Below are 288,358 nucleotides of genomic sequence, written 5' to 3' on the forward strand. Positions count from 1 at the left end.
GGCCTAAGGCCAAGAAATCCTTACCGCAAATGTTTGTCCTTGAAACACAGTTCGTCGCAGCCTATCCGGTCACATGCTCTGAGGGCAGACCCATTCTTGCTCTTGACTTCAAACTAAACTCGGAAGATTTGAAAAAATGTTTCAAAATCAGCCTGCTGTCAGCAACTAAAAACGTAGAGAAGCCTTGAAGGAGAACTCAAAAAACAATTTCATAAACCCCCATACACTGTATCACAGTAGAGGAAGGGGAACTTGTAATTGTTTTATTTACAAGGACAACATTGGGGAAGGGCCAAAGGGAAATATGTTTTGCTCGCAATGTACCAGGGGCTGGAGAAGAAGATCTTTTTTTTTTTTTTTTTTTTTTTTTTTTAATTATTTATTTTGAGAGCGAGCATGAGCACGAGCTGGGGAGGGGCAGAGACAGGGGGACAGAGAGAGAATCCCAAGCAGGCTCCGCTGACAGCGAACAGCCCAACTTGGGGCTCCAACCCACGAACTGTGAGGTGGAGACCTGAGCGGAGACCAAGGATCAGATGCTGAACTGAGCCACCCTTAAGATATATACATATATATCCCTCAAGGCTTATTAAAATATCCTTTTTCTATATTATCTCCATATTAGAAAATGGTCATAGATTTAGTTTATAATAAGAAAACACGAAACGTATTTAAACACAGACAACAAAATTAGGCTCCGGTGATCTTTTCGTAACTTAAGTCCGATCACGTCGACCTGTTCATAACGCTGCGAGTGTTCATCAAGTCCTTCCTGAGCTTCTACGTGATCCCAACCTTCCCTACCTCGCCGATTTCAACCTTGACCCCTCTCCCTGCGTTTTCCTCACACCACGTTCCTGATAGTACCTCCAGTGAGCCATACAAGCTCCTGTCTCCGGGTCTGTGCCTTCGATGTTCCCACTGTCAGAATTCCCCTTCATCCAAAGGGCTCACGTTGTGAGTTCAAGCCTGCATTGGATGTAGAGGTTAGTTAAAAAAAATAATAAAAGCCTTGTAAAAAATGTATATTTTCAGGGCACCCGGGTGGCTCGGTCAGTTAAGCGTCTGACTTTGGCCCAGGTCATGATCTTGAGGTCCAGGAGTTCGAGTCCCAAGTCCGGCTCTGTGCCGACAGCTCAGAGCCTGGAACCTGCTTTGGATTCTGTGTCTCCCTCTCTCTGCCCTTGCCCTGCTCTCTCTCTCTCTCTCTCTCTCTCTCTCTCAAAAATAAACAAACATTAAACAATTTTTGCTTAATGTGCATTTTCCTGATATGTACGTTTTGCCATATATTTTGCAAGTATTTTAAGGAGGAGCAGCCTACTAGGAGAACAGGCAAAGGAAATGTAACTGATAAAAGAAGAAATACAAACACCTACATGTTTAAAATATTTAAATTTACAAAGAAACCGGGGCGCCTGGGTGGCGCAGTCGGTTAAGCGTCCGACTTCAGCCAGGTCACGATCTCGCGGTCCGTGAGTTCGAGCCCCGCGTCAGGCTCTGGGCTGATGGCTCGGAGCCTGGAGCCTGTTTCCGATTCTGTGTCTCCCTCTCTCTCTGCCCCTCCCCCGTTCATGCTCTGTCTCTCTCTGTCCCAAAAATAAATAAAAACCGTTGAAAAAAAAAAATTAAATTTACAAAGAAACCAAGAAAAGCAAATACCACCGAGAGCAAGACACTACCTTTCCTCTAAATCAGTGGTTGGTAAACGTTTTCTGTAAAGATCTAGACAGTAGACATTTCCATTTTGTAGGCCACATACAGTCTGTCTCACACGTTCTTCGTTGTCGTTTTTTTACAACCCTTTAAAAGCAAATAGGCTGACTGGATTTGGCCCGGGAGTCTTAGTTTGCCAACCCCCAATCTACCCGGAATGATAAAAGATAGGTAATACTTACTGGTGAGGGTAAGTGGGCTCATTGTTGGGGATATAGATGGGTGAAGCTTTTGAGGGACAGTTTGTCAATATGTATTGGAATTTTCTTTTTACTTTTATTTATTTATTTTTTATTTTAGTGTTTATTTCATTTATTTTGAGAGAGAGACAGAGCATGGGCAGGGAGGAACAGAGAAAGAGGGAGAGAGAGAGAATCCCCAGCAGGCTCCATGCTGTGAGCACAGAGCCCGACCTGGGGCTCGAACCCTTGAACCGTGAGATCATGACCTGAGCCAAAGTCAAGAGTCAGACGCTTAACCAGCTGAGTCACCCAGGCGCCCCCATTTATTTATTTAATTTATTTATTTATTACATTTTTTTTAGGGGTGCCTGGGTGGCTCAGTCAGTGAGGCGTCCGACTTCAGCTCAGGTCATGATCTCATAGCCCATGAGTTCGAGCCCCACGTCGGGCTCTGTGAGGACAGCTCGGAGCCTGGAGCCTGCTTCGGATTCTGTCTCCCTCTCTCTCTCTGCCCCTCCCCTGCCTGCACTCTATCTCTCTGTCGCTCTCAAAAATAAAATAAAAACATAAAAAAAAATTTTTTTAAATAAACAAAAAACAGGAATTTTAAAAAATGTATTTATTTTGAGAGAGAGAGAGCAAGTGGGGAAGGGGGAGAGAGAGAGCAGGAGAGAGAGAGAATCCCAAGCGGGCTCTGAGCCGTCAGCATGAAGCCCAATGTGGGGCTCGAACTCACGACCCTGACATAAGAGTCACATGCTCTACCAAATGAGTCAGCCAGACGTCCTGTATCAGAATTTCATTTTATTTTTTACTTTATTTTTTTCCAGTTTCTTTAAATGTTTATTTACTTGTTTGGAGAGACAGTGTGTGTGCACGTGAGCAGGGGAGGGGCAGAGAGAAAGGAGAGAGAGTTCTAACCAGGCTCTGATGGCTCTGAGCTGTCACCACAGAGCCTGTTGCAAGGCTTGAACATTCGAACCCTGAGATCATGACCTGAGTCAAAACCAAGACTCGGAAGCTTAACCAGCTGAGCCACCCAGGCGCCCCATATCGGAATTTTAAATGTGCACCTCCTTTGCCCCAGGAATTCTCCATCTTTGATTTTATACCGGAAGCTAATCTGGGACGTGTGCAAATATTTTTGTACACAGCGCGTTACCATGTCATTCACATTAGCAGGAGGAGGAGGAGGAGGAAGAGGAGGAGGAAGAGGAGGACATCAATGGCCATCAGCTAGGGAATGGTTACATAGTCCTTGTACAGTTGATCCTGAACAACACGGGTTTGAACTGCACAGGTCCACTTATATGCAGATTTTTTGGTCTTTGTAAGTAAGCGTCACACCCAATGTGGAGCCCAATGAGGGGCTTGAACTCACGACCCTGAGATCGCGACGAGAGTCGAGATCGAGAGTCAGCTGGTTAACCAACAGCGCCACCCAGGCACCTACAGATTTTTTATGGTACAGTACTGTAAATGTATTTTCTCTTCCTTATGATTGTATTTTTTTTTTTAACATTTATTTATCTTTTGAGAGACAGACACAGAGCGTGAGCAGGGGAGGGGCAGAGAGAGACAGGGAGACACAGATCCGAAGCAGGCTCCAGGCTCCGAGCTGTCAGCACAGAGACCAACGCGGGGCTCGAACTCGCAAACCGTGAGATCATGACCTGAGTTGAAGCCAGACCTAACCGACAGAGCCACCCAGGCGCCCCTCTAACCTTTTTTTCAATGTTTATTTTTGAGAGAGAGAGAGAGAGAGAAAGCAAGAGCGCAAGTGGGGCAGGGGGAGAGAGAGGGAGGGACAGAGGATGCAAAGCAGGCTCCACGCTGACAGCAGACAGCTTGACGCGGGGGTCCACTCACATGAGGAGATCATGACCTGATCATGACTTTGGACTGAGCCGCCGAGTTTAATCTCGGCCACCCCTGTCTCAAACTCTCCGTGAAGAGTCATTGGCATCGTGGGACCGTGACATCCTTAAGCCCAGGGCATGGAGAAGAGAACCGGAAGAAACTCGGCACACTGACTACTGTATAGGAGAAACTAGGGGGGCCGCAGAGGCAGCAAAGGGCATCCCGCCAGGTGCCCACTCAGAAAGTGCCCTGGGAACTCATGTCACTCTCTGTCCTTTGCAGCCAAGCGGCTCTCAGTTCCTCCGTCGTGCAAGCTTGCCACATTTGAAAATGAACGTGTAAACGACCAGAAATATCACAGCCCTGGTGATATTTACGTGCACCGTGTCTGCCACAAATGAGCAGCTTTCACGGATCAACAGTGTGTATTTCGGAATTGAAACCAAAAGTGTTCACTGACAAAGTTGTAACGGGACCTCAGACGAAAGCTTTGGCCTAAGAAGAGATAGAAATACTAAACTGTGCAAACTTATCACACTTTGATTCTTTGGGAATTACTGTTTGCTTTTTGTGTTTGCATTTTGCTGATTATGAGACTAACACATGCTCATTGTAAAAGATTTGCAAACTATGCAAGAGCGTAAAGAAACAGAAGAGCATGGGGCGCCTGGTAGCTCAGTTGGTTAAGCACTCGGACTTCGGCTCAGGTCATGATCTCACGGTTTGTGGGTTCGAGCCCCGCGTCGGGCTCTGTGCTGATAGCTCGGAGCCTGGAACCTGCTTTAGATTCTGTGTCTCCCTCTCTCTGCCCCTTCCCCGCTCAGGCTCTCTCTCTCTCTCTCTCTCTCTCTCTCTCTCTCTCTCAAAATAAACATTTAAAAAAGAAAAAGAACCCAGCCTCAATTGTGTTTTTCACTGGCCATGGTTAATATTATGGCATTTCCCCCCAGTCTTTTTGAGATCATACTGTTTATAATTTTGAATACTTTTTTTCACTAAGTACTAAAGTGGACTCATTTCCCACTGGCAATAGCATTTTAATAAGTGTGAAGAAAAACACGTTTAGGCTTTCAATATGAAACCAGCCAAAATTGTATTTTCAATACCACAAGGATAATCAAGGTAAAAAGATATGACACTGAAACCCAAACATTGGATTAGGCAGTATCTTTCAATCAAATGGTCAGAAGATTTCTTATAATCAAAAGGAACGTCTTTGGGGGCTCGAGTATGAAATATGCTATCGGTGAACAAAATGTTATTCACACCCTTTGATGACATTTCAGTGATTGACAAGAAAGTTAAAATTGCTATTTAAATTTTATATATAGGCCAATTTTAAGGCATGAAAAGAAAACAAGATAAAAATCTGTCTTCCCTTTCTAGTTCCAAACTTATTCAATAGAACAGATAATTTAAATGTCAGGAAAAGGCTTTTCAAAAGCTTCCAGAAATATTGACAAATTGCATAAATAACCTTTGCTTGACTAATATTTTTGTCATTTGAGATATATCCTTACTCTATGGGAAAAAAAACCCCACTGAAGTCTTTACTTCAGTGTTACCTGTTAAACAATAGTACTATTCAATTAAAATTCAAAGCAAATTTATATTTAGATTTCAATAGTACATGTTCATCCTTAAAGGTTATAATTTGTTTTAAATAGCACAGCCATCTGTCCTGTGATGGCTCACATGAGTTTAATTATTGGAGAATTCTGAGTGGAAATCACACTCTTGAGCTCACCATTTTTAGTAGTGCAAATCACTAATGCCTGGTCACTAATCACCTTATACATGCATACATTGTATCATACATTTTTCAGAAATTTTTCTTATAACGTTTACTTATTTTTGAGAGAGACAGAGACAGAATGCGAGTGGGTCAGGGGCAGACAGAGAGGGAGACACAGAATCCGAAGCGGGCTCCAGGCTCCGAGCCGTCAGCACAGAGCCCGACGCGGGGCTCGAACTCACAGAGCGGTGAGATCATGAGCTGAGCCGAAGTCGGACACTTAACCGATAGAGCCACCCTGCCGCCCCTGTATCGTACATTCATAAGGCAGTTACTACTTCTAGAATTTTCCCATTCGTGATTGTTCACCTGTTATTGTCATGAGTGTACATTTGTCCTATACATAGTTTTCACTGTATAGAGTTGTGAAACAGATTGCAGTTAAGCAAAGTTAGTTATTTTGTTAAGGTAGTCTCCACGCACAACATGGGGCTCGAACTCACCACCCCGAGACGGAGAGTTGCGTGCTCTACCGACTGAGCCAGCCAGGCGCCCGGCCAAATCAGCTATTTGGAATCAATAACTTGAGTCCCATCTGAAAATGCATGCCTATCCAATTCGCAGGTATCACAGAGCTTGGGGGTAACATTACTACCAGAGATGAGAGAATGAAGATTCGAAAGATCTCGGCCGGCTTCGATTAAAAGCCAGTACAGCGAGGACGGCAGCTCATACCTCAAAGCGCGTCTTCCTCAGGATTCGTCTATACGGGAGGGCATCTAGATCCGCAAGACGACCGGAGTAGCTGGGCGTCTAGACAAAGGGCCTGCGGGGCCTCACCGGAAGGAAGTCACTTAAGGGATGTGTCAAGGCACAGGGACAGTAATCGGGCTCGTGATCAGGAGAAGAGAGAAAGACCTGGGGTGCAGTAGGCCCACTAGTTCATTTATTAATTCATTCCACAAATACGGAGCCCGTGTAATTTCCCAGACGCCGGGCCAGCTACCGGAGGGCCTGTGGGGAGCAAACCCAGGCAGGGGTCCCGTAAAAGCGACAGGGTGAGAGGAAATATGCAAACCAAGGAGGATGCTATTACTTGATCACACGTGGGCGGGGCCTGCTTGGTGCCAGGGCTCTTTCTAAGTGTGTCACATGAGCCGCAGGCACTCTTCTCGTCTCCAGTCTATGCGTGAGCAGCCTGACGCCCACGGATATTGAATGACTGGCTCAAGGCGACCCTGCCAGTAAGTGGCAGAGTCCACACGCTGAACTCTTCTGCTGTACTGAGGATGACAAGGGGTGGGTAAGGGTGACAGACAGTGAGTCCCACAACCTTCAGGAGGTGTTCACTCAGTAAAGACAGTGGTGAGCAAAACTGATTTTTTAAATGATTTTTTAATGTTTATTTTTTGAGAGAGAGAGAGAGAGAGACAGACAGACAGACAGACAGACAGAATGAGCAGGGAAGGGCAGAGAGAGAAAGGGAGACCCAGAATCGGAAGCAGGCTCCAGGCTCTGAGCTGTCAGCACCGAGCCCAACATCGGGCTCGAACCCATGAACCGTGAGATCACGACCTGAGCCGAAGTCGGACGCATAACTAGACTGAGCCACCCAGGTGCCCCCAAAACTGACTTAACACCTGCCCTCAATGGAGGCTGCGACCCAGCATGGAAGGAAGATGTTGAACAAGTGACATGAAAAGGAAAACACAGAGTGTGATGGGAGCAGAGAGCCTCGTCCCCTAACCCAGGTCAGGGAACAAATGTCTCTGTCACTCAGATTGTCTTTGGCTCAGGACCCTCGAGGGATCAGGCCTATGGGCTGGTAAAAGAGTTTTTGCAGCTGAAATTAAGTTAAGGGTGTCAAGGTGAGATCACCCTGGATTATCCCTGTGGGCCATCAATTCAATGACAAGTCTTCTTATAAGATAGACACAAAGGTGAGACACAGGGAGAAGAGAAGAGAGGACCAGGTGAAAACGGAGGCAGAGATTAGAGCAATGCAGCCACAAACCAAGGAACTTCTGGAACCACTGAAAGCGGGAAGAGGCAAGGAAGTTTTTTTTTTTTTTTTGAGAGAGAGAGAGAGAGAGAGAGAGAGAGAGAGAGCAGGAGGGGAGCAGAGGGGGGGAGAGAGAGAGAGAGAGAGAGAGAGAGAGAGAATCTCAAGCAGGCTCCATGCCCACGACCCTGGGATCATGACCTGAGCTGAAATCAAGACTTGGATGCTCAACTGACTGAGCCACCCAGGCGCCCCAAGGAAGAATTCTTATGGAGCCTTCGGAGTGAGTGCTGTTCTGTTGACACCTTGGTTGCAGCCTTCTAGCCTCCAGAAAATATCTGGGCCAATGGCACGATGTGGCTGATGAAGCGGATGCAGTCCTCAGCCACAGCGACGGAAAGGAAAGTAAGTGTTCTACCATCCAGCTGTGATACTGGACTCTGTCCTTAGTACCATCTTTTAGGAGGAACCTTGATAAAGGGGAGTCTAGTCAGAGCCAAGTAATCAGGAGGGCGATGGTTCTGGAAGGCTTGTCGTACAGACGATGAGTTGACAGCATTGGAGATGGGAAAGGCTGTCTTGTCAAAGAGGGAGTCATCGCGGGGCGTCCGGGTGGCTCAGTCGGTCAAGTGTCTGAATCCTGGTTTCAGCTCTGGTCGTGATCTCATGGTCATGAGATTGAGGCTCTGAGAGGTCCTGAACATATATAAATATATGTGCGTGTGTATTTAAAAAATTTGCGGGGCACCTGGACGGCTCGGTTGGTTAAGTGTTGGACTCTTGGTTTTGGCTCGGGTCATGATCTCACAGCTTGTGAGTTCGAGCCCTGCGTTGCGGTCTGTGCTGACAGTGTGGAGCCTGCTCAGGATTCTCTCTCTCCCCCTCTCTCTCTCTGCACCACCCCTTTCAAAATAAATAAATAAACATTTAAAAAAAAAGAAAAGAGGGAGTCATCTTGCTTTGTGAGGCTCCGGGAGGCAACATTGCGTCCATCAGGTGGAAAGCAAAAATGGAAGAGAAGTCGTCTAACAACCGCTGATTGTAGAAACTCAAGACACTGAAAGTATTTGAAAAGGGGAAAAATAACGGCTTCGTACTTCCAGAAGTATGGCATCTGGTTCTGCCTCTGCCGTTAACTGGTTCGTGGGACTCTGGACATATCATTTCCCCTTCTTTGGACCTCGGTTTTCTTCTACGTAAAATGAAGGGGTTGAATTGGATGCTTTCCCAAAGTTGGCTTGTGGTTACCTCCCATTTTAAGGTTTAATAAAGATATGGATGTTTTACAATTTCTTAGTACCTAGTATGTGCTAAGGCTGCATTTGTGCTGGGTGTTTTCACATGCATGATCTCATCGAACCCTCTCCACCCTGCGGGGTACGTATGTTACCCCCATTTTACAGATTAGCTCACTGGGAGATCGTGACTTGCCCAAGGTCATACGATCTGTATGTAGCTGAGCTGAAACTTGAACTCAGGACCCGCTGCTTCAGAGCCTAGAGCAGCTTCTGATTCCGTCTCCCTCTCTGCTCCTCCCCTGTTCACACTGTCTCTCCCTCTCTCTCAGAAATAAATAAACGTTAAACAAAAGATAACATGAGGGGTGCCTGCCTGGCTCTGTCGGTAGAGCATGGGGCTCGTGATGCCAGCTCGTGAGTTTGAGCCCCATGTTGGGCGGAGAGCTCACTTAAAAAAAAAAATTATATGAAAGGCAGCTGTTAAGGAAATGCAGCAAATATATGCAAAAATACATTTCTGACTGCACCTAGCCCCCATCCTCCTGGGCTGCCTCAATAAAAGACTGGGTGAATGAATGACTGGAAAGTGTTCTTCCTTGGGCTCCCCTCTCCTTACGGATATTCTACACTTCTTGGAGGCCGAGAAGGGCACCTATGTCCTCAGTCATCCTCCCCCCAGATTACCACCCAAGAGGTCCATCGTCCCAGTCAACCTGGTATCTCCTGGTTCTTGCCATATGGAGGCTTGGAAGTGTCTCCCGGGGCTGGGTGGCCAGGATCCTGTCAGCCTGGAGGTACCCTGTGTTGATCTCTGTTTCTGCTGTTTTCCCGAATGTGCTGCTCAGCCTGAAAGCCAAGGTCCTGCCTGTACTCTGCCCTCAAAGACCGCTTTCTTATTTCTCCCACCCACAGTCAGGGGAAAGGCTTCCGTAATCATTCATTTTCCGAGGCACTCTATGCCCATGATCCCCCTTTTCTCTCTCCGCTGCAAACCTTCTACGTTCTTTTTTTTTTTTTTTAATGTTTATTTATTTTTGACAGAGACAGAGCATGGGGGGGGGGTGGTGGGGGGTGGCAGAGAGATTGAGAGGGAGACACAGAATCCGAAGCAGGCTCCAGGCTCTGAGCTGTCAGCACAGAACCGGATGCAGGGCTCGAACTCACGGACCGCGAGATCATGACCTCAGCTGAAGCCAGATACTCAACCGACTGAGCCACCCAGGCGCCCCAAAACCTTCTACAATCTTAATGATGTGCCTTTGGAGCACAAAAGCCATGAGGTGAGCTGTGCAGGCAATTTTGTCTCTCTGGTGCTATGTATTTTTAAGGTAATGAGCTGGGGCTGGCTGGCTGTGTGAATCCGGGGAACGTAGAGGGGGAAATGTGAAGAACATTCTCCCCACCTGTTGTCATATTACCTCTTCCCTCTGAGTTCAGAGCCGGTTGAGAAACGGGCGAAGGCATCAATCGGAGATTAAAAAAACGTATTAGATCAGCACAAAATACAGCGGCGCCTAAAGCAGACACAATAGCCAGCTATTCTTTGCAAAGTTACATTTTCAAACAACGGCCTCGCTGGAGGTCAAAATGACCTTCCTTGAAATGAATGTATCCATTCGGTCAGAAACTTAGTGGCTGAAAGCCTGAAGCCACCCGGTCGGCCTGCCAATCTGGTCCCCTACCCCCGAACCCCAACGGGCTTCCTGCGAGGAAGATGCAGGAACAGAGAACATCTAGTAGCCTGCAAGCTGGTCGCTCTGAAAGGGAAAGGGCTATCGTGGGCTGCACGCACGCACACACACACACACACACACACACACACACACACACCCCACCCCCCTCTCCGGGCTCACCAGTTAGCTACCGGTCAGGGGAGAGAGGAGCAGACAGCCTGTTCTGCACGCTTCACAGAGCGCGAGTTCCTATTTTGCCGCTGGAGGAAGGTAGATGGAGAGGGGAAAATGACTTGGCAATTAACTTCAGATTTCTGTCCAGACCCTCACGAATTGATCTTGAATTTTAAATAAACTGTGGGTGACTTGATCTCGATAGGCTCACTCCTTCATTTAGCTCTAGCTTTTCTTTTTTCTTTTTTTTTTTTTTTACGTTTTTTAAATTTATTTTTGGGACAGAGAGAGACAGAGCATGAACGGGGGAGGGGCAGAGAGAGGGAGACACAGAATCGGAAACAGGCTCCAGGCTCCGAGCCGTCGGCCCAGAGCCCGACGCGGGGCTCGAACCCACGGACCGCGAGATCGTGACCTGGCTGAAGTCGGACGCTTAACCGACTGCGCCACCCAGGCGCCCCATAGCTCTAGCTTTTCTAACGCCAAAGGGTCTCTATTGTCACTAATTGAGGCGGCCTTCTACTTCCATTAATCTACGCATCCATAAACCATTATGTGGATCGCACTAAGTATATGACAGGAGTGGGTTCCGATGACTTCCCCCACATTTATTTGCGTCTGATTCTTGACTTCGGCGCAGGCCACCTCGTGGTTCGGGAGATCGAGCCCCGTATTGGGCTCCGCGGAGCCCAGAGCTGACAGAGCGGAGCCTGCTTGGGATTCTCTTTCTCAAAAACAAACATTAAAGAAAATATTTAAAAATAAAGTTAAAAGAAGCAAAGTGGCTAGAATGTAGCTCCTTAAAGTGTCACCTTTTATGTTTCTCTACATCCAGTTAGAATATGGAATTTGAACCTGGCTCCTTGAGTCCTTGATGTGCTAGCTCGGAGCCTGTTTTCTGTCAGGGCCCTTCCTTGCTGGGCTCCATACTAGAAGGATAGGGAACGCCCCCCTCAACCCGTTCCCCAGGCTCCGATGGTAACTGGCTTCCAGCCAATGGAAGGCACTAGCTGGGGGTTGGGGGGCAGGTGGGAGGAGCCAGGCGGTTTCTACCTTGGGCTGCGTCCGAAACCGTGCTGTGGTCCCAACTGCTCCAGACAGGCCCCCCAGGTTTCTCATTTCTGCCAAATGACTAGGCCAAAGGGCTCCAGGATCTTCCCTTTGTCCCCTCAGGCCTCAGAGCGCTTCTGGCCTCCTCCCCTAATCGCCGGTTTTCCAGGTTGGACCTCGACTGCAGGTTTTGGCTTGAAAAACTACCTTCAGATCATGACGATTAGTCCCATCAAGTGAGCGGGGAGGAGTGCGTTCAGCCTAGAACCCAGCTATCGCTTTATTTCTTAAAGGTGTTCCGTGCAAGCCTGCTGTCTAAAGAGTTGTTGTTAGATGGTCTGTGCAAAAAGTGACCCTTGGCTTGGAACATAGTGGATCTAGCAGCCAAGTAGGTTTCTTTACTATTAGATCTTTCATAGACTTTAATGTCCTAGTATGTATTGTATCTTGTCTGACAGGGTACGATCATACGTGGAACTTCCCAAAGCTGCTTAACCAGGGAACCCGTCTATCTTTTCAAGGAACACCTAGTAACATTCGCCGAGACTCTAATGTTTCCTATAACCCAGCTGGGAAAATGCTGAACCACGATCATCTCAGCCAGGCTTTTGATACGCAGTGGGGTAGAATCATTTCAGGTCGATAGTGCTGGCCACATTCCCACGTTCTTGTTTAAGCGACGTACACACTTGAGGTGCCAGGCGTAGGTGGCTAGCCTGACGCCTCATTATTGAAATTGTATTCTCACCCAGATGGCAGGAAACAGGGGTAGGAGGATAAAACTTACCTCGGGAAATCCCGGAATAGGTAGTACGGGAGAAAAACCCAGTTCAACACCATCAAAAATTTTTTATCATCTGTTGTCAAATTGGTTTCCGTACGGCACCCAGTGCTCATCCCAACAGGTGCCTTCCTTAATGCCCATCACCCACTTTCCCCTCTCCCCCACCCCCCACCAACCCTCAGTTTGTTCTCCACACCATCAAAGTTGATGAAAGGGAAAACCCTGGACTGGGGCTTTTTTTTTTTTTTTTAAAGATTCTATTCTCAAGTAATCTCCATACCCAACATAGAACTCAAACAACCCCCAAATCAAGAGCCACACGCTCCACTAACTGAGCCAGCCAGGTGCCCCGGGGCCTAGGGCATTTTGAGGCCACCTACTTCATGGTTTCATTTGGGGTAAAATGACATCTGGCCCACAGGAAAATGACTGCAGGAAGATTTGCTTTGTGATCATTCTAAATTTTTTTTTTTTTTAATGTTTATTTCTGAGACTGAGAGAGAGACCGTGTGAATGGGCGAGGGGCAGAGAGAGAGGGAGAGAGAGAATCCGAAGCAGTCTCCAGGCTCCGAGCTGTCAGCACAGAGCCCAATGCGGGGCTCGAACTCATGAGATCATGACCTGAGCCGAAGTTGGACACTCAACTGACCGAGCCACCCAGGCGCCTGGTTTTTCGATCATTCTAGACTCTACAGGACATGCTTTTGGGGTCCTGGACAAACTGCACAGTGTGTTGTAGGGAGAAACACATTGGATCAGACCTGAGTTCAGTCCTGAAGGACCAGGGCAAGATAATTCAGCTCATCTGAGCCTCAGGTTATCTGTAAGAATCTGGAGTTTAACGATCTCTACGTAGGGTTCTTGTGGAGATTAAATGAGGCATGTAAAAACATTCTATGAAATGTTATGCAGATAATAGCTAACAGATTATATTTTAGTCTTCTACAGTCAGCCCAAGTTAATATCCTCTCCCGTTAATATTTTTATGCTTTACTGTTTGTTTTTTGGAAACTCTACACCCAATGTGGGGCTTGAACTCACGACCCCAAGATCAAGAGTTTCATGTGCTGATTGAGCCAGCCAGGTGCCCCCGCTTTATTGTGTTTTAACTTCTTTTATTTTTCAAATTAGAAATAATTTCAGACTTACGGTGCAAAATAGTGCAGAAAATTCCCATATACTCTCAGATTCCACAAGATAGGATACATCATCACAATTTCAAGAATCATTTAACACGGATATAACCTATATGAGAGAACACATAACCTCTATACCATAGTCAGACTCCCCAGTTACCCTAGGAATGTCCAATTTGTGGTCCAGGATCCAACAGAGGGCCATATGCTGTACTTTGTTATGTCATTTTCATTTCCTTTATCTGGGTGTTTCTTAGTCTTGGGTCTCTCATGGCCTTTATACATTTTTTTCTTTCACGTTTTAAAAAGCTGCTCATTTTTTTTTTTTTTTAATTTTTGTTTTTCTAAGTAAGTTCTATGCCCAGCGTGGGGCTTGAACTCACGACCCCCAAGATCAAGTTGCATGTTCTACTAACTGAACCGGCCAGGTGCCCTCCTGATCTTTATAATTTTGAAGATTACTAGTCAGATATTGTGCAGATTTATACCTCCGTTTTGGCCTATCATGCTTTCTTATGGTTAGTAATTATTTGCATTACGTTTGTGGTGGCTCATGTTGATTTATGCCACCAGGGCTGGTGTGATCGTGGAAATACAGTGTCCTCGTTAAGTGCACGGACCCTACCCAGCAAACCTAGGTTCAAAATCTGGCTCTAAAAGGGATGCCTGACTGGCTCACTTGGTGGAGCATGTGAGTCTTGCTCTCAGGGTTGCGAGTTCGAGCTCCATGTTGGGCAGAGAGAGTAAAAACAAGGGCCCCTTGCTGAGGGCAACTGACCTTCCGGGCTTGCCCGGAACTTTCCTAGTGTCAGCACTGAAAAGTTCCATGGCCCGGAAGGCCTTTTAGTTCCCTGCCGAGTTGGTGTTCTTCGCTAAGGCCTCCGAAGGTATCCGTGCCCTTCCTAGTTCCTGGAACCCGTAAACATGTTGCCTTAATGTGGAAAAAGGGGTGTTGCAGATGTGACTTACAGGCCTCAAGATGGAGAGATTATCCTGGATTATCCACATGGGTTCAATGTAATCGGAGGGAATGGAAGAGCGTCAGGCTCAGACAAGATGTGACCACGGAAACAGAGAGCAGAGGGACTGTGAGGACGGCCCAGGAAGGGATCACGAGACGAAGAATCACATCCCTTCTGAAAGCTGGAAAAGGCCAGGGAGCAGATCTCCCCTAGGGACTTCCAGAATTAGAAGAGAATAGATTTATGTTGGAGGAAAAAAAAAAAAGAAAAAAGAAAAATCCGGCTGTGCCAGACTGCGTGACCTTGCTCTGTGACTCGGATTCCTCATCTGTCCAATGGAGACATGTTAGCACCTACTTCATAGGACTGTTTGGGTTATTAAAGGCACGAATGTATACGTAAGACGCGGGTACGGTGCCTGGCACAGAGTGAGTGCTGTTTAAGTGTAAAGACGAGGAGTTGTGATTTTAGTGGCTTTCCTGGTGGGAGATCTGTCCTGGCAGATTGACGAAGAGACCAAAGCAGCGGCAGCGGCAGGCGTTTTAAGCACGAACCTCCTGTGCCCTCCCCACACGAAGGGCCAGGGTCAAAGACCTTCTGGCCCACCGAGAGGCGCCCCATTCCGTTCATCCAGAGGCCGGCTCCCCGAACTTGCTCGTAAGCCCCGCCAGAGGGCTTCCTTGATCCGCAGAGCGGCGTTTCTCCAGCACGTAAGGTCCGCGTAGGAGGATCTGAGCCCATGTTTCTTTGCCCTTGAGTCGCTGGGAAAACGTGTCAGAGGGATTTTGCAAGTTGTGCGATAGTCGAGCCCCTGCTTTTCTGACGATTCCCGGCACTCGGGCCTTCGAGCTTCATTAGTATGCGTCCAGCCCTTCGGCCCTGGACACATTCACTGAATAACCATAGTGATAACCTCAGCCCCTAACCTTTGTATGTGCACTTCTTGTCGAAGGGGCCAGACCACTCCGACTCTCACAATACTCACTTTATTGGCCAGTCCTGGGCAGGCTCGGCAGTGAGGCGGCTCCCCACCGGGCTGGGTGGGGGAAGGGAAGGAAGGAAGCCCGCACAAACTACATCCAAGAAGACTGAAAGATTCCACCATAGTCCCATCTGTGAAGAGTCGGTACATGACAACTATCCATTAAAAAGATCAGGGCGATAAAAATCCCCTTAATGTAAAAGTAGCGATGATTTCATCGGAATAACAAATGGAGTCTCGCAAGGCAGTTTTGATCCTTCGCCTCATCTGACCACCCCTCACCCCCCAAGACGCCATTTTGCAGGTGACGAGAGGGTGGACGGGAAAATGGCTCTAAGAGCAAAGCTGGAACTTTCACTCCAGTCTCACGTCCAAACACGGCCCGCTTCCCACTTCCCAGAAAATACAAGAGAGACGCCTGAAACTGACAGAACGCCGCGGGTGAGCCATACTGGCATTAAAATAAAAGATAAAGATAAAAAAGAGGAAATTCACTAAATGCAGGTCAAGGGCTTAATGTGATTAAAAGGCTACAAAAACACAGAGACTTCCGTGTAAAAATGTAACACAACCAGCTCCCGTGGAAAAACTTTACTCTCTCAGTAGTCGGTAACAGTGGGGTTTTTGTCTTAGAGGCAGGCCGAGCCATGTCAGAGGAATGGGGGAAGGGGAGACAGCGAGGGGCAGGGAGAGGGAGGGAGGGAGGGAGGGACAGGTGCACACACACACACACCTTTGACCAAATTTCAAGCACACCGAGACCATTCCAAAAGAGAGGCTAAAATGGCAGTCGTATCATACCAAAGTTTATTGATACATCAAACAAAAATTTCTGTAATGAAAAAGGCAAGTTGCATTCATAAAAGATGGCATTCACAGTCATTATAGAAAGCAACGACGTGGATGTAAAAAACTGCTTAAGTGAAAAATGTAGTATTGCAGTCCCATGTTGCAAGCTGAAAAGTGATTTGGTTAACACTTGCATAAAATCTGCACATTTCTATACTGCATGTTATTAAAAAAATTCCATCACGAAATTATTATGGATCTTGCAAATTTTGGCTTACATTTATACTGCTGCTGGTGTAGATGTTGTAGAGAGGGAATTTATGGTTTACACTCAGTAGGTTACACCTTCAAACAAGGGACGACGGTTGTGAAAATTACAAGGACATCTTGACAGTTTAGAGTGGTTCCAATGATGGGTACATGTGAGCCTATTACATTCTCCCCCTTTCTCTGTCACAAAACAAGGTAGTTAGACTGTCGCGCTAGGAACACCGGGGGACGGCTTACTTCGAGTTGTTCCATCCGCCTGATCCCCCGCTAACCAGTTCTTACTTAGCTCGTTACTAAAATACCTTCCACAAAAGCAAAGTCAGGTCCCTCTCAAGGATCTAGGCCACGACGATCACCATCGTGAAGCTGAGCTGCGGTGTAACGCGTGGCTGAGATAGGACCTTAAGTCCCCCTCGGTCACCCTCCTGGCGGCAAGGAATGCGCCACGCCACCAGTTCCATGTCCACTACCCTGCATATTCTGATGAGGCCACTCTCCAGTGGTTGGCGTTAAACGGGCCTCTCTCTGCATTGCGGGTCTCTCGCGTGTGTTCACATCCCATACGGCACTTCTGTAAAACGACAACGGCAACAACACGGCGACAGCCGGAACAAGCAGAAGAACAACAAAAAACGTCAAAAGCTTTCCTGGGTCTGACTTTTTAGCTCTTTGGAATAGGCAAAGAATGTACAGACTTTGTTTTCGGCAGATCACCTCAAACTCAGGCCGGCAGAACACAGCGAGCGCACTTAGGTAAGCTGTGAAGGACATCCGACAAAAGACTCAAAGATAATACTGACAGACGAGAACAAATGAAATAATGTAAAAGGGTCACGATGACGGAATGGTTTCCGGTAACCGGAATTATGTCCTTCCTAGAATTCAAGAAAAATGACACCTAAATACGGACCCAAATTATATATGGAAGAATCAAATGTGCCACACGGACCACATAAACACACCGGTATAGATTGGGTCCAACGCTTTCCTAAAGCAAGGTACAACAGAAACACGAATAATAGTACAGGCATGCCAGAAAGACAACCAAAAAAGGAAACTGGTGTGAAAACACTTTTTTAGAAAAGTAATCTCTCTGCCCGACACAGGGCTCAAACGCACGACCCTAAGATCCAAGAGCCGCGTGGTCTACCGACCGAGCCAGCCAGGCGCTTCTGAAAACACTGTTTTAAGAGCCCATTTCAAGCTAGTAGTCAAATGTAGCCATTTTTATCCCCCCAAATGTGTTTGCTTCTGACATTTAATAAAGATATTTCACATTTATTCTTATGTGTTCAGTGAACTCCGTAGGAGGCTAAAGCCTCCTTCTAGTCCAGGAAGTCAAGGCCTTCACCAAGGTGAATCTCACGGTTGAGAGTCAGACCATCACCCAACCATGTTTGCTAAGAGAAAACATTCAAGTTCAGAGTCATGGCTGTGCAGGCCGAATCGCGGTCTTGGGACGGATCCCTCCTTCCCAAATTGGCAAGTTCAAAACAAAAGTGCTGCATGTATGTACAAACGCAGTCTCTTTCCAGAAATAACCGTTAACAGTTGGAAATAAGCTATTTTTTCACCTCTCCACAGAAAATGATAAAACACGGATACTCAGATGGCTTTAGTTTTATGGGACTATGGTTTTGCCTATCCCACCTCAGACCCCAGGAAAATGAATACTGGAAAATATCCGTTAGATCTTAACTCTTTCGAGGGGCTACTTTACTAAGTGACTGGAAATGTTTTATTTTGAAAATAATCTGGTAGCCATCCACCCATTAAGTGGGGTTTAATTCAGAAGAACAAAAATAAGTAATTTTTGTTGATTCTCACAAAAATATGCAGGATTAACATTCTTTCCACGTAAGGGTTCAAGGTTAGTTTTTGGCAAGGATATTCCATGAGGACAGAATTAGCATGTGGGTGAACAGAAAGGACGAATTATTCTGATGCACTGATACCACTTCGTCTTCTTGTATTTTCAAGTATTCCTTTCGTATGTTTGAAAAAAAAAATAATTTAAGATTCTCACTCAGCAGGAACAAGAAATGTGATCCAAACAGCCTATGTCTTCTGCCAGGCAAAAAAAAGTAATATTAGCAAAATCTATTCATTCCCATTGTAGGACTTCTACTTTATACGATTATACTTAAATCCATTCACAGAGTTCATGGGTTAAGAGAGCACCCACTTGGTAGTTTTAGTCGTCTATCTAGAGCCAGAAATTCTAATTATTCTTCTTGCTTTCAACTTTCATAGGATTCATAACTTAGAGCTTTGGCCATGATGGCTACTTACGATAACTGTAAATGCTTAAGAGAGTCATTTGGTATTGTAATGGACATTTATTCTGAACCCTAGACATAAGAGAGAGGGGTTTAGTTTGTTGCATATTGCGTATCCTGAGATGGCAACTTTTCGTAGTTGTGTCTTCGTGCTTTCTTTTTTAGCTGTAACCACTGTCAATATGCTTGTAGGACAATAACATAGGCAGTTCAAGATTCGGATTCTGAAAAATTTAAAACATACAGAGTTAAAAGGTTTATTTTAACAATCGCGCGAAGCCATCTGTTTAGCATTTTCCAAAATAAATCAAGTAGTAAATTTTGTTATGAGAGTAAAGGAGCTATCTTCAAGTGCCAAGTTTTATTCACATGCAGGGAAACAAAAAGGGTGACACGATACCCAGGTTTTTGTCCTTGCTTCAATTGTTGGCCGAGTAGATTCAGACTTGCTTTTTGCTTTTGGATTGCTCCAGGGCTCTCTCAGTCATCCTTACCACCAGGACCACCTAGCACAGCCGTGGCTTAGCTCAGCAGGGTCCCTCCCTCTAGCCTGGGAGCTGAAGATAGGGTCGTCTCATTGGTCTATCTCCGGCACCTAGTGCCGTGTCCCGCATACAGCGGATACTCAGGCCGTGGTGAACCAATGAACGGATTACTGTTTTCCAGGGTGTGTACATTTTGACAGAGGAAGTCTGAAGATCTATCTACTCCGTTTCGAAAGACTGCTGTGAAACTGTCTTTCCTTTACTGAAAGGAACCGGTTTCTTCCCCATAATGCTCAAGTGAATTTTCTTTTTGGGAGATCATGTCTCTGTAAGTCAACCGAAGCTTCTGTTTCTCTTATTCATCCTGTTTTTTGGAAAGGCCACCACAGAAACTGCCCTAAGAAATCTGTGGATCCTTCTCTGTCCCCTGAACCTTATTCAGTGCTCTCCCAGGGAAGAAGATACACCTGATGGCCCCCCCCCGCCCAGTTGGGTTTTAAAAGGTTGGGTTGGAGGCCCCCTCCCAAGACCTAAGACTCGTGCCTCTCAACATACCTGATTTATACTCTACAACCCAACCTTTTTTTCCTGACAGTTTTTTTTTCAGGTGGCAGCGTCACGGCGACCGACTCTAACCAAAATAAAAATAAGGTCGCCATTCACGCCGAGAACTTATAAAGGGAGTCGCCCACCGCTCCCTTATCGAGGGACAAACTCAGGGGCCAGGCCAATTGCCAAATTTTTTCCGTGGAGGAGAAATAATGCCACGTGAAGATAAATTCCTGGAGGAAATAACTACGCTGAGGGCGAGATGACTGTCCCCTCACGAGAAAACTTCCCCACTTCTGTGTCGGGCGTTGTAGGACTTAAGGCCCTGGAGAGGCCAAAAGCACAAGCAGCGTCTCAGCCAGCCGGGTCTCCCAAACGCGGACCGAGCTGAAGAAAGCGATCCAGGGGGATACAGAATGAGCTGGGAACAGGAGAGCTAAAAGGCACCATACAGCTTAGGACAAGGCTACCTGGGACAAAAGGGCCCAAGGCTTTGAAAGCCACTGGGAGGCGGATTCGGTACCGAGGGAAGGAAGATCGAAGCAGGCGAGTCGCTCCCAACGGGGAAGGCTAAGAGGTGCGCCGGGGCCAAGGGAGTCTGCGTCCGAAGCAACACTGGGGACGCAGACTGGCAAAAACCGTAGGGCACAGGAGAACCAGAGCGCGCGCTCCGTTACTCTCCTTTTTGTTCTTCGCTGGCGGGTGGGGGGAGTTGACAGCTGACGAGAAAAACGGGCCCACGGGGAGGACTCCCGATCGATCGGGAGTTCCAAAGGCAAGAGGCCCCCGATGACCGTCAGTTTTTCGGTGCGCAGGACAGACGGCCCTGCCCTAAGCTGTATGGAGTTGTTTCCAAGCTGATGGGCTCGGAAACCTCATTCATGAATTACTCTAAATTCCTACGGGCGGAGGAGAAAAGGCCTCTAAAGGTCTGGGACGACGGAGGCCGCCGCAGTGAGTGGGAGGGAGAAAACACACAGAGGAGAGGACACCTCCCGTGCCACGGCAATTCCCCCCCACTCGTCTCTGGGGGTAAATGAGACAACAGGCCATAAAACGGATTTAGTCGTCTTTGGGAAAATGAACTGCGAAGAAGCGTTCCACGTAATTAGGTTAGCATCCCCCTGAATGGCTGGGAAAGATTTGAGCTTTTACCTCTGACAAGTCGAAACATCTAGCTTGAATAAAACTTGACATGAAAAAAAGTGATTAGGTTGGGTCATTAATTTGGGGGGGCAGACATGTACGAGTACATTAAGTGTATACCTGCAAACACACAGACACAGCACACGGACGTACAAACACACTGGATTATTTGCACCTAATTCCCAAAAGAACATGCAATGCTAAATTGACTTGACGTTATACAGATGCAATTTTGGAATATTTGTTTTCAGTTTTCCGAATGATCTTTTACAGTCGAGACTGTTATTTCCTAATCGGTATTAACGAGCACTTTCACGGGACGGCTCTGCCGCAAGTCGCCCCTCGCAAAGTAAATATGTTTTTTTACCCTCCAGCTCTGCAAAAGGCCTAAAGTTTCATTTGGGAGCTTAACAAATTTAAAATACCAATTTGCCCCATATTCCAAGGAATGCATCTTTATATTTTTGTAAAGAGTAAGTATAAAGTTCACCACACCAACAGCAGAGAAAATTTAGAGTGCTATTTTCATTTTTGTCTTTATAATGCTGTTAATCTGTTTCTTTAAAGCCAGCCCGCTCGTTTACCACTAGGTACCTGTTACAATATATTAGATTCGTCTGAGAATGTTCGTAAAAGAAGAGGTCTGACTGAAGGTCTGGCGGATAATGAGTCAGATGCCCTTTTACAGCTCAGATTTCTCTGTAATAGTGAGGTAAAGATACTTAAAGCATTTGAAGACTGGTTAACCTACCTGGTGATAAAAATGTAGAAGAAAAAGAATCATTTCCTACGGACTACTCTTTTGGCCAAAAGTACAAACGATTAAGCTACAGCAGACGTGTCACATTTCAACGGATACACTTAAAGACCTAAGGAAGTCTCCAACTCGAATTGAACGGTTTTCATGGTATAAGTATACAGATATTAGTCGTATAAGGCAAACTGGGCGTTTTGAAATGACATTGGTAGGTTATGTGGGAGATGAGTCAATATGGTTGGATTAGTAAACCTTACCATCCTTTTGGTGAACACCTCTGAGAGTTGGGCCGGTGCTGTGAGTGTATCGAGCAAAGAGAGATTTGTGCAAAACATTCCTGTCTTCGTGAACACCCTAGCTCTAGCACGCCGTGGCTTCCACTGTGCACCGGGAATCAATGGGGCTAGAGAGTTACGGTCCAAGTGTTCGAACATCACCTCCTCTCCAGTGTGACCATTTGAGAAGGTGAACAAATGAGTAAAGGAAAATGACAAAATACTCTTAAGTATCAACAGAAGGTAGAGAAATGAGCACTGAGAAGTCATCGTTCATAAAGAGTCAGAAAAATGGTGTCAAGCAAATGGGAACGCAGGCAAGTTGGTACATTAAGAAAGGAAATCACCTTATTCACTCCAAGAGAAACTGTGATTGCTGGAAGTTTGAGAAAGCATGAAGATAGTAGATGTTCCTGAGGAAGGGAGGCGTTTCGTTACCTTGTTCACAATTGCACAAAGGGTGGAAAATTGCAGTAGAGAAAAGAGAAATGCAGAAACCAAAAAAAAAAAAAAAAAAAAAAAAAAAAAGTAAATATTCTCTGAAATGTAAGACATTTAAAAAGAAACCTGGAGAATTCGAAGTCGAAATGACACGTTAGTTTTGAAGGCATCGCTTTCTGAAGTAATAAGAGTCAGAGTTAGGAACAGTCCATTATATGTGCAAATGACTATTTCTCCGTATAACAATTTAAAGTTGCTTTGTTCATGGGAAGACGGACTATCCTGGATCATTTTAAAATACGCCTCTCACTAAAATATGGCTTGTTTCTAATCGTTAACTCACTAACCTACATGGTTCGAAATCCATGGGTCAGAGAGCTATGTCCAGGGTCCATCACCAATCTATCCTGAAGTAACTATCTCCCCTATCCAGCTGCACAGATTCAACACGAAGGGACTGACCGCTGTCGGGCCGTGGCATGTTACAAACCTAACAAAACTAACACAATGGGAAGACATTTGGTGAAACCACATTTCGCCCCCATTTACTGCCGGACCAGTGTTGAACTTCCCTTATTCTAACATAGTTTTTCCAAAAAAGATTTTATTTTTAAGTAATCTCTACACCCGCCGTGGGGCTCAAACTCACAACCCCGAGAACAGGAGTAGCACATTCTCCCGACTGAGCCAGCCAGGCGCCCCTATCCTAATGTCATTTGATCGGTTTTTCTCTTTTTTCTTACAGAGACCTCTTCAGCAGGGTAGGCTAAAGGGCTAGGAATTTCTCCTTTAAAACGCCTAGAGAGAGCAATTCTGCTAATCAAGATTACCCATGTTATCTACTCAGTGCCTAATGGAAAGTAGGTCTAAAAAAAAGATATCAGCTAAAGTATCGTATGTATCTAATAGCAGCGAATAAACAATAAAACTCTTACAGGCAAATACTTTGACTTATTCACAGATGTTTGAACACAGCTGTATCTGTTTTCCTGTTCGTATTTTCCTTAAATAAAGTTGGTGACATGTTGGCAACATGCAAATCCCCAATGGATAAGGCTAGAGAAATAAATATGTTGTTTCTGGGAAGAAAAATTTTAAACTGTCCTGTCTTCCATTTTGCGGGCAAAAATCTCACAGTGAGATTAACACGACACCGAGTCCCCCGCCCCCACGTTTAATATTCAACCCTATTTATTTAAGACTGCAACCCTAAGCACAGTTTGGTACACTCAAAACCTTATATCCAACCGTCAGAGATAAAAGTATTTCTAGGAAGCAGAAATTTTAGGGGTTCATAGATTAGGCCGCTTTATAAAGGAAAGAGAAAGGGAATATGAAAGTAGAGAAGGCAGGAGAGAGCATGGAAAGAAGATCTAAAGCAATCAAAAACCGATATAGCCAGCGACTGGTGGAGGGGGAAGGAAGGGAGAGAATGAGCTAGAAGAGTATGACATTCCCACATTCCTCCGCAGTCACCTGCGTCAAAGAGGCCAATGCATAAAGGTCCGTCTCAACAGCCACAATGTGAGGATTCAACGTTTTGCCTGATCGGGTCAACAGGACTGTTATCCTTAGAGGCCAAGGTTGGCTGGGACACTGTCGGAATCACGACAGTAATCAGCCTCGGCACCACCGTTCTTAACGGGATAAAGCGTATTCTCCAAAGTTTGCAAGGCGCTCTCTCTGGCAGAGCTCCCTACGTAATAGAGTCTTTCTTGCTGTTCGTGCGGACATCCCATGCTAGGCATGGCCACGTGGCTAGGGCCACTGCCATCAGAGGACAGCAGTGCAGGGTCTAGCAGGCCAAGTCAAGCCTCCCTCTTGACAGCGGTGGGTTACGCGGGCAAGCCCTCCATCGGAAGTGGCAAGTGGTAGCTACCACTTGGCCAGAAAGGGCAGGGGTCAGCTCACTGACTACCACGGAGCCCAGCAACTGTGCTTAGGGGAGACACAACCTGTTGACGCACCCACCGGGGGGGTTCCTGCACCGGAAACTTCCTCTGCGGGGTCGTCTTGCCGTTCCGTCGTCCCGCGCTCACGGGTGCTTTCGTCTCGTCACGTCCCGTCGTGACGGGGATGCAGCTCTGGCAGGGTAGGAGCTAAAGAAAAGCTTTCTGATCCTTCATGATGGGACCTGGGCCTCAAAAGCTAACCACACTGCTGAAAAGACAGCTGAGGAACAGGTAGCTGAAACTAACCGGAGTTAAATGACCGAGGGAACCCGTTTGCGAAGACAGCGGGATCCTCTCCGGTGCTGATGTCGGGACGGAACCCGGCTGGGCTGGAGGCTGCCACACAAGCCTTTTTACTGGCGGCTTCCGGAGGTGGCGACTTGGAATAGCTCGGACGTGTTACAACGCGCCACATCCCGGAGTCTACTTACTATTCTGCTCCGTGCCCGCCTCCCCAAGGGTTGCGTAAAAATCCTCTTTAGAACTGCGCTGGGGTGGCAGCTCCTCGTGAGCTGGGGCCACGCGTGACTCATCCCTGGATTACTGCCACCTAGTGCGGTGGCTAGCTAACAGCAGACCCTCACGCGACGTGTGTCGAACTGAATGGAATCCAGCAGAAGGCCGCTTCTGTAATTGTGGCGTGTACGTGGCTTAGCTTCTTTTTTCAAATGCCAGAGACGTTTTCACCACCCACTGCCGCGTTCCCTCCTGGAGACAGCTGCCAAGACCCACACGAGCACGGCGCTCGCTGGCTATGTGTCCAAAGGCTCCAACACGCTTACTGGCTGAAGTCGGGGGGAATCTTCCAGGTCTGGGCGGGGACACTCACTTTACCACCTTAGGGAGCGTGGCAGGCAGGAGGCTGACCCAGTGTAAGAGAATCTTTGGCCGCTCTTTAAAGTGAAGCCAATGCCTTAGCAAGGGATATTACACAAAGTGGGAAGTCACCCAGGATGCCAGGCTGGCTGGCGATGAAGACCCTCTTTCTCCTTTATCTTACAAGTGGCCTCTGCTTCTCTGAACGGCCAAACAGGGCCTCACGGAAACAGACGTGACTTATCAGGACAGCCATGGCTGTTTCAGCTGGCCTTTATGCATTCATACGCACTACTTTGCTCTTGCGTTTCCTCACAAGGTGGGGGGGTGGGGGGGGGTGGGGGGGTGGGGGAGGCAGTGCTGCTGAGTGCCCGCAACTTTTCGTCTCATCTGCAACTCTCAAAATCCCACAGAGTCTGAAAAACCATTTAGCCTTTCAGACACTGGATGTAAAGAGAGATGTTCATCAGTAGGCGGTTCAACACATGTTCTGGTTCAATGAGGGTAGGGATTGATGAATGAGTGATTGGATGAATGAAGGTGATCATGGGAGTTTTCCCGGTCGTTCTAGCACACCAGCATGCCAAGCTATAGCACAGGCACTATAAATCCTCGTATCGTGGACATAACCCATGGCAAACAAATTGCATGCCGAACCGCATGCTTCCGGCAGAAGTTCGGATTCTACCGTTTGCGTGGAAAGAAAACGTTTTACGTCTTTATCTGGGACTGCTTTGTATCATCCCTCTATTTTATGGCCACTGAATTTATAGAAAAGTCACCTCCAGCCTGTGTCTATTTATTTTTTAATTTAAAACAACGATTTTTTAATGTTTATTTCTTTTTGAGAGAGACAGAGGACGAGCGGGAAGGGGGCAGACAGAGAGGGAGAGACACAGAATCCAGAGCAGGCTCCAGGCTCCGAGTTGTCAGCAAGGAGCCCGATGTGGGGCTCGGGCCCACGAACCGTGAGGTCATGACCCGAGCTGAAGTCGGACGCCTAACCGACTGAGCCACCCGGGTGGCCCCCCTTTTATTTATTTAATTTTTTAAAATGTTTATTTTACTTACTTATTTTAAAAGAAGGGGTCTAAGGAAGAGGACAGGGGTGATGTGTTCGAAGGTTTTGATTTCTGAGGTGTTTGTATCCTCTTGAGAGTGGGAAGTCGGGTGTGAGCCATCAGTTAGCAGGAGCCCCACCGACCCAACTAAGAAAAACATTTAGGAGCATTCCCAAAGTGTACTCCCAAGTAAGGAGAATGGGAGGGCACCTCAGAGATCTTTCCCAGACAAATTCTCTATTATGGCAAGGCACCAAACCATTTCTTACAGTGACCGTTTTTTATCGGGCTCGGTGGAAGTTGCTGCTCGAGCCATTCTGGGAAAAACGTGTTGTATCGACCTGTTTTTACCCCTGGTCAACTGATACGGAGGCATACTCAGACAAGCAAATGCCTCTTTCGCATCCTAAGACTAAATCCCAGGCTGGAGGGAGACGGTCAGGGGTCTACTGGAAGGATTAAAGAGTGGACCAGGGTAATGGTATCGTGTTCAGTGCCGCCCGCAAGGCATGCGGCGGCAGGGGGTTAAGGCCAGTTCCGGCCACCTAACTGTACAGTGGCTGGCTCTGTGTACCAAGAATCGACGTGGCTCATGCCGCTGACAGTCGACTGCTTTCGACTGGAGCTGATGCCAACCTGTTGATCACGAAAGGTCCTCTTTCACGCGTCTAGTCGCGAAAGGTTTTCTCGTAATCGTTTCAGCTCCTACAACTGCATGATGCCAACCACCGCATTCTATCAAATCAGTGGGCCAAAACCCCCATCAGACAAGCCAGTTTTGTGGCTCAGCTGGTTGGCAAATTTGATCCGATAGGTCAGGTAGATATACGTTAGACCATCTCCTGAAAATATTGCACTGGAGGGGCTGTGAGACAGAGGTGCTGTGAATCATGAGACAAACAGGGTTTTACTTGGCAAAATGAATTAGCGTTGGCAGGAATAGGACATATTAAATTAACCTGTTGGTCAGAATGTGCCAGTTTTATTTTCCAGGCTAATCTACCCTTTCACTTGAAAGGCTTTTTGGAAATGTTTGAAAGCTATCAGACAATGCAGGGCCAAGCAATTAGGCTGGCAGAGGGTAATAACTCGTCGCTCCTGCAAGAATTTGGCGATTTAAGCAGCAAAACTAAAAACACACTCATAAAACAATCTGAATTTTTACAAGTGTGTTCAGGAAGGTAAGGATGCAGAAATCACATCCAGGGAGTTCTCTCTGGTTCAGATATACTGCTGGACAGACAGGGCTAGAAGCGATACAGAGATTAAGCAGCACTATAATCGGGGGGGGGGGGGGGGGGAGAGGTTTGAAAGAAGCAAATTGGGAGTATCGACTGAAGAAACAAAAAAACCTCTGCAAACAACCCGCAGGGAAATTTCTAAGGTTAAAGCTGGAATGTTGGTGTGGAAATTCCTGGTGTGAAAATTCTAGGCTAAAAAAAAAAAAAAAAAAAAAAAAAACCAAAAAAAAAACAACAACCATTTTTTCCATTTAAAATTCCATATGGAGCATATGAGATGCTCCATATGGATTTTGCTAAAGGTCACATAGAACACTATTAAGGAGTCTACTTACCACCTGCATTGGGTAACGGAGTTTTTACTATACTTTTTATGCAGAAGAGGAAATTAAGTGATGCACCTGTAAGGAGGGGTTTAACATGCTGTAACTAATGCAGTTCTCTAAATAAGGCTTTTAGTTCATGGCAGATATTGAAGCCCCTTCCAAAAATCAAGTGATAACATAAATTTAGTTCTTACCCTGGCACTTCTTCTTCTTACATTCTTTAAGACTATCAGGAGAATCTCAGGGAAAAGGCTGATAAATATTAGAAGAACTATGGCCAACCATGTAGACACAGAAGATAGCATTTGAGCAAATACGAAATACATTCTCTGTTGTTTGAGAAAAGGCCTAGAGTGGAAAGAAAACACAGAATGGAAAAAGAAATCAGGTCCTGTCATATCAAACAGAGGTGTCATCGACATTATCTTTTGTAGTTAAAGGGACTCTTCTAAATTACACACCTTAATAAAAATAATTTCCTTTGAGAATACCCCCAAAGTACTACATAGATTTCACGTACTAAATGCTTGGAGGAAAAAGAAAGGATAACTAAAGGGCAAACACGACAATAAAGTGCATGCGACCTGAAAACAACTAAGCAATCAACTTTAAAACCGTCAAGTGCAGAGTATGTATTTGCATTAGAAAATATTGGGGCTTCAAGATACTCAAAAAGAAATGGTTACTTCTTATGCTAAAGGGTATTTTACTTGCTCAGCTGTTTTGTTCATAGGAGAATGGACTGTGCTCTACATTTGGAAATGTAAAAGACGTTTTTACACCCCGCCCGCCCCCCTACTCTACGTCAATATCAAAGGGAGGGTCAATATCAAAGGGAGGGTCGAGTTTCTCTCTCCGCGGTTCTCATCCCCGAATACAGACGGGGCACCCAGGGTGTGCCAACCAGGCTGGACAGGAGAACGTTGCTAATGGGACACGCAGTCTTCGGGGCCAGACATCTAAGACCCTTCATCCGGATGCTGGATTTCATTCGAAGTCATTCACCGAGCTGTTTGGTGGCCACAGAGAAGCACAGCTAGTTTCCCCAGGCCGAGGCACGGAGAGCCTCAGCAGACTACACGCTGTTTGCAGCAGGGGAGGAGGAAGGGTCCAGGGTTGGGATACACAACAGATTCTCCCCGGATTAGGAGCTCTGGGCAGATAACCACTTGCCTCATTTATTAGACGATGCAAAGGGCTCGCTGAAGATAAATTTGTTCGTCATTAAAAAAAAAAAAAAAAAAAAAAATCAATGTTTGTGCCCTCCCTCTCATGTAACATAATAAAATCAAGTTTGCGGCTCTAGGTACATGGGGACTAGAGTGTGGCAGAGGAAGTGAGCAGAACAGTGAGGTGGAGAAATTCAGGAGGTCTGGGCTAAGTCTTCTAGGGTCCCTACCGTCCAGGAAAGAATTCTGCAGAGCTCTCACTCTAACTCTGAAGGGCACCCTAACTCATTTTCTAGGCAGTTAATGGACCCTAATAAGCATCCAGTACACAAGTGACAGGGGGTCACAGGGCATTCCACACAGTACCCACAATACTCTGTCATTCCCTGCTCTAGAATTTTCTTTGTCTTGAGGATACCTATGGAGCTTTACAGGGGAACAGCAAAAAGCAAAAGGTATTATTCCTGGACTGGGTTTGGGGCTCAGAAATCATCGTTCTCACTGCCAGTCCCCACAGAGGGATGTGTCACCACGCCTCGGGGCTGAGTGTGTCCAGAGATAGTAGCTGGAACGAGCATTCAGCTCAAGTCTCTCACAGTTTCTGGTCATATTTCGCTGGTTGCTTTATAATAGAAGTTTTATATTCATGTAGTGGCTCAACTCAGCTCTACTAAAGGACAGCACTATGGGCAACAAAATAAAAACAGATTTATCACTATTACGTTTTCAGGAAGTATCTCTAATGAATGAAAACAGGTGTGACAATGTCTTAATCTTTTGAAGGATTTATTTTCATCAATAAGGGACGGTCTGTGGTCAGAGTTAGAAACTAGCTGGCTAGAAACATTTTATTCTTGTGGAAATTTTGCATTAGTTCAGAAGCTGATTACATGGATTCATAGATAGAATTATGGTGCTCTGGGCAGAATTACAATTGTATATTACATTTGATTAACCAACTTTGATTAATTTGTGGATTACTAAAGACAACAGGGACTTCCGTCAGCTTCACTGCTGCAGAAATTACCTCTTGGAGGTGCCCAACATATGCCATGATTACACTTTTTGGAACTGGTAGTTCCTTACATGATTAGGCTTTTCATATTTTTATTTCTTAAGGCCTTCATTTTAACAGCTTCTCAAAAGCACTAAGAGTTTCTTCTAATGAAGTCTCAAAGGACGATAAACACAGCCTCACATCTCCGTGATAACATGGAGTATTTTGTATGCATGATTTTGCCCAAACCCGTGCAAAGAATGTCCTCCTAGAATTGCACCCTATGGCTTCCTCTAGCCATGCTCTCTGCATCCGTGTCAAGAGAAGCCACTGGTTAATGAAAGCGGCTACACAACATTTAGGCCTCTGGGAGTAAGAAAAGGAGAGGACAATCTAACTTATTTTCATTCCTTCTAACTCTCCCCATCACAGCTTATACGCCCCTCTTGCTAGATTCTGATCTCCTTTCCGTTTCCCCCAGAGTGCTTCACACAAAAGGGATCCCAAATGAACGTCTACCGAATCAAGATGAACTCAGTGAACTCGAAGGCCACACTGTCCACTCTGCCTCTAACCACCCACCCCACCCCCCCCGCCCCCGCCAGCGAGATGGTGAGGTTAAGATACAACCCTCTGGATACTGAGTGGTATGTATTCCACACCCTGAGCAGACCTGTAGGGACAAGATTGACAGTAACGGCCCAGAAAGAGACAAGGGAGTCCAAATGGGTAATAACGGATCTGTTGGCCACTGTGTCACGTAGAAACGTCACAGGATGAGTATTTCCACTGTAAATCACATGGAAGGTCCCTGCTAGAACTTACGGTTTCACTTCACAGAGAGATGCTTACACACCTTCAAGGTGACAGATTTGGACGGGGGCTATTAGAAGGGAGGACTTCTGCGTGACTCGTGTAGTCCATTTACTTGCCTGCGAAATCTTACCTGAAATGAGCAGCATTCGTAGCTGAAGTGACTCCCAATCCATGAATATTGAAGACCTGCCATTTTACCTGATCGGCGCTTCGAAAGTATAATTAACGTTTGCATAGACAATGTACATATACACATATCTACTTTGTTATTTACACATTACTCACACGTGTACAGCTGCTTACCAAATAATTCCTCCCCAGAAGAATGAGAAAAATACATAAAAGGCTAAAGAACCCCAAATCACAAAGTGATTTATCCACGTCCAGAAACGAGTATCCAAGGCGAGCTGAAAAGACACAACACAAGAGATGTCGTGATGGGTACAAACTGCCCCGGGCAGTAAGTCCACTCTGCCACTCGAGAACTTGAATACCTTAGGATACCTACGGGAGGATCTAGCTTGGGCCAGGCAACTAGAAGAGAGGGAAACTAAAAGAAGAACAGAATCCAGACTTTTCACAGAGCCAGGGCAAGAAAGGGCTAAGCTCTGTCCCAAGGCCTCTAGACCCTACAGTATAGGCTTGGGGGAGGGGGGGGGGATGTGTCAAGCAAGTAGCAGGTGGGTGTGGGGCTGGAGATGCCGCACTCCTGAAGGAGAGGCAGGCATCGGGGTCACGGGAATATCCAGGAGGCTGGAGCCCCAAGTCCTCGGGGAGTGGCGGCCAAGAAGCTGACGACAAACGGACAAGGCCGAGCTGGCACTAGATGGACACAGAAAGGCAGCAGGAGATGGAAGGGTCAGTTAGGAAGAGGAGACGAACTACAGGGAGGCAGCTCCAACACAACAGCCGGGGATTATTAAATGCCAAGGGAACTAGGTCTACACGCCTGGCGCCATGTAGCAATGAATCACGGGCCTGACCAGGTAGTGCGCCTTTCAATTGTGAAAGCCAGGTCTAGTCCGTTACACGAGTAACACTTTCAGTTGCCTTAGGTGTTAATCCCTCCACGCTTCTGCCAGGGCCGACTGTCTCTTCGGATTGTGGCACCTGAGGTTTTCAAGTGCAATCTAAAAATAAAAAGTATGGTCTGTTCTGCCTGTTTAAAATCGCTGGGCCGCGTGGACTAACATCTGGGGATGTTTTTGAACTTTTTAAAAGAGGAGGTGGTGTCTCCATTTTGTTACTTGCTGTGACACCCCAGTCCTCCACTCTCTGTTATAGTTTCTCATCCATAAACCTCTGGGCTGCTCGGGAAAAGGTCACAATGATGCCCATCCAAAGATGAGAGAGTGCACGTCTTTCGAGGGACACATGAAAGACAGCACGGTAAGGCCAACTCTGACATCGAAGGGCACTTGGAAGCCCTGGGGCCACAGGCAAGAGCAGGTGAAAAAAGGTGGGGGGGGCCTTCATTTCAAATCATGATCCTGTGAATCATCGTAATAAATAGCAACAACTAGCATCTATCGTTCTGACCACATTCTATGTGCCAGACACCGTTCTAAATGCTCTGTGTGTCTTCACTGAGAGACATCCCACCAAAAATCCTAAGCGATAATGCTTATCTCCATTTTATAGAAGAAATGAAGGTACTGAGAAATGGAGTCACTGCCCAAGAATACCAGCTAGTAAGTGGCTAAACCGAGATAAAATTGTAGCATTTTCTTTTGCAGCCCTAAAATATTACTGAAAGAGTCGATGAAAAATGCAAACGCACGTTGGCTCTGTTTGGTATGAGAAATGAATCGGGAATAAAAACTTAGACGGGAGATGATCAGAGGTCCTTTGTCAATCATTCTTCTGGAATTCTAGTTTGGACCACTGGAATTCATTTAAAGATGCTCATTCTTGGACCCCACGTGAGGTGTTCGTTACTGGAACGATCATCAGAAGAATTTGATTATGCTTTCAAGGGTAAGAGAGTTCCAAATCGGAAGTCTCAAGGGTCGAATTCAGCAAGCCTTCAGAGTATACTACGTGGCCGCATGTTAATGCCAATGACTCCTGTATGCTACCTGCTGTACATTCTTATGCATTTCATCACTAATATGGATACACATCAGCGATAAAGACATTATGTAAAATTTTGTCACTACTGAGCTCTTTTGCACACATTTTTCGCTCACGGACATCTATTCGATCGTCTTAGGTACCCAAACTGCTTTGAGGCCTGGTGTTGGCAAACAGATACCTAGTTTTAAAAACGATTCAACTCTTTAACATCAACACACACACACACACACACACACACACACACTCACACACACTCACAGCCTGTCTATATACCACTTACAGTGTCTTGGAGAGAGAAGCAACAGATTTTGAACATAACTATGGTGTATGAATTTTTACGGAATGAAATGAAAGAGAACACGTTAACAGACTGGAAAAATGGTTCACAAATAGCATACAAGTGTCTAAATATCTAATATCATACACAGTTTGGTAAAGATTCATACTTGAATGAACAACCTGCAATAAAAAAATAAAGAGAAGACAAAAAAGACAGGACAGTGGGAGATCAGAAAGTACTACAAAAACAGTATTAAGTATATTTGAATAAATAAAAAAATCTAACCTTCAGAGTTACAGTGAATACTAAGACTGTAAAAACAATGGTTCCAAAAGTCCAGTTTCCATATACCTGAAAAACATTTAACAATTACACGCACCATGAATACACGAGCCTACTTAAGCAAATAAAAAGGCAACTTTAATCTCTGGCGTAAATGCTAAAGATTTCCGTAGAAACTGTTTAGGGAAACATGTGATCAAAAGATCAGGCCAAACCGTTGGATCTTACTGTGACCCCACATTTCCTCGGACAGCTATAGCACACTTGTGGTTGACGGGGTTTATTTCCATTACCTCACGTAGTACTGAACAGGGAACACCCTGGTGTCAGAAAGGCAGAGAAACAAAAAACCCACCCCTATTCCCACTAACGGTCATGTTCATCAAAACAGGGCATTTGGATGATTCGTGTCTCTGAAGAGTCTGATATGGGCTTTCTCTGTAATCCAGAAGTAAAGCTCTCCAAGGAGGACCAATCTCTAGACAAATGGACTCACATCTTAAAGATAGAGCCTAAGTTTCTGGCTGTAAATATTAGAACTGTTAACAGGTGCACATTGAAGGGAAGCAGAGAGCATGTATAAATCCTTAACTATGGCAATGAATGGCACATATGCTTACCAAATGCTGTCAAGATCTGAATGCACAGCATTAAAACAGAAAATGAAATGTAAAACGTTTTTAAAAAAATCATAAAAAATTCAGATTAACAGAAGCAAAAAAAAAAAAAAAAAAAAAAAAAAAGGATTTGACCAAATCATACGTGGTGTCATGTTTAATTGCTGACAAGTTCTTACACTTACTGTAACTTTAGCAAACATTTAGAAGGGTGGCGACATGTGCAGTAAAGTCTAATTCGTTTGGCCTTCATGAACTCAAAACGGGTGATGAATGGGACACACGCTGGGCCAAAGCTCCCTGTGCACCACCCAAAGTCTGCTGAGCGAATGAAACACGGCACCAGGACCGCAGGAGAGTACCCCCCTACTTTGCGGCAAACTCTTCTTCAGAAATAGTCAGCTCTTTAGAATCTATGTGCCAGATGAAACTAAAATACAACGTGAACGTCACAGAAGCAGCCGTAAAGCTACGGGGAACCGAGAAATCGTGTGATGTAATCCCTTCTTACTGGTGGGCAAAGCTCAAGGGATTGGCCTACAGAGATTTAGGAAGCCACTCTCCTTGACAAGGGCTACGTGTGCCTACTCTGAAGTCCTAGATCTCTATTTCTCCAGCAGTTACTTGGTGATTTACCATTTTTCTAGAGCGATCTCTATGTCCAACCTGGGGCTCGAACTCATGACCGAGAGTCCCATGCTCTACTGACTGAGTCAACCAGGTGCTCCCAGTGATCAATAATTTTAAGGGACTCCTATTAAACTGCCTTCTGTTAGTCCAAACTAGAAAGGTTTTGTGTGTATGTAGTACCTAACTTCAAAGTATCATTCAAATTCCTCGAGCCCATGACTTCCCTAACAGATGCTGACTGTGCAGGTTGTGGACACAGTCACCGTACTCGGTAAATTCATTTTGAACCTTAGCTTCGCTTTACATGATGAAGAATGAGTGACCACTGAAGAGGAAGCCCAGAAATCGAACGAACGTAGCAAAAGCACATGTGAAGTGCTGGGCTCGACATTCACCGTGTGGCTGTGAGAAGACCTCACCCCGTCAGCAGTTCTTTCCTAGAACACAAGCCAGGGAAAAATCACCCCCCCGCAGGTGCTGACTTATGTAGTCGCTTGCCAGGAAGGCACTGGCAGGATTAGTGTAGCCTTTCTGGAAAACACTATGCTCCCGTGCGGAAGGGAAGGAGGAAGAGAAAGGGATTCCCACTCCTCAACTATTGGGCGAATATTGTAAAGATACGGGGGCTACCCCCTTCAACTCTAAGCACGAAAGGCCGCTATAAACAAGAACCGAGCAGGGCCAGACTTTGCCCCTGCTTTGCGAAGTCTTGCGGCCTCTGGCTGGCTCAGTCAGTAGACCATGTGACTCCTGGTCTTGAGGTCCTGAGTTCGAGCCCCACGTTGGGGGTTGAGTTCACTTAAAAAGAAAACATCAGGAAAGGTAGAGGGATCCAAATGCCGAAGTACTAAAAACTCCGTTCAGCTATTAAAAATTGCAGCCAAGGTAAACTTCTAGAAGGTTTGTACACAAGCTCTCTAGTTAGCCATGCGCACAGGAGGTGGCTTACTTCAACACTTCTATCGTTCTAAAAAAGTTGTGGGAACTAAAGACCACACCTTAAGAACAAGTTGGCAAAATGATTAGAGCTAGATTACGTGTATGAGAAATCCAGCGCCGATAGACAAAAGATAAGCCATGCTTACGATACCAACAGATGGAACATATATGTATTTTTTTACCTTTGCATTTTCTTCCAGGGATGAAGTCTGAAAGAGGAAGTAGGTCCCAAAGAAGAACACCGTCCCTTCAAATGCAGCCAGAAACGTCCAATATAAGAAGGGCCCCAACTGGAGCATGGCATTGTCGGAGATTTTCCTGTTGGCAAATGGGAAAAGGCACAGGGTAATGAACCTCCGGAGGCTGTCTCTTCAAGGCCACAGCGAAAGGCACACAGGTGTGATGACCCTGTTGTGATGCAGGGCGCTATCCCTGGAGGACTGGAGGGCCACGCGGAGCCACAGGTCTACGTCCCTGCAATCGCCTCCCGACTAAGGCAGCGAGAAAACAGAGTGCCAAGTTCAAATTCTGGCCACTGACAACAACAACCTCACCAATAATAATTAGCTCCCGTTTACTGACTACTTCTTACGTGTCAGTAAGCTGGGTTAAGAGTTTTACATACATTGTCCATTTTTAAAAAACGTTTATTGGGCGCCTGGGTGGCGCAGTTGGTTAAGCGTCCGACTTCAGCCAGGTCACGATCTCGCGGTCCGTGAGTTCGAGCCCCGCGTCAGGCTCTGGGCCGATGGCTCGGAGCCTGGAGCCTGCTTCTGATTCTGTGTCTCCCTCTCTCTCTGCCCCTCCCCCGTTCATGCTCTGTCTCTCTCTGTCCCCCCCAAAAAAAAAACCAAAAAAAAAACGTTTATTGATCTTTGAGCGAGAGAGCACGCGTGCACGGGCAGGGGAGTGGGAGCGGGAGAGGGAGACCCAAACAGACTCTGCGCTGTCAGCACGAAGCCCGGCACGGGGGGCTCGAACTCACCAACCGCGAGATCATGACCCGAGGTGAAGTCAGACGCTCAACCGAGCCGCCCAAGTGCCCCTACATTGTCCATCTTTATCCACATAAAAACCATGCGGGATAGGTATTTTTGTCAGTCTCATTCACAGATGAGCCTCAAAAGGAGTATCATAATGGTTCCCCAACGGTGATGCACCTTGGAATCACGTGGGGATCTTTAAAAACACTGACGCCTCACTCCCACCCTCGTCCTGGCTTCACTGGCATGAGGTGTAACCTGGGCATTAGGATAATTTTAAAGCGCCCCAGGCGACTCCAATGTCAGCAAAGTTTAAAAGGACTAGTAGCATAAGGGGAAGCGCTGGTGTATAATCATAGATTGACTTGACTTAAATCATGCGCATATGCTCTCAACCAAGCTACCGTGGCTTTCCGACGACAATTGTTACTTCTTTTAATCAAGATTTCCTCTTGGGAATTTAAACTTTTTAGGTCTTGGTGTGCCCCTTATATTTTTTGCAAATGAGTCACACAAGGTTTTTGTTTTTGTTTGTTTGTTTTTTTTGAAGGGGGGGGCAGGGAGGGGAAGAGCAAGAGAGGATCTCAAGAAGGCTCAGCGCGAGGCCCGATACAGACTCGATGTGACGTCCATGAGATCACGACCCGAGCTGAAATCAACAGTCGGACGCTTAACCGACTGAGCCACCCAGGCGCCGCAAGTCAAATAATGTTTCATAAACAGCAGGTGGATCGAAACCTTAAAATCTGTTAAAATAACACAATCTTCGGGGCGCCTGGGTGGCTCAGTCGGTTGAGCGTCCGACTTCGGCTCGGGTCATGATCTTGCGGTTCGTGGGTTCGAACCCCGCGGCGGGTTCTGTGCTAACAGTTTGGAGCCTGGAGCCTGCTTCGGATTCTGTGTCTCTTGAATAAGGAACACCTTCATAATGGAAACACAACTGATCCTTGTCCGCTTGGTACTGAGCACCGAGGGGCTTCCCAAAAACACGCGGTCGTGCACCTTTTCCCTGCTAGCGTTTCCAGGTGTACGAAGGAATGTGAAATTCGGGGGCTGCATAGAGCAACGTGTTGCTGTTTGCCCTAGAAAAACTGCAGGAGGACAGAGGGGGCTGCTTCTTAGAAACAAGCTCTCGGCACAGACAACAAGTCACATTCTCAAGGCAACTGGGAGCCACAGGGAAGGCACCTTCCTAAAGATGCCTGCAGCGTGTGCCCGGCAAGTGCCAGCCAGTGAGGCTTCTGCGAGTGTCACTGAGTGGATCCTGTCTTTCTCGACTGTCTCCGGGAGTTACATTACGCCCCGTGGGAAGAAGGGCAGGGGCATCATGGTAGGCTGGGGGAGAGGCGAGGCCTTCCAGCTGCACTCAGATGAACGACGAGGCTGCTGGAAACTCCCAACACGATCGCCGACAAGCACGAGAACATGAGAGAGAACGGAGATTTATTTGGGGGGCAGCCGCCCAGCAGCTCAGGCCTGAGCACCTGCCATGCTGGGAGGCGGCCGATGTACTGTCCCTCTTCCCTCTACAGACCTACGGTTTCCTATTTAAATTTCTCTTGAACACACGGAAATTAGCCACATTATGTCTCGTTTCAGGTCACAGCGTTTGGGAAGTGCCCCGAGTCACTACATCCCCGAGGGTGAAACCTGGAACGTGCTGCGCGGTTCCGAAGGAAGGATCGGAGCGATCTACACCGACAGTCACAGGCTGAGGTCGGGGTCTCGTGACAGCAGGCGAGGGGGAGGGCGGCATTTTGTGCTGGGCCACAGGTACGCACGGAGCCCATTCACGCGGGTGTGAGCAAGTGTAGGCTCTACGGGAAACCGCGCAGTAACTCCCGGGCTATCCTCCTGCAGTTCCCTCACTGAAACTCCACGGAAACCCCGAAAATAATTTGTACTCACTCAGCAGCTTCCTTCGGGTTTTCAACATTCTAAATGCATGAAAGCGCGCAGCACAGGCCTGAAGCTATGGTGGGGGAGGGTGCCAGAGTCAGATTAATAGCTACCATCCACCCGAGAGCTTCCTGTGTGCCAGGCACTGTGTGCACCTGTCTTACATGCAGTCCCTCCTTCACTCCTCGCGAAAAACGCTGCCGTCACCCGTATTTTACCGAAGATGAAACTGAGTGGTTCACACGCATCCCGGGATGGTACCTACACCCAGGACACAGGCCATCTATCTCCCGGCTGAATGGTACCAGGGGGGCCGCTGCGTCCTTCCTACCTGCAGAGGAAAGGAAACCCACGGTTTTGAGGGCCTGAAGTGGGTTTTAACTCTATGTTCCACTTACATATACAGTCGGGGATCCGAGGCCAGGGTGTCAATGTTGATGTGCTGTTCCAGTAGGCTGTAGGCCAGGATGGGCAAGGATGTGAAGCAGATGTTGTACATTGTAAGGTAAGCGGCATCGTACAGCGGCTGAGATGACAAACGACAGAAGTAAAAGAAATGTAGGTGTTTGGGGAAAAAAAAAAATCACAAGCGAAAACGAGAGAGGATCCTTTCACGTTTTCTTTTTTGTGATAGTAAAGGAAGTTCATAAATAAGGTCTCTCTGATAACTACAGAAAAGAAACATGCTGTGCTAGTTCATATTCATATACCCTCCCTTTTCAAAGGATCTTATTCAGGATGTTTCCATGCTATCGGCTCTACCTCCCCCCCCCCTTTTTTTTTTAAATGTTTATTTATTTTCAAGGAGAGAGAGACAGAGCGTGAGCAGGGGAGGGGCAGAGAGAGGGAGACACAGAATCTGAAGCAGGCTCCAGGCTCTGAGCTGTCAGCACAGAGCCCAACGCGGGGCTCAAACTCACAGACCGTGAGATCATGACCTGAGCTGAAGTTGGACCCTTAACCGACTAAGTCACCCAGGCTCCCCCATCAGCTCTATTTCTAACAGATATTTACTAATAGATTTTGAGAAGATTTGTCGTTGTCAAAGGCCAATTAAGTATAAGCCTGGAGCCCCTCAGGAAACTAAGCATAGGCAGTGGCCAGCCTGTGTCACAGTGGTTCTGTCGTTAATATTTTACAACGTTTTATTTAAAAAATATATATTTTTTGAATGTTTATTTATTTTCGAGAGAGAGAGAGCACGCGTGCGAATGGGGGAGGGGCAGAGAGAGGGAGGAGGACAAAGGATCCCAAGCAGGCCCTGCGCTGACAGCAGCAAGTCCGATGCGGGGCTCGAACCCACGAACCGCGAGATCGGGACCTGAGCCGAAGTCAGATGCTTAACTGACTGAGCCACCCAGGCACCCATTTTTACATGGTTTCAAAGATCGCTATCACCTTCTCCAGGCTATATTTATGACAGTGAATGTGGCCATTTACTATGGATTCTAAATGTATTTGCAAAAACAAAGCTAAATATGTGTATACAGGCATGACTTTCCCAGGCTCCAGACCAAAATTTCCAACTTTGTGCTGGCTGTCCATAGGCACCTGCAACTCATAATGTCTAAAACCAAACTCATTAACTTTCCCCTTAAATCTGCTTTCTCTTATGTTCTCTACCTCAGTGAGTAGCCCCCATAATGTTTGCAACCCTAGTATCCGCCTAGGTGCTCAAGAAATATTTTGAAATCAGTGATTCTCCTACCTCCATAGCCATTTCTTCTTCTTTTTAATGTTTATTCATTTTTGAGAATGTGCGTGACAGAGACAGAGCACGAGTTAGGGAGGGGCAGAGAGAGAGAGGGAGACACAGAATTGGAAGCAGGCTCCAGGCTCTGAGTCGTAAGCACAGAGCCCGACGCGGGGCTCAAACACACGAACCGTGAGATCATGACCTGAGCCGAAGTCGGAAGCTCAACCGATGGAGCCACCCAGGCACCCCAGCCATTTTTTCTGTCTCCTATTCTTCCCGAGCCCTCTGTTGGGAGTGTTCCAGCACTCACTGTTTGGAACCTCATACTCACTCTCTAGGCGATCCCATCAGCCCTGTGGTTTTAATACCATCCATTCACTGAACATTCCCGAATATTTATGTTTGGCCCAGACAAGTCCCCATGTATCCAGCTGCCCACTTGACACCGCCTGAACCGAACTCCTGACTTGCCCTCACCTCAAACCTGCGCCTCTTGAAGTCTCCCTCATGTCAGGAAAGGGCAACTACACCTTGGGTATTAATCAGAACCAGAATCTCGGATTCATCCTCGACCCTTCTCTTTTTCACAGCCCACATCGAATCAGCTAAGAAGTGTTTACTGGCTCTGCCTTTAAATATGTTCAGAACCAGATCACGTCTCAGCACCTCCACAGTTACCACCCTGCAAGCTTCCTAAATGGCTCCCTGCTTTGCCTTTGACCTACCGTCTATTCTCAACACAATGGCCTGAGTAGTTCTGTTAGGAAAATAAGTCAAATCAAGTCATTGTTTTGTTCAGACTCTCCAGTGGATTCCTTCATCTCTGAAAGTTAAAAAAAAAAAAAAAAAAAAAAAAGGTGTGGGGGGGGGGGGAGGGTTCCTGCGAAGGGATGGCTATACAGTTCTGGCTTCTTCTACGTGTCTGGCTGCGTGTCATATTTCTCCCAGTTCTTGCTCACTCCACTCCACTCCACCAATAATGCCTCCGTCACTCTACCTCCAACATGTCAGGCACACTCCCGACTTTGGACTTCCTTTGAACTGTTGCACCTGCCCGGAACACTTTTCCTTCCGACAGCCTCCCGGATGACTCCCTCACTCACAAAGATCAGCTCAAATGTCACGTTCTCAGAGAGGCCGATCTGGACTTGCCTTGTCATTCCCTTTCTCATGGACGCATTTCCCCCTTTATCCTGTTTTTTATTTTCCTATAGCACTAATCGCCTTTTATCCGATGTTATAAATTTGTTAGTTTTATTGTCTCTGTCATCACACTAGGCAGCCCCCTGCCATCCAGAAGCTCGAGTGCCAGGACAACAACAACAACAACACCAGACAAAGCTATTCTGCCAGGTCGCAGAATAGTGCCAGGAGCATGAATAACTTCACAGAACAACAGCACCAGACAAGGCTGCCCGGCTTTTCTCAGGCTATAGCTGACAATAAAGTAAATAAAAATCCCTGCCCACATAGAGCTTAAATTCTAGTGTGGGGGTAATTCTGTGACTCAGCATTTCGCTATTCTGCGACCGCGATGGCTCAAGACAAGAACACGACCTCTCCGTAGTCACACTGAGCACAGAATATGAATATTGTCCAAATGACAAAGTTAACCTCCTGGGTAAGATTTACTAAAATGCTTAGTCACAAAATCACCCCCACTTAGTGACAGCACCCAATCTAGAGCAAGCCTCCCCACCCACACCCTTCCCCAATGACCTAATTCAAACCCAACCCCCCCCTCCTTTTTAAGGATTTTATTTTTAAGTAATCTCTGCAACCAGCGTGGGGCTCGAACTCATGACCTCAAGATCAAGAGGCACGTGCTCTACTGAGCCAGCCGGATGCGCCAACCCCAATCTTCTAAGCCTTTTCCAATATTCTCTTCCTGAGATGAGAGGCCCCACCATCCTTCACGGTGCACACTCTTCCTTCGGCATGGAGCACTAAACCTAATATGATCTACTACAGGGGTGTTCCTGGTGGTCTTTGGCTGGTGGTCTTGACAATGCTGAGCCCCTAGAACAGAACTTGGCGTACAGAAAACATTCAATGAATATTAAATGAACGAAGCAGGAGAGACTGGAAGTTATAACACACACATATATAAAGGACTGATCTGACACCGTGGATCTTTCTTTTTTAATGGAAAGAAAATTAAGGTATGCCATGACCCTCGCTTTACTATATTGAGTTCCACAGGTTTCTACAAAGTACTAAATGTTGTCATATAACCATTATATGTGGCCCGAATAAGTGAGATCCTATATTCATATGTATGTTCCCACATATAAATGTTTTGTGATTAATAAACTGCGTTTAAATGTTAGTGACACAAATTAACAGAATTGGGCATTTTTCAATCAACGGCTACTAAAGATACAATTACTGTCATAACAGGGGCGGCTGATTCAAAAGGGTTGGGAACAACTTGACTAGAAGGTTAGTTCGTTTATTAGTGGACTCCAAAAACACTTGCTGAGTGCTTACTAAGTGACAAGTACTGAAGATAGAGAAGAGTCATGTCTTCCCTGCCAAGGAGCTCAAGTTCTAGAGGGGGAGGCAGAGTGGTGAGTGTGCAAGGAACTAAGGGAGCCCAGGGGAAGGGACCTGAACTCTGGCCCGCAGTAGAGACCAAGCAAGATAACGCATGCAACATTCTCAACGACATTAAAAATACGGCTCCTACACAGAATACACGAAGGTTTCAACACAGCGAAAATTACCTAACGAATTAAAAAGTACCTCCAAATAGGTGTTTTGTTCCTTTTAATTCTCAAGGGAGAGGATTAGTTTGTCGGGACACAATACCATGTTTTCATCGGAAACCACCCCATTTTCACTAATGAGAAAACTAAAAACAACAATAACAAACAAACAGGAAGATGGCCTGGTATGCAATTTGGTCTTGAATTTCACTCAAACAAAAGAAGCATCAACCTCTTTTTGTTCCACTACAATACTTCGATGTTACCTGAGAGATAATGGTAATTCTTAGATGGATAATTAGGAGACAGAATGCCCTCAAAAAACCCAACAGGTTTAGTTGATAATAGTTTCTTATTAAACCTCTTATAAATGTTTTCTTTTCACAAAGGAAAAAGACCAGTATTATCTTTGCTAAAGAAAAGAGTTGCTTTTTGGGGCGCGTGGGTGGCTTGGTCGGTTAAGTGTCGGACTTTGGCTCAGGTCACGATCTTGCGGTTCCTGAGTTGGAGCCCCACGTCTGGCTCTCTGCCGTCAGTGCAGAGCCTGCCTGGGATTCTCTCTCTCCCTCTCTGCCCCTCCTTGGCTTTCATGCACGTGCTTTCTCTCTCTCAAAAATAAACAAACGTTAAGAAAAAAATAAAAGAAAGGGTTGCTTTTTGCTTGAAGAATCTGAATCCTGGTCCCATTTCTACATTCTCTATACCCTGCTCTCCAAGTTCTAGGGTCATGGAGAACATGGGATGTGGACCTGAGTTGGAAAAGGCTTACTACCTGTAGGCACTCCAAACCTAAGTACAATTAGGGCGCCTGGGCAGCACAGTTGGTTAAGCTTCTGACTCCTGGTTTTGGCCCAGGTCATGACCTCACAGTGTGTGAGTTCAAGCCCTGCCTCGGGCTCTGTGCTGGCTCTGTGATCCAGAGCTGGCCTTGGATCCTCTGTCCCCCCCACCCTCCCTCTGCCTTCCCTGCTAGTTCTATTTCTCTCTAAATAAATAAACAAACAAACAAACAAACTTAAAACCAAAAAAAAAAAAAAAAAAACCCACCACATTTGCAATAACGGTTGCTACATCCAGCACTAGCACAGGGTCAAAGTAAAGATATTGCAAACAGGCCACCACCTTGGAGAGATCTTTTGACCCGATCCCCTTCTTCTCTAAAACGTCTGCTAGCTCCCTCCCTCCGCTCCTTCAGCTCTCCACCCAAATGTCACCTCAGAGAGAACTTTCCAGATCATCTTCTCGGAAACAGCAGACTTCTGCAGTCATCCTCTGCCCATTCGTAATGCTTTACTTTTTCCTTCAGGGTCTTTATCAGTACCTGACATACTTGGATGACTTTAGTCTCTCCCCTAACGCTACACTGCAGGCTCTGCTGGGGTAAGACTTGGTTTTGATCACTGTTGTATCGCCAGCACTCAGCCTGGCACGCAGGAGACACTCAAGAGATGTTCGTCAAGCGAACGAACCTACCATACCTACCATCCGAGCAACTGAGGAAACCAAACGCCACCTCCCGTGGAGAGCTGAAGAGCTAAGGTCACCTAGGCAGACCCCGGACAGACCAGGGTCCGAATCTCAGCTGGCTTTGGAAGGAAGAAGTCCTTCCTTCACACAACTTGTACATGAGATAACAAAGGACGGCAAAGCAACACCCTTTGAGTTTGAAAAATTAACACTAGCGTTTTAACCAGGTTAAGCCGATTTCCCTTTAGGGCTTTGCTACAGAATCTGAAATGTCTTTTTAACACTTGCATTCATCCAAGGACGCGAGGGATTAGAAACATGTGGTCAGCAGTGATCTGAATGTTCAGACAAAGCAGCTTCATCAGAAATTTAGAAAACTGTAATACTGTTAGTTGATGCAAGAGACAGGTCACCTAATGAAGAGGAGGCAAGTTCTAGGGAAAGAGAGCGGTCACTTCCTATTCAGAAGGATACACTGTTTTAAAAATACTGCCCCGGTGCCCGGGTGGCTCGGTCGGTTAAGCATCCGACTTCGGCTCAGGTCACGGTCTGTGAGTTCCAGCCCCACGTCGGGCTCTGTGCTGACGGCTCGGAGTCCGGAGTCTGTTTCGGATTCTGTGTCTCCCTCTCTCTCTCTGCCCCTCCCCTGCTCACGCTCTGTCTCTCTCCCAAAAATAAAATAAGCATTAAAAAGAATTAAAAATACCGCCAAGAAATTAAAAAAAAAAAAAAAAACAACCCAAACCAAAACCACATTGCTTCCTACCAGGAGGAATGAAGCATGCCTTGAAATTTAGAAACTTGGTCCTCTAATACCTGTGGTGATGTTAGGAGCAGCTCAACTTGGCCAAGTCATGGAATTGCTTATAGATTAACCACAAAATTTCTCAGTGAGTATTACAGCTCCTGTGTTTGGCTATACTTCCACGAGAAGCAACACAAAATCCATTTTGGTGGTTAAAGCTACAAATGTGCATGCCCATCCTGCCGCTTACGGGTCAAAATAACAGAGCATATTCTTTATGTAACAGACGTTCGGCAAAGAACAAAGGGCAAAAAATGTAGAGGCGCTCAAGCAATCCAAGGCTTTATCCAGGGATCACAGCTTCTTGGCCAGTTTAAGGATCGTTTTTCTAGAAAATCAATCTGAGAGGTTGCAAAGGGGTGGTGAGGTTTTATTCGATAAAGTATTAAACTATACTATTTTAGGATTATTGGAAAACATGGTTTATACTGATTAAAAGAAATACTCTCGGGGCGCTTGGCTGGCTCGGTTAGAAAAGCATGTGACTCTTCATCTTGGGGTTGTGAGTTCGAGCCACACACGGGGTACAGAGATGACTTACAAATAAAATCTTAAAAAAAATAAAATAAAAGGAAAACTCTTAAGGTTATCTCAACTCCAACAGGACATACCAAATAACTTTCAAAAAGATAGTTAATAATAAGAACATCACTAAAGCAAAGATATAAACGTTTGCTATTGTCAAAAGCCAGGCCAAGAAGATCAACTGTTGAATCAAAGAATAAAAGAAATTAAAAATCATTTGACTTTGAACATACCTCTCTACAGTCCAATACATAAAAAGGTAATTTATTAATAGCCAATGTCAACTACATTATAACAAATAACTAGGGAAACAAACCTGTTGTGAGAATCCACAGAAGAACTGGTACAAAAATTGTGGCAAAATGAAACAAAGGTTCTGGAAAGAAATGGAAACAAGGGTTAATGTTTTCACCTCCCGAACTTTCTAAACTAACACAGGATACTGTACTCCAAATAGTTTAGAGTCAGTCCTAAGTCCTTCTAATATCGTAACACAATCAATCTCCATTAGAGGTTTAAGCAAACAAATCAAAGGCAAACGATTTCATTTACATTAATACCAACGTTAGCTTTACAAGCAGAAAGAGGATCTCACTTTAGGAGACCCTCTTGCATACAATAAAAACACCGAATGGTACTACCCCCTACACCCTACACGTGAACTTGATTTGCAAAATCGTAAACAGCCAGGATATTGTTACAGTGGATACTGACACTAACGGTATCAACTAATGCTTTACTACCTGTATTTCTGTCTCATCAAACAATCAACACATTATTACCGATCACCGATTATGTGCAAAGATCGTATTGTGGGGGATACGAAAAACAGAACCAAACTTCTTACTCCTAAGGGACGTATCGTTTAATGGGGAGAACAGGAAAAACAAACAAGCAAAAATGCAAGCTGAGAATTCATCAGGCGGTAAACGCCACCAGGCAGGACTATAGATACTGCAATTAATGTCTTCCGGCAAAATGACCAGAACTGGTATTTCCAAATGAGCACTATCCTTCAAGGTAGGATGTGACCTTACTTCAGGGCTGCTGTCACTTCTTCTGATGTTTCTGGATTCCTCTTTGGGTAGCTCCTTCGAGAGCCCAGTTTTGAGCTATGTCAGAAAACCAGTCTCCTTCCCTGTGTCACGCACTGTCACTTAGCTAATTTACCCGGCTAGGAGACGCGAGGCTGTTTTGAGAACTCCAATGCATCCTCAAAGGGTGAGCATCTGTCACAGCTGAGGATACTTAGGTGAATATACTACAGGCTCTGGATGGTGTTCCTAAAGAAAAGTGCTCTACGTGTACTGAACAAGTCCTGTGGCATCAGAGCGTCACAGCTCCCAAAGGCACCTCGCGGGACAGCAACACTCACATGTATGCATCAGTTTGGGTAGAATGCGATATCATACTTTAAAATTAAAAAAAAAAAGTGTTCTGAGATTGAAGAAGGGAGTACTCGGCGGCGGGGGGCGGGGGGATTAGGGGGCTGCTTTGTGGGAAGGGGACGTCTGACTCTCCCTCTAGAATTTAAGTCCCACGAGAACAGAGACCTTGCCTGCCTTATTCCACTATGAATCCTTAGGTCCTAAAACAGTGCTTGACACGTGGTAACACATCCAAACACATCTGTTGACGCAATGAATAAAGAAATTAGAATTTGAAGGAGGTGTTAAAGATGGATAGGATACACCGACAGCAGGAACCAAGGCAAGGTGTATGTATTTTAAACACAGAAGATAAGACAGGGTCAGAATGTGGCGTGCCTTAACCCCAGATGAATCCTTAGATAACGGAGAGTGAAATTTCTGGAGGACAAGTGAAAAAGTGGCATTTCCCAAACATTAATTTGGCTGAATTATGCAGGGTGGATTGAACAGAGGAACAGAAGGCAGGAACACCTGTCCCCGAGGCACTCCAGGAGAGGGGCAATTATTTGAAGATGTGAGAACAAGGTGAGAGGAACGAAGGCTTTTCAGCCGAGCCAAAGAGGGCCGAAGGTATGACAAATCGACAAATCGTCTTGGGACAAAAGGCAGCAGTAAAAAAGAAATCCTGCTAAGTCAGTCACTAAGATAACGGGGGCAGAGATCCGAATGAAGACAGAGGGCATTATCTATACAAATAATCCCCTAAACTGGGAACAGGGATAAGTTAATGACTGACCACAAACAGCCATTTAAATTTTTTTTTTTTTTAACGTTTATTTATTATTGAGAGACAGAGAGAGACAGAGCATGAGCAGGGGAGGGGCCGAGAGACAGGAAGACACAGAATGTGAAGCAGGCTCCAGGCTCCGAGCTGTCAGCACAGAGCCCGACGCGGCGCTCGTACTCGCAAACTGTGAGATCATGACCTGAGCCCAAGTCTGACGCTCAACGGACTGAGCCACCCAGGCGTCCCCACAAACAGCCATTTTAATGCCTGCTCTGTCTTCCTTAACAGAGCATTCCTTCCATCTGGTGGCAGGTGCCCGAATTGCAGGCCAAAATCTTAAAGACGCAAACCAAGCCCCAGGAACGGGAGAAGGCCAGGCAGATACGAACGGCAAATCTTCATGGGCTCTCCTACTAGGCGAAAGTGACAGAGAATGACCACCCGTTTGACCACCCGTCCCCAAGCGTGATGTACAAACAGTCCTGGACTGAGAGTAAATAAACCTATTGTGGAAATCTAGCTCTGTCACTTCTGAGCTGGGGAGCGAAAGGCAAGTTACGTAAACTCTGGGCCCTGCTTTCCATATATTTTATTTTATGTTTTAAATGTTTATGTATTTTGAGAGAGCGCGTGTGCGTGTAAGCGCACGAGCAGGCTGGAGGGGCAGAGGGAAAGGGAGAGAAGAATCCCAAGCAGGGGCAGAGCCCAACGTGGGGCTCGAGCTCACCAACTGTGAGATCATGACCTGAGCCGACTGAGGCATCCAGGCGCCCCTGCACGTATTTTAAATAGAAATAACACTAATTGAGGGGCGCCTGGGTGGCTCAGTCGGTTAAGCGTCTGACTTCGGCTCAGGTCCTGATTTCACGGTTCGTGAGTTCGAGCCCCGTGTCGGGCTCTGTGCTGGAGCCCGCTTCGGATTCTGTGTCTCCCTCTCTCTCTGCCCCTCCCCCGCTTGCGCTCTGTCTCTCAAAATAAACGTTAAAAAAAACTTAAAAAAAAAGAAAACAAATAATACTAATTGCTCACAGGAAATTCGTGAGGACTAAGAAAATAAAGGGCTTTTGTCAATCAGCAAAGTACCTTACATGTATTGGTTTAATCATCACTATCACCATCATCTGTTCGGCCTGGACACCAGCTGACACTGGATGGCACGGCCTTAGCAAATCTGTAAACCTGGGTTCACACTGATGTATTTCTTTTACAATTTTTTTTTAAGAAGGCACCGTGGGGGTGCCTGGGTGGCTCAGTCGGTTAAGCGTCCGACTACAGCTCAGGTCACGATCTCGCGGTCCGTGAGTTCGAGCCCCGCGTCGGGCTCTGGGCTGACGGCTCAGAGCCCGCAGCCTGCTTCCGATTCTGTGTCTCCCTCTCTCTCTGCCCCCTCCCCCGTTCATGCTCTCTCTCTGTCTCAAAAATAAATAAAACGTTAAAAAGAAAATTAAAAAAAAAAAAAAAAAAAAGAAGGCACCGTGCCTTGAACTCACAACCCTGAGATCAAGAGTCACACGCTGTACTAACTGAGCCAGCCAGGCGCCCCTCACAGTTATGTGTATCTTTGAGAAAACACAAAGCTAGTACGACCTGGGATTTCTCACCAAAAACCAACACACGAAAGCAGTTGCTATGCTTTCCCTTCTGCGAAAAACAGCGCATGAAATCCAAACACCGTAATGGTTTGAGTCATTAACTTGCACACGAACTTGGTAATATACCTATAAACCAGAATCTGATTAAGAATTCTGGTGGGGCGCCACACCCCACAGTTTGTGGGTTAGAGCCCTGTGCTGGGCTCCGTGCTGTGGTGCGGAGCCTCCCTAGGATTCTCTCTCTCTCCCCCTCCCTCACTCGTGTGCTCTCCCTCTCTCAAAATAAATAAACTTAAGAAAACAAAAGAACTTTGGTAAATTCTTTCCCCTGGTAGACAGAAATGGATGGGCAGGCTCGGTCTAAGATGAACTCTAATGCTTGGTGATAAAAGAAAACCCAGAGTATTGTTGGGGAAATGACCTCGGTGTCCAATCACGGGGGTCTAGGATCCTGCGCCATGATCGTATTTTAGGTGAATATTTTAACTGGGTGAGAAAATTGTTCACAACATACGAAGTGAAAAGGGCAAAGCACAAAACAATATGTTTTGGGACTGACTGCTAGCAGGTAGGGGGCTTTTATTGGGGTGATGGAAATGTTCTGGAACTAGGGATGCTTGGCTGGCTCAGTTGGAAAAGCACGAGACTCTTGCTTTCAGGGTTGTGAGTTTGAGCCCCACATTGGCTGTAGAGACAACTAAAATAAATAAATAAATAAATAAACTTAAGGAAAAAGGGGGCACCTGGGTGGCTCAGAGGGGTAAGCGACCGACTCTGGATTTTGGCTCAGGTCATGATCTCCTGATTGTGAAATCATGACATTGAGCCCCGCCCTGGGCTCTCTACTGTCGGCGTGGAGCCCGCTTAGGCCCCCCTCTCTGCCCCTCTCCTGCTCGCATGGTCTCTCTCAAAAATAATTAACATTAAAAAAAAAAAAAAAAAAAGGATTCTCTCTTCCTGTCTCCCTCTGCCCTTCTCCTCCACTCACATGCCCTCTCTCTCTCTAAAATAAAAAAAATGAATGAATGAATGGCTTAAAAGTGTTCTGGAATCAGGGGCACGTGGGTGGCTCAGTCAGTTAGGCGTCCAACTCTTGGTTTTGGCTCAGGTCATATCTCACAGTTCGGGAGTTCGAGCCCCGCATCAGGCTCTGCACTGACAGCATGGAGCCTGCTTGGGATTCTCTCTCTCTCCCCGCCCCTCCCACGTCTCTGTTTCTCTCTCTCTCAAAATAAATAAATAAACTTCAAAAAACAAAACAAAACAAAACCCAGTAGTGTATAAAACCAATATAGGGGCGCCTGGCTGGCTCAGTTTGTGCAGCGTCTGACCCTTGGTCTCAGGGTCCTGAGTTCTCGTCCCGGGTTGGGTGTAGAGCTTACTTGAAAAACAAAACAAAACAAAACAAAACAAAACAAAACAAAACAAAACAAAACAAAACACCAAAAACAATATAGACACACAATAATTTACACAGACAAGAGAATAAGTCACATAACATGTTACCATTGGTTCTCTCTGTGCCTATGATTATCATTACAGGTGACTTCAAAAGCTTCATTTTGGAAAAAGAGCTATATATGAGGGATTTGAGAAAAGTCACCATTGCGGAATTCTCCTTTTGGTTAGAGAATTAATTCAGTAAGCAACATTCTCAGAGAACCCTGCCTTGAGAATGATGCCAATGTTTTACATAGTCAAAAAATAATTAAAATCAATCAAGATTAGAGAGGAAGGACCAAAATGGCACGCAAGTAAAAATGTAACGTCACGCTATTACAAATAAAGAATATAACCACGCCGAAATGGTGGAAAAGGAAAAAAAAGGAACTCTGGAAACAGTATTTTGACTATACACTCCAAGGCTAAAGACAAAAACAGGTACATACAAATATATCACTCAAGTTAGTTAAGTTTGGTTGCCCACGGGGGTAGGACACAGCAATTCTGAAACGACTTTAGGAGTGTCGTAGGACTGAGCAAATCAGTGGACGGACTGAGCATCAGGAGAAGTGGGGTTCTCGCCACTGGAGAAAGGAGGCCCTAGACAAGGAAAGGGGAAGGGCAGAAGGAAACCTCGTGGTGTTGGCTGCGATCCAAAGGTTAGGAGAGACTGAGTTCACATTCTGGGTTCCAGCCCGACCTAGTTGTGTGCATGTACACACACACGCATCTCTACGCAGATACAGACCTGCGGGTACGTGTGGACACACGTCCTAGCTCTGTCCACCGAGAAGGTCCAGAACCAACTGCAGCAGCAGCGATGAGCATAATTAGCACACAGGTCTTGATTTCTAAATGCCATCTGTTTTTTTTTTTTTAAGTTTATTTATCTATTTTGAGAGGGAGAGAGAGCACACGTGTGAGTGGGGGAGGGGCAGAGAGAGAGAGAGAGAGGGAGAGAAAGAAGCCCAGGCGGGCTCCATGCTGTGAGCGCAGAGCCCGACGACGCGGGGCTTGATCCTGCGAACTGAGATCATGACCCGAGCCAAAAATCGAGAGTCGGCCACTTAACCGAATGAGCCACCCAGGTGCCCCCTAAATGCCATTTTCGAATAAAAGGAACCAGTGTTCCTTGGAGAATGTCTGAATCCAGGACTGGAGCACGAAAAATGTAAGATGCACCTCAGAGGGGCGCCTGGCTGGCTCAGTTGGTTAAGCGACCAACTTCGGCTCAGGTCACCATCTCGCAGTTTGTGAGTGCGTGCCCTGCGTGGGGCTCTGTGCCGACAGCTCGGAGCCTGGAGCCTGCTTCGGATTCTGTGTCTCCCCCTCTCTCTACCCCTCTCTTGCTCACGCTCTGTGTCTCTCTGTCTCTTAATAATAAATGTTAAAAAAAATTAAAAGAAAAAAAAGTAAGATGCGCCTAGAATATCATGCAGACCAGGAAGTAGGTCTTCGAAGAAGGTTGGGGGCGGGGCAGAGAAGGGAATGGGGAGTCGCTCATGCTAAGCGTTCTTATCCCAATCAAATACAAATGAAAAACGATGGGGACACGTGGAAAGGACACAGGCTACATCTGTGACAATCTAGGTAACAGAATAAAGAACCATAGTCATGGATTCTTCATTCACAAAATAAAGTATCTGTTTTAGTGGCCGAATGCTCTTTTCCAAGGAAATTACACAGACCGATGTCGAAGGGTCTTTAGACTCCCAAACCGCCATCTGAATTAAGCTGTCAAAGTGAACACGGTCATGAGTGAGGCATACGGACAACATGTGCCTCCATCATGATATGATGCACTGAGCAGGTTAGAAACTGCTTCCGGGGGCCTGGTGCCAACAAAACGTAACCCGAATCTAATGATAAGCAAACATTAGAGAAACCCAAATTGAGGGGCATTCCACAAAGCAGCCAGGACTCTTCGAGTATGCTGAGATCGTGAAGACAAAGAAGACAGGACATACTCCAGACTAAAGAAGACTACGGAGGTGTGATAACTATGGATCTTCAAAACTATGTCGTGTGTTATCTAACGCGTTAACAGTAACTCTGCAACTTTTGGAAAGTCTGAAATTATTTCCAGGTGGGAAGTGAAAAAACAAAAACCCTTAAAAGCTATACCGAACAGACCACAGGACAAGAGATCCAGTTCCGGCCCATGTCCGCTGACGAGGATTTTCATACTTTAGACGTTACTTCACCTTCACGCACGGCAAGTTCGTTACACATACAACCAGTGGCTTGAGCTATGCTCATGCGCTCCAAATTGCGCTCTGAGGAAATCTCTGGGCAAGACAAGGAGGTGGCGCGAGGTCGCGGCCCCGGCCCCGGCATCCTTCAGTGAGTGCAATTCGGCTTCTGTCTGCTTTGCCTGTACAATCTCACCTGAAAAGAGGGCTCTGCTACTAACGACAGCAGTTCAGAATACCGTTGAGGATAAAAGGGGAACCAACCATTGATACAGGACACACGGGTGAACCTCAAAAACGCTACGCTAAGCGGAACAGGCATGAACGAGCAGGTGTGATTTTATTCACAGGAAGTTCTTCTAAAACAGGCAAATCGCACGTGCAGAACCGCAGAAGTGATCTCTAAATTTATACGGGTTGGAAGCATCATTATATACCGTACAGTAATATAGATCAGATTAGTAACTGGTGCACGGTGGAGGAGACTGACCGGGAAGGGGCACAGGGGGAACTTCCTGGGGTGGGGGCTATGGGTTGTAAACATCTGTCAAAACGGAACTGGAAGCTTTTACTGGGTACATTTTGTGGTAGTTGAACTATACTTCGAGAAGGCGGACTTAAACATTTCATCCCCAAACTCTCGCATGGAAAGGAATTCGTAGTTGCTGGTTCATTAGATCACGTATGTTTTGTAGGCCACAAATCTCAGTGCTAGGACAGCAGAAGAAATGTGTAAAATGGAGGAAAACCCTAAGACGATGCCGGGCTAAACAGTGATACGTCAAATTGGAAATACTTTAATACATACCTTGTAGAAGAAATACTGTACAAGGTGTGCTATTCTCACGTAATATAGATGGCCGTGAGCCAGTAGCAGTTTCTTTAAGTGTTTGAACTTCGGAACAGCATAATCGCTATTCCTGGCTGCTTGGCGACCTTCTTTGCCTTTAATACCTAAAAAACAAAACGAAACACACAAGAAAAATCTCCATGGGATGAGTATTTTATAAAATAGGCAGCCCCCTAATTTGTTATCTGCACACTTTTAACTTGTTAACATGACATAGCTCACTTGTATCGTTTAGCTTTGTTTTTTTTTTTTTTTTAACCAAACGGTGCTGTAACAGTGAGACTGATCAATACGAAGTAAAGTGAAGCTTAATTGGTAAGCACCTAACTATAACACAATATAAAACAACGAACCTGAATCGCTGCCGTAATCATTACTGGGCAAAAATTATCCTGAGGAGAAAATTAAATCTGCAAAATGATTTGAGAGGCACTTAGGAAGTGCTTAAATGGCCATGCCACTAGATAAGGGGCTGTAGCGAACCAACGAGAGCCCTGGGCTTTGTGGTCTAGGAGCTCGAAACTGAAGAGCTCCAGTGGGACGGTGGAGTCCTCTCGCTGAATGAAACTCTCGAGTACGGAGTATCGAGCTCAAGCAGCTTTAGGCCATGTCCACACTGAATGACCAACGAGTGAAACAGAGTGGCTCCGAAAAGGGTGCCTTCCAAATGGGAAGCGTTTGGGAGGGCAAACTGCGGTGATGATAATCGCCAAGATACTCAATTCGATGATTTCTTCTCTTAACCCCCTCCCCCCAAAACCTGCCGGGCTGTGAGGATTGCTGCCTATCGGCAGCCTGGCATGGAGAACAACGGTGCAGGCAGGAGAAAAAGCTGTTGCTGCGTGCCAACAAATAAATTCAACGCTATGGCCCAAAGCGCCCGTAAACACTGCCGCGTGGAAAAGCAGCCAACCAATGAGCATCTCTTAGTCCCAAGCGGTTAAGAATCTCAGAAGATACAGTGCAGCAACATAAGCAGGCGATGTGGCCAGGGGCAGAGAATCAGTAAAATTTCACGCATGCCGTCAAAGGGAGCGCTGAAGGATCGACTGTACCGCCCGCGGGTTGGGGAAATTCCACCTACTTGGCTGATACAAAAGATGTCCTCTAACTTTGCGCTGCTGCGTTCCCACCGGGGGTAGGGCTTTGGGGTGGACATGCTTAGGCGAGGACCTTCATTCAATTGGTGATTATCATCCCCAAGTTAAAATCCAAGACGGGCAACCAAAACGTTCTCTCTAGAATGTGAGACCATCTACCTGCGAGCGCTGCGGATACCTTACGGATGCCATCTCGTTACGGGCTTCTTACCTATTCCCACGTGGGATTCCAAGATCATACTAACATCGTTGGCACCGTCGCCTATGGACAGTGTTATCGGGCTGCCCTTCAAATTCTTCACCATTCTGACAATCTGGACATTAAGTGCGAAAGAGGTAAAGAAAAGGTCAGAGCAGAACGTGAGGCTATACCGCACTGGGGGTAGATGCCTTCTTCACACCTGTAAATGGAGGCCTTGGAAACAAGCAGAAAGGGAGTCGATGCATAGACGTACAATAGGCTTCAATTCTCAGAGGCAAAAGAACACAGCCTTCCCCCCGTAACACCAGTGCCCACTTGGTTCTAAAGGTTCCGTGCGTGTATTAGGTGTCAGAAAACCTTGCCCCCTACCTATAGGAGAGGGCAACGTGCCCCTGTTTTGTCACTGCTTCACACACATCCTTTCAGATGAGGTGTTGAGTGTGAGAGTCAGAGTTACCCAGAAAGCTGGTTTGGGGCAACACGCATAGGGCTACTGGAATAAGAGTCGGTAGTGAGAGAACAACGCTTCTAGAAGCTCTCCATCTCTCCTCCCTGCGGACACAACCACTTCCTTCGGCGCATTCCCATATCCCCGGGGACTTACCTCATGTTAAGTTCTTACACCCATCCAGCGGCCAACTAAACTTCACTAGACCTCCCAGTGCCCGGTATGACTTAATCTCTGCTACAGGCAGCTGCATTTGTAGATGGGGACAGCTTCAAGATGGCTGCGATTTGCAGAAAGTTCCCTGAGATATGTTTATGAAGCCTGTCCCTGTTCCCTGAGTGTCTCTTCAAGATGTGTCAATGACGGGGCGCCTGGGTGGCTCAGTCGGTTAAGCATCCGACTTCAGCTCAGGTCACGATCTCACGGTCCCTGAGTTCGAGCCCCGTGTCGGGCTCTGTGCTGATGGCTCAACCCGGAGCCTGCTTCCGATTCTGTGTCTCCCTCTCTGTCTGCCCCTCCCCTGCTCACGCTCTGTCTCTCTCTGTCTCAAAAATAAATGAAAACATAAAAAAAAAATTAAAAACAAAAAAGACGTGTCAATGACGCAGGGCCACTCACTGCTGTGTTCGGGGTGTGGGCAGCAAATAAAAGTCATCTTGCCCCGGTGGAATGACTTGTAGGAGTAGATCGGGTAAGCAGTTACCCTCCCACCCTGGGTTTGAGACAATGACTGCTTTATGTGTCACCCCCCCCAAGCCCCCAGAATCTGGCAGCTTTTAAAAAGCTTACATAATGAAGTAGCTAACTCATGCCTTGCAAAAATTCTGTCCTCGGAATTGCTTTTAGCAGTTAACATAAATAAAACCCATTTGTGACTTAAGCCATTAAAAATAATTTACACACGGTTAAGCCGCCCCACAGTCTTTTCTTTAAACAAAATTCAGTCAGGTTTCGGTTGTACGAAATGGCGTACAAAAACCCACATCCAATTCCATTTAACACAAAAATGTTATCGTGAAATGCCGTCTTTCTCCTATTCCCGCCCATCAGCTTGGTTCTCTTTAAAGTGTTTTAGAAGACTCTGAGAAATAATCTGTAAATAAGTCAAAGACGAAATTAAAGAACCCAAACTAAATGTGTGTTTTTTCTTAGTAAAGTCCAACGTATTCTTCTTTTAAACGTTTACTTGTTGATGTTTGAGAGAGAGACAGCACGCACGAGCAGGAGGGCAGAGAGAGAGTGGGAGACAGGACCTGGAGCGGGCTCTCTGCGCTGTCGATGCGAGGCGCGAACTCACAAACCGGGAGACCGTGACCTGAGCCCAAGTCGGACACTTAACCGACTGAGCCACTCAGGCGCCCCCTAAATTTGATTTCGATGGGCTACAATTGCACCGGGGACAGATGTGCAGTAATGATTCGCGCCTCGAGGAAGAAAATCTGCAGCCAGGAAAGGTCTAGGGAAAGCAATAACATTATCAAGGGTGACAGCGTCTGCATAAAAATAGATTAAGAAGATTAAGGGTCGTCCTTGTGGACCGATAAAAAGATATATAGTCATGGACAATCAAATCACGAGAGATTTAGACAGATAAACGTGGTGTTTTTTTACTGTGCCCCGGGTCACCTGGATTAAGAACTTGCCTCCAATCTCTAGGACAGCTTCATGAAAAAGAAATCAATCTACTAAAAACTATTTATCGATCAACTACAACTGTACACAATATAGCAGGCTGGGCACACACCTTAAGCAACAGATAATGGAAGTGCAGAGATAAAGAATGAATACAAGAATATCAGATCATCAGATTAACAAGGAATGCTAATAATGTGAAGTATCTGTGCAAGAGAAGATCTAACGCTGTCCTCTAAGTTGGCCACACGAAAAGGCCTATGATGGCAGAGAAGGGAGAGGACACTGCATGCCAGAGTCATGAGGAATGATTTTACAGAAGGAAGAGTCCTTGTATCGAAATCACGAAAGACGGTTAAAGATTTGTGGGGACAGGGGCGCGTGGGTGGCTCCGTCGGTTGAGTGTCCGACTTCGGCTCAGGTTGATCTCACGGTTCGGGAGTTTTGAGCCGGGCGTCGGGCTCTGTGCTGACAGCTCAGAGCCTGGAGCCTGCTTCGGATTCTGTGTCTCCCTCTCTCTCTCTCTGCTCCTCCCCGGCTCACACTTTTGCCTCTCTCTCAGCAATAAATAAAGATTAAAAAAAAATTGTGGGGATGGGGAAAAGGGGCGTGGAGGAGTATTCCAGAGAGTGGGAATGATCTAAGGCGCATAGCCAGGTGTATATAATATATGCTCAGAAAACCGACTGGCTTGACCACATCAGTGAGTTTTCACATGGGGGGTGGGGTGGGGCACGGACAGGTATATCGGGGTCCAGATCAACAGGGGGTAATATTCCGAAAGTAGGAGTAGGGTGTAGGAGGAATGGGAAGAAAAAGCAAGACTGCAGGCCCAGAGCGAAGTTAGGTGGCTAGTGACAAGAGGAGTTCAGGAAGCTGTTACCAGGCCTGGACCTGGCAGGAAAGCAAAGAATAGATGAATAGGACAATGTCCCAGAAAATGGAAGAATTTGGTGACTGAGACCACACGGAAGGGTAAAGCACGGGGGAGGTCAACAGAGATTTCAAGGTTTTGAATCCAGAAACCTGGAAGTACAGTGAGGTCGGTCACTAACGCGGAAGACCAGGAAGATGGCCCGCTCTAAAGCTGGGATGAGACGGTAAGGACACACCCAAGAAGACGAGTTCCGGAAGCAGCTGGAGAAATCAAGTGGAAACCGAGTATCTGGACTGGGGAAGTGACTGGAAGTCACCTATATGGACATGACAGACGAGAAGGCGATATCCTGGAAGACGTGACTCTACCGAAGCATCACTTCCTGGGCAGTGGAGTAGGCAGGATCCTAGTGAGTGATTTGAACAAAAGGCAGTAAATGTAGGGGAAAAAAAGAGATATTGCCTCTGACCAAAGGGACAGATTTCTATGGATATGGTTCTGGTAGGATCCACTTCATCACCTGGGGTGACTGAGGCCCTGAAGGCGGAAGACAAAAAGAAAAGCATCTGATGGTGGTGGGGACTGAGAGCGAGAAGAAAAGTAGACGGAGACAATGCCCTCAATTAGGATGGGCTGTGTATGTGTGCGTGAAGTAGGGAGGAGGGCTTGTGTAAAGGGTGAGCGAAAGACACTGCCATCCCCTGGGTCTAGAGCAAGCAGCAGCATAAAGTGAAGAAGCCAAGTTAACACACACGAAAGAATACAGTGTATACAGAAGCGGCAAAGTGTATAACTGAGACTCTAAGGTTCTTTGGACCCATTAAGTACAAAAAAGCAAGGGCAAACAGATCAACGTGGGCTTAGAGGAGCTGGAGAAAACACCGTTCGGGGAATGGCCCTTGAACTGGGTTTAATTAGGAGTAAGATTTCTGTTAGGGCCGAGAGGAATTCAGAGAAAATCCCAGATGAGGAAAGCTTTCGAGGCTGGCATGAGCACGGCATGGGGAAGGGACACAACGGGAGGAACGACCAACAGGAGTAGAGGGTTCGGGCTGGACACAGAGCACGTACAGACATAGTAAGGGCCAACAGGGGGGAACCCGAGTGCCACAGAGTCACCTGCCCCTCATCCCTACTGAAAGTGCTTGAGTCAGAGCAGACGAGACGGGAGAAGCGGTTCGTTTTAACAAGACGGTACCCAAATGAGAGCTATGGCCAAAGGTGGGATCAAGGTGACCATATATAGAGTGAGGGAGGGAGGGAGGGAGGGAGGGAAGGAAGGAGAACAGAAGGGCCACAGGTGTTTGGTGACTTAGGGCGCCAGAGAAGGGGAGCAGTGGCAACGAGAATAACGAAGACAAGGGAGAAAACAAACCGGCCTGCAGGAGGAAATCAGAAGACCTGTGTTGGACACTAGCATTTAATAGGACAGCGTGGGTTCCACATGGAGCTGTGTAGCAGGCAGCTAGAAATAGGAGATTTGACGTGAAGGAAAACTCAGGGCCAGAGCCTATCCACGAGAGTCATGCCAACTAGTGTGTTTAGAGAGACAGGCTGGAAGTAGAAAGCAGAAGGAAGACTTAGCCCCAGAGAAAAATGATAATTAGAGAGAAGTGAGAAGATGGAACAAAATAAAAAGACACTAGGTTGCCAAGTCGGGGAGGAAAAAAAAAGTCAAGATTGTGGACCACAGACAGAAACCTGGGGAGGGAAGTCGTAAGGGGGATACGGCGGAGAGTGCGAACCGCGGCAGGGAAACGAGGAGGCGCACAGAAGACCGCGGGACGGATCTGGCGAGGAGGTCACCGCTCTCCCCTAGGCCATCCCGTGGAATAGGACGAGAAGAGAACACACGGGGCTAACGTGACAGGGGAGCCGGGAGCGGCGGGATGGAGGCGGCAGGCGCCAAGCGCTCATTAGAGAAGGTTCGAAGGCAAGGGACTGGACGGCCGGCTTGAGGGGACCAGAAGCCCGGGTTCATTCAAATTGGCGGGCGGACTCCTGCGTTTGACCGCAAAGAAGCAGCCTGCGCAGGTGTAACAAAGGAAAGGGGGCTCTGCGAAGGAAGAAGTTAGAAGTTAAGCGAACATCTGTTTGCCCGTACGTGTACAGAAACCCCCAGAATGGAACATGAACTAGTGTCCAGGTACCTGGGCTTTCTGCAGCGGGGCCATCCGGCAACAGAGCACTGCGGTACACTTCATACAGATCTGTAAGAAAATGCTTTTGTAGTTGTTAGAGCTGGAGTCCTGGCTGGAATTGAGGATGAGCGACAATGTGGAGCCATCGATGATTAATCCGTATTCCTGATGTTCTGTCCATGCTCTGGAAAAGAAAAACAAGGCTGTAAGTGAATCTTTTATGCATTTCTATTCAGGAACCGGAGTTTTTAAAGAACCACAAAGGGGAGGGCCCCACATAAGAGTCCCCACCGATCAGGTTCCTGGACCTGTAAAGAGGCAGATGTCTCTCATAATGGCACAACAGAGGTTCTCCGTGACATCTTTGGAGACTCAAGATGCCCATATAGATATTAAGTTCTAAAAGGTATAAAAATACTGGACATTTAGCGGGCGGGCTCTGTGTTAGAAACTCACGGTGAATTTTGGAAATTACACATCAGTCAGTCAAACTCTGACAGGAAGACAAATCGTCCATCTGAAAACTTGTTAGTAATACAGGGAAAAGACAAAATGGCTTTGGGCACAGAAACCACAGGAGACCTCTCTTCCCGAATGACAAAGCCTGGTCGACGGACCTGGCTTCTCAAAAATGACGGAGAACCTAAAAGACATAGCGTTCATAAAAAAAAATACCATGATAATGTATTGATGGAATGACAGATGTTCCTTAAATAAGTATCATTTTATACTGGATTAGTGGTTCTTTAACCATAGCCTTCCCGTTGGAATCATCTGGTCAGCTTTAAAAAATTGCCCATGCCTGAGGTCTATTCCCAGACAAATGAGGTCTTGGGCAGTGCTTGGTTATTCAAGGGTAGATGTTCCAGAAAGCTCTGTAGGTGATTCTCACGCACAGCCGGGACGACTAAGAGAGATTCTACGAAAATCTGCGAAATTTTCTGCGAAAATTCTACCAATTAACATTTCATTTTTTTGTGATCAAGAAAAAAAACCCAGTGATGAATCAAGGGAGAACCTTGGATGCCATTTGGGAAGTACTGCAGGATCTCATCACTACGGATTCGTTTGTCGAATTGTACGCGTCTGGAAGGTTACCGTTTAAGGGACTATTGGTAAAATTCCTGGGAGTTTTCTTAAAGGCTAGGTTCTGACTCACTAGGGTAGGGGTGGGCCAGGAGATTCTGTATTTCTCGCAATACTACAGCGTATTTTGTACTTGTCCACGTTCTGCTTCGTAATTTTAGAAGCGTGTTTTATTCACTAATTAAAGAGATATCAATCATGTGTTCGCCTTCGCCTCCCTACTCACAGAGCTGACTTAATGTGCAAGAAACAGTGGCTCGGTAATCCATCAAGCAATATTTGTAAACATCAACTGCAAGCAGGACATATAAGAAGAATGGAGAGAATTATTAACCCATCTTTCCTTGGAGAAGAGAAAAACCTCCTTAAGGGGACAGAAGTCTACGTGACGGAATAGACGCAAACGACACTGAAAGGCCGCTAATCCAGAGATTGGGACGATAAATGACAGGAAAGAACAGCGTCATAGAAAGATGGGGCAGAATGAGGTGAGGGGAGAAAATGCGTGCTGGGGTGCATTAGGAAAGCGAGTTGAAAAGGTCACTTGAGGCCTCTGTTGCGACCTCATTCTGCGGGTAACAGAGAACCACTCGTCTGGCAGAGGGACTTAAGGGCTTCCAGGCATGGGTTGCTAGGAATTTGATGTGCAGTACTCACAGTGAGAATGGAAACCTGAATGAGGCTTGGTGGCTGATCTGAAGCGGAAGGGGACAACGACAAAGAGGCAGAAGCTGGCGAAAGTGATCCTGGGGGTCCGATGCTTATGTAACTCGAGGGAGGTCTGTGCCCAGCTCCGAAAACATGAACCGCAAGTGGGAATGTTCTGAGATGTTTCATAAGCCCTGGCTTTGCCAAAAGTGCCCCAGAGCCGCAGAATGGCGCTACGGATTGAATTATGCCCCACGCCCCCAACCGCCACACGGCAAGTCCTAACCCCCGATGTGACGGCATTTGGAACTGGGACCTTTGGGAGGTGACTAGCTTTGATGAAGTCATGACGGTGGAGCCCTTATGAGGAGATCGGCGCCCTCGTAAGAAGAGACATCAGCACTTCTTCTTTCTGTGGCGTGTTAAGGATACCGCGGAAGGTAGCCAGAGAGGGACCTCACCAGAACTCGGCCATGCCGGCACCCTGACCTCACGCTTCTAGACCCCAGAAATAGGAGAAATCAGTTTCTACTGTTTAAGCTACCTGGTCTATGCTATTCTGTTACGTTAGCCGGAGCAGACTAAGACAAATGGACAAGGAAAATGTAATTTGGACTGCCTTTATAAGTACCACTTGGCTAAAGGAAGGAAACATTTATGACAGGCAATTAATAAAAACACATTTACTCTCACTGATGCCCAAGTACCAGAAGAACAACAGCTGGTTTAGAATTGGCCACAGACTCATGAATACGGGGAGATCATTTTGAAAGCTTGTTTAAACGCTAGAGATGGGGATCCAGACACAGCACAGTCATTAAAACAGCCTAGGCTCTTTGGCTAGACTTGCTCCACCCCGTGTTGGCTATGTGATCTTGAGTAAGTTACCGCATCTCTCTGAGCCTCTCTCTGTAAATGTTTTATTTATTTTGAGAGAGAGAGAGAGAGAGAGAGAGAGAGAGAGAGAAGGAGAGAGGGCAAGCAGGGAGGGGCAAAGAGAGAGAGGGAGACACAGAATCCGAAGCAGGATCCAGCCTCTGAGCTGTCAGCAAAAGAGCCTGACGCAGGGCTCGAACTCACGGACCAGGAGATCATGACGTGAGCTGAAGTCGGATGCTTAACTGACTGAGCCACCCAGGCACCTCATGAATTATTACCTTTGTAAAAGTTTATTTATTTATTTTGAAAGAGAGACAGAGAGAGGCAGAGACAGACAGGAAGAGAGAACGAATCCCAAGCAGGTTCCACACCGTCAGCGCAGAGCCCAATGCGGGGCTCGAACTCACACACCGTAAAATCATGATCTGAGCCAAATCAAGAGTCGGACGCTTACCCGACTGAGTCACCCAGGCGTCCCTCTGGGCACTGAATTACTATGCATCGGTGGCTTTCCTGGAGACCCTTAAGTTCTACAAGTTCTTCCTAAGCAGCTAGTTGAAAGCAGAGGTGAAGTGGCCATGTTATTAGCAGGTATCTGGCTTCCTTCGGAGTTCTGGGGCATGAAAATCCACACAGAAAATGGCTCTAGGACCTCAAATTGCATAGAAAATGTTCTAGAGGCTGGTTTCATTGCATCTAATTTAAGAGACCATGAGAAGGACTAGTTTTTCTTAGGAGTGCTGAGGGCTAACTACCCAGACCCTAAACATTAAGAAACTGAACCACTTTCCTAAAGCTTGAGAAATACAGGATTTTCTATTAAATTAAAAGAGAGGCAGAAGGCGCCATGATCTCAAATGGGCCACTAGCCAAGTCCTCAGGGAAGGTTTTAACATATAAGGATAAAACACCTGCAAACAAAGAATGATAAATCATAGAAAATGGAGCCTTCTGCATAAACGGCTGTGCCTTACGCTTACGCTAACGCCTAAATATAAGAAACTGACGCAGTTCCTTACTTTTTAAGGCTTCTAGTACTTTTAGGAAAATCATGCAGCAACTTCTTCCGATATTCTATCAACAATTCATGTAATCGATCCTCCTTCCTTTCACTTTCTTCGATGGTTTTTGTAGTCAGTTCCAAGAGCTCAGTGCTGGTTTGGAAAAGGCGGCACGCATAGCAGGTGGATTTGGCCGTCTCCATCTTGTCCCCGGTAAGCACCCAGACTTTCAGACCTGCTGCATGCAGAGCTTCAATGGTCTCGGCTGCTTGATCTTGCAGCCTGGGAATACAAAGGCAACCTTGTTATCCTCAAAAATACCGGACACAGATTCTGCAAGAAGCCTTGCTAAAGAGAATCTCTTTACGATTCACAGCAATTCTGGAGTCCTGACATGTTGTCGGTCGGTTTTCTTATATATCTTCTACTCTTTCTGATACATCGGGCATAGTTTTACTTACTAAAACGAATTTCCAACAGTGAGGTTTGAAAGAGTTCACGACATCTCTTTAGGGAGCTGGTATCCAATGGCGGAATTGAGAATCATCACTCTTGGCTAAAATGTTCATAAACTCACCAAACATTCTTATTCACTGCCACTTTCACGTATTCCATTATATTTCATGTCTCACCAAAACAAATAGTTAACATGGTTTAAAACAGACAAGGCCAAACTCATTCTAACGAGAGATTGAAGCAAGTTAACCAATCCCCGTTGCTGAGGAGCTCTAAGAATAGCAAAGCCGACCATCCAGAAAGACAATTTAAGCATAAATCTGGAAGGTAAGGACAGAAGAATACTTTCTTTGAGTTGCCTTTGGCCAGAGAATGCCAAAGAAATTAGACTAAATGAATCCCATTAAAATTTCAGTATCTTCCAACGTGGCTGAAACATACATATGCATGTGTAAATTTTTGTTTGGTTGAGTCTCATAATTTGCATTTATAATTTCTGAAGAACTCCTAAAATATTAAGAGTCTAAAACTTATTCTTTCAGACAGATCAATGCTGGAGCCCTACAATCATGTCTAGTGGAGCTCAGCCTGTAGAGTTCAAGCAAATTATTTGAAAGTATGCAAAAACACGCTCTAGCCTGTTAAACCAGGTCCGACTGAGCTCCTATGTTGTTTGCTCTAACTTGCATTTCCTTTCTGCTCGTTTCTGTCTGTCAGAGTCTCACCAATTCTATCAGGCACGAGCTCAAATGATGCCTCGAGCACAAAGCTCTCTAGACATCTCAAGACTATTTCATAAATATTTGCATAAATAAATGGATGGCTTTGCAAACATTCAGAAGATCTTAGAGATGACGGATTCATTCTTCTAAGCCATAAATACTTAACAAAAATCATCACCAGCAGGCCTGGGCGGCTCAGCCAGTTTAGCGTCGACTTCAGCTCAGGCCGTGATCTCGCGGTTCGCGAGTCCGAGCCCCGTGTCTGCATCAAGCTCTCTGCTGTCAGCGCAGGGCCTGCTTCGCTTCGCATCCCCTGCCATCCCGCCCCCCACCGGCCGCGCATCCCCCACTCATGTTCTCTGTCTCTCTTTCTCTCTCTCTCTTTCTGCCCCCCCTTCTTCCCTCCCTCTCCAAACAAACCTATTCCCACAAACAGTTCAAAATCTGGTATATCAACAGACCTGAGTAAAACATTTCAAAATTTGAGAATAAATTACCAATGTGGACAGATACCACCCTAAATGACCGGTCATTAAAATAACAGGAATATCACTGTGTAGTTACTTGTCTTCCACTGCAGTGGCTCCAATTAAATTCATATTTGTCTCAATATCATCAAAAACCTTTTCCATTTTTTCTTCTCTGTCTTGTAAGGCCATCTTCGCCTCAATGAGCTGTCTGTTAATTCTTTCATAATCATCTGGAGCGATTTCTTTGAAGGCTACACAAAGTGTCCGATACCCGTCCTAGAAGCGAAGTTATTTCCCAAATTATTTCCAAATAATTGGAAAACCCCCCACACCCTCTTTAAATACTCTTGCTTCACTGTACAGAAGAGAAATTTTGATATATTTTTAGTAAAACACATACACTAACAGATTGCAACTAAAATGGTAACGTTCAAATTAGGTTCAGAACAACAAAACAATAGCTCTTGGGGTTAAAAAACAAAGGGGGGGGGGTGCAGAACACAAACCAAAAATTCTTGAGAAGACTTCAAGTCTACATATTCTGAACGGATACTTGCTCCAGGATAATGTCTTCCGTTAAAATAAGGAAAATAGTATTACTAAATCCCCAAATGTAAAAATAGACCACAAACATGCTAAAATTCATTTAAACGTGTTAAGCAGCAATCCCACAAAATAGCCACCTCTAGCACTTGTGGGGGAGTGTAGGCTCACCATAGCATTACGTTCCACATGGGCTTTAGTTAACTCAATTTCATGATTTTGCACCCTGGGGAAAACCGCAGAGTCTGCTCCTTTACAAAAGAGAAGTATGTCTCCTAAAATAAAACACCAAAGTACTCAACTTAGAATCGTCAGACTGGTACTGGGATTTGAAGAACAGATACCTTCCTGGCGGCCCCTCCCACCCAGCTACGGTGGACCCCGGGTCTGCCCAGCAAGGCTCACCCCAATGGAATGAGGCATCTTGACCTCTAACCTCTCAGGACAATGCCCACTACCTCTTAAGACTAATATGTACACAAATAATAACTCCGAGTACGCAAGTAGCTCTGTTAAAATATACTTCCTTTCAGTGAATCATGGAAGAGCGTGCTCGTGTCAAGAAGCTGCCTCTGGGGGCGCCTGGGTGGCTCAGTCGGTTAAGCATCCGACTTCAGCTCAGGTCACGATCTCGCGGTCCGTGAGTTCGAGCCCCGCGTCAGGCTCTGGGCTGATGGCTCGGAGCCTGGAGCCTGCTTCCGATCCTGTGTCTCCCTCTCTCTCTGCCCCTCCCCCATTCGTGCTCTGTCTCTCTCTGTCCCAAAAATAAATAAACGTTTAAAAAAAAAAAAAAAAAGAAGCTGCCTCTGAATTCTCTTTGACAACGTGGTCAAGCCTGGTCTAAAGTGCCCACACGGACGGCCTCTACAGGTGTCAAGGGCTAAATCCAAGTGCAAATAAGATAAAATCACTTTGAAAACACTAGAGGTTGATTTAAAAACGGTGGCTGGGGGCGCCTGGGTGGCTCAGTCGGTTGAGCGTCCGGCTTCGGCTCAGGTCATGATCTTGCGGTTCGTGGGTTTCAGCCCCGCGTCGGGCTCTGTGCTGACAGCTCGGAGCCTGGATCCGGTTTCGGATTCTGTCTCTCTCTCTCTCTCTCTCTCTCTCTCTCTGCCCACCCCCCCTTCTCTCTCTCAAAAATAAATAAACGTTAAAAAAAATTAAAAACGGTGGCTTGACCTTTTCTAATGGAAACTGGAAAACAGCCCTGTAGAGTGCGAGTACGAGTGTGGCTTGAGATCACCCATGCATCCGGCAAGGTAGGCAAGGGTGAGCATGAAGAAAGACACTTCACCCTTATAAGGCAAAGTGCTGAGTTCAACAAGTTCAAAGGAAGTGCAGCTCTGAGGTCTAGACCCTTGGCAGACCACTCCCCCCGGCCACCATGCCATCTGCGGTAGAACGCATGCGTGCACGTATATATTACCGGTAAGGATACCAAGTATTTCAAACGTTCAGCGGCTTTTAAAAACATTTCCCCTCACACATCCACAGTGGGTTTAAAAGTCACAGAGCAGATCCTGCACTCGCATAATGAAATCGATTTCATGACCTGGCAGTCACACCACAAAGTATGAATAAAGTGGGAAATGTTCCCTCAAGGGTCTGTCTCTATCTTCCCATTCTCCCACCAAGGGATGTGGGGCAGATTGAACACCGAAAAGTAAATTACTAGGATAGAAATCAAGGGAAATTTGAAAAACTACCCAGAGACAGACAGACACAGTCTCTCTCTCTCATGCACGCACGCACGCATCTGAGGGCCCGCAAATGAGGCAGGAGTGCTCCTCCATGGCTCTCGTTCAACCGGAGCAGAAGGTATCCCGGCCACCATGGCTCCTGCAGAAGACATGGGGACTCCTGGGATGATGGTACCGGTTCCAAAGCAAAAAGGGCAAGCCTCCGCACTCTGTCAGAGAGCCCAGTGAGCTGCAGTGAAGCCACAAACCCTTTCCCAGCAGTCTGGACCTGGGTCATCCCTAGCCTGCCTGTTCCCAGGAAGTATGAAGCAGTGGGAAATGAGGAAGATCAGGCAGGGAGAGCCAACAACTCTCTACACTCAAGAATTCTACTGCTAATGGGGTGCCTGGATGGCTCAGTCAGTTAAGCGTCCGGCTTTGGCTCAGGTCATGATCTCGCGGTTCACGGGTTCGAGCCCCGGGTCTGGCCCTGTGCTGCCAGCTCAGAGCCTGGAGCCTGCTTCGGATTCTGGGCCTCCCTCCCTCTCTCTGCCTCCCCCTCCCCCCCACTCGAGCTCTGTCTCTCTCCCAAAAATAAACGTTATAAAAATAAATACATTAAGGCATATACAGAAATTCCTGCTTTGCAGGAGTTTAGGCAATCACACACTATGTAAAATGTTTTCCTTTCTTAAAACACCTCATTCAACATACAACGCTACAAACGGCAAAAGAGAAAAAAAGCCAAGTCTTTAAAATGTGTACCTGCTTGAGTTTTCACAATTACACTCATACGACGGCGGACAGAATCGAAGTTTAAGGTGTGAAGGAGTTCGTACCTTTATGAGAAGACAAATGAGAAAAAGAAAACACCTAGATCACATGGGGAAAATAAAACACAACAGGAACGTCTTGAATAGACTTTCCCCTTTTGGTAAGGGCTGCTGGTTGGGTGCACAGCTGGTGTTTTCCATTTTGTCTTTGAAATTTTTCTGCGCTTGGAACATGGGGTCAGAGGCTACAGGTGTTAGTTAAGGGATATCTGTATCCTCTCCTTACGTGACTTACAATGGTAAGGAGCGAGCGGCCATGTAGGAACGGGGCGCAAAGAGTTGCCCGACCAAGCCATTTCTGGAGGGGTCTAGGAATAGTCCCGCTCTGCCAATTATCTTAATCATCTATGGGTGCCTCCTGTGTGTCGAGCACAATGTGAGGGACTGGAAAACAGACAAGAATCTGCCTGAGTCTCTTCCCTCGAGAGGCTCACCGTATGAGAAAGGAAGCAGAGGGTCATGAGATGATTACCTCTCCACCTGCCATATGATGTAGTGAAGGGAGTCACAGGGGAGATGGGAAAGCACAGAAGGAAGACATCTGCAGGAAGGCTTCCTGGAAGAGGCAGTGCCTGGGCTGTGTTCTGCAGGAGTGACATGATGAAGGTAGGGTGTCATGGCATTCGGAGTAGAGGAAAGGGCATGTGCAAAGGGGTAGGGGGACATGAAGGTCTTCACTAAAGCTTGAAATCTAGTCGATAGGGGAACAGAAAGAGGGGTGAGCAAGGGCTGGGAAATGAGAACACTGTGGGCCATTTCAGAGATTTGGAATTTGATCCTAAGAGCGCCAGGAATCCACTGAAGGGTTTAAAACAGTAGAATGACACGATCAGATCTGTGCTATTAAGGAGAGGAGAGAATGCAGAAAAGTAAAAATAAGACTTACTTGCAAAAACATGGGGAAATATTTTTTGAAGAGAAACAACTTGGATGCAAGTATTTCACCTACCAATAGTTACTATGAAGGCTGTTTCCTGATGGGAGCGAGCGGGTCACTGGTTCTGGGATGGGGTGTATGAACGGGATACCTACACGTAGAGTATTATTCGGTGTGGACCAGATAGGGGCACTGCTCTGAACTGGCTAGAATCTGGACTCTAATAATGACTCCGGGCTCCTGGCAGTCAGGCCAAAGCACCTTCCTCCGGCTTCTACGCATCGCTTCCCCACGGGGCACATTCCCCAAACACATCCGTACCTACTACAGGTTTCCGAGATGGGTCTCATGAGATGCTAGGGGCCAGAATGGAAATGACGTAAGCTAATTACATTTCAAGTTCAGAAGAAGGAATTCAGATTAATCACAGAGCCTAATTAAAATCTGCCATTAAGCCAAGGTGGTTTTGTGCACTGGGATCTCTGTAGAGAAGAACAAACATAGCCACACTGCTGCCTCGGGGTACCCGCCCCGGGGCTCACACTTGGGCACCTAGAAGGAGACAAAGTTTTTGACATCAAAGCTGCCATGATTGGCTGGCCTGCCACCCCAGAGTGGCTGGGTTCCGGAAAGCAGGTTTCCTACATGTTCATGGATTTTTCTTACAGCATGTGTTGGAGGCCTAAAATTGGCATCTAAATTTCAGAAACAAAGTCCAGGCAGACTCTCATTCAGGCTACTGGACCCATATGTGAGCCAAATGGGGATAATTTCCACCTCAAGTCCCAGTTTCTAGCATCCTATGAGAAATGTCTTCTTTCCAACTACACTTACATAAAACTCTGAGCTGGGACAGCGGCATCTTATGCCTTCATCGAGTAAGATTCCTTTGTCGCACGGGGGACCGTGGGGTTAAGAAGTGATAAACATCGAACACGCAGGGCTACTTACACTTCTATTTCTTTTCTTTGGTTCTCTACTCTCATATGGCCATTCCGAATTCCTACAAACGTGAACCCGTACCTGTCAAAACACACAAAGAGACCTCTGTGTATCTCTAAAGAGCGATTAATTGTCCCTTGCGCTGGGGTTACTCATACTTGTTTAGTATTTTCTTCTCTTTCACGCGAAAAATCTCAGTCCGTAACCATACTTCTCTGTACCAGCTGAGATGAAAACACCCAGGAAGTCAAAGCCCAGTCATGAATTGTAACCAAAGGAACAGGCAATTTGTAATTCCAGTTCTGTAGCTAACACATCGGGTGACCTTTTAACCACTTAATGATCTCAGGCCTCAAGGGTAAAAACGGGGCTGTCAGTTACAGAGTGACGTCAAAATTGCTGCGAACACTTCAGAAATAACATGTGTGGTACAGAAAGTGGCCACTGTTATGTAATTCGCAGAATATAATATGAACATTTGGACTTCTGGCCGGCATGCATAAATAGTAATGGAAGTTACAGCTAGGCATCGCTATTTCCTTTCTGGTCTTAATTGGCTAGGTTTGGGGAATTTTTCACACACGTTCAGATAAAGCAGTTCGGGTTTCTGGTAAAGAATATTTATAAGATAAGGTTACTGAAGCAAACAGGAAAAACCACTCTGGTCCTCCTGTGATTTCACTTTCTCCGGAGCAGTACAAGAAGTGCTTACTCTTTTTTTCTTTTTTCTTTTTTTTTTTTGGTCTTCAAAAATGCTAATGTATCTCTCTACAACTTATCTCGGGGTTTTTAAACCAGCTTTATTGAGGTCTGACCGATACGCAAAGCACAATACATACTTAACGCGTGCAACCTGAGAAGTCCGAACGCACGAAAATAGCCACAGTATCATCGACACAAGCAGGCTAAGAGGCATATCCAACACGTCTCAAAATCGCCTTGTGACCCACTGGTGTTGTGTTGTCTGTGGTCCACGACCCTTAGCGGACCTCCCCTCTTAACAGATTCTGAAGTGCGGAGTACGTGTGTACGTCAGCCACACGTACACTGCTGGGCAGCAGATCTCTCGATCTCTAGAACTTACTGGTTTAGGTCTAGCGTAACAGAAACGCTTACTTTTTTGCTCCTTTCACCAAAGCGATTTCATCTGGCGAAGAGGACATATACGTCAATTCCGCTGATTCGGGAGGCCCATCCACAGCATCACTTGCTTTAACTTCTACAGTATGACATAAACACAAGGCACGCAGAAAGAGCTCTTCTCGGTTCTGTGGATCAGGAACAGAAAAACGACTCTATGATCTTCCCTTGGATCACTTGGCAGTCGGTGAACAGAGAAAAGGTACCGATGTGAGAAAATGTTACCACCTCCAGCAAACTGAAAGTTCTAAATCTCTAATACTCAAATGAGCTGGCTGTCCTCCCTTGTACCTAACAGCATCCCCGGTTCTCAAGGAAAATACCCCCGGGGCTGCGTTAACTCCTTCAGGCTACCACCGTGCCACCTAATGCTAAATCGGCAGACTCTTTATGGCCTCAAAGAGCTCATTCGGCATCGAATTCACAATCTGGCAACAACTCAGGTGCAGGGAGACTTGGGTTCATTTAATGTCTCGATGCTCCTGGGACTTGAATGATTTGACAAGACATTATCCTTGGAGCAGCTCATATTTTTAAAGACAAAGCACAAAGGATTCTGCCCGGACAGACGGACAAGGGAAACTTCTCCCCAACCGCCATTTTCCACAATTCTGTTTATAAATGCTCCTGGCTTGCAACTTCCGGGGGCGTTAGTGAAACAAGAAAGTTGCAGTCAAAACAACAAAACAACACTTAGATTGACTTTGCACGCTAAAGTGACAACGCAGAGAACGCCACCTTATCCGCTTTGTCAAAATACGTTAAGGGCCCGTCAGTTTGAGAGAGTCCATCAGTCTCCGGAGCTACGCCTTTATACTTGTGGCCGTCTATGCAGCACTCGATGAATTCCATGCTATTTTCCGTGAGCGTTCCAGTCTTGTCTGTAAATATATAATCCACCTAAAGACAAGGACACACACATAGGCAGTTTTACCTTCTTCAGTGGGATTAGTTTTGAGTGAAGCTCTCAGGCAGGCCTGTTTTCATATCCATAGCAAAGCACGTTTTGATAAGACTTCTGGTCAAATGTCAGGTAATTTACAAAAGCGGCAGTATGAAAAGAGTGGGAAATGAACAGGTACTTTTAAAGACACTGAAACAGTATCACATGTCCAAGGTAGAAATAAGAATATACTGACCACTTATTACACACACACACACACACACACACGCGCGCGCGCGCACACACACAATACTCGAGAGGAACCTGAATTAATTAGGATGTAACAAAACTTTTCCTTGAAAAGGAAAATTTACTATGAATATACTGGATTGAAGTAAAATGCACTGTTATACAATGCATATTGAGTCAGACAATATAGACGGTCAGGGAAAATAATAATGTTAAGAGTTAATGAGGAGACATAGTAAGTCTATAATGTTCAAAAGCATAAATGAAATTTCTTTCCGCACACCATGAATATTTTTAGATACTACTGAACACATTTTCTAAGTTAAAAAAAAACACAGTGGAGTTTATAATACTAGGTTAAAGTGGAATATAAGCAAAAAAAGTATTAGCATACTTTCATAAATAATGGGGAAAAAAATAAGCCAGGAAATAAACTTTCCGGGCAAAATAAACCGTTTTGAGCACTTCCATTTTATCTCAATTTTTATCTCTTCTATTTATAACATCTGGGTTTTTGGAAACCCACAATTTTATCCTCCTTTTTGGCAATTTATGCTTAAATAGTTAAAATGATGGGCTGACAGGACCAAGCATAAGCACAAGATTAAGGTTTTCATTATGTAAGGGAGAAAGAGACGAACTCTAGCAGTAGTTGCTTTCTAATTATTTTTTAAAGCCTTTCACGGCAGCAGCACTGGCACAAATATAGCATTCCAATCTTCCTTTTTTTTTTTTTTTTTTTTTTGCTCTGTTAGCCAGCCAAGTTTGAATTCTCTCTTTAAGTTAATCCAAGTGGTATTATTCCTGTATCATCTAGATTTTTCCAGTTAAAAGAAAATTCCTTGGGGCTTTTTTCCTGATCCGAATTATTTCCCTTCGTATTCCCCTGAAGGGTGTCCTGGGTTATTGCACGTGGATGGGCATTAACCCATTTAGAAATCTTTTAAGAGTGTCAGAGGTGGTGGTTTCAAAAATATATAGTGCAGGGGTGCCTGGGTGGCTCAGGCAGTTAAGCGTCAGACTTTGGCTCGGGTTGTGGTCTCACCGCTCCTGGGTTCGAACCCCACATCGGGCTCTGTGCTGATGGCTTGGAGCCTGCCTGGGATTCTCTGTCTCCCTCTCTTTTTGCCCCTGTCCTGCGCTCTCTCTCTCTCTCTCTCTCTGAATGAATAAACTTAAAAAAAAAAAAAAAAAAAAAAACCTTTAGAAAAATCTATAGTGCAGAAAATGTTAAAAAAAAACAAAAAAACTGCAGTGCAGGGGAACCTGGGTGGCTCAGTTGGTTAAGTGTCTGACTTTGGCTCAGGTCATCTCACTGTTCATGGGTTTGAGCCCCACAACAGGTTCTGGGCTGACAGCGCAGAGCCTGCTTGGGATTCTCTCTCTCTGCCCCTTCCTTGTTCGTAGGCTCTGTTTCTCCCTCTCTCAAAATAAATAAATAAACTTAAAAGAATATATAGAGAGAGAATGTAATTGTTTCCCTACAATATAACATTTTGTGCAGCACGGATCTGTATACAATTAATCTCACAGGTACAGGCCAACAAACGACACCCTAATATAATAATTGTCAAATAGTACCACCTATCACACTCACTTACAGGGCTTGTTAAAACTCGGGAGTGTTGGTCTCTATTCCCCGGTTTCTGATTCAGCAGTTCTGAGGCAAGGCTAGGTAATATGAATTCTTCTTTTTTTTTCTTTTTTTTTTTTTTTAAGTTTATTTCTTTATTTTGAGAGAAAGGGAGAGAGAGGGAGGGAGGGAGAGAAAATCCCAAGTAGGTTCGGTATCGCCAGCACAAAGCCCTATGCGGGGCTCGAGCTCACAAACCGTGAGATCATCGCCTGAGCCAAAATCAAGTCTGGATGCTTAACACACTGAGCCACCCAGGTGCCCCCGGGAATGCGCATTTCTAGTAAGTTCCTAGGTGACGCTGATGCTGCTGGTCCAGGGATTCTGCTTTGAGAACCACGGCTCTGCTTATTACGTATCCTATACTCAGGAAAGGGGGGAGGACAGGGATCAGCTGTTACTAATATTCTCACATTTCGTTATCTAGTTTTTTTAATGTTTATGTATTTATTTTTGAGAGAGAGAGAACAAGTTGGGGAGGGGCAGAGAGAGAGAGGGAGCCACAGAATCCGAAGCAGGCTCCAGGCTCCGAGCTGTCAGCTCAGAGCCCGACGCGGGGCTCGAACCCGCGAACCGCAAGATCATGACCTGAGCCCAAGTCGGACGCTCAACCGGTTGAGCCACCCGGGCGCCCCAAAAGTATTATCACGTTTCATGAGCCAGAGAGCCTACTGCTTGCCCGACTTCAACAGTCTCCTCCTTTCTAGTCCAACCCACCATTTTATGGATGCGAAGCCTGAAGTGAGACAGCTGTTCTGGGGTAGAAAAGGCCCTGAGCTGAAGGTTCGTGAACACGTTGAAACATCTATTTTGTAGGTAAACAAATTTTCATTATTGTTCAACCTAATGGCTCCACCCCTACGAACTTCGTGACCTTGGAAAAAACCCTTCATCCCTGTGAGGTTTAAATATTAACCTTAAATAACCCAGCCTGCTGCACAAGCCTGTAAAGTTAAGAAAATAGGGGCGGCTGGGTGGCTCAGTTGGTCAAGTGTCCCACTGTTGATTTCAGCTCAGGTCATGATCTCCTGCTTTGTGGGATCGAGCCCCGCGTCGGGCTCTGCGCCCACAGCGCAAAGCCTGCTTGGGATTCGCTCCCCCTCTCTCTCTGCCCCTCCTGTGCTCGTGCTCGCTCTCTCAAAATAAATGAACTCAAAAAAAAAAAAAAAAAGACTGGAAAATAAAGTACGATAATAAATGCTTATAAACTGTAAGGTGTTATGAAGATGCTGATGGTCGCTGCTGCTGACCTGACCCAAATCGCACAGCACCTGACTCTTTCCATCATCCCGGAGGCCTTGTTGTTCTGATCACTTATCACATCGCTGTAGTTAAGTATGATACGTGTGTTTCCCTAACTAGATGGTGAACAACTTGAGGGTTCCTTGTTTACTCTGTGATAGCGATCTCAGTACCAGCAACATATTCTTGATATGCAGTGGACGTTCAATAGCTAACAACTGGGCGGAATTACCGGAATCAGAGTGTCTACTCAGACACGCCATTCGGCACAGCTGGAAGACCTGAAGGGGCTATTTGTAAAACATCAACGTGGGTCATTTTTAAAGAGTGTGAAGCAAGGGTCTGCAATGGTATCGATGGGAACTAGCGGGCACTGCTTTTTTGTAACATTAAGTCCTACGGATCTGAAATTATGACTCACCAAAGAGGAAACGGGTTACACTTAATTTTGTGCATACTGGTCCACTGAATGCTAAATGGCCTGGGAAACGATTTCAAGACTTCTTTGCATTTTCATTCAGGTAGTTTCCACACAGCTAGGCTGGTAATGAAGGCAAGTTGTTGTTACACCGTATAAACGGAAGTAGTGATCTGGCTATTAACTTAGTGATTTGACTAAAGGACCATCACACCGAGAAAGGCAGGTTTGGGTGGGGGAACAACATGGTGGCCGAAATGAAAACTGTGGTTTCTTTTCACTGATCACATTTACCAGATCGTTACCCAAAGCTCTACTTGACTCTCTGCAGCGCGACTACGGCCTGAATGATAGGAACAAGATTACATTCCCATAGGCAATGTGGATCTGCTGAGGTGGAGATCTGAAAGAAGGAGGAAGAGTCCCATTTGGCGGACCCGGCCTGGACACCCTGCCTGTCCCTGGCGCGCTTGGGGAGTCACACGCAGAATGGTGGCTGTTCTGTTCGCAGTACCTGGATCCGGAATAGGCAGATCTGCTCAACTAAAGCACCTGTCCTGGCAAGTTCACCAGAGGTGGCTTATCACTCATTTTTTTTTTTTTTTTTTTTGGCATGCAATGCTGCCGTGGAGTGATGCTTTTTATTGGGACTAAAGTAGTTCTATTCAGACAGCTCTGTTCCCGGGATGAAAACTTCTGGTTTAAAAAGGTTAAGTAAGGTCAGCCGTGGCAGCTGAAGTCACCTTCAAAAGAGTCTTTCGGGAACAGTATCTAAGGGAAAAGCGTTTGTTCATTCGTTTCTGGTTCTCTCCTTGGTGACTCAGTATCTCTGTGGGATGCACGTCCCACAGTCGGGGGTTCTGGAGCCGTGCAGTCAGGTCTCAACAAGATGTTATCTGGAGTGTCCTTTCACCCTTGGGACTGTAGTTGTTAAGACCGTCCTTGGGTTTAGGCAGAGGCTGGGTAAAGAACAGAAAGGGCAGAGGCAGAGGGGGGACTAAATTCAGGAAGAGAGTTTTGAGGTGCAGATGTAAGTCGGCACCATTTAAAACCAGAGTGAGGCCCTGTTCCAGCCGCGTGGCTCCACGCACTGAATTTGCATCACGCAGTCATAGAAATGACATTTCCGCAGCCTTGACATTCTAAATATCATGAGAATGAAATGAAAGCCAAAAAAAATCCCACAGCTTGTGAAGATCATTACACGGCACACGGTAAATTCAGACAAAGGGAAAAACTTTCTCAATATTGATAAGAGAAGCACCTAAGAAGTCATCCTTTGAAGAATGACAGCTAGCCTGCACCGGCTTGGAGAACGAATGAGGCCACGGCCTGGGCTGCACTGGTATATGAAGCAAAAAGCATTTTGAGGAGTGCGTGCCCTCACATTTTGCCTCCATTTAAATTCTTGCACTGGAATAAACAAGCCTGCTTGCTAGGAATGTATTCGTCTGATCAGAAACACATCGAGCAAATGTCAGCAGGACAACACTGGTCAATTCTGTTTATGGAACAAAATGCATTTGCAAAATAGCTTTGTTTACTACCCTAGAGTCTATCCCCAAATGACAACAGCCGGGGACTACTGTCTGTTCCAAAGCAATAACCCATACTCTAACCACATCACCGGGAGAAGTGATAGGCAAATTTCTCTAACATTCAAATTTAACATATAAACCGGGATACGCCTCCAAAATGCCAACAACATAACGTTATAGCCACGAAAACAGTGTTTGCCTTCATGATATGCCCGTATAAAGGAATATTTGCATCACATTTCCAAATGTGAAAGGGTCACGTACATTGGTGATTGGTGATCGAGGGTCTAAGAAAAGATATTTTCAATATGTTAACTTCTTGTAAGTACAAACACGTTCTAACCTGCCCAAGTTCTTCATTAAGGTCTGATGTGTTGACCAGGGCTCCTTCATTAATTTCTTCATCATAGAAATCCTTATCCCATGAAATGAAGAAAGAGCCCAAGAATTTCTGCATTTCTACTGTGACATACATGGAGACAGGAATGATGAAGTTGAATAGAACCATGAATGACAGGAAGTCAGTGAACATTTTCAAAACCTAAAACAAAGGAAATAGTTCATGCCGATTAGACACACGGTTCCATCAGACAAGTACGAGACAACCAGCTTTCTTTTTATTTCAATGCTGAAAGCACTGCTCTTGCTATAAAAAAAAAAAAAAAAAAAAAACTTCCTACCAATACTAGGTCAGTGGCCAAAATTCTTATCACAGCATGTAAAATCAACATTTAAGAATACCCCCAATTTTGGGGCGCCTGGGTGGCTCGCTCGGTTAAGCGTCTGACTCTTGGTTTCAGCTCAGGTCATGGTCTCATGGTTCGGGAGTTCGAGCCCCACGTTGGGCTCTCTGTGCTGACAGTGTGGCGCCTGCTTGGGATCCTCTCTCTCCCATTCTCTCTGCCCCTCCCATGCTCGTTCTCTCTCTCCAAATAAATAAATCAATAAACTTAAATAAAAATTTGAAAACACCCTCAATTTTATCATTATTTTTCAGTAAGTGTCCCTTTTGACTTCATGTTTTTTCACTTCCTTAAATTCTCTGCCCTCCCCCCAATAAGAATGTAGGATCAAAGTTTCTATGTATGTGTCGATTATGTTCCTACCATTATCACAAGCCAGGGATTTCTTGTTCAGCTGTTTAAAACTCTAAACTAAAGGGCCAGAAACTAGCACAGATGTCTGAAGTTAAAAAAAAAAACTATAAAACTTCTTCAATATCTAATAGCTTAGGGCTGCCAGACGACGGGGAGAAAACTCAGAAGCTAACAAAAGGTATCATTATCTGAGCAACATTTCAATAAACGGCGGCCTGGTCAGAAAGTGCTAGGGTTAAAATGTCTAGCAAGAGTTAAAAGTTGCGGCATAACACAGGTTACCTTCAAAGTCTCCCGCTCTTTCTGAGTCTTTTGGTTATACCAAGGTTCGTCGTTATATGGGGTACTTTGCCAAACGTACTTTAGAGTCGTGCACACTGCAGCTTTGGCCAGTAAGATGAATAAATACACAATCAGGAAGGCGTTAATGGATCTGAAAAATAAGAGGTGATGGACTTAGAAACCACAGCGTTCTTGACGATATCAACCACATGTACGTGTAACTGTTCCGTTTCCTAAAGCTCCTCCCGTGTGCAGTGTGTAACCGTAGCACAAGCCGGTACGTACAAACCTCGGTTATCACCGTGGAAGCATTATTCTCAGGTGGTAACGTGGAAAGGCCAGCCCCGACCTGTTCGTTGGTCACCACTGCTCCCCCAAAATACAGTGGCTAACTGGCTTAACACACCTATGATCAGGATCCAATAGCGACAGGAGGCACACACGCATGCACATCACCTACTCAACCCTTATAGAAAGACTAGGTCGTTTCCGTTTCCCTAAATCCTAAGGGTTGGCGGTAGAGAGCGGGGGAGCAAATGTGAAATCCTCAAACCGAGGACGGATTCTTTTAATCTGGAAGTAGAGCTATGGAGAGGGTGCCACTGATGTACTGGGTATCCATGGCAACGACACAGTGAGGTCCAATGCTGTAGCAACTGGCTTGAAGATCTAGCAAGTACCACGTCAGTAGTCGCCAGGACACCGTTCTCTATGTTGCTGAACTTCCCCGTGTACAGCCAGTAGAGGAACCCAAGCCAATTGTCTAGCAGCAAAACGGAATACATCTATATTTCAACTCAACGTTGCTTAGGTAAGTCACTTATCATCTCGGAGACCGTTTCTTCATCTGCAAAGCAGACAGGCTGATAGGAATTGCTCCGTAGAGCTGCTCGGAGGATTAGACTCAGTCAGGCATACAAATCACTGAGCACAGGTCAGTACGCCCGGTATGGTAGCTGCTATTATAATGGGTGTTGTTTTTTTGTTATGGTTGGTGTTTGGAATTACTGAGAAGTATCTCTTTCACAGTTCAATCACTACAAAGAAATTGCGGTGTGCACTAACTTTTCAACAGCAGAACGTTTCTGAGATTTCCCTTGGTAGTTCAAAGCCATTTTGGTTTCCATCCCAGTGTAAACAGCAACTCCTAAGGAATAAAAGAATATAATGAAAACCAGGTTGCCAGTGCGACTGCCAACCAACTCCCCACCAAGTGGGAGCTATCAATTTTTTTCCATCTATAAAAGGAAGGATTCTAAGCCTTAGTCTAGTCACCAGCTGACATGGCGTTTATAATATAATTTTAACTCTACCCGCTTTATTTCTCATACTTCAAGTTAGTTTACCATCTTATAAGTTCCCAGCCCCTAAAAACGGGCGTAGGTTGAATGGCAGTTATCCGCGACGTTTCATTTTTAACATGCACCATTTAGGCATGGGCTTGACAAAGCATGTTTCTGATAAGCAGATCTTAAAAAATTGCTCACCATATATCTTCTTGGTGTTTTTTAGTGTAGCTCCTTTCAACAAGAGATTTTCTGGTCCCAAAGACCTAAATGAAAAATGAACACAGCTTATCCAAACAGCCCGATACACCCATCAGCATCAACCCTGGGGACGTGATCGGCCCTAACACACATCTATCTCCAAGGGGTTGAGAGTGTGTCTTTGCGCTTATGTCTTATGCTTCCTCCCCGGGATGAGCTGCAAGATCCTTCCGTGTGAAGCTCGCCGAGGGGACGGCCCCCCGCAGACGGAAGCACGGCACAGATGTAGCCAGCAACACACAGAGGTGGAGAGACGCAGGGAGAGAGAAGAAAGGGATGAGGAGGCAGAGACAGCAAGAGGGAGAAAGAAAAGGTGACAAACGAAAAGACCGGGAAAGTAGCTGGCAAGGTGGGAAAGACACAGGGACATATTTATAGAAGAGCCAACCCGCCTCTGGGGCCATCGCGGGGCACCTGGCGTGGAAATTCCTTGTGGGCGTGGCTATAAAGACCAAGCGGGAAAGTTGCGGTGTGGAGGATAGAAGGGGGAAGAAAACCTCCCTTTTTATAGAGATTGCTTCATTATAAATGATTAGCCTTCCGTTTTATTTCAGTCGGGGTAATTCTCTCAGCTTTTGAACTGTCCCCCTCATCCCTCAGTTACTCTCCCTTAAGCACGGTTCTGCACAGCCAAGAACAAAACGTACAGAGCCCCGAAGAGATTTGGGGAGCTGAGTCCAAGTGCCTGGAGCTCTGAGATTTTGGACGCCCTCAGGGTCACTTCCAACACCACCCCTTCCACACACACTGGGAGAGCTCCCGCCACCACAACCCTACCAATCCCGTTACTTAAGACCTACTACCGGGACACTGGCTAGTTGATCCAGCTTTAGTCACCTTTACGTCCCTTTCTATAAAGAAAAGGATTTGGCTATTTGAATGGGCTTTCAAGAGAAATATACCCACCACCACCCACAAAGGACCGATCAAAGGAACGACAAACTAACCTGGCGACCGCCTCAAGACTATTACTATAGATATTGATCCGCCCAACAAACCTGCGAAAAGAACATAATGGCAAATGTATCTTCTCTGTCGACAGGAAAATCTATACGTCACAAAAACGGGAAGGGATCGAGATACAAATAATACAAACGAGGTAAGACTGCATGAACAACAAAAACCCATTCTATAACCATAAAAAAGTTATGTGGAACCAACAAGGTGTATAACACTGTCATCTAATTTTAAAAATAGTATTACGGATTAGAAGAATGCAAACCAAGATTCTAAATCGATTTTCACAATCTACTTGGCATTGTGTATGCACATGACACCTCTGCTCATTCACACGTTATATAAATAATTGATCTCTATTTTAGATTTATGTGAAGCAAGGTTTCCGGTGCTAAAATGCAACTCTGAAAACCATCAGTCCGGGAGCTGTTTGACTTGCACACACATCACAATCACTGAAATGCTTACTAAACTGTAGATTTCTGGGCCCCATCCCCAAGCTTATGATTCAGGTGAGAATCTGCACTTCCCACAAGTTCCCAGGTGCGGCCGCTGCTGGCCCAAGATCACCCTTTGAGAAGCATTTGCGTTAGTCTCAGACAGCAAACATTTGGTTACCGTCTTGGAAATTTCCAACCTGTGTCTCTCGGCTGACCAATACTAAGCCCGATCTGATCACTTAATACGGCTGCCTGGTAATCTGCGTTTCTCAACAATGGGGTAAAAAGGCCGAACTCTCCTTCACGAGAGAGTTACGAGTATTTGGTAACTGGCGTTATAATTTTTTTCAGGAACGCTGAACTATTATTCTATGTATGTAAAGTACGATGGTCTGCTCATTCATTCGCCACATGTTACTTGTGCCAGTGCCGTGGCGGGTGCTGGAGACACTAATAAGAAGGACGTGTTCCTTGCACAAAAGAGAAACGAGTAAACAGGCAATTGCGATGGAAATGGTGACCACTAGGGTGGTACCAGGGCAGGCATTCTGAAGTCACACAGCAAAGGAATTCGATCTGGTCTAGAGAAATCTTCCCCGCCCTAAAACTCTCCTTCCTATTTAGGGTAAGTGAAAAATTTAGGAGTTGCCATATAAACATGCAAAACTGTGTATTATTCTCTAACACAGGCAGAAGTCGTCACTTCATTTCCTGTGATTCCATGGACCTTCTCCTCCCTTCTATTACGTCACTGTACTGTATGCTTAGCTTCAATATTTCATCTGCCTTGCAAAGCGTGAGCTCCTTGAAGGCAGGGAACAGCTGGTTTGTTTTGTGGTCCCGGTTCCTACTATCAAGGTGGATACGGAAGAAGGGAAAGAGGAAAGAAGGAATGATGGGAAGGAGGGAAGGCACTGTTCTTGTAGTAAGATGAATACTTTGTTTTTCCACTACTGTGCATTGGTGTTAAGCCACATCCAACCATTTGGTCCCCCCATTAGGACAATGACGGTTAATCAGCAACTCTGCTCCAGAAGGCCTAAGCAGAGTAAAAGAGAGGAAACGATGCAACTTAGCTGTTTACTGAGGACAAGAAACCGCCCTATCTGCAATACTCAGTTCATCGTGATCGTCACAAAAATGGATAGAGCGCATGGCTCCACGTCCCCTTCCTCTCTGTAATGTTGAATGACACGTAACGGGGGTCTGTTTCTGTTTTACTTAACTCTGATTAATGCACGAATCTGACAGATCAGCTTTCTGGGATAACGTAATCTTAAAATGTGATAGATGGGCATGTTTACAAGTACCAGAAATAAAAGAAAAATCCCAAGGAAGGTCTCTGGGCCCACAGTGATGTATCTCAGGCCGGTAGTGTTTGATTCATTTCCCTGCCGGAAGGAAAGAAAGGCTCGTAAAAACATAAATGAAGGAAGGCTGGTTAAGGGGCGGGTGTTTTCTTTGCAACACCGGCAGCAAAGGGAAGCAGAGTCGGCCAACAGCCGTAAAGTGAAACCAGGCGATCCTTACTTGTAGAGGTCAGGTTGAGGCTGTTCACACTCAATCGCTGCTCGGAGGGTATCAATGGATTCGGCTGTACATAGCGCAATGGTATCGCGCACTGCATAATGTGTCTGATGAAAGCAGAAGAAAAAGCACAAACAAACAAGTGCTTCTTTTCAGAACCGTATACCCACCTTATTCCAGGAACACAGGATGTTTTCGTAAGAGGCTTTGCCAGGATAATACACATATTGATGCACCTTTCCCACTAACTAAATTTTATGGTATTATTCTCCAAATACGTTACAAACAATTAGAAAGATAACCCTGCTGCAAAGGGATTTAAAAGATAATAAAGACGAAAAGCTTTTCCTGATAGTGACAGCAGGGAGAATTCCATGGGTAGCATGTATATCCTTAACTGAAAACCCAATGAAGAAAAGCAATCCGTTTTTTTTTCTCCTAGTTATAGACCTGAGATCTATTACTTTGCTCACCACAGAGTACAGTGATATAAATATATACATACGAGTCGAACATCAATAACCCTTTGGGTCATAAGAAGGCTGACATTTTGCCAATAAGAAAGAAAAAATTCATTAATAGATACATTACACAAATAGCATAATTAATGATCTTGAAAACGTTCAGGGGTGCCTGGGTGGCTCAGTCGGTGAAGCCTCCGACTTCAGCTCAGGTCATGATCTCACGGTTCATCAGTTTGAGCCCCGCCATCGGGCTGTGTGCTGACAGCTCAGAGCCTGGAGCCTGTTTCGGATTCTGTGCCCCCGCCCCGCTCTCTGCCCCTCCCTGGCTCTCACTGTCTCTCTCTCTCTCTCTAAAAAATAAATAAACATTAAAAAAAAAAAAAGAAAGAAAATGTTCAAAGAAGCTACATTTTATACGAGGAGCAGGGATATGATGCGTCTTGCTCTAGCCAGACAGAATATTCTACTAGTGTATACTATGCACTTGATTCACCCAGAACTCCAGGCAGCCTCCAATAAGCCCATCTATAAATCATCAAAGGAGGGCTAACACAGACCGAAAGACTGCAACCACTTATGCACAAGGGAAAGCTGTCGCACAGTCTTCTGGGAATATGACAGAAGTGCTAGAGCTCTATTTAAAACTGTCACCTGATTTTGAAACCCGTGTACTTTGAGCTGATTTGATCAGATCAACTTAACGGAAAGAAGAAAGCCCTCTAAATGTCTCAACTTGAGCAGAAAGTTTTCTGTCTCGAGGCAACTTTTTCCCCTATTAGGGAATCTTTAGGTACGTTTCTCGATTTTTATCTGGACATTCCCTCCCTCAAATTCAACTGTTTTTGAACGGTTTCAACGGACGAGTTCATCACCGTGCCCTTGAAGTACAGAATTCATCATCTAACAGGCGTTTCAGTTCCTGTTTCACATACTGAGCCCTGGTTCTTGACTCCAGATGGAATAAGCAAGCAGAGAGAGGCCTCAAGGGTACACACAGAGGTGAGCACATCAGTGCCCTTCTGTAAAGGCAGCATATAGAGGATGCATCTCCGTGCCCTGTGGAGCTCTGGACAACGGCCAAGAACTGACTGCCAGAAAGTACCACGGAAGTAAGTGATCTTCCAGTTTGAGCAAACTTATTTTAACACATTTATAATCCTTCCTAGTTGCAATAAAACCGACATTCGCCAAACAAAACCCTAAGGTATTTTTTTAAAGAAAGCAATCAAATTACTGCAAGTTAGAGTTTCTATAAGCCATGAGTAAGCATTGTTTAAAGAAAATATTCATTCCTTTTAAAAATAAAAATAAATCCAAGGTTAGAGCATATGAAGTTATTTTTGTAGTTACATAGTTTAAGCCTCTGATGACAGTCATTTTAAAAAGCCCAAATAAAACACTGAATGGGAGAGGTCAATATTAAACGCAAGCAGTGCTACAAAAAAGGTAGTGGCTTTTATCTGGGGCGTGTATTTTCCTCACTGAACTCCACCCTTTTCCCTCAAGCTGTGTATTTGCTTAGAAATTCAAAGACGATTCTATAAATGCGGTCTTTGAATACAAAACTTACACAAACAGAAAAAAAGAAAAGATGGGGGGGGGGCAGTGGGAAGGAGTGCTAGATGATGAACTGTCCTGAGCTCCGTTTAGGCAAGGTTTCCTTTCCATTACCTTGCAATTGGATTCCCCGTCAAGACTGGCCGTAGTAACGTAGCAGGTCCCATCACTGGTACAGGATGACAGAAGAATAAGATCACAGGGGAAGGTTTCATCTGCCTGGACTTCTACTACATCACCGACCTAGTATACGGAGAAAAAGAAATGTTCTTAATTCCAAACAAAGCATTCATTAGATCTCAAACTAAAGCCAAAACAGTAGCAAGAGACCTGTCCTGCTCTTAGAAGAGTGTCTGTGTCCTAGGCCATGTGAAAGACAATGAGAGAGTATTACTGTTCAACATTCAGAATCCCCCTTAAGGTCACAAGGACTTAAGGATGCAGCCAGATGTCCTTACTGTTGAACTTGAATGTCAAAGAAACAATTTTGGTACCCAGGGACCCATTTGCCCTCTGATGTTTTGGGCACTGCTGTTCAATAAGACGCTGAGTATCATCACTTCATGAAGGAATCTAGAAAATCTAAATGTCTCAACTTGAGCACTTCCCGGACACTGGGCATCGTGCATATGTCAATACGCTTTTGCCTTCCGTGCGCTCGCAGCTGTTACTGTAGGGCACCAGTTCCCTCTTCAGTGCTCGGAAAAACTTAATCAGAGAGGCATCTATTTTTCCCATGACGTTGGGACAAAAACATAATTTTCAAATAGGTCGCTTTCCAATAATTCATCTGCTACTAGAACAATCCATTAATACAGCCATGAGAAACCATTTCCTATCAGCAAGTCCCCAAAGCTCAAGTGTAGGAAAAACAGGAGAGAAGAAATCATGAACTATTTCTATCGCAGAGAATTTAATAATGTAGGGAATAAATCATAATGGCTAAAAGGTAGGACTGTGTTTTTTTTACAGTTTATTTATTTTGAGAGAGAGAAAGAGCACGAGGAGCAGGGGAGGGGCAGAGAAAGAGGGAGAGAGGGAGAGAGAGAGAATCCCAAGCAGGTCCCACACTGTTAGTGCTGAACCCGATGCGGGGCTCAAACTCGCAAACTGTGACATCATGACCTGAGCCGAAACCAAGAGTCGGACGCTTGACCGACTGAGCCCCCCAGGCGCCCCTAAAAGGTAGGACTTTTGAACCTGACTTTACATCTCGGCTCTGCCACTTCCCTATGAGCTTGGGCAAGGGCCTTAGATGGTTGCAACCACGTCACAGGATCGGTCTGAGCGTGACGTGAGGACACAGGTAAAGCGGTTAGCGAAGTACCTGGCACACATTTACCATCCGATGATTCTTGCGAACACCCTGCAACTACTTTACCTCCAGCCTATGAACAGTCGTAAGATGTTGGGGAAGGATGGAAGGAATGGAAAGTTCGGTGCTTCCCAACCTTTTCCGTACCGTGGCACAGACAGAAAATGTTAGGCGTCAGTTTGGTACAGCCCCTCAGGTAAATGGAGGAAGCTGCTTGTGGCAGAACGCACCCACTTTGGCGCGTGTGTGTGTCAATACCTAGCACACCAACCCGGACGCACTGGTTGTGAAATGCCGAATAAATGACACACCTGTCTTCTATTTGCTACACGATCTGGCAGACAGAGATGAGGATTCCGAGACCTATTCAGGAACCATTTTATTTTCTTGCCAATCTTAATCAGTAGCCAAGAGAAACAGCATCAATAACTGAACTAATTTGTAAATAATATTTTGTTGGCTCTTTCCTTCCTCCCTTACATAAACACTTATGTTGCTTACATAAAACTACAATCTATGATTAAATGCACAGACGAGAAACAACAAACGAAATCCTCAATCATCTGAGAAGAAGGAAACACGTATTAAAGGATGGAAGAGGATTCTTAGGCACTGATAAAGATGTGCCACAATTTCTTCTACGCCACTTATGATTAAAAAAAAAAAAAAATTTTTTTTTTTAACGTTTATTCATTTTTGAAACACAGAGACAGAGCACAAGCAGGGGTGGAGCGGTGAGAGAGGAGGACACGGTATCCGAAGCAGGCTCCAGGCTCCGAGCCGTCAGCCCGGAGCCCGATGCGGGGCTCGAACTCTCGAACCGAAGATCATGACCTGAGCGGAAGTCGGACGCTTCACCGACTGAGCCACCCAGGCGCCCCTACGCCATTTACGATGTGCTTAGATGTGAACTATAAAGGTCCCTGTACCTGGAGTGCAGGCTGAGGCTGGTGAGATGGTCAGGGGCCAGATCTCAGAGGGCTGGGCAGAGGCTAGGCCTTACCCTGAAGGCAAGGGGGAAGGGGGAAGGAGGAAGGGGCTTTTAAGGAAAAGGAACAACACGGTCCCCTGAAGCATGCAACTCAGGTTCGACTTCCATTTAGCGTTAGTTAAAAGCATTAAGAGAACATCACCATCCCTTGCGATAAATATCAGAAAAAGCCAGAGCATCGGCAAAAGTATGATTTTTTTTCTTTTTAGTTCATCAGAGAGCTGAGGTGGTGAGGCAACCATGTAAACTGAATTTCAAAGGGTGAAAAGTCCTGGTGAGGAGAGACAGGAGAGACGAACTGTTTCACAATTCACAAGGCACAGGAGCACGAGATGACAGCCATAAAGGGGCAGCAGAAGAAAACAACCAGATTCTGCAGCAATTCTTCGAGGCTTGATGGGAGCTAACGTTGACAGTTCCAAATCTCTGCGAACCTGACAGAGAAGACGGGATCATAACCACCCATCATTTCTTCTTTACAGGCATCCATCGGGTGCCCCTGAGAAAACACCAGGGCAGGAGGCCGAAAAGAGCCTTCCCTCACCGGTACAGGCATACAGGGTGCGACTGATGGCTGTGCGGAGACGGGTGCAAAATATGCCAGCATCCAGAATCGTGGACCCTGCTCTCACGGGAGGCAGAAGCCATCTAGGTCTAGGGGACAGGCAAGAAGCCTTCCCTGGCACAGTCTCAGGAAACGTGACCGCTGCTAGAGGAGAGGAAGAAGCAGACACCATTTGCTGCTGGGGATGGGGCAGAAAAGCCGCTGATACCGGGGTCCTAGTGCTAATAAAAGGCAGAGTTCAACCGCCGTTGGAGGAAGGGTGGAAGGATGGCGTCAAGGCATTCAGTACCGAGGCGAAGGTGCCCAAGCCCCGCTGAATACGGGAGCAGGAGAACCAAGAAGAAATCATTCTGTTCTCACCAGGAGCCGCAACGAATAACAGTAAGAAACAGCAATCTATCGCGGGGGGAGGAGAAAAGGCACAGACGGGCACTCGGGGTGTCAGGGCCTTAAGGACCTGCCGCAAGCGGAGGGTGGAACAGGAACACTGACGAAGGCCCTCTGGTACCCCGGGCCCCACACAAAGCACAGGGCAATGGCGATCCAGCACTCCCGGAGCTGCAATTTCCAGCGAGGTACTGAATGAAAGTAGCAAGAGCTACACAGCAAAAACCAAAGCCGGCTCAAGTCCCGACTAGACTCGCTTACCCTTCACACCGATGGGCAGACGGAAGAGGTGTGCCCACTTCAGAACATAAATACGACTGACCTGGGTCTCTAGCTTTGGTTTACATACGAGGTCCAAAATTCAATACAAAAACACAAGACACATAAAACACAAGACAAAGATGACCTAACACGAAGAGAGAAAGGAATCAACAGGACCAGTTCCCGAAATGTTGAGATGTTGGATTGTAAGACAGGCATGTAAAAATAAAAATAACTATGACTAAGGGGCGCCTGGGTGGCTCAGTCAGCAGACTGGATACAAAAAGGGAAATAATCAGGGAACCTGAAGAAACGCTTCTGTATTTCCAACACCAACACCCATACTCTTCCTTACAGAGAACCGTGAGCTCCTTTCACCTTGGGAATCCTCAAGTCCTGTCTGTAGGCTCTCATCTGTCTTCTAAGATTCCATCTAGGCCCATGGCTTCATGTACCATCTACACGTTGATGAAATCCAAATCTCAACTGACAGCTCAAATAGGTCTCCGTTCCAGCCTGGACAATTCCATCTGGATGTCTAATAGGTATCTCAAAATTAACACGGCTAAAATGGAATTCTTGATTTCCCCTCTACTCCCACATCTGTCACAAAACCCATTCTTCTCCCCGAATCTCCATCTTATTTAATGGCACCGGCATTTGGTTTAAAGAGCTCAATTTAATTCACCCATCTCGTCAAGCCAAAACCAAGAAGGCTACCTTGATTCTTTTTTGCTCTTTTTCTCCCTCCCTGCATCCAATACATCACTAAATCCTGATGATTCTACCTCCAAAATATATTCCAAATAGATCCATTTATCTTAATCACAAGGCAGGTGGTACAAAGTTGTGGTTATAAGCATGGACTCTACACCCAAACTTGTTTCAAATCCCAGGCTTTCCACTGACTAATCATGGACAAGTTTCTCAACCTCCCTGAGCCTCAGTTTTAATCATCTGTAAAAGGGAATAGTACAAGTACCTACTTCATAGGACTGTTATAAAGTTAAGGATTTTTTTTTTTTAATATTTATTTATCTCTAAATAGAGAGCAAGCAAGAGCATGCCAGCAGGGGAGGGGCAGAGAGGGAGAGAGAATCGCAAGCAGGCTCCATTCTGTCAGCGCAGAGCCTAACGCGGGGCTTGATCCCACGAATCGTGAGATCGTTGGCCTGGGCTGAAATCAAGAGCTGGACACTCAACTGACTAAGCCTCCCGGGCGCCCCTAAAGTAAGCATTAAATCAGTTGATACAATGTGACAGGGAACACCTGGCATATTTACGTTATATATAAATGTTAACTACTATTTTTATTATCGTTATCTCTACTAGTATCACCCTGATACAGGCTCTTATCCTCTTTTGCAAGTGACTCCTGGCTTTAAAACCCTTCAAAAAATTCCCACTGCGCTGAGGGTACACACCAAGTTACTCTCTTACTCGACAATAGTCTACCCACTCCCAGGCAAGCAATCAAACATTTAGATACTTTTGCTTTATAAGCATTTCTTGCCACACACAAATATTCCAGAAAGGGCCGAATCAAATAGCATTTCACACAATAGCATAAACTGATTTAATTAAGATTATACCTGGCTGAGATCGGCCTCCAGGCAAAGAAAGAAGCCCGAGGAACAAAAGGAGGAAGATGGGGGGCCTTTCTATGTCACACACTGAAACAAGTAATAAAAACAATTCTTCTCAAATTCTTCTGAAGAATCAAAGAGGGAACACTCCCAAACTTATTCTATAAGGCCAGAATTACTGATACCGTTTTATCAGGAAAAGACAGAGAAGAGAAAATACACACCAATAGCCTCAATGAATACTGATGACAAAATCCTGAACAAAATTCTACCAAACCAAATCCAACAGCACATTAAAATGATCGTACACCATGACCAAATGGGGTTTATCCTTGGGAATGAAAGGATACATACAAAAGTCAATCAGTGTAATGTAACATACAAAAGCAACAACAGACGAAAGCTATATGGTCATTTCAATCGATGCAGAAAAAGTATTTGGCACAATTCAACACTCTTTCATGATAAAAACACTCAATAAACAGAAGAGAAAAAAATGACCTCGACATAATAAAATCCATGTATGAAAAGCCCACAGCTAACATCATAGTCAGTGAGGAAAGAGTGAAAGCTTTTCCTCTAATATCAGGAACAAAGCAAGGATGTCCACTCTCAGTATGATGATTCTACATTGTACTGGAAGTTCCAGCCAGAGCAATTAGACGGAAAAAAAAGGGGGGGGGGTGGGAGGGAAGAGGGAGAGAAATAAAAGGCAAAAAAATTGGAAAAGCAGTAAAATTATCCTGATTTGCAGATGGCATGATATTATACGTAAAAACCCCTAGATTCCACATACAAAACCCTGTTAGAATTAGTAAGTGAATTCAGCAAAGTTGCAGGATATAAAACCAACACTCAAAATCAGTTGTACTTCTATACACTAACAATGACCAATCCAAAAAGGAAATGAAGAAAGCAATCTCATTTTCAATAGCATCAAAAAAGATAAAATAGTCACTGTATGTTAACTAACTGGAATTTAAATAAAAATTTAAGAAAAAAAGAGAAGATATTTAGAAATAAATTTAACCAAAGAGTTAAAGGCCTGCGCAAGGAAAGCTACAAAGCATTGCTAAAAGAAATCAGAGATAATAAAAATAAGTGGAAAGACATTTCATGTTCATGAATTAGAAGATTTAAGCTTGTTCAAATGCTTGCATTATTCAAGCAATGACAGGCTCAATGGAATTCGTATCAATATGCCAAGACATTTTTTTGCAGACATGGAAAAAAAAATCCTAAAATCATATGGAATCTCAAAGGACCCCAAGTAGGCAAAACACTGTTGAAAAGGAAAAACAAACTTGGGGAGTCCTCACAATCCCAGATTTCAAAACATACTACAAAGCAACAATAATTAAGACAGTATGGTACTGGTGTAAAGACAAATATATGGACCAATGAAGAGAGAGCCCACAAATAAACCTTTGCACATATGGCCAAGTGATTTTCAACGAGGGTGCCAAGACTATGCAAGGGAAGGACAGTCTCTCCAATAAATGCTGTTCCTGCATGCAAAACAATGAGGTTTGACTCTTACCTTACACCATATACAACAATTATTCAAAATGAATCACAGACCTAAATGTAAGACCTAAACTTCTTTGACTCCTACAAGAACATCAGGAAAAAGCTTCAGGACACTGGGTTTGGCAATGATTTCTTGGACATACAACGTTAGAAATGGGAATACGTCAAACTTAAAAACTGTACCAAAGGAAACAATCACACAAGGAAAAGGTAACCTATGGAATGGGAGAAAACACTTGCAATCATGTATCTGATAAAGAGCTAATATCCAGAAAATATAAGGGACTTCTACAACTCAACAACAAATATGCAAATACCCTGGTTAAAAAATGGGCAAAGGATTTGAATAGACTTTCTCCAAAAAAGATACACAAGTGGCCAAAAAGCACATGAAGAGTGTTCCACATCTCTAATCATTTGGGAAGTACAAATGGAAACCACAATGAGAGATTTCACACACGTGAGGATGGCCACTATCAAAAGAACAGAAATTAACAAGTGCCGGAGAGGCAGAGACGCTGAAACCCTTGTACGCTCTAAGTGCAAAGGTCAAATGATACATCTGTTATGGAAAACAGAACGCAGGTTCCTCAAAAAATTAAAACTAGAACTACCACATGATTAAGACATTTTGCTTCTGGGTATTTTGCTCTGGGTATATATCGAACATAATTCAAAGCAGGATCTCAAGTGTATTTGTACACTTGTGTTTGTCCTAGCATTATTCGCATAGCTAAGAGGTGGAAGAAAATGCAGGGGCGCCTGGGTGGCTCAGTTGGTTAAGGGTCTGGCTCTTGATTTCAGCTCAGGTCATGATCTCACAGTTCATGGGACAGAGCCCCACGATGGGCTCCCTGCTTGGGATTCTCTCTTTCTCTCTCTCTGGCCACTTCCCCACACTCACTCTCTCTCTCTCTCTCTCTAAAACAAATAAATATTTAAAAAAAAAAAAAAAAAGAAGAAGAAGAAAATATAATATATGCACAAAATGGAATATTATGTAGTCTTAGTATTGAACCAGGAGTTGAGGTGCAAGTCACCATTGCAGATGCTTAAATCAACCTTTTTAATAAATTGATTATCAGTTATTTAAAAAAAGGGGGGGGGCGGATTTCTGTCATATGCTCCAACATGGATGAACCTTGAAGACATTATGCCAGTCAAATAAGCCAGTCCCAAAAGGACAAATACTGTATGAACTCAGTCATGGGAAGTCTTTCTCTAAAGTAGTCGAAGTCATAGAAACAGAAAGTAGAAAGGTGTTTAGCAAGGGGTGGAGGCAGGGGGTAGTGTTTAGTGGTTATAAAGTTTTAGCGTTACAAGGTGAAAAGATTCTAGAGGTTTGTTGTACAACAATGTGAATATACTTAACACTATTGCAAGTGTGCACTTAAAAATGGTTAAGCTGGCTCAGTCAAGGGAACATGTGATTCTTGATCTTAGAGCTGTGAGTTCAAGCCCCATGCTGGGTGTAGAGATTATTTAAAAAAATAAAATCTTAAAAAAGAAAATGGTTAGGATGGCTCTCTTGGGTCCTTGCTTCTGAGATGACCAAGAAAGGAAGGAATTACGGTAACGTTGCAAAGGGCCACAAGCCACTGCACTCATTGCGTGCCCAAGGACAACGCCGTTACGAAGTTCTTTATGTGAAACACAGTAGAGGCCGTTGCCGTCAGGGACATTTCTGAAGCAAGGGTCTTTAAGGCCTATGTGCTTCTCAAGCTTTACGTCCAACTACATTACTGTGTGAGCTCTGCCATTCACGGCAAGGTAGTCCGGGATCGCTCTCGTGAGGCTCCGAAGGCCCAAACACCCCCACCCCGATCTAAACCCGTGGGTGCTGACCCACGACCTCCACCAAAGCCCATGTAAGGAGCTGAGTCTTTGAGGACTGAAGAAAAACTGTTCTCTGGAAAAAAAAAAATAAAATGGAGATTACACTTCAAAAAAATGCTTAAGAAGGTCAACTTAATGTTATGTGCTTTTTAAATCACAATAACAGAATGAAATAAAAAATAAATAATACTTTGAGATTGGGATAAAATATTTGTAAAAGACATATCTGATAAAAGACTATTATCCAGGGTATTTTATTTACTTTTCTATAGAGTATTCTTTTTCTTTTTTGAAGTTTATTTATGGAGAGAGAGAGAGAGAGAGAGAGCACGAGCATGAGCAGGGGAGGGGCAGAGAGAGAGGGAGAGAGGGAGAATCCCAAGCAGGCTCTACACTGTCAGCGTGGAGCCCAACACGAGACTCGAACTCACAAACCATGACCTGAGCCGAAACCAACAGTCAGCACTTAACCACCTGGGCCACCGAGACAGCCCCAAAATATTTTTTAAAAAACCTTAAAACTCAACAATAAGAAAATGATCACTCCATAAAACAGTGGACAGAAGACCTGCGTAGACAACCTCACGAAAGAAGATATCGAGAGGGCATGGACACATTAAGACATGTTGAACACCATACATCATTCGGGAAATGCAAATTCAAACAAAAACGAGATGCCACTAAACACCTATTAGAACTGCCAAAATCCAAAACACTGACGACAAACGTTGGCCGGGATGCGGACAAGCAGGACCTCTCGTTCACTGCCGATGGGAACGCAACATGCACAGCGTCTTTGGGGACAGCTTGGCAGTTTCTTACAAAACATGCTTTTACCATAAAATCCAGTAGGCGCGCTCCTTGATATTTACCCAAATAAATGAAAATCTCAGGTCCATGCAAAAACCTGCACATAAATGTTTATAGCAGCCTGATTCATAATTGCCATGACTCGGAAGCAACGAAGGTGTCGTTCAGAAGGTTGGGAAACTGGTACCTCCAGACAATGGGGTATCATTCAGTGCTAACAAGGAAGGACTTATCAAGACACGAAAAGACAGGGCATGAACTTAAACGCGTCTTGTTAAGTAAAGGAAGCCAATCTGACAAGGCTACACATACCGTGTGTGATTCTAACAGTGTTAATATTATGGAAAAGGCAAAACTACGGAGAGAGTAAAAAGGCTAGTGGAGACCTGGCGTGGGAGGGATGAAGGGATAAAGAGGCAAAGCACAAAGGATGTTGAGGGCAGTGAAACGATTCTGTATGATATCACGATGGTGGGTACTTGTCATCAGGCATTCGTCTGAGGTCACACAATGTCGAACAAGAGCAGACTCTAACATAAACTGTGGGCTTCGGGTGATAATGATGTGCCAGTGTAAGTTCATGGATTGCAACACGTATGCCGCTATGGAGTACTGATGGCGAGGGACGTGGCGCACGTGTGGGAAAACGGCGTGTACGTGAACTCTGTGCTTCCCGCCCGATTTTGCTGCGAACCTAAAACTCTCAAAAGTAATGTTTATTATTAACTGAAATAAAATCTGCTGGGAACAAAAAATACTCTTCGATGTGGGGGAGTCTAAAATCTTCCTGACAGGGGTCTCATTAGGTGATAAAAATAATACCATGGAACTCTCGTACATCGCTGGCGGGATGCAAAACGGTACAGCTGCTGTGCAAAACAGCTTGGTGGTTCACGAAAAAGTTGAACACGGACCTACCCTGTCACCTGGCAATTCTACTCCTAGGTAGAGAACTGACAGAGAATTGACAACAGGTCAATACCCCAGAGAACTGACAACAGGTGTTCAAACAAAAACTTGTCCGCGAACGCTCACACCGGCAATGTTCATGATAGCGAACAGGTGGAAAGAACCCCAAATGTCCATCAACTGGCGAACGGGTAAAGAAAAGATAGTAGAGCCGTGTGATGGAATATTAGCCATAAAAATCAGAATTACTAATATATGCTACAACAAGAATAGAGCTCGAGAACATTACATGAAGTGAGAGAAGCCAGACACAAAAGGCCACACGGCGTATGATTCCATTTATAGGAAATGTAAATACATCCATATCCATCCATCCATCCATCCATCCATCCATCCATCCATCCATCCATCCATCCATGGATATAGATACATCCATAGAGACAGAAAGAAGATTAGTGGTGGCCAGGGCCTGGGAGAGGGAGGACATGTGGCATAACTATGCATTGCCGATGGGGGCGACCTTTTAGGGCGATGAAAAGGATGTGGAACTAGATAGTGTGGACGGCTGCGCAACGGTGTGAATGTACCACATGTTGCTAAATTGTACATTTTAAAATGCTGTGTTTTTACCGTGATTAAAAAAAAAAGAACGAACTACAAACGTACCTTGATTTTTTCACTCTCTTTTCTCACTCGCTTTGCATTTTCAATAATGTAAACAGTGCTTTTGTTGACTTCATTGTCAGCTCTGTGTCTCAGCCAATCCTCATATCCCTAAGGGGATAAAAATAACTATAGTCAAGCTCACAGAGAAATTCTTTTTTTTTTTTTAATTTTTTTTAATGTTTATTTATTTTTGGGACAGAGAGAGACAGAGCATGAACGGGGGAGGGTCAGAGAGAGGGAGACACAGAATCTGAAGCAGGCTCCAGGCTCCGAGCTATCAGCACAGAGCCCGACGCGGGGCTCGAACTCACGGAGTGTGTGATCATGACCTGAGCCGAAGTCAGATGCTTAACTGACTGAGCCACCCAGGCGCCCCTCATAGAAATTCTTAATCAATTTCTATAACCCCCCCCTCCCTGAGTCACCAGTTGAGATTATAATATTAATCTCAACTCAGATCTCTGCTAATCTCTGCTAAAGAGACAACACTGTATATTTTTACAGCAAAACTAAGATACGCTTTCAAAACACCCCTTCGGTAAATAGCTTTACTGTGTTAAAAGGTTTCGCCATTCCATAGATGAGTATCCGTGAAAACACAGGCATCAGAACCGTAATATGTGAAGGACTATGACTTATTCTTCTGATTCTACTCTTATTCAAGTTAGTGCTAATTTCTCTACCTTTTCTAAAAAATGTTTATTTATTTGGTGGGGGGGGGGGGGAGCCGGACAGAGAGGGAGGGAGAGAGAGAATCCCAAGCCAGCTCCACACTCATATTGGAGCCTGACACGGGGCTCGATCTCACGACTGTGAGATCATGACCTGAGCCAAAACTGGACACTTAACCGACTGAGCCACCCAGGTGCCCCAATTTCCTTACTTTTTAATTTGACAATCTTTCCCCCCTGGGTTTTATTTTCTTACAGACCTAATCACTTAAATATATTCCTCTACAGTAGATTGTTGGGAGTGACCATCTCTGAGGAAATAGAATTCCTTCCCAGGGATGGAGAATAGAAAAGGCAAGATCGGATTATTTTGGCAGAGAATCTATGATAAGGTTTGAACTTCAACAGTTAAACCTCTCCACTGACTTGGTGGTAAAGGAAACTATAAATTGGTGTTCATCTTTTAGAGTTAAAAGTAATCAGGGAAAGGTCTAATGGCTCATTTTTCATTGGGTTTTTGTATGAAGTAAATTTAAGCCAAAAGAACTGAGGAAAGAGGATGTGCATTTGTTGGAGCATGACCTCTTCTCCTTTTTTTCTTTATAATAATGTCTGTACCTTTTCAAATATAACTGTTTGAAAAAAAAAAAAAAATCGCTTGATCGCCTTCCCTTTTTTTCCCAGCGCTATATTCATTCCTGTTCTGTCCCTCTTTATGACAATGCTAGGCTATCACTTCCGACGGTACCTTCTGTGATGTCAGTGAGGAAAGAAAGGCCCTAACATGAACTAGTATAGGGAGTAAAACGAATCAGTAAGAGCTTTTGTAAACCATGCAAGCTATTCTTGGAACTGGCAATTCTGTGATGTTAAAGAAAATAATCCTAACAGCCTAAGGGAAAGAACATTCCAAACGTCTTCATTTAGCAACCAAACACTTGATAAAATATTCTTGCAGTTCCTGGTAGGGAAGATAAAAGGCCAGATAACCCCTAAGAGGACCGGTAACCTTGTTCCAAATACCATTAAGCAGACCTTCATTTCAGAAGTTCTTTAGGGTAAGTTTTAGAGCTCTTTGATAAGTACTGTCTAGAAGTATGTTTGCAATTAGCCAGGTCCTACGGACTGTCCCAGGGCCTGATAAACACTGCCACCCCACTCTTCACCTCCAGTTTCCCATTTCCACTTTCAATTTCATGTGGAAGTTTTCAAAGGGACAATCGTACAAAATGCTCAAAATACTTCAAAGACATCAGCATCAGAAACCATGGCAATCGTCGGCTTTGATGACAAACAAGAATAAAAGTCTCCTCTCCCACCACCCACTTCGGCAACATCGGGGAACATAACACATATAAAACATTTGTGTTATCGAGTTCTCTGCTTTAGGCGACGACAGCAAAAAATTCACTAGAGTGGGAATTTTTCGGATAAAGATATACCACACTGGAAAAATTCGTCTCTCGTTTCCTGACTGAGCTGTACCTTCTCCCGACTTTCTTTTCGGGTTACAACCCCCCACACGAATACTCAGGAGCAAATGGGCAAAGGAAATTAAAGACGTACCTTCCAGTCATTCTCATGGTTTCGACAGGGACCAAATATAAGCTGAATCCATCAAGGATACTGCCCACTCCATATAAATATGAAAAAGGAACTTTGACAAGAAAATGCACACCAGACAGGAGTGAAACGCACGCGTAATTGTGAATGAGAAATTTACCTGCTTGATGGCTGTAACAGTTATAACAAAGAAAAGCGGAAGTCCACTGGTAACGGGGCTCGTTGGCGTGTCTACCGTGACCTAGGGAAAGAAATTCAGTTGGACGTGAAATGAAAACAGGCCATTTGCGTGCACGCGGGACGTACCTGCCGCATCCATTTCAGGCAAAAAGGACAGACAAGACACATTCCGGCAGCAGGGCGAGTATTAACGCTCATCAAAACAAAAGCAATCCGCACAGCAGTTAGTTGAAGATAACAGTTCTAAATTCAGGCTTCGCTTTCAGTCCACCTTAGATTAACTCCTTCAGTGAAATACAACCAATCATTCACCATCCATTTGCTGAGCACCCTTCTTTCAGCCCCTGGGCTCTAAGGGGCTACGCTCTACATACAGATGTCGCTTTTAACAAGACAGAGAACAGTCCCTGCCCTCCTAAAGGTGGCAGCTGACAGGAAAACCAGACGTTGAAACAAGCGAGACGCTGAGACCTAAAGAGTAAGCGGAAACGAACTAGATGAAGGATGGGCTTTCAGGCACAGTGAACAGCATATGCAAAGTCTCCGTGGTTGGAGGGAGTGTAAGGAAGCCAGCGGCAAGAGTGTGGTGTGAGATGGCCGCTGCAGAGGGAGACAGAGGCAAGACCAGGAGGGGCCCTCTAGGCTAGAGTTCATGCTTTACCCCACACTGGGAAATAACGGAAGCTTTTAGGCAAGGAGAGGTCCCATGAACAGCGGAACGGAAGGGAACAGGAGAGAAGGCAGGGAATCCACTTAGCAGGCTGCTGCCATAATCCAAGTAAAAGATGTTGGCCTGGATAAGGGTGGCCGAAGGTACACGTGGAACGAACCTCCAGAGGTATTTAGGGATTAACGAAGAATTTCTTGTCAGGGGCGATTAAAGAGATCTTCCAAGTTTCTGGTTAACATGGCTGGGTAGATGCTGTCGTCATTCACCGAAACAAAGGAATACTGAAAGCCAACTAGACCTGAGGGACAGAGGACCAGGAGTTCATTCTGCCCCCCACCATCTCTAATCTGCCCCCCAATCTCATCTCTGATCCCCACCACGGGCTTGTCTCTGCCACGTACCCTGAGTCAGAGCCATAGGCTTTCATGTGGCTCTGTGCCCTCAGGCCCACCCTGAGATACCAGTCTGGCATTCTTCACCAGGTAAACTCGCTCTGGTCTTTCAAGGCTTAGTTCAGATATCATCCACGCATTGAAGCCTTCTCAAGCTCCTTTTGGTCAGAAAGACATATTAACTTCCAACGTATCCCTGTAAGATGTTGCCCAGGCTACTTTTATGACTTGTACTGCATTAAATTAGAGGAATACAGGACTGGCTTCTTGGCTGTAACGAAAATTCCTTAAGGATAGAAAAGTCCTATCTTGATTTGCATCTATTTGCTAGAATCACTGCGAGGCGCACGGTAGGTGCTTGGTACGCATCCCCCGAATCCAACAGAACTGTGCTGTGTAGCACGTGGAAGGATTCTTCAAGCTTTTTCTGCCGTCGATTTCATGCTGTCCTGTAAGATATCTTACTGTGGATCTAAAGGAGCTCCTTTTCAAATGCCCCATCATTTAAGGCCGAAATTAGCTCTTTCCCATAGCATAACCCAGATTAGTTTTAAGTAGCAGAGCTAAATTAAATTACAGTACCATTTACTCAAAGCCTCAAAGTGGATAAACAGAAGCATTTTCCATTAACAAGGCATTTGAGCGATTTCACTGGGATGTTTCTGCTTCGTTTGAAAAATGAAATGAGGAAAAACAAATTCCCTTACTGTAATAAAATTTCCTGGGGGTAATCTTGGCGAGGGAAAACTTTTATTATTATTATTTTTTTTAACGTTTATTTATTTCTGAGACAGAGAGAGACAGAGCACGAACGGGGGAGGGGCGGAGAGAGAGGGAGACACAGAATCGGAAACAGGCTCCAGGCTCCGAGCCGTCAGCCCAGAGCCTGACGCGGGGCTCGAACCCACGGACCGCGAGATCGTGACCTGAGCCGAAGTCGGCCGCTGAACCGACTGCGCCACCCAGGCGCCCCGGCGAGGGAAAACTTTTGATAGCTCATAGACTTAAAGATGGGAGAATGCAACGTGAGAGGTCTAAGATTTTAAACATAAAACATTAGCAGGAACACAGAGAAGATCAAGTCTGCCAGGCTTTCATACTTAAAAGTAAATGCATGAGGAAGAGCAAACCTGATAATCACAAAGAGAAAAGGATAAACTTCCAATTAAGCTGGAGCTGGTGCTCAACAAAGTAAAACTATTAATTTGAACATTTCTGATTTTGGTATATGGCACTGAAATTAACGGCACACAACATGTGTCCTTCTAGGATGAACAAAGATAGGAAATCAATGAAAGCCTTTAAAGAAAGTAACAAATTCTCAACAGGTTTTCTTTCTTTTTTTTTTTTTTCTTTTAACAGGTTTTCTAAGTAAAAATGCTACTTTAGTCCCATGACCTGCACTGACATCAAGAGTCAGATCCTTAACAGACTGAGCCACCCAGGAGTCCCTAAAGTATCTTACTGAAACAAGCCCTGAAACATCTTTTGGTCACGGGACATTTGAAAATTACAAAGGACTGAGAATCTGTTTGAAGTGATTAAGTTTCTAAGAGAGGAGCTCTTACCTGTACAAGGAAAATGATGAGAAAATAGAAATTTGCAATTCTTCTAAACTGTTCAAACAGATTCTTTGGGAGGAAGTTCCAAAGTGTATACTGTATGGGAGTAAAAATAAAAAGAGTATGATTAGAAAGGAAACTTGAAAAACCCTAATAATGACTCATAGGGGTCAGATTATCAAGACACTTAGAAAGCACATTTAAAACCCAAACCTCACACATACAAAGAAGCATACACTTAGAGGCACACAGGAGAAGTGAAGTTTTCACTTTGAGCGTTACAAATGGGCCATCTAGTCTCCAACCTCAGCCTTCCCTGACCTGATCTACATTAGGCTCCTCGTTAGGTGCTCTCATATCATCCTACACTTCCTCGATAAAAAACTCGTTACAATGAATAAGTATACATGCGTGCATTTATTATTAAAGTTTCTCCCTCAGTAGGCAATGAGTTCTATAAGGACAGGCTGTTCATTTGTCTTTTTATTACTTTTTCCCCCGACACCTACAGACACAAGGTAGACACTAAATAAATTAGCTGAATGAATGAATGAATGAATGAACAAATTAATTGCTCTGCTCAGCTAACGACTGGAGTCTGGACCATTGTCACCAATGTAAACTCTGTCCCTATCAGTACCTCCCACCTCCATGACAGCCGAGGTATACACATAACCCTGAGGCATAGAGGGCTTTCACTTTATTTATTTAATTTTTTGGTTTATTTATTCACTGAGAGAGAGAGAGAGAGAGAGAGAGCGCGCGCGCGCAAATGGGGGAGGGGAGGGGAGGGGGGGGAGAGATAATCCCAAACAGGCTGTGCATGGTCAGCACAAAGCCTGATGTAGGGCTTGAATCCATGAACCGTAAGATCATGACCTGAGCTGAAGTCAGACACTTAACTGACTAAGCCACCCAGGCGCCCCTCATTGTTTATTTTTAAAACAGTATTGAGAGCATAGGAACTCTGTTTTTTCTTGCAGGCTCCAGGCTCTGAGCTGTCAGCACAGAGCCCGACGCCGGGCTCGAACTCACGGACCGTGAGATCATGACCTGAGCCGAAGTTGGACGCTTCACCGACTGAGCCACCCAGGTGCCCCAGGATTTAATAACTTTAGCTAAAAAGGCACTGTCCAGGGAGTCTGAAAAGATTCAAAGAGATGTCTAATAAATTCTACTGATTCTGAGTTTTAAAATAAGGGAGAATGCTAGTGTAATTTTAGGCTTGAAACTTTAATCCAAGAGTCTTTCACACAGGAGTTCTAAATTTAACCTTGGGCATGCCTTCAAAGAGTTACGTGGAGCTCACTGATTCTTTTTTTTCCTTTCTTTCTTTTTAAAAAAAAAATGTATTTATTTAAATTCAAGTTCATTAACATACAGTATAGTTTTGGTTTCGGGAGTAGAACCCAGTGATTCGTCACCTACATTTGACACCCAGCGCTCATCCCAATAAGCGCCCTCCTTAATGCCCATCACCCATTTAGCCTATAAAGAGCTCAATGATTTTTTAAATTTTTTAATTTTTGAGAGAGACAGAGGCAGTGCGAGTGGGGGAGGGGGAGAGAGAGACAGAGAGAGAGAGAGAGAGAGAGAGAGAAAGAGAGAGAGAGAGAGAGAGAAAGAGAGAGAGAGAGAGAGAATTCCAAACAAGCTCCACACTGCCAGCACAGAGCCCGACGCGGGGCTCGATCTCCCAAAACCGTGAGATGGTGACCTGAGCCAAAACCAAGAGTCTGACACTTAACCAACTAAGCCATCCAGGCACCCCGAGCTCACTGATTCTTAACCCACTGAAGTGCCTCCAAGATCAAAGCTCAGGGTTTTTAAAGGGAAAAAAAAAAAAAAGTATGATGGAAAAATATAGTGAAAACTAAAGATTCTAAAGATCCTAGCAGGATGCAATCAATGCTCCTTTTGCTACAGAAGGGGATTTCCAAATTTCGTCCCAGCTACAAAATTCTGGTGATTCCCAAAGGTTCTTGCTGATTGTATTAAAATCAAGTAGGAAGGCTGCAGAGAACAGGTTTTTCTAAAGAAAAGTATTGTGTTCCCCGAAGAAGAAAGGAACACTAACTTTATTAGTAAAAAATTTAAAGCAGGTCAAAGTTTCTCTTCAGTGTTCCTGCGTTAATAAGACTTATTCCCGGTGTTACACTGACATTACTGATGTCATTTGTTAACAAACAAAAAGCACCCATTAGGACAAAGTTATTCTTATTACCGAAAGGTTCAAGAAGGAAATCAACGCTTGCTACAAAGCTGGAAGGCAGGTAATGTATTCTACAAATTGTACATTTCTTCAACTAAAAGATTCTGGTGAAACATATAAGCAGCCAAAAGGCACGTGAAGAAGGAAAAGTTCACATTGTGAAAATAGTGTTCTCTCCAGAATGGACCGAAAGGCCTCTTCTAACGAGAGAGCACGCCACACAAGCAAAACCCGTGAGAGTGAGGAAATCACTAGTACTTCTCGGGAATGCAGTAATACTCATCACAGAAACATGAATAACAATACCAGCTACCATCTACTGAGTCTGAGTTATGGAGACTGAGTTACTGAGTTACTATAGGCCAAGCGCGGGGCTTAAGGGCTTTCTGTGGATTCCTTTCTCTCATCCTCGCCACAGTCCTCTGCGGTAACTACCGTTAATATCTCCATTTGATAGACAAGAAAACTGAGACACAGAAAAGTTCGATGACTTCCTTTAACTTCAAACCCAGGCCTTCTGTCTATAAGGACGAAGTTCTTCACCACTACACCGTAAGCTATTCTCTTATAATTATTCATTGTATTAAGAATGAAATCTTAATCTTCTAAACCTTTCTGATTGAAAAAGAATGAAATCTTGCCGTCTGCAACAACATGGATGGAACTAGAGGGTATTATACTAAGCGAAATAAGTCAGTCAGAAGACAAGTATCATGCGACCTCACTCATATGTGCAATTTAAGACACAAAACAGATGAACACAAGGGAAGGGAAGCAAAAAATCATATCCAAACAGGGAGGGGGACAAAACAGGAGAGACTCATAAATATGGAGAACAAACTGAGGGCTCCTGGAGGGGCTGTGGGTGGGGGGATGGGCTAAATGGGGAAGGGACATTAAGGAAGACACTTGTTGGGATGAGCACTGGGTATTATACGTAGGGGATGAATCAGTGGAATCTACTCCTGAAATCATCATTGCACTGTATGCTAACTAACTTGGATGTCAATTAAAAATGAATGAATGAGGGGCGCCTGGGTGGCGCAGTCGGTTAAGCGTCCGACTTCAGCCAGGTCACGATCTCGCGGTCCGTGAGTTGGAGCCCCGCGTCAGGCTCTGGGCCGATGGCTCGGAGCCTGGAGCCTGTTTCCGATTCTGTGTCTCCCTCTCTCTCTGCCCCTCCCCCGTTCATGCTCTGTCTCTCTCTGTCCCAAAAATAAATAAAAAACGTTGAAAAAAAAAAATTTAAAAAAATGAATGAATGAATGAATGAATGAATAAAATGATAAAAAAAGATGTCATTCTTTTTCTGAAGTTAGTATACTGTCAACTCCTCTTTTTCTGCTCTGGAGCTTTTATAAAAAAAAAAAAAAAAAAGCACACCAGTTATAATGATCAGCAATCTAGAAAGATTGCAAACACGTAATATTTACAGAGAAAAGAGAGCTGGGTTGTATTTCAATGCAGAAATGTTCACTTCTTTACTCTGATTTCTAATACATATGTACACTACAGAGATATATATGCAAACCTGTTCAGAAACAATCTTTATTTGCCCCATGAGCTCTTGACTATTTAAAAAAAATATCCTGGGGTGCCTGGGTGGCTCAGTCGGTTAAGCATCTGACTTCGGCTCAGGTCATGATCCCGTGGTTCGTGAGTTCAAGCCCCGCGTCGGGCTCTGTGCTGACAGCTCCGAGCCTGGAGCCTGCTTGGATTCTGTGTCTCCCTCTCTCTGTGACCCTCCCCTACTATCTGTCTCTCTCTTTCAAAAATAAACAAACGTTAAAAATTAAAAAAAAAAAAAAAATCCTAATGCATTGCTTTGCCAACTGGCAAAACTGAAGCTAGATAAAATATGAAAAATATTATAGTAAATACAAAAAGATTTAACAATTAGATGGGAGTCTTATAGTTCTTTTAGAATGTGAAATCACAAGTATACTACAACAAAATGGTTATCGCTCGTTTAATGAAGGTGACTTTACCATCAGTGTGTTACATTAGCATCTTCCACATTAAACACTATGAAAAATAATTTCCTAGAAACTATTTCATATTTTACTTGATGTGTAATAAGAGAGAAAAAATAGACGGGGCACCTGGGTGGCTCAGTCGGTCGAGCGTCCAACTTTGGCTCAGGTCATGATCTCGCAGTTGGCGAGGTCGAGCCCCGCGCGTCCGGCTCTGTGCTGACGGCTCAGAGCCTAGAGCCCAGGGCCTGTTTTGGATTCTGTGTCTCCCTCTCTCTCTGCCCCTCCCCGCTCATACTCTGTCTCTCCCTGTCTCAAAAATAAATATAAACATTAAAAAAATTTATTTAAAAAAAAAAAAAAAAAACAATAAGAGAGAAAACCGAGAAAGGAGCCCCCGTGGTACAATGTGAAAAGGGCTCTTCACTCAGAGCGACCAGTCCTTACAAAGCAGGTCTGCTCCTGCCTTTCTCCTAACTCTGCTTGGTGACCATGGCACTAACTTAATTTCTCTGCATTTGTTTTCTTTGTCTGTAAAGTCAGCAAGGTGAACAGATAATCTCTCAGGATCTTTCAGTTTTAGAAGCCTAGGAGTCTGAGTCAAAGGACTACTACTGTTATCTTGGATACTATAGGGTGAGATACAATTTTCAGTCAAAGGACTGTTCCCTATCCTGCGCAGGTATGAAAACTTCTGGCTGAGGATAAATTTTCTGCCCTAAGGTTAAAGATGAACAGAAAAGACATTTTATCCAAATATACTCAGAATGTTCTATAGGCTAGTAGATACAGGCTCATTAGGCCAACACAGTTTTCACTCATTCTGTACACATTTTACATGTTAATCCCCTATGTAAGTATAATCTAAGTATAATACTACGGGGGCACCTGGGTGGTTGTCGGTTAAGTGTCTCTTGCTCACAGCTCAGGTCATGCATGATCTCACGGTTCATGAGTTTGAGCCCCGTGTCGGGCTCTGGGCTGATGGCGTGGAGCCTCCTTGGGCTTCTCTCTCTCTCCCTCTCTCCGCCTCAAAATAAATATGTAAACTTAAAAAAAAAAAAAAAAAAAGCATAATCTGTACTGCATCACCACGTAAAGAAAAATCACGTGTATTTGAAAACTAAATGTTCATTTTTTTTAAACGTTTATCCATTTTTGAGAAAGAGAGAGCGAGCACGTGTGCGTGAGCAAGGAAGGAGCAGAAAGAGAGGGAAACAGAGGATGTCCCAAGCAGGCTCTGTTCGGTCAGTGCAGAAGCCCCATGTGGGGCTCGAACCCACGAACTGCGAGATCATGACCTGAGCTCAACCGACTGAGCCACCCAGGCGCCCCTAAATGTTACCTTTTTAAAGAAAGGGCATAATTTTGTTTCAGGTCCTAGGTGTTGGCAAACTTGCAGCGATCCAACTGTCACTAACATTTTAGAACTGCCTTGCCAGGCTACACAAAGAAGTAGGGAAGATTCTCAACTGTGAATCTATCAATTATCTGCCATCTAGCACCTAGTACCTAACCTGGTTCCCAAGGTCAAGATTAGCGAACTAATATTAGTAGAATGAGGACAACTGCGTACTAGGAAGTATAAAGGGGGCTTTCACATATGGAGCATTAGCTCCATTTCATGGATGAGGACATTGAGACTCAAGAGATTAATTTGGCCAAGGTCACACAGCTAGTAAATGGTCAGGCCGGAATTTAAACATGTCTTTAAGACTTGCAGGTCACTGCTCTTAGCACTACACGATGCTGAAGGAAGATGATTATTCAAATGGTGACATGGCTACGGTGATTGAACTCTTAACTGTTCCAGCAATGTGCTGAGCAGAACATACCCTTTAGGACCCAGGAGCGTACTCGAGGAGCTTGGCAGTGGAACAGAGAGATATAAATGTCATTCCAGGATAGCACCCTCCAAAAGAACGTAAATTATTTATAGCCTCTTCCATCCACTTTAAGAGCAATTCAGGAAGCTTTGGGCAAGTCAATAATTCCCACTTTTAGCACCCTTTAAGGCTTAAAGTTTTAATATGCCGAATCAACAGGCACTATGAATAATAATGGAAGGCTAGTGAATAATATGTCAGCTGTAACAAGACAAAATGATGCTTTAAAAAAACCCCAAACAAAACCAGCCTTTGGGTGGTTGCTAGACGGTGTTTAAGTGCACATCCACGTATGCATATATAAATACATACACTGGCTTCCTTGGAGGCATAAGTAAGTGCATGATCTGGCTCACTATATGAATCACTATATATATCTATTGAATTAAAAAAACAACTTACCTTAGATGAGACTATTCTATTATCACAAAATCTCTGTGCAATGTAAGCTTCTGTTTCTGAAACTGGATGATTGCCAACAAACACTGTGCGTGTACCAACTCTTTTCTCTTCTCCAGCACACTGACCAAGAGAAAGGGGGGGGAAAGTCAGTTTCTTATCACATTTCTCCATGCTTCTATAGAGCTCAGAATTCTTGCCTAGGCATGCTTCATCACAATCTAGAGAGACCAAGTACTAAAGAGGGGAAAAAACCTTGTTAGGCTACTCAAAGTCCACTAGGCTTAGTCGCTGACTTAGTGAAGATTAGTACGAGTGCTGCTTGAGACAGCAGTTCTGAGGCCAACACGGCAATTCGAAAATGTTTAAATTTTTCTAAATTCCAGAGAAACAGTATTTTTCCTGCCATTTTTCTTTCTTCCATAGAATCTCAACCATCACCATCAAAGCAACGCACTCACTTAGAACAGGTCAGACTGGGAATATTTATCATACAATGACTGAGGGCAATCTTGTCAATTTCGTATCAGAGAGTCCAAAGCAGAGGGCAAATCACTTCTAAACACAAAATAATTACTTGTAAGTATAGAGAAACAGAATGGCTGTCTTAAATGATGACCAACGACTTCTACAAAGAGAAGTTGTTACTTCTTTGGCTTTACAGGAAAGACATCCTTTGTGATTTTTCAGAGCCTACCGTCAAAAAGTCCCATTTCACACGATACGTCTCTAATGCCGCTTCTACGTTTTTTAGAAGTAGATTTGCTGAATCTAGAAGTTCTAAGGTTGAGCTCCATTTTACCTCACCCTTTTCTTTCACTGAGGCTTTACTCTGTTGGTTTTTTTTTTTTTTTTTTTAAAGATTCTCCAGGAAGTTTATTTTGCAAACCTTTTGCATTTCAGGTTTTATTGGCTTACACTGTTATAAAGAGAAAAATGTATACTGTTTTGAACACTGAACGATTTATCATTTTGTATGTTTACTTTTAATTGACCTTCAAATGCAGCAGCTCATGAGTTTAGTATAAGTATTCTTGCCACCCCATCCCACGTCACTGAGTCAAAGAGTTGAAGAAGATACACATACAAAACACACCCGGGAACACACACACACAGGCCTTCTGTAAAGTAAACAAATCTTTTGTAAGGTACATAACGGCTCCTTTTTGGAACTTCCTATATCTAGTTCATGTCTTTTTTGAAACTGGGATAGTCCTAGTTCTCAGACACAATCTTTATAAAGCAAAGCGTTTATCTCTTTGCAAACTCAAGTAATTCTTTGGAACAATGTTTTTCTTATTGATTGGAAAAGAAAGGAGTGTGGAAGGTCAAAGAGGAAAAATCACTTCAAATGGTCAAAACAAAAGAGGACTGAAAAAGAATACATTTAACAGTGTAGGGAGAAAAATTTCACGGATAGATGCTATTAAAAATATTGATATTCAAAGGAATCGCTTTGGACCCATTGCCAAAAACTTAGATTTTTCTCAGTTAATTAAAACCAAGAGTGGTGGTTTTATTTAGGAAGATACACTGAAGTAAGAACGAAAGGATTGTACTATTTAATTTCTATATAAATGACTGTTTGAATATACAAAGTATCGAACAGAAGCACAAGATAAATTGGCAGAAATACTCAACCAAGAGCAATGATTAAGACCACCATTTCAAAGAACTTCTATGTACAAAGAATGAAAAAAATATTGCTGTTAGAAGACTTGACAACAGCGCACAACTGAATCCAATCCTAATTCATTCCTCTTACACTCCTTTCTTCTTCAGTATCAGCGGACCCACATTACCTCCCGTCCCTTCATTGTGTTTCTTATGTGAACCATCACAGGCAGGAAAGGTTTAGAATGCCATCGCCTATGGTAAGCTGCTTTAGTAGGACACAAATCTTCAATGCTTATTTCATTTACCACTTTGGGATTTTCCTTTTGTATTTTAAGATTAATCAAGCTATCCTTCCGTCGTTTTTATCCTCCGGGAGGAATGGACCAATTGCAACGTAGCCAAGTGGTGAAAGTACACTAAGGAAAGGCAAGAACTGCAACAGCGAGCTGGGTGATCCTGGTAATGTTCTCAGGCCAGGGAGCCACTTTCGATATGGCGGAAGCTGCACCTGCAGGATGCCTTGGCGATGTGGGCCACGCCCTCCGGCACCATCTTTCCCAGCGGCCCCCACCGCTCCCCAGTGGAGCTGCCAGGCCGCTACTGGCTCCTGGCTTACCTTAAATCAGGGTAATACATTTTCTTATACAAATTGGGGATAGTCTCCTTTGATGGTACTATATTATCGTGTTTGAGACAACCATATATTTAAGTCAAAAAAAAGACAGGAACCAATATCCACGTATGTATTTCCATTATATTTTTTTGTCTCAAATTTTTATTTACATTCTAGTTAGTTAACATAAAGTGTAATACTGGTTTCAAGAGCATAATTTAGTGATTCGTCACTTACATAATACAACACCCAGCACTCAAAGTAGGTAGGCACAAAGATTCCCCTTCCTATCCTTGACCCCCAAAATAATCATTTTAAAGCAAGATTACTTAGAGCTTGCAAAGTTCTCCAAATGTCACCCAAAGGATGCATTTCGATCTGAATTTTTGTATCTTATATTGATATTATAGGGAAAATTATTATTTTTTTCAATTAAAAAAGTAAAAATCAGGGCCCCTATGTGGCTCAGTCGGCTATGCATCTCACTTCAGCTCAGGTCATGATCTCGCGGTTCATGGGATCGAGCCACGCGCTGGGCTCTGTGCTGACAGCTCAGGGCCTGGAGTCTGCTTTAGATTCTGTCTCTGTGTCCCTCCCCTGCTCATGCTCTCTCTCGCTCTCTCTCTCGCTCTCTCTCTCTCTCTCAAAAATAAACACTAAAAAATTTTTTTTAAAGTAAAGATCACCCCAAAGTATAAGTAAGACCTCTTGACTCATTATTTTCATTTCAGCTTATTAAATAATTATTTAGTGGGATACTGCTTTCAAACTCTGTAGGGAATCAATCAAAAAGTATTGGGATAAATTGAAGTAGGAGAGATTTAAGCTGTATATAAACAGGGCAACTTCTGGAAATCTACCCTGGCATGGGCTAACAGAATCTCTACCCATGGCAATCTGGAAAAAGTCAGTCAGTATCCGTGCTAGGCAGCATAGCCACTTACCCACTTGCCCAAAGACAGGGCATTATAAGACCCAACAGTTCCTGGAAGACGGTAAACAATACCTTTATCAGAATGGGAGCTATATACATTTTGATTCAGGGACTGACTTCTTTGTTTGCAACTGTAATATACAGGGTCTGACACAGACTACTGAGAAGAGCACTAAATTTTCCATAATATCCATTTTGCAAATTGTGAACAGAAAGGGAGTACACCGCAGGGCGCCTGGGTGGCTCAGGTCATGATCTCACCATGATCTCACCCTTCGTGGGTTCGAGCCCCATGTGTGGGGCTCTGTGCTGACAGCTCAGAGCCTGGAGCCTGTTTCAGATTCTGTGTCTCCCTCTCTCTCTCTCTCTCTCTCTCTCTGCCCTTCCCCAACTTGTGCTCGCTCTCTGTCAAAAAATGAATAAACATTAAAAAAAAAAAAAAAAAAAGAGCGAGTACACCTTGCTAAAGTCTAGCTCATTCTGATTCACCCTTACCCTCACCTTCCATTGTAAGTTAGTCTTCGCTCAGTCTCTACAACAGACCCGAACCTTATAATGTACAGATTTATTTGAATTACAGAAATTGTCAAGTACATATACACACTGCAATTTACGACCTTTAATATTTGTCTGGTTGGTTAGTTTTTCATGCAACCAAGACACGACGGTAGAGTAAATAAGAAGAGTTACCTTTTATGCCAGTTTTCAGACCATTCTACCAATGGGAAAGGAGGAAGAGGAAAAAGGAAAGGCAGAGGGTCAGTGAAGCAGGATGTCTCCTGCACTGCCAACATACATTGTTCCCCTTGGTTAACAGTGGCCACTTATTAACTTAAAACAAAAATAAACTAGTACTTCCCCACTTCTGAATGGTCTTCACCTTTCTTCTCTGGCAGTTAATAGCATTCCAGAGAACAAAAGGCAGGGACAAGCATAACACAATTTCTGAGGTCCGTCATATTTTTATGAATTCCCTACACGTGAGTGGCATTTTCGGTTTTACTAAGAGCTTTCCCCATGCATTATCTCTCTGATCACTTTCAAATAAGGCCTACGTGACTTCTATGTCTGTGAAGTTGGGAGAAAATGGATTGAAACTGCTGTGTAGGTTTGGGAGGGCGGGGGAGGGCGGGGGAGGCGGGGTGGTCCTGGCAGTGATCATCGTTGGATGATGAAAACGGGGCCCGAGAGGAATTGTATGACGTCTACTGAGGGTTTTTTAAAAAAGGGCAAAGTCTCCTCAGCCCCGGCAGGTTTGGGTTTGCAGCTGCCTGGGACTGGGGCTGGGGCTGGAGCTGAAATAGGACTTTTCCAGGCCTGCTTCACCCTCAAATCTTAAGAACCTGCAATTTCCGGTGGAATTTGCTCTAGCTTATAATGCTGTTTAGTTTGCATAAAAATGGCAGCGCTGAACTCATGTGTAAATTCACTGTAATTTTCCGCTTGCTGCCAATGTAGTGGTTTTAGTTCCTGTGACTGTGAATAAGGTAGGTGCCTTAGCGAGGGCAGAGAAACTCCAAGTAGGAATCATTAAAAAAAATAAATAAATAAAAAAATAAAAATCTCCCTTCGGGATGGCACAGGATGTAGTGTGGAGTGGGAGGATGTGATTCCCGCCACCTCATGATGAATTTTAATTCATTAACAGTCCATCCTGTGTTGAAGTGCTTCCCATCCAAATGTCCTTAGAAATGGCATTTTAAAAAACTGAAATGTGCTGGCACGGATTCTATTCTAATGACACATCATACACTACAATAAAAAGTAAGGAAAAATATTAAAAAGCGCATCTATAATACATGGGCTAATAGAGAAAGCAATTCAAATTTTTTCCTCAAGATAAAAGCGCCACCCTTTTGTACCCTTGATTTATAGCTCCATAGAATGAACTGAATATTATAGGGAAAAACAAACGTAAGTAATTTATACCAAAACATCGTGTCTCAATAAAAATCAGAGTTAAATGACACTGTTATTCAACTAGTACCATCTTAAAATCCATGCCTTTGCTAGTCATAAAACATAGAAAGCTGTTGAAAGTATAATCTGTGTCTTGATTGCCTCTAGACCAGTTACTCAATAAGAACTGAGAGAAAATAGAGACCTCGATACAAGACTGTCACTATAAAACCTGGCACAGAATCTAAAACAGCTCATGTCCCCGGCCTTTCCAGGTGTTTGCAGACTTAAAATTTTTCACGAAGTCACAGATCAGTGGTTCTTAATTCTGGCCACACGTTGGCTTTAAACGCAACACCGATGCCTGGGTCTTTTATTTAATATTTAATTTTTCGGGAAGCTCCCTACGTGGCAACTCTAATTTGCAGCCCATGCCTGTGAAAACTGCTACAGACTCTTTCTCTTTGAATTAGTGATCGCTCTTAACTAAGAGTCTACAAGTTTTTAGTACACCAGCCATAACCCTACATTAAAAAAAAAAAAAGTTTATTTATTTTTGAGAGTGAGTATGCACTTGCCAGCAGGCGTGATTGGGGGCGATTGGGGGCGATTGGGGGCGGGGGCGGGGACGGGGGTAGGGGGAGGTGGATGGGCGGGGCCAGAGGATCTGAAGCAAGCTCTGTGTCCCAGGCAGGGCGGGGCTGGAACCAGCGACCCTGAGATCACGACCTGAGCTAAAGTCGGATGCTTAACCAACTGAGCCACCCAGGCGCCCCGACGTTTTTAAAGTAATTATAATAATTTAAACAATTTGCTTTCCAGAGGGTAAGAATACAAATAACCCTCAAATAGTGCCCCCCCCCTCCAATCAGTTTAAGCTGCTCACAAAATGAGATTCTCCTTCAATACTTATTTGGCATGTGGTTAATCTCCCATCAATTATTTAGATCGTCCCTTGCAATTACACCATTATTTTTATTGGTCATCAGACTGCTCTTTGTGAGTTACTAAAGCGAATGTTAAGTAGCCGCGCACAAATGAACAAAAACGAATTATTAAAATTCTGAAAACCTGGCAATGATTTAAAACTGTTCTCGGCACCCCGGCCCCAAAGCTATTTTCCTTTCTGAAGCACTAGTATTTTTGAACGGCATAATCAGTCTTAAAAAGGCCAAATGAACTCAAAATTGAAAGAACGAACTAGCGTTTCAGCAACATTTCAGGCATCTATTAAAATGCTCCTGAAAGTCAGCGTTTCTGTTCTAGGGCTGGAGGGGGGAGGTGCCGGGATGGGGTCACCACGCTGCCAGGGAACATTTCCAGCGTATTAAGCCTCTAGGTTAAAATTGCTACAATGTATTCAGTGGTCACGTTGCTGAGGTTTCCAAGCCCACTCCATTGTAACAAGCCAAGAAGAATAATCTTGATGTGTAATTTATAGTCCTAACTCTAAAAGGAGCCTGAAAATCACACTTTTCAGATTTTGCTTTCACTGCATCTTCTTAAGTGATTAAGCTGTCTCCCTCCTTTGCCAAAGGTAGTGAAGCCAGACCAAGACAAGACATTTTATGTCTTCTTGCCGTTAAAGCTTAATGATGGTCATGTCAACCCAAACTCTCAAATACCTGACCAAAAAGACAACTGAATATTTACAGCACATCCCTAGTCACAAAGATGGTCTCTAGTTAGGCATTACCTGATGGCGGCACACTTAAGTGAACAGAATGTGCTATAGGAAACGGATATTAAACCCCACAAAAACAAAAACCTCAATCAGCAACCACAATCCTCAGGACCTCCATAAAAAGCCTTGTTGGGAAACTCAAGAGTTAGACTTTGATTATCCAAATGTGATCCACTGAGCAGCTTAATTTCATCAGGGGCAATCAATTCTAAGTGTTCTCCATCTGGTCCCCCTTCCCACCATGCCCTCACTTCAAGGACCTCAGGGCTACAGAAATGCGGCTCTAAAGAGGAAATCCGGCTGTCTTACGGGATGGCTAATAATTGATAGATCAAAATGCCGTAAGCATTTAGTGACTCAGGATTCTAACAGAATTTTCTTCATGATTCAGATTCTTCCATTTACAGAGAGTCAGTGAGGTTCTTAAAGTTCTGGCTGGGGATCAGCAACTCCACTTTCCTTGTTGACAGACTTTCTCCTACACTAGGGCCTGACAATATGCACACAAACTTAACGAGAGATGAACTGAGCACACAGGTCGGTAAGGCCTGAGAAGCTACTTTTCACTTTCACATCACCTTGCATTCCAAACACTTAAACCTACAAACTCTAAATAAAGAGGTATAGGACTTCCACGGATAGGAACGGTGAGGCTGGCTGATCACCTTGCTAAGCCCGACCTGGCTGAAAAGAGATCAGAGTAAAAATATAGATCACAAACCTCAGAGGCAGGAGGGAAAGATGGGACCATCTGCATTGTGACACGCGACAATCTGCTAGCACAATGGCAGCTAAGTCCCAGAGAAAACGCTGCAGATTATCAAGCAACTCGTACCCACCCCCTGTGATCCTTGTAAAGTTTCCCAGAGTTTGGGAAGACAGCCAACTGTGGCTTGCAAGTTTCTGTACCTCCAAGGGAGGCGGCCAAGCAAGTTCTAGGAGATTGCTTTTGTTCCTTAAGACTCTGAAGCAGCGTTCTGGTGGCGGGGCCTCGGTTCCACACCATTGGACATCTTCTTGTTACTCTTCTCCCAACACTTGATTTGCCTCTGGAGCTTTTGCCTTTAAAGTATCCTTTAAATACATGAGTCCCTTGCACCACACAGTATTTTTCTCATCTTGTAGAGTTCTTTTCTAACCCATGCGTACGACAGACTGACCAAGACAAGAAGCGGAATTAAAAACCAAACTTTTGACAAAAGGTCAATTGAACTTTGGGTTCTAGGCAGGTAAACAGTATAAGAGGAAGAGATACAATGCAGATATTCTCTAGGATACCCTACCACGAGAGAGACGGAAATGCTTCAGAAATGTGTACCCAAATATATATATGGCCTCAGCAGATGGTTTTTGTGGAGAAGCCCCTCAAGGCTGGAAGATTTTCTTCACGTTTTAGAGATCTCACAGGGAAGGAAGTTTTATCTCAGCAGCAAACAGTAATACCTAACACCTAACAATGGCAAGGAAAAGAACCCCTGGATGGATATTAGGGAGAAAAATGCCTTTACCAATATCACTACCTAGAAGAGACAAATTCTCATCCAAATACCACTTTCTAGGTCACCAGAGAAGAATTCTCATTACAGTGTAAGGAGAGAGAAAATAAACCCTGGCTGGAGGAAAAAAATATATTGTAGAAGAGGTACCTGAAGTCCTGAACAGGGCTTTATCTCCCATTTCAATGATAGCACCATTATTTTTTAAAGTGAGAATAAGTTTCCTAGAAAGGTCTAACAGTTCAAATATATGCTGGAGTATGTCCAGTGAAACCAGTGAATGCATTTTTCCCTCTGGTATTGTTAAATATCATACAGAAAGCAAACTAGCCAGGAAAAAAAAAAAAAAAAAAAAGGCCAGGTTGTAAATGTAATTAAACAGCACATCCAGGCTATAGCTGTTGTTTTAACATACCCAACAAAAGAGGCAGGTAAAACCCAAAATTCCATTATGGAGGATGGCTGAGCTGAACAACCAAGAAAATAACCTGGGGGGGGGGGGAGGGGGGCTCTGAGCTGTGACTCAAGACTCGCAGAAGGTAGCCACGTGTTCACTGAAGTATTTCTAGCCTTCCATTCAACCATGTTCTCGCGGCAACTTCTTGGCTCGAATTACAGTGTCTTAGGGGCGCCTGGGTGGCTCAGTCAGTTCAGCGTCCGACCTTGGCTCAGAGGTCACGATTTCGCAGTTCGTGAGTTCGAGGCTCACATCGGGCTCTGTGCTGACAGCTCGGAGCCAGGAGCCTGCTTCGGATTCTGGGTCTCCCTCTCTCTGCCCCTCCCCCCGCTCGTGCTCTGACTCTGGCTCGCTGGCTCAAAAATAAACATTAAGGGAAAAAAAAAAAACATGACAGCGTCTTAAAGAAGTCTGTGCTTGAAAACAGCACCTTCCCTATAGGCAATGGCTTTTAAGGCAAGGTTTGGAGGGAACAGAAGAAGCAATAAAGACGTGGCCCTGGGAAGTATTGTCGATACCTATGCTTAGCGACATTATACACACACCTATGGCTTAGTTAGGTGAGCCCCCGCTCCTTTAACAGTAAAATAGGTTCACGTAACTTAAAAGACGGCTTGCTGTAGGATTAGCAAGACACCCAGGGTTCACTTTAAAGGATCGGAAAGCCTATTTCCTTGAGAAGAGGATGAAGCTTGCAGATACTAACCAACTACGTGAAGACTGAAATTCCAGGAACCGGGTTAGCACACAACCAGGCAACGGCTTCAACGTAATTCGGGTGTAAATGTGTTATTTATAGCAAGAAGGCTTCTGGCTCTACAGCAGGGGCCCAGGCAATTCTGATGTCACCCCTCCACAGTGCGGCATGGTGAATTATGGCCCATTAGCAGACAGTGCTCGGTGCTGAAGACACTGTTCCTTCGTCTGCACAAAGAGGACTACAGTTGGTCAGGGAGAGGGCAGGTGGCACTCGGACCACAAGTGAGGGCACTCGAGGAGGCCCCTGGAGGCTGCTGTCAATAACAGAAGCCATTCGTCCTTTGGAACTGTTGATCTGACCCCATGGATGTAAAATCAGCAAATCACCCCTCCCTCTGTGGCAGAGCACATGGTCACTGGGGGGGCTGCACTGACACTATTGATACGGTCTCGAAATCTCCCTTCTCTCCCCCCAAAAGCTTTGGATCTGGGTGCTGCTATAAATTTAACAGGTGACCTGTAATTATTCCTAAAGCATGCTTAAAAGACTAGAAATTAGCAATATGTTTGAAACATAATGTAACCTTTCAGTGTATGTATGGAAGAAAGACCACATCAAATAAATATGGCTTTATGGCTTCATTGTGTCATTTGTGTGGATTATTACTTGTGTACCATAAAAATGGATTTGTGAAACTTTAATATGCCTTCAAGCGGTGCCAACTAGAAATGCCACCGTAAGATGGACTGGGAAGACTATGAGACTACGTCACGCTACGTTTCCCAAACTGCATTACGTGGGACAATAATGAGGTTCCTCGGAGAAGGAGAAAGGCTGCTTGTATAATCCCCCCTCCTGGGCAATGCTATTCTATTTCCTACTTCTTCACAATCAGGAATATCGGCAAAGCACTCAAGAGTATGAGGTGAGATAACTATTAAATTTGTGACAATTTCTCTCCGAGTATGCCAAAAATAGATAAGGAAAATTAAGTGTTTGGCTATGATCCCAAGTGGGTGCTTCTGCTTCCGAGGCTTAATTATGAGAGGCAAGAAACCAGGAGATCTTGGTTCTAATTGCCTTCTCCCGATTAGTCTGTGTGTGTCTTGGGGAAGTCCCAGAATCGGTTTCTTCCCAGGTAACGCAAGGAGAGCTTGGCTAAATAATCTAAAAGGACACACGGGAGTTGGGGCCAGATTTCTAGCAATAAAACATGAAATGTGGTTTTGGATGTTGTTACCATTTGCCACCTGGCTTCGGCATGGGCCAAAACAAACCAAAAAAATGGTTCAAGGGTGGGAAAGAGATTATCCGCTCGAGGATAAAGAGTAATTTACAAACCAATACACTTGAGAAGATAATGTATTCAGGATGAAATGTATTCGTGAGCTTCAAAGTAGAAAAGGAGAGAAAAATAAAGGAAACATGAAAAGTCACAAAGACCAGGGAAAGACGCGTGTGTCCTAAGGGTGCTAATTTTGGTACGCTAAAAAGTACATTAGCTTTTGGGGGCTTTAAGGATGCCCATTTAAAGCACCACAGTGTCACCTGCTTTTAATGGTAACCTTTACATGTGAAAAAACAGATTCCTCTTCAAATGTGCCTGTTACCCAAGGGAGACAGTTTGTTCTTCTGATAAAATAGGCTGGACTTCATGTCCCGGCATCCAGGGTGTAAACAGCTTCAAATTAGAACAGGTTAGGATTAACCATCATAAGCACAATTAGAAAAATTAATGAACCACTTAGAATTACAAATTTTACCTTTACAAAGCGTTTTTACTATACAATGAAACACACACCCAGATATAAATCCACTGGAAAGAATTTGTATTAGAGCAGACACATTCAGAATCTAGGACTTCTCAAAAACAAGCACTACTCAACATTAAAGGTCATACCACCCCCAGACCAAACATTTTTTTTGTGTTTTTTACCAAACAGGACAAGCAGTAGTTTCAGGTTCTGTTCAAGTACATGATTGAAAATAGCAATGAGATATTTCCAAAGCACACACAGGGGGTATGTAGAACAATTGTAAGAATTTACAGCCAACATTCAAAATACCTGGCAAGCTTTGAACAGGAAAAACACTTTTAGCTAAATCATGGAACAACACAGTGGTTACAGCATTAAGTGTTTGTTGCCCAGCGGAACACGGCAGATTAGTCATGACGAATACTCGATAATTAAATGCGCACGAAGAATTCTCCCGACTACAATGCATTTCACTCTACTTCACATTATAAAGAGCATATGTGTATCCAAATGTGTTAATACATTTCTAAGTCTATTCTTACTCTACTCTGTAAACTCTAATATGATGTAAAACTTTTTAAACACTAACAAAGAAAACAATGACAGCATTAGTTAAGGGTAGAAAAAAATGGCAGAACCCGACAGAACACAGATGATTCCCAAAGGTCAGAAATGAAAGTGCACCTGCAGATTTCAACTGTTATTAATTAATGGAGGCCAATTACGGGTGGACTGTGGACTGATGACTGTGGATGGGCAGGAATAATCTTACAGGGTATCTGAATATCCTAAGATGGCCTACTTGTGTCCCTGTTTGGTTCCCCGACATTTGCCACAGTCTCTGCCCGAGACCAAAAGCAAGCAGGTACATTTCTTCCCTGGGTGCTGGGCACAGTTCGCTTCAAAAAATTAAAAAAGAGGAATAAAGGGAAACAGAAAGGAAAAGGCAGAAAGACAAATGTGTCAAACCAAAAGAAAATTATCTGTGATGAGAACATTCTGCTGTAAGACTGCATGGGGCTTCCTGATCATTCTCGGCGCAACTCTCAAAAGACACCTCCCAAAGAGAAGAGTTTCTAAGCAACACATACGTTCAGAAGGAAGAAATTTTTTTAGATGTCAGGATTTTAGACCTCATCTTCGATCCTAAAAATGTGGGCAACGGGAAAAGGTGGGGTTCTCCTAATAGTTCCAAGCCTTTCTTAGAATGATGCTGGACACTGATTTTATGGATTTAGAATCCAATTCAGTCCAGTGTGCCTTTGAGCTTCACTGTAACTTTTCATAATATTGAGCAACAATGTGACGAGGTACCAAAATATGAAATAGTCAGTGCAAATAAAGGGGAGGTTCACTCATGCATTTTAAAGGTGGAAAACAGTTTGGTGGTTCATCAAAAAGCTAAACAAGGGGTGGGGGGGCACCGGGCTGGCTCAGTCAGTAGAGCATACAACTCTTGATCTCAGGATCATGAGTTAAAGCCCCACGCTGGGTGTGAAGATTATAAATAAATAAATAAACTTAAAAAAAAAAAAAAAAGCAGCTAAACAAGGAATTATCATGAGTCAGCAATTTTACTCCTATGTCTATATCCCAAAAGAATTGAAAGCAGGTGTTCAAACAAAAACGTGTACGCTGATGTTCCGAGCAACATGATTTATTTACAGGAGCCAAAAACCGGAAACCACTCAAATACCATCAACAGATAAACAAAATGTGGTATATCCGTAGAATGGAATATTATTCAGGCATAAAAAGGAATGAAGTACTGATGCGTGCTACACAACATGAATGAACCTTACAAACATTATGCTAAGCGAGAGAAGACAACAAAAGGTCACATGTTGCGTGATTCCATGTATATAAAATATTCAGAATTGGTAAGGCCATAAAGACAGAAAGCAAGTTGGTGGTTGTCAGGAGCTGGAAGGAGGGGAGACTGGGGAGTGACTACTTCAATGGTTATGAAGTTTCCTTTTGAGATGATGAAAATGCTACAGAACACGATGGATTTGGTGGCTTCACATGTGAATGTATGAGATGCCACCGAATCATTCACTGTAAAATTACTAATTTTGTTATGTGAACCTCACCGCAGTAAAAAAAAAAAAAAAAAAAAGTTAACACTCTTGCCTTATAGCAAGTCAAGGGGCAAAGCTGTTAATATGGCTGATGCATCCATTCAACCAATGTTTACTGAGTCCCTGCTATGCAAGACACTGCAGATATAGTGATGAATAAAAACGTGACGCTGTCTCTGCCTTCAAGGAGCTCGGAGTGTAGTGACGGAGACCAGATAGGAAACAAATACTTCTACAAATCAGCTAAGTACCACGAATGATGGCCGTGCAGTGTCCTGAGAGCTGACCCGGCCAGGACCACATTCACAACCACACAACAACGCAAGCCTGATCAGATCACTCCTCCAGTCCCCTGCTTTCATAGTTTCCCACTGATCTTAAAACCGAAAATTAAAAACTTTACTCTGACCTGCAAGGTCTGGCACAGTCAGGCCTCTTCCTCCGGCTCCTCCAGCCTTGTAGCGCCCCCAGCCTTTCCTCCTTGTTTTCTCCGTTACAGCCCATTGGCCTTCCTTCCATTCTAGGTGAGCCCCGGGCCCCGCCCCCGCTTCACTCCACACGGAATACTATCCCCCCTCGGAGACCTTGACCGTCTTAACCTGTAATCACCCTTCAGATCTCTCAGCTGTCACTTTCGCCTGAAAGCCTTCCCTGATGGCAACTCAAATGAAGAGAGCCCAATGACCTTTTCTCCAAAATCTATGTCTGCTACACAGAATTTACAATGAACAAAGCAAAAAGAAAATCTCAACTCAGCTTTTCAAAAAGCCGTAACTCCAAGTGTCCCCTAAATTCTCCTCCAACATTCTGCCCAAGAAACCCTTTATGAATTCCTTGACTTTGCAGAAAGTGTGTTTTTTTTAAAAACCTTCTGGTTAGTTTCAATAAAAAACAAGGCCGTGATTGTTGACAATAAGCACTCTGTCGGTAGACAAGCTCATTAAACACTAATTTAATCTGACTGGTTATTGTGATGCCTTGTTAGCTGATCTATATACACTTCAGACAATTTTATGCAGAGCAGTATTCAGATTCATCATTTCCAGTTGATTAAACAGTTGATTAAACATGGTGGTTATGGTCATTTCTGGCAAAAAAAAAAAAAAAGTCAGGCATCAGGCCAGCAATATAATCCTCAATGTAATATTGTTTCTGTGAAGAAAATCAGATTACACTTCTATTACTTTGACTTCCATGGACATAACCTGCCATAACGTACAAGGACAAGGTATAGAAGGTCTTCAGGAGGGCCCGTCATCCAGCTAGTATGCACTATGGCACAGAGGCCAGGTCCAAGGCAAACACAATTCCAGTCAGCCAGCCATGCGCTGGGCTCTTTCCCAGTCTACCTCATTTACTAATCATAAACTGGGGCAGGGTATTTTTTGCAACATTGATTTCTCTGCAAGCAGAGCAGAGAGAAATATCACTGACATATAGAAAGTCCCCCCACACAAAAGACTGCTGAAGTTGTCAAAGGACGTTTATACAATATTAAGATTATCCCTGTGCTTCTTGGAAGTGAAAATAAACTGCATTTTTTTTTTACTTTTATTTTTTTTTTAATGTTTATTCCTTTTCGAAAGACAGAGAGAGACAGAGCACAAGCAGGGGTGGGGCAGAGAGAGAGAGAGGGGGGACGCAGAATCAGAAGCAGGCTCCAGGCTCCGAGCTGTCAGCACAGAACCCGACGCGGGGCTCGAACTCCCAGACCGCGAGATCGTGACCTGAGCCGAAGTCAGACGCTTAACCAGCCGAGCTACCCAGGCGCCCCAGAAAATAAACTGCATTTTTGAAAATAACATCCCAGTGATTAACAGATATTTTTTGTATAGTCTTTGGGAGAACAATTTGTAATGAAGCTTGCACAAAGGGTTTACTCGTAAGTGAATCAACAGCAGCATGTAACCGGCACCACTAATTCTCAGCTCGCAGCTTCCAGTCTGTAAGAACGCTATCGAGAAATCAACCCCAAATCCGGATACCCTCCTCTGAGTGGAAAACAAGACTAGTAAGTTCTTTCAGCAGTTTTCAGGTTGATATGCCTGTTGGTACAACAGGCTGGGAAAGAAAGCTATTTGTTCAAATGAAACTTCAAATAAGAAGATTAAAACCTAACACTGAAGAGCAGCACAGCTGTAAGGAAAACCTCTCCTTCATCAATGCTCAAAACCCATCCTAGTGAATTTCCTCCCTTCAGTTTTTGCTACCCCAAGGCTGAGACTACAGCGGATCTTTTGTGGGAAACAACTCAAACACATAACAAGTGGTCTATTTCAGCCACGAAAATCGACTTACCAAAATTTTTAGCCATTCTGATAGTATGAAAGTAGAAACTAGAAAAGTAGAAACGAGAAAAGTAGAAAGAAAAAGAAAGAAAGAAAGAAAGAAAGAAAGAAAGAAAGAAAGAAAGAAAGAAAGAACAGGTTAAATGCCCTGGAGCTGACAAATAATGGATTTTTTTTTTTTAAGTGGTAATTTCCCTAGGAAAAATCCTTCTTTCTTCCCTATTTCCCCTGGCTAACCATGTTCCCGAGACTGAGAAATCTCTGGTTATCACGCAAAGAAGATGAGCCCCTGGCTCCGTCGGCCCCCCCACACCTGGCCTTGCCCAGAGTACATGAGCACATTTGAAATGCCATTGCCTCCACCTGCCCCCCTCCAAGGCTACCGATCCCCACCCCACCCCCCGCCACCCTGCCAGTCAGAGGCTTTCGCCCTCATCTCACTCTTTCACCAGTCACCACCATGGCAGGTCTCTAGTCAGCAAGCAGGGGCAGACTGGAGGACAGCCCAATCACTTAGCTCCTTGGTCCTCTGCATGCTACCTCCCACTGGCCTCTGAGCTGGGGTCGCACCCCAATGCGGGCGTCTCATCTCACGGGGTTGACAGGAGAACACGGGAAGGACGTAAGCGAAGGGAGCGTTCAAAGCCATGCGGGGCACACTATGTGACCACGGAAGCAGGAAGGAAGAAGGGGGGCTGCTGAAATGCAGAGGCTGACTAGGGCCAGAGAGAGTCGGTCTGGGAAGGTTTCCAGGTTGATGCACGTCAGAGCCTTGGGTAACTCTGGCCTCTTTTAATCCGTACTATGATCAAATTCATTTCCACGTCGATTATATATTTCACACGTGCCGTGCTCCCAAACCGGAATCTGGATACAGTGACAGGATTTTACTTGTAGTCATGTACCGTGCTTGGTTTCAGGGCTTCTCTAACACAGCCTGACCTTTCCTAGTCATTCCAACTACATTTTCTACTAGTCATCCCCGGCGAGAAGGCTCCGCTCCTACCAAACTGGTCTCCCTCCTCATTTTCTACGCATCTCAGTTTATTCCCAACTGCTGTTCTCCTGGACTGAAATTACCTGCACGAGTCCCCGTGAAAGTAAACTGAAGGTTCAACTATGCCAAATTCAGCCGTCTCATCAAGAGACCCTGTAACATTCAGAGGGCTGTAGATACATTAAACTGGCAAACCTTTACATATTGGCTTCCCCGCTTCCCCCTCGAGGTGATTAGCCATTGATTCTTAGACCTCTGTGTCTGATACTTTGAGTATACGTTCGTGATTTGCTTCCTCAATAAGGATAAGCCACACCTAGGGGCGCCTGGGTGGCTCAGTCGGTTGAGCGTCCGACTTCGGCTCAGGTCACGATCTCACAGTCTGTGAGTTCGAGCCCTGCGTCGGGCTCAGTGTGGACAGCTCAGAGGCTGGAGCCTGCTTCGGATTCTGTGCCTCCCTCTCTCTCTCAAAAGTAAATAAACATTAAAAAAAAAAATTAATAGGATAAGCCACACCTGAGTGTGTGTTATAAAGAGATGAAGACTTCTGTAGATGGATAGAAAAATAGATGGACAGAGTGACAGGAGTACAGACAAATCAATATGGCTCATCATTTGACTAAACAGCCTGGCCCCACAATCACTATACCATTTAGAGGCATTTGAGATCACCAAGGATCATCAAGCTATGAGCTGAGAGGAGGATATGATTTGATCACGACTAGAGTCTCAAAGTTTAACCGTGTCATAAATATCTTCTAATGGGTGTACTTTTGATGTTCAAAAATCAGAGGCATTCTGACCTTTTCATTCTAATTACCTTCTTTCAGAGAGCCTGGAAGTTACCAAGTGGTTTCAAAGTGGTTACACAGGGGCGCCTGGGTGGCTCAGTCGGTTGAGCGTCCGACTTCGGCTCACGTCATGATCTCACGGTCCGTGGGTTCGAGCCTCACATCGGGCTCTGTACTGACAGCTTGGAGCCTGGAGCCCGCTTCGGATTCTGTGTCTCCCTCTCTCTCTCTGCCCCTCCCCCACTTGTGCGCGCACACGCGCTCTGTCTCAAAAATAAATAAACGTTAAAAAATATACATATTCCAAAGAGATGGGGAAGGAAGAGGAGCATGCTGGCTGGGCATGTGGGTTCTGGAGCCAGACACATGAGTTCAAATTCTGGTTCTGCCACTTATTTACAAAGTGACCTTGGGCAAATTCCTTAACCACATCGTGTCTCGGTTTCCCTATCTATATAAATGAGGATGATGTTGATAACTTACGAGACAAGTAAGAGGCAGTGCCTTCAAACACTAAATACTCAAATGTTAGCTGCTGTTATATAGCACAGGGGAATAGGAAATTCTTTGCTGCCACTAACCAGTTGCTTCCAACACAGGTAAAAAAAAAAAAATGTCCACATAAAAAAATGTAATCCTAAAACAGATAACTGAAATATATCTTCGGGGTTATTATACTTGCAATACGGTGGCACAGATGAATTCAATGTGAACATTTGCGCAACCAGAATAAAAACAGAGATACAATCTTTGTAAAATGGAGGCAGAGGGAAAAAAGCATGCTTATAAAATCAAAATGATCACGAATATTTCCTTAAATGACCTATGCCACACTGACCAGATAGTACTTAATTAGCACAGGAGCATAAAACAGAACAGTACGTTATGACTTTACTCAGGATTTCAGTGGAACGAGAAGACCTATAGGTCATTCAAAATGCTTGCAAAAAGAACTAAAGCCAATTTCAAAAGGCTCCTCAAAGGTTATGATAAATGACTCAGCTTAGGGTTGGAATTCAGGGAGTATCAGAGAGTGGGAGGGCTCTGGCTGAGGCAGCAGGTTGAAAGCAGAAATAAACAGCAAGTGTAATCAAATGTCCACAACGACGAAATAGCGCGAGGCTGGGTGCTGAGAGTGACAGGAAAGCACATATGCAGGCAGACAGGGTGAGAAAACGTCCCATCCCGGGAAGAAGGTCCTCAGAAGCAGTGAGCTACTGGGGACACAGACAGGGCCACAAGGTTAGACCTGGAAACAGCCGGCCTCTGACATTCACCTTCTACCGTCCTTTCAAACCAGGTCAATTAATATGTGCATAGGGAAGACCCCCCAAAACCAAAGCCCTGTTCTTTTCTAGAAGTGAAACAAATATTTAAAGAGCGTCAGAAGAGCTGAGAGCACAGTGATGACCATCATTCCTAGGCTAAACATGGAGGCTTTTCAACAGAAGCCTCATGCTTCACCCTGTTCTCCCATTCACAAAATGTGGCTCCCGGCGAACGGGGGGGGGGGGGGGGGGGGGGGGCGGGGCACTACGGGGCACAATGCAATCAGGAATCCCTCCAGAGCTTAGATTTAGAGAAACCGCCAGAAATAGTTCTGCTTTCCCGTTAATGTGTTTAACAGTTGATCTTTGCGAATCTTTGGAATCGCTTTTAAAACATGCTTATGCTTGCCAAGCAGGCAGTCCCATTCATCTTTGATATGTGTGAATGGATTTGCTTTGGGAATAAGTAAGTTCAAGAAAGAAACTCCGACAGCAAGAGGAAAGTTGTAGGCCACTCCGGATTGCTCAGGCCGTGTGATAATCTCTATCATATAAACGTCACTACGAACCTTCTAATTTTAATGTGCTCTTCCAAAAGTAAGATTATCTTATATATTTATACTTAAAGGTTTATAGTAAAGGACTGTACATCGCTTGACCTCAGCCTCTAGCTGTTACCTGGTATATTATATGACAAACAGGAGAAAGATTTACCTTCTTAAATAATAGCCCCCACCCCCAAGAACTCCTAAACAGCTACATTGTACAATTTTGTGGTATCCGTGGCTATAAATCTCCCTAATAATCACCAATGGACCTGGGTTAGTAGACTGAAGTCTACCTGATAATTAGGATTAAAGAGCTAATCAAAACTGGCTTTGTAAATGTTGAAGTAAAGTTGAGTTCAGTAAATGTCTGTGGCATAATGCAATCCACCAGGTAACTCGTAAGATTTACTTTTGCCATCATTCTTTCTGTTTTCTTTATAAGTAGATAAATGGATATTTATTTAGATGAATAAACACCCAACCACCCAATTGCTATACTGAAAACAGGATTTGGGCTCGGAGGGTGACCATAAAACACTATGAAGAGACTTCTTCATTTACTCCCAGGAATAAACATTTAAAGCTTGTTTAAAAAAAAAAAATGTCACTGCGAGGTGATGGATATGTCAGCGAATCTTGTTGTGGTAATCATGTGTGTGTATATATACATACATATATATATATATATATGTATGTATGTATATATATGTATGTATACGTGTATACGTATGTGTATATGTATAATCATGTATATGTATATGTATATATGTATATATGTATATATATGTATGTATATGTGTATACGTATACATATATATATATATATCTTTTTTAATCATCACGTTGTAAGCCTTCAATTTACACAATGTTATATGCCAACCGAATTTCAATACAGTGGGGGAAAAAATTAAATGTGAAAGTAACACAAAGTATACCAAAACTAAAGATTTTGGCTACACTTCTAAAACAACATGTTTATCGTTACAATTTGTAATTCGAACAAAGCGGACTCACGTTAGTTAAATAAAATGAACGTTAATTAAATAAAATGAACGTCAGGGTTTGGGGCAAGAAACACACCAACTCGAACTCTAGTCAGGCTCAGACCCAGACGCCAACTGCCGAGGTTAGGGACTGGTGGGAGGTCCTCCCTTGGCACTCTGGGCTACTCGCCTGGCATTTCCCGCAGATGTCTTTATCCCCCAAAACTTGGCAACCTCCAAACCAATTAGTTCAACCCAGGTCTCCCACCCAACTGCCCATCCTCATGCTGCTACTACTTGGCCCTTTTCTCCACCTCCTGCCCCTAAGTCCACTGTTCCCCTTCCTTCCCTCTCTCCTAACCCACTGATTAAACTGAGGGCTACCCACTCCGCCATCGTGGTTAATCACAGTCTACACCCTTGACATCAGGAAACCTTCCCTACAAATACTTGCCTTCCCTAAGACTTGGCTTGCTTTCTCTTTTGAATAGAACCATGTTTTATTGAGCAGTTAGGGCCACGACGGACAGCTTCCAGAACAGAAAGAAGGCCGTCCCAAGGCGATGGAGCGTAGACTTGCGGCAGCCAGGTTAAATACTCCTCCTCACCCTCTCTCTCAGCACGATCCGCTCCAACCCTCTCCTAATCCTTCTCAAGGGCAGCCAGGTCCTCACGGGCCCCAGAAAACTCTCCTTCCTCCACGCCCTCGTCCACGCTGCAGTGAACAAAGGCACGCCTGGCATACGTTAAAGTCAAGCTTGTAGTTCAGGGGAACCCAGGCCTCAGCAATGGCCGAGGTGCTGCTCAGTGGGCACATGGCCCGCTGCATTTTGGGACACCTGGCTCTCTTCTGAAGACTCTTTCCCAGAGGGGTATGAGGCAACCTCTCTCGCCTCCTGTGGCTTGGACAGGCCATTAATCCAACCTCATGAAAAGTCCTCCCTTTGGGCTCACGCCATGTGGAGACACAAGCTTTTCGTCTCTCCTTGTTATGGGTATCGTGTCCCCCGGACGTTTGCCTTCGTCTGGGTCACTGGCAACCTTTCCATCCCGTCTCCTGCCATCATGCTGTGAACTTTTAATGTTTGTGTGGACAATGTGCTCCATATTCCTTTCATAGTTCTTGGACTTCCTTATCTCTAGTGACCTTCATCATTTCTATCTGTCATCTCTGGTCGTCAGATCTGGTCACACAGTGATATCGACTGGAGACTCTGGAATTTGGCCTTCAGTCCTTATTCTCTGGGCCAACTCTTGCCACACCCTTAGAAATTCCATAGTTCCCGTGGACAGCTCACCCAGAAACCTGGATTTTCAAGTCCCACTTGTGCTCCGAGGACCCTTGCTCTGCTTCAGCCAACTATGCTTTGGTGACGGGCTAGGCTTTGTTATCACCTACTGTCTCACCTCTGACGCCTCAACGAACAGCAGCTCTCTCTCGCTCTCTCTCCTCCTCTCCCCCCTCTCAGCTTTTCAGCTCTTTCACTCGCACTACAAAAACTCTTTAAAGACCTCTAGTCTCTCGATCCCACCCTGTTTCTCAAACTCCTTCCCTTCACTTCCCTGTGAAGTCTGAACATCGTGCTGACTCGTGGAACCTACTCTCTCACTAGCTCCCTGAATTCTTTCCCAAAGCGGCCTCCTGCCATAATTGACCTACAAGGCCCCACATCTAGGACCAATCTCAGAAACTGCTTTCTCTACTCCTGCAAGAAGGAAGCAGAGAACAGGTTTGAGGAAACCACACTAACGTGAAGAATAGCGCCCTTACGAACTCCTCGGGGTCACTCCACAAACTCCCCACTTACGCCCGACACCCAAGGCTCCGTGACTCCTCAAGCCCCCTGCCACACTCCTCTCTACGTGGGTGAGCTTGCTTCTATATCCCTTAAAAAACTCACGGTCAGCCGGTGGGCCTTTCTTCACATTTCCTTGTGCGTGCACGTCAACTGTTTCCCTCGTTGCAGAAGACAGGACCTCTTGGCCTGTTCAACACCGCTAATGAGCTTCCCCCTAAGTTCCTGATCTCCATGTTCCCACCTTTTGGCACCAATGATGATCCCATCTCCCCTATGTTGCCAGCTGCTTCACATCCACTCCATCTCCCCCTGGTTCCTTAACTTAAGGTCCTTATTTTTCTCAAACACAAACACACTTCCCTTGATGGAGAACCCGCTTTCACCCTTACCTCACTCCCGCCCTACAAAGGCCCAGTATTCAAAGTAAAGCTCCTTTCAAACCTGGGTGGCTTGGTCAGTGGAGCCCTCAACTTTTTTTTTTTTTTTTTTTAATGTTTTGTTTTTGAGAGAGAGAGAGAGAGAGAGAGAGAGACAGAAAATGAGCGTGGGGGAGGGGCAGAGAGAGACCCAGAATTCAACGCAGGCTCCAGGCTCTGAGCTGTCATCACAGAGCTCCACGCGGGGCTTGAACCCACAAACCGTGACATCACGACCTGAGCTGAAATCGGACACGTAACCTACTGAGCCGGCCAGGCGCCCTGAGGGTCTGACTCTTGATTTGGGCTCAGGTCACGATCCCAGGGTTATGGGATTGAACTCCACCCGTGTCAGGCTCCGCACTGAGCACAGAGCCTGCTTGAGATTCTCTCTCTTTTTCTCTTTCTTTGTCCCCCCTCTCCCCAGCTCGTGCTCGCTCTCTCTCTCTCTCTCTCTCTCTAAAAAAAAAAAAAAAAAAAAGTAGAGCTCCTTTAGGGCAGGGATTTGGGGTTTGTTTTGATCACTGGCACATGGTAGGAGCTCAAGTAATCATTGAATGACGCTTTCTCTCACCTTCTCTTCCTTCTCTCAGCCTGCTGTCCGGAAGCTGCTTCCTGCCCCCATACTCCCACAGCTCTAACTTGCCAGATTGAACGGACACGTCCGTATTTAAGCTTTCTAATACTGACACTAGGAAACTGTCATCTCCTTCTTAGTGCTTCCTCCTTTGCTTCCAGAACATCGCACCTTCTCTTACCTCTCTAGACATTCCTTTTAAGTCTCCCTTGCCAAATCTGCTTGTCTGGCCCCCACGCTAAACGACCACAGGCTGGTGTTTCCCTGGATTCAGTCCTCAGCTCTGTCTTTCACTCCTCGGTGTGCTCTTGCTAAGTAACCTAATCCACATGAGTGGCTTTAACTATCATCTACATGCTAGCACCAAACAAGCTGTCTATCTTTACTCCGGATTTCTCTTCTGAGCTCTACAGACATAGGAAAACAATGACAACCACTGGCATTTTTAAAAATATTGATATTTATTTATTCTTGGGGGGGGGGGGGAGAGAGGCAGGAGGAGACAGAGGGAGACAGACAGAATCCCAAGCAGGCTCTGCACTGTTGGTGCCGAGCCCAATGTGGGGCTCGATCTCACAACCATGAGATCGTGACCTGAGCTGAAGTCGGACGCTTAACTGACTGAGCCACCCAGGCGCCCCAGCACTGGCATTTTTGAGGGCTTACATTCCAAAGCACAATTCTAAGCTGCTTCCTATGTACTTACTCACCACGTAAAGGTGAGGGAGTCAAGGCAGAGAACGGAAAGCAACTTGCTCAAGGTCACAGAGCCAGCTAGCAAGCGGTGGAGCTGGTAAAAAGAGGACCATGGGTACTTTTTAAAACAACAGCTTTATGGGTATAATTCACGTATCATGGAATTCATTTGTGCAACCATCCTCACAATCTAATTTTAGACCATTTTCATCACCCTAAAAAGAAACCTGGTACCCTTTCATTAGTAGTCACCGACACGAGTACTTTTTAAAAAAGGTAATCCCCACACCCAACATGGCTCGAACTCAGCACTCCGAGATCAAGAGTTGCGTGCTCTTTCTGGGGCGCCCGGGTGGCTCAGTCGGTCGAGCGTCCGACTTCGGCTCAGGTCATGATCTCGCGGTCCGTGAGTCCGAGCCCCGCATGGGGCTCCGGGCTGATGGCTCGGAGCCCGGAGCCTGCTTCGGATTCTGTGTCTCCCTCTCTCTGCCCCCCCCCCCCCCCCACTTGCGCTCTGTCTGTCTCTCTCTCTCTCAAAAATAAACCTTAAAAAAAATTGTTTTAATGTACATATATCAGCTGTCACAATAATAAAGGTTATTTTTATGTGTTTACAAGGGAGCTTTCTACCAGGATTCGATTTGCGTGTATGCTACACCAAACTCAAAGAAGAAAGAGCTACATATTCCTAAAACTAGACAAATATTGCAGCCTTATGTGCCACCGGGAGGCAGCCACACTCAATCCTCACAGGAATAACAGTAAAAAGGAGAGTATCTTTAGTAGACTGAAAAATGACCTCTCCTTACAGACACAATTTTACACGACACGTGTCTAGTTACATGAAAAATGAAACCGATTGTTTAAAGCCAGGGAGTCTATAAATGGCAACTATCAACCGCATACATGACACAAATGAAAAGAAACTGCTTAAGAGAATAAAATGAAAAAGGCTTTTTCCAAACGGAGGCGTTCATCAGCCTTCTAATGAGTGTAATTAGAGAATGTATTTCGATGCTGTTCCAGGTGGAAAGATACAACATGAGTAAAACCGCCCTGCTGACGCTCCTTGCCCAGGGACTGCAGAGCACGAATGCGTTATTTCCGATCTAACGTGCCATTTGAAGACTCGGGAGAGACCAAGAAACAAAAATAAGATAGGCATGTAGTTTTTAAGCGATAGGAGGAAAGAACAACCACTAAAGAAAAGCAGCAGCATCTAATTTTATGGAACGATTCTTTCAAACGTCTTGTTTCGCGTTCTTCCCTTTCATATAGACTGTGCCTCATTTGAGGTTCAAAATGCATCACTTTAAAGTTAATCAGATTCAGATCCCACAGCTCCTAATGATCTTGAAACTATCATGGGTGTAAAAGGGTAGCTCTTCATTCCCATCTGGGATGAAGTATGATAAGGATGAACTCATCTATCAGAGACCTGTAGACATGTTGTTCAATTTAACAATCATTAACTGAGCACCTCCTATGTCCTAGTTTCCGCACTGAGTGCTGGAGACTAGAGAGGAAGAAGACAGAATCCCTTACCTCACAGGTAAGTAGGGGAGGAGACATATATCTAAGGGAGGCAGAATATCAGACTACAAGTAGCACAGCATGGATTTAACAAAACTGCTCTGTTTTTAGACCAAGTTTCGACCCCAAATTTTGTTCTAAAAAACACGGTGAACCCAGCTGCAAAAGCCATGTGAGTCACGGCAGAAAGAGATGTTCCAGAGGAAATTGAGAGGGGGGAAAGGGTAAATCTGAGAAAGCATGATGGTATGCCTTCACTCACTAATTCAACCATTCCAGATAGCTGAAGATTAAGTACCTGCTATCTGGCAGGTTCAGAAGATATAAAGAAGAATGAGATGCTGTCTAATCTTCCAAGGCAGTCTCGATTTAGTGAGCACAGGAAACAGTGATACTGCAGGCTGACAAATGGAGGTAATGATGATGATGACCATATTTAGCATCTAGTAAAGATCTCACGTGTGCCAGGTACTGTCCCGTGTACTTCATTCTATTAACTCATTTACTCCTTCTGACAAACCTATGATGGAGGTAGCTGTTAGTTCCCCCATTTTATAGCCGAGGCAACTGAAGCACAAAGAGGTTACAGTAAAACCTCTGTTTGGGAGCATAATTCGTTCCGGAAACATACTTGTCATCCAAAGCATTCGTCTATCAAAGCGAATTTCCCCATAAGAAATAACGGAAACTCAGATGATTCGTTCCACAACCTAAAAATAGTCATATGAAAATGATTACAATCCTGTCACAGAATACAAAATAACAAAGAAAATACAAGTTAACCTGCACTTCCCTTTGAAAACTTTCGTGGCTGGTGTGAGGGAGACCAGAGAGAGGAGGGTTATCGTGTAGGACGACTTCCACTATCACGAATGGATGTTGCCTACAGTAGAGTATTAATAAACTCTGGTCTTATACCGTATTTAATGTACGTGGCGATAAGGCAGCAGAGGAAAGGGTCTCTCTCTGCAGGCAGCCTGACCTCGAAAGAAGCAAAGCATCCTAAGCTTACTCTTGTCTGGAAAAGCAAAGGACTGTCCGTAGGTGCTTTGAAGGGACAAAAGATACACCAGGGCCAGCTGTGGGCACCTTCCAACGTTCTGAAAAATCACGGATCTCTGCCAAACACTGCACCTGAGACCAAGCATCTGAGCATGGGAGACAATCACCCGCAATCCCACAGAGAGAGAGAGACACACACACACACAGACAGAGAGAGAAGAACCGTTGGCTCAGTTGTGATCATGTGACATCCAGTGTCATGCACTACTCGTTATTGTAAGACATCGCTCGTTTATCAAGTTGAAATTTATTACAGATGTTTGCTCGCCTCGGGGAACATTCACAGAACAAGTTACTCGCAATCCAAGGTTTTACTGGCTGTGACTTATCCTCAGCCCGGTCGGCTAGAGAGGAACAGAGCCAAGATTTGCACGATGACAAACTGACTCAAGCTTACAACCTTAACCCCAATACCACGCTGTCTTCAACAAATGCCTAAGTCAAGATCCTGTATATCCTGGATCATCAGCATCACCGCAGAGCTATAAAGTAGGTTTCATCAGCCCCAATTCAGAAAGGAGGAAACTGAGGGGCAGAGAAGATCACTAAATCACCCCAAGTCTTCCGGCCACGTAGCAGAGCCACAGTACAGATTCAAATTGGCCCTAAATCTCTTTCAGCGTTAGAGACGCCAGCTCTAACCACGCTGGAAAAGTAAACCACCACACAGACCGTTCTTCCAGAGGAACAGCGTGATACGGAAAACATACTGGTTTTACAAATGCCTCGGGCACACAGTACCTTGGGGAGTACCTGGTGCAGCCTCCGGGTCTGCATTAAACAGCTTCCACAGAAACTAGTCATTCTCCAGGACGAGCAATACACCCTGCACTTTGATTTGCTCTGATAAGAACAGACACCCCCCCGGGGAGGGGGGGGTAGAAGACAGGCCGAAGGGTTGACATTCCGATGTAGTTGGCAGTGTGCCTGGGTCTGCCGCGGTTACGCTGTGTGCCGTGCGGCCGCTTGTTCAGGGACGAGGCTTCTAAGTTACCTGGGGACTTTAATTTCAAAGTGATTTTACCTATGAATTCTACCACTTAGGAAAACAGATTTGTTCGCATCATTCCCGGGAAGCATGTAAAAAAACATGCTAGGAAGGTTTTATTTTATTTATTTATTTTTATTATTACTGAAAACTTTTTTTTGATGTTTATTTGTTTTTGAGAGAGAGAGAGAGAGAGAGAGAGAGAGACCGATCCAGAGTGTGAGTGGGGGAGGGGCCGAGAGAGAGGGAGACACAGAATCCGAAGCAGGCTCCAGGCTCTGAGCTGTCCGCACAGAGCTCGACGCGGGGCTCGAACCCACAAGCTGGGCGATCATGACCTGAGCCGAAGTCAGACACTTAACCGACGGAGCCACCCAGGCGCCCCACTAGGAAGATTTTATTAATGGAAAATGCAATGTTTCCAAAAATTGTTGAAACCACAAGAAAAAATTCCTCAACGTATTCTTAAAGAAAAAGTATTAGCAAAAAAAGTATTTTAGAATAACTAAAACATATGTAACCAAGTTGAGGACTCTTTGCATATCTAAAATAATTCTGTAGTTATATTACATAAAATGAATCACAGTGTATGTGTGATATAAATACTAAAGTATAGTTTTAGACCTATTAATTTTTACTGTACACATCGAACATACTTTCCAGTATGTTTTTAGGATTTAACTTCTTACAAATAGGGTTACAAGTTTTTTAACTTTAAGAAACACACGGTTGGAGCGGGGGGGCACCTGGGTGGCTCAGTCGGTTAACCATCTGACTCCTGGTTTCAGCTCAGGTCATGATCTCATGGTTCGTGGGTTTGAGCCCCACTTCGGGCTCTACGCTGGCAGCATGGAGCCTGCTTGGGATTCTCTCTCTCTCTCTGCCCCCCCCCACCCCAATAACTAACTAAATAAAAACTCAAAAAAAAAAAAAAACAATAGCAAGGTTGTTTTCAGTTTGTGCCAATTTTTGACAAGTAGCCAAAACTTGCCATTCAGGACAAATTAGCAACCTTTGGGATGAACAACAATGGTATGATTTCTTACCGGAGTATGTCACAGGATACAGGCACTGGGTGGTCAAGAACACCTTGGGCCACAACCCTAGCTCTGCCTCTAATTAGCAAGGTATGTCATATTTTGGCAAGCTACTTAACCACTCTGTATCTGTTTTCCTCTATGTAAATTGGAGCTGGACTGTATTCCTAAAAGGATTAAACAAAATAACACACATACAGCGCCTGACCCATACGTAGTTGGCACTCAGTAAGTGTTCATTTCTATCACCACCACCCACGTCTCCATTTTCTGGGGAGAAAAAAATTAAATACTACTTTTGCCAGATGGAGCTTAGTACACATACAGTTCCACTTTCCAAAATACCAAGATGAATAGTTTTCTGCCTTTTCAGCTTCGGGTTTCAGGAAAAAAGAGTGTTTGGCCATCCTGGGCACATGCCAGTCTTTACAAGCCTGGAACAGTTTCTTTCCTACCTGCGAAAGACGGAGGGCTCTGAAGTTGGTGAGCATAAAGCAAGGGGTTAAAAAGGGTCTCTAACGGAACAGAGCCACCAGCCCAGAGCCAGCCTGGAATACCATGACAGCGTCAGTATTCCTCCAAAACTGAAAGGGCTCCTAATCTCAGACTCTGAGTGGGCTTACTATTCGAATGAAAGTCAAAGTTCGACGGTTCCCCTTTTTGCCTAAAATGTTCACGGTATTCCTGGAGGTAGTCGCATATCTAAGTTAAGCACAAACTGCGACAGGAATTATTAGAAATCCCAAACACGAATATGCGGAAGATAAGAGAGTTTGATAAATCTGTTTAAATGCCACTCAAACGTTTATTTCACAAGGAACGACCCGATACCTTCAAGTGTACAACACCAGGCCAAGCTTTGGAAATGCAAAGACACACGTGCAGCTGTACTAAGTATCGGGAAGGCCAGCACCCTGAGAGAGGAGTAACGATAGCGAATGCTTACTGAGCATTGACTATCTACCAGGTTCTCTTGTAAGATGCTATACAGACCTATTTAATCTTCATGACAGCTTTGTAGTAAAAATGACTATTAGCCCCGTTGTACAGAAAAGGAGACCGAGGCACAGAGTGATCAAGTAACCTGTCTGCAGTTACACAGATAAAAAGTCACGAGTAGAACTTCCCTCGTGGAGCTGCTGTTCTAGTGCGAGCAGACAGACAATAAACAAGAGAAGGAAAATATATAGTAATAGCGCTAAGGAGAGCAGTAAATCAAAGAAGAAAAGTGTTGGGGGGCGGTCACAATTTCGAAGGCGGCCTCCCTGAGGAGAGAGACATCATGACTCAAGGAGGGACTCCCCACCTTGCTCACACACAGACACGAAGAAACCAAATGAAGACTTCCCCCGTGGCGATAGTCTCTAAAAAGTCAAGAGGCAGTAGTGAAGACAGGCACTCACATAGATCATTATAATCCGGTGATGAATGTGAATTAATAATGAAGAGCTACAGGGAAGAGGGGGCAAAAAGGGTGCCTGACTCAAACCCAATTAGGGGTAGGCAACAACTTCCTGAATGTGATGCCCGAAGCAAGTCGTACAAAGATGAGCAAGGGTTTAGACTGAGAAGAGGGAAGATCTAGCAGAGGATGTGGCATGTGCAAAGGCCCAGGGGCAGGAGATGGCATGGAATGATTGAGGGATCTACAGGAGTTGTCCTGTTGCTGAAGGAAAACGTATAAGGAGAATGGCAAGAGGCAAGGCAGGACAGGGACCAAGCAGTCTGCAGTGCGGACGGTGGCACGCGTTCCCCTCCAGCAGGTACCGCTGAAGGTCTGGACCATAGGCTGCCGCTGCGAGCATGGGAGAGTAAACGGGAGTTATTGGAGCAAAGCACAGACAGGACTTGGAGGTCTAGTGCTGGGAAGACAGTAAATGAGGATACCATCCACTCAACCAGGGAAGGCAGGAGGACCAGAGCTGGGAACGGAGGTGATGAGCCGTTCTGGACGTAGCGCTGCTTCTGGGGAGCCTATGGGAAAGCCCAAGGGACCTCTTCAGTAGGCAGCCCCAAATACCGGTCCAGGGCTTAGGGGAGGACTGGGGCGGTGATAAGGTCGATGTATTCTTCATCTGCTTACATTTAGCAACTGAGGGCATGACTTTGCAGATCGCCCCACAAAAAGAGAGTCAAGGACAGACCTTTTTTTTTTTTTTCTTCTAATAATATTATTGTCAAATTGGCTGACATACAGTGTGTAAAGTGCGCTCTTGGTTTTGGGGGTAGATTCCTGTGGTTCATCCCTTAGATACAACGCCCAGTGCTCATCCCCACAGGCGCCCTCCTCAATGCCCATCACCCACTTTCCCCCTCTCCCCCACCCTCCATCACCCCTTAGATTGTTCTCTGTATTTAAGAGTCTCTGATGGTTTGCCTCCCTCCCTCCCTCGCCGTGACTATATTTTTTCCCCTTCCCCTACTCCATGGTCTTCTGGTAAGCTTCTCAAGATCCACATACGAGTGAAAACATAGGATTATCTGCCTTTCTCTGACTTATTTCACTCAGCATAATACCTAAGGACAGACCTCGAAGGAACAATATTTTAAGGGTCTTCTATGGTTTTATAACCTGGACAATATAAACAACCTACACATTTAAGATGTATATAATTCAATGGTCTATAGTATGTTCAAAGTCGGGCAACCATCACCATGATTCAGTTTCATAACATTTTCATGCCCTATAATAAACCTCTGTAAACCACTACACTCACTCCCCGCCACTGACCCCCTAAAACCCCAGCGAATCAATAATTTACTTTCTGGGGCGCCTGGGTGGCTCGGTCGGTTAAGCGTCTGACTTCGGCTCAGGTCATGATCTCGCAGTTGACAAGTTCGAGCCCCGCGTCGGGCTCTGTGCTGACAGCTCAGAGCCTGGAGCCTGTTTCAGATTCTGTGTCTCCCTCTCTCTCTGCCCCTCCCCTGTTCACGCTCTGTCTCTCTCTGTCTCAAAAATAAACGTTAAAAAAAAAAAAATAATTTACTTTCTGCCTATTCTGAGCCTTTTGTATAAATGGAATCATACACTGTGTAGTCTTTTGTGTCTGACTTCTTTCACTTAGTGTAATGTTTTCAAGGTCCATCCATGTTGTGGCATGTATCAATACTTTGTTCCTTTCTATGGATGTACAGTACCCATTGTGTGGATGTACCGCATTTTCTTTAGGTATGCATTCACGGGTTGGTGGACATTTAGGTTGTTTTCACCTTTTGGCTACTATGAATAATGCTGCTATGAACATCTGTGTACCAGTTTTTGTATGGACAGGTTTTCACTTCTCTTGGGCATACACCCAGGAGTAGAACAGCTGGGTCACAGGGTAATTTCATGATTGACTTTTTTTATTAAAAACATTTTTTTTTTAAGTTTATTTCTTTTGAGAGACAGAGAGAGCAGAGGAGGGGCAGAGAGAGAGGGAGAGAGAGAATCCCAGGCAGGCTCCGTGCTGTCAGCATGGAGCCCAATGCGGGGCTTGAACTCACGAACTGTGAGATCATGACCTGAGCCGAAACCAAGAGTCAGACACAACCGGCTGAGCCACCCAGGTGTCCCTAAAAACATTTTTCAAAATGTTTATTGTGGAGGCGGGGGGTGCGGGGTGGGGGTGGGGGGGCAGAGAATCCCAGTCAGGCTCCTTGTTGTCAGCACAGAGCCTGACACAGGACTCGATCCCATGAACTGTGAGATCATGACCTGAGCTGAAGCCAAGAGTGAAATGCTTAACCAACTGGGCCACCTAGGTGCCCCATCACGATGAACCTTTTTAAGGAACGAGCGGACCATTTTCCGCAACGGTTACACCATTTTGCATTCCAAATAACGATGTAGGTGGGTTCCAATGTCTACACGTCTTCACCAGCATTACTTCTTTCCCTTTTTTTCTTCTAAACGGTAATCCTAGTGGGCATGAAACAGTGTCTCGTTGTAGTTTTGATGTGCACTTCCTGAACAACTAACGATGTTGAGCACCTTCTCGTGTTCGCTGGCCAGTCGTAGATCCTCTTTGGAGAAATGTCTATTAAAATCCTTTGCGCAGTTTCCGATTGGACTATTTGTCTTTTTGTTGTCGAACACACACTGTTCTGGAGGCTTCACTCTGATGCTTACTACCTGTGGGACCTTGCACAAGTCATTTAACCTTTTCCTAATCTGTTACCTCATCTGTAAATTGGGAGCAATTTATACCGATCCCATAGCGTTGTGAGGATTGTATATGACAATGTTAGTGATCATTAAATGACAGCTATTATTGTTCAAAAGAGTATTTAAGCGCATTTTTAGATACCTATGTTCAAGTGCGTGATGGTCTTCATTCTTACCGTTCCAAAAGTTCTTTTTACACTGATTTCAAAATTATGAACTCTCAAATAGAACTATCAAAATGTAAACTTTTAATAACATCATTAGTCCAACTTTTAAAAATAGCTTGTGTGATTCTACAAACAAGAGTAAAGAAAAACGTAGGGCTGTCTGGGTGGCTCAGTTGGCTTAAGCGTCCAAATTCAGTTCAGGTAATGATCTCACAGTTCGTGGGTTTGAGCCTCGCATTGGGCTCTCTGCTGTCAGCACGGAGCCCTCTTTGGATCCTCTGTCTCCCTCTCTCCCTGCCCCTCCCCTGTCCATGCTTTCTCTCTCAAAAATGTATAAACGTTAAAAAAAAAAGTAAATAAAAATGCAAAAGGATGTTTGATAGCATTGTTTATAACAGTAAAAACATTAACTAAATGAATCCAAGTGCCGCCCAGGAAAGTACTGTTTAAACTAACTACAGAATATCCAAATAATGGACTACTGTGCAACTGTTAAAATACAGGAGTGGCCTGATATGTACCAATATGAAATCATCTCTGACGTGTATCAGGTGAAAAAGCAAATCGAAAAATACGATACCTTGAATGATACCAACCGTACATAAAAAAAAATCTATGTCACATGCATGTGTGTGTTTATGCTCACGCAAACATGAAAACAATCTGAACACCTAGACAAGAAATCTAACAGTGGTTACCTCTGGGGAAAAGGGCTACAAATGAAGCAGTGATGCCACGCTTTTTATACCTTCTAGTTTTAAAAATGTTTCGGGGCGCCTGGGTGGCTCATTCGGTTAGGCGTCCGACTTTGGCTCAGGCCATGATCTCACGGTCTGTGGGTTCGAGCTCCGCGTCGGGCTCTGTGCTGACAGCTCAGAGCCTGGAGCCTGCTTCGGATTCTGTGTCTCCCTCTCTCTCTGGCCCTCCTCTGCTCATGCTCTGCCTCTCTCTGTCTCAAAAATAAATAAAAACATTTGAAAAAAATTTAAAAATATTTAACCGCGGGGCGCCTGGGTGGCTCAGTCGGTTAAGCCTTTGACTTGATTTTGGTTCAGGTCACGATCTCCCAGTCTGTGAGACTGAGCCCCACGTCGGGCTCTGCGCTGACGAGGAGTCTGCTTGGGATTCTCTCTCCCTCTCTCTCTGTCCCTACCCTGCTCACGCTCTCTTTCTCTCTCTCTCTCTCAAAATGAATAAATATTTTTAAAATGCTTAACCGCATATAATACTTTGCAATTAACAACAACACTGATTATTGACTGCCAATCAATGTTGTCTCAATCACATCTATCCTAGTTATATAAAATACATGTGAAAGAGACAGACCCTAGATGAAATCACTGTTATTCATTTTTAGGATAAAAATTGATCTAAATTTTGTGTTATTAATAAAGTACACTTTAGTCCCTGCTTGGCTGACACAACTTGAGTACTTTAAGACAATCCAAGGAATTAAAATCCAGGTGTGACATCTTTAAACAACTAAAAATGGATTTTGTCCACAATAACTTTCGAAACAACAACTGCATCTGAAATGAGCAACGGTAAACTTGATGTAAACGAAGACTCACCAAAACACCGGGTAAAAATCCAACTTTATAACAGTTCCTATAATCTACCAAATACCCGCCCCCCCCCCCGCCTCGTAGGTTTCGCGTGGTTCTTTTTTTTCTTTAACTTTTTAAAAAGTTTATTTATTTATTCTGAGAGAGACCGTGACCGCGCAAGCAGGGGAGGGGCAGAGAGAGACAGAGGGACAGAGAATCCCAAGCAGGCTCTGCCCTGCCAGTGTAGAGCCTGACGCGGGGCTCGCACCCATGAAGCCGTAAGATCATGACCTGAGCTGAACCACGAGTCTGATGGTCAACCGACTGAGCCACCCAGGCGCCCTTCACGCGGTTCTATCGTACTGCCCGCCGATCTGCTCTACAATTTTCAAAGAAGTTTGTACTTTCAGGATTTTCCCAGAAAAGACAAGGAAGAGAGGGTGGGGTGGGGTAACTGTTATCTTCCAATGCTTGAAATGAGGTATTATACCCCCTGTAAGCACACAATTCAGTCTTCTATGTAGTAGTTACTTCTGGACAATTCACTTAAGAAACTGATGGGGGGACACAGTGACGTGGGGCTGCCGTGAAAAAGTGGGGCTTGAGCTTCAGAATCAGCACTTTTAGCACAGAATGCTTTGCCTTGTCCAAAGCATCCCCAGATATACAATCTAATTATTTAAAGTTACTGAGCATAATGGATTTTTTAGTCTGATGCAGCAATTTGCATGAATTCATGTGACCAGAAATGTTTATTTTCCAAAGAAAATGACCTCCCAAGAGGAAAGGAAACCACCCAGCCAGAGGGCCTGTTTTTCTTTTCAACACAGCTTTCTCATCTCCAAGTTGCCAAATACTAATCTCTGTCTAGTTTTATATAGTGGAGCGGACCTCAAGTGCTTTAAGAGATATGGTCACACGTTGTTTAAGGCATGCGAAATTCTTTTTAAAATGTCTATGGCTTTTTATTTCAACACCGAGTACATGTTTGTAAATCTGGGTTTGAGGAGTAATTTTTTTTTCTTCCTAAAAACATCAATCACTAGCATGACTATAGAGATTAACATAAAGTTGACTGGCTCCATCATAAAGACAGAAAGTAGAGCGGTGGCTGACAGGAGTTAGAGGAAAGGGAGAATGGTGGATTATTATTTAATTAGTACAGTTTTGCAAGATGAAAAGAATTCTGAAAATGGATGGTGGCGACTGTTGCAAAACAGTACGAACGCACTTAATGCCACAAAACTGTACACGTACAAGTAGTTAAGGGGCGCCTGGGTGGCTCAGTCGGTTGAGCGTCCGACTTCGGCTCCGGTCACGCTCTCGCGGTCCGTGGGTTCGAGCCCCACGTCGGGCTCTGTGTTGACAGCTCCGAGCCCGGAGCCTGCTGCGGAGTCTGTGTCTCCCTCTCTCTGTACCCCTCCTCTGTTCATGATCTCCCTCAAAAATAAACATTAAACAGTAGTTAACATGGTACTTTTCGTCTGTTATGTGTACCACAGTTAAAAGTGGTTTTACAAAACTAAACTGCCTTTCGGAAGCATCATTACCAAAAAAAGTCGACTGTCTCCAAGGACACTGGGGTTAGAGTGCCGCCCCCCCCCCCCACCCCCCATGAGTCCTGAACCACGATTCCAATTCCTCGAGCCCGAGGACCAGGAAGATCAGAAATACAGAGCTGATGGCAGCAGCTGTGTGCAAGAACTCCCAGCTCTGCTCCAAACTACCGACTTGGATGAGTCGTTTGAACTCTGTCCTTCAGTTTCCTTGCCTGTAAAATATGGAAAATGACAGTACTTCAACCTCACCAGGTGTTTCTGAAGATTTACTGAGAGAATCCCGGTGGAGCACCCACGACGCTCGGTTGATTTCCCCCAAATGAAGGGAGAGGCATTCGTGCCCGTCTTGGCAACGGTGTTAAGAGGACAAGTGGATGTGTGTCACTGTATGTCGCCGCTCAGGGCCGATTCCAGGCCTTCTCCCCAGTGGCTGACCGATTACAGGGATCTGGGGGCTCTAGGCTGAATCCAGGTTTTCTCAAAGGATGCTTCTGAGACGGTCAGCAAGAGACTCCCCGGGAAACCTGGTCAAAATGCAGAGCTCTCTGTCCGGAGCCAAAAACCCAGTGAATCCCAATCTCTGGGGATGAGGCCTGGGAATCACAACCATACCCGTCTCTAATCGGACTAAATGAGGGGAAGGGGAAACCAAAGGGGGTCTGGCTCTGCAGTAAGGCTTCCTCATTTCTCCCGCTCTGATTAACTTTACTAGCAGATGGTACATGGATCTTGACATCTATTTCCATGACCAGCCAAACGTCTTGTCTAATTTAATTTTTCTTCCTCCTCCTCCTCCTCCTCCTCCTCCTCATCTCGTTCTTTGATGGAAAAGCATACCAGCCAAATTTAGGACTCAATCCTCTCGCTATCATATCACTTTCATTACCAAATGTCACGTCCTCAGAATAAAATCGCACAGACTTAGGTGACTAGAACGTCTGTCCATCTCTAGGATCTGCCTCGCTTCTCGTCTGGCCACGAGAGTTCTGGTATTTATTGCTCTTCTCATGCTCTTTAGCCAAGGAAAGAAAAGGACCTTTGAAGGACCTTCCTCAGGGTAAACAAGATAACAGCCCGGGGATTCTTTTGCGAACAATGACAATAATCCTGGAGGAGTATTAAGGTGAAGAGCGCCCCGGCCTTTGGGGAAGTGTGGAATTTTCTTAGGAGGCAGGAGGACAAGGTTGTAAAATGAAAAAGGAAAGGTCACCGGTTGGCTCTGAAACGCCCTTCTCGGAGAAGTGCTTCTAGCTCATTCTTCCCGTCCGGGTGACCTGCAGCCTCACACATGTTCCCTGACAAGAAAACACCGTGTTTCATCCACAGTATCAGGAACTGAGCCAAACTCTCCCCATCGGCCACGAAATCCTCCTCTAGTGCTTGGGCTCTAACAGCAAGTAGGGTAGTCTGAGAAAACAAACAACAGCAACAGCACGTAACCTTGAACTCCCATCCCCAGCTTGCTAGAAAAAGTTTTGATAAAGTATCAACCGGAAGAAAATGCCACAGTCGCTTTTCTAACGAGAAGAACACCAACCAAAGCGGTGGGTCGTTTTCCTCAAATGGCTACATGTAAGTGATCCGAGGGAAAACCGTGATCTCCAGAAGCAGGCTCCGGGCCACACCGAGGTGTTCAAGTTCTCCTTCCCAACGAAGCAGTACGTGAGGCAGAGAAAGTAGTTCCGGTGCCTAACACCACGGATTTCTTCCGAAGGAGAAACCTAAAGCTGCGAGCGGTAACACACTGGCATCCCGAGCTTTCCGGCAGGAACAGTAACACTACCTACTTCCAAGGGTCTGGGAGAGGGCTCCAGGAGGTAACCGTGTGCGGAGCACTTTCAACAGCCCCTGGCACTTGCTAGGAGAACTAAAAAAAAAGTCAGCCGCTGTTACTGGTGTCAGCTTTAAGCGAAAGTGACACGCAATAGAAGTCTGGCACAGCCACTCCTTCCGGATGCGGCTTGGCGATTTACTGGGACGGAAGGGTGACTTTAAAAGCCAAAATGCAGTAAGAGAGCTCTTCAAAATGCACAAGAAGTGCCAGCAGGTGAGCACTGACCCATCTGTGGCCATACGAACAAGAGGAAGAAAGATAAAACACTGACGCTCCCATACACATGCCACATGGGACCAGGCGGCGCGCATCTGTGTTTGTCTCTGCCCACCCGCCAGTGCCCAGCGAGGGCTGAGGGGCCACGGCTGCTGTCCCAGACCCGATCCCTCCAGGCTCCCTGGTCTGGGTGGCTCGAGTGTGCTATCAACTACCGAACCATTCCTGCGCCGGAAGGCACTCTTCCCCGTCATCGCTTCCTTAATTGTTCACGCTTGGATTTCCTTTTAGCGCCTCAAAGGGAAGTTAAGAAATAGCAATTAACGTTAATGACGGACATCATCCTAAAAAGGCACAGTGTCTCACCTGGCCAAGCACAGGCTGCGTCATCCTTGGATCTCGGCAACCTCATCTTAGCAACCTCTGAGGCGGCAGCCACGGGCTAAATAATACATGTGGCCGAGACGACCCATGGGGCAACACGAGAGCCATCTCCTTCCTGGTGGCTCAGCGAGCGGCACTGACCAGGCCGCCGCCCATCAGCCACGAGATACACGTCCCTGCCGGCCGGAGAACCCACCGGGCCCTGGACGGGAGCAATCTGGGAAAGGAGGAATAGAGTCAAAGAGCTGACTAGAATCCAGGGAGACCTTGAGTAACACGCTTCCACAAATAACCCATACGCCGCAGATGCCTTTGCAAAAACCCACTGTGTTGCAGCCGGGGACACGTATGTTTTCTTAACGAGAGGGGACGCAGAATGGTAACCGGAACAAGAGTGTTACGTTTCCAGTTGGGCTCCTTGGGTCCAAACCCTAAGCTCCACCTGGGGTTAAGGCTTTATGACTTGAACTTGTTTAACTTCTCTAAATTTCAGCTTCTGGTGAAAACATGGAGGGGTCAGGAAATAATGCACGGACAGGCCTTAGCACAAGGCACGCAGTGGACAATCAATAATTACTAGTCGTTACCACGAAAACCATAAAAATGGCGTGTAGGTTGCCAGAAGAGCCCACAAAGGCCTGTTTGACCAATAATGCGGGCAGAAGAGCAAACGTTAATAGAGGGGAGAGAAAAAAAACCCAGTAAAACCAGATACTGGAAATATTAGTTACTAACAAAATAAAATCCACTTTAAACAAAATGTGTGTGAAACAGGGATACTTAAGGAAGAGCAAGCTTGATCACAATAAAGCGTATGATTTCTGTGTCGATTCTCAAGAAACCCTGACACCCTGAAAGAGCTTCAAAGGTCGACTGCATAGGTTCGGTCATTCAACAAACATTCATTGAGCATTTACTATATATATATATCTCGAGCAAAGTGAGGGACCAGAGACTACGGTAAGTGCTAAAAACAGACGCATGTGTAAAATGCTGCAGTGCATAGAGCACAGGGCTGGAAGAGATTCATTCTGTCCCAGGTATGTCAGAGACGGGAGACCCAGGACGGCCTCATGCAAGAAATGACGTGTGAGTTAGGCCCAGTACTTCCTCAGGGAATAGGGAAAAGGCAACTCCAGAAAGGGGGAAGAGCAGGAGCAAATGCCTGCAGGTATCCGGCAACTACCTAGAGGCATCTGAGTTACCTGGGAGCCGGCGAAGAATCCAGTATGGCCGGACTAGGGTACTGAGGAAAGCACCAGTTGTGGACAGGAGGCTCCATGCTAAGCTCAAGAAAACATGAAGGAGTTGCAGCTCCCTCGGGCTTTAGCACAGAGGTAAGTGAATAGGGCAAGACTGTTATTTTGAAAAGGCACCCTTGTGATACAGAACCGCAAAAAAATAACTACCCTGAAAGTCAGGGTAGGAGTTATTCTGGATGAGGGCACGTTGAAGATCGGGATAAGGCACCTGGAGGGACTTCTGGGGTGGCTCTCAATGTCCTGTTTTTTGATCTGGATGGAGACTGTAAGTATGCTTGCCTTGAAATACTACAGTAAGCTACATATTTTTTGTTTGGTGTTTTGAATCCTTGCGGAATTTCATAATAAGAAAAAGCTGAAAAAGAAAACACCCTCTTGTGACACTGTGGTCAGACTGGGGAAAAGAGGGAACTGGAAGGAAGATCAGGAAAGAAGTTCTTGCCTCTCAAGAAAAGATGATGAGGGCCAGGGCAAGGACATTGGGAGTGAGAAGGAGATAAACCCGATCGAGAAACATCTTACCAGCTGACTGCCAGAGGGCTTAGAGGAGAACAGCTAAGTGAGTTCAGATTGGAACATACTGATACCTTTGAGACTTCAAATACTACTTTCCCTCTTTTTAAATTTATGGCTTTCCTTTGCCTTGGTGCATTTATCGATAGTAATATTCTATTCCCTGTCACTCCTAATTCAGTTCAAGTCCTATTTTTGGCTTTCAAGTAGAGAAGACGGGAGTGGTTCTCGATGTAATGTCAAGACTTGGAAGAAAGGAGGAAGATGGTCAAGAGAGATGTGTATAAGCACATAGAAAGGGGAAGCTCGCTGGTGAAATTAAAAACTGTTAGTGAAAGAGGTACACGGATAACGTCGCAAGCGAACTCTTCCACTAACATGGAAAAGATACGTAAGGCAAAGGCTATGAGGTCAAAGCCTCCCAACCCGACCACCAAACATCAGGGAAAGGAACGCATCATGCAACCATCGTATGTATTTTCACATGTCTGGGTCTCGTTAGTTTTACGTTCCCTGAAGAATTAGAATCGAAGTTTGAAGGTGAGAGAGACGGGTCGATGAGAAAGAGAAGAAGGTATTCCACACCAGGTCAGAGCACAGTTGAAGAGCAAGTGGGTTTGCAGGTGCATAAGCCAAAATGAACCGTCTCCGCGTGAGACAAGAGCGGAGTATCGGCAACGGTGTTTGATTCGTTACAGAACGAGCGTAACAGCCCAGGTCCCTAGAGCCCCAGGCCGCCCTATCACAGAACAGGCACTCACCAAATGCAGGAAGAACCAACTTGGAGAATCCGCACAGAAAAACAGTACCCCTTTACCCTCAGACCCCTGCTTCTACTGCAGAAGGATGATAAAACCTAGCTACCACTTGCGGGATAAATACTCTGTGTCAAGCACCGTCTAAGCCCTTAGCATGAATTACCTGGGGGAACCCTAACAGCAGGCCCATGGTGGAGGCACCATTATTCATTCCCACCTCAAGAAGAAGCAGCCTGCCTCCCTCCAGGTGGGAACTCCGGAGAAACAGGACAGGAGGGACACTGCACAGGACAGACGTGGACCTGGGCGAAGAGGGGCACCTGCTTCGTACGTGGTCGCGCCTCAGGTCACGGGTAGAAGACGACGCAGGGATAAGGGGCTAAATCTCTAGCCGCTGCCACAGTGACTCCGTCGGACCCTGTCATCAGCGCGTCTCTGTCCTCCGGCAACACGTGCCGGCGGCAGGCAGGCAGCGGTACTGAGATTTGGAATCCTGGCCAGCGCTCTGTTTCTTTCCGTCGAAAATATGACCAGCATCTGGCAGTCGGCAAGCGGCAAGAGTCTCCGCGAATCCATACATCACGGACCGGAGTGTCAGAGCCGGTCCAATTCCGTTCCAGAATTACAGTTCAGCTGCACCGAATACTAAATACACAGGAGCCATTAGGTGGGACTTTGAAATCCCTCTGCTCGGTGGAAATTTCTATTCTGGTAGTGGTTGTAGGAGACTTGATCTTTATCGCACTTTTCCTGGCAGCAGTAAAATTCCATTTCCATCAACTCCGTTTCCTCTCAGGAAAGAAGTCTCTCAGGAAATATTCAAAACATTGTTCTCAACAAAGTTCTCAAATATGAATCATTTTCAAGTGCCGGGAAGACACTCCTTCCCCCACTGTCTTGCATCATAATGTACTCTCCCCCAAATGACGGGCTTTGGACAAGGTATTTGCAAAAAAAAGACAGAAACAGAATAGGGTCTTCGTTCTTTCCCCAATATGGCTTTGCTCAAGCAGTTCACTCTGCCTGGACGAGCTTCAAAGAGCCTCTCCTTTGATCTGCGTAGCCAAGGGCTACCAATTCAGCCATTCATTCAACAAATACTTCCTGAGCACCTGGGGTTTTTTTGGTCCTGTAATAGATGGCAGGGATTCCAATAAGCGTTATTAGGAATTAAGTGGGCGGAAGTTAGGGGACGGTCATTGTAGGCCGTGGGACCATCACGTGACATGCTGAAAATTTCCTTCACCAAGTTTCCCAGAAAGAGGAGGGAACATTTAAAGCTGGCCTTTTCGGGACGAGTAGGAGGAAGTCAACGGAAGAAGAAAGGCATTAACGGAGGCCAAGAGGAAGGCCTCCGACTGAGCGGCTGCCTCAGAAGTCCATTCTAATGTTTGCCTTGAGGCCCTATTTCCCACGGGCTGCACCTGACCAACGAGTGAGTGCAGCAGGGACAGGGCTCCACAGACCTGGATTACCCAAAGGCTTTCCCGAACCTTCCTTCCACTGCGCGGCCGCCTAGAAAGTTTCTCTGCCTAAGCTGCTCTTCTCTTCACTAGGGGTCAGACTTGCATCATGGACTAATGGCACTCCCATCCCTCCCACCTCCCCATCGTCTCTCACCGGGCGGTGGTTTCCCTTAATAAGATCCTTGCCGGGGCGCCTGGGTGGCGCAGTTGGTTAAGCGTCCGACTTCAGCCAGGTCACGATCTCGCGGTCCGTGAGTTCGAGCCCCGCGTCGGGCTCTGGGCTGATGGCTCGGAGCCTGGAGCCTGTTTCCAATTCTGCGTCTCCCTCTCTCTCTGCCCCTCCCCCGTTCATGCTCTGTCTCTCTCTGTCCCAAAAATAAATAAAAAACGTTGAAAAAAAATTTAAAAAAAAAAAAAAAAAAAAAAAAGATCCTTGCCATTTTTCATCCTAAGTCCCTGCTTCTCAGAGGACCCACACTAACACAGCATTCTCCCGAGGGCCCGGCAGGAGTAAAACACTCAGAGGCCAGAAAAACCGTGGCGCGTTCTGAGCAGTGCAAGGACCGGTGTGTGCCCGGAGCTCGCCGTGGAGGTGTGGGTACAGGGAGAGGAGAACCTGGGCCAAATCAGAGAAGGCCTTGTAGGTCTGAGAAGAACCTTGGACGGGGTCCTCGGAGAGACAGGCAACCACCAGCAAGTTTCAATCGGGGAAAGGGTACGTGTTTTCTAAAGACTGTTCTCCTGGCAGCCCGGAGGACGGACTGGGGTAACCATAATATGGAGGCACCTCCGCGTACACGTCCATCCGGTCGGCCAGCTTGTGAGGTCCTTCTGAGTAGAATCATACGGCTTGTGTTCATCTCTGTGCCCCTGTAATGACCAGACTACTGTTGAGCACAAAGTAGCTACTCAAGAGGCCCTACACCGAAGCTATCAGGCTTGGCCTCGCCTCACCTCACCGCCCAACATTTCCAATCCAACCACCTTCCAAAAGTTCGGTGACCAGCCTCTGAACATTCCTGCTCAGGCACTGGAACTCTGTCTAGCCAATCTAGAAAAAGAAAGTTACAGGCGTGAAGAACGGTAGACGTTACTCCCCAAACTGTATCTTCCGCTAATTAGTTAGCTCGCGAGCTCTCTTTGAAGCTGGGAATCCAATCACATTTGTTGATACTAATTGTAAGGACGAAGGTCATTAGGTATTTAGTTTCGGAATGTTTACCAGGTCAATGAAGTTTAGAGTCACAACAGGCTCAAGGCCCAGAGGTCTTATGCAAAGAACACGGAACAAAAATCAGAAGTGGGTTCTGGACACTGGTGCAATTATCTAATGGTGATCTTTGGGGAAACACATTGCTAAGGTTCTATTTCTTACATCATAAAGTAGAAAGAAGACCTACCTTAGTTGGTAAGGGGAAAACTGAACCAGAAGATGTGGTCAGTGTGCTCTGGAATACTGTACTGTCACTTAATTTGTTAGGACAGTAGATCTCAAGTGAGTTCTTACTCCCCCACGCCCCAAACAAATCTAAGGGCAGGAGCAGTCTGTTGGAGACGGTGAATATGCACATTACCCTGACCGTGGCGATGACTTCAGGGATAGTGTATGCATATGTTCAGAACTCCTCAAACTGGAGACATGCAATATATACAGTATTTTGTTAACAATCGCACTTCGGTAAACCTGTTTAAAAAAGACTAGTGATTACCAATTCTGATTTACAACACCACCAAGCAGTGCTGTGATATTCTCCAAAAATTCTCAAAATACAACAGATTTTCCTTTACCTTCATCTGTCACACAGCACTTTTAGTTGGAAGGGTACTGCTAGGAAATCAAATAATAATGAGAATCAGTTCCCAGAAGCGATGGACTGCTGGAGCCAACAGCCTTCCTGAGGTCCTGGGCACTGAAAGGTCCTTTGATGATGGCCTGACGCCCTTTCTCAGACTCAGCCATTTTTCTCATTGCTGCCTCCCTGACTTGACTGATGAAAACACAACCCTCTCCGGCCCTACTTGGGATAATCAAAACCACCTTACTGAAAAAGGAATCATTACCTCCGAACAGTCTGAAATGCTTTCTGGAAGTTAGGGAAGTGAGTTTCAGTGACTCAGAAACTGTCATATCTGCATGAGCCAGGGCTCTAAAGCTAGCTATCAGTGGCCGGCTGCCCATGTAAAATGAGAAAATGGCATCTCCAGTCCTGCTGGCCGAGACCATCACTTCTAGACCACACGAGGATAGACACAGAAGCGTGCACGCACTCATTTCCAGAGCCCAAAGCATTCAGCAGTATCTTTTAAGCCTTCCAAATTTGCAAGATGATTCAGTAAGTTGGTATTGTTTGGATTTAGGAAGGAGGTGGGTAAAGTAGAGGAAATCAGGTCCGTTTTTATAGAAAGGAACTTGCTCTAGGCTATTTTGGTAAAACAACTAAACTACAAAATCATCCTAAGTCTTATCTGGCATTTTCCAAACCCGAATCAATTACCTCCAGGTATAAAGTGCATTTCATGGTTAAAAAAAAAAAAAAAAAATCAATAATAATGACAGTAATGGACACCACTGTATCGAGCACGTGCTATGTGCGAGGCACTTTACGAAAATCATCTGTATTCCTCACAACAACCTGTGCTAAGTCTATATTTCAGGCTTAAAAAATGAGTCTCAGGGAGATGTATGTGCCACGAATCAAGCAAACGGCAGAGCTGAGATATAAACTAAGATATCTAAAAGCCCAGATCTTGAAAACGGCAATAAAAGGCGGTAGGACATTTCTCCCTGGGGCTCCTGGCTCAGTCACAAGAGCCTGTAGCTCTTGATCCCCGGGTCATGAGTTCGAGCCCCACTCGTTGGGTGTAGGGCTTACTTAACATAAATAAGTAAATAAGAACATTTCTCCCTTTCCTAATCTCAATCACTCTCTCTCTCACACTCCCTCGTCCCTGTCCGCCCCCTCCTGCCCCCAACACCTCCCACACACGCATGCACTACCAGAGAGAAGCAATACAATCTAGTGGGGCTGATATGGGTTTCACCAAACAAACCTGCATTTAAGTTCTGACCATGTCATTTACTAGCTGCAAGACTTCAATGGTGCAAATTATTTCCTAGACCTCAATTTCCCATTAAAGAGGATTAAATAAATGTACGCACTGCTGAGTACAAAGACACTCGCTCTATTTGTTTTAATTTCCCTTAATAAAGATGGAAGTGATTCTGGTGACCCTTAAAACACACATATGATTAAGGAATTGCCAACAACTTCATGGCACCTGACCACGGTTTTTATCTATAAAATATAAGAGAATAGTATACAACGGTCACATGGGAGTTAGTCTAGGAATGCAAGTTCAACATTCAGAACTCAAGCAATGCCAGTGATAATATCAGCAAAGGAAGAAAATCCATACATCTATATAGACTCAGAAAAAGTATGACATTTGCTCAACAGCCATTCATGATTTTTTTAAATATTCAATGAACTAGAAATAAAAAAGGGGAACTTCCTCGGCCTGACGGAGAGCATCTACGAAAAACACCTATAGCTAACTCATACTTAATGGTGGAAAGACCGAATGGTTTCCCCCCCGCCCCCCCGCCGAGATCAGGAATAATGCAGGGGAACCACACTGACCACGTGTACTCAACACCATACTGGACAGAAGTTCTAACTAATGCCGTAAGGCACAGAAAAAAATTAAAGGTAGATAAACTCGGAGAGGAGAAATAAAACTGTCTTTATTCACAGAAAACAGAATAATCTAAGTAGAAAATCCAAAAGAATCTATAAACAACTACCAGATCTAGTAACTTTAGCAAGGTTGGAAAATAGACGATCAGTATACAAAACTGAATTTTGTTTTTATATACAACAGTGAATAACTGGGGAGTGAAATTTTTAAGCACCATCTGCTGTATAGCACCAATAAAATATGCAATACTCTGGGATCGATGTAACAAAGTACTTTAAGATTTATTATGTTGAAAACTACAGAAAACACTGGTGAAAGAAATCAAGGATATAAATAATTAGAGATATGTACTCATGGATCAGAGGACTCAATATCATCAATATTGCAATTCTCTCCCAAATTCATCAATAGATTCATTTCAACCCCAATTCAGTATTCAATTCAATGCTCAATAAAATCTGAGCAAGATTCCTTTTTAAGAGATTTACAAGGTGGAAGAAAAAAAAAAAAAGAAACTTACAAGGTGATCTAAAAGTTATATGGAAAAACAAATAATCTAGGACAACCAAAGCAATTTGAAAAAGAAAAATCTGGAGGGCTCAAGCCCACTAATTTCAGGACTTACTATAAAGCTACAAACTTCTCAAAACAGTGAGATATTGGCAAAAGAATAAACACACAGATCAATGGAGCAGAGTGGACAGTCCAGAAATTGATCCACACATAATACAGTCAATTGATTTTTGACAAAAATGCCAATTTAATTCGATTGACAGAGGATAGTCTTTTAGTCTTTCAATAAATGACAATGGAATGATGGGGCATATTTATATTTCAGTGAACCTCAACTCAAACCTCTCTCGAAACATATAACTTGAAATTCATCACAGACTGAAATTGTAAACCCTAAAGCTAAAAAACTTCTAGAAAAAAATAGGAGTAAATCTTCATGAACCTTGTACTGCCAGCAGGAATCAAAAACAGTACAGTTTGACAATTTGTTATAGAGTTAAATACACACTTATTAGCAAACTCAGGGATCCCACTCCTCCGTATTTACTTAAGAGAAATAGGGCTAGATATCCACACAAAAACTCGAATATAAATGCCTATAGCAACTTTATTCATAATCACAAAAACTTAAATGACCCAAATGTCCATCACGGTGAATGGACAAATTCTGGCACGTTCGTATAATAGAATTCTACTCGACAATAAAAGGTAGCAACCTATGGATAAATGTAACAACATGGATGACTCAAAAGCATTATGTTAAGCGAAATAAGCCAAACTCAAAAGACCACACGTTATGATTGCGTTTATATGAAATTCTACAGAACTATTATAGAGACAGAAATAAGAGTGGCTGCCAGGGGTTGGTCATATAGGGAGGGGACTGATTACAAAGGAGCATGAGGACTATTCTGGGTGACAGACAATTCTATTATCTTGACTTCAGTGGTGACACAAATATAAAATTGTCAAAATTCACAGATCTGTAAATAGCTAAAAAGGGTGAATTTTACTGTATGTCAATTACACCTCAATATACCAGAAAAACAAAAACAAAAATGCATACTGCCTCAGAAATGGCCATCTATTTTAGGCAGAGATCTACAACTAATCAGAATGGAAAGTGCTGAGTTTTGATCATAAGTTTAATGGACATCATAAGTTAAAGGGCAGAAGAAAGACAGGGAAGACTGACAAAGTTCACGACAGTTTTGTCTGTGTGTCTTTCACTGCTCACTGATACAGTTGTATAAAAAAGGGCTCTGGTAAGAAAGTGATAAATGCATAATTTAGGACCAAAATACCCCATTTGCTATTTATTTGAAATAAATCACGTTAAAATGATAAATGGCCACTGACTGTCCTTACCAACTGCTTGAGTTTGTAGATGACTCATTTAAAACAACTGCTTGAGGAGACAGGAATGTTAAAAGTACTCATTTTCTTCACTTTACAACTCTTCCAATTGACAAGAACAGGGAAGAGGCATTTTCCTTCTATGCAATTTGTCTTGATTGGAGTTTTTTACACACACAGTAGAAGCTTATCTTGGCAGCAGAGTCTGTGGGGTGCAAGAAGGTGAAAAGGTGCTCAAAACCCCCAAAGGGCCCTTCTCCCTGTTTGGCAGGCTATTTGGTGACCGTCACAGGCAGGTGTCTAATAGCGTATTAACTAGTGTGCACGGTCCTGGGTTTGCAGGGAGCCTACTGTCAGCACAGCGGTAGAGGAGTCTTTTAAGTGGCAGTCTCAGCGCCCAAGGGAGACCCGAAGTGAAAAGTAAACTACAGAAGACTTGCCTTCAGGAGCGCCTGGGTGGCTCAGTCGGTTAAGCGTCCGACTTCGGCTCAGGTCATGATCCCACAACTCATGGGTTCGAGCCCCACGTCAGGTTCTGTGCGGACAGCTCCGAGCCTGGAGCCTGTTTCGGATTCTGTGTCTCCCCCTCTCTCTCAAAAGTAAACATGAAAAAAAATCTTACAAGAAAAAAAAAAGAAGATAATGACTTGCCTTCATTTGTTCACTCGCTTGTTCGTCTAACAAATATTTTATTGTCTGCCCATTTTGGGATGGGCTCTGGTAAGGCTGAAGATGGAGAGAAATTCCGGGTCTTGAGTAGCTTACAGCCCTGCTGGTGGGCAGTGGTAGGGGCGTATGAAGGGTTCAGTAGCAGCCAACGGCCCAGAGTGCCCCTTAATGGAAGAGGAAGAGTTTTGATTTACTCCTCCCTTGTGCACCATTTTCTATCCGCTCTCGGTGCCCCCGAGTTCACCAAGAAGACAAAACTGACAGTCATTCCAGGTAGCAGGAGCAGCATATACAACAGAAATGTGAGTAAGCGTGATACAGCCAGGAAAATGCACCAAGTTCTGGGGCAGAGGGCCTGGCGAAAATGGTGTAGAAGACCAGAGAGGTAGGCATGAAGCAGAAAGGTTGAGGGCTCTCGTAAGTTGTGTCTAAGAGTTAGATGTCAGTTTGAAGGGGAGACAGTGTGACGCCTGTTAACAGAGGAGTAACAAACCAAGACTGCATTTAGAAAAACGATATTCCAAGGGCAAGTCAGGGATCGACAGGCAGAAAGCAGAGGCAGAGGAGTTCCCCCTTTCTTTTCTGGGTGATTGAAAAACTGGTGGTGGACCAGAAAGATGATGTCAACTGAGGCAGCACAAAGAGCCCTTTCGCAAACCAAACCCTCAGCCACGCAGAAGAGATCACACACACACACACACACACACACACACACACACACACACACACACTGCCTGGCTGACGGTAGATGTTTAGTAACTGTGTGGACTGACTGACTGAATGAGCACAATAAATAAATGAATGCATTCACATTTTGGGCCCAAGAAACCAGTAGAGAACCGTTGTAAAAATGCCATTGGTTTTGGAAGTTGATAAGCTACTCGTTACACAGAAAGTTGAACAGGGTATCTTTGGAAATCTCTTCCAACGTGAAGATTTTATGATGCAAGGCCGCTCCCCTGTGAAAGTTAAGTAGTGGCAGGAAAGGGGCTATGTGAGATGTTCTAAAGAAAGCCAAAAAAACTGATCCCATTAAAAATGTCAAGGGGTGGGGCGCCTGGGTGGCACAGTCGGTTAAGCGTCCGACTTCAGCCAGGTCACGATCTCGCGGTCCGTGAGTTCGAGCCCCGCGTCAGGCTCTGGGCCGATGGCTCGGAGCCTGGAGCCTGTTTCCGATTCTGTGTCTCCCTCTCTCTCTGCCCCTCCCCCGTTCATGCTCTGTCTCTCTCTGTCCCAAAAATAAATAAAAAAAAAAAAAAAAAAAAAAAAAAAAAAAAAACGTTGAAAAAAAAAAAAATTTAAAAAAAAAAAAAAAAAAATGTCAAGGGGTGAGTTTGCCATATCAGGAAAAAACAAACAAAGACAGCTAAAAGTTGACAGATTTTTTAAATAAAGGCCCTAGAAAAAGGAAACAACCGATCGTCATAACTAAGCTTCTGAAGGCAGGCAGTGTGGTACACATCAGGAGCCTCCATGTTAGAGGGAAGGAATATCAGGTGGTTGGAGGTAGACCCAGAAGCAAGGTCTAGAAGAAATGCAAGTAGGCAAGAGTGCATAATTAGAAAAGGAGAGTAGGCGGCAACAGGCAGAGGTCCACGTGGGTGAGCGGTGAGCACCAGGGTACTGAGCGAGGAGAAAGCAGACAGAAGATCAGAACGGGAAGAATCTGGTAAAAAGCAGTCAGTCAGTAAGCACCAACATCACCAATAGCCAGCAAAGTCCCAATGACAGGCATGGGTCTAGGCAAAGCTCAAGTTCCCAGGAGGCCTGGCTAAAAGAAAGCATCCTTCCTAACCTTGGGGAAATTGGGGTATCAACCACTGTACCAGATTAAGGACTTCACAGTGGAGAAACAGAACAGGGCCCAGTTTCTGGCACAGAAATACAAGGCCAGCCTCAATCACAAGGAACTAAGCAAGAGGAGCCTCACAAAAAACCTAAGCACATGACGTCAGAATGAGACTAGCAGACATGCTGACCTACGCAGCTTAAGGTTCCTGAAATTCTCCCCAACTTAGAACAGGCTGGGGCCCAAAGCCGGGTTCATGGTTGACCTGCCCCAGCTCTGTCCACTGTTAAGACATGGAAGTCAGCAGGCCCTCAGAGCCCTCCCAACATCAGAAGCATGAGGCAAGACCATGAGCAGGAAAGAATACCAATGAGAGAGAGAGAGAGAGAGAGAGAGAGAGAGACAGACAGACAGACAGACAGTCACATGGGAAGGACCAGGGAAGAGTAATACAGAATTCTGCTTACAGAGATCTCTTCTCTGTCCACTTTCCCCACCCACCACCACACTTCCCTACTCCAGAATACGTTTCTTAAAAAGCTCTATGGCCCACAGGTATTACCCAGAAATCCACTCATTTTTATATGTGTGGCCATACCTAGAAAAAATAATTAGTAGGCATCAGTCCCTTGGTCAAGAGCCATGTCCCCAACTACGTATACAACCTTTGGTGGGAAGATCAGATTCCCAGTACATTTTTTTCCTAAGGTACCATATCACGATCATGTATGATCATAAACACGTAATGGAGGGGGTAGCCCATATTGCTTTTCGTATTTCCCATTCTGAACCACAGACTTCTATGTTCCTAAGAGGTTTAAACAACGCTCTGGACTATCCACTCTCACTGTACAGACGGAAGTCTGAGGAACACTGAGGAAAGTTACATACAAAAAAACAAAAAAACACCCTCCAAAATTACACAAGAAACTAGCGGCAGAGCCAGCAATAAATCCCTGATGTCTTTGCTCCTTCCATGTTTGTAGTGTCAACAAATCTGGGAGAGATGCCAGTCATTCAAAAGTATAATGGAGCTAAACACATTCGCTCCTGATTTTTCACCCTTCCCACGGAGCGCACGCAGAGCCCAACAGAAAATCTCTTTCCGTCTGCACAGACGTTCTCTGATACGTGACAGGATGGAAACCCACCAGAGGTTACGCCGTTTAGATCATCCAACTCGAAAGCAAGAGAAAACCTCAAGCAACACCATCTGATGATGAGATTCTGCTGCTTTGGAGAATGAATCAGATTCATCTTAGAGGCTCATCTGCTGCGTGACACGCTCATTGCTTGATATGGAAACTCCCTAACAAATTTCAACACAAGAAGTGCTGGTGACTTCTTTCCCTCGTACTTTCTCATTGTCATCTGTTACTATGACCAGCATTTGAAGAAGTGCAAAGCAGGCGGTTGCTTGAGCCCTAATATCTGTAGCCCCCTTTGTACTTCTACGAAAGCTGGGAAGAGAGAAAGGGTCTCATTTATGGAAATGCTTTTCACTGTACTTCGGAGTATAAAATAAATGGAAAGAGAAGGTGAGAAAGTCTAATAACTGGTATTAACTGAATAAATGAATTGCTAATAACTGAATAAATGAACTGCTGTAACATGTGAAGAACGTGATTGAAATTACTTAACAATATCCCTCTGTAATCAAATAGAATAAGCTCAGTATATTTAGAAAAGCTAAACACATATATATTATACACCAAAAACCTGACTTTGGCCAACCTTTGTCACCTACAAAGTATGGGCTGCTCCTTTAAGTATGGTTTATTCTTCCAATTAGTGGGCCTTGAGTTTAAAAAAAAAAAAAAAAAAAATTCCTAAAACCACATTTTCTTTAATTCACAATAACTTCTGTTGAATAAATGAAATGAACCATATTCATCTCCAGAATCACAGAGGTAAGCAAATCAATAAAAAAATCTCTATTTTAAAAAAGAGTAACTTTACAGTGAAGAAACCTGACAAATACTACCCCAGCCAGTTTACTAGCAAAAGTTAAAACCAAAGTTTGAAAATGGGTGCTGGATTCTTCCATGTGGTGAACAGATATATAAGACATAATATTGAGAAATTAAGAATATAAATCTAAATATTCTTTAGCTCTACCTTTTTGGCGTATCTCTCAAAATCAGGGAGTCCTCTTAGACCCTATTAGCCAGAACTTCCATTAAAAAATATATGCAGCAGGGGCGCCTGGGTGGCTCAGTTGGTTAAGCGTCGGCTCAGGTCATGATCTCATGGTCCGTGGGTTCAAGCCCTGCATCGGGCTCTGTGCTGGCAGCTCAGAGCCTGGAGCCTGTTTCACATTCTGTGTCTCCCTCTCTCTGCCCCTCCCCCGCTTTCACTGTGTCTCTCTCAAAAATAAACATTAAAAAAATTTTTTTGGAAAAAGAAAGTACCAAATTATTAAAAGAAAAAAAAAACATATGCAGCAAAAAAAAAAAAAAAAAAAAAAATCCCCAATTTTCTCTATCTGCCTTATGGCAAATGTATTGTTTTCAGTTATTTGAAATATATCTAATCATAATGAGGCATGCTGCTCATTATTTTCTCTACTGAGGAGTCAAACTAGAACCCCAAAACTATTAATAACGTACTAAAGGTTAATTTCAGCAAAAAGCTACTTGTTTACTTTCTGTGTGCCTTTCCCTCCGGAACAATCTTTCTGAGAAGTGCTCTAAGTTTATGTCAGAAGCCAAGAGCCTGAAGTAGGGATGGGGGGTGGGGGAGGGTAAGAAGTGAGTGGGGCTGCTGGGGACCATATTCCCGGGTAGTTGACCCTGGTCATCAGTCTTTGGGCAAGTACTATTATTTGCTTTCATTCCTTCTCTATCATCCTTTGCTCCCTCTGAATCTGGTGATTTCAAGGAACCAACTTTGTTTATGACACATGCTGTATATGATTTGGTTTGAAGCAGCTCTGTGTTTATGCGAAGTAAAGCAATGTTCTTTTTCAAAGCTCTCAGTTCTTAAAATATCGGAACTTGCAGAAAGCACATGCAGGGTTGTTATTATCCCTTCAGATCAATAGCTCAGTCACTGCTATGAGATATTAAAAAAGGAGTTAGGAAGACAAGCAAATCTTCAGACTTGCCATCTATTCTGGCAAAAGCAGCATAGCAGAGAGGCACAAACATATTAAAAGCCATTTTAGCAAGTGAGTTCTTGCCAAGCAAAAAGAATCTTGGGCCACTTTATCTACCTAAATGTTTTTACGGTGGTTTTAGCTGGCAGGCAATTGAATTCTAGGAACAGCTACAGGCAAACAAACAGAGGCTTGGAGGTTGAGGAACGAGAGTGGATGTGGGCAAGCTGGACACGAGAACACTTGCAAAACACATTAGCTTCCCCTAACTGCCCCCAGAACAAATATTCGTGAGAATATTCATTAATTTCAAATCCCTTCACCAGCTAAACACACTTCACAATTTAAGTAAGCATCTGAAACACGTCAGTTGCATATACCTGTCTCCTGATTACAGTAAAATTTAAAAGGTCCCACTCAGCAAGAAAGATGTTATCTGGAAACTCACGTTTAAAAACAATCTATTGAAACAAACCACAAGAGACTCTTAGCTATAGAGAACAAACTATGGGTTGATGGAAGAAGGTAGGTGGGAGATGGCTTAGATGGGTACTAACGAGGGTACTTGTGATGAGCACTGGGTGTTGTAAGTGATGAACCACTGTATTCTACTCCCGAAACCAGTACTGCACTGCATGTGAACTAAAACTTAAAAACAAAAACGAAAAACAGCCAAATCCCAATTGATGGACATAGTATAAAACACCTGACCAGTACTGCTCAAAACTATCAACGTCATCTAAACCAAGGGAAGTCTGAGAAGCTGTCCCAGCCACCAGGAGCCTAAGGAGACACGGTAACTAAACATGATACGGCATATTCTGGATGGGATCCTGGGACAGAAAAATGATATTAATGGAAAACTGAGGAAATAAAGTATGGACCTCAGTTAACAATAACGTATCAATACTGGTCCAGTAATTGTGACAAATACACGTTACTAGTAGTGTAAGATGTTAGTAATACGGGAATGCATGCGGGATATAGGAAAACTCTACTCTCTAAGCAACTTTTCTGCAAATCTACAACTCTTCTAAAATTAAAAGTTTTCCAAAATATTTTACAAATCGTTCCTTGGCTATCTCCCTTCCCTGTTCAAATTTTGTGCTTCCAACCAATTATCGGAAAGAGAATCAATGAGCCTTGTGCACCTGTTGTGTGAGAATAAAAACGCAATTAATTTTGTGGATCGCCTGATAGTCACCAGATGGGAATGGCTTTGTTAAAACAGTCCTTGAGTCAAACAAGGAGCAAATTTAAAGTCAAAGGCAAAATCGAGGATGAGTGACCTTTGACAACGCAGTCAATCCATCAGCAGTTTGATGGCGGAGCACAGCCCCAGAATCTAAACACAGCCAAGAATATGCACATCTGAACCTTGCTAATGCTTTAAAATGCTTTAGATATAAATCTAGAAACTACGACAACCTAAGCTTTAGCAAAAAATTGTTTTGACCCTGTACAATAAACGTTAAAACAATATTTTTAAGTTTATTTATTTTGAGAAAGCGAGAGCACGCGTGGGGAGGGTGAGAGAGACAGAGAGGGAGGGAGGGCGGGAGAGAATCCCAAGCAGGCTCCACACTCTCAGCGCAGAGCTCAACAGGGGCTCCAACTCACCAACCCTGAAATCAGGACCAGAGCCGAAATCAAGAGTCAGAAGAAGTCTTGAGGTTCGTGGGTTCGAGCCCCACATCGGGCTCTGTGCTGGCAGCTCGGAGCCTGGAGCCTGCTTCGGATTCTGTGTCTCCCTCTCTCTCTGTCCCTCCCCTGCTCATGCTGTCTCTATCTCTCAAAAATAAATAAACATTAAAAAAATTTTTAAAGAAAAAAAGAGATGCTTAACGGACTAAGCTAAGCCACCCAGGCACCCCTAAAATGATTTAAAAAACAGACCTCCAACACTGGAATTATGGATATTGTCAGTTTTACAATCATTTCTCAGATTTGGAAGGCACTAGACAAAAAGTTAGATTCAGAGAGGTGAAGGTTGGAAAATACTACGTAATTTTTAAAGTCCGGGTGCGGGTTGACTGGTCAAGTCGCCCTTGTTGACATTTCAGTGGACCTCTGAAGACATCAACTGATAAAATGGCAGGGGGGAGGGGGCGCGGTGGCTGAAATGCAGTTTATTACCCACTGACAGTGAGCAGCGGTGTAACTTCATTTCAAAGTTGGTTTACATAGTACTTCCTATTTTACTTAGCCGGAGTCCGTTTCGGTCCGTGTATTTGCGGAACACGGGTCTCAAACCCGATTGCCTGTCAGCATCACCTGGAGGGCCCGGGAGCCACAGGTGGCCAGGCCGCCTCCCCCCGCCCCCCTCCCCGGAGGTTCCGGTGCAGCAGGTCTGAACCAGAGGCCCCGAAGCTGCATTCCCAACAGTTCCCAGGGGATGCTGGTGCCCGTCTTGGGTCAACATCCCACCGTTAGAAAACTTACGATCCTAAATAAAACCCAAGGCAAAACTGAAAGGATCTGGGAATGTTCTGCTCTTTTTCTCCAGCAACAAATATTTTCTGAGCATTTCTTGCAGTTCCCAGCACTACAGGAGACCCCGACTCTAGATACAGCGCAGCGAATAAGCACACACGCCCTCTTGGGTCTTGTTCTACGGGCGGGGGAGGCGGCTAATCATCAGTTCCAAGATCCATTGTGAGTTACAGCTGCGGAAAGACCTGCTTTACAGCAGCACAAGGGGCCATGCGGCCCTGTGAGACTGGGGGGCCTGACCCCAGGGTGGGGGGTAAGGGAAGGCTTCCTGAAGGAAGTGCTGCTCGAGCTTCGTTCTGGAAGGGGGACTAGAAATGGGGTCTCCGGGAAGAGGATTCCACACGGTGGGAGCGGCGGCGTGCGGTGGACCAGGGTAGAGCCCCGAGGGCCGGCCGGTGTGACTGCGAAACACAAGGGAAGGGTCAGGGGTCAGAGATGTGGTCGCACAGGCAGGCAGGGGGGAGCCCCAAGGAGTCAGCGTGAAAAGGACTTTAGTGTAAGTTTTTACAAAACCGGGTCTCACTGCTTTGCAGAGATGGATGAAGAGGGGCCAGGGTGGACCCAAAAGATATTCAGGAGGCGGGCTGCCTGGAACTTGGTGACGGACTGTGCAAGATGGCACGAGGGGGAGAAGGGAAGAATCCAGGGTAGCTTCTAAGACTGTAAAATGCAGTGCAGTTGTTAGCGGTGCTTTTCCAGTCTGACTTGAGGTTTTCTCTGTGCGTAGGAAAAGACTCACGAAAATAAACAGGATGACAGGTCAGATGCTTCTCTTTTCCAAGAAGGAAAAATTTCCTTTGAGAGCGTTATATATGAAGCTCAAAGTAACCTTACTGTCTCCTTTCACTGTTGTGGAAGCAAAGACTGACAGAATTACTTATCGCATTTGGAAGAGCATCTAATTTTTAGCTCTCGCATGGCATTTATCACTTTCTGCCTGGTATTTTCGTCACATCTTCTATGTACCTCATTCTCTTTTTCTAAACTCGAAGTTCCCTAATGAAAGATAATTACTACAACAATAAGAAATCTTAGAGGCATCTATGTACTGAAATGTAGGAGTGCTGGAGGTGGGGAGGGGAGTAGAGAAAAAACAGGCAGAAAATCCTTTTCTTTTGTCCCATTGACCAAATGGGTTGCCCTTTAAAAAATGGTGCAGAGGAGTAGAAAAAGGTGTTCACTGTGTATTTTACATTGAAATATACTTAAATCAGTAGTGGAATAGAATTAAAATAGTGAAGGGTTGTAAAGTATTGCTTTCTATAACTAGAAGAAAACTAAGCAATATTTGGATGACCGATGGTGAACATGAAAATATTCCTTTTAAAATGTTTTTAATGTTTATTTTTGACAGAGAGAGAGAGAGAGAGAGAGAGAGAGAGCGCATGTGTGAAAGCAGGGGAGGGGCAGAGAGAGAGGAGGACAGAGGATCTGAGGTAGGCTCTGTGCTGAGAGCGGAGAGCCTGATGTGGGGCTCGAACTCACAAACTGTGAGATCATGACCTAAGCCGAAGTCAGATACTTAACCAACCCAGGCGCCCCTCCACTGTTTTTAATGTCACCATATCCTTAATTTTTTTTTTTACATTTATTTATTTTTGAGAGACAGAGAGAGAGCACAAGCGGGGGAGGGGCAGAGAGAGAAAGAGACACAGGATCCGAAGCAGGCTCCAGGCTGTCAGCACAGAGCCCGACGCAGGGCTCGAACCCACAAACCGTGAGATCATGACCTGAGCCGAAGTCGGACGCTCAACCGACCGAGCCACCCAGGCGCCCCTTAATGTCACCATATCCTTAAAACTACACTTGACAACAGCTGACTAAAATGAACGAGAGTTCTATAGCAGACTCACAGAGATCATACATAATTCTGTTAGAAAGAAAGTCACCCCCCCCCCCAAAAGCCTATAAAACAAGTATGTGCAACACTCTTAAAGGGAGTGTTGCAAAGGGAGGGGGGACCTTAGTACCTTCTCTCTTAGGGAGCTAAGCTTAGCATCTTTTGAAGAGCCAAGACAAAATCCCGCAGTCCCAAATCTGTGACAAATGCCTGGGTCCAGGCCCTAGCATTAGAACCCACCCATCCAGCGTTCATTGGTGAGGGCCTCCTTGCACTCCTTGCTCTAAGTCAACTGTGGTAGGACGGTGCCTTTCTACTAACTACTTTCAGATAAGGTCTGAGATTCGAACACGGTAAAACCAGCCCTCCCGCACAGTAGGCCTGGTAACAACGCAGAATGGTATTTCTTGCTCACGGGCGGGCGTCAGTCAGGGCTTTATTCAAATGGCACCTTTTCGGCGAGGCTTTCCTTTGTCACCCTCTGAAAAATCGCCACCTCTACCCCGATACTCCCCATCCCTTCCCTGCTTTATTTCCCCTTTACCACCCATCACGAGCATACACGACGTTACAATTATTTATCTTGTTTGTTCATGGTCTGTTTCCCTGTCTACTGGTTATCCTCTCGGCTGTCTTCCGGAGCACCTGCGTTTTCAGCTAGAAACGGCATTTCCCTGTCTCCCTTGTGGCTAGGGAGGACCGTACGAAAAAGATTTCTCCAAAGGTATGTGTGCGATAGTGACGTGTGAAACTTCTTGGCCATTTTCCTACAGAAACTTGCACTGAACCCCCTCTTGCCTTCTAGCTGGCTGGAACTTGAAAATCCACTGCGGAGGAAGGCAAAACCACCCCATTCCCTCCCAGAACAGAGGCTCTTTGCTCCGGGCTATTACGTGCCAGAGAAACAAACACTTGCCTTTTCTGGCCACTGTAGTTTGGAGCTGTTACATCAGTTTACCCTTTGCCCTAAGAACACCCTCCCACATTAAAATGTAAGGAAGGTCAGAGGTGCCTGGCTGGCTCAGTCGGTAGAACACGCGACTCTTGATCTTGGGGTCATGAGTTCGAGCCCCATACTGGGGGTAGAGATTACATAAAAAATAAAATAAAATCTTTAAAAAATAATAAAACGTAAGCCCCGTGGCGGGGGGGGGGGGAGGGGCAGATGTTTTTGTCTGTTTTGCTCACCAGTTCGTTACTAGCTAGAACAGTACCGGACACTTGGTAGAGTCCTCAGTAAATACCTATAGCTGATTAAACAGACAACGCTATCATCATCACCCTTCCACATCTCCCAGTCACCTTCACGGCTTCAAGAAGTTCAGATTACAAGATTCAAATTGCTCCCAAGACAGTGACCCGGAAGTTCCTCTATACCCCCCTCACTCCCATCACCCCACTCCTCCACTGGGTGCGCCCTGTACCCCCATGAGCCTCCTTTCAGCTTCCCAACGTGCCTGGCCCTCGCCCACCTCAGGGCCTTTGAACAAGCTGGTTCTAAGACCTACTCCCAAGCCCCTTTGTAGAAAGAGTCCCTCATTCCTCCAGTTGTCTGTGCAAATGCTGTCTCCTCAGACGGAACTTGCTGGCTACTCTTATCGAAAACAGACCCCGTTTCTGTCATCTGTTTCTATTCATTTTACTCATAACTTACGACAATGGGTCAGTATAATACTTGTTGGCTTCTTTTTAAATTGTAACTTAGATTATAAGCTCCATAAGGACATGAACCGCTTGTTTTCACTCACCACTCAGTTCCTGTTTAGCATGGTGCCCGGCCAGCCATAAGAAGTCAATGGAAGGGTGAATGAATGAATGCACTGAAGATACTGAGTGGCTTTAAATATTTTGAGGTAGACAGGAGTTAAAAACTCTCCATAAAGGTGGTCTTCAAATGTCCTTGACTACTAGCCTGACAATAACCCAAGTTTCTATTTATGGGGATATAAACCAGTGCACATTCTGGCATGCTTTTGAGTGCTAGAAGGATCATCATTCCTCCTTTCCACGACAAGTTTTTAGTTGCTATCGACCAGGTGGAATTTGAAGGGACTCGTGCTGTTTGACGGACCAAGAGCAGCTCTTACCAGGATGTCAAATGCAGGTTTACACGGACCTACACAATTCAAAATAAATGATTATATTTTGGGAGCGTGTCAACTGGTCTCTCAGGACCTCAGTCCCAAGGACCAAAGTTCCTCTAATATTTCAGGTCGTTTCAGCTCATCAATTTGGTTCTGGACTGCGTAACCAGAGGTGGCCCTCCAGAACTGTAGGAGCACCAGCCAAACTGGGCACTATGAAGGCACTGTTTCCCTCTGTATCTTGTCGGTGCTGTGGATCTGCAAACCTATACATGGGATAAAGCTGTACAGACCCACCCACCACCCACACACACACCCACACACACGAATACAAGGATAACTTGAGAAATCTGATTAAGATTGGTAGTTTCGACACTATACTAGTTTTGAAAGACGTTACCCTGGGGAGAAAGTGGGTGAAGGGCACACAGGAGCGCTCTGTTATTTCTCACAACTGCACACATAGCTGCAATTTTCTCAATACACACGTCAATTCTAGGGCGCCCGGGCGGCGCAGTCAGTTAAGTGTCCAACTCCTGATTTCAGCTCGGGTCATGATCTCATGGTCCTGAGATCGAGCCCCGCGTCAGGCTCTGTGCTGGGCACGGAGCCTGCTTGAGATTCTCATTCTCTCTCTCTCGCTCTCTCACCTGCCCCTCTTCCCTGCTCCCATTCTCTCTCTCAAAATAAACACTTAAGACCATTTCACTTATAAAATGCCACTTCAACACAGAAACTCTAGGATGCTGCAGAATTCAACTGGTTACGTGTCTGAAGAAAACAGGAAGGAAGAGGCTGGGGAAATGAGAGAAAGAGAAGTAGGACTGAACATGAAACTTCAGAGTGGGAAAGATTACTACATCACACACACTGCAATCTCTGAAAATACAAGTACATGGCCGCACAATCTACTTTAGGTCACAGTGTCAAGGAGTAAAAGGTTGTTACAGAAAACCTAGTTCAGGCCCCTGCATTTTATTTTATTTTATTTTTTTTTTATTTTTATTTTTTTTTAATTTTTTTTTTAACGTTTTTTATTTATTTTTGGGACAGAGAGAGACAGAGCATGAACGGGGAAGGGGCAGAGAGAGAGGGAGACACAGAATCGGAAACAGGCTCCAGGCTCCGAGCCGTCAACCCAGAGCCTGACGCGGGGCTCGAACTCACGGACCGCGAGATCGTGACCTGATTGAAGTCGGACGCTTAACCGACTGCGCCACCCAGGCGCCCCCAGGCCCCTGCATTTTAAAGATCTGAAAAAGGACATTCACAATAATAATCCGCCAAGTTTTCAAACTTTTACAAAGAGGGAGAGACTAGCTTTCCAACTTTGGCATAGCCAAGGATTGCTTAAACAAGATACGTACAGCACTAACTGGAAAGAAAGAGACTGAAATTTTAACTACATTAAAATTAGGAACTTGTTTATCAAAAAGACACCAAACAAAATGGCAAAAGGACAAGTCACCGAGATGGTATCTGCAATAAATATAACCAACAAAGGATAAATGCCCTGGATGTCAAAAGGACTCCTAATTCTAAATCGGTCTGAAGAAAGATGAACAACGCAAGAGAAAACAGTCGAAAGACAAAATAAGCATTAAGGGAAACATGAAATGGCCCTTAAACATATGCAAAGATGCTCGACTTCATTAGCAATCAAAGACTTGGCCAAAAGAAGTCAGACAATACCAAGTATTGAAAAATATGAAGCAACAGGAATTCACACATTGCTAATGAGAGTGCATACTGGCTAAACCACTTTGGAGGACAATTTCACCTCTTCTTGTACAGCTGCACACTTCAAGACTGTCATTAATAGTGTATGTCCTATATTTATGCCCATGTGTTTGCACCCGTATGTGTGAAGCCTATACATACACATACGGACTCACAGGGGAAAATCCCATCATAAATATACACCAAAAGACACATATTTTCTTTTTTTTCCTTTATTTATTTTGAGAGAGAACGCACAGGGGAGGGGCAGAGAGAGAGAGAGAGAGAGAGGAAGAGTGAGAGAATCCCAAGCAGGTTCCACATCATCAGCATGGAGCCCGGCGTGGGGCTTGAACTCATGAACCGTGAGATCACGGTTGGGCACTTAACCAAATGAGCCACCCAGGTGCCCCAAGACACGTATTTTCTCATCATAACAGGAAAAAACAAAAAAACAAAAAAAACCCAACACCTACAAACAACCTAAAGGTCCACTGACAAAAGAATGAATAAATTCTGGTATATTTCCAAATGAGTATTATTCCGCAGCGACAATGAATGAACTATAGCTAAATAAAACCTTATAAGGAATCTTAGCAATACAATATTAAGAAAAAAACCCAGCATACCGTTTACGTAAAGCTCAAAATAAGAAAACAAAAATAATGGATCATCTAGGTTTGTATGTGTTTGTGTTAAAACTGTTTTTTAAAGCAATGGAATGACCCAGAACTAAAGTTAATTGTTGCAGAGCGGAGGGGAGGCAGAGGGATGAGACAGGAGAGTAACCCAGGCAGAATTATACTGGTTGTGATTTAATTCTCAAGCGAGGTGGTAGGTGCATAGGTATTCATCTTACTCTTATGCATATGTTTTATATTCTGTATGCACTAAATACTCCACTTTACGAAGATGATTTCTGTAGCATCGAAGTGATTTTCCTAAAGCTATGAAGCTGGTGAGTGGAGGCACCGTAACAGAAATGTTCCCGGCATGAGACTGGAAACGACTTCCACCATACTAGGCGTCTATTGGGAACAATTGTTGATGCATCATGAATTTCATGACTTAAATAATTACTTCCAAACATGTATCCTATAAAAATCTCTTAACGTCTTTTGATTGATTTCATTTGATTTTATAATGATTACACGGCTTTCACTTGTATCTTTGGTTAGGTCACGTGTAATATGTCTACTTTTGCACAAGAAGAGTTTAATCATACTGCCTTGTATTTCAAAACGGATATATATTCTACTGATACTTTCCATCAATGTCTAGGGTCTGACCTAAATTAACAAGTGATTATGACTCTTAAAATAGATTTACAGAATTCCATTTCATGAAACCGCTCCCTTGCTATTGGTATTATCCTCTGGTTGAATCACTGGCTATAAAAAACAGAGCAAGCACCGAATTCTACTCCATCACACTACCGGTTCTAAAATTTATACCTATGAAATGTCTACCCATTGCCTCCTATTGTCTCCCAGCTGCTGTCACTCAGACAATCCAAGGGCTGCCTCTCTATCTACCATGGTGCAGCTAATTGTGTTCGTAAGTACAGAGGAGTAAGAGGGTCTCCGGGAAATAATGCCAGGAGGCCACTGGCAAAGAAAACAGGGGTGGTGCTCCCCAGGAAGCTTACCCATCATATTTTAGCATCACCAAAAATGCTCTCCTCCATTAGAGCTGTCAGCTAAGAGGTCAACGTAATCAGAGTTGAGTTGAGTTCTAGAACATAATACTAGCACAGGCACAGGTCTACACGTGACCCTCCATCATTCGGGTCGGTGTAAAACTAAAAACTACAACCACTGTTAAAAGACAATGAACAGCATGAACAGCCTAAAGGTTGTCATTGTGCCTATTCAAAGTATAGGCAATTTAGCCCGCACTCATTAAAGAGACCGAAGTTTGGGGTAGAGTACAGTCAAATGAGCAACCAAGAGATGGAGACCCGAGGAGTAACGCTGATAAACAGCCCAATAGTGAACAGTAAAAAACATTCCACTGCTTGACTGGGAAGCCTAAAACAAATACTACAAAATTATAGAAATAGAAGACAACTTAAATAGAGATGACCCAAGAGTCCTCACAATTCACAGAAGAGGAAACGGAGGACGTACGTAACAGAGCTGAGCGTAGGATTCCCTATCTCTGAACTCCCATTCACTGAATAGTCTCGGACAAGCCATTTGCCCTCTCTGTCCATTTCCTCCGCTGTAAAATGAAGAGGCTGGAGAACTGGATGGTCTCTAGGACTCGCTGAGCCTTTACAGACCGTGTAGCAGTCCAAGCCCCTCATTTTAGAGACAAAGTCTAGCAAACTAGTTACTTACAGTAAGGTCTTCTATTCCTGATCTCTGTACACTTCAGATTGTTCATTCATCTGCACATGATCCTAGGAAGTAAGTGTGACGGTTAATTTTAATGCCTTCTCTTGACCGGGCCACGCAGGGCCCCGATATTTGGTCAAACATTATTCTAGGTGTGTCCGTGAGGGTATTTCCGGACGGGATGAACATCCGCAATGGCAGACAGAGTAAAGCAGACTGTCCTCCGTAAGGCTAGCGGACTTCATCCAACCAGCTGAAAGCCTGAAGACAACAAAAAAGACTGACTTTCCTCCAGTCAAGGGGAACTCCTGTCTCATAGCCCTTGGAGCTGGGGCATTGATTTCACCCGCCTTTGGACTCGAACTGAAATGCTGGCTCTTGGATTGGAACTTACATCATCAGCTCTCCTGGTTCTCAGGCCTTCCCTCTTGGACTTTACGCCATTGGCTCTCTTGGGTCTCCAGCTTGCTAACTGCAGGTCTCAGGATTTGTCAACCTCCATAATCATGAGTCATTTCCTTCAAATAAGTTTATATGTATATATATACACACACATACATGAAGTTTTACACACACACATACACGAGGAAGCTTATTTACAAACATACGTAACAGTGAACATTAAATACATAGGTATTTACATATATGTAAATACATACACAGAGCCTATTGATTCTGGAAAACCCTATCCACGGTAAGCAAATGCATATAACGAACTAATGCTTGTAAAGCACTTAAAACAATGCCAGGAACTTAGCACTCTGTTTTTAGCTGTTATTATAATAAGAAGACACAGACAACTTACAACTAAATTCCACAAACCCGCAACATATATGAAGCCAAGGATCAGTAATTCAAGGCACTGACCTGAATAATTATCTCTGCACACAGCCTAACAGAACACAAATGCCTATACTAAAGGTAAAATGAAAAATACAAAAAAAAAAAATTATGAAGAAAACCCATTTCAAATTTTGATCCATATAAATATGATAAGGTTACTCCCATCCTCGCGTATTAAGGGCTTAAACCAGGCACTGAGGCATTAGTGACACAGCAATAAGCGAAGACGGTCACAGTTCTCACCTTCAGGAAATTTCCTCTGTAGAGGGAAGGTCGATACTATGTAAGTGAGCCAGTGAGTTTAATACGCAAATGTAAAGTCAACTGTGACAAGAGTATAAAGGAAAGGCTCATAATGCTCTGAACCCAGAAAGCAGGCGTTGTCTGAGGGAAGGACAGGGGCGGCTTCCTTGGGGAAGTGATGATTAAGCTGAGCTCTGGGAGAGGAATTAAGAATGGAGGCAAATGACTGCCACAGAGCAGTTTACCAGACAGGATCCTGTGGCAGACAGAACACAAAAAATGAGGACTATTTTGTGAAGAAATCGAAAAATCCATCCTAAGATCCATACAGGACCTCAAGGGGCCCTGGATAGCCAAAACAATCTTGAAAAAGAAGACGGTTGGAGGAGGTCTCGTATTTTGTGATTTCAAGACATACTACAAAGCTACAGTAATCAAAACAGGGTAGTACAGGTATAGAGAAAGACATACAGGCCAAGAGAATAGAAGAGAGTCCAGAAATAAACCCTCATGTATATGGTCAAATGATCTTCAAGGGGCACCTGGCTGGCTCAGTCGGAAGAGCATGCAACTCTTGATCTTGGAGTTGTGGATTTGATCCCCACACTGGGTACAGAGGTTACTTGAAAATAAAATCTTAAAAAAAAAATCTGCAAGAAAGATGCCAAGGCCTCTCAATGAGGAAAAGACAGTCTTTTCAACAAAGGGCACTGGAAAAACTGGATGTCCACATGCAAAAGAATGAGACTGGATCCTTCCCTTACACCATATACAAAAGCCAATGTAAACTGGATCAAAAACCTAAATGTAAGACCTGAAACGATAAAAATCCTAGAAGAAAACAGGGGAAAAGCTTCATGACCCACTGGATTTGGTAATTACTTCTTAGACATATCGCTAAAAAGCACAAGAAACAAAAGCCAAAAGACAACGGGGGTATCAAGTTTAAAAACTTCTATGCCTCCAAGGAAACAATCAACAAAGTAAAAAGGCAATCTATGGAATAAAAGAACGTATTTGGAAATCACTTACCGGATAAAGGGTTAGTATCTAGAATATATAAAGAACTGCTACAACCGAACAACAAAAAACCAAATAACTCAATAATAAATTGGCAAACCACTTGGAATAGACATTTCTCCAGTGATATACAAATGGCCGAAAGCATGTGAAAAGATGCTTCACTTGACTCATCATCTGAGAAATGCAAATCTAAACCACAATGAACTATCACCACACGCCAACGAAAATGGCTGGCTCCTATAACAAAACAGCGTTGGCTAGGAAGGGGAGAAGTTGGAATCCTTCAGCTACTATGGAAAACTGTTCAGAGGTGCCTCAAAAAATTAAACATAAAACCACCATATGATCCAGCAATTCTATTTGTTCCTTTCTTCTACTTAAAATCATCATCTGGAAGAGATATTTGCACACCTTTGTTAACAGCCACGTTATTCACAATAGTCAAAAGGTGGAAGCGACCCAAATATCCATCAGTGGATGGATGGATGGGTGAACAAAGTGTGGTATATACAGAGAGCCTTAAAAAAGAAGTCCTATCACATGCTACGACATGGATGAGCCTCGGGGACATTAGGCAAAGTGAAATTAGCCAGTCACAAAAAGAAAAATACAGGATGACTCCATTTATAAAAGGCATCTAAAGTAGTTGAATTCATAAAACAGGAAGTAGAATGGTGGTTGCCAGGGGCTTGGGGGGAGAGAAGAGTGAGGGGAACGGAGTTTCAGTTTTGCAAGATGAAAAAGTTCTGTAGACCAGTTGCAAAACAACGTGATTATACTTAACACGACTGAACTACACACTTAAAAAAATCTTTAGGATGTTAAATTTTATGTTATGTGCTTTTCACCACAATTCAAAATTCTCTTTGAAGGGGCGTCTGGCTGGCCTAGTTGGAAGAACATGCGACTACTGATTTCGGGGTTGTGAGTTCAAGCCTCGCGTTGGGTGTAGAGATTATAAACAAACAAACAAACAAACTTAAGAATAATTTCTCTTTTTTTTTTTTTTTTTTTTAAATTTTTTTTTTTCAACGTTTATTTATTTTTGGGACAGAGAGAGACAGAGCATGAACGGGGGAGGGACAGAGAGAGAGGGAGACACAGAATCTGAAACAGGCTCCAGGCTCTGAGCCATCAGCCCAGAGCCTGACGCGGGGCTCGAACTCACGGACCGTGAGATCGTGACCTGGCTGAAGTCGGACGCTTAACCGACTGCGCCACCCAGGCGCCCCAGAATAATTTCTCTTTAAAAACAAAGAAGTGAGGAAGGCCGTGGGAAAGTTCAGCAGTTTCTCAAAAAAGTTATACACAGAATTACCATATAACAAAGCAATTCTATTCCTAGGTATATACCCAAGAGAACTGAAAACATATGCCCACACAAAAGCATATACAAAAATGTTCAACACAGCATTATTCACAATAACCAGAAAGTGTAAATAATCCAAACGTCCATCACCTGATCAATGGATAAAACAAAATGTGGTACATCCATTCGATGGACTATCACTGAGCCATAAAAAAGAATGAAGTAGTAGGCAACCCATAAGAGGGTCTTAAATACAGGGAACAAACTGAGAGTTGATGGGAGAGGGGAAAACGGGTGATGGGCACGGAGGAGGGCACTTGTTGGGACGAGCACTGGGTGTTGTAGGTTAGTGATGAATCACGGGAATCTACTCCGGAAGCCAAGACTACAACCGCCTGTTAGGTAACTTGGGAATATTTTTTTAAAAAAAGAAAAAAGAGGGGTGCCTGGGTGGCTCAGTCGGTTGAACGTCCGACTTCAGCTCAGGTCACGATCTCGCGGTCCGTGAGTTCGAGCCCCGCGTCGGGCTCTGGGCTGATGGCTCAGAGCCTGGAGCCTGCTTCCGATTCTGTGTCTCCCTCTCTCTCTGCCCCTCCCCCGTTCATGCTCTGTCTCTCTCTGTCCCAAAAATAAATAAACGTAAAAAAAAAGAAAAAAGAATGAAGTACTGATACAGGCTACAACATGGATTTAAAAGCCTTGAGAACATCACACTAAAGGAGAGAAGTCAATCACAAAAGAGCAAATACTGTGTGAGTCCATTTACGTGAAATGTCCAGAAAAGGCAAATCCCCGGTGATGATTAAGTAAATGCGAGGGTTGCCGGGGCCTGCAGGGAGAGACTGGGACTAAGCACTAATAGGTACGTGGTTTCTTGTTGGGGTGATAAAAATGTTCTGAAATTAGACTGTAGTAATGGTTGTGCCAAATAGTTAATATACTAAAAACCATTTAATGATGAATCACTCAATCCCATACTTGAAACTAATATTACACTCTACGTTAACTACCTGGGATTTAAATAATAACGTGAAGGGAAAAAAAAACCCCACACAAAAAAAACCCCACTTAAGTGTACACTTTAAAATGGTGAATTTTTGGCTATGGGAATAATCTCTCAATTTTTATTTACTTATTTATTTTTTAAAAAATTTTTTATTAACATTTATTTATTTTTGAGTCAGAAAGAGAGCACGAGCAGGGGAGGTGCAGAGAGAGGGAGACACAGAATCCGAAGCAGGCTCCAGGCTCTGAGCCGTCAGCACAGAGCCCGATGTGGGGCTCGAACCCACGAACCGTGAGATCATGACCCGAGCCGAAGTCAGTCGCCCAACCGACTGAGCCACCCAGGCGCCCCTATAAATACCTCAATGTCTAAAAGTGAACACGAACAACAACAAAAAAAGTGCAGAAAAGTACAAGCTGATACTGGTCAGATTTTTATCCAGAGGACACAGGAAAGTCACTGAAGGCTTTCCGACACGCATCTGTGAAAGAGCCGTCTGGTGCCGCGTGGAGAATACACTGGAGAGGGCAGGGGTGGATGAGATCATCTATTGCAATGGTCCAGGCAAGTGACAGCGGCAGCCTGGACCTGGATGGCAGCAGAGGTGGACGTGTGGAGAAGTGGACAGACTTCAGAGTCCTCTGAGAAACAGAATTCTGGATTCGCTGCTAGATGTGGGAGATCCAGGGAAAGGCGGATCAAGGATGACCGCCAGGTTTCTCCTGAGAGCGAATGGACCGGGGATGAGGCCATTTGCTGAAAGGGGGACGACCGGAGGAAGAACAAATACGAAAGAGGAGAGATGCTGACGACTTGGGATAGCGTGGCAGTCGTGACGGTTAAGAAGAAAAGCGGCATCAACATCCGGGGGTGAGGCGTGCCTGGGTCGCTCGGTCGGTCAAGCATCCGACTCCCGATTTTGGCTCAGGTCACGATCGCAGTTTGTGAGATCGAGCCCTACACCCGGCTCTGCACTCGCTGGTGGCACGGTGCCTGCTGGGGACTGTCTCTCTCCCTCTCTCTCTGCCCCTCTCCAGCTCGTGCTCTTTCTCTCTCAAATAAGCAGACATTAAAAAACAAACAAACAAAACCCAAAACATCACGTAGTGATACACTGGTTGTGGGGAGATAAGATGTAATTCATGTTCTGATTAAGGCATGACGATATAGTCAAGATTGAAGGTCTATTAAGAGTCATGTTGTCTAGTGGCAGTGAAATAGAAGTGTTACTGTAAGGAATGTACTTCTGGACCAAGGCCTGATCCCCAGCTTTTTAAATACAGTCACACCTCGGAAATATTGCAGGGTCGGTGCCAGACAACTACAATAAAGTGAATAGCACAATAAAGTGAGTCACGTGAATTTTTTGGTTTCCTAGTGAATATAAAAGTTATGTTTACTGGGGCGCCTGGCTGGCCCAGTCAGTACAGCGTATGACTCTTGATCTCGGGGTTGTGAGTTCACGCCCCGCGTTGAGTACACAGACTACTTCAAAATAAAAATCTTTTTAAAAAGTTATGTTTACAAAATACTGCAGTCTGTTATGTGTGCAATAGCACTGTCTAAAAAAAATAACGCATCTACCCTCGTTTTAAAATTTTACTGCTAAAAAACCTTATTGCGAAAAAAACCGCTAACCATCGTTTCAGCCTTCAGCCAGTCATAATCACTTCACAGATCACCATAACAAATATAAAAATAATGAAAAAGTTTGAAATATTGTGAGAATTACCAAACTGTGACACAGAGACACAAAATGAGCAAATGCTGTTGGAAAAGCGGTGCTGAGAGACGTGCTCAACACAGGGTTGCAACAAACATTTGTTAAAACACACACACACACACACACACACACACACCCCGGTATCTGGAAAGCACAGTAAAATGAAGCACAAGAAAACAAGGTATGCCTATATATGACCACCAGTACTCAAGATAGAAACTACCTACTGCAATGTCTCCACATAGGAAGTTTCTGAAAGTGTGCACCCATGATGTAAGCAAGACAAATAACCAATCATATACTATACGAAGCAGTGTCTTGAAGCATTACCCCAAATGCTTCCATCCCAGCTCCTACCTTATTGTTCCTGCACCAGATCAGAAGACTGATGACCACCATCATTGGAGTCATGGATTTCAGAAGAGTCTACAGGAAGATTCCTAGAGCTACTGCTCTGACAACCGAAAGCTGCCTGATGTCCGGTTTTAGGTTTCCCTTTTTTAAAGTTTCAATTTCAGCACAGCAAACATAAGGCATTAAAAACCCAGGTTTCGGTCTTTCTCCAGCATTTGGAGCTGGAACCTGTGCCTTCTGCACTGACTGGCTCGGCTGCTCCAGGTACCATGAGCAGTAACTTGGCCCAACTGCTCCGATGATTGCCTCTTCCTGTAATGAGGTTGCCCGTCCCTAAAGTCCCATGAACTTCAACCCTTTGGGTCCCTTACCACCCAGTTCGCATGCCACCTCCTCTGTAAATCCCTCCTCCAGCCACAGCAGCCAGAGTGAAATTCAACGCTCTCCTCCGAAAGTCGGCTGCACTTACTGTGTGTGCCTCTTAAAAGGACAGCACTGATGAATGACCAAATGCCTCATAAGGAGGCTGGTCTCGTAAGCCGTCTTCTAACAGACTGCAAACCCCCGGAGGGCAGGGCTTGTGCCTCACATACTTCTACAGCACAAGTAGGGTATGAGGGTTCAAAGGAAGCCTGTGATTCACATCAACATTTTCAGAAAAGAAGCCGAAGTAAATTGTGCACTATACCATAGACACCTTAATCCATATTATTGCAAACTACGTTAATTGTGAAGCTTAAAGAACATTCCCACTGCTTCCGCAACAGGTGTAGCTTACATAATCTGCTCTACCCAGCTGTTACGTATTTGTGACAGTTCCCTCCTAGCTTCTGCTCCCTGTTGATCTGTAGGATTACTACATTTTTCAGTAGGAGTTCCTGATTTATTCTTTGCCCAAATCATAAAAGAATTATTAATTTTCTTTTTTGATAACGGCAAAAAAAGACTGAAACTTAAGAATGACCAGAGATATCCCTGGGGTTTTTCAGGACCGTAAAACTCAAAAAACACCCCTGCAATAAAACAATATTTATACATATCGCCATAAAATCCATTCATCAACCCAAGGATGTTACTCTTTTGTTTTCTTTTGGCATTTTTTCCTGTATGGTCATTCTTGACTAAATACTCTTCAGTATGCCTGCACTTTGGAATTGTTACCGCCCCCCCCAGCCCCCCAGCTGCCCATGAGCTAACAGCTGGCCATGTACAGAATGCGATGAAGTCATGATGCAAATGAATGTTGAGACTATGGGTAAGTGAATGGGACGAGGAGGGGAGTGGGTAGTAACAAAAATCCAAAAGTCGGGAAAAACTGAAAATCCACGAACTCGGAGATGCTCCAGAGAGGAAACCAGCAAGTGTTGACGCTAAACTGGCAGAAACATCAATACTTCCTGGCTCCCCCACTGGGCGCATCAATTTACCAGCGGCAGGCGGCTCTTCTGCAAGTGACAAAAAGTGGATGCGACCACCAGCGTGAAAAAGAATGACCCATAATCCAGGAGCATGGCTGTGTGCAGCAGAGAAAAGGTGGTGGCGACGGCCCGAGTCTCAGATGGTCTCAATTCTGCTGCTGATTAGCTCAATGGCCGTGGGCAAGTCATTTGCCTTCACTGAAAACTACCAGCATTTCGTAACATAAATGTGTAGCAGAGTTACCATTGCACGCCAGGGACTGCTATTCTTAAAAAGCCTTGCTTACAAAGCTGGTACGCAGCCGGCGATTTGGATCTGGGGTTCCCACCACCCTAAGTGGTAAGAGTAACTGGCTGTGCCTCAACTCTAGGTACAAACAATGTGGCGTATGCTAAATACCGGTTTTCCTTCTGGGAGTCTGGAACTTTGGCAAGTACCAGACGGAGGGGGTCTACATAACCAGGTCCCAATAAAAGTCCTGGGCACTGAGCCTCTAATGAGCTCCCTTGGTGGACAACATGTTACACAAGTTGTCGCAACCCGCCGCTGGAGGAATTAAAGCACAACCCGTGTGACCACAGTGCGGAGAGGACTGCTGGAAGCCGTGCCTGGTTTCCTCCAGACTTGGCCCCATGCACCTTTTTCCTCTGCTGACTTTGCTTTGTATCCTTTTGCTCTAATAAATCAGAGCTGTGAGCACAACTATATGCAAAGTCCTGTGAGTTCTGCCAGTGAACCATCAAACCTGGGAGTGGTTTTGGGGACCTCTGACACAATTGGTACAGTGTGGAATCGTGCACCAAACATTTTTCCAACAACCTTGTGAAATAGGTATTATTACGTTCATTCTATAGATGAGGAAAAGTCAAGTTCAGACAGGTGAACAGAGAGAATGTACACATTTCAGTGTTTATGACATGAGTGCTCTTACCTTTTAGTGAATTTCAGAACCATCTGGAGTGCTTGCTAAAAATGCAGTTTTGTAGGACCTGAGACTCGGATTCAATAGGCTTGAGTCCTAGGAATCCATTTATAATAAGTAGCCCAGATGATTCTTTTTATGTTTATTTATTTTTGAGAGAGAGAGAGAGAGAAAGAGACAGAGCGTGTGGGGGAGGGGCAGAGAGAGAGGGAGACACAGAATCCGAAGCAGGCTCCGGGCTCTGAGCCGGCAGCACACAGCCCGATGCGGGGCTCGAACTCAAGGACTGTGAGATCGATCATGACCTGAGCCGAAGTCGGAGGCTTAACAGACTGAGCCACCCAGGTGCCCGAGTAGCCCAGATGATTCTGATGCAAGGAGTCCAAAGACTACACCTTGATAAACATTTTGAGGTATATGAAGCACGGTGCCCAATTTCCCAAGCTGGGCAGTAAAGGGCGGAACTAAGACTCACACCCACCCTTTTAACAAGGCTGAGGCTCTTTTCACAGCAAAACTGCTTCCAAATTCCTCAAACTCTACAGTTCCTCTGGTGTGCTCTGTCTTCTCGCTACAGGTGTCCATCCAACTAATGGCAACGAGGTGCAAACAGGAAAGTATCTTCCATTCCCAGCACCAAATACTAAGTGAGATCCTGAGTTCAAGTAATGCACGTGTACCAGGGAACGGCAAGAGATCTACAGCTCTTGGAGGGTTAACACTACAGCTTTGTTTTTCAAAAAAGACTTGATGTGCTGGTGGCAACAGAAAATATAAGCTTGTGAACGGCATTTAACAAAAAGGATATAAATTTACTCATAATTTTAGAAGCTGAGGACAGTACAGAATTTTAGTTGTTTATGTATGGCCAAGGAAGGGGAAGGTGCTAAACATAATCTTTTGAATGAAGAAAAGAGCCTCATGTAAACGCTCAAGTTTTTCTGATTACTTTTCAAGCAGGTAGGAGAGTGTTACTTTTTTCTGATCATTTTCACCCGTCATTACAGAGGCAAGGCTGTGTCTGCAGTTCAAAACAATTCAGCCAGTATTTATTGAGCATGTACTGTTTACTTGATGCTATGCTAGCTGCAAGATCATTATCAAGAAAACGGTTTTGATTTTTCCAGGATTTTTGATTTTACTTGGCGAAGAAGAGACGAGAAAAATACAGCCACCGTAATACTTTAAGACAACATATAATAAAGGAGCCTACAAAAACAAATATCTGCTTGAACAGGATGGGCCTCGCTAATCCTTCTATAGTCTATTAAAGATGGGGCAAAAATCAATGACAATCTGTACTTCAGAAATACCGATGAACCTCCTAAATGTGGATGCCCATGGTCCAACATTATCTATAAACCAGATAATCAAGAAGTCAGCCAAAGCAGCAATCCATCCATACACTGCGGTAATTGAGGGGCTGTCTGCCAATGTGCTGGCATAGGGCACCCCACACCCATACCTGCAGTGCTGAGTGCTTATTCGTCACTAAACTGCAGTGGTTTAACAGATGCTGCAGTCATGCTAATGTTTGTTTTACAATCACCACTGATCCACCCTTTCGCCAAGCCAAGAAGGTGAAGTGTTAAGTGAACAGAAGTAAACTTGAAAACAGCACCTGATTCACTTGTGGAAGCCCAGAAACTCCCTCCACTCAGAAAATTCCTCTCCATCTCCAAAAGTCCACATCCAAAAGATTAATCTAGATAAAGCACTACAGATGTACAGGAAACCCTTCTCCCTAACGGAAAAAAATAGTATTTTTATTTTGTGTCCCATGCTTTCACCCTCTTTGGGGAGAACTGACAGTCCATGTTAGACAAGCAATCAGCCTTGATGATTTTTCCCACAAACCAGTATACGAACTGACTCATTGCCTAGTTCTCTGCGTATCACTCGGACGCGGGGAATTTAGTTATGGCTCTTCCAGGGGGGCCACTGGCCACCCTTTACCTCCCAGAATCCACTGCCCAGCTGGTGGTTCACTGGTAGCCTGGGTGAGGAAAGCAGCTCATTTTCAATATGAAAATGGCCAGCTTCCCCTACCCAAATCTCACCTCTGCTCAAAGTCCATTAAGAGCACTGGAAACCATCTGATATGTAGGTACTCAATATCACCTACTCAAGGGTTGAATTAGGAGCCGTCGTCAACAGGAACAGTAAACCTTTACAGAAGGTATTTAGAAGACTTTCAGAGTTTTATGTTGTTTAATCAATAATAATAATAATAAAAAGACCAGGGAAAAAAAGCACCAAATTTGTTTTCAGGCTATTTAATAAATCATAGCAAATAAATAAACAGTATTTATTTCAAGTCATAGTGAATCATCCCCAAATAGGTTTCCCACCTTACACAGAATCAGACCAGCATCTATTTGCAAAAGAGCAGTTTGCCATGCATAGGTCATACTGAAGGGTCGAATGCAACAAATTCCTTTCTGTCTGAAATCCAAACCACCAGAAAATAACTGTAATTGTACCCTCTATTTATGGTGGAAAGACAAATAAAAGCATACAACAGTAACTTATTCGTGAGAAGCAAGTTTTGTGGCATGTCGCAACTGTGTTAGAGATAGGGCAGTCACCACGTCCTCTGTTATCTATAGCTCACCCGTGTGCACAGGGTCTATCATAGTGCCCTACACATAGTAGGTGCTCAGTGAGTATCTGTTGAATGAAATAACGCTCTGCAAGATCATAGATGACATAATCATCTAAGAAAGATTATACTATGGTCTGCATAGTTTAGGCATTCGATGTATTTATACTAATACTTAGAAAATTGGTAATCAGTATATGGTATACCCCAAAGTGTGGGCTCTGATCACTCAATTCCAATGGGGGGGTCCTCCACACCAACAAGCAGTTCTCAGATTGTCTTACAATTCAACTCAATTCTGGCAGTATCTACCCAGAGGTAACATCGGGTCGCCCCACTTAAGGGCTCGGTCCTCTAAGACTTGCCCACACTTCCCCCTACTTCCGATGCCAACCTCAAGTCCACATTATCATCTGTGCTTCTGACCAACCAAGTGCAAACTGGAGGTTCCAAGGAGGCTCACCTTGGGTCTCGGGACACCAGGCACAAGTCCACAACTTGATCCTCAGGTTCTGTTAATCTGCTAGAGCCACTCACAGGACCCGGAGAAACCGCTGACTTACTAGATTAGTGGGACATTATAAAAGCCCATAACTCAGGAAGAGCCGGAGGGAAGAGAAGCACAGGGCAAGGTCTTCGGGAAAGGGTGCAGAGTTTCCATGTCTTCTCCAGCTGAGCCACTGTCCCCATGCTCACTTACTCGGAAGGTCTCCAAACCCTGTCCTTTTGGGTTTTTACGGAGCCTTCGTTACAGAGGCAGGACTACATTAACCCATTGGCCAGTGGTGATAGAACTCTTCAGACCCTCTTCCCTCCCCTCTTGGGAGTGGGACTGAACTTTCCGACCCTCTAATCACAAGGTTGGATCCCCTGGCAACCGGCCCCCTACCCGAGGTGCTTTCCAGCAGTTGCCTCATTAACATAACAAAAGATACCTTTGATTGCTTTCCTCACAGGAAATTCCAAGGATTTTAGGAGCTCGTTGCCAGAAACTTTAATCACTCTTCACAAGGAGGAATTTGCTATAAATATCACTGTCTATAAGTAAGTTATTATTTATGCAAAACACATAAAAACTGTTCATTCAAAAAATATTTATCAAACACCTACTATGCACCTGGCACACTGCCAACTGTTCCTCCCCCCACCCCCAGGAGCTTTTGGGTTAAGGCAGCCTTTCTCCTTTGGGATTCCTCATCTCCAAATGCATGCAAAGGAGATAATTTATTACACACAATGGATGCCCTAGGGCTTGAGGGCTTAATTCTTAAAAAACTGATCCAGGGTGCCAAACAAGTTAAAAGGAAATTATTGTAAGATTAAAAAGGTTGCTTTTAGTAAGGTCAAATTCAACCGTTAAACCCAGCTGTGTATGGGTTGGGGGGGGGGGGGGGGAGGAAGGATAGGTGAAATGGGTGAAGGGGATTAAGAATGCCCTTATCTTGATGAGCACTGAGTAATGTCTAGAAGAGTTGAATCACTATATTGTACACCTGAAACTAATATAACACTGTATGTTAACTACACTGGAATTAAAAACAACCCAGCCTTGTAGGAATTACCTGGTAGGGGCCAAGATGTACAGACTACTTGTAAGGCTGGTGTGAATGCAAAAATACTGCAACACACATATTTGGGTAAATTTCTAAACATAATAAAATGAACTCATCACTATTTTCCATGCTCAGTAATGTCAGGCCAAGGTTGTTAGCAAAGTGAAACGGGGGAAGAAAAGCTTAGTACTCTGATAATTCAAGAAGGAAACCGAGAACCTTCTCGCTAAAAAAAAAAAGAAGAAAAAGGAGGAGAAGAAAACCAGCAATTACCTGAATTATTTTATTAATTGATTAAATGCTTCCAATATTGCCTGACTAGCCTGGCCTTGCCTTGGACTCAAAATAATAAGTTAGCTACCGATGTCATTAATTATTTTTAATATTTTTGGTCTTTGATTTTTCATTCTACCTTATTCAGTCTAATTTCTTCCCAGTCCTGGGCCTCTTTGACTGATTCGACGACATTTTCTGTGTGATATATTACTATATGCTGCATGCTTCCTGGAACCAGAGCCGTTTGAGAGCTTCTGGAATCGGAGACAAATTTTTTCCAGTATTTCACACTCACAATTTAAGCTTTCATTTATCAATGACCTAGAAATTCATGCCTGTTTAATATTGCTCTGACAAGCTAAATTGACAGCCTCTACTTGGCCAACCTCCCTGGATCTACTTCATCAAGCAATGTCTTATTTTGAATCTTGAACATGAAATAATATCAAAAAAGTGGTGGCGGGGGGCACCTGGCTGGCTCTCTCGTGAAGGACACGGCTCTTGATCTTGGTTGGGGTTGTGAGTTTAAGCCCCATGTTGGGTGTGGAGATTACTTAAAAATAAAATATTTAAAAAAGGGGCGGGGGGGAATTCTTGTTGTTTGGACTGTCATTAAACTTTAAACCCGTGTGAAAATGCTATGATAATCACTCGGAATTTATGAAGGACAGAAGGATAACATAAAAGTCCCTGACCCCTAAATATCAACTAGTCCAGACTTCCAACTGAACATACCATTAAAGGAAATAAACTGTATAGACAAAGCTAGTAATCTTTTATTTATTGTATTTCTGGAAAATGGAGATGTCGCACTGGGAACAGGTGGTGCTTTTATTATACTCAGACATCCAACTCTTAGATCTCTGAAGTCACCCCCTACATGCCTAAACCCTAAAATCCTACACCAAATCCACCAATTTCTTTCTACCTCAAAACTGTCAAAAGGAAAGTCATAATTCATCAGAAAAAACTAAGTCGATTATTAATGGCAAGGAAGTCAAGGCCATGTCTTTTAAGAAATACAATGAAGTACGATTTCCTTTAGCTTGAAACTAGAAAACCTGGGGAAATAAATGGCATTTTTAAGACGATTCAGCAAAGAGTGCTGAGCCACAGAAGATGATGCTACGCCCAAGAAATATTCACTCCCCGTGTCAAGTTTAAAATGGAAAGCCCAGCCGTGACACGTATCTAATTTTCAGTGACCAACAACTACAATCAACACCACTGTAATTTATGTCCTATTCAAAGTCAGTTTTAGGTACGTATAGGTACGCACAAAAAATACCACTTGATTTTTAGAGGAATTCAGAGCCCCACCTCTGAAATACAAAAGCGATCCTAAGACAGCACACAACTTGCACTATACCTACGATGCTGCGCAAGTCTTCAAGTCCAACCTAAATCTTTAACTGTAGCCTTCTAGTGATTTAAATGGGAGTGCTCTTCAAATAATCTCTACCAGGCAACAGATGAGGACGGCAAATTTGCCCCCTCAATTCTGAAGTCATTCTTCAGCAGTGAGTATTCAGCAGCATATTTCACATTCGGTCCAATGGCTTGCAGATGAATTCCTTGCCCTAGGCCTAAGGCTCAGGTACAACTCCTGAGAACCTTCCAGCTTATTGCACTGGTACAAACTCCCGAGACTTACCATAGTCATGGTTGCGCAGGAAAATGCGAGCAGTCGGGTTATTTCAGGCGAACAGTGAGGTCAAAGCTCATTTCAGTGTAAGCGAACGTAAGTGATTCTCTGCAGAGATCTTGGTCGGGGATGCAAAGTACTAGCTTCAAACCTGCAGGCTGGCACTGCACGACTGCTGCGAATTCTACTGCATGCCCTAGCTTCCTGGGCCAGCACTGCTTAATTACCAGACTCCCATACAATGCAGATCGTTCACTCTGAGCACCAGAAAAGCAAAGGGGGCTTTCCGACCACATACGGTTTCAAATGGTCAAATCCTGTAACAAACGGGGCACGTCGACATCTCAATTTTAAGCTAATGAATTTATTATGGGCCAGGGTCCGGTTGTTTTCCACCAGACAAGTGCCATGTGAAAAGATTACCCTTTCCCAAAGATCACAATTAGCTCTCTGTCACCTTTCCCTTTTTGGCGGCCCCAAACAACACTCCAAGATCACGGGAATCTATGTGAAATAGAACTATGAAGTACAATGCTTTTTGTACCTTCTCGGGCTCAATGTGAGAGACCAATTTTAGCCTCTTGCTTTAGCAAAGCATCCAGCACAAGCCGATTCCTATAGATTTCAAGATCCTTGGTATGTACAACCTCTACTGCTCTGTGCCACAGGTAATCTGATCCAATTTCAAAAGGCATGTTTCTGGATGAGGTAAACGTTTCAAAAACAGTAATATAGCACTGCTGTGATAATATCCTCAAAAGGGAGCCGCAATTCTTTCTTTTAGCCAGGTTACATTTGTGAAACTTTCAAACGCAGAAAAACGAGAGCAAATCCATCCGACGCCTGAGAACTGTTAGCAATGCTTTGATTTGCAATAATCAATCACATGAAAAGGGCCGAATCGACAAGTTCTCCAAACACCTATTTCCGTGGGGGGGGGGGGGTGGGAGCGCACAGCACCGAACCATTTTTCTCAACGACTGAAAAACCAACATCTACAGAGAAGCCCTTTCTTTCACATCGTTGGCAGAAATAAAATCCTATTCCCGCCACCTCATCTTGCAATTAAGGAAGTTGCTACAAATAGCAGCATAGAAGTCAATGGTCCCTGCTTTGCTCCGTGCTGAATGCACTCTCCAGGAGTAAACAGGTTACTCAAAAAAGTCAGCAGCCAGAAATCGCTCTCCCCTAATGCCAAAGTCCCACGGAAACGCAGTTCCCTTTTCTGGGGATCGGCGAGGGCTAAACGTGGACGGTGGAGTCCAGCCGGAGCCTGCCTTCGCTCACCGGCTCGGGATCTGGGGCGTTCAGGGCGCGGCGAGGCTCCAGACCCGGCGCCCGTGAGCGGCGGAGCAGCCTCCTGGCGGCTCCACATCCACCCAGCCCACCCTGACAATGGCCTTCGCTTTCATTACACCCTCAAGGTGAGCGGCTTAGGCTGGGGCTCCAAAGTTCGCCCGGCCTCTGGTCAGCAGCACCCCCCCCCCCACCCCCGCCTCCGCGCCCGGCCGATCCCCGGGCAAGGCTGAGTCCTGCCCTCGCCTCCAGCTCCCGGGTCTTTTTTTGGGACACAGTGACAGGTCTGGGTTTACCTCCATGTGCTCGTGGCAGAGGAAACAAAAGAAAGCAACCTCCCTGATAATCAAACGCCATCTTCGACTAATTGGCAAACCGAGGGGCCCCTGGACCGGTCCCCCCGCCGATCCCCCCGCCATCCGGCCCGAGGGCGGCCCCCCGTCGGAGACAGAGTTTGCAACAGCCCCGGAAAGCTCCGGTTCAACGGTCCAGGGGGGAGGGGGACTCCGGGAGCCCTACCTGCCTCCCCACCCCGGCCGCCCGGGCAACGCGGTTCAGTTAAAATCTAAAAGGGGGTGGCGGCGGCGCCTCCCAGAGATGCAATTCCCCCCCTCAGAAAATTGTTCCGAGGGACCCGGCGCAGGGCGGGCGAGCAAGCAAACCGCACGCGGGGAGCCGCAGCGAGTGTACTTACAAAACGATTAAAGCTCCGGCGGAACATCGCGACGAAGGCTGCCGGGCGCCGAGCTGGGCTCTACCGGGCTGTCTGGGAAGGCGCCGTCCACAAAACACACTGCGGCGTGGGCCGGCGGCGTGAAGCGGACGGCGAGGCGGGCAGCCCCACCACCGCCTGCCCTCCTAGGCTCTCCGCGCTTCCCCCCGCCCCGCCGCCCGCGCCCTCGCGCCCTCGCGCCCGCGGCCCCCCGCCCCCGCCCCGCCTCGCTCACGGCCCGCCCCCGGCCCGCCCGTCCCGGGGGCGGCGGCCCCGCCGCTCGCCCTGCTCTGGCCCCGGCCCCGCCGCTCCCGCAGCAGCCCGCCGAGAAGGCGAGCCCGGCGCGCGGGGGAGGGACGGCGGAGGAGCGCTAGGCTCCTCCCGCGGGGAGGGGGGCGCCCCGATCTCTCCGCCCGCGCCGGGCTCGGCACCCCGCTGTCTGCACTCTTGCCCGGCGCCGCGCCACCGCCCGCCCTCCCCGCCGGCCTCGGCGGCCAGCCCGCGTGCTTCCGCGCCACTCGGGGCACGGGGGACCCTCCCGGGGCACCCCGCGCCTCACCTCGCCTCGGCCCCACACTACTCCCCTGCTCCGGCCCTAACTCGTCCGCGGCGCCGCTTCGCTCGCAGCCCCTCCTCGGTCCGCGGCAGCCGCTCCGCCCCGCGCTTTCGTCCCGCACCCGGGCTGGGGAACCACCGCGCAGTCCGCCGGCCCGCCCCGAGCACGCGAGGCAGCCTGGCTCCCCGCTTCGCGGCGGGGAGGAGCCGGGCTCGCAGCGAGGAGTGGGGACAGGCAGGGCACCGTGGAGACCCCGGGCGGGCGGGGTGGAGGGGGGGATTAGTTATGAAAACCGCCCCCTCCTCATCTGCAAAGGCGCGGGTCTCCCCACTACCCTCGCTTCGCTCCGCTCCCACCTACGCGGCTTTCCCTCCTCCAGTTCTTTTCTCGCGTCCTGCCTCCCCACCTAACCCGTCTTACTTCCACTTTCTCTATGAGGTTGTAAAGTCAGGCTTTGTGTCGCTGCTGCTGCGCAGCGGGGCGGGATTTCCCTGCCACCCCCCCCACCCCAAGCCCCTCCCCCTGGCCCCCTCCTCGGCGCGTCTCCCAGAGCATCCTGGGAGTTGTAGTCCAACCGTGCCCCCTTTCAGCCTCGTACTGCGGGCCGGGAGCTCCCCCACTCGCCCGGACCGGGTTTGCCCAGAGGGTTGAAAGAGGAAGCGGCGAAGATCGCTGGGCGGAACCGCGGTTCTCGGCACCGGCAGGATGAGGGGGCCAGGAGCGCCCGGTAGATTGCCCCAGCGGTGAAAAACGTGAGAAGGATAAATGAGGCAAAGCCCCGAATGCTGGGAGCCTTCCCTAGGACGGAAAATCTATGCTCCAGGAAACCCTCTACACCCTCGACTCCTAGTTTAGAACTGGGATTTGTGAAACTTGAAACATTCAATATAAAATCTGAACCTAGAATTGCCACGAGACCGGGCATCCCAACCCCCACCTACCCCTCCCCCCACCCCCACCCCCCGTCTGCACCGCCCTTTTGGCTTGCCCCGAGGCTGATGGAGAAGAAATTTCAGATTCCTCTGCGAAAGTAGAGGAAATGAGTGGAGGTTGAGAAACATTGACGGAGCCTCCTGCCGCGCCACATTCTCCTGCCAGTGTAGAGCTGGGGACCGGGTCCAGCTACACCGCCGGCCTCCCCCGAGGTCGTGAAGGGCCTTTGCTACTGGGCACGGCCGCTTCTCCTTTTCCCCTCTGGGGTTCAGACTCATTTTAACAAATCTCCCCTGGGCATTTTCTTTGTACCAGGCACTGTGCGAGGGGCTGGACACGGCGGCTTCTGGAAAGACCTTCCCGACAGGGCGGTCGCGATCCAGTCGGGGGATAGCGACATGGAAAACCCCCCTTAGAAAGTGATGGCTGCTAGACGTCAGGCGCCAAGAGCTAATGCATCTGAAAGGGGGCTGGGGAAGCTTTCCCGAAGGCCTTGGAGATTGAACTGGACCTTGAAATGTGGGAAGGTTTCAGAGGAAGGGACGGAAGGAGCCCAGTGGGCAGAGTCCAGGCGAGAGGGCGCAGGACAAGCTAAGAAAAAGAACAGGCCCTGGGGGCAGACGCCCAGGATGTGTGGGTGGGGCGGCCCAAACAACACCACAACCCAAAAGGATCTTCAGAAACACCCCTTGAAGTTTGAACTTGATTCTGTGAGCAATGAGTAGCCCATCCTCCATGAAGTGCAAATGCAGGAGAATTAAGGTATGTTCCCAAACTGTCCTAATCGCCGAGAAGGAAAACGGTATGTTTCCAATTCTTTCCTCATTATGGTGTCTTCTGTTTGTTCACGCTTGAGGCTATATCTAACGATTTTTAAGATTTATGTTAAACGTATATTAATCAGATATTAAGATATTTTATTGGCAACGTGGATCTAAGGTTTTGCTATTTCAAAGATTTATTTTCTTTTTCTTTTTCTTTTAATTTTTAAAAATGTTTTATTTATTTTTGAGAGAGAGAGAGAAGGAGAGCATGAAAAGGGAAGGGGCAGAGAGGGAGGGAAACAATCCAAAGCAGGCTGCAGGCTCTGAGCTGTCAGCACAGGACCCCACGCGGGGCTCGAACTCAGTAACTGTGAGATCATGACCTGAGCCGATGGCAGACACTTAACAGATTGAGCCACCCAGGCGCCCCTCAAAGATTTGTTTTCAAGTAGATTTTATTTTCTGGCAACTAATATGATTTAACTCACTAATTATATGTTGAACACCTACTATGTGGCAGGCACCGTTCTAGACACTGGAATTTGGAGGTGGAAGAGGTTATTATCATTTGTTCTGGGAATAAGTCTAGAATTCTTATCAATAAAATACATCCTAAGCAGTGAAATAGGGAATAGAAAATGAATTTAGATGTTTGGCGATGCAAATACGTACTAGTAAGTAATAAGTAATATCTTTCTGTATACAATCTTGTTGAACAAATGGGAAAAAATGTACTTGTAGATTCAAACAGATCAACTTTTAATACAAGATTTTTCCTTTTTTAAAGTTATCTCTACACCCAACGTGGGGTGTGAACTCACAGTGCCGAAATCAAGAGTCACATGCTGTGCTGACTGAGCCAACCAGGTACCCCTAGATCTCTCGGGGGTTTTTTTTGTTTGAGGGGGGGAGTTTAAGTTGATCTGTTTGAGGGGCACCTGGTTGGCTCAATCGGAAGAGCTTGTGACTTGATCTCAGCATTGTGAGTTCACACCCCACGTTGGGTGTAAGAGATCACTTAAAAAAAGGGAAAAAAATTTAAATTAGATACAATTAGAGAACTAGACACCATTTCGTGGTATCCTCTCACACACCGTTGTGTATCATCTCACATGCCATTATTGCCATGGTGTCCAGCTTAAGAGCAAGGCATTTAGGAGCCCCCAGGATATAGCAGTATTGTGGGTCAAATTTTCATTTGTTATTGCAATTTTGCGATCTCGGTGTCCTAGCTATTTCATCACGGCACTTGTACTCACGAGTCCGGACTCATTTGCTTGACTGTAACAATGCAGTCAATCCATACAAATCAAAATACGCTCAGCAAAACACGAAATCTATGCAAGGTAATTTTTTTTTCCGTATCCAAACCCAACCTGAAATTGGAGTTAGTCTCCCAAGCGCCCTTTAGAATTACTTTTCTTTGTGAGCTTCTTTAAGGCAAGAAGAAATTATTTTTCTTCTTTTCAGTAGCTCTTCACAGTTCCCAAAGAAAACCTAGGTGTCGAGGAAAGCTGTTGTCAATGACTATGAAAAGCAAACCATCAGCCAGCATTCTCATTTGGCCCACTGCATAAACAGAACTGCAAATCCGAACTTCCTCCTGCCAAAGCTGTCAGAACCCGTGGTCTAGAACACCAACCCTTGTGGTGTATCAGCTGACTGCGGAAGAAGCCCCGGTCCCCTGGCAGGAATTCTGAGGAAGCAGTCTTCTGTCCTTATTACCATCTTGACGACACAGAATGCTTACGGTCAGAAAAAGGGGAAGGGGTCTCCCTCCACCATTTCAGTTCTGCTGCCCCGTTCTACGCAAGCCCCTCCAGAAGCCCTTCTCTCTCGCTTCCCCTATTCTTTCCCACCTTTTACCTCAAGCCCTCAGAAATCTCACCATGGCAACTGGGCCGGACAGCCAGTAGGGCACAGGAGGCCGTCCGCCTTTGGGGAGGAAGGGAGCACAGTGCTCCTGGGATCAGTTGGTCAGCAATTCATGGATCCAGCAGGAAGGGAATGGTGAGAAGGAGACACTTTTTCCATCTAATGCTTAAAAATGAAGAAAAAAAAAAGAGAGAGAGAGAGAGAGAAAGAGAAGCTGTTATATCAGCATCTAAATCACCGCCATCAGCAAGTTGAAGAAATTTAACCTGTCTCTGCTGAGCTTTCAAACACACTTCATAAGGCTACCTTCGGCCCACTGGAAATTCCTCCCTTCCAAGTCTGGCCTTAACATTTATTTAAGGCAGATTTTATCCATATCGTCTTAATCGTTGGCTCTCTCCAATTCATTCTGCACACTGCAACCCCAGAAATCTTTGGAAGGCAGATCAAATCACTCCCCTACTTAATGACTTTTCAGTAGCTTCTCATCACTCTTAGCGTAAGTCCCCAATCTTGCCTTAACATCACCTACAAGGCCCCGAATTCTCTGACCCCTGCCTTCTGCCCTAGCATAAAGGAGGGCCTGCTCTCCCTCTCAGTCACCAAAGTCCACCTCACTGGCCACCTTTCATCCCTGGAGTTCCCAAAGCTTCTGTTCCCCGGACAGCTTTTGCACACGCGATCATCTCCACTGGGATGCTTTCATGAACTTTGCTATTTATCTTTCAGATCTCAACTTAAATGTCACTTTGTCAGATAAAATCGGAGCTCCCTGTTTTAATGTGCCAAATAGCCCTTATTAATTACATCGAGGGCACTGACAAATGAGGTTAGTAATCGTGGAGAACAGCAGAAGTCCAAAGGGATTGTGGATGATCTCATAGTGTTTTGTTTTTCAAAATGGGGAAGTAGGTGTATTCTTGTAATCATGATACCAAAGGCATACAAGCTAGAACTGACTATAAAAAAGGATGGGGTATTTTTAAAAAGTTTTTTTTTTTTAATGTTTATTTGTTTTTGAGAGAGAGAGAGAGAGACAGCATCAGCAGGGAAGGGGCAGAGAGAGAGAGGGAGACACAGAATCCGAAGCAGGCTCCAGGATCTGAGCAGTCAGCACAGAGCCCGACGCGGGGCTGGAACCCACAAACTGTGAGATCACCACCTCAGCCAAAGTCAGACGCTTAACCAACTGAGCCACCCAGGCGCCCCAGGATGGAGTATTTTACTATAGTGGAAGAGAAGAGGCAGTCTCTAGGAACCACAGTGAATTCACTGAGATACAGTTTGGCCTTCAAGGTTCTGAGAAAATGATCTCTAATTCAGAATTCTGCATCCTCCCAAACTATACTGTGAGGATAGACAGAGAAGAGGTTAGAGACAGAGAAGAGGATATGGCATACGAACAGTAAATCTTTATCTTCCATAATAAGAAGTCATTATATCAAAATATATCAGTATAGTTATACTATTTAGAAATAAGGAGGTAAATATCAGAAGAAATAGCTAAAGTAATGAAAAGTACTTGCCTCTAGGGGCATAGATTGAGAATGGAAAAGAATGGGATAAGGGACGTCTCTATTTTCTCTGTATAAGTCTTAAAACTTTTAAACTATGAGCATGCATTATTTTCATAAAAATAAAAATAAGTTTGAGGGGCTCCTAGGTGGCTCAGTCAGTTGAGCATCCCACTCTTGATTTAAGCTCAGGTCATGATCCCAGGGTCGTGGGATTGGGCGATTGGGCTCTGCACTAAGCATGGAGCCTGCTTGGGATCCTCTCTCTCTCTGTCTCTCTCTGTCTCTGTCTGTCTCTCTCTCTCTCTGCCCCTCTCCCCCGCTCATGTGTTCTCACTCTAAAATTAAAAAAAAAAAAAAGTTTGAAAATACAAATAGCATTTGGACATGCAGACAAGAAGTAAGAGAACATTCTGACCAAGATAAATGGCAAAGATGGGGAGGTAAAAATATTCCCGTAAATTGTAAGCGGACCTGCCTACAGGAGCAATGGATCCAGGTTGAGGAGTAGTAAATGATATAAAATGTAAACGTCTCTTCTCAGGAAGGCACTAGAATATACATTCCTTCGTATGAGAAAGGAAACCAAGAAAGAGGAAGACCTGAGACCCAGAAAGTGGGATAAACGTAAAAGAGAGGTGAAGGGAATCCCCCATGTGATAATGAAAGAAAGTCTGAGGTAGACGGTCGACAGCTGTGTGGCACGCCTAGAAAGCAACCAGTTGTAGGACAAAGGGAAAGCAAATTGGAAAGGACGGTCTTGTAAGAGGTCTAAATCTGTATCTTCCATAATGAGGATGCATTAGGTACTATCTAAACATTGAAAGATCAAGAAACGTGAGTCTAAGTACTTCATATAGAAATAAGGAAGTAAACGGGCGCCCGGGTGGCTCAGTCGGTTGAGCGTCCGACTTCCGCCCAGGTCATGATCTCATGGCTTGTGGGTTCGAGCCCTGCATCGGGCTCTGTGCCGATGGCTCAGAGCCTGGAGCCTGCGTCGGATTCTGTGTCTCCCTCTCTCTCTCTGCCCGCCCTTCCCCCATTCACGCTCTGTCTCTCTCGGTCTCAAAAATAAACATTAAAAAAAATTTTTTTTTAAAAAGAAATAAGGAAGTAAATACTAGAAGAAACAGCTAAGATCATTAGAAGTGGTTGCTTTAGTAGTATAGGTTAGAAGTTGGGAGAAATGGAGTAGGGGTCTGCTTTTTTTCTTTACAAGTCTTATTAATCTATTTAACTTTATGAATATGCATCCGTTTCAAAACATAAAAATTAATTTAATAAAAAAAGTAAAAAGCATTTTGAAAGGGCAGAAAGGAAGGAGAGCATTCCAGCCAAGAGAAAGAGCAAAGATAACGAAGTAGCAAGTAGACCTCCTTAGGGGAGTGTGGGTTCACACTGGGAAACAGTGAAAGATAATTTTAATAGCTATCATTTATTGAGCTCTTGCTGTGTTAAGCGCTTTATATATACATTATCTCATTTATTCTCACTAACCCCATATGGTACCACTATTATCCTCATTTTATAGGTGAAGGAACTGAGAAGTTAGGGAACTTGCCCAAAGTCACAGCTAGAAAATAGCAGAGTCAAACAGGTCTGCGAGATTACACATCCATCCCCCCCTTTTTTAAAAAAAGTTTATTTCCAGGGGCACCCAGGTGGCTCAGTCGGTTAAACATTCGACTTTGGCTCAGGTCATGAGCTCACGGTTCCTGAGTTCGAGCACCTGCTTTGGATTCCCCCTCTCTCTGCCCCTCCCCAGCTTGTGCTCTCTCAAAAATAAACTTAAAAAAAAAAAAAAAAAAGAAGTTTGTTTATTTGTTTTTTTGAGAGAGAGAGAGAGAAAGTACGAGTCGGGGAAGGGCAGAGAGAGAGGATCCCAAGCAGGCTCTGCACTGTCAGCACAGAGCACGACGCGGGGCTTCGCTTGGGGCTCAAACCCACGAACCTTGAGATCATGACCTGAGCCAAGAGTTGGACGCTTAATAGGTTGAGCCACCCAGGCGCCCCTGCAAATCCATACCCTTAGCCACCATATTCTGAAGGTATAATTGACATTTGATCGCTGATTTAATTTATGGGACAAAGGAGAGAGGTGAATTCAAAATGACTCTAAGGAATTAAGGCTCTGTGAGTGGGAGAGCGATGTTTATTCATTTTAACAATTGACTACATCTGAGCAGCGTGACGCAGCTTTAGTAATGAATGTGAGCGATGCGATCCCTGTCTCGGAGAGCTTGCCAGCAGTCATACATAGGAGAATCACTTGTGGGAACTTCAGTGGAGGAAATTGGGAATTCAGTGTTAGCTGCGTTGAAATAACAATAGAAGGCTCAAAAATGTCCAGTGTGCATGGAGAATGTGGTATTAGAGCTTGATACGAGATGCTCTAAACCTCAAAAATCTATCCCTGGTCGAGGGAAATCAGAACTAAGAAAAGCTGTTTCATTTAACGCTCCAGAGATCCTGCATGAGATTTCCGAGTGCACTTTCAATGGTAGCTGGGCTGGAAGCCAGATTGTAGTTTATAGGTGGAAACCGTTCATTCTCGAAGCTTGATGGTGGAAGAAGAAACAGAGATTGTACGATAGCTAGGAGGGCCATCGGGATCAGCAACTTTTTTTTTCCCAAACTAGAGGAGACCTATACGTGTGTAAAAGCAGAGAGGGAAGGATTCCGTGGAAAGGAGGAGCAAAACTTTCAGAAAGGGAAGATAATTGAGGAAGCCGGGTGTGAAACCAGGGAAGAAGGGATGAGCTGGAGAACAGGAGGCTCAGGTTTGAGGGGTAAGGAGGGGCCCTTTTTCCTCTAAGGCAGGAAAGAAAGCTGAGAGGGGAGAGAGCGAATCGAATGGTTTTCGGGGAAGACGATGCACGGGAGTGAGCAGTCCGTTTTTGAGCGGGGCTTCGTTTTTGTGACTAGGTCAGTTGGGAAAGGAGATGGAACTTCCGACGGAATCCAAGAATAGAATTTGAAGTTCAGATCTGAAGATTAACAAGGCTTTTGGGGGCCCGACAGTCGTATTTCAGGGCTTTCTACTGTTGAAAATTATCGCAGATTGCCCCATCCTTCAGTCTTCCTGACCAATTAATTCACATTTTATCTCATCCAGGCTAACATTTAGGTACTAAGACTTAGGCAGGATGCCATCAAAATCCATTCAAAATGGCTCTCTTCCCAGCAGGGACAGTGATGCAAACTCCCCTTAGCAATCAAATCCAACCTTGAATTAATTAATATCTCTGTTGGCGTCTGTTTTAAGTCAAATAGTTCTCACTGGCTCACTGGTGGGGTTGTAGTGCTGCAGTCAGCAACTTTCACATGGTGCCAGGTCTTAACTAGGCCCAGTTATGTGTAAACCACGCTCACGTATTTCTTTTTTATCTTAAGTCATTTGGTCGTAGGTGACCAACCACGAGGCCACAGGTGTGGACTGAGGAAGGGGCAGCAGTGTGGCAGGAGGAGGTGCCGTGGGAGACTGGGCCACCTGTGCATGAGACTAACATATGCCTTCAGGGCCCGCTCAGACTCTGTCACCAGCCAGACCCCAAGACCTGACCCCTACTGCTCACCTTCTTACACCCACTGACCTTCGTTCCGTATTTTTCCTTCAGCTCTGCTTTCCAGCTTATCTCTTTTTTTTTTAAGTTTTTAAATATTTATTTATTTATTTTTGAGAGAGAGACAGACAGACAGAGCACAAGCAGGGGAGGGTCAGAAAGAGAGAAAGACAGAATCCGAGCAGGCTCCAGGCCTGAGCTGTCAGCACAGAGCCCGACGCGGGGCTTGAACCCACGAAGTGCGAGATCATGACCTGAGCTGAAGTCGGACGCTTAACCGACTGAGCCACCCAGGCGCCCTTCCAGCTTACCTCTTAACAGGAGACCTGAAGGGCATAGCATCCTGTGATGGAAACCAAAACTACCCCTCAAGCAACAGCAATTGCCCAAAGAGTTACGGCCAGCTCAGAACACCCAGACCAGTTTGAACTTAAGCCCCAACTCGCACCTGCACAGATGGACCATGGAGTGACTGGCGGTTATCTTGACGTTGTTATTCTACTAAAAATCTCTGCGCAAGGAGGAGCGGAAGCTCCATTTACATAACATACGATGTATGTATAAGCATGCTTCCTTAAGGCGCATGCACAACCTTATGCCTGCCTCTACCTCCAATGACAAGGCTCCCGCTCTAAATATTCATCCTAGGGGGCATCTGGGTGGCTCAGTCGGTTCAGCGTCTGACTCTTGGGTTTGGCTCAGGTCATGATCTCATAGCTCATGGGTTCGAGCCCCGTGTCAGGCTGTGTGCTGACAGCTCGGAGCCTGGAGCCTGCTTCGGATTCTGTGTCTCCCTCTCTCTTTGCCCCTCCCCTGCTCACACTGTCTCTCTCTCAAAAATAAATAAACATTAAAAAAAATTCATCCTAGCACTAAATAAAAGGAACCCATTCACCCTTGCTCAGGGAGTCACGGCTGTGGAAGTTATTCCCTGTGATCTCCTTATTTGCTGCAAATGAAGTTTCCCTTGTGTTGCCACTCTACCTGGGGTAGTTTCTGTCTGTGACTCACCAAGGAGCAAATCTACATTAGTCGGGTTACAGCTCTGTCCCACATACACACCTTCCCCAAGTCCTTCCCACTTATACACACACCTTCCATAAGAGGATGGAATTAGTTCTCAGCACACCAGACTTCATGGGCAGGAGAACTTTATCCTCACCTAGTCAGGCATTTTAGTCTCCCCCAGAAAACTAACTGCAAATCAGGAGATTGCTCTCAAAAGGAGGGCTCCTGGCAAAATAGGAAAGCAATGGAGGTGAGCAAGACAGACATCCCGACAGGTGTCTCCTACACCTTCTCAAACTCCCCTGCCCCTCATTTCCCCACTGCCTTTGCCGAGCCCCTGCCAAATTGTTAGATTGAAGACGTTTATCTCATTCCCCTAGTCAGAAGGGAGGATTGCGGAAGATGACTAGAGGAATGAGATAAACCTCTTCAATCTAAGAATTTGGAGACTTTTCAAAGTATTTAGGTGTTTATAAAGAACCACAGGAAGTGAGCAATGCTGAACCAAAGCAATGAGTCTATGGTGATGGGATTTCATTACCAATAGATAAGCTATTTGGGCGTGTAGTGAGGTCTCACTCACTCTCTGCCTTTCAGATCACACCTTGTGACCGCCAGCTACTCTGCATAGTACCCTCTGCTTTATAGCTGCGGGGAGAGCTAAGTGTTCTCTCCGCCCCAATCGACCTGCCTTTCGACATTCAGTTCATCATTCTTCCTCCACCCTCCTTGTACCACACTACCATACCTGTGGTTTATGAGAATCTTCCTAATCGATCCCAGGTTGAAGGGAGAATACACAACGATTAAAAAAAAAAAAAAAAAAAAGACTAAACCCACCAAATAAATTAAGTACTTACGCTGTACATTTCATTAACATTCAGATAAAGCTGCTTCCTTCCCTATGTGTGGACACACATAAAGAGGATCCGGAATCACCAGGCAACCAGATAGAATATGGACTTCAAATAAACAATGGTCTCGTCATTCTTCACAAGAAGTTAATTAGCTCCTCCCCTACAGAACACTTCTTAGACTGTGATTGGTAATGTCTCAACTCCTGCTCGGCTATAAAGTCATAATCAATAATCAGTCTATTTCTCTGGTAACTGTCATTTCACGACTATTGGCAGATCTCCTATCATTAATGACTGCTTTACCCTCCCATGGGGCAGGCATAGTTTCCGACCCTCGGGCTTCCGTAGGAAGTTTCAGCCCGATCTAAGCACCGTGAGGTGCCATCAGATGCACTCCCCTCCCCATCCCAACATGATTATCCAGTGAAATTCGGTTCGAGGAATAGAAACACTGCAAAAGGGTTGGTAGACCAATGGACCAAATGTTGGTGTATACTTTGTCAGGCAACGGTTTTTCTTTTTAGGCACTCACTAGATCATGATCTCCTTTGGGCTGCTCCTCTCTTTGGGCTCAGTCTCCCACAAGTTTGGTATCCCGTAAAGTACAGGACTCTTGATAGCTGCCCTGTTTCGCTCCAATTTAGGGATGGTGCTTCCTGGATGGTGCATTTGTAATACATACAGAGTCCCCGACATCAGCAATTTTGTATTTGACAGAGGGATATGAGATTACTTCACTTTTTGGCAGTCTGTGAAGTGCTATATTTGTCCATGAGTCCCTTTTCTGCTTCCACGCTGACCTCAGTTCTTGAGTTGCGCCAAGGAGGAATTCAGAGCCAAACTCTCCAGTAAGCAAGAGTTTGACAGCAGCGAAAGAGCAAGTTCACTTTTGAGATAGGAGAGTGAGCAGGCCCAGGGGCGGCGACTGCAGGGGAAGGTGGGGAGGCGGTCAGGGAAGTCTTTTCTTTTTATGTTTGTGGAGGTTGTGGGTCATAACTAGAGTGGTCTCTGACTGAGGTTGCTTCCAATCATCTAAAGGACTCCGCCTACTGGTTGGGGAGGGGGAGTTTTTGGCCCTATATGGTCCTTGTCTGAACTGTCATGGCAGCCATGGGGGGTGTGGGAGCGGTGAGGAGAGAGGGGTGTCAAAACTTCAATGTCAATGTATTATAATGAAGCTCTGTAGGTTACTGTAGGGTGGTGGTTATAGAGAACAACACATTCATATCCCGGAGGTCTTCCCCTGCTGTTTGGAAATTGGTTTCCTCTCCCCCACCTTTTCAAAAGTTTTATTTATTTTTGAGAGAGAGACAGAGAGAGACAGAATCTGAGTGGGGGAAGGGCCAGAGAGTGGGAGACACAGAATCCAAAGCAAGCTCCAGGCTCTGAGCTGTCAGCACAGAGCCCCACATGGGGCTCGAACTCACAAACTGCAGAGACCGTGACCTGAGCTGAAGTCGGACGCTTAACCGACTGAGCCTCCCAGGTGCCCCGGTTTCCTCCCTTTTTATCAGTCGGAAAGCATTTGTTCTCTGCTCGTATCTAACTGCCCACTCTATCATATTAATATTTGTTTTTATTATCAATTATTATTATTTAGTTGGAAAAATCAGTGTCTTCTTTGGTTTAAACCAAAGCTGTCTCGGGAATATATGGTAGTTTCCCTAATCGGCTTTTGTTCTTGGCCCAGATCATAAACAATATTCATGATGTCGAATGTACAGAGAATTTATTTATAGCCTTGACATACTTTTCCATGAACTGTTTAAATATCAACATAGTTCAAACGAAGCCTGCCAGGGAAATAAATGATGTATATTCATTTCTGTTGGTGACCTTCCATAGAAAGAAATTAAGGATTGTGTAACTATAAAGAACAGATAGAAACAGTCAAAAGTTCAACAAACTGCTGTGATTATGGGTGATAGAATTACATATATTTTGAGTTTTTCTGTGCGTCTTATATTTCCTTAATGTAGTTACACCATGACCTTTGGCATATTTTAAAGGAAGACACATGCTTATTTCCATTTCTTCCTCAATCGCAGGGATGGCAAATCTATGGCACATATGTTGCCACTCCCCACTTCCAAGTTCATAGCAGACGGTGCTAGTCAATCTTGGCACTCTTTGTCACTGAATTTGGAAGCAATCCCATAATCTTTTGCAATCCAGCCCTCTACACAGCTATGTGAATAGCTCAGCGATCACCCGAGATGGAAGTCATTTGCCATTCTGGTTCTAACCTTAAGCGTTCTTACCATGTCTTAGTCGAGGATCAGTGGCGACAAGGAGTCGCTACTCATTCAAACCAGTATAAGAAAGGGGAACTTACTATAAGAATACAACAGACAATTGGGCATGCAAGCTGGTGCAGCCTCTCTGGAAAACAGTATGGAGGTTCCTCAAAAAACTACAAATAGAACTACCCTACGACCCAGCAATTGCCCTACTAGGCATTTATCCACGGGATACAGGTGTGCTCTTTCAAAGGGACACATGCACCCGCATGTTTATAGCAGCACTGTCCACAATAGCCAAAGTCTGGAAAGAGCCCAAATGTCCATCGATGGATGAATGGATAAAGAAGGTGTGGTATATATATACAATGGAGTATTAGTCGGCAATCAAAAAGAAGGAAATCTTGCCATTTGCAACTACGTGGATGGAACTGGAGGGTATTACGCTAAGCGAAGTTAGTCCGTCAGAGAAAGACAAAAATCATATGACTTCACTCATAGGAGGACTTTAAGAGACAAAACAGATGGACAGAAGGGAAGGGAAGCAAAAATAATATAAAAACAGGGAGGGGGACAAAACAGAAGAGACTCACAAATATGGAGAACAAACTGAGGGTTCCTGGAGGGGTTGTGGGAGGGGGGGTGGGCTAAATGGGGAAGGGGCACGAAGGAATCTACTCCTGAAATCATTGTTGCACTATTTGCTAACTAATTAGGGTGTACATTTTTAAAAAGTTTTAAAAAAAATTAAAAAAAAAGAAACTAAAGGAAAATCGAAGTTACCACGTTCAGAAAACAGTCTTGCATTCATAATAAAACTTTATCAGTCAAAAAAAAATACAACAGACAATATCACAAAGGTTTGGGCTATGAAGCACAGCCAGGCAATAGTGTAATTAAGACTGGAATTGGCAGAAACAGGTTGCTTGTTTTTTCCCTCAGTGACCACATAGTGTCTCTGTTCTACGCTTGTGTCTCCCTTTTGACTGTCATCTACTTTCCACCTAACATGCCTTCCCAGCCCTACTCTACATGTTATTTAATTCAAGCATCCATATAGTTCTCTCACTAGAGTCTCTGTGTCTCTTATTGGAAATTCTCAAGAAACAAAATCTGATGGCCCGGGGGAGTAGAATCACGCCGTAGGAAGGGCTGTCCCTCTCAGAGCCATGAATACGCCAGGTTAAACCTGAAGAGGCTGGCTAACAGATTATCTACTCTGCTCACGTATGTTCTTCTCTTTATCCTCCTTGAGTAGAATTGCCAGATGCAATAGAGGATGCCCAATTAAATTTGAATTTCCCATAAATTATGAATATTCTTTGACAGGTGCATCCGAAAAAAATTGTTCATTGTTTATATGAAATTCCACTTGACTGGGCATCGTATATTTTTATTTGCTACTTCTGGTGACCCTGTCCCCCCTGAGACTTCCTTTGGACTCACCCCTTGAGCTGGTCCAGTGATATTTTTTTCTAGTAAGTCAATAGCTGTTACCCTTACAGTGTGGGTAAAAATCCTACACTAAACTATCTCGATTAGAGGTTCAGTGTAGCCACAGGAGTAGTGCAAGTTTAGAATATTGCATGTTTCACTATTATTGGCTCTATTTTTGAACGCTTGCCTATTTTCTTTCAGGCTGACTTTGTATGGTTTTTTTTTGGGGGGGGGGCTATCTCATTCACAGAATAGAAGCTGTTTGGAGATAGAGTCTGACGTTATGTCTGTGTACCTCACTCAACAGTGTTCGGAGCACCACGAATATATAACAAATGTCACAATTTCAAAAAATAACTTTCCTGTAAGAGTTTCTTTTTTTTCTTAAGTTTATTTATTTATTTCGAGAGGGAGAGAACATGAGCAGAGTTGGGGCAGAGAGAGAGAGAGAGAGAGAGGGAGAGATAGAATCCCAAGGTTCCGTGCTGTCAGCACGGAGCCCGACGAGGGGCTTGATGTCATGAGCCTCAAGATCGTGACCTGAGCTGAAATCCAGAGTGGGACGCTTACCTGACCCACCCAGGCGCCACTCCTGTAAGAGTTTCTTAAAAGAAGTTGAAGTGGTATTGACCAGGGCTTGTGGCTCTTGGGGAGCATTTGTTTAGGGTTTTCAGCCCTACTCATTCCTCTTCAGTAACCAAATCGAAAACAATGTACTGACTACAGAGGACTGATTTATTTATCAGTGGCTGGCCAAGACCCAGTAACCCAACAGAGTGCTCTTTCGAGATCGATTGTAGATGCCACTGTTACCCTTTCCACTTCAAAACAGAGCCCCCAACTTTCCACTGGAATTGTAATCTTGGGATCAGCCTGCCTATTCATGTATGGAGAGAGTGTCAACTTGTGTCACGTACCCAGTCACAGGTTATGCAGATAGCATGGCAAAGACGGGTCACCCTTCAAGGGAGTGACCTTATCTACTAGGTATGAGTGACCTAATGCGTGTTAAACTCTTTACAGTCAGATTAGCCACTCCTTTTCCTGGGGAGGAAAGAGTCAGTGCAAATGATGGGGTGTAAAAGACCCTCCTTCCCTAGCACCCCCTCAGAGTTGTCTATTATTTGATCTTGACTATTTTTTAGGCAGTAGCAATCTTCACCAAGTAGATTAGTTTCCTAGGCTGCCATAGCAAAGTACTACAAACTGGGTGGCTGAAACAACGGATATTTATTATCTTACAGCTCTGGAGGCTACACGTCCGAGAATCAAGGTATCAGTAAGGTCATGCCCCACCCCCTGAAGGCGCTAGGGAAGGATCTTGTCCAGTCCTCTCTCCCAGCTTCTGGTAGTTTCTTGGCTTATAGGGGCCTGACTCCAAACTTCACATGGCATTCTCTCTGTTTGTACATCTGGGTCCAACTTTCCCCATTTTTTAATAATACAAGTAATATTGGACTAGGGGCCCACTCTACTATGCTGTGACCTCATCTTTAATTATACCTGCAATGACCTGATTTCCAAACAAAGCCACATTCCGAGGTACTGGGGGCTCACCATATAGATTTGGTGGAGAGGCACGATTCAACCTGTAAAGGAAGGTATTCCATCATTCATAAATTGCGTATCTCTTGCAACATCTCCTGGATTTGTTTCTCCTCTTATCTGAGTACTTCTTACAGAATGTTTCACTGTGGATGTTTGTGTGGTAGACCGGCTGAGGCCTTACATGTCTGAATAAAACTTGATCCATATTACCTGCGGTAGTACAACGGAAGGATACAACAAAACGTGAGTTTTAGAAAAGGAAACTAAGGGGGCGCCTGGGTGGCTCGGTCGGTTAAGCGTCCGACTCTTGGTTTCGGCTCAGGTCATGATCTCACGGTTCAGTTCATGAGTTTGGGCCCCCCACCGCCCCGTCGGGCTCCCTGCTGTCTGAGCAGAGCCTGCTTCAGATCTTCTGTGCCCCTCTGCCTGCCCCTCCCCTGCTTCCACGCATGTACATGCTCTCTCTCAAAAATAAAGAAAAACATCAAAAAAAAAATGTCTTCATAAACACCAAGGAAAAAAAGAAAAGGAAACTAACAACATGTGGCATATATGCGGGACCCCTGGGATGTCATGGTCACACAAAAATGCTTTTTCCATCCCATTCGGCCTCAAGTACCTACTCAATGAATAGGGGAGATGTTCTTTGGAAAATTGGCTACAACATAAAAGCGGCTTAAAGCTCTAGAGTAACATAAAACTCTATTTTATTTATTTTTTTAAAAAAAAATTTTTTTTTAACATTTATTTATTTTTGAGACAGAGAGAGACAGAGCATGAACGGGGGAGGGGCAGAGAGAGAGGGAGACACAGAATCGGAAGCAGGCTCCAGGCTCTGAGCCATCAGCCCAGAGCCCGACGCGGGGCTCGAACTCACGGACCGTGAGATCGTGACCTGAGTTGAAGTCGGAGGTTTAACCGACTGAGCCACCCAGGCGCCCCATAAAACTCTATTTTAGACATGTAGAGTTTAGTGCATGGTAACAGGAAATGAAACAAGAAAAGTGGGTCGAATTAGAGAATGATAGTCCAGACTGGTTTGCTGACTATCTACCACTAGCAATTGTCATATGGGTCCTGAAACAGCTTACCCCCCATCACTTCAATATTTTTAGTGGGTATGTAATGTGTTCTCATTATGTCCTATAGTAACCTCGAGAGATCAGCACAGAAAGCTTTATTTCCAACAGCTTCACTCTGTCGGTGCTGTGCTTTCAACGAAACTAAGGTCTATTAAAGAGACTTGTTCACGACAGAGATATATTCCTGTTGCCAACAAGTGTCACTTTCAGAAGCTGACTGCCCTAATTGCGAATAATCTATAATATCTACCATTGGTTTTGTAGTACATTAGAATTTTCTTTAACTTTGCCGTGACTGCCTTTCTACTTCTCTAGACTAACATGTAGAAATGAAAGGTGAGAAGCTCGGTCACATTCTTGTGTTCCAGTTTGTAGCCAAGCAATCAAGCAATTTGACGTTGATTTTCTTATTTTACTTATCTATTTTTTAAGAGTTAAAATTTTTTTTTACATAATCTCCATATCCAACGTGGGGCTCGAACTCACAACCCTGAGATCAAAAGTCACATGCTCTACTGGCTGAGCCAGCCAGGCGTCCCTGGATTTTCTTATTTTGCAAAATGGCAGAGAAAGTCTAGATATGATAGATACAATCCACTCTTAATATTTCCAGGACTTTCCAGCCATTCGTTATCATAGGCCTTCGTTTCTTCTTTTACTCTTTGCAGTTACCCGTCTTTGGTCGTTTCAATAAGATATTGAAAACTAGGGGGGCACCTGGGTGGCAGTCTATTAAGCATCTCACTCTTGGGGCACCTGGGTGGCTCAGTCAGTTAAGCGTCCGACTTCACCTCAGGCCATGATCTCACGGTTCTTTGGTTCGAGCCCCACCTCGGGCTCTGTGCTGATAGCTCAGAGCCTGGAACCTGCTTCGGATTCTGTGTCTCCCTCCCTCTCTGCCCCTCCCCTGCTCGCACTCTGTCTCTGTCTCTGTCTCTCTCTCTCAAAAATAAACATTAAAAAAATCTTTTAAGCATCTGACTCTTGATTTTGGCTCTGGCCATGATCTCATGGTTTGTGGGCTCGAGCCCCATGTTGGGCTCTGTGCTGAGTGGCTCCTGCTTGGTATTTTCTTTCTCCCTCTCTCTCCCCTTCCCTGCTCTCTCTCACTCTCTCTCAAAATAAATGAATAAACATTGAAAAAAATATATTAAAAAATAGGGGCACCTGGGTAGCTCAGTCGGTTGAGCATCTGACTCTTGATTTTGACTCGGGTCATGATCTCATGGTTTGTGGGATCGAGCCCCATGTCTGGCTCTGTGCTGGCAGCCTGGAGCCGACTTGGGAATCTCTCTCTCTCTGCCCCTCTCCAACTCGTATTTGTGCGTGCCCTCTCTCTCAAAGTAAATAAAATAAACTTTTAAAAAATAGTGTATGTTACTGGGAAAGTAGGTGACTAAGGGAAGGGCTTGATGATGGAGGATATACATGAATTTTTTTCATTATCAGCAAATTTCTACTATTCAGAGAAAAATGGCTATATTGTGTCTATATTTTATTTTTTTAAGTAAAATACTTAATATATAACATTTATGGCAATTTATTTTTTCTCCTGCAGCCGTCTTTGCAGCGTGTTATTTTGATTCAGGCACATGGGATAATTCTAAACAAGGAGAGCTATCTGAAAGTTCTTAGACGTAAGTTATAATTAGCCCTTGCTTATTTCAAAAATGGCCCTTTCCGTGCATGGTATAAATAATTGCAAAACTAATTAATCATGCTTAACCCTTGTTTTCTAAGGTCGCAGCAGCACCGGGATAATTGAGGGTTGTATATGAGTTACCATTAAGGAGAGACTTGGCCAAACCTCCAACGTAGCTTTTTCTGTCTTCTATTTTCCTTCTTTTGCTGCTTTTAATTTTTAGGGATTGCACACAGTATGGCAGGGACTGTAGGATTTGGGGAATCGATCAAGCTGAAGACTTTACTAAGTCCCTGCTTAACACCACCATAAACATCCCCCCCCCCCCCCGTGTGTCACTTCTTTGTGGCTGCTTAAAAGATCTGTGATCCCCAGCCCCGCTCAGCTGGCCTCCCACCTCTGGTAAAAAGTGGCCTTTTGCTGAAGGAGCATTTCTTCAGCTCTTCCCAGCTCCCCCTCCCCACAGGAGGGTAGAAGAGAGGATCTCTAAGCATCCTTTCAGCTCCATGATGGTATAGTTCCATGTAGAAAATATATGTGAGAAATGTTGGAAATCTGACCTTTTCACACCTTTTTTTTAACTGATGGGTTTTGCTTCTTTTTAAGTTTTTAAAAGTTTTTATTTATTTATGTCTGAGAGAGAGACAGAGTAGGGGAGGGGCAGAGAGAGAGGGACAGAGAGAGAATCCCAAGCGGGCTCTGCAGGCGGGACTCGAACTCAGGAACCGTGAGACCCACGACCGGAGCCGAAACCAGGAGTCAGCTGCTTAACCTACTGAGCCACCCAGGCGCCCCAATGATGGGTTTTTAGAAAGAGCTTTACTAAATAGAAGGAGCAAAATATGATTCATTTCAGTCCTATAGCCAGGAGTGAGGTAGGAGGTTTGGAGATGAGTGTAAGGAAGGTGAATTCAACAGAAAGAGAACGGGGATGGTCTGAGAGCGAGGGGCCGTGCTTGAAACTGGCTTCACGGTGCCTTCTGGAGAACGGAAATGCAAGGGAGCCTCGAGCCCACCAAGCCTATGCTCCTGACTTGCTGAACAGAGGAAAAGGAAAAAGAGTGAGAGAGAAGGAAGGAGTAAGGTGCCAGGAGAGATGAGGCAAGGCTGCAGGAAAGGCAGGAAATAGAAATTTGGGACTCTCTTACTTAAATCAGGACATTTCCAAGAAGTGCTAAAGACTATCTGTTGTACTGATAGGACTTAGTTCTTTTATTTTTTAAATGTTTTTTTATTTATTTTGAGAGAGAGAAAGAGAGTGGGGGAGCGGCAGAGAGAGGGAGAGAGAGAATCCCAAGCAGGCTCTGTGCTGTCAGCACAGAGCCCAATGGGTGGCTCAATCTCACAAACCTTGAGACCATGATCTGACCAAGATTCTGACACTTAACTGACTGAGCCACCCAGCACCCCAAGACTTCATTATTTTAATTATTAGCCTGGGCAAGTTTCCACTGGTAAATTTTTTTATTTTTTATTTTTTGGCTAAAGTTCTTCTCTGACTCATGGTCCATATATATATATATATTTAATGTTTACTTATTTTTGAGACAGAGAGAGACAGAGCATGAATGGGGAAGGGTCAGAGAGAGAAGGAGACACAGAATCCGAAACAGGCTCCGGGCTCCGAGCTGTCAGCACAGAGCCCGACGCGGGGCTCGAACTCACGGACCGCGAGATCATGACCTGAGCCGAAGTCGGATGCTCAACCGACTGAGCCACCCAGGCGCCCCTCATGGTCCATATTTTTATCACTTATTCTATACTGGCTTTATGTGTGAAGCCCCCATTAATGCATTAGGATATTATATATTGAATAAGCTTCAAATATTCTCCAGATTCCTACTCTATAATTAAGTGTGGTTGAGAAAGGAACATGGGTAGTCATGCAGATAACTTGTTCTTAAGATGTCATTATCATTGGCTGTCACTGGCAGTTAGTCATTTTAATTAGATATTAATATTCAGAGCTTTTAAAGTATTACAAATCTCTAGTCTTCAAAATGAGAAAGGGAATAGAGCTTAGATTGGTTTTGCCTAGTAAGGCATTGGTGGAATTTAAACTGAAAGCCATACAATTTCAACTTTTACTGTTTTCTAGTCTACTAACAGCTCGGATTAACTCTAAAATCGTTGTACAGTATGAAGCCAAATTAGCCAGTAAAATTTTAATTTTAGTCTTAGATGCTGTCAAGTGCTGATGAACATGATCTGAACAAAGCAGCCATAAAAAAAAAATTAGGAGATAGATGAGGAAATTTGAATACTGTCTAGACAATTGTCATTAAGGAATTATTGTTAATTTTTTGGTAAGACAATGGTATTGGGGGCATATATATTTTTAAAAATAATCTCTATGCCTAGGGGCGCCTGGGTGGCGCAGTCGGTTAAGCATCCGACTTCAGCCAGGTCACGATCTCGCGGTCCGTGAGTTCGAGCCCCGCGTCGGGCTCTGGGCTGATGGCTCGGAGCCTGGAGCCTGTTTCCGATTCTGTGTCTCCCTCTCTCTCTCTGCCCCTCCCCCGTTCATGCTCTGTCTCTCTCTGTCCCAAAAATAAATAAAAAACGTTGAAAAAAAATAATAAAAAAAAAATAATCTCTATGCCTGATGTGGGGCTCAAACTCACAACCCCAAGATGAAGAGTATCATGCTCTGGGTGCCTGGGTGGCTGAGTTGGTTGAGGGTCCGACTTTTGATTTGGGCTCAGGTCATGATCTCATGGTTTGTGGGGGCCTGCCCCAAGTCGGGCTTTGGGCTGACATCACAGAGTCAGCTTGGGATTCTCTCCCTCTCTCTCTCTCTCTCTCTGCCCTGCCCTCCCCCCCGCCGCCCCCGGCTTGAGCACACACGTGCTCTCTCTCTCTCTCTTTCTCTCAAAATAATGGTTAAAAAATTTTTTTTGAAAGAAAAACTGTAAAGAGTTAGGATTTTTGTGGGTTAGAAAAGCCTAGTCTTCTAAATTTACAAATACAAGTTAAAGTTACTATTAAAATTTTAAACTATTTACTACGAAAAACAGTTCAAACATATGCAAAAGTAGATAGCAAGTAGTGTAAAGAACGCCCACATAAGTAGTGTTCAGATTCAACAATTATCATTACATGGCCATCTTATTTCATTTTATATTCTTATCCATTCCCCTTCCCATGTATCTAAAAGATGACTTTCAAAATAACATGCACGCAGGGACACCTTATGGTCCCTTTTTTTTTTTTAACGTTTATTTTGAGGCCGAGAGAGAGCCTGACGTGGGGCTCGAACTCAGGAACTGTGAGATCATGACCTGAGCGGAAGTCAAGAGCTTAACCAACCGAGCCTCCCAGGGGCCCCCGGAGTTTGTCTTTTTTTTTAATTTTTTTTTTTAACGTTTATTTATTTTTGAGACAGAGAGAGACAGAGCACGAACGGGGGAGGGCCCGAGAGAGAGGGAGACACAGAATCTGAAACAGGCTCCAGGCTCTGAGCTGTCAGCACAGAGCCCGACGCCGGGCTCGAACTCACGGACCGCGAGATCATGACCTGAGCCGAGGTCGGCCGCTTAACCGACTGAGCCACCCAGGCGCCCCCCGGAGTTTGTCTTTTAAAAAAGGGTAATGCCAGTAAGAAATCAAGTCTGTAGCTGCCACGGTGTTTTTTACTTATTTATTTTTATGTATTTTCTTTTGGTTACTGTGACCTGATTTTGTTGAATTCAACATTTTCCTTTAAATTGAAGAGTCATTGACATACAGCATTGTATTAGTGTCGGCTGTACAACATACTGCTCCCATATTTACGTCCATTAGGAAATGGCCACCCCAATAAGACAGTGGTATTGGAACTTGTATGTATGTATTTTTCTGTCAGATTTTTAGTTTTTATTTATTTATTTTTTAATTAACTGATTGCTTTATTTTTTAATTTCCCTCCAAGTTAGTTAGCATCTAGTGCAACAATGATTTCAGGGGTAGATTCCTTAATGCCCCTTCCCCATTTAGCCCATCGCCCCTCCCACAGCCCCTCCAGGGACCCTCTGTTTGTTCTCCATGTTTGTGAGTCTCTTCTGTTTGGTCCCCCTCCCTGCTTTTATATTCTTTTTGCTTCCCTTCCCTTCTGTTCATCTGTTTTGTCTCTTAAGGTCCTCATATGAGTGAAGTCGTATGATAGTTGTCTTTCTCTGACGGACTAATTTCGCTTAGCATAACACCCTCCAGGTCCATCCATGTAGTTTGCAATACCTGTTTTAGATTGGCGTGTGCCTGTATGCTCCTGGTTCCCATTCCAGTGAGCAGATCCAAGTCAGATACATCGAAAGAGCCTCATGCCTCTAAAATGCAATAATAATTACAACAAAAGCATTTGTCACATCATGCGTTTATTTATCATTTTTTAAATCACTTGCTTCCCAGATGGATAGGAGTAATCTCAATGACGATTGCAAATAGATTTCCCGCTATCAGTGTGTTAGAAGACAGCATGAAAGAGTTGGTGTAAGTTTGCTTCTTCACCAAAGTTTGCTTTGGTTTTTCTTTTCACTGAGTCCTTAATTATCTTGGATGCGTTCAGGGGTGGCCTCGTGTTTCACGTTGCAAATAATGGTTACCTCCCTATCACTGTCATTACTGTCATATGTCGTAGTATCACTGTAGCTCACGTTGCCATGGAATACGTTGTCTCTGTAATCTGCCTTAAGAAAGGACTGGGCGCAAGGCTTCGCTTCACTTGGACAAAGTGGGTTTTGAGCATTTCTATTCTGTGCCTCAGAAATATTACTGATCAAAGGCTCAGAACTTCGGCAGACGAGACATCTTTCCTTATAGCGCCGGCAAGGCTTGATTAACTGAGGCCTCAATAACATGTCTGCGCTACGGGCACAAACTGACCTTTTGAGTTTACGATGTCTAGGGGACTTGGTTAGTTTCCGCACACTGGATCGCTTGGGTGTCGAGATGCGACTTTGCGGGTGGGGTGGACAGAGTGGCTTGGTCGGCCTGACTGCGTATTGCAGACCGGCCGGCCGGGGTGGCCTCGCTGCCTTATTTGGGTAGGATGAAGTGGCCTGACCAACTAGCTTATGGGCACGAGCTGGCTTATATGGCTTTCCCAGATTGCGTGTTCGATATGGCTTCTCCAGGTGCGATGACTTGAATTTTTTTACTGAGCACGGTGGCCTTTTCTTCCCTTGACTTGACGGCTTGTTGAACTTTTGTGTACTAGAGGACACACACAGCTTTTCTAGACTCGAGGGCCCGACGAACTTTTTTGCACTGGATGTTATGGAGGACTTTTCCGGACATGAGACACTAGATAACTTGTCTATAGCAGACGGCAGGGATTGCTTTTCTAGATTGCATGGGCTGGCTGTCTTGGATTCGCTGAATGACATTTTGGATGGTGGTGTGGATGACTTGGCTGGCACACCTTCTTTCTTGAGCCTGGAAACATATGTCGCCTTCTTAGCGCAGTGGGCAGCGCGTCAGTTTCATAATCTGAAAACTTAGAATACGACAACTTAAAACACAAGTGCTATCGCTATCACCAGAAGACACAGGCTACTATGTCAACTTAGACTTTGGTCTTTTTTTTTTTTTTTTTTTTGCTTCTAGTAGGAAAAGCAAACACAGGAAGAACTGGAGTGTGGTGAAAGCCACGACTCAGGTTACAGATACGACTTCATGCTGAATGCTTTTTATTTCTCTTAAGAGTATTTCACTCTTTCATCCACATTACTTCACCACGTAGCCTGCATAGGGAAAGACACAGAGCGGTTTCCAGTCTACCGTTGAGGAGGACAGAGGGAATTTCACTTATTCTGAGAATTCAACTTGAAAACAAAAAAGGCCGCAGGTTGAGCAGCAACTTCTACACAGCTGTCACAACGTGTCATACGAAACAAATAAACTCTTTAGACCGGAGTCACTTTCCTGTCATCTCTACGCCATCGCGTTATCTATCCACGCAGATTTACATTCACGACATCCCTTGAACACTACAGGGGTAGGGCACTGGCTATATGTTCGTCCTCAGTCCTGGTATTGGGAGATTTTTAGGGAACTACTGTATCAGGGTCAGCCTGACCCTCCTATATGAAAGGCAGGGACTGAGATTATGAGAACAACAACGGTGAATGATGTTTCATGCCATTAGGTCTTAAAATGGTGACCGTCCAAGAGGTTTCATTGTTTTGGGAATGCAAAGACCCCACTCCCTGTCACTCCCGCTTCTTCCTTCTCCCTGTCTTGGTCAGATAGTCAGGCCCTCTTTTCCTAGACTCAGTTTACAATGAAATGAATAGCCTGGGGCTCGGCTGAACCCTCGATGGGACATAGCTTTACAACAGGCTAACATTGCTAACGTACTTGAGAATGTTTCAGAGCTGATATTATTGAAGTGGAGTATCCACCGACAAGATGAGCTCTTTAGAAGTCTGGGGTTCACGTGACGTAACCACAGCACCCACGAAGCCTCCGCGATGCGTACACACACGTCTCGCATTCTCAATTTGAAGGTGCAAAACTTACGTTTCTGCCTTGGGCGCGTCGCCGCTCAGACAGTTGTAATGGATGAAACAAAAACAGGTGAATACGAAAGCTATAATCATAATACCAATTACGATAACCAGTAGACGTCTCCTGAAGCTGTCCAGTTTGGCGTCCATTGATTCGACGTGTTTGGCTCCTGTCAAAGAGATTATATCTCCAGAAAATGTGTTAGATAATCCAGTTTTCTTCCATTTGATAGCAGTTTGCCACTCAGGGTCAAAATCACACCTTTTCCGCGGTGATTTTGTTAAAGCATGGCAAGCGTTCCCTTGTCAGTTTCCTCCCTCTACCCCATCCCCAGCCACAGTCTAGAAGCCAAATCTGGGAGGCATCTCTGGCTCATCAGTACATTCCCTGGGTTATCCCTGCATCGTGGCTTGCTCATCCCATTCATTACCTAGGTTTTTGAGTGTGTGTATGTCTTGCACGTATGAATGTACTTGAGTGTTAATGTTTGTGTGTGAATGGGTATGGTGGAGAAGGGTCGGGACAAGAAAAACTCTTGTTGAAGCCAGCTATGTGTTAAGTACCATGCCAGACCGAGGGAAGATTGAGGGCAGATTGAGGGCAGAGGTTGGTGGATTGGGTGGGGAAGGGGAGTGAAGGGGGACAATATGTCTGTACTCTTTCTGCTTCTGTGTCCCTTGGGTTTTTCACACAGAACTAAAACCCTCAGGTATTTTCCTGGTAACACCCAACAGACAGCAGATTTCTTAAACACGGCTAGCTTGTCTAATTAAGTGCTCGAGTGTATAACATAATAGAGCATAATTTCTAAATTTTCAGGTTAGGCACTTACCTGTGGTAGGAGATCCATAACTTTGGTTCGTATCTAAACAACTGTTTGTCCAAATAACCAAAAGCAGGACATAAATAAAAAGATTCATGTCCAGGGCTTTGTTCAGATGTTTCTTCTACCGAGGAAACTCCTGTATTTGAGACGGCTCAGCCTGCTGTAGGAGTTTATGACATCATCACCATTTATGACATGTTCTGACAATATACTCTCACCATGGAGAAGGATAAGCTCGTGTGTATAAATATTATCAAATGATTTTTTTAACAACTTGTTTCTCCTTCCCATCAAATAGTCTATCAAACTCAAATCAAAAAGGTTGGGGCATTATTAAAAACACAGAGGGAGGGGGGCGCCTGGGTGGCTCAGTCGGTTAAGCGGCCGACTTCGGCTCAGGTCATGATCTCACGGTCAGTGAGTTCAAGCCCCTCGCCGGGCTCTGTGCTGACAGCTCAGAGCCTGGAGCCTGTTTCAGATTCTGTGTCTCCCTCTCTCTGACCCTCCCCCGTTCATGCTCTGTCTCAAAAATAAATAAACGTTAAAAAAAAAAAAAAAACAACCCACAGAGGGAGGTATTTAGAGAAGAGAGTGAAAAGGGGATTTTGCCTTAGATATTGAAGAACTATTCTGACTTCTGAAATGGTAAGGAGGCCATTTGCAGCCTTGCCACAGTAGTTCTTAAAGTGTTATAGATGAGTTAAATCATCCTGGGCATAAGTCTATAGAATCTTCTTCTTAATAAAAAATGAAGATACCACCAAGCGGTGGTAATGAAACTAGTGTGGTACTGGCATGAAAAGAGACACACAGATCAGTGGACTAGAGCAGAAAACCCAGTGGTAACCCCCCCAATTAGATGGTCAATTAATCTTTGACAAGGAGGAACAGACAGACAATGGGTAAAGGATAGTCTCTTCAACAAATGGTGTGGGAGAACTGGACAGACACATGCAAAAGAATGAAACCGGACCACTTTTTTACACCATACCCCAAAACAGACTCGAAATGCTTTAAAGACCTAAATGTGAGACCTGAAATCCTAAGAATCCTTGAGGAGGGCACAGGCAATAATCCCTCTGACATGGGCCATAGCAGCCTTTTTCTAGATCTGTCTCCTGATGCAAAGGAAATAAAAGCAAAAATGAGCTATTGAGACTACATCAGAATAAGAGGCTTCTGCACAGTGAAGGACACAATCAACACAACTAAAAAGTCAACCTATTGAATGGGAGAAGATATTTGCAAATGACGGATCCGCCAAGGGGCCCGTATCCAAAATATATACAGAACTGGTACAGCTGAATACCCGAGATACAAATAATGCAATTAAATCATGGGCAGAAGACACGAACAGAGATGTCTCCAAAGAAGACATCCAGATGGCCAACACACCCATGAAAAGATACTCAAGATCACTCATCACCCGGAAACTGCAGATCAAAACTACAATGGCGGGCGCCTGGGTGGCTTATTCAGCTGAGGTCTCACTTCGGCTCAGGTCATGATCTCACGGTTCATGGGTTTGAGCCCCACGTCAGGCTCTGTGCTGACAGCCTAGAGCCTGGAGCCTACCTCGGATTCTGTGTCTCCCTTTCTCTCTGCTCCCCCCCCCCCCCCGCTCCTGCTTAATACTCTGGCTGTGTCTCTCGAAAATGAAAAAATGTTAAAAAAAAAAAAAAAACTACCATGAGATATCACCTCATACCTGTCAGAATGGCTAAAATAAAAAAACACCAGAAACACAAGAAATGTTGGTGAAGATGTGGAGAAAGAGGAACCCTTTGCACTGTTGGTGGGAATGCAAACTGGTGCAGCCACAGTGGAAAACAGTGTGGAGGTTACTAAAAAAATTAAGAATAGATTTACCCTAGGATGCAGTCATTGCGCTACTGGGTATTTATCACTGCCCCACCCCCCAAAAAAACCACGAATTCAAAGGGATACATGAACCCCTATGTCTATAGCAGCATTATCAACTACCTAGAAAGTACAGAGAGAGCCCAAATGTCCATCGGCTGCTGAATGGATGAAGTAGAGGTGGTGTATGTATATATATCCAGTGGAATATTACTCAGCTGTCAAAAGAATGATGTCTTGCTGTTTGCAACGACATGGATAGAACTAGGGTGTATTGTGCTAAGCCAAATAAGTCAATCAAAGAAAGACAAATACCATGTGATTTCACTCATATGTGGAATTTAAGAAGCAAAACAAACGAACAAAGAAAAAAAGAGGCAACCTAAAAACCATACTCTGAATTATAGAGAACAAATGGTGGTCACCGGTGGGGGGGGGGTAGGTGGAGGGATGGGGATTAAAGAGCACACTTATCATGGTGACAAAAAATGATAAAAAAAAGGATGAAAAGAAATTTACAATGAAAATTCAAATCAAGGTTTGGTATGATGCACAGAATCTCATCTTTTCCTTGTGAACTGTTAAGTTTCAGAGTGCCCCAAACTATTCTTTTATAATACAATAACTGTTATTTTACTTCAAGATAAATTATAATGGTTAATGTAGTTAACATAAGGCTGTAAGGATTAGAACTCGGTGTTGTTGGTTTTTTTAAGATTTTATTTTTCAGTAATCTCTACTCCCAACACGGGGCTGAAACTCACAACCCCGAGATCAAGAGTCCCATTCCCTTCCAACTGAGCCAGCCAGGCGCCCCTAGACCTCGAGTGTTCGTAACGCTTTGAAATTAATTTTGAAAAGCTGGAATGCATCCTTTTGGTTAACTTGACTGCCGCACCGAGCACACCTGTGTGTATTGCTCCCTTAAAATGTTCAATTTTTGGATGCTGATTAGGAGCTGTCTGTGTTCGACGCCTGTATTGTTAATTTTCAAGTGCTATTTGCAAATTGTTATGGTGCTCTTCCTACCTTGGATCCATGACCTGTCCTCTCTCTGTTTATTCAATCTACCAATCGACAGAATGAACACCAGGTAAATCGGAGAGGTGCCTTTGTTCCCTGTGATTCTTGCACAAAGCAACCAAAGCTGCTGCCACGAGCGTCCAGAACAAAACCCGACTCTGTACAGGACTAAAACTTTAGGGGGAAGCGTGACCCTCCCCCCAGGGTGGCCATCTGTATTTTCCAGTGTGCAAGTCCCTAAACACACTATTTAATAGGCAATTTTAATATTTTGGCAAACAGATGAATATTACAGAAGGAATGAGTCTTGTCAAGTTTTCCTAAGCCACACTTCCTACTCGCAAAATTTAAGTTTTCAGATGAAATAACTAAAATGAACTTTTGGGGCGCCTGGGTGGCTCTGTCGGTTAAGCGTCCAACTTTGGCTCAGGCGTGATCTCCTGGTTCGTGAGTTCAAACCCCACATCTGCTGTCAGCGCAGAGCCTGCTTCAGATCCTCTGTCTCCCTCTCCGTGTCCCTCCTCTACTTGCTCTCTCTCCAAAAAAAATAAAAAATAAAAAATAAATTAACTTTTCCTGACTTACCTTTCGGTAATCTTATTTGCGTCAGGAAAAAAAATTATGATTTGAATCGTCCCTTAACCTTTTTATTGACCTGCTGTGAACCAGCAGGCTGAAGCTCAGTGCAACCATTCATTTCTTCAACAAACATCTATGGAGTGCTCCTCTAATGCCAGATACCATGGTTAATGCTGCAGATCCCCAAATAGGCAAGATAAAAATTCCTGTATGCCTGGAACTTCTATTCAAGTAGGGAATACAAGTAATTACGAGATAGTGTGGAGTGGGCTATATGAAGACTAAACGCAGTGCTTGGGGAGAGAAAGATCATTCTAACAATGATTGGAGAGAATGGATTAGAAGGGAACTCAGTTGGTGGAGAGACCACTTAGGAAGAACGGAGAAGATGGTTACCAAAGTGGAGGCACCGAAGGTAGAGATAAATGCGTGAATTTGTAGAAATGTCATAAAGGTCAGGGCGCCTGGGTGGCTCAGTCGGTTAAGCGTCCGACTTCAGCTCGGGTCATGATCTCACGGTTTGTGAGTTCGAGTCCCGCATTGGGCCCTGTGCTAACAGCTCGGAGCCTGGAGCCTGCTTCGGATTCTGTGTCTCCCTCTCTCTGTTCTTCCCCTGCTTGCACTCTGTCTCTCTCTCTCTCTCTCAAAAATAAATAAAGATTAAAAAAAATTAAAAAAAATAAATGTACAAAATGAAATGCATAGGATTATAAAAGGCAGTGAATTATACCGAAATAGTTATCTAATACAAAACTTGTGTTGTAGCAATACATGCATTTATTGACTCATTAAAGAGATCTAGCGGGGATCTAATAACTACTGTAAACTGAAATAATGATAAGCATAAACAGTATTTTGAGATATTTCCAACAAGTATAATACATTAAACTATATATGATTTCTAATAATGGCAAAGTCACACTGGTTATACTACTGGGGTTTGTTGCCTACATTCATAATTGGGAGAAATGCTAAATTTTCATTAGAGATTGGTGGCAATAAAAATCTGTTTTTACCCGTTCAAGTTTACAAATTGTCTGGATTTGATTCATGTACCCAAGTCAGAAACCCAGTCCAGAAGCTAACCGAAGCCCATAGGAATGGATATGATCAACCCAAGGAGAGAGGGCACAGAGAGAAAAGTGCCCAGTACCAAACCCTGAGGAACCTCAACATTTAGAAATTGAATATAAAGGAGGCTGATGTAGCAAAGAAAGTCAAGAAATGCCGTATGATTTTACTCATATGTGGAATTTAAGAAACAAAACAAAGGAGCAAAAAGGGGAAAAAAGGGAACGAGAGGGGCAAACCAAGAAACAGACTCTTAATTACAAAGAACGAACTGATGGTTGCCAGAGGGAGGGGGTGTGGGATGGGTTAAATAGGTGATGGCGTCAGCTGAGGAATGGATAAAGAAGATGTGGGTTATACATACAATGGAATACTACTTGGCAATGGAAAAGAATGAAATCTGGCCATTTGCAGCAACGTGGATGGAACTGGAGGGTATTATGCTAAGTGAAATAAGTCAGGCAGAGAAAGACAGATACCATATGTTTTCACTCATAGGTGGATCCTGAGAAGCTTAACAGAAGACCATGGGGGAGGGGAAGGGGAAAAAAAAAGTTGCAGAGAGGGAGGGAGGCAAACCATAAGAGACTCTTAAATACAGAGTACAACTGAGGGTTGTTGGGGGCTGGAGGAGAGGGGAAAGTGGGTGATGGGCATGGAGGAGGGCGCCTGTTGGGATGAGCACTGGGTGTTGTATGGAAACCAGTTTGACGATAAATTATATTGAATATAAAAAAAGAGGTGATGGCGATTAAGGAGTGCAGTTGGGATGAGTGCCAGGTGATGTATGGAAGTGATGAATCACTATATTGTACACCTGAAACTAATATAACACTGTGTGTTAACTAACTGGAATTTAAATAAAAACTTAAAAAAAAAAAGTGGCAGAGAGGTAGGGAGGAAAACAAAGAAAGTATAAGGTCCTAGAAACCATGGAAGAGAGTTTTTTTTTAAGGTATAGGGAGCAGTCAACAATGAAAAATATTGCCAAATGTCTGGAAAGAAGTCAAAATGGATTTAATAACAAAAAGGTCACTGGTGATCTAGGCAAGATCACTCTTTCAGTGGAAAGGTAGAGCCAGAGGCCAGATTTCAGTGGGTTGAAGGGTAACTGAGAGCTGAGTAAGGGAAGTCCAGTGTTGGAGACCATTCTTTCAAGTTTGACTGCAAAAGGGGAAGATAGGGTGGTTGCTAGAGGGGTATGGTAGCCCTAAGGAGGACATTTTGTAAAGTGGAAAAGCCCAGCTCAATCAAAATCTGATGGGAAAGCTAGCATAGGGGAAGATGTTGAAGCCATCGAAGGTGGGAGATAGATCCAGGCTTTTTAGGGACAGTATAGAATGTGATAGTCAGAGCTTCTCTGCTTCCAGTGGACAGAATTGCAGATCAAAAAGTTGTAATCTGATACAGAGCCATTGCAGATAGGAGTAGGGGTGGGAATAAGGGGCTGGAGGGAGGAATTTGAAGAATTTCTATCTGATGGCTTCCATTTTCCTAGTAAATGCCAAGAGAACTCACCCTTTGAAAGGGGAAGGGGCAGAGGTTTGAGGACTGGGGAAAGTTCTGAATAGGTGCTGTGGAGAACAGAAAGACCAAAGAAACTACCTGATGTGACATAGTTGGGAATTTTGCCATAACCCTTTCTCTGGGTTATGAGAAAAATATGTTTGCCTTTAATGATGAAGTTATTTCTATGGTAGTTGATGTGTTTATTAAGCTAAAAAATTATTCAGCATTGGGGTGACTGGGTGGCCCAGTTGGTTGAGACTCTGACTCTTGATTTCAGCTCAGGTCATGATTTCATGGTTTGTGGGATTGAGCCCCGGGCCGGGCTCTGCGCTGTCAGTACGGAGCCTGCTTGGGATTCTCTCCCTCTGTCTCTCTCAAAAGTAAATATTAAAAAAAAAAAATTAATCAGCATAATGAATACTACTTGGAACGTAAATGTTAACAAGGGCTGCTACAAAACGTAGCATTCAACTTTCTGAGGGGGCATATCCATAAATATGTTGCTGAGGCTGACATCCAGGAGATTACTGCCTATGTTTTCTTTTAGGGGTTTTATGGTTTCAGGTCTCACATGTAGGTCTTTAATCCATTTGGAGTTTATTTTTGTGTGTGGGGTTAGAAGGTAGTCCAGTTTCATTCTTTTGCATGTGGCCGTCCAGTTTTCCCAGCACCATTCATTGAAAAGATCGTCTTTTCTCCATTATATATTCTCGCCTCCTTTGTCATAAATTAATTTACCATATAAGTGTGGGTTTATTTCCGGGCTCTTTGTCCTGTTCTGTTGAGCTATGTGTTTATTTTTGTGCCAGTGCCGTACCGTTTTGATTACTGTAGCTTTGTAGGATACTGAAATCTGGGATTGTGATACCTCCGCCTTTGTTTTTCTGCCCCCAAATTGCTTTGGCTATTAGGGTCTTCTGTGGTTCTTATAAATTTTAGGATTATTTGTTTTAGCTCTGTGAAAAAATACTATTGGTGTTTTGATAGGGATTGCATGGAATCTATAGATAGCTTTGGGAAGGATGGACATTTTAACAATATTAATTCTTCCAGTCCAAGAGCTTGGCGTATCTTTCCATTTGTTTGTGTTGTCTTCAGTTTCAGTCACCAGTGTCTTATAGTTTTCAGAATATAGGTCATTCACCTCCTTGGTTAAATTTAGTCTTAGGTATTTTATTCTTTTTGGTGTAATTATGAATTGGATTGTTTCCTTAATTTCTCTTTCTGCTACTTGATTACTAGTGTATGGAAGCAGAACAGATTTTTGTGTACTACTTTTGTATCCTGCTACCTTATGGAATTCATTGAGTCTCATTTTTTTGGTGGCGTCTTTAAGGTTTTCGATATATAACATCACGTCGTCAGCCAATAGTGACCATTTCACTTCTTCCTTACCAATTTGGATGCCTTTTACTTCTTTTTCTTGTCTGATTGCTGCAACTAGGCTTTGTAGTACTATGTTGAATAAAAGTGGAGAGAATGGACATCCTTGTCTTGTTCTTGATCTTAGAGGAAAAAAATTCAGGTTTTCTCCATCGAGTGTGATGTCCGCTGTGGGATTTTTATATATGGTGTTTATTGTGTGAAGGTATGTTCCCTCTAAACCCACTATGTTGAGACTTTTTATCATGAACAGATTTTGTATTCCGTGGAATGCCTTTTCTGCATCTCCTGCGATGATTGTATGGTTTTTCTTCTTCCTCTTGTTAATATGATGTGTCAGATTGATCAATTTGTGAATATTGAACCATCCTTGGAATAAATCCTAGTTGATCGTGGCGAATGATCCATTTATTTATTTATTTATTTATTTATTTATTTATTTATATTTTAGAGAGAGAGAGAGAGAGAGCATGTGAGTGGGAGAGAGGGGCAGAAAGAGAGAGAGAGAGAGAGAGAGAGAGAGAGAGAGAGAGAGAGAGAGGGAATCTTAAAAAGGCCCCACACTCAGTGCAGAGCATGACATGGGGCTTGATCTCAGGACCCTGGATCAAGACCTGAGCCGAAATCAAGAGTTGGACGCTAAACTGACTGAGCCACCCAGGCGCCCCAGTGATCCTTTTAATGTATTGCTGAATTTGGTTTGCTAATATTTTGTTGGGGATTTTTGTATCTATGTTCACCAGTGATGTCGGCCTATAGTTTTCTCTTTTTTGTCTTTGTCTCATTTTGGTATCAGAGTAATGCTGGTCTTGTAGAATGAATTTGGAAGCTTTTCTTACTCTTTTACTTTTTGGAATAGTTTGAGAAGAATAGATATTAACTCTTAAATGTTCCAGAGCATTTACCTGTGAAGGCATCAGGTCCTGGACTTCTGTTTGCTGGGAGAATCTTGATGACTGATTCAATTTCTTTATTTATAATCGGTCTGTTAAAATTTTCTATTTCTTTCTGACTCACTTTTGGAAGATTGTTTCTAGGAGTTTATCCATTTCTCCTAGGTTGTCCAATTTGTTGGCATACAATTTTTCATAGTATCTTCGTATAATTCTTTGTATTTCTGTGGTGTTGGTTGTTATTTTTCCTCTTTAATTTCTGATTTTATTTATTTGAGTCCTCTTTTTTTTTTTCTTGATGAGTCTTTATCAATTGAAGGTTTATCAATTTCTTTATCTTTTCAAAGAAGCAGCTCTTGGTTTCACTGATCTTTTCTCTTGTGTTTTTAGTTTCTTTTTTAAAAATGATATTCTAGATACTTACTTAAACATTTTTTTTTTAATACTTATTTTTGAGAGAGAGAGAGACAGAGAGCAAGTGAGAGAGGGACAGAGAGAGAGACACAGAATCCGAAAAAGGCTCCAGGCTCTGGCTGTCAGCACAGAGCCTGACGTGAGGTTTGAACCCATGAAAGGGGAGATCATGACCTAGGCCCAAGTCGCTTAACCGACTGAGCCATCCAGGTGCCCTTATGTTTATAGTTTCTATTTAATTTATTTCCACTTTAATCTTGATTTCCTTTTTTCTACTGACTTCGGGCTTTGTTTGTTCTTCTTTTTCTAGTACTTTTAGCATAAGATTAGATCGCTTATTTGAGATTTTTCTTGTTTCTTGAGATAGGCTCGTATTGCTATAAACTTTTCTTTTGTAACTACTTTTATTGGGGTGCCCGGCTGGCTCAGTCGGTAGAGCCTGCAACTCTTGATCTCAGGGTCATGAGCTCAAGCCCCACATTGGGCGTGGAGCCTACTACAAACAAAGAAAAAATAACTGCTTTTGTTACGTTCCAAAGATTTTGGATCCTTGTGTTTTCATTTTCATTTTTCTCCGTGCATTTTTTGATTTCCCTTTTGATTTGTTCGTTGACCTATTGGTTGTTTAGTAACATGTTGTTTAGCTTTCACGTGTTTGTGTTCCTTTCGAGTGTTTGTTTCTCATAATTGATTTCTGGTTTTATGCCATTGTGGTCAGAAAAGATACTTGATATTATTTCAGTCTTCAATAGGCAGTACCTTAAAGCAGTATTTCAGAAATAGCTTCCAAATTAATTTGAATAGTAACATCATATCCATTTTGTATCAATGGATGCAGGAGCACTTGTCTGTTTTTTGCTTTAGCATGGACATATATGATTTTATTTGTAGGTTTGTTTACCTGACTGGCATGTTAGAGAAAGTCATTTCGGTTAGAAATTCTGGGGTAGAATTTTGATTAAAATTGTGCATAATAGATGTACTTTAAAAAAATATTTATTTAAACAGTCTCTACACCCAGTGTGGGCTTGAACTCACGACCCTGAGATCAAGAGTCGCTCACTCTTTTGGCTGAGTCAGCCGGGCACCCCTAATAGATATACTTTAAAACCTCATTTGTTGCTTCGGATTTGTTATTATTATTATTGCTGCCAGAACAAGGCTGATGCCTCGAGAAGCGAAGCACTTGCCTCTGGCACAAAATTTAAGGGGTGCTCAAACGCTCAGTAATCAAGATTAATATTTCAATGCACTATTTTAAAAATCAAGGGGCTTCTGGGTGGCTCAGTGGGTTAAGCCTCCGACTCCGGCTCAGGTCTTGATGTCACAGTTCGTGAGTTCGAGCCCAACGTCTGGCTCTGTGCGCACAGCTCGGAGCCTGGAGCCTGCTTCCGATTTTGGGTCTCCCTCTCTCTGCCCCTCCCCCGCTCATGCTCTGTCTTTCTCTCTCTGTCTCTGTCTCTGAAAAATAAATGAACATTAAAAAAAGAATGCCTCTTCCTACTTTCTTTCTGCTTGGCTCTCCATGGCCAAAGCCTTGCCACTTTCCTGATTTCCCCCCTTTTATCTGATTGTCTTGCTCTCAAAGTCTGACTAACATTGGTCCCATTGGAATCAGTAGTACCCAAGCTTGTCCTGGCTCCCACAAGGCAAGTTTGAAGAATCCTCTGCCCTTTTCCTGTGAGACAGAGGGAACAACCTTTCTGTGGTTTCCACCTCACGGCTCTCTACTGCCCTCCTCTGGGCCTCAGTTGCCAGCGCAATCCTTCCTCGGGCTTTCAATCCCCCCCTCCCATTAGATTTTTTTAATTAAAAACATAATTTATGCGCCTTATAAAATTTTCAAGCTACACAGATGTATTTCAGCATTCTCCTATCCCTTCGGTTCTTCTGACCCCTTGAAAATTGCTCTGAATATTCCTTACTCATGGCCTGCCAAGATGACTGAAATCTTCATCTTTATTTGTAATTGCATTTTAAAATTGCATGAGGACTATATTAATCTATTCTCATTATGAAAAATAAAAAATACAGAAATATGCAGAATACAAAATTATAGAGCCCTTTCCTTTTTTTTTTTTAATTTTTATTTTTGGGACAGAGAGAGACAGAGCATGAACGGGGGAGGGGCAGAGAGAGAGGGAGACACAGAATCGGAAACAGGCTCCAGGCTCCGAGCCGTCAGCCCAGAGCCTGACGCGGGGCTCGAACTCACGAACCGCGAGATCGTGACCTGGCTGAAGTCGGACGCTTAACCGACTGCGCCACCCAGGCGCCCCGAGCCCTTTCCTTTACTATCCCACTCTTTCCCCCTTCTGGAGGAAACGACTCCAAGTTTCGCGTGCGCCTCTCAGATCTTTTTCTACACGTTCACGTGCACATCACGTACACGATGCACGCACACATACTAAACCCAAAGGGGATCATTTTGTAAGTCTTGCTTCTCGGGGTTTGAAAAAGTACACAACGGTTTGCACACCCGTGCGTTCCACGGCAGCATTGTTCACGCCACCAAAAGGTGGAAACAAGCCAAATGTTCACCAACAGATGAGTAGATGCGCCCTTAAAACGGAAGTCGATTCTGAGACCTGCGACAACATGAAGGAATCTTGAAGTCATTCTGCGATGAAAGGAGCCAGTCGTCAAAGGCCCAATCCTGTGTGATTCTACTGTGAGGGACCTAGAGTAGGCAGGTTCATAGGAACGGAAGGTCCAAGGGTGGTTAGCGGGGGCTGGGCAGAGGGAGGCACGCAAAGCTATTTTTTAATGGGTACAGAGTTTCGGTTTGGGGTGACAGAAAAGCTCTGTGATCGCTGCACGACAGTGCGAATGTATTTAATGCCACTAGGTTGTACACTCAAGAGGGTTACGGTGGTAAATTGCATGTGATGTGTGTTTTACTGCGGTAAAAAATAGAAAAACGTTGCACGGCGAATACTCACAGGCTCCCCCGAGGTAATGGCTTTCGGTCTGGTGTGTGGCCTTTGAGTTCCTTTTTCTGTGCATTTACGGATGTTACAGAGCGGAGGTCTGGAGCCAGACTGGGTAGGTAAGGGCTTTCGAATGGAGGCTACGCTGAGGATGAAGTTAAATGATACATATAACGGGGCACCTGGGTGCCTCGCTCGGCTAAGCGTCCAACTCTTGGTTTCAGCTCAGGTCGTGAGCTCACGGTTTGTGGGTTCGAGCCCCATGTCAGGGCGGAGCCTGCTTGGGATTCTCTCTCTCTTCCTCTCTGCCCCTCTCCTGCTCCTGTGCACACGCGCTCTCTCGCTCTCTCTCAAATTAAATAAACTTTAAAAAAGGATACATGTAGAGCAGATAAGACGTGTGGCATTAAAAGCAGAAAGCAGGGACTGGAAGGAATTTGAGGATGGGGAAAGAACACAAAGAACAGCAGAAGACCCCAAGAAGCAAACGTGAGTGGCTGGCAATCAAATCTGGCATTTGTCTTTATGGAAACAAAAATTAGAGGAGGTGCAAGGAAACAGTCATTGAAGCACGGTGCTAAAGGAGACTTTAATACACTACTCTCATTACAAGACAAATCGAATAGACACAGAATTAATAAGGGTGGAGGACGTGAACGACGTAGAATCGATCTTACACACGTATAGGGAACTTTGCACCCCCTCTTTTTTCTCACAAGCATGATGACTTATTATTTTTTAATCTTCCTGGAACAGAGAATCCATTATTTTGGGAAAGCACTTCTCCACGCCTCATCCTGGTCCTGATAAGGTCCAGCAATCTTAAAATTCCTCCCTCCAAGCCAAGCGGGTGGGCATGTGTTCAGGCGGGGCCGGTAATAGTTTTCTCTCTCTGGCCATAGAGGCTGGCTTACGGTTGGTCATATGACCCAGGAGAGGCCAACCAGAGGTCTTCACCTAGTTTTTTCAAACAATTTGGACTAAGAAGTTCCGTTGCCGCCCCTGGCGGTAAACCTGGCAAGGACGTGAATTCAGAATTGCCTGTGCCACGGCCCCCGTTGGCGGGAGTCAGCTAATTTGAAAGATTGAAACTGACATAAAGAGACACATAAACACGAACGATGGAGAGAGTTTTCCAAGGAGAGTCCCAATTCCAGTTGTTCCTGAGGCCACCGCATCCCCGCCCTTTTGGTGCTTTGATTACATGTATCCGTATAGTCCCTCTTTTATCTTGCTCATTGGAATCGGGCTTAGCCACTTGCAACCACAGGACTTTGAACCAGTATAAATTGTCGGGTGCATGTAAGCAATAGGATAATACCACAGGCGTCCCTGAGCTATAAATTCAGGTCCCTGGGTCAAAGGCAGACCCAACATGCTGGGTCTCAGGACGCTAGCCCGGCACCACACCTCTGGAGCACAGCACAGGCTGCGGAGGTAGAACGAGACCGAGGCCAGCGTTCACTGGAATTTTAATTCCTCCTACCGGCACTTGGCGGCACGCTTCCTCTTTGCAGGCTTGAGCTTTTCGGAAGAGAAGGCGATTCTCGGCTCTCTTTCCTTACGCCCGTGCTTGCCAACAAGGCTTCCCTGCTTGTGCAAATGTGTTCTCGCCTACACACACTCACAACGTGTGTCCACATGTGTACCTCAAGTGCCTTCACAAACACAGACATCTCAACACAAACACAAACACACCTCAGGCGACAACTTGTAGGAAAGCATCTGCAGGCCTAGCAATTATGTTTTGTTTATGTTTTGACCTCATATGCCTGTTAATGTGCTCGAGTTATTACCACAGAAGGGGTGGAAAGCAATTTTTGTCAAGTGTTTATTCGTTTGTTTTTGAAAGAGAGAGGTAGAGAGCAAGCAGGGGAGGGGCAGAGAGAGAGGGAGACAGAATCCCAAGCAATCCGCACTGCACAGAGCCCGATGCAGGGCTTGAACCCACAGACCATGAGATCATGAGCTGAGCCGAAACCAAGAGTAAGATGCACAACTGACTGAGCCACCCAGGCGCCCCGAGGGTGAAAGGCAATTTTGATCTCAACTGCCTGTCCAGTCTCAATTTATTCAGTCACAGACATTAACGAGACTGCAATAGGTTGCTTTCTAGAAGGTGTTGAACATCCTCAAAAGATCTTGACAGTCCCGTATCCATTTAACTGTTCTTTGCCTGTTCTGTCATCATGTGGACAAAGGGACACCAATGCTGTGGAGATAATAATCCAACTTTCATTTGAAAAGATTTCTTTTTTTTTTTTAATGTTTATTTACTTATTTTTGAGAGAGAGAGAGAACACAAGCAGAGGAGGGGCAGAGAGAGAGAGGGAGACACACATCCGAAGCAGGCTCCGGGCTCTGAGCTGTCAGCACAGGGCCCGACATGGGGCTCGAACCCACGGACCGTGAGATCGTGACGTGAGCCGAAGTCGGACACTCGATGCCGCCCAGGCGCCCCTCATTTGACAAGAGATCTCATGATTAGAGATATTTTTCCTTCTGGGGGTGGTGGAGGAGGGGGGAGGACACTGGGAGAAATGCTGAGTCCCAAATCACGGAAGATGGACTGCTTTCACTAAAGCAGTACAACCGGCTCGGGCTGCAGGGTCTGCTCTTCGGCACGGAGTGTCCCTCTGGGGAGCTAGCACTTAGGGCCACCAGGTGCCAGGCACAGGATTCATACAGTAGTCTTCCCAGTGGCCAGCTGCATAGGCATGATCACTGCATTATTTTCACTTTCAGATGAGCCTAGTGAGGCTTCGAATGGCTAAGTTGTGTGCCCGAGTTCCCAAAGCTAGTAAGTAGCAGACCAGGATGTTTTGAAAATAAACTGGGAGGATAGAGGGTAAATATAAAACGAAAAAATTTTCTTAGGGTCTGACGTACAAAGGAATATAGGTGATGTATATATAGATTATGAAGCTAAATAATGAAACGAATGCTCATGAGTCCCCCGACTAACTCGAGAAAAGAACACTATCAGTGCCATTGCGTTTTCCTGTGCGGCCTTATGCTCCTGCCTCCCTGCCCTGAGATCCTAACTTGTTTTCGTTTCCTTAGATTTCGTTAATGTCTTCTTTCCAGAAGTACGTGCCGCTTGTTTTGCTTCATTCTGAAATCTGTAAAAATAGAAGGACAGATTACGTTTCCTCTGTGACTTCCTTTAGTCGCTCACAGTTGCTTCTGACTTCCATCTATGTTGCTGTATGTATTTGCGGTTCCTTTTTTCACTGATGTTTTGGGCTCTGTTAAATGAGTGTGCCAGAATGTATGCATCCATTCTCTTGTTAATGGGCATTCCACTGTTTCCAGCTTTCCTGTGTGACACCCAAAGTGGCCGTAAATGTCCGTGTACCTGCCTCTCGGTGCATGTGTGTAAGAGGTCCTCTGGGCAATGTGCCTGGAAGGGAATGGCTGCATGACAGGGAATATAAATATTCAACTTTTACACGATAATCTCATATTCTTCCCTAAAGCGGTCGTATTAATTACATTCCCACGAGAACGTATGAAAGTGTCCATTGGTGCAAATCTTTGCTATCATTTGAAGTCGCCAGAGCTTTAAGTTTTGACCAAATTAGCGGGTTCAAAATGGTATGCCAGTGTGATTGCTAGGAGTTTGTAAAACTTGTATGTTTTCAAGTTCAGTGGCACGAAGCTGGATCACTGGATGAGGAAAAGAGGCAGCATTGTAAACAGAGGGGACACCTGGGCAAGTGTCTCTGTCTATTCAAGTTGATATAACAAAATACCAAAGACTGGGTGGCTTTTTAAAAAAAGAAATTTATTTCTCGCAATCATGTGGGCTGGAAGTCCAAGGTCAGAGCATCACCGTGGTTGGGTGAGGGCCCTCTCCCAGGTCAAAGACTTCTCATTGTATCCTCACATGGCAGAAGGAACTAGGGCTCTCTGGAGCCTCTTCTATCAGGGCATTAATCCCATCATCACCGAATCACTTCCCAAAGGTCCCACCTCCTAACACCATCATATTGGGCGTTAGGATTTCAGCAGATGAATTTGGGGGAAAAGAAACATTTAGATCATTTAGCACGGGGCGTCCTGGGGGAAGAGGTTGGTACATTTATAGAATAGAAAAAAAAGTCACTACAGATGGACAATAATGAGTACGGCTCTACCTTGTTAGCTAACTTCTCAGCACCTTACATCTTGCCTGAGTCGACTTGTGGAATCTGCCAGAACCCACCTACCACTCCTGATCCCTTCTGACCAGCTCTCAATTGTTGCATCATTGAATATGGCGAAATTGAGTTTTAACTTTAACCAAGCTGATTCAAGCGAGGTCTTATGCTTCTTATCTTTTGTCAGATAGCTTTAACATTTGGATGAACTTCTAGAAGTTTATTTCAAAATATCTTTCCTATCATTCCATCACTAGTTCATTGCCAATTCTTCTTTGATTATCAAGCAACTTTCAAATTGGCTTTTGAAATGCAGGTGGACTCTCACATGGAGTTCTGAAGGATGTGTGAGAATGCATTTTCAGGAATTTATTTTAGAACTAAAAACTATCTTTCATTTCTTTGGCCTAGGACAGGGAGAAACCCTGTAAACCCAGCAGCTGTGAATTATGGTTGTCTTTGTTCTTTGGGAGATTTAGACGCTGGTTGAGTGAGTTTGAGGGGCTACCTCAGGTTTTGCCCATTGGATTGCAACATATACACGCAAAAACCAAAACCCAAGATAAGGATTAAAAAGTTTTTTTCAAGTTTGTTTATTTATTCTGAGAAAGAGAGAGAGAGAGAGGGCAGAGAGAGAGAGAGGGAGAGAGAGAATCCCAAGCAGGCTCCACACCATCAGCGCAGAGCCCGATGCGGGGCTCGAATACACAAACCGTGAATCATGACCTGAGCCCAAATCAAGAGTCAGACGCTCAACCGGCTGAGTCTCCCAGGCACCCCCACGATTTTAATAATCATGAACTAAGTGTCATTTCCCTATGGCTGTCTATGGTGGCTAGATTCTGACGATGGCCATCAGTGAACCACACTATCTGGTAATCGTGTCCTTGTACAATCCCTGCTGCATTGGCCCGTGGCTGGTGCTAACCGGTGGAATACTGTGGAAAGGATGCTATGTTGGTTCCAGACCCAGTCTTTTTTTTTTTTTTTTCTATTCAACACTCTTTTCCAGCTTTATTGTGTGATGATATGATAAATGCGTATGTTGTGAAATGATTACTGCAGAGTAAGGTTAGCTAACACAGCTGTCACTTCACATAGTTAACTTTTGTGTGTGTGTGTGTGTGTGTGTGTGTGTGTAGTGAGAACTTTTAAGATTTGCTCTCTTAGTAACTTTCTAGTATACAGTACAGTATTGTTAACTGTAGTCACCGTGTTATACCTTAGAACTCCAGAACTGAGTCATCTTATACCTGGAAGTTTGTGCTCTTTGACCACATTCACTCGTTCCCGCTCCCCCTTCGCCCCTAGCAAATACCAGTCTACTCTGTTTCTATGAAAACATTTTTTTAATTCCTCACGTAAGTGGGAGCGTATGGTATGTTTCCTTGTCTGTCTGACTTATTTCATTTATCATAATCCCCTCAAGGTCCATCCGTGATGTCACAAATGGCAGAATTTCCCTTTTTTTATGGCTGGATAATATTTCCGCACCCCCTCCACTTTCTTCACCCATTGGCCTGTCCACGGACACTTCAATTGCCTCCGTGTCTTGACTAGTGTAAATAACACTGCAATCACTATGGGAGGACAGATGTTTCTTTGAGGCGGTAATTTCCTTTCCTCTGGATCCATACCCGGAAGTGGGACTGCTGGAATATATGGTAGTTCGGTTTTGAATTGTTTGGAAGAACCTCCATATGGTTTGCCACGGTAGCTGTATCAATCTACATTCCCACCAACAGTGCAGGAGGGCTCCCTTCGCTGCAACAGCCTTCCCAGCGCTCGTTATCTCTTGGCTTTTTGATACTAGGCATTCTGACGGGTGTGAGATGAGACCTCATGGTAGTTCTGATTTGCATTTCCCTGATGTTTAGTGATATCGATGGTGTTTTCATGTACCCGTTGGCCGTTTGTATATCTTCTTTGAAAACATGTCTATTCAGCTTCTTTGCCCATTTTTAAGCGTGATTATTTTTTGCTCGTTAGTTGTGTGAGTTCCTTATGTATTTTGCATATTAACCCCTTATCAGATAATAGAGTTTGCAAGCATTTTCTCCCATTCCTTAGGTTGCCTTTTCATTTTGTTGATTGCTTCTTTTGCTGATTGCTAATTTTGCTGATTGTTATTTTAGTTTGATGTTGTCTCACGTGGTGACTTTGCTTTTGTTGCTTGTGCTTTTGGTGACATATCCAGAAAATCATTACCAAGACCAACTTCTCCTAGGAGTTCATGTTTCAGGTCTTACATTTAGTAAGTCTTTAACCCATTTCCAGTTAATTTTTTTAATGCTTACTTACTTACTTTTGAGAGAGAGAGAGAGAGAGAGAGAGAGAGAGCGCATGAGTGAGCAGAGGAGGGGCAGAGAGAGAGAAGGAGAAAGAGAATCCCGAGTAGGCTCCACACAGTCACCACAGAGACTCAGTCTCATGAACTGTGAGATTATGACCTCAGCTGAAATCAAGAGTCAGACGTTTGACTGAGCCACCCAGGCGCCCCCATTTCCAGTTAGTTTTTGTGAGTGGTGTAAAATAGGGGACAGACCCAGCTTTTTTCTTTTATTACAATTTTTACTTAAATTCTAGTCAGTTAACATATATGGTAAAACCGGTTTCAGGTGTAGAATTAGGTGGTTCATTACTTACATATAACAGCCAGTGCTCATCACAAGTGCCCTCCTTAATACCCATTGCCCATTTAGCCCATCTCCCACCCACCTCCCTTCATCAGCCCTCAGTTTATTCTCTATAGTTGAGTCTCTCATGGTTTGCTTCCCTCTCTTTTTTTCCCTTCCCCTATGTTCATCTGTTTTGTTTCTTAAGTTCCACATATGAGTGAAATTATGTGGTATTTGTCTTTCTCTGACTTATTTTGCTTAGCATAATACTCTCTAGCTCCGTCTATGTCATTGCAAATGGCAAGATTTCACTCTCTTTGATGACTGTGTGATATTCCATTATATATATATATATATATATATATATATATATATATATATATACACACACCACATCTTCTTTATCCATTCATCTGTCGATGGACATTTGGGCTCTTTCCATAATTTGCCTATTGTTGATAATGCTGCTATAAGAATCAGGGTGCATGTGTCTTCGAATCAGTATTTTTGTGTCCTTTGGGTAAATACCTAGTGATGCAATTGCCGAGTCGTAGAGTAGTTCTATTTTTAACTTTCTGAGGAAGCTCCATACTGTTTTCTAGAGTGGCTGCACCAGTTTGCCTTCCCACCGACAGTGTAAGAGGGTTCCCTTATCTTTGCATCCTTGCCAACATCTGTTGTTTCCTTTGTGGTTAATTTTAGCCATTCTGACTGGTGTGAGGTGATAGCTCATCATGGTTTTGATTTGTATTTCCCTGATGATGAATGATGTTGAACATCTTTTATTGTGTCGGTTGGCCATTTGGATATCTTCTTTGGAAAAATGTCTGCTCATGTCTTCTGCCTATTTCTTAACTGGATTATTTATTTTTTGGGTGGTGAGTTTGGTAAGTTCTTTATAGATTTGGGATACAAACCCGTTAGCCAATATGTCATTTGCTGACATCTTCTCCCAGTCCATCGGTTGGTTGCCTTTTAGTTTGTCTATTGGTTCCTTCGCTGCGCACAAGCTTTTTATCTTGATTTGGTGCCAGTAGTTCATTTTTGCTTTTGTTTCCCTTGCCTCCAGAGGCACATCCAGTAAGAAGTTGCTCTGGCCAAGGTCAGAGAGGTTGCTGCCTGTGTTTTCCTGTAGGATTTTGATGGTGCCCTGTCTCACATTTAGGTCTTTCATCCATTTTGAGTTTATTTGTGTGTCTGGTGTAAGAAAGTGGTCCAGGTTCATTCTTCTGCATGTTGCTGTCCAGTTTTCCCAACACCATTTGTTGAAGAGGCTGTCTTTTTTTTCCCGCTGGATATTCTTTCCTGCTTTCAGACCCAGCGTTTAAGAGGACTGGCAGTTTTGGGCTCCTGGGTGGCTCAGTCAGTTGAGCGTCTGACTTCTGCTCAGGTCATGATCTCATGGTTTGTGACTTCAAGCCCCATGTTGGGCTCTCTGCTGTCAGTGTAGAGCCCACATCAGATCCTCTGTTTCTCTCTCTCTCTCTCTGCCCTTTGGGTGCACTCTCTCTCTCTCTCAAAAATAAATAAACATTAAAAAAAAAAAAAAAGGACTGGCAGTTTCTGCCTCCCGTCTTTTGTAATGCTCAGTTCTGGGAACCCAAAGCCAACATGTAAAATATCTACCTTTCTGTAGAGACCACGTGAGGAGGTCATGTGGAGGGGAGAGGCCCTAAGATCAAATGGAAAGACAGAGAAGTCCGGTTGTATCAGTGCCCTAGTCAAGCCTCCAGATGACTTCAACCCTAGTCATTATGTAACTGCGGCCGCGTGAGAACTCCAAAGTGAGACTAGCAGAAGTTCACGGCTGAGCTTTATAAACCCATGGAACCATGGTACATAATAGAATGGTGATTATTTAGAGCTGCTGAGTTTTTGGGCAGTTTGTTGTATCAACCAAAATAGCGTCGGAATGTAAAAGTCTGGACCCAATTCCAATGTGTGTGCGTTGGTTAGAGGGGCCAGAGGGTTCCCACATCACCAAGCAATTCTTGGGGACCAGTTGGGTATCCTATAATTCAACACAATTCTGAGATTACCCAGAGAGAGCATCAGATTCCCCAGGTTAGGGATTCAGTCCTGCAAGACTGCCCCCCAACCACCAGTTGTAACTGAACGAACGTGAGCTCACTCCTTGGTGAGTCACAGATAGAAACTACACCAGGTGGAGTGGTCTCACAGGGGAAACTTTATTTGCAGCAAATAAGATCACAGGGAATAACTTGCACACCCATGACTCAGCAAGGGTGAGTAGGTTTCTTTCATTTAGGGTTAGGATGAATATTTAGATTGGGGAGCCTTGTCATTGTATGTAGAAATAGATATAAGGTGGCACATTTGCCTTAAGGAAACATGCCTACACATACATTGCATGTTATGTAAATGAGGCTTCATTATAATGATTTTAGCATTATAATGAGGTAAAGGTAACTGTCAGTCACTCCATGGGCCATTCCATGGTTCATCTGTGCAGGCGTGAGTTGAAGGTTAAGTTCAAACTGGTCTGGGTGTTCCGGGCTGGCTAGAATTCTTTTTTTCTTTTTTTTTTAAGTTTATGTATTTATTTTGAGAGAGAGAGAAAGCGAGAGATAGCGTGAGTAGGGACGGGGCAGAGAGAGAATCCCAAGCAGACTCCGCACTGCCAGCACAGAACCCGATATGGGGCTCAAACCCACGCGAGCCGAAGTCAAGAGTCAGATGCTTAACTGAACAGAGCCACCCAGATGCCCCTCGCTGGAGTCCTTCATCAGCATAGTCATTATTGCTTGCCGGGTAGTTTCAGTTTCCATTTTGGGGTGCTATGCCTATCGGGTCTTTTGTCTGAGTTAAGAGATAAGCTGAAAAGAAGAGTCTAAGGAAAAATGTGGGACAAAGGTCAGTAGGTACCAGCGGGTGAGCAGTAGAGGTCAGGTCTTGGGGTCTAGCTGGTGACGTAGTCACAAGTACACCTGTACTTCTGACTGACTGGCTATAAATCAGAGGTTTCCACGGCCCCTTCCTTGGGTTTGATTAATTTGCTAGAGTGCCTCCTAGAACTCAGGCAGACATTTAACTTAGTAGATCACTAGTTTATTTTAGTTTATTTATTTATTTTTTAGGTAGACTCCATGCCCAATATTGGGTTGAACTCATGACCTTGAGATCGAGAGTTGCATGCTCTACTGACTGAGCCAACCAGATGCCCCAAGATCACCAGTTTATTTAAATAAAAAACTTTTTTTAATGTTTATTTATTTTTGAGAGAGAGAGAGAGACAGAGTGCAAGCAGGGGAAGAACAGAGAGACACACACACAGAATCCGAAGCAGGATCCAGGCTCCCAGCTGTCAGCACAGAGCCCGACATGGGGCTTGAACCCATGAACAGTGAGATCATGATCTGAACCGAAGTCGGACACTCAACCAGCTGAGCCACCCAGATGCCCCTTTTTAAAATTTTTTTAATGTTTATTTATTTTTGAGAGAGAAAGAGAGAGACACAGAGCATGAGCGGGGGAGGGGGCAGAGAGAGAGCGAGACACAGAATCTGAAGCAGGCTCCAGGCTCCAGGCTCTGAGCTGTCAGCACAGAGCCCGACACGGGGCTTGAACCCAGGAGCTCTGAGACCGTGACCTGAGCTGAAGTCGGACACTTAACCGACTGAGCCACCCGGGCGCCCCGACAAGACTGAAACTTCTGACCCTTTAATCACTTAGTTAGTTCCTCTGGGCAACCAGTCCCAATGCTTAAGTACTGTCCAAAAATCAACTCATTAACATAAATCCAGTTGCTGTTGTAACAAGAATCCAAAACATGTGGCCGCCAAGCGGGAGTTGAAATGGCCTTGGAGAAACTGGTCATGAAGGCTGAAGGAAACGTTCCTGTCTGGGGTTTCTTGGCCAAGATGTAAGAGGTCTGCCCTGCTGGAAAGGCCACCTGGAGCAGAGAGGACTTGAGCGACAAGGAGAGGGAATGAGGCCCAAGCCTTCCAGCCCGGCCTTCCGTTGATGGAAGTTATCTTGCTATGTAAGTGCAAGCAAGTCAGAAACCCCAAGTGAGACCGGCAAAAGAAATGGGCAGCTGAGCCCAGTTCACTCATAGAACATGTGATCTAATAAGATGGTTGCTGTTCTAAGCCCTGAAGTGTTAGGGCCGCTTGTCATGCAAAATAGGTCGCTGAAACTCCTCTTCTGGCTTCTGGCTTTCATTGTGCTCTGCACAAAATGACCGGAAGCTGCCATATATATATATATATTCAGGACCCACGGCCACAAAGTACCTCTGGAGAAAATAAAAAAATAAGTATATAAAAATAAATGAATAAAAATGAAAAATAAAATAAATGAAAAATCAAACAATACCATAGAAAGACAATTTGATAATTCCAGATACTAGAAAGTAAAGGCTTTGGCGGTGCAACAGATAGCCTTGGGGTTTTGGCTGTGGAGTCAGACGGCCCTCGCAGCGAATTCCTGCTTCGTTGTAGACTTGGGTAGGTCATTTAAGCATCTCGTGAGCTTAATTTGTTAATCTGTCAAATGGGGTGCCAAATACCAAAATAATGCAGTTCGGCAATGAGGCTGAAGTTACTTAAGGGAAGACAGTTCATGGGTTGGGGGAGTAGAGTGCCTCATGGGCAGCGGGGCCCTCTTTAGGGATTTTGGGCAGGAGTGAGTCTTAGGGAATGTGGCAAGAGGCGATGTGGAGACAGCACAGTTGGCTTGGGATTTCCCGGTAAGGTTAGCAGGTCCTGTAAGGTGAACCTGTAAGCAGGTAAAGGTAAACTAGCTAAAGCTAGTTTGGAGGGCCACGAGTGGCATACGTTAGGTTTCCCGGACAATGAGGCATTCCCCGTAAGTGCGGGCTGACTTAGGTTTAGACTTATGACGGGGGCCAGGCCACTGGGGCAGCCTCCATTCTGTGGGTCCTCATATACAAAGTTCCTTCATCAGCGGGAAATTGTACCTATCCTCTCCCAGGTTTGTTATCTGGATAAAATAACCATTAACATCCCGATTACTTTAAAGCTATAGGGAATACGTGTCGTTTTTAAAAAGCCACAAAAGCTATAGGGATTCGTTTTTATTAGATAATCAGCAATGAGCCAAATTAGCCTCTTGCGAAAGCTGAAAATTAGTCAACCTACTCTCTCTCTCTGAATCCCAGTTTACGTACAATCTGCAAGAATGCTGGCTAATACTGTCCACCCGCAACAAGCAGGTTATGGTCTGAAGAGTGACCGTTAGCTCGTGTTACCGTCATTGACCTATCTCCTACAGTCTTTGGCTTGTCTCCTTGCCTCAGAGACTGACTGTCATCTGGGGACCTGCTTCACATTCAGCTGCAGGCCATTGCCCTCAAGTTTTGCATATGCCTGGTCACTCCTCTGTCACTAGCTGAGACTCTTTTTTTTTTTTTTTTTTTTTTCTGTATTTGTCAATCTTCAAGGAACTCCCCGGTTGCTGTTCTGAGACAGAGCAGGCTCCCCAACTGGACCCAGAAAGCTCCTTCCGGAGTTCCAATCAAGATGGAGTCAATAGGGGCTGGATTTACACTCAGATGTGAAACAGTGAAAAAAAAGACATGAAACAGTGGTCTCAAGACATAAGACGTTAGGCCACAAACAGTCTCAAAGATTCCGAGATGGGAAACAAGGTAAATGCTACAGTGTCCCATCCTACTACCTTGAGGCAGTTTCCAGGCCACAGGGCGCAGAGGGGGGACCCCAGGGAGAGGCGGGCGGACTTTCCGTGGATTTATAATCTACGTAGAAGTATGGCAGTAATAGCACAAATGATCAATAGCAGGAATGAGAAAAGTTGTATCACTACAAAGTCCACAGGTACTAAAAGGATAATAAGGAAATATGATAAACAAATGTATGTCCGTAAGTGCAACAACTTAGAAAAACACAGACGACCAAAGCTCTACCAATTATTAGGGTGAAGCCTTCAAGAAGTTAACTAAAGTGTCTAAGTAGTGGTTTCTTTGTAAAATGGTGTGGGGGTTGGAAGTTCTTAGCTGCTGTCGTTATCATCATCGTGATCAGCATCAAAATCATCAGTGTTTGGACTTCAGACTTGGATAACAAATGAAGGTCTGGATGCAAGTGGGAAGGAACCATGGGATTCATGATCAGCTACTTTAGGAGCTGTTTCATTTGGGCAACTTACTCCCATTGGACTCTGGTCTCAGTCTCCCCTTTCTGTCTAAAAAGGTTTCCTGCGCACTAGAGAGCGCTTCCTGGTGCCTCGTGCATTAAAAGCCTGACTAAGTGCTGTCAATAAATTGCGCTGATAGAAAGGTTTGCCGTTTAAACAACTGGAAATCTCAATGATTCAGGGTAGCCGGGGGAAAACAAGCTTTAAAGCATTCCATGTACATTCCTGGAACCAGGGCAGTAATTAAAATTCATTCAAGGGGCGCCTGGGTGGCTCAGTCGGTTAAGCGTCCGACTTTGGCTCAAGTCACGACCTCACAGTTCACGAGTTCGAGCCCCACATCGGGCTCTGTGCTGACAGCTCAGGGTCTGGAGCCTGCTTCGGATTCTGTGTCTCGCTCTCTCTCTGCCCCTCCCCCACTCATACTTCGCCTCTCTCTCTCTTAAAAATAAAATAAACATTAAAAAATTTTTTTTAATTCATTCAAAATATTTTACTAACTTATGACTCAGTGTAATTTAAGACTTGAGTAATCAACTGATTAGGTGTGGGTTTGTTTGCCTGCTGCGTATGTTTTCAGCTGGGGTTCCTCAGCTGAACCACTGAACACAGAAATCTTTGGGTGACTATTTCCTCAATTTCCCCCAGGGAGAAATGACCAATACCACAGAAGATACATAGGAGAAAAGTGAATCCATTACACAGAGTGGATGTCTTAGGGATCAGGGCTTAGTTTCCTTGCGAAATTCCGGTTGCAAAATGTTGGGTCACAGAAATCAGACACCATTCTACCAACCTCACAGGGATGCTCTGGGGATTATCAAGATAAAGGCTCTCAAACTCTCATGAGAAGCAAACTTAATGTTGCGCTCTCAGATAATGCCAAGTTTCTGATTCATTATGGTTAGGCTGGAAGTTTAAAAAATGTTTATTTTTTATTTTTAAAAAAAATTTTTAATGTTTATTTATTTCTGAGACAGAGCATGAGTGGGGGAGGGGCAGAGTGAGAGGGAGACACAGAATCCGCAGCAGGCTCCCGGCTCCGAGCTGTCGGCACAGAGCCCGACGTGGGGCTTGAACTCACAAACCGCGAGATCATGACCTGAGCCGAAGTCAGTTGCTCAACCGACTGAGCTACACAGGCGCCCCAAAATGTTTATTTTTTAAAACAAAGAACGCGTGTTCACTATTTTATTGTGTCTTATTTTATCTTATTTACTTTCGAAAGAATTTGCTTAATGGTGATGCATGGTTCTTATCCCTCAAATTAAGAAAATCATTTTCTCCTTGATAGGGACGGCGCTGAGTTAGTTCTGTTTTAATTTTTAATTTAAGTTTTCAACAACGTGTTTAATTAAAACGTTAGTTTTCATGTTTATTTATTTTGAGAGAAAGCACAAGCGTGTGTGGGAGAGCAGGGGAGCGGCAGAAAGAGAGAGGGAGAGAGAGAATCCCAAGCAGGCTTCCTGCTGTCAGCGTGGGGTGGGATGTGCGGCTCGATCTCGTGAACCATGAGATCATGACCCGAGCTGAAATCGAGTGTCCGACGCTCAACAGACTGAGCCACCCCGACGCCCCCAAAACAATTTATTTAACTTTTAATTGAAGAAGAGTTGACATGCAATATTATATCAGCCTCAGGTGCACAACATAGTGATTTGACATGTATATACATACAAAATACTCATAATGATAAAATAAGCACACTTACCACGTGTCACCTATTACAGTGTCACTGACTATATTCCCTATGCTGTCCTTTATACACCCCCATGATTTATTTAGTTTATAACTGGGAGTTTGTTCCTCTTAATCCCCTTTACCTCTTTTGCCCACCCCACTACCTCCTTCCCTTCTGGCAACCATAGGTTTGTTTTTCATTTATGAGTCTGTTTGTTTTGTTTTCTTTTTTAGATTCCACATATAAAGTGAAATCACATGGTATTTGTCTTTCTCTGATTTATTTCATTTAGCATAATACCCTCTAGGTCCACCCGTATTATTGCAAATGTAAGATCTCATTCTTTCTTATGGCTAAGATTCCATTATATATATACCACATCTTACATTTTTTTTTTTATTTTAGAGAGAGAGAGAGAGAGAGCATGAGGGGGGGAGAGGGGCAGAGGGAGAGAGAGAGAATCTTAAGCAGGCTCCACGGTCAGCACAGAGCCTGATGGGGGCTCGATCCCATGACCCTGGGATCATGACTGGAACCAAAATCCGGTCAGACACTCAACAGACTGAGCTCTCCAGGCACCCCTATACCACATCTTTTTTTATCCATCCTACTATCATTGGAAGCTTGGGTCGCTCCCATATCTTGGCTGTTATAAATAATGCCGTGATACGGGGCGCCTGGGTGGCTCGGTCGGTTAAGGGTCCGACTTCGGCTCAGGTCACGATCTTGCGATCTGTGAGTTCGAGCCCCGCGTCGGGCTCTGGGCTGATGGCTCAGAGCCTGGAGCCTGCTTCCGGTTCTGTGTCTCCCTCTCTCTCTGCCCCTCCCCCGTTCATGCTCTGTCTCTCTCTGTCCCAAAAATAAATAAACGTTTAAAAAAAAAAACTAATGCCGTAACAGGGCCTCCAGGGTGACTCAGTTGGTGGGGCGTCCGACTTCGGCTCAGGTCATGATCTCGAAGTTCGTGAGTTTGAGCCCCACATCGGGCTCTGTGCTGACAGCTCAGAGCCTGGAGCCTGCTTTGGATTCTGTGTCTCCTCTCTCTGCCCCTCCCTCACTCACACTCTGTCTTACTCTCAAAAATAAACATTAAAAAAATTAAAAAAAAAAAAATAATGCTGTAATAAACACAGCCTGACCTGTGTAATAAATACATCCTTTTGAATTAGTGTTTTTGTTTTCTTCAGGTAAATACTCAGAAGCAGGATTACTGGATCATATGGTATGTCTCTTTTTAATTTTCGGAGGAAACATCATACTGTTTTCCGCAGTGGCTGCACCAGTTTGCATCCTCACCAACAGTGCATTAGGGTTCCTTTTTCTCCACATCTTTGCCCATACTTGTTATTCCTTGTCCTTTTGGGGCTACCCATTCTGACTTGTGTGCGGCGTTATCGCATTGTGGTTTTGATTCGCATTTCCCTCAGGTTAGTGATGTTGAGCCTCTTTTCCTGTGTCTGTTGGCCATCTATGTGTATTTTTTGGAAAAGTGTGTATTCAGGGCCTCTGCCCATTAAATTTTTTTTATTCGAGTATAGTGGACACATAATCCTACATTACTTCCGGGTGTACACCATAGAGATTCAACTTCTTTATGTTACGCTGTGCTTACCATAAGCTACCATATGCCACCATAAAACACTATTACGATATCATCGACTGTATTCCCCGTGCTGTGCCCTTTATGCCCGTGACATATTCATCAGATTGTTTTTTCGGTGTCGACTTGTTGTGAGTTCTTTATGTATTTTGGATATTAACCCCTTATTGGGTATGTCATTTACAAATATCTTTTTCCATTTGCTAGGTTGGTAGGTTGCCTTTTCATTTTGTTGATAGTTTCCTTCGCTGCGTATGTTCACTGTTTAGAAAATTGGAAACACGAACAAACAATATCGCTGAGAAACACCACCTAGAGATAGCCAAATTTTACATTTAAGATGAATACCAACCCTGGTTTTGAAAATTTTATATACATTTTTAATACATCTGGTATCCTAGAAGTTGGAAATTTAAAAAATAGTTTTCCCGGGGTGCCTGGGTGGCTCAGTCGGTTAAGCGTCCGACTTTGGCTCAGGTCACCATCTCACGGTTTGTGAGACCGAGTCCTGTGTTGGGCTCTGCACTGACAGCAGGGATCCTGCTTAGGATTCTCTCTCTCCTTCTGTCTCTCAAAAATAAATAAATATTAAAAAAAGTAAAGAATAGTTTTTCCTTTAACATCAATCAGCACATAGACTTTTTTAAAATTTTTTTTTAATGTTTATTTATTTTTGAGACAGAGAGAGACAGAGCATGAACAGGGGAGGGTCAGAGAGAGAGGGAGACACAGAATCTGAAACAGGCTCCGGGCTCCAAGCTGTCAGCACAGAGCCCGATGCGGGGCTCGAACCCACGGACCGCGAGATCGTGACCTGGGCTGAAGTCGGACGCTCAACCGACTGAGCCACCCAGGCACCCCTAGACTTTTGAAGATGAAAGGGATTAGGAAGAGAAAACAGACCTAGAGATTGGAAATGATTTGACCAAGGCAGGGCAGAACCAGGTTGGAGACTGCAGACTTCTGCTGCATAGACTAGAGAGAATTTTGCTCTCACTTCACTGTGCTGTCCATCATTGGAGGTCTGCTAACTTTGTGCTTTAATTGAATATCTTTTCCTTAAAATATTTTTCTCTTTTCCTGTTAAGTATGCTGAAGAGAAATCAGCCAGAGAGGTGACTGGCTGGCTCAGTCGGTAGAGTGTGCAACTCTCGATCTTGGGGGTTGTGGGTTCAAGCCACACGTTGGGTGTAGAGATTACTTAAAAACAAACTCTTAAAAAAAGAGAGAGAGAGGCAGAGAGAGAGAGAGAGAGAGAGAGAGAGGCACCCGGGTGTCTCAGTCGGTTGGACATCTGACTTTGGTTCAGGTCATGATCTCGTGGTTGGTGGGTTTGAGGCCCGCGTTGGACCCTGTGCCTCCCTCTCTGTGTCTCCCTCTCTCTCTGCCCCTCCCCGGCTCACACTCTGTCTGTCTCAAAAATAAATAAACATTAAAAAAAATTTTTTTTTTTAAGAGAGAGAAAAAAAATAGAGAAATCGGCTAGAAATTGGGGGGGCGGGAGGGAATTTGGTTAACACACTTTAATTAAGCCCTAATATCATCCATTCATTCAAAACAGCTTTTGAGAAACTGGTTAGATCTTTTTTTTTCTGGCTCACTTTTTTTTTTAATTAGGAATGTGGATCGGAAGGTCAGACATAGTGCTAACGAGTGAAATAGGCCTGATTGCTTTGTAACATGTTTTTAATTTCATGCTCAACAACGGCCAGTTACCCTACCTGCAAATCAATAAACAAACAACCAAAGCTGAATTGTCAGGCAATGAAAAACACTGCAAGTTGATTGCTGCTGCCCGGTTTCCTAAGCACAGCCTAATGCAATTTGAGGTGACCTTGAAGCTTTACACAAGTCTTACTGAAATAGCTATTTTGAAATAGTGTAGAACGGCCTGTGAATGATTCCAGGTAGCTTATAAATTGTGTCAGACATCTCAAAGTGCCTTTCCAAATCCTGACCATGCTCAGCAAGTCTCGAAGCTCAAACAAACACAGAAATTCGTCGATGGGTAACAGCAAAGAAAGTGGGAAGGACCAAAACTGTGTGGTGTAAGGGGCACCCGGAAGGCTTTCTTGTCCAGAAAGCTCTTTCTCATCATGTGTCAAGTGCCTGACGTGCTTTCATTATCGACTGGAGCCCGTGTGACAAAACAGGTGCCTTAGTGGGGATTAGAACGGGAGCCTCGGTGGGGAGGCCAAGAGGCGGCCTCAGTCTGTGGTCTCCTCAGGTTCCTTCAGGCTTTGTGGAGACAAAGGTGCGGAGGCTTCTGTCTAAAGTTTCTTTTCCTTCTGAATACAGTTTGCTTCTAAAACAAGTCGCAGTTTTCCTCCAGTTGAGGTTGACTTTCACACACAGCTCTCACGTACCATGTAAAAATGTCATGCTTTGCAACTCAGACCGTTCACATGTACTGCTGTGCAAGTTCAGCTTTTGATTTGAGTTTGCTTAAAGTGGGAGCTGATTTTAAAATTGAAAAATAAATACATTTGAGGAAAAGAAAATGATTTCATCCCTATCTGAATGACATATATTTCCGAAGTCTTAAATTGAATCCTCAAAGCATCAGAACAAAATCTATCCTTGCAGCGATGATAACAGCTGGGTCCGAAGTCTCACTTTCAATAGCAAGAAAGTAGATGAACATCGTTGTCTAAAGGGTTAGGATGTGGACCTGTGGTCTTTTATAACTGCGTTTTAATAATATATGTCCTTCCGTATCTGTCTTCACCAAACTTTGAAGTTTGCTTACACCGTGAAGGCATGGATTTTAAATGATCCATTAAAAAATATAATGAGTTACAATGCAGGTATGTTCAAAACGTCTGACGGTGTGGGCTTAAACTGGTAATGAAGGCAGACAGAATGAACTACTTTATGAAAAAGAGACTGTGTGGTTGCCTGGCTGGCTCTGTCAGTGGAGCATGTGACTCTTGCTCTCGGGGTCATGAGTTCGAGCCCCACGTTGGGTGTAAAAATTACTTAAAAATAAAATCTTTAAGAAAAAGAGAGCGTAAGAATGGGGAATGTGCCAGTAAAATGCTTGTGGTAGTTGAAATGATGCCACTTGTAAACCATAAACCAAGACGCTGTGTTAGATAGAACAGTGATATTAGGGTTTATGTTTCCCCCGTGCTTTCTGAGTTTTCTTTCAGTGCAGAACATTTTTGTCAGTAACTACGTTTGTTTGTACGTATGTACGTACATCCTACTTTCATTAATAAGGATACGATGATACTGTTGTTGCAAATTAAAGTTTTACAAGTTGCCAGCAGGGAGACATTATGAAGCAGTTTGAATGAGGACTAGTTTGAGAAATCTGGGGACCTGGATTTTAATCCCAGCTCTGCCCCCGTGGTCAAGTGATATCCCCATAATGTGTCTCGCTTTCTCCGTAGGTAAAATGAAGAGAGTGGGCAAGATGGTCTCCGAGGTCTCTTTTTCTCTCCAGGGGACCCTCAGACCCTTTTTCTGTACACGTGTTTAATGATTAGTCAAAGAACTGAAGGTTTTATTTTATTTATGTTTAAATATTTTATTTTTATTTATTTATTTAAAAAAATTATTTATTTATTTTGAGAGAGAGAGCACGAGTGGAGGGGGTGCAGAGAGAGAGAGAATCCCAAGCAGGCTCTGAGCCGTCAGCACAGAGCCCGATGCAGGGTCAGTCCCACGAACCGTGACATCGTGACCTGAGCTGAGATCAAGAGTCAGTCGCTTATCCGACTGAGCCACCCTGGTGCCCCCGAATACCCCATCTTTCTTACCGCCAATGTAACCATCCCAGGGCAACGCTGACAATAGGCAAATATCCTAGTGGGAGGAAACAGCCGATAGGGCCCCCTGTTTATTGCACATATCCACTGGAAATGATAACACCGCAGGAACCGACCAGCAGAAAGGGGAAAGGGGACCAGTGTGTCAACATCAGCAAGCATTTGCTCACAGAAGAAAGAAGAGGGCTATGGGTCTGGGCATGTGGCTAGATAAATTCCGAGTAAAAGCTGCCTTCTTTGTCAGTAGTATGAAAGAGGGTGCGGGCTTTCAGCCCCAGTGCTGACACTGGGAAACTCATATGGGTTTAACTGCAGGAAGAAGGTAGATAGAAACCTTTCATTTAAGGACGGTAACATAAAGGTGGGTACTCGGAAGTCAAATTCTAAAATTCAGGTGGAGAAAATGACAAAATGTGTTTCTATGGTATGAGTATTGTAGTCATGTTTGAACTTTTCTCATCTATGAGCAAACAATGGGTCCATATTTGATTGACTTTTAAAAAATTCTAAGTGCCTTTAAACACACGGGGTCAGTTGTTTTTAACTTTCTGTTTTGATACAATTTCAAACTTAGAGAAGGATTGCAATAACAGTAAAAGAACTCCTATGTACCCTTTTCCAAGACTTACCAGTTACGTACATTCTCCCTCGTGTTAGTCCAGATCCTCTGAAAAGCAGATGCCAATGAAGGATTAAATGTGCAAGAATTTTATTAAGGGAAATGCCTGCATGAAAGGAAATAAGGAGGGATCTTGGAGAGTCTGAGAGTGTCATCGGACTGCCATGCAATTCTGACTCCGAATGAAGGAGACAAGGAGAAAAGCTTGAGTTGCTGTCTGGTCTGAGAAATTCCTTGCCTTCAGGGAGTCTTTGAGCCAAAGTCAGTTGACAAAGGAGTTCTGCTCCCTCATTCCCGTAAGTCATTGTTGGGTAGTGGCCAGTAGGGCACATGGCCTTGGTACAACAACCTCCCATAGATTTAAGAGCGTAGCAGCTGAGTAGTTGGTTTATTAGGTTCCCTGTAGCAGGAGATCTGTGAGGTATATTCTTATGGCCACCACGACCCAACCTTCGGGGTCACACAGATAAACGTCTCCACACAGGTTTGTGGAGAAGCTTCTGCATCGTTCCCATGCACATTTCTTTCTGAGAGAGAGCTCAGAAGAAGGTAGTTAGTGGGATGGACTGCAACTGCAATCAGTTGGTCTTCGGGACACAGTTGGCACTCATCCTCTCCCTCATGCACTACTCGTTCTAAATTTACCTGGCCCTCTGTTGTTTCATCTGAGGCTCTTGGTCCTTACCTGGTTGGGTCCCAGACCTTTGTTCTTAAGTGGTATGAGACTTTCTCTAGGATTTCTGTATTTCTCCATCCACAGTTACAATGGGGCAAGGGAGTAATAGGAGGTACCCACGTGGATCACCTGGGATACACATGTAATTCTTCCCTGCCGCCATTTGTAAAAACCACCCTGCCTCCTCCAGAACACTGGGATCCATTACCCTTGCCAGGATTGTGACTCTTCCTCTCACTTTCTGGTCCCTGGGCACAAGGAATGCAAAGTGCTCTGGAGTCAGCACTGACTTGTATTTCACTGGGAACCTTGCTCTGTCCCTGGGAAAGAGTGTACCCGCTTTGGAAAACAGGGCCTCCAGCCTTACAGAGCCCCGAGTTGAGGGGCCAGAAAGCGTAAGTCCCTCAGTGGGTCATTAGGAGTAAAGGTAATTGAGACCACTCTGCTTCCAACTCTAGGTTCCTGGATTCATGTATCTTTAATATTGGGGTAAAGCACCATAGAGAGGTCTGTGATTTAACAAATACACTATACCAAGGTTTGCTCTCTCTTTTCAGAGTGTTTCTTCTAAGCTGACACTTCAGCTGCATCTTTAGAAGGCTGTTCTGGCTACCTATGCCTGGTATGGTATGTCAGTGACCGGTGGATCCCATGGTCATTGGCCCATTCCTTCACATCCTTTGCTATAAGGGGGTAGTCTGGTCAGATGCTGTGCTGTGTAGATATCAGGCCTGTGGATCAGGAATTCCGTAAGCCCACAGATAGTGGTGCTGGCTGAAGTTTCACAAGTAGGAAAGGCAAACTCATGTCTGCATAAGTACCTATCCCTGTGAGGATGGACTGTTGGCCCTTCTAAGATGAGAGGGCCCAATACAGTCAACTTGCCACCAAGTGGCCATTAGGTCTCTTCAAGAAATTGTGCCCTACAGCGTTGGTCTGTATGGCAAATAAGTTGGGTGTTCCGTACTAGATTGGACTTCTGAAGTAGGAGTTCATGCTGCTGGGCTCATATATACCTTCTGTCTTTGCCTCTATGACCATCCCATTCATATGTCCATCTTGGAAGTTCTGGAGTGGGTGGTGACAATGGCTGGCCAATGTTCACTGGTGGTTATCTTGTCTACTCAGTTGTTCAGTGCCACTTCTGTGCTGCCCATTTGTACTCATCCCTGTATATCCATCCACGTGCCTCGGTACAGAACCACTTATTCCTGATCTTCCAGTCCTTTTCCTTCCAGGTCCCTGACACATGGCTACCCATTGACCACTGCCCAATTTAATCTATACATATTTTCACCTGAGGCCACTTCATCATCTACACAAACTGGTTGACCAGGTACGCTGCTTGGTCAGAGATGCTCCCTCATGTAGGCAGTCTGTGAGGCACATTTACTTTATCGTTCTGTCTCTCTCCCATGAACCATTTGAGAGTAATGAGGACATCATGTTTATTTACTCCTAAATACTTCAGGTTGTATTTCCTGAGAACAAGGACATTCCGTACATAATCACAGTATGATTATCAAAACCAGAAAATGTACCACTGAAAAAAATACTATTATCTAAATTACAGTTTATATTCAAATTCAATTGCCCAAATAGTGTTCTTCAGAGTTTCTTTTTTCTGGGTCCTGGATCCAATCTAGGATACACATTGCATTCGGTTGACATGCCTCCTTAACCTCCTTTAGTCTGGAACAGTTCCTCAGGTTCTCTTTGCCTTTGTTTTTGGACTTCAGAATATTTGAAGAATATGGCCCTGTCATTTTGTCTCTAAATTTGCATTTTCTGCTATTTCCAAATGGTTCCATCAGCAAGAATAACACAAGTCATATCAAGAGGTACATGATGTCAGTTTGTGTCAATATTGCTTCTGTCAGCCTTGATTTCTTGGTTTAGGTAGTGTTACCGGTCTGACTGTGTCTCCCCCAAGTCCATATGTTGAAATCCTATCCCCTGAGGTAATGGTATCGGGAGGGAGGGTCTTTGGGATGTGATTAGGTAACGAGGGTAGAGCCATCATGACTGGGATTAGTGCCCTTGTAAAAGAAGCCGTAGAGAGCTCCCGTGCCCTTTCTGCCCTGGGGGTTTACGGTGAGAAGGCCATCTAGGAGGAAGCAGGCCCGCGCCAGACACCCAGTCGGCCAGAGCCATGAACTTAGACTTCTCAGCCTCCAGAACGGTGAGAAATAAGTGTTTATTGTTTGTGAGCTACCCAGTTTATGGTATTTTGTTATAGTAGCCCAAATGGACTAAGACAGGTGGTAACCACCAGGCTCCTCCACGGTCAAGTTACTGTTTCCCCCTTGTAATTAATAAGTAATTGTGGGGAACTACTTTGATATTAAGTAAATATTATTTTTTAAGTTTGTTTATTTTTGAGAGATAGAGAGCACAAGCGGGGGAGGGATAGAGAGAGAGGGAGACCCAGAATCTGTGCCATTACATTTGCTATTACAGTATCATTGACTGTCCTCCTTGTGCCCTGCTTTGTGTTCCTGCGACTTACTCATTCCGTAACTGGAGGCCTGTATCTTCTCCTCTTCACCCATTTTGCCCATCCCTCACCCCCCTCCCCTCTGGCAATCATCAGTTTGTTCTGTTGGACAGCTCTGATTCTGCTTTTTGTGGGTTTATTCATTTATTTTTTAGATTCCATTATGAGTGGAAGCATATGGCATTTGTCTTTCTCAGTCTCACTTATTTCACTTAGCATAATGCTCTCCATGTTCAGCCACGTTGTCTCAAGTGGCATGATCGCATCCTTTTTTATGGCGGTGTAATATTCCATTGTGTATATACACCACATTTTCTTTATCCATTCGTCTATTGATGGACACTTGGGTGGCTTCCATGTCTTGGCTAGTGTAAAAATGGCTTGTGTAAATGTAAACTTGGCTAGTGTAAAAAAAAAATAAACACAGGGCTGCAGGTATCTTTTCAAATTAATGTTTTCATTTTCCCTGGGTAAATACCCAATAGTGGAATTATTGGATCATAGTTTTTAAATTTTGGAGAAAACTTTATACTGTTTTCCACAGTGGCTGTACCACTTTGTAGTCTCACCAACAGTGCATGACTGAGGGCTCCTTTTTCTCCACATCCTCCCCAACACTCGTTGTTCCTTGTCTTTTTTTTTTAATTTTATTTTTAATTTTTTAAAATTTACATCCAAATTAGCTAGCATCTAGTGCAACAATGATTTCAGGAGTAGATTCCTTAGTGCCCCTTACCCATTTAGCCCATCCCCCCGTCCACAACCCCTCCAGCAACCCTCTGTTTGTTCTCCATATTTATGAATCTCTTCTGTTTTGTCCCCCTCCCTGTGTTTATATTATTTTTGTTTCCCTTCCCTTATGTTCATCTGTTTTGTCTCTTAAAGTCCTCACATGAGTGAAGTCATGCGATTATTGTCTTTCTCTGACTAATTTCACTTAGCATAATACCCTCCAGTTCCAACCAAGTAGTTGAAAATGGCAAGATTTCATTCTTTTTGATTGCCGGGTAATACTCCATTGTGTGTGTGTGTGTGTAAGTATATATATATACATATATATATACATATATGTATATATATACATACTACATCTTATTTATCCATGCATCCATCTATGGACATTTGGGATATATATATATATATATACCACATCTTATTTATCCATGCATCCATCGATGGACATTTGGGCTCTTTCCATACTTTGGCTATTGTTGACAGTGCTGCTAGAAACATGGGGGTGCATGTGTCCCTTCGAAACAGCACACCTGTATCCCTTAGATGAATGCCTAGTAGTGCAATTGCTGGGTCGTAGGGTAGTTCTATTTTTAGTTTTTTGAGGAACCTCCATGCTGTTTTCCAGAGTGGCCGCACCAGCTTGCGTTCCCACCAGCAGTGCAAAAGGGATCCTCTTTCTCCTCATCCTCGCCAACATCTGTTGTTGCCTGAGTTGTTAATGTTAGCCATTCTGACAGGTGTCAGGTGGTATCTCATTGTGGTTTTGATTTGTATTTCCCGGATGATGAGTGATGTGGAGCATTTTTTCATGTGTCGGTTGGCCATCTGGATGTCTTCTTTGGAGAAGTGTCTATTCATGTCTTGCCCATGTCTTCACTGGATTATTTGTTTTTTGGGTGTTGAGTTTGATAAGTTCTTTATAGATTTTGGATACTAACCCTTTATATGATATGTCATTTGCAACTATCTTCTCCCATTCTGTTGGTTGCCTTTTAGTTTTGCTGATTGTTTCCTTTGCTGTGCAGAAGCTTTTTTTTTTTTTTTTTTTTTTTAAATTTTTTTTTTCAACGTTTTTTATTTATTTTTGGGACAGAGAGAGACAGAGCATGAACGGGGGAGGTGCAGAGAGAGGGAGACACAGAATCGGAAACAGGCTCCAGGCTCCGAGCCATCAGCCCAGAGCCTGACGCGGGGCTCGAACTCACGGACCGCGAGATCGTGACCTGGCTGAAGTCGGACGCTTAACCGACTGCGCCACCCAGGCGCCCCAGAAGCTTTTTATTTTGATGAGGTCCCAGTAGTTCATTTTTGCTTTTGTTTCCCTTGCCTCCGGAGGCGTGTTGAGTAAGAAGTTGCTGCGGCCGAGGTCAAAGAGGTTTTTGCCTGCTTTCTCCTTGAGGATTTTGATGGCTTCCTGTCTTACATTGAGGTCTTTCATCCATTTTGAGTTTATTTTGGTGTATGGTGTAAGAAAGTGGTCCGGGTTCATTCTGCATGTTGCTGTCCAGTTTTCCCAGCACCACTTGCTGAAGAGACTTTCTTTATTCCATTGGATAGTCTTCCCTGCTTTGTAAAGATTAGTTGGCCATATGTTTGTGGGTCCATTTCTGGGTTCTCTATTCTGTTCCCTTGATCTGAGTGTCTGTTCTTGTGCCAGTACCATACTGTCTTGATGATTACGGCTTTGTGGTATAGCTTGAAGTCTGGGATTATGATGTGATGCCTTCTGCTTGGGTTTTTTTTTTTTCCAGATTGCTTTGGCTATTCAGGGGCTTTTCTGGTTCCATACACATTTTAGGATTATTTGTTCTAGCTCTGTGAAGAATGCTGGTGTTATTTTGATAGGGATTGCATTGAATATGTAGATTGCTTTGGGTAGTATCGACATTTTAACAATATTTGTTCTTACTGTCCAGGAGCATGGAATCTTTTTCCATTTTTTTGTGTCTTCCTCAATTTCTTTCATAAGCTTTCTATAGTTTTCAGTGTGTAGATTTTTCACCTCTTTGGTTAGATTTCTTTTTAGGTATTTTATGGTTTTTGGTGCAACTGTAAATGGGATCGATTCCTTGATTTCTCTTTCTGTCGCTTTATTGTTGGTGTATAGGAATGCAACTGATTTCTGTGCATTGATTTTATATCCTGCAACTTTGCTGAATTCAAGAATCAGTTCTAGCAGTTTTTTGGTGGAATCTTTTGGGTTTTCCACATAGAGTATCATGTCATCTGTGAAGAGTGAAAGTTTGACCTCTTCCTGGCCGATTTAGATGCCTTTTATTTCTTTGTGTTGTCTGATTGCAGAGGCTAAGACTTCCAATACTATGTTGAATAACAGTGGCGACAGTGGACATCCCTGTCTTGTTCCTGACCTTAGGGGGAAAGCTCTCAGTTTTTCCCCATTGAATATGGTATTAGCGTTGGGTCATTCATATATGGCTTTTATGATCTCGAGGTATGCTCCTTCTATCCCTACCTTCTTGAGTTTTTATCAAGAAAGGATGCTGTATTTTGTCAAATGCTTTCTCTGTATCTATTGAGAGGATCATATGGTTCTTGTCCTTTGTTTTTTTTTTTTTTTTTTTTTTTTTAATTTTTTTTTTTTTTAACATTTTTTTTATTTATTTTTGGGACAGAGAGAGACAGAGCATGAACGGGGGAGGGGCAGAGAGAGAGGGAGACACAGAATCGGAAACAGGCTCCAGGCTCCGAGCCATCAGCCCAGAGCCTGACGCGGGGCTCGAACTCACGGACCGCGAGATCGTGACCTGGCTGAAGTCGGACGCTTAACCGACTGCGCCACCCAGGCGCCCACTTGTCCTTTGTTTTATTGATGTGATGAATCACATTAATTGTTTTACGGATATTGAACCAGCCCTGCATCCCAGGTATAAATCCCACTTGGTCGTGGTGAATGATTTTTGTAATGTATTGTTGGATCCTGTTGGCTAATATCTTGTTGAGGATTTTTGTATCCATGTTCATCAGGGAAATTGGTCTATAGTTCTCCTTTTTAGTAGGCTCTCTGTCTGGTTTTGGAATCAAGGTAATGCTGGCTTCACAGAAAGAGTTTGGAAGTTTTCCTTCCATTTCTATTTTTTGGAACATCTTCAAAGAATAGGTATTATCTCTTCTTTAAATGTTTGGTAGAATTCCCCTGGAAAGCCATCTGGCCCTGGACTCTTGTTTTTTGGCAGATTTTTGATTACTATTTCGATTTCCTTACTGGTTGTGGGTCTGTTCAAATTTTCTATTTCTTCCTGTTTCAGTTTTGGTAGTGTATATGTTTCTAGGAATTTGTCCATTTCTTCCAGCTTGCCCATTTTATTGGCATATAATTGCTCATAATATTCTCTTATTATTGTTTTTATTTCTGCTGTGTTGGTTGTGATCTCTCCTCTTTCATTCTTGATTTTATTTATTTGGGTCCTTTCCTTTTTCTTCTTGATCAAACTGGCTAGTGGTTTATCAATTTTGTTAATTCTTTCAGAGAACCAGCTTCCGGTTTCATTAATCTGTTCTACTGTTTTTATGGTTTCGATAGCATTAATTTCTGCTCTAATCTTTATACTTCCTGTCTTCTGCTGGTTTTGGGTTTTATTTGCTGTTCTTTTTCCAGCTCCTTAAGGCATAAGGTTATGTTGTGTATCTGAGATCTTTCTTCCTTCTTTAGGAAGGCCTGGATTGCTATATACTTTCCTCTTATGACCGCCTTTGCTGAATCCCAGAGGTTTTGGGTTGTGGTGTTATCATTTTCATTGGCTTCCGTGTGCTTTTTAATTTCCTCTTTAACTTCTTGGGTAGCCCATTCATTCTTTAGTAGGATGTTCCTCAGTCTCCAAGTATTTGTTACCTTTCCAATTTTTTTCTTGTGGTTGATTTCGAGTTTCATAGCACTGTGGCCTGAAACTATGCACGATATTATCTCCATCTTTTTGTACTTGCTGAGGGCTGATTTGTGTCCCAGTATGTGGTCTATTCTGGAGAATGTTCCATGTGCAGTGGAGAAGAATGTATATTCTGCTGCTTTCGGACGAAATGTTCTGAATATATCTGTTAAGTCCATCTGGTCCAGTGTGTCATTCAAAAGCAATTGTTTCCTTGTTGATTTTTTGGTTAGATGATCTGTCCATTGCTGTGAGTGGGGTGTTGAAGTCTCCTACTATTATGGTATTACTATCGATGAGTTTATGTTTGTGATTAATTGGTTTATATATTTGGGTGCTGCCACATTTGGCACATAAATGTTTACAATTGTTAGGTCTTCTTGGTGGATAGACCCCTTGATTATGATATAATGCCCTTCTGCATCTGTTGATACAGTCTTTATATTAAAGTCTAGATTGTGTGATATAAGTATGGCTACTCTGGCTGTCTTTTGTTGACCATTAGCATGATAGGTGGTTCTTCATCCCCTTATTTTCAATCTGAAGGTGTCTTTAGGTCTAAAGTGGGTCTCTTGTAAACAGCATATAGATGGATCTTGTTTTCTTATCCATTCTGTTACCCTATGTCTTTTGATTGGAGCATTGAGTCCATTGACGTTTAGAGTGAGTACTGAAAGATATGAATTTATTGCCATTATGTGGCTTGTAGAGTTGGAGTTCCTGGAATATATAAAATTCTATATATATTTATATATAGAGAGAATTTATAAAATTCTCTCTCTATAAAATTGTATATATATATTTTTTACCATCTTTTCTCCCCTCAGAGAGTCCCCCTTAAAATTTCTTGCAGGACCAGTTTAGTGGTCACAAATTCCTTTAATTTTTGTTTGTCTGAGAAATTTTTTATCTGTCCTTCTATTTTGAATGACAACCTTGCTGGATAAAGAATTCTTGGCTGCATGTTTTCCTGATTCAGCACATTGAATATATCCTGCCACTCCTTTCTGGCCTGCCAAGTTTCTGTGGATCGGTCTGCTGCAAACCTGATCTGTCTTCCCTTGTAGGTTAGGGACTTTTTTTCCCCTTGCTGCTTTCATGATTCTCCCCTTGCCTGAGTATTTTGTGAATTTGACTATGATATGCCTTGTTGGTGGTCAGTTTTTGTTGACTCTAATGGGAGTCCTCTGTGCTTCCTGGATTTTGATGTCTGTGTCTTTCCCCAGGTTAGGAAAGTTTTCCGCTATGATTTGCTCACATAACCCTTCTACCCCTATTTCTCTGTCTTCCTCTTCTGGGACCCCTATGATTCTCATGTTGTTCCTTTTTAATGAGTCACTGATTTCTCTAATTCTTAAATCGTGCTCTTTTGCCTTCATCTCCCTCTTTTTTTCTGCTTCATTATTCCCTGTAAGTTTGTCCTCTATATCGCTGATTCTCTGTTCTGCCTCATCCGCCCTTGCCGCCATGGCATCCATCCGTGATTGCAGCTCAGTTAGAGCATTTTTCATTTCATTCTATTTTTTACTTCTTTTATCTCTGCAGAAAGGGATTCTAATCTATTTTTGACTCCAGCTAGTATTCTTATTATCGTGATTCTGAATTCTGGTTCAGACATCTTGCTTATATCTGTGTTGGTTAAATCCCTGGCTGTCGTTTCTCCGTGCTCTTTCTTTTGGGGTGAATTCCTTCGTTCTGTCATTTTGAAGGGAGAAAAGGAATTAATGAGGTAGAAAAATTAAAATTAAAAAAATATTAAAATTAAAAAATTAAACACACACACACATCTAATAAATGATGCTAAATCCTAGGTGTGTTTTGGTCTGGGTGTTGGAAGTGGCTTGACAGATTAGAGAAAAAAAAGGGGGGGGTGTGAAGGAAATCGTTTGAGAATTTGAAAAAATGAGTACACTGAAGTAGACTAAAATGAGATGATGGGAGTAAAATAGAATTTTAAAAAATTTACACAAAAGTAAAGAATATAGTAGAAAAAATTAAAGAAAAATATTTTTAATAAAAATTAAAAACAAATATGAATTTTTTCTCTTTCTGTTTTCAAGAAAAAGAAACGAAAAAGAGAAAAAAGAAAAAAAGAAATTGTTTGAAAATTTTAAAAAGTGAATACACTGTAGTAGACTCAAATAAAATGATGAAGTTAAATAGAAACTTGAAAAAATTTACATAAAAGCAAAAAATACAGTAAAAAATTCAAGAAAAATATTTTTAATAAAATTGAAAGTAAAAACGAAGTTTTTCTTTTTCTGCATTCAAGAAAAACGACAAAGAGAAAAAAGAAAAAAGGAAATCGTTTGAAAATTTGAAAAGGTGAATACACTGAAGTAGACTAAAATAAAATGATGGAAGTAAGATAGAATTTGAGAAAATTTACACAAAAGTAAAAAATATAGTGAAAAAAATTAAATATTTTTTAAAGAAATATTTTTAATAAAAATTGAAAATAAAAATGAATTTTTTCTCTTTTTGTATTCAAGAAAAAGAAAAGAAGAGAAAAAGAGAAAAAAGGGAAAAAAAGTGAAAGAAAGAAAAAAAGAGTAAAAGAGAAAAAGAAAAAAAAAAGAAAGAAAATTGAATAGATGGACCTGCTATCAGATTGAAATAGGACTGAAATTACTTCGTTTTCCCCTAGAAGTCAGGGTATGAAGCACTTTACAGTCCATATACTAAGCAGGCGGTGAGACTTCTGTTCTTGCAGAGTTTGGCCCCTTTGGGCTGAGCTTAGTGTAACGGCTCCGTCCTCCACTAGATGGCGCTGCTAGCCTACTGGGGTGGATCGCTGCCGCGCTCGTAGGTGCCTATGCGCATGCGCGGGAGCGGGGAAAATGGCGTCCTCCGGCTCCCCAGTCTGTAGCGTGGGAACTTTTCTCTCCGATCAGCAGTCGCGCACCCGTCCTCTGTCTTCGGCTTTCGTCCACTTCCCGCTTCTTCACTGTCCGTGACCGAGCCCCAGGCGGCACCTCTCTCCCGAGTCCTGTCTCAGATGCGGCTGTTTTCCCCGCCCCTTCCTTCCGAAGGACTGCGGCCTTGACCCGCCCCGCCCCTCTGCGGGAGGGTCTCACCGAGCGCCGGCCGAATGCCGGCTGCACCCAGGAACGCCCGCGGGACCCCGCCGCTGCCGGAGCCCCGAGACTGCGGCCAGGTGCCAGCCCGCCCCAGAAAAAGTCCGCGAGACGGCGTAGCAGCGGCGTCTCGGGGATGATGGGAAATCACCAGGCTTCCCCCTCAACGACCCTGTTCCAGCACCAGCGAATGTGGCCGTTTTGCGGGGTCTGCCGGGACCGGGTGGCCTCAGCAGTCTCTACCAAATGTCCTTCCGGCAGTGGCGCCGCTTTTCTCCGTGTGGCCCTTCTCAGCAGAGCCCCGCCAGGTAGGGAGCTGCGGAGTTGCAGCCTTTGTGCTCCCCTTGTTTAAGTCTCGATGGGATTTAAACCCTCTCCTTTCTCCCTTTTTAGCTCAGTCCCTGCGGCTGTTTCCAATTTTCCACTTTCTCTCCAGCTGCTTTTGGGGAGGGGTGCTTTTCCCGTATTCTTCCCCCCCCCCCCCCCCCCCCCGTCTCCGTCCTCTCTCCGCCCGCCGCGCCTTCTTGCTCCCCAAATTCACCTCTCCACCCCACGTACCTCCTGAATCCTGTGGTTTAGGCTGTGCGGATTGTTGCGTTAATCATCAGATCAGTTTTCTAGGTGTGCAGGATGGTTTAGTGTTGGTCTGGCTGTATTTCATGGACGCGAGACACACAAAAAACTTCCATGCTGTTCTGCCGTCTTGGCTCCCCCCTCCAAGATAAGTGTCCTCTTAGTCCCCTTTATCTTTTTCACTCATCCCCCCACAGACCTCCCCTCTGACATACCTTTTCTTTAAAATTTTCTGCGAGTTTTTTCGAATTGTCACAAATGCCCCCCAAATTTTTCAGTGTACTTATTGAAACAAAAAAAATCTATGTGTAAGTGGGCCCGTGCAGTTCAAACCCTCGTTATTCAAGAATCAGCTGTGTTCTCTGTGCTGTACATTACATTCCCATGATTTGCTTATTTTATATCTGGAAGTTTGTACCCCTTAATGCCCTTCACTTATTTTGCTCACCCCAACCCCCTCCTCACTCTGGCAATCAACAGTGTGTTTCCTGTGTCTATGAGTCTGTTTCTGTTTTGTTTTGTTCATTTGCTTTGTTTATAAGTTCCATATCTCGGTGAAGTCATGCAATATTTGTCTTCCTTTGACTTATTGACTTGGCATAATATTCTCTAGGTCCATATCCGTGTTATCACAAATGGCAGGACTTCAGTCTTTATTATGGGCTGAGGAATATTCCATTGTGTGTACGTCTTCTTTATCCATTCACCTGTGGATAGACATTTAGGTTGCTTCCATATCTCGGCTATTGTAAATGATGCTGCAGTGAACATAGGGGGCCATACATCTCTTCAGATCGGTGGTTTTGTTTTCTTCAGGTGAAGACCCAGAAGTGAAATTGCTGGATCATATTGTAGTTCTATTTTTAGTTTGTTGAGGGAGCTCCATACTGTTCTCCATAGTGGCTGCATCAATTTACATTCCCCCCAGCAGTGTGGGAGGGTTTCCTTTTCTCCACAGCCTCGCCAACCCTTGTCATTTTTTGTATTTTTGATAAGAGCCAATCTGACAGGTGTGAGGTGATAGCTCGTTGTGGTTTTGGTTTGGAGTTCCCTGGTAAGTCGTGGTATGGAGCATCTTTTCAGGTGCCTGGTGGCCATCTCTGTGTCTTCTTTGGAAGAATGTCTATTCAGGTCCTCTGCCCATTTTTGAACTGGCTTGTTCTTTTGATGTGAAGTTGTGTAAGTTCTTCATGTATTTTATTTTATTTTTTTGAGAGAGAGAAAGGGGGAGGAGGGGCAGAGGAAGAGGGAGAGAGAGAATCATAAGCAGGTTCCACACTCCGCATGGAGCCTGGCGTGGGACTCAGTCTCGTGACTGTGAGATCACGACCTGAGCCGAAATCAAGAGTCGGACACTCAACAGACTGCACCACCCAGGCGCTCCAGATATTAACCTGTTATTGAATGCATGGTTTGCAAATATCTTCTCCCATTCAGTAGGTTGTGTGTTCATTTCATCGATGGTTTCTTTTGCTGTGCAAAAGCTTTCAAGTTTAATGTAATCCCATTTATTTTAGCTTTGTCACCCTTGCCTGAGGAGCCTGGTCCAAAAAATATTGCGGAGACTGATGTCAGGGAGCTCGCTGCCTTTGTTTGCTTCTGGGAGCTTTATAGTTCCAGGTCTTACGTCCAAGTCTTTAATCTATTTTGAATTTATGTTTTTACACAGTGTAAGATAGTGGTCCGATTTCATTCTTTTGCATGTATAGTCCAGTATTCCCAACACCATTCATTGAAGAGACCGCCTTTCCCCCATTGTATACATTCTTGGCTCCTTTGTCATAGATTAATTGACTATGTATGGTTGGGTTTTTTCTGGCTCTCTATTCTATTCCACTGATTTATGTGTCTGTCTTACATTATTTCTTAGAGACAGCCAAAGCAAATAAGGTAAAACAGTAACATGCGCTTAATTAGGCGGTGTGATTATAGGTGTCTATATTATTTTTTGTATTTTTCTCTATGTCCGAAATATAATTAATTTGTAAATGTAATTTCTATAAAATGTGGTTTCTAAATTGGAACGCATTATACAAATGTTAGGCTATTATTATTAATATGAATACCACCATTATTTAGTCAATGTATGGACATACCTTGACAAGATAATGCTAAAGTCGGGAGGCAGCCACGGTGTAATGCAGTTACATAGTCCTAATGTTCTAATTTCCTTTAGTTGTTTCTTTAATCACATGTGGATAAAGAAGAGTGGTTAACAAAAAAATAAAATGGTCCCAACCTGGAATATTTCCCTCAATGCTGGAAGTATCAATAGAGAAAACTTGGAGAAGATCAAACACCAGTACAGTTTTCCATCCTTAAAGTCTGCTCAGCTCTCTCCTCCTCTATGAACCCTTCTGTGGCCACCCTTCGTCCTGGTCAGAATGGGCTTTTCCCGTGCTCGTGCAACATTTCATCACAGGCCGTGTTACTAGCTTTTTGTGAGTTCGTCTCCCCCGCTGGACTGTGAAACTGAGAGCAAGGATATTTCTGTTTCACCTCTTGTATCCCCTGCTGAGATGATCCTTACTTACTCACGCTTTAAGCCTCAGGTCAGGTATCACCTTGTTGAGGAAGCATTTCCTGACTCACCTGATTTAGGTTAATCTTCTTCCTCCGTGTCCTCATATTACCTTATGCCGACCTCTGCCCCGGTGTGCATCACACTGAATTATTATCCCATGTTTATCTTTCTTTTTTTTTTAAACTTTGTTTTAAATGTTTATTTTTGAGAGAGAGAGAGAGAGAGAGAGCGTGAACAAGGGAGGGGCAGAGAGAGAGAGAGACAGAGTGTGAACAAGGGAGGGGCAGAGAGAGAGAGAGAGACAGAGTGTGAACAAGGGAGGGGCAGAGAGAGAGACAGACAGACAGACAGAATCTGAAGCAGGCTCCAGGGTCCGAGCTGTCAGCACAGAGCCTGATGTTGAGCTCGAACCCACGAACCGCGAGATCATGACCTGAGCTGAAGTCAGACACTCAACCGACTGAGCCCCCCCAGGTGCCCCTCTCTTTCTCTCCAAAGAGACTCTGAACTCCTTGATGTTTGGAACTGTGTCCTCAAGGGTCCAGCAAAGGGATTGGTCCATAGAACGATCTTAATAATGGCATATTGAAGTGTATCTACTTAATTAAAGAAAATGTACTAATAATGTAATTAAAAGTCTTAATTTATACTTATGTCGCAGATGCTTTGGCTGGATTGGAGTTGAGATATAGCTGATGTGTGGTGTTGAGTTCTAATCGTCATTATTCATCTGGTTCTGAGCACAGAAGCACCTTTAAAATAAAGCATAACCTAGTGGAGGGTCTATACAGAGGTGACAGTTTTCTTTTTTTTTTTTTTTTTTAACGTTTTTATTTATTTTTGAGACAGAGAGAGACAGAGCATGAACGGGGGAGGGTCAGAAAGAGAGGGAGACACAGAATCTGAAACAGGCTCCAGGCTCTGAGCTGTCAGCACAGAGCCCGACGCGGGGCTCGAACTCACGGACTGCGAGATCATGACCTGAGCCGAAGTCGGACGCTTAACCGACGGAGCCACCCAGGCGCCCCCAGAGGTGACAGTTTTCAAAATTATCATAATTAACAGGGGAGAGTAACAATTTTGTCTGATCTTTTGTTTTTGTTAATTTTCCTCAAGTCCTATCTGATCACCTGTTTAGCAGTAATGTGTAGGATACACTAGCTGGTTAAACCAAATACCTATTCTGTTAGCTTTGGAATAACATTAACGATATTTATTAAGCACTCAATAAATTCAAAGGAAGATATAGATACTCCTATTTCATCCTTCCCAAAGTATCTCCCGAGTACTATTATTACTTCATGTTAAAGATGAGGAAACAGAGACTCACAGGGATTAATTAAGTAACCTGCCCAAGGTCACTCAGCACTTAAATCTGGGTAAGCCGACTACAGAATCGGTGTTCTGAAACATCTCTACTATGCTGCACTTGCTTTTTGGGGCACCTGCCTGGCTGGTGAGTGGAGCATGTGGCTCCTGATCTCGGGCTTGTGAGTTCGAGCCCCATGTCGGGTGTAGAGATTACTTAAAAATAAAACCTTTAAAAAAAGTACCGCACTTTCTTTTTAAGATGTGTGCTCGACGGGCTCTAAGATGGCCTCGAGGTGATCCCCGTGTCCAGGTATGCACTCCCCCTTCTGTGTGAGCTGGCTTCAGTGATTTCCTTCTAACGAAGAGAAAATGACACAGGTGATGAGACATCACTTGTGTGATTAGGTTACCAGAGACCGTGACCTCTGTCTTTCTGGCCAACTCTCTACCTTGATGGCTTTGATGAAGCCAGTTGCCACGTTTGAGGAGTCCCATGTAGTAAGGAGCTTAGGATGACCTGTGGCCGACAGCCTAGCTACACATTAGGCCCTCGGTCCCACGGACAATGACAGAGAAGTTAATCTTGCTAACAGTCACGAATTTGGAGCAAATCCTTTTCCCGGTCATCCGTCAGAAGGGAACCCAAGCTCAGGTGAGCACTTTCATGGTAGCCTCGTGTGGAACTCTGAGGCGGGGGACCCAGATGAGCAGTGCCCGTACCCCTGACCTACAGAAATGCCGAGATAATACGTGGGTGTTGTTTTCAGCTGTGATACTGTGACCAGTTTTTATGCAATGACAGAAGATTAATGTGGCCATTCAAAATATTGGCAGAACTAAGTTATATACTAACATTTGCACTTACGTGAGCTTCTATGTTGTGCAGTGTTTTACGTGCCTTATATGTATTAACTCATTCAATCCCCCCAACTACACCGTGATGTAGGTACTGCTACTACCTTCATTTTCTAGGTGAGAAAATAGGAGGTACCAAGGTGTTTAGTAATTTGGTGACCACGTGTATAAAATGGCCGAACTTGGATATTCATCCAGGCATTCTGGCTCTGAGAATCACATGCCCCAACCGCTCTGCTGTATTGATTCCAACGTCATACTTTCTGGAAAAGGCGCGTGAGAGAACTTGGCTACTAAACCTTAATTGGAAATGTTATTTACGAACATTTATTTTGAAAGCATGGTGTCTTAAAAACAGCTATCACAAGGAAATCTAGTTTTATCGGTCACAGCTTTAGCGAGTAAGGTTTCCCCAAAGGCAATCATGGAATATGAGAGATTGGGATCTAGACAGAAGAATCTTTGAACAAGCTCTTGGATATTTTATCTCTTCTAATCTGGCTAAACACTCTCAACTAGGATGACAGGCTCTACTGCAGTTTACTCTTGGAATTCCTGCTATTCCAGAGATAAAAATGGAAATGATCACGTATTAGAACCTTGGCGTTTCATATTTGGTTCCCAATCATCTTTGGTTCTGGTAGTTGGGAAAAGATGGGAGGCATTTGTATTCCAAACAAAGCACTGAGATTGAAAACGGGATAAAAGAGAGAAACATTACCTTAGCCCTGGGGAAATTAGACATTATTTCCCACATCTTCCCTAGTATGCTGTCAAGTTTTACACAGGTTAAAATATCTTTCTACTGAGAAACACTTATAGTCACCACAAAGAACACCTAGCTATTATTAGAGTTCCGTATGATGGAGAACTTCTGGGTGACAGACACCAATGGCAGCCGCCTATGTCCCAGTATTTCACCATTTCATCCAAAAGCAATATAGACCAACAAGAAGAGAAAAATGAAACTACCCAAACCATACCCTCACCATAACTTGAAGAAAAAGAATATCTCAGCCTCAACATAACTGTAGTAAGAGGAGAGAGAACACCAAATCCCAGTGTGTTATGTTTTCTCACCCTTCCACCTGCCCTCTTACAAGGTTTTGTGGGGAGCAAGGCTGGTTGAGAAAACCTGAGGGGAAAAAAGAAGAGGGAAGATAGCTAAAAAAGCCTAAAGTTGTATGAAAACCACCACCAGAAAGACCAAGTTCACCCTATAGGTTTTCAAGTGGTTAGGTGGAACAGAGCATAAATACAGGAAAGAAACAAGCATATGTGATTGAAGGGGACGTCCTTGAAACACATAGGTTCTGGAAAAGAAAAAAAGGTGAAAAGCGACAGAGAAGAACTCTTTGTCAATTGAGTGGTGAAGGGGAAAAGACAAAGGGCAAAATTTAGAGCTAACACGATGACAGGGAACCACAAAATCAGAGCACATGAACTCTCTCGTATCACAAACAGAAGCGCAAATTTATTAAGTATCTGGACTTTGTTATGCTGACAGAAGAGGGCGCCATTAAAGTAGGAATCTCAGAAAAAAACCCACAGTATAACAGATGAACACCAATAAAAAGATTAGCATATCTCTACAGAGTTGTTGCCAAGAGAGAAAAATTTATAGCACTAAATGCTTAAAACAGAAAGAGGAAGGACCTCGAATCAATCTAAGTGACCACCTCAAATAAACGAAAGAATAAAATAAACCCAAGTAGAAGAGATGAAATAATAAAGAGCAGAAAGAAATGAAATTGAAAATAGAAAATAGAGAACATCGATGAAACAAAAAGTTAGTTCTTTGAAATTATCAATAAAATTGACAATCCTCTCTAGCAAGACTGAAAAAGACAAAAAGAGAGAAGATACAAATGACCAATATCAGATATTAAACAGGGGATATTACTACAGATCCTTCAGCCATTATTTAAAAAAATTTTTTTTAAAACATATGAAATCATTTTATTACGCATTAAATTTGATTTTACCGGTTGTTGAAAAAAAATCAAATAATGGTAATGAAAGTAAATATATTGTTATCCCTTAACATAAATATGGAAGCTTCACGAATTTGTGTATCATCCTTGCACAGGGGCCATGCTAATCTTCTCTGCATCATTCCAGTTTTAGTATATGTGCTGCCGAAGCGAGCGCTCCTTCAGCCTTAAAGAACAGTAATGCAATACTATGAACATCCCTACTGACATAAATTCAAAAACATGGATGAAACAGACCAATTCCTTGAGAAACACAAGCTACCTAAACTCACACAATACAAAAGAGAAAATATGAATAGTCCTATAATTATTTTAAAAATTGAATTTGTAATTTAAAAGCTTTCATAAATCTGACCCTAATCATTTCACTGGAGAATTCTCCCAAACACTTGAGAAAAATTAGTATTAATTCTGCACAGTCTTTTTCAGAAAATAGCAGAGGACAGTACATCCACCAACTCATTGTGTGAAGCCAATATTACCCTAATAACAAAACCAGACAAAGGCAGTACAAAAAAGGGAAAAACACAGACCAGTATATTTCATGATCTTACACGCAAATTTTCTCAACAAATCTTTGCAATTCTTAAAAAAAATATTATTTTAATGTTTACTTATTCTTGAGAGAAAGAGAGAGACAGAGCACGAGTCGGGGAGGGCAGAGAGAGACAAGAGACACAGATCTGAAGCAGTCTCCAGGCTCTGAGCTGTCAGCACAGAGCCTGACATGGGGCTCAAACCACGAGATCATGACCTGAGCCAAAGTCGGACGCTTAACTGACTGAACCACCCAGACGTCCCTGCAATTCTTACATAAAAAAGAATTATACATCACGATGAAGTGGGGTTTATTCCAGGAATGCCAGTCTGGGTCAGTATTGGAAAATCAAAGCAATTCCCTATGACAGGCTAAAGGAGAAAAATCGCATGATCATATCAATTGTTGCAGAAGATGCACGTGACAAAATGTGACACCCATTCACGAATAAAAAAACCTAGAAAATTAGAGAAGAACTTTCTCAACTTGATAAAGGAATATCTATAAAAATTTTGCAGTTATGATACTTAATACCAAAAGTTCCCCAAGATCAGGAACAAGACAAGGATGTCTGCTTCCCCTGCTTTTATTCATCATAGTAGCAGAAGTCCTAGCCAGCTCAGTAAGGCAAGAAAAGGAAATAAAAAGCATATATATTGGAAAGGAATAAATAAAACTATCCCTGTTTTTATTTATTTATTTATTTTTAATTTTTTTTTTTTAACGTTTTATTTATTTTTGAGACAGAGAGAGACAGAGCATGAACGGGGTAGGGGCAGAGAGAGAGGGAGACACAGAATCGGAAGCAGGCTCCAGGTTCTGAGCCATCAGCCCAGAGCCCGACGCGGGGCTCGAACTCACGGACCGAGAGATCGTGACCTGAGCCGAAGTCAGACGCCCAACCGACTGAGCCAGCCAGGCGCCCCATCTATCCCTGTTTTTAGATTACATGATTGATAATCTGTATAAAAAAGGAATCTATAAAAAGTTTGAAGGGGCACCTGGCTGGCTCAGAAGAGCATGAGACTCTTGATCCCGGGGCCATGAGTTTGAGCCACGCGTTAGGTGTAGAGATTACTTAAGTAAATAAATAAATACGCTTTCTAACAAGTGAAGATTTTTAAAGAAAGTTTATAGAATTATTGAGCGAGTTCAGCCAGGTCACAGCGTACAAGATCAAACCACACAAGTCGATCATATTCCTATATACAGCAAAGAATTTGTGGAAACAAAAATTCAAAATATAGACCATTTTCAATCATTACAAAATATTGGAACAGTTAGATATAAATCTAATAAAACAATTACAGATTCTGTATGGTATATGCTGAAAATTTTAAAACACAAATGAAAGACATCAACTAAATAAATGGAGAGATATAATGTGTTCATGGATTAGAAGACTCAACATAGTAGAAATATCAATTCCTCTCAAATTGATCCATAGGTATAATGTAATTCCTATCAAAACCCCAACAATATATTTTGTATGTTGTTGAAAAATAATCAAGCTTAGTTTTAAAACTTTATGAAAAGGGAAGAGAAGTAGAGTGGCTAAAAAATAAAGTGGGAGGATTCACTATTCCTATTTTTAAAAATTTTTTTAATATTTATTTTTGAGAAAGAGACAGAATGTGAGGGGGACAGGGGCAGAGAGCGGGGGGGACACAGAATCTGAATCAGGTTCCACGCTCTGAGCTGTCAGCACAGACTGATGCAGGGCTCAAACTTACGGACTGCAAGATAATGACCTGAGCTGAAGTCAGGTGCTTAACCCACTGAGCCACCCAGGCGCCCCCACTATTCCTATTTTTAAGATGCACTATATAGGTACAGTAAGCAAGACAGTGTGGTATTGGCTTAGGAATAGACACATAGGTCAATGTAATAGAATAGAAAATCCCAGAAATGGTGCGACAGAAATATTCCCAATAGATTTTTTATGTTTATTTAAAATTCAGTGTTTTTTCAAAGCAGGAGGCATCACAATCCCAGACTTCAAGCTATACTACAAAGCTGTAATCATCAAGATAGTATGGTACTGGCACAAGAACAGACACTTAGATGAAGGGAACAGAATAGAGGACCCAGAAATGGACCCACAAACAGATGGCCAACTAATCTTTGACAAAGCAGGGAAGACTATCCAATGGAATAAAGAAAGTCTCTTCAGCAAGTGGTGCTGGGAAAACTGGACAGCGACACGCAGAAGAATGAACCTGGACCACTTTCTTACACTAGACACAAAAATAAACTCAAAATGGATGAAAGACCTCAATTGTAAGACAGGAAGCCATCAAAATTCTCAAGGAGAAAGCAGGCAAAAACCTCTTTGACCTCGGCCGCAGCAACTTCTTACTCAACACGCCTCCAGAGGCAAGGGAAACAAAAGCAAAAATGAACTTTTGGGACCTCATCAAAATAAAAACCTTCTGCACAGCAAAGGAAACAATCATCAAAACTAAAAGGCAACCAACAGAATGGGAGAAGATATTTGCAAACGACATACCAGATAAAGCGTTAGTATCCAAAATCTGTAAAAGAACTTATCAAACTCAACACCCAGACAACAAATAATCCAGTGAAGAAATGGGCAAAAGACATGAATAGACACTTCTCCAAAGAAGACATCCATATGGCCAACTGACACATGAAAAAATGCCCAACACCACTCGTCATCAGGGAAATACAAATCAAAACTACAATGAGATACCACCTTACACCTGTCAGAATGGCTAACATTCACAACTCGGGCAACAACAGATGTTGGCGAGGATGCGGAGAAAGAGGATCCCTTTTGCATTGTTGGTGGGAATGCAAGCTGGTGCGGCCACTCTGGAAAACAGTATGGAGGTTCCTCAAAAAACTAAAAATAGAACTACCCTACGACCCAGCAATTGCCCTACTAGGCATTTATCCACGGGATACAGGTGTGCTGTTTCGAAGGGACGCATGCACTCCCATGTTTATAGCAGCACCATCGACAATAGCCAAAGTATGGAAAGAGCCCAAATGTCCATTGATCGATGAATGGATAAAGAAGATGTGGTGTGTATGTATATGTATATGTGTAGATACACACACATATATATACACACACACATATACATACACACAATGGAGTATTACTCGGCAATCAAAAAGAATGAAATTTTGTCATTTGCAACTACGTGGATAGAACTAGAGGGTATTATGCTAAGTGAAATAAGTCAGTCAGAGAGAGACAAATATCATATGACTTCACTCATATGGGGACTTTAAGACACAGAACAGATGAACATATAAGGGAAGGGAAGCAAAAATAATATAAAAACAGGGAGGGGGACAAAACATAAGAGTAACGTAAGGTTACTGAAGGGGTTGTGGGAGGGGGGTGGGCTAAATGGGTCAGGGCATTAAGGAATCTACTCCTGAAATCATTGTTGAACTAGATGCTAACTAATTTGGATGTCAATTAAAAAAATTAAAATTCAGTGGTTTTTAGTATATTTACAGAGTTGTGCAACCATTACCATGATCTAATTCCAGAACATTTTCATCACCTTACAAAGAAATCCTGGTACTCATTAGCAGTTATTCTTCATACCCTCCTTCCCCCATCACCCAGATTCTGGCAATGGTTAATTTATATTCTGTCTCTAGGGATTTGCTTCTTCTGGACATTTCATATAAATGGAATCCTACAGTATGTGTCTTCTGTGTCTAGCTTCTTTCACTTTGCATTAGGTTTTCAAGGCTCACCCATGTTGTAGCATGTATTAGTACTTCATTCCTTTTTATGGCTGAATAATACTCCACTGTATTCCATTTTGTTTATCCCTTTATCAGTTGATGGACTTTTGCATTGTTTCCACTTGGGGCTATTATGGACGATGCTGCTATGTGCATTTGTGTGCAAGTTTTTGTGTGGACACCTATATTTTGAATTCTCTTGGGTATATGTATAGGAGTGGAATTCTTGCATCATATGGGAACTCTGACTTTTTTGAAGAACTGTCAAACTGTTTTCCAAAGCACCTATATAGCATTCATCTTTCCAACGGCAGTGTATGAGTGTTTGTTTCTCCACATCCTCGCCAACACTTGTTATTGTCCATCTTTTTTTTTTAATTTTGAATAGCTTACTTTATTGTGATAATACAGTATATAACGCATAAAACGTACAAAATATGTGTCACTCAACTGCTAATGTTACGGGTAAGGCTTCTGGTCAACAGTAGGGGATTTGTAGTTAAAGCTGCTGTGGAGTCAAAGATCATACATTGATTTTTGACGGGGCGGGAGTGGTCAGCTGTCCAGGGTCACTTGTATTTGCTATTCAAACGTAGCTTTAACACAGTTCTCTTTTCAAATGTAATGTTGTCCCTTAGCCTTTCGAGAATGGAATGCTGAAATTGCTCTTATTAGGGGTTGTAATTTTTTAAGCACCTTGGAAGAAAAGAGGTCCACACAAGTCTGTAGGTCATTTTTCTGTTCAGCTGCCCATCCCAGTCAGACCAAATTATCAGATTTCATATTTAGCATTTCCAAATACCTTCTGGAATCAGGCGGAGACCCCCAAGTATTGTAACAAATAGATGGGTGGTTTTCATACATAGCTGAGTGAATTCGTGATGAATATTTTTTTTAACATTTTTATTTATTTATTTATTTTTGGGACAGAGAGAGACAGAGCATGAACGGGGGAGGGGCAGAGAGAGAGGGAGACACAGAATCGGAAACAGGCTCCAGGCTCCGAGCCATCAGCCCAGAGCCCGACGCGGGGCTCGAACTCACGGACCGCGAGATCGTGACCTGGCTGAAGTCGGACGCTTAACCGACTGCGCCACCCAGGCGCCCCTCGTGATGAATATTTAGCGATGGGCTGTATTTTATGAATTTAAAATAGTTAAGAAGGTTTTAAGTACATGGTCTAGAGTCCATTCTGAAGACGCATGACAAGCACAATGACCTTTATGTAGGTGAATAGGGAGAGCTATGAAAAAAAGACCCTGGTTTAGTATGTTTATTTAAAACGTAGGGGCCCCTGGGTGGCTTGGCCAGCTAAGTGTTGGATTCCTGATCTCAGAGTTGTGAGATGGAGCCCCGTATTGGGCTCTGGGCTGACAGCATGGAGCCTGCTTGGGATTCTCTTTCCCTGTGTCTCTGTCTCTCCGCCCTTCCCCCATGCGTGCCGTCTAGCTCTTGTGTTGGAGGCACTCTTTCCTGGCCCCCAGCGCATCCTCAGTTGATGCTGTACATTCTGGTGGTGTACAGCCTTCGGAAGCTTCCTTCCCTGCAAGGGTGAGGATGGTTCTCAGCTCCTCGAGCCCTGGTGGAGGAGTCTACGCTTTCTTCCCCAGCTGGGTCCCTGGAGAACCAGAAAGGCAACATCTTTTTGGTTATAGGCATTCTAGGAGGTATTAACTGTTCTCTCATCGGGGTTTTCATTTCCATTTCCCTAATGACTAATGAAATTGAGGGTTTTTTTTTTAATGTGCTTATTGGTCATTTGTATATCTTCTTTAAAAAATTTTTTTTATGTTTATTTATTTTTGAGAGAGAGAAACAGAGTATGAGTGGGGGAGGAACAGAGAGAGAAGGAGACACAGAATCCGAAGCAGCCTCCAGGCTCAGAGCTGTCAGCACAGAGCCCGACGCGGGATCGAATCCACGAACCGTGAGATCATGACCTGAGCTGAAGTCCCTCGCTCAACTGACTGAGCCACCCAGGCACCCCCATTTGTATATCTTCTTTGGAGAAAGGTCTACTCAAATCCTTTGCTCATTTTTCAGTTGGGTTGTCTTTTTCTTACTGAGTTCTTTGTATGCTCTGGATACAAGTCCCTTATCAGGTATATGGTCTTCAAATATTTTCTTCCATTCTGTGAACTTTTTACTTTCTTGATGGAGTCCTTTGAAGCACAAAATTTTTAATCTCGATGAAGTCCAACTTATGTATTTTTCTCTTCTTTGTTGCAGTTTTGGTGCCATATCAAATAAATCATTGTCTAGTCTAATTGATTTTTGATAAAGGACCAAAATCAATTCAATGAAGGAAGGACATTCATTTCATCAAATGGCACGGGCACTGTTGGACAACCATAGGGAATAAAACATGAGCCTCCATATGAAGCTCACACCATATACAAAATCTAATTCAAAATGGATCATGTGTTTAAATGTAAACATAGGCAGGCGCCTGGGTGGCTCAGTCAGTTAGGTGTCCAACTTCATTCAGCTCAGGTCATCATCTCGCAGTCTGTGAGTTCGAGCCCCGCGTCGGGCTCTGTGCCAATAGCTCAGAGCCTGGAGCCTGCTTCGGATTCTGTGTCTCCCTTTCTGCCCCTCCCCCACTCATGCTCTGTCTCTTCTCTGTCTCTCAAAAATGAATAAATGTTAAAAAATCTTAAAAAGAATAAATGAATGTAAACATAAAACTATAAACATTTTTACAGAAAACATAGAAGAGTGTCTTTGGAAAATGGGGCTACATGAAGAGTCTTAGACATAACACCAAAAGAACATTCTGTAAAATAAAACATTAATAACTTGGACTGCATAAAAATTAAAAAACATTGGCACTGCATAAAATCCTGTTATGAGGATAAAAGGAAAGTTACAAACTGTGAGAAAATATTTGCAAAACACGTATCAACACAGGTCTTAATACTAGAATACATAAAGAACTTTCAAAACTCAATGGAAAAAGAATTCAGTCATAAAATGGGCAAAAGAGACGAACAGATATTTTACTCAAGAAGTAATACAGATGACTAATAAACATATGAAAAGAATATTCTTGCAAATAAAGAGTGGTTGAATAAACTAGTTATATCCACAAAGTGGGATACTATGTGCCTGTAAAAAACAATGAAGAAGTTCTGTGTGAACTGCTATGAATTGATATCAAAGACATGAGCAGGGGAGGGGCAGAGAGAGATGGAGAAAGAGAGAATCCCAAGCAGGCTCCATGCTGTCAACACAGAGCCCAACACAGGGCTCAAACCCACGAACCATGAGATCATAACCTGAGTGGAGATCAAGAGTTAGATGCTTAACTGACTGAGCCACGAGGTGCCCCTCAAATATATATTATTTTTTTTAAACGTTTATTTATTTTGAGACAGAGAGAGAGAGAGAATGTGAGCTGGGGAGGGGCAGAGAGAGGGAGACAGAGAATCCTAAGCAGGCTTTGCACTGTCAACACAGAGCCCAACGTGGGGCTCAGTCTCACCAACTGTGAGATCATGACCTGAGTCGAAATCAAGAGTCAGACGCTTAACCAACTGAGCCACCTAGGCTCCCCTCAAAGATATATTATTAAGTGAAAAGAAAGTTCAATAGAATATCTATTATATGCTACCCTTATATTATAAAGAGGATATAAGAAAATACATGTTTGTGTTCATTTATAAAAAAGGAAAACAGGAAGAATAGACCAGAAACGAAGGAGATTGGTCACCTGGAGGGTTATGTGGGAACAGAGTGGAAAGAAATGGGATGGAAATGAGGTGTTAAGGATGGAAGAGAGTGACACACATCACAATATATCTTTTTATGTGGCTCTGGTTTTTTGGAACCATGGGAATGTTTCACATTATTCATCATGAGTGGATGCTGAAGTAATGTTTCTAATGTAATTTTTCCTCTGTAATTCTTACTTTAAGAAACTTTTTTTAGATTGTAAAAGTAGTATAGGGTACAAAAATGTTCATAACAGCCAAAAAGTGGAAACAGCACAAATGTCTACTAACTAAAGAACAGATAAATAAATGTGATAAATCTATACAATGGAATATTAGTCATAAAAGGGAATGATGTGGATGAACCTTGAAAATACTATGCTAAGTAAAAGAAGCCATTCACCAAAGGCCCCATGTTGAATAACTCCCTTATATATGAAATATCCATAGTACGCAGATCAGTAGAGGCAGAAAGTAAATTGAAGGTTGCCAAGGGCTGGCGGGGATAGGGGTATTCGAGAGTAATGGCTGAAAGGTACAAGATTTATTTTGAGCGTTACAATAATGTTCTCAATGGATGGTTGTGAGTATTGCACGACACTGTGAATATATTAAAAACATAACTGAATTGTATACTTTAAATAGGTGAATTTTACAGCATGTGAATTATAACTGAATGAAATTGCAATAAAAAATTAGTCATTGCTTACTGTCAATACATTCTCATTTCAATCCGTTTGAAAGCGACTTGCTTTTTCTTTGCAAGTTTTTGGAATTATCTCTTTATCTTCAAGGTTCTGAAATTCCACATTCATGTGCCTTCACGTGTTTTTTCATTCATTCTTTGTGATGGACAGCACTTGGTGGGTCCTTTTATTTATTTATTTATTTATTTAATTAATTTATTTATTTATTTTTTCAACGTTTTTTATTTAGTTTTTGGGACAGAGAGAGACAGAGCATGAACGGGGGAGGGGCAGAGAGAGAGGGAGACACAGAATCGGAAACAGGCTCCAGGCTCCGAGCCATCAGCCCAGAGCCCGACACGGGGCTCGAACTCACGGACCGCGAGATCGTGACCTGGCTGAAGTCGGACGCTTAACCGACTGCGCCACCCAGGCGCCCCTGGTGGGTCCTTTTAATATGGAGAATGAGATCTTTCAATTATGGGGAATGCTCTCTGTGATTTCTTTGATGATTTCCTCCCTTTTATTTTCTCTACCCTTTCTTTTAAGAACTTCTCTGAGCGGTAGTATGATTAATGTTCAAGTGCAATGTTTTTGAAGCCAGGCTGCCTAGGTTTTGGATCCTGAATTTACCACGTACTAACTAGCTATGTCACCTTGTACAAGTTGCTTAGCCTTTCTGTGTCCCCCTGCACCCCCCACCCACCAAATCAGTAAAATGTGGATAATAATATCATCCACCTCATAGGGCTGTTGAGAGGATTAAATGAGTTAGTCCATATAAAGCACCTCTGGCAGTAATCAGCACAACATTTGCTATTATTATTCTGTTAGTTCAATGTTCAACCTGGAAAGATCCCCTAAACTTCTTATAATTTCTTCCTCTTATTTTCCATCTCTTTGGTATGTTTTTCCTTCCTTCCTATCTTTTTGTTTTTTACCTTCTGGGGAAGTTTTCTAGCTTTGTCTTCCAACTCTTCTATTTCAGCTATCATATTTTTAATTTTTAAGAGACTTTCTTGTCCTAGAATATTCTTTTTCTATATAGTATCCTAAACTTTTGGTATGAGTAGAATACCTTCTCTTATGTTTTATCTTTTATGTAATGTTTTAAAGTTTTCTTCTGCTGCCTTCATTGTCTGGGTCCTCAGAATCCCTTTGATTCTACTGTTTGTGGTGGTCTCTGTCTTTAGCATTAGGAGTTTTCTTCAGATGTCTGATGGCCATGAGCTTATATATGAGCTTCAAATGTTAGGATCTTGGGATCTTTAATCTGGACCCATTCCTTTTTCCCCAGAGACTTCTAATCTCTCACCTAGGGGTAGAAGGTGGGATGGAGAAATATCTGGGTGCTGATATTCTGGGAGAAGAATGGGAAAAAAGGAGACCGTGTGTCCTAATTAGTCCACCTACCCACCTTCCTCCATTTTGAAGCCTGGGATCCAGCTTTCTCTGGGCTGTTATTCAAGTCTGTTCCTTGGCTTTGCTTTTCTTCCTTCCTTCCTTCCTTCCTTCCTTCCTTCCTTCCTTCCTCCCTCCCTCCCTCCCTCCCTCCCTTCCTCCCTCCCTCCCTCCCTTCCTTCCTTCTTCCCTTCCTCCTTTCCTCCTTCCCTCCCCCCCCTTCTTCTCTTTCTCTTTCTTCCAGAATAAATTGGTATTGGTTTTTAAAAACGTTTATTTATTTATTTTTGAGAGAGAAAGAGCATGCACAGGGGAAGGACAGAGAGAGAGAGGGAGACAGAAAAACCCAAGGTGGCTCCGTGCTGTCAGTGAAGAGCCCGATTCGGGGCTTGCTCTCAGGAACCATGAGATCATGACCTGAACCCGAAATCAAGAGCCAGATGCTCAACCCACTGAGCCACCCAGGCACACCAAGTCTGTGGCTTTTCTTGTTTGTCACCAGAAAATCAATTTCAGGTTTCTTGGATGCGGAGATTGGCTAAGGATAGTGTGGCCAGGCTGTGAAGTTGGGGAAAGGGACCTAAGGGTTCCACTATTTGTATCCTGACACTTAAATGTCCTTTACTAGTTTGAACCCTGTGCTTCATCCTTGTTTTCCACTGTATTCCATGCCTCCATATTCTGAGTCTCTTCACATCCTACAGGGTGAACATTTTACCTTCTGCTTTGACCCCTCTGCAGATGCTCCAGCTGTAGTGCCCTCCATGCCCCCAGGTCAGTTACCTCTCCTTCGGCCAAAGTCTATCTTTACAATTTTTTTAAGTTTATTTGTTTATTTTGCAAGAGAGGGAGCAGTGCGCGAGCATACGGGAGGGGCAGAGAGAAAGGGAGAGAGAGAATCCCAAGCAGGTTCTGAACTGTCACCGTGGAGCCCGATGCAGGGCTCGATGTGGGGCTCAATACCCGGCTCGGCCGTGGGACTCCATCTCATGGACTGTGAGATCGTGACCTGAAATCAAGAGTGGGACGCTTAACTGACTGAGCCACCCAGGTGCCCTTGTCTTCACAATTTTTCTTAAACCTTCTCTTTGGCCATTTCCTCTCCTATTCTGTTTATCCATCTGTGTGTGTATGTGTATTTGTAATTACAGAAACAGCTTTAATTTTTTTTTTTAATTTTGAATTTTATCCCTTCAAATCTAACCCTTCAGGTTAGTCTTTCCTCTGTCTTTCAGTGAAAACTCAAATGGTCCCAGTGGTTTTCTGATCTCTTTTTGAAGGGTAGATAGTTAATGTCTTTTTTAACCTCTTAGTTTCATGTTTATGGCATTTGGGGGAGGAAGGGGAGAGAAGTGTAGTTGAATCATCACATTTAACCGTATGTGCCCATGTTGTGTTGTATCGTATTGTATTGTACTGTACTGGATTGTACCACACCACACTCTGTTGCACTGCGCTGTATTGTATTATACTGTACTGTACTATATTGTATCGCATTGCATCGTACCACACTGTATTGCATCACACTGTCCTGCACTGCACTGTATTATATTGTACCGTGCTGTACCGTACCATATTGTATTGTGTTGCGCTGTATTATATTTACTGTACCATACTGCATCGTGCTGTACTGTGCTGTACTATATTGTATTGTATCGTAGTGCACTATACTATGTTGCATTGTATTGTACTGTACTGTGTTGTATTGTACTGCATTGCACCGTACGGTAGCGCACTGCACTATACTGCACCGTACTGTACCGCACTGTATTGTATTGTGCCGTGCTGTACTGTATTGTAGTGTGCTATACTGTAGCGTATTGTGTCACATTGTATTGCACTGTACTATACTGCACCGTACCATATTGCATTCTGTTGTGCTGTACTGCACTGTGGTATACTGTATTGTATTGTATCACATTGCACTGCACTGTATTGTGCTGTATTGTATCGTATTATATTGTATTGTACTGTGCCGTGTTGTATTATATCACATTGTGGTGTATTGTATTGCACCGCACTGTATTGTATCGTATTGTACTATACTGCACCGCACTATGCTGTATTATTGTATTATACTGTGCCGTGCTGTTGTGTCGTATTATACCGTATTGTTTTGTATTGTATTGTACGGAACTGTATTGTGTTGTGCTGCACCATACTGTACTGTACTATACCGTATTGTATTATAGTGTGCTGTATCATATTGGACTGCACCGCATTGTGTTGCACTGTATCGTACTGCACTGCACTGTACTGTATGGTGTTGTACTGTGCTGCACTGCTACACTGCTTTGTGTTATACTGTATTTATTGCACTATACTGTATCGCACCGCACTGTACTATACTCTATCGCATTGTAGCGTGCTGCACCGTACTGTGCTGTATTGTACTGTGCTGTGCTGTGTTGTGTCGTATTATACTGTATCGTTTTGTTTTGTGTTGTACCGCACTATACCGTATTGTATTGTAGCACACTGTACTGCATCGTATCGTACACCGTACCATATTGCATCACATTGTGCTGCACTGTGTTGTATTGCCCTGTATCGTCCTGTGCCGTATTGCATTATATTGTACTTGCCGTGTTGCATTGTACTGCACTGCACTGTATTACATTGCACTGTACTGTACCGTATCATATTGTATTACTTTTCCGAAGACAGTTTCGATGACCTATAACTCGCATACCGTAAAATTTACCCATTTAAAGTTGCACCAGTCAACGATTTTTAGCATGTTCACGGAGATGTGCAAACATCACAACCGTTTGCTTCCAGAACATTTTTATCACCCCCAAAACAAAGTCCACTCTTTAGCAGTTACTCCCATTTTCCCTGTCCCCCTCCCTCTGGCCCCTGGCAAACACTAACTGCTTTCTGCCTGTACCGATTTGCTTATTCTGAATGTTTCCTGTAAACGGCACCACATGATCCGTGACCTTTTTGTCTGGCTTCTTTCTCTCAGCATAATGTTTTGTAGGTTCATCCACATTGTAGCATGTACTGGTACTTTGTTCCTTTTTTAAATTGTAATTTCATTTTTAAAAATGTTTATTTATTTTTGAGAAAGAGAGTGTGAGTGGGGGAGGGGCAGAGAGAGAGGAAGACAGGGAATCGCAAGCAGGCTCTATGCCGTCAGCACAGAGCCCGATGCGAGGCTCGAACTCCTGAACTGTGAGATCATGACTTGAGCCGAAATTGAGAGTCACAGGCCTAACTGACTGAGTCCCCCGGGAGCCCCACTATTTCATTCCTTTTTATGACTGAATAACATACCAGTGTATGGATATGCCCTACTTTATTTGTCCACTTATTAGTTTGTGGATATTTGGGTTGTTTCCACTTGTTGGCTCTTATGAATAGTGTTGTTTGAACAGTAATGTATATGTTTTTGCGTTGACATATGTTTTAATTCTCTTGGGTACATACCTAGGATTAGAATTGCTGGGTCATAGGGTAATTCTGCTTTAACTTATTCAAGAAATGCCCAGCTGTTTTCCACAGCAGCTGTACCATTTTTCCTTCCCACCAGCAGTGTATGAGGACTCTAATTTCTTTTTTAAAGAAATTCCTTAATGCCCCTGACCCATTTAGCCCATCCGCCCCCCCACAACCCCTCCAGCAATCCTGTTTGTTCTCTATAGTTAAGAGTCTCTTAGGTTTTGTCCCCCTCTCTGTTTTTATATTATTTTTGCTTCCCTTCCCTTCTGTTCATCTGTTTTGTATTTTAAATTCCTCATATGAGTGAAGTCATATGATATTTGTCTTTCTCTGACTGACTAATTTAGCTTAACACAATACCCTCTATTTCCATCCATGTAGTTGCACATGGCAAGATTTCATTCTTTTTGTTTGCCAAGTAATACTCCATAGTCATATATATATCTATTCTTTATCCATTCATCCATCAATGGACATTTGGGCTCTTTCCATACTTCGGCTATTGTCGATAGTGCTGCTATAAACATGGGGGTACATGTGTCCCTTCGAAACAGCACACCTGTATCCCTTAGATGAATGCCTAGTAGTGCAATTGCTGGGTCGTAGGGTAGTTCTATTTTTAGTTTTGTGAGGAACCTCCATACTGTTTTCCAGAGTGGCCGCACCAGCTTGCATTCCCACCAGCAGTGCAAAAGAGATCCTCTTTCTCCGCATCCTCGCCAACATCTGTTGTTGCCTGAGTTGTGAATGTTAGCCATTCTGACGGGTGTGAGGTGGTGTCTCAATGTGGTTTTGATTTGTATTTCCTGGATGATGAGTGATGTTGAGCATTTTTTCATGTGTCTGTTAGCCATCTGGATGTCTTTTGGAGAAGTGTCTATTCATGTCTTTTGCCCATTTCTTCACGGGATTGTTTTTTGGGTTTTGAGTTTGGTAAGTTCTTTATAGATTTTTGGATACTAACGCTTTATCTGATATGTCATTTGCAAATATCTTCTCCCATTCTGTCGGTTGCCTTTTAGTTTTGATGATTGTTTCCTTTGCTGTGCAGAAGGTTTTTATTTTGATGAGGTCCCAGTAGTTCATTTTTGCTTTTGTTTCCCTCGCTTCTGGAGACATGTTGAGTAAGAAGTTCCTGCAGCCAAGGTCAAAGAGGTTTTTGCCTGCTTTCTCCTCGAGGATTTTGATGGCTTCCTGTCTTATGTTTAGGTCTTTTATCCATTTTGAATTTATTTTTCTGTATAGTGTAAGAAAGTGGTCGAGGTTCATTTTTCTGATTGTCGCTGTCCATTTTTCCCAGCACCATTTGCTGAAGAGACTTCTTATTCCATTGGATGTTCTTTCCTGCTTTGTCAAAGATCAGTTGGCCATATGTGGGTCCATTTCTGGGTTCTCTATCCTCTTCCATTGATCTGTCTGTTTTTGTGCCAGTACCATACCGTCTTGATGATTGCAGCTTTGTAATACATCTTGAAGTCTGTTTTTTAAATTTTTTAATGTTTATTATTTTGAGAGAGAGAGAGAGACAGAGTGTGAGCGGGGGAGGGGCAGAAAGAGGGGGAGACACAGAATCTGAAGCAGGCTCAGGGCTCCAAGCCGTCAGCACAGAACCTGATGCGGGGCTCAGACTCATGGACTATGAGATCATGACCTGAGCTGAAGTGGGATGATAAACCGGCTGAGCCACCCAGGCACCCTGAAGACTCTAGTTTCTAATGCATCTTTGCCAACACTTGCTATTATTATTATATTACTATTATATTTATTTATTTATTTATTTATTTAGGGGGGTATAGCCATCCTAGTGGGTGTGAAGCAATATCTCATTGTAGTTTTGATTTGATTTCCCTGATAGCTAATGATGTTGAGCTTTTCGTCATCTGCTTATTGGCCATTTGTGTATCTTCTTTGGAGAAATGTCTATTCAAATCATTTACCCATTTTTAATTGGGTAATTTGTCTTTTCATGATTGAATTGTAAGCATTCTTTATGTTTTCTAGGTACATTTGCAAATATTTTCTCCCATTCTATGTGTTATCTTTCACTTTGTTGATAGTGTCCTTAAAAACACTAGAGTTTTTGGGGTGCCTGGGTGGCTCAGTTGGTTAAGCATTAGACTCTAGATTTCAGCTGAAGTCATGATCTCATGATTCATGAGTTCAAGCCCCACATCAGGCTCTGTGCTGGCAGTGATTCTCTCTTTCTTTCTCTCTACCCCTACACCAGCTCTCTCTCAAAGTAAATGAATAAACTTAAAAAAAAACTTTTAAAAACTTCTTAAAATTTTCATGAAGTTCCATTTACTTCATGGAACTATTTGGTTTTTGGTTGTGTGGGCAAATGAAACCATTGCCTAACCCAAGGTCATGGAGATTCATACCTATTTTTTCTCCTAAGAGTTTAATAGTTTTAGCTCTTATATTTAGGTCTTTGATTCATTTTGAGTTTATGTGTATGGTATGAGTTAAGTGTCCAAGTTTATTATTCTGCTTGTGCATATACCCTTGGTCCTAGCACTTGTTGAAAACACAACTCTTTTCACATTTAAGGGTCTTGGCACCTTTGATGAAAATCAATTGACCATGAATGTCTAACTTTTTAATGGAATATGATTCTCATGGTAAAATTACATAAAATCCAATTATACTCATGTTAAATAGTAGAGTAGAATATATAAGGTCTTGAAAAATTCCTCCTGTGAACACTTTCTCTGGAAGCTATGGGAGGTTGTCCTCCACTGTGACGAGAGATAAACCGAGAAAAAGGAAGACAGTATGAGATCTAGGAAACCAAGAACCCAACTCCAGAGAGTGGTGAGGAAAAGGCCCCGGAGTTCCAGGCCATAAGATCACTGGCCTAGTTTGTAGCCAGAGAACAGAAAGCTGTGAGAGGGCAATCTTCACAGGGAATAGGGAACCAGCAGAGTTTAGATGGGTTGGACTGTTTGGAAAAATCATTGGTAGGTATTTTCAAGAACTGTTAGAACACTTGGATAAACATAGCATTAGAAATGCAGAAATCTCAAACAATGAGATACTGAAGTGGTTATTAACTTTGGGGAAAGAATTAAAAGACTAACAATAATATACTGCTTTGCTGGGGCGCCTGGGTGGCTCAGTTGGTTGAGCATCTGACTCTTGATTTTGGCTCAGGTTCATGAGTTTGAGCCCCAAGTCTGGCTCTGTGCTGACAGAACAGAGCCTGCTTGGGATTCTCTCTCCCTTTCTTTCTGCCCCTCCCCCCTTAGAATAAATTTAAAAAATACTACTTTGCTTAGCAGTGACCAGTAATTACATAGTCATAATCATATAAACTTGGCTAGTCATTTAAACAAGAATTGTGATAGATTGAGGGAAGTGAAGGATGTGGTGTTGTGTGGGGAAAGTATAAGAAATCTCAATTCTTGGGGCGCCCGGGTGTCTCAGTTGGTAAAGCTTCCAACTCTTGATCTCGGCTCGGGTCACGATCTCATGGTTCGTGAGTTCGAACCCTGCATTGGGCTCCGCGCTAACAACTCGGAGCCTACTTGGGATTCTCTCTCTCTCTCTCTCTCTCTCTCTCTCTCTCTTTGCCCCTATCCCGCTTGCGCTCTTTCTCTCTTTCGAAATAAACATCAAAAAAAAAAAAAAAAAAGCTAAATTCTTAACTATTGTAGAAGAAAGTCAACCGATAGCATCTACAGTTGTTAAATACACAGCTGTTTAGGCATACCATTTAGATAATACATAAGCCAGAAGAGACACTTAGGACCGTGGAACAGTGTTGCTTCTTGCGAGGGTGATGTGGAATGGTGGAGCTGGTTGCTATCGGCCGTGCCTCAGGATTGTTTTAACTATGTGTATGTATGACAATGGGAACAAATTGTTCTTCTTTAATTCCCGAGAGATCAGGAACCGCAAGGGGATCACCCCCTGGGAACAGGGGCGGACTGCAAACCAAAACTTCACCGCCGGTTATCTGAGCTGAGTTTCGGCGTGGGTAAAGTACGTGGCAGAGAGGACAGGGCCTTGAGCCTTCTAGATGCCAACCTCTGATGAGGTGAATTATGCGTGCAGGTGGCTTTCAACTGGCCAGCTAATTTCTGCAATATAGGAAATGACTGTAATTTCTGTTTCTGCATCTGGCCTCAAAAAGAGAAAGTGGCCCCAATTGCCTATTGAATTTATGGAGATGAGGTCTCAAGTATCTTAGGATAATTGTTGGATGAAGGGACAGGCTTTGCCAGAAAAGCAATTTTAGTACTTCGCCCTCTCGTAAGGTACTTTGCAACAATTTTTCTATTTAACATTTTTTTTAAGCACTGTATCTTAAAAATCTCCTTTCTCGCCTGTAACTGGCTTCTCTTTGTCAGTGCACTTTCGCGTTAATTTTAGTTTACAGTTTCACGAAAACAGGGTTCCGTGAGGCAAGCTTTGTTTCCCATGTGCCCTGCTTTATGTTATGCGTTCATCTTTCTACCTGTGTCCCATGTCCATCACCTGTTCCTGATCATTATGTTTCTGTTCCTGTTTTTCCCTTCCTCATCTCTCTCTTTCATCGCCTCTCTAAACCCCATCCCCCTTTTTTTTTTTTTTGTGGTGCTTGTTTTCCTCCACACTCCCACGTTTTCCTCTCCATTGTCCATTCATTCCAGAAGTATTCATCGAGCAGCTATAATATGCATTAAAACATGACACTCCCTTAGACACAGGCTCTTAACAGTCTAATTGAGGTGACATACAAATGATGAATAGAAATAGTAATTAACTGTACTTAATGATGTAATGACAAAATTATTTCTATACATGATGAATGCTACGGGATTAAAAAATAAAGGTAAGACGTGCTCGTTGTAGGAAATTTGCGAAGTATAGAAAGTATAAAAAATGAAAATTGAGTTGGGCTGGCTTAACCTCTCTGAGCCCCACTTTCTTCACCCGTTAAATGGGGACAATAATACTACTTCCCTACCTCAGAGGGTTAATAGGCTTACCGCACAGCCTAGTCAATTGAAATGGTAGTAGTTGGGCTTGTCATATCCACTGCTGTCAGCTCCTTCGTATATGGCATTTAAATCTTTTGTTTCTGACATCTGACTCTTCATTGTGGTTTAACAGGTTTTTCTCCACGTTTCCGTTTTTTTCCTAGATTATGCTTTATTTGCTAAGCTGCTTTTTTAAAGTTTTTTAAATGTTTATTTTAGAGAGAGACAGAGCACAAGCAGGGGAGGGGCGGAGAGAGAGGGAGACCCAGAATCCGAAGCAGGCTCCAGGCTCCGAGCTGTCAGCACAGAGCCCGATGCAGGGCTCGAACCCACGGACCGCGAGATCGTGACCTGAGCCGGAGTCGGATGCTTCACCGACTGAGCCACCCAGGCGCCCCACTTTATTTGCTAAGGTTATTAATATTATTTCTTCTTCCTTTGTTTATCTAATTTCTCCTTTTTCTTTCTGCCTGTATTTATTCTTTCTTCCCCATTATTTGTCACATAGGCAAGAAATACTTCCTAAGCTGCTACAAAGTACAGGTGCTTTGTTAAATCCCAGGGGGGTTGGAAATAGGAGGTGAAGAAATTCGTTGTTTTTTGGTGAACTTGTTTGCACAGGGAACCAGCCCTGACATGAGAAACAAGAGACTTGGGCTCTGGTCTCTAGCTTTGTCACCTCTACCTAGGTGACCGCTGGAGGCCTCACTTCCTCACTTGTACAAATGGGTTCCTGAATGCCAGCCCCACGTATGTCATTCGGCTGTGGGTCGTGAGTGGCGCTGAGCTTTGTAAACTGGACACATGGGAAACGTTGCAAGTACTCAGGTTTTTTTTTTTTTTTAATGTTTTATTTATTTTTGAGACAGAGAGAGACAGAGCATGAACGGGGGGGGGCAGGGTCAGAGAGAGAGGGAGACACAGAATCCGAAGCAGGCTCCAGGCTCCGAGCTGTCAGCACAGAGCCCGTCTCGGGCCTCAAACTCGTGAACTGCGAGATCATGACCTGAGCTGAAGTTGGATGCTTAACCGACTGAACCCCCCAGATGCCCCGCAAGTACTCAGGTTTATGGAGAAATTGGTTGCTGCCTTCTTTATTGAGCGGGCAAGGCAGCTTGTCTTTATTTCTTTTTAAAACATTTCTTGAAGGAGCTCATTTTAATTAGTCTTCTTGCCTTCACTCACTTCGTCAAGAATAGTTGAATCTCTGGGCAGAATTACCCTCAAGGCTGACTGGTTTAATATACTAAAGCAGCTAAACATTTGATGTTATGAATACTGTGATTATAGAAATGAGTGTGCTGCCCTCTGCATAGAGTAGCTGGAACCCCCCACTTGCTTGTCTTCCGTAGATGATTGCAATTCACTAGCCCTTGGCCTGGATTGAGGAAGTGATGTGTTACGCATTTAGATCGGAGATTGATCTTCAGAGACGTTTTAAAAGCAGAAAGACCAAGTGAAGTCAATACCAGCCTCGACTTGGCCAGATTTGAAAATAAACTTTTTCCTCAGGATTTGAGAACATCAAATAAGATTCCCTCATTCTTTTTGTCATCATAAAAATGGACCATGATCATATGCCTTAGATTTGGCTTTAAAATCCACAGAAGAATGAAATATTGGGAGGCTATATCAAAAAAAGCAAGGCAGAGTTGATGTTCATTAAAGTCGGGTAACTGATCAGGGGGGTCCATTCTATTCTAGTGTTGTGTATGCTTGAAAATTGACATAATGAACAATAAAAACAAAGCAAATTGAAACAGAGGCCATATTCGTTGTTTGTTACAACTGGTTTCCATAGGCATTTTCATGGCCCAAGGATTTTGATAGCTTAATTGGGAAACCTATAAAGTCATGTAGAATTTTGAACTTTCCCAACCATTTCAAATTTGCTTTTATTTTATACAGAAGACTCCACGAGTGCTATAATTGTTTTTTGTTGTTGTTATGTACACAAGGAAACTTTGTGTCAGGTGACTTGCCCAAGGTCACAAAACTACCTAGACTAGAAGATGGACTAGAAGCCAGGCTTCCTGACTGCCATGCTGGAGCTCACTTTACATGAATGTTGGAGGTGCATAGTAGTTCCCAATCAAGTTTTTAAAAAATTTTTATTAGTTATATTTAATGTTTATTTTTGAGAGACAGAAACAGAGCGTGAACGGGGAAGGGGCAGAGAGAGAGGGAGACACAGAATCCGAAGCAGGCTCCAGGCTCTGAGCTGTCAGCACAGAGCCCGATGCCAGGCTCGAACTCACAGACTGCAAGATCATGACCTGAGCCGAAGTCGGATGCTCGACAGACTGAGCCACCCAGGTGCCCCTTTCCCAATTAAGTTTGAATAAGCCTCCTATAATTGCTGGAATTTTTTGTTCATGTGACACCAGCATATTTTTGTATAGAATTTCAAGTTCATAAGGGCCTGATGATGGACGAGGGGATGAGAAGTTGCCATTTTCCAAGCCAGGCACTGTTTTAGGTGTTTATCATTCATTCAGTTACCCCCCAGTCCTTAGGTTTGAGTTCTGCCTCCTCCAACTCAGTAGCTGTGGGGTCTTGTACAATTCCCCCCCCCCAAGGGTCTTGTACAATTTACATGACATCTCTAGACCTCAATTTCTTTATCTGTGAAAAGGGGGTGATAATACCTTCCTAACTGAGGTTTGAGGAGAGTTAATGAGATAATATATATAAAGTGCTTAATACAGTGTCTGGAATAAGCCAAAATTATTAAATAGATTATTTCTTTAAAAAGGCAGGGAGGAGGATGGCTATTAAGACTCAGGAGAGAAGCTAAATCGTTCAGACAACTGTCAACTCTCTGGCATAGCTGCCTCCAAAGCCTCTGCCTACATGAACTCTGCAGTTTGTCTTACTCACCTTGTTTGAAGAACATGGGCATGATCATGGCAATGATCTGCTCAAAGCTCTTTTCCTTAATTTAAAAAGAAAATTTAAAATTTATTTTTGAGACAGAGAGAGACAGCATGAGTGGAGAAGGGGCAGAGAGAGAGGGAGACACAGAATCCAAAGCAGGCTTCAGGCTCCGGGCTGTCAGCACAGAGCCCGATGTGGGGCTCGAACCCGCGAACTGTGAGATCACGACCTGAGCCAAAGTTGGGCGCTCAACCCACTGAGTCACCCAGGCATCCCTCAAAACTCTCTTTTAGAAGTGTTTTTGAGAGAGAGAGAGAGCGTGAGCATGAGCGGGGGAGGGGCAGAGAGAGAGGGAGACACAGAATCCAAAACAGGCTCCAGGTTCTGAGCTGTCGGCACAGAGCCCGACTCGGGGCTCGAACTCATGAGTTGTGACATTGTGACCTGAGCCAAAATCCAGTTTTTAACTGACCGAGCCACCCAGGTGCCCCTATCTGCTCAAAACTCTTAAGTGACTCCCTTCAGTCTCTCGACACTCCAGGATCTTTGTCGGCCAAAAGCAAACCATTCCAATGTTTACTGCCAAATTTGAACCTCTGTGACTCTCTGTAGAGCATTAGGACAATGCTTTATGAAATAGATGCTGGTGATAATTTAACAACTCAGTAAAGTAGGGAAGAGCAATTCAATAAATGTGAGATTTAAAAATACATTTTCATCTCTCATATTTCACATCAAAATTAATTCCAGGTGAATAACAAACTGGAAACCATAAAAATGTGGCTCAAAAGTCAAAACCATAAAAATGTGAATATTTATCACATTTCTTTCGAGAGCACATGCGATTGTAGCAAAATCATGAAAGAAACTCCTAAAATATCTGACAATCTAAAGTGAAAAGCTTCTGGGGCACCTGGGTGGCTCAGTCGATGAAACGTTCGACTTCAGCTCAGGTCATGATCTCGCGGTTTGTGAGTTCGAGCCCCATGTCGAGCTCTGTGCTGACAGCTCGGAGCCTGGAGCCTGCTTCGGATTCTGTGTCTCCTTCTCTCTCTGCCCCTCCCCCACTTGTGCTCTGTCTCTCTCTATCAAAAATAAATAAAATATTAAAAAAAATTTTTAAATGAAAAGCTTCATGTCAAGTATAATAAAAGAACGAGCTTGGAAAAATATTTGTCATAAATATGAGAGAAAAATAATGTCTTTAATATCTAAAGAGCACATACCAAATAATAAGAAAATACAAAGGCTCTCAATGGGAAAATGACATTAATGAACAAGTCACAAAAGAGGAAATGTGAATGGCTAATAAACATATGAATAAATGTTCACCTGCACTAGTAATCAAAAATGCTAATGGAACAACAAGAGACCAATTTTCACCTATTAATTAGCAAAGATGAGAAAAGACAATACTCTGTTAGGGAGGGTGCCATAAGAAGGCCATTCATACGCTGATAATGGGAGGGGAAACTGATGCCGTCCTTTTGGAAAGCAATTTGGCAATATGTTTCAGGAACTAAAACATAGTTCTCCACTGTTACTAGCAATCACTCCCCCGGAAGTAAGCCGAGGTCTGGACCAAATTTATGCAAAGAGATGCTCATTTATAATAACCAAATTGTCAATCAACCTAAATGTCCAACAATGGCCATGTGGGTGAATACACTATTGTATAATCTTAACACAGAGCATTACAGAGCTGTTAAAAGTTGTGCCTATGGTGACCCATTAAATGACACGGAAACTGCTTGTATATAATGTTTAGAACTATAAAGATTATATATCACTGTACATATATGTTCTCATCTGTGTGAAAAGAGATATAGATGCATAG

The 288,358-nt window shown here is 44.1% G+C and overlaps 2 protein-coding genes, 1 non-coding gene and 1 pseudogene across 16 annotated transcripts; 1 reads left to right on the forward strand and 3 right to left on the reverse strand.

The window, feature by feature from the left end:
* Positions 1–16,278: 16,278 nt before the first annotated feature.
* On the reverse strand, positions 16,279–189,411 carry ATP11C (ATPase phospholipid transporting 11C). 14 transcript variants are annotated; one of them, XM_058713766.1, is made up of 31 exons: positions 189,393–189,411; positions 188,459–188,557; positions 107,882–108,001; positions 101,415–101,504; positions 98,765–98,845; positions 96,371–96,478; positions 85,629–85,757; positions 83,497–83,600; positions 81,517–81,567; positions 80,510–80,574; positions 80,088–80,169; positions 79,023–79,173; positions 77,987–78,184; positions 72,419–72,580; positions 71,657–71,808; positions 70,550–70,621; positions 68,654–68,727; positions 66,381–66,484; positions 65,761–65,942; positions 64,037–64,300; positions 60,414–60,588; positions 55,316–55,418; positions 53,963–54,108; positions 46,087–46,146; positions 38,968–39,095; positions 35,870–36,005; positions 33,505–33,570; positions 31,167–31,270; positions 28,076–28,229; positions 21,607–21,711; positions 16,279–19,056 (listed from the first exon to the last, which is right to left on the reverse strand). In XM_058713766.1, the coding sequence occupies exons 2-30, from the start codon at positions 188,483–188,485 to the stop codon at positions 21,610–21,612; spliced, it is 3,390 nt and encodes a 1,129-aa protein (XP_058569749.1). In that variant the 5' UTR covers positions 188,486–188,557; positions 189,393–189,411; the 3' UTR covers positions 16,279–19,056; positions 21,607–21,609. The 14 variants fall into 14 exon arrangements, 13 of the variants coding, with proteins under 13 accessions (XP_058569749.1, XP_058569753.1, XP_058569751.1 ...); XM_058713770.1 differs by lacking the exon at positions 189,393–189,411 and adding an exon at positions 186,478–186,785 and having other exon boundaries at positions 188,459–189,313; XM_058713768.1 differs by lacking the exons at positions 21,607–21,711; positions 189,393–189,411 and adding an exon at positions 22,392–22,482 and having other exon boundaries at positions 188,459–189,313.
* LOC131503342 (U6atac minor spliceosomal RNA) lies at positions 153,148–153,247 on the forward strand (annotated as a pseudogene).
* A 22,587-nt stretch (positions 189,412–211,998) lies between the features above and the next one.
* Positions 211,999–214,948, reverse strand: CXHXorf66 (chromosome X CXorf66 homolog). The gene is made up of 3 exons (XM_058713023.1): positions 214,814–214,948; positions 213,994–214,150; positions 211,999–212,907 (listed from the first exon to the last, which is right to left on the reverse strand). The coding sequence occupies exons 1-3, from the start codon at positions 214,899–214,901 to the stop codon at positions 212,016–212,018; spliced, it is 1,137 nt and encodes a 378-aa protein (XP_058569006.1). The 5' UTR covers positions 214,902–214,948; the 3' UTR covers positions 211,999–212,015.
* A 50,269-nt stretch (positions 214,949–265,217) lies between these two features.
* On the reverse strand, positions 265,218–265,323 carry LOC131503265 (U6 spliceosomal RNA). Its single transcript, XR_009257369.1, has one exon. It is a non-coding gene; the product is annotated as a U6 spliceosomal RNA (small nuclear RNA).
* Positions 265,324–288,358: the final 23,035 nt, after the last annotated feature.

Source organism: Neofelis nebulosa, chromosome X, assembly GCF_028018385.1.
Source record: "Neofelis nebulosa isolate mNeoNeb1 chromosome X, mNeoNeb1.pri, whole genome shotgun sequence".
Classification (NCBI taxonomy): Eukaryota; Metazoa; Chordata; class Mammalia; order Carnivora; family Felidae; genus Neofelis; species Neofelis nebulosa.

Coding starts and splice junctions, on each gene's coding strand:
- ATP11C (XM_058713766.1), bottom strand. CDS start 188,485: ATGTTCCGCCGGAGCTTTAATCGTTTT. Junction 80,575..81,516: donor AGTCTTGAGGCGGTCGCCAG/GTTAGTTTGTCG, acceptor TTTTTCATTTAG/GTCTTTGGGACCAGAAAATC. Junction 39,096..46,086: donor TCTGTGGATTCTCACAACAG/GTTTGTTTCCCT, acceptor TTGTCATCTCAG/CCGCTGTACGATGCCGCTTA.
- CXHXorf66 (XM_058713023.1), bottom strand. CDS start 214,901: ATGAATCTTTTTATTTATGTCCTGCTTTTGGTTATTTGGACAAACAGT. Junction 214,151..214,813: donor TTATGGATCTCCTACCACAG/GTAAGTGCCTAA, acceptor TCTCTTTGACAG/GAGCCAAACACGTCGAATCA. Junction 212,908..213,993: donor GACGCGCCCAAGGCAGAAAC/GTAAGTTTTGCA, acceptor ATATGTTTCCAG/GCTCAAGAAAGAAGGTGTGC.